This window comes from Ranitomeya variabilis, chromosome 1 (assembly GCF_051348905.1).
Source record: "Ranitomeya variabilis isolate aRanVar5 chromosome 1, aRanVar5.hap1, whole genome shotgun sequence".
NCBI classification, from domain to species: Eukaryota; Metazoa; Chordata; class Amphibia; order Anura; family Dendrobatidae; genus Ranitomeya; species Ranitomeya variabilis.
In genome coordinates, this window is record NC_135232.1 from 109,545,015 (window position 1) to 109,833,372 (window position 288,358).

Below are 288,358 nucleotides of genomic sequence, written 5' to 3' on the forward strand. Positions count from 1 at the left end.
GCTGTCGTGGAAGGTGACTGGAGAAAATAGCCCTCATATTGGACACGAGTGAAGCCTGCTCCTCCCCCACAATCCGGCTGGTGCATGCCTCACAGAGGGGTTTCTGCCAGGAATCTTTAAGCCTTATGGCGCAAATAGGGCACTTCCTATATTTTCCCGACTTCTTAGCCTCTTTCTTTTCTGTCGAAGTCCCCTACAAAACATAAGCGTAACTGTTTTGTGGGACTGCACCTTGCTGGGGCTCAGAGGACACCCTTTCCCTGGGTACTTACATGCCCCTGGCTCTCTTGCCCCATATCAGGCTTAGTGGTCTCCTCCATCCTGAGGATTGCATCAAGATAGCTGGCCCCACTAACCCAACCCCCCCCCCCATTACCTCCTTATATGCGGGGATCCTGGAAGCTGGAGCGCCGTGCTGCGCCATCTGGCCTGCCTCGGAAGCATTCCTGCCTCTATCCAATCCTGAGGAGACGCTGCCCCGCCTGCTGCTGGCCACGACCCGAAAGTGATGCACCGCAGCCCAGATCTGCAGTGCTTGGCGTCCTGAGATGTCCTGTCGTAAACGTTTTCCCTCCGGGGATCGTGTGATGAAGCGGCGGCATCCAGAGGCGGCCCTGGCTCAGGTACATCTGGGGCATCGCCAAGGGTCGAGAGCCCCCCTTCAGGAAGAAGCAACCCACACTCCAGGAGCAGCGCTACACTTGGTATGCTGAGGGACCCTCCGGGCGGGTGTCAGCTTGCGGAGGACGAGGTGGGAAGGGAGGGGCCGAGCCCCCCGATCCTCACCCTCCGCACGTAACCATGTTCTCTCGCCATTGCTATCCACAGTGGGACAGGAAAAACACTGAAGGGTGGTAGGGGGAGGGTCCTTTTAAACTCTTGTGGTGTCCTGTCCCACTGTGGATAAGAAGGACGTCCTCCATGGTGCTGTCAGGTGGTGACCTGGAAATACTGTTTTACAGGTTTGGAGTGCGATGTCTGCACTGGCCGCAGGTCTCCTGTGCCGAACTCAATAGCCTCATGTGCCTATTTGGCCACTGTCAATCAGGGTCTCCATGCATGTGTTGTGACCGTCACAAAGCCGCGGTGCCGAACAGCTGATTGTGGACAGCGCTCCAAGTAACCGATCCTGCAATTCAGTAAGCGCTGTAGCTATTCGGATAGCCTCTTATCAAAAGCTATTTGATCATCACTAGTCGTAAATGTTGTATGTGTGAAAGTTGCTTAGGCTACTTTCACACTTCCGTCTTCTGTGCTCCGTCGTTATGGGCAAAAAACGGATCCTGCAAATGTGCTTGCAGGATGCGTTTTTTGCCCATAGTCTTGTATAAGCGACGGATGGGCACACGTCGCATCCGTTGTGCGACGGATGCGTCGTGTTTTGGCGGACGCGACGCACAAAAAACGTTCAATGTAACTTTTCTTTGTGCGACGCGTCCGCCATTTGCGACCGGAACTCCGCCCCCTCATCACAGTGGGCAGCGGATGCCTTGTAAAACAGCATCCGGCTGCCCACGTTGTGCTACATTTAGCACAACGTCCGTCGGTACGTCGGGCCGACGGTTTGCAACGGCCTCGTATCGACGGAAGTCTGAAAGAAGCCTTAAGGAGGGGTTCAGAAGGTCATATTTCACAGTAAATAGACTACAATGCTTGGGCGAGACTGACCGCGGATCTCAATAAATATATTAAAATATGCAGATTTATTGCAAAAGTTTCTGAAACTCTTCTATACATTTAATCTGCCACACATGAATTACTGCAGAAGGTCTATTGGAAACCAAAGAGTAGGAGATAGACATCCCAAACAGCTTAGCTATGATTCAATAATGCAATGAAAACAGTACCGTACCCGAGGTGATGTATATATAGTATATTATAGTCATCAGAGAAAGCTCTGCACATAAAATGCTAGTAAATGCGAGATTGATCAGCAGTGGAAAATCATCCCCAGTACACAATGCAGTGGAAGCCAGCACAAAATAAGCTTAATAATGTATCATGTCTGTTTATGCGGGAACTGGAAATCTGAGTCCAGGTTTAGACTACCCCATAGGGTAACAGGGCAATCCCCGGTGGGCCCTCAACCACACTGTATGGACAGTATTTGGCATAATTCACTCTGTACAGAAAAAAACAGCATCTCATAATTCATTCAAACTACCCAGTTTATCATATAGCGATATAGGTAAATCTGTGACCAAGGGTAGTGTAATATTTGTATGCAGGTTAAAAGTGGGACCCCCAAAGTCAATGTTACTGGTGGGCCCTTCGCACCCCAGTCTGACACGGTCTGTGTCCATAGGATGAACAGTCTCACCGTACCGCACAATTGCTCACTTTTATTCACTCTGTGGCGCCGCCCTCTGCCAGTCAGTGCAGAGAGACGCCGGGAAGATGGCGCCGAGGAGCTGCAAGCAAGACAGGCGAGTATGTTTTTTTTTTTTTTTTATTGCAGCAGCAGCTATGGGGCAATAATGGACGGTGCAGAGCACTATATGGCACAGCTATGGGGCAATGGTGCAGAGCACTATATGGCACAGCTATGGGGCAACGGTGCAGAGCACTATATGGCACAGCTATGGGGCAACGGTGCAGAGCACTATATGGCACAGCTATGGGGCAATGGTGCAGAGCACTATATGGCACAGCTATGGGGCAATGGTGCAGAGCACTATATGGCACAGCTATGGGGCAATGGTGCAGAGCACTATATGGCACAGCTATGGGGCAATGGTGCAGAGCACTATATGGCACAGCTATGGGGCAATGGTGCAGAGCACTATATGGCACAGCTATGGGGCAATGGTGCAGAGCACTATATGGCACAGCTATGGGGCAATGGTGCAGAACACTATATGGCACAGCTATGGGGCAATGGTGCAGAGCACTATATGGCACAGCTATGGGGCAATGGTGCAGAGCACTATATGGCACAGCTATGGGGCAACGGTGCAGAGCACTATATGGCACAGCTATGGGGCAACGATGCAGAGCATTGTATATATGGCACAGCTTTATGTGGAGTATCTATGGGGCAATGGTGCAGAGCTTTTTTTTGTGGCACAGCTTTATGTGGAGCATCTATGGGGCCATAATGAATGGTATGGAGTATCTATTTTTAATTTTGAAATTCACCGGTACCTGCTGCATTTTCCACCCTAGGCTTATACTCGAGTCAATAAGTTTTCCCAGTTTTTTGTGGCAAAATTAGGGGGGTCGGCTTATACTCGGGTCGGCTTATACTCGAGTATATACGGTAATCTAATGCTGAATAAAAAGACCAATAATATGAGCTTACTAAACACAAAACTCATTTATTACGTAGCAGAAGGTGATCTCCCAATATGGGGCGTTACTTATAGCACAATCCAGTCCATGTTCAGCCACATTGAACATTATACGAGCAAAACTGCGTTAATGCAGCCATCATTTTCAGGATTATTCGTAACTTGTGCATATTTTCCTAAAAGTAAAAAATAAAAATGAACAATGATATATTGGCAGTATCATAGTATAAATGACGATCATCTGCAGTTTAGAAGTTGAAGCCTTACCCCATATAACTTTGCCTCCTTGTGTGACGAGACCAAGCTCGCTGACGTTCACCTCGATGACTGTTCCCTTTGTGATGACGCCTAAAGTTGTGTAGAGTGGCGATGATGGGTTCTTCTTTACACCCAGGATAGGTAAGCAGAATGTGGCTTTGAGTTCAGGATGAGTCACATGAGCCTTTTTAAAACGCAAGCCCTGGAAAACACATGACGACACGTGAAAATCTGGGGTGTCATGTTATAATAGTAACGCTACAGTATATAGAAGACTCCACCCTGCATGTGGATATTTTACTCAGGCCAGTCTTGCTGGAGAGTCCATATCTATACAGATAAGGCTTAGTTTAGAGGAGTGCTAAAATAAACGGCCAAATGAGATGTCATCGGGGGGGCAGAGGCTCCCGTCACTGCTGCAGCCTCCTTCCCCCACCTGAAATGAAGTTATCAGTGACACACGTCTCAGGGGCTGGGCTAGTCCCTGCTCTACAGAGCATGCTTTGGCTGTCATTGCCAACATATGCTCAGTACAAGACCCCTTGTCACCGTGTGATATTCTTCTCAGTGAATAGTTACAGTGCACTTCCTCGAGGGCTCTAATTAGAAGTGACAAGTCAGCAAGAGAGCACACTGTCAGTGAACATTGTAAGGAGATAACCCGGCAAGCAGGGAGAGCAGAGACTAGCACCATCCAGTGATGTCTGTTTCAGGGACAGGGCTCATCTCTGCTCACTGGGTTTTCTCATTTTAATGTGCACTGATGATGTGCCCTCTTGCCAGCTCATTACTTCTCATCAGTGCTGATGAGGGAGCGCACTGTCACTACGTATTGAAAGGAATATTGCACACTGACAAGGGGTATTGTATTGAGCATATGTCGGAATTAAACGACATGCTCAATAGAGGAGACCAGCTCAGAACCTGAAACGGAGATTGCTGACGATGCGTTGTTTCAGGGTAGGGCCAGGGCTGCGGCAATGACCACAGTCACTGCCACTTGATGATGTCGCATTTGAGAATCCCCAGTGCAAGCTGGGACACTCAAACGTGGGCACTAATTGCATGTTCTGTTCTGCCAGTTAGTGATGACACCCCGGGTGTCAACAATTGAAAATAAATTAGATAGATATCTCATTAAAGTCAATCAGTAGGCAGATTGTGGACATTATTTTATCAACTTTCCGTATGCATTTTAGACTTAAATAAGGAAAAGTAGGGACTTTTTAATTTAGGCATATTAGAAAAGGATTCTGATTACTACAGTAAAACTAGAGAAATTTATGATGAAAATCAATATTAGTTTTGGACCAGCCCTTTATGGACTGTGATCTGAGGCCATATGCAGGATGCATTATACAGCAACAGTAACTTATTACAGACTCACCATGGGTCTGATAAATCTTTCATATTTAGGAGGTTTTCGTGTGAATCCATCTCCGACAAAGCAAACTTTGGTGACCATCCTCTTCCAAGCCTTCTTCTTCCTTTTTCCTGTGCGTATAACTTTAAGCACTTCGGTCTCTCCTTGTGCGCGGACTTTGGGGAGAGGAACCTCCCATTTACCCTAAAAAGACGCACAAGTAATGTGTAAGAGACTAATAGACGGATATGAAGGCTGACCAATCAATGAAACATATCACTTACTGCCTTCTCTTTTCGCTTCTGTTTGATCATATTGGAGAGAACTTTGGCTCGGTTTTGCCCTTCTCTGTCCAGCAGATACGCAGGAACGGCTCCTTCTGGGGTCTTCTCATCATTCTTCTGTTTGGTGTTCCTCTTTTCATGCATTTTAATACTGGAAGATGCAAGAAAGACATGTGAAACTGTGGGGTAATGGCCTTCATTGACGTACTATATTCAGAGAAGGCTTTCTAGATAATAAACCCTGTACATAGTATATAACCCTCCAGAACATCAGACAGCAACCAAGGCGTAATTGTAATATTAGATACATACAAAAATCAGCCAGCTCAGACATTTAAAGTAAAACTATAGCAATATATGGTAAATCTATATAACATGAAGTTTACCTATGGTTGTGGATTATTTTCATCCTGAATAGGTCAGGTCTGCACTGTTTAGAGGCGTTGTCCAGGCTTGAAACAAAGTCTTTGAATCATCACAGCGTGTGGTGTGCATGCAGTCAGGATCCCCTGATATTGCCGGTGCAAGCGTGCGATCATGTGACCACGTGTGCGCTATTCGCGTAACTGCAGTCTTGTGATGACTGGACGTATCCGGCTTCTCTTCAATTCAGAGAGTCTGAGCAGGTCTTCGCCAGCACATGACCACATCACATACATGCCACCATCTCTGCTCGCCAGCACCAGCAATATCAAGGAATCCTGACTGCATGCTCACCACATGCCGTCAGCATTCAGAAGACTTGTATCAAGCGTGACAACCCCTTAAACGTCACTTTTTTTTTTTTTGGAGCATCAAATTCATTCATCCCTTCACGCAACCACAAACCTAAAAGGGTGTTCTGGGTATTGGTGACTACGGATGGCGCCATCATCCCCAAAACATAGTAAAATGGAGGGGCAATGTAGAACGCGCACTGACACGCTAATATAAGTCTATGGCAGGGATGTGGAGTCGGTAAGCCAAACCTCCGACTCCGCAATTTCCATGACACCGACACCGCAGCCCTGGTCTATGGGGCGAACACAGTTAAACTTGGTGTGGATCTCATCACAGGTCCATTATCAAGTGGATCAGTGAGAATGGCTTATTACCACAGTACTGCATTAAAAAGGGGTTGTCCACTTCTGGAGACTTTTTTATATTTAACTGAAATACATGTATTTTGAGAGAAAAATACATTTCATTAATTGGGTTTCATTAATATTTCACAGTTTGACTTTTCCGGTCTCTTGGTTTTCCTTCACATTCAACTATGATGTGCTCTGAGGTCATAAATTAGCTGAGGAGCTTAGATAAAGGCAGATAAGAAAGTTACACCCCATCAGGCCATCATAACAAACTGACTGCCTGACTCTCAGTTAACTCCTTTTGGAGTGCAAGATTTTTAATAAAACTCAATTGTTTTAGCCCCAATTACAGGCATCTAAGAAAAAGAAAAAAAAAAATCTAAACTGTAGCCGAAGATGGACAAAACAATTCTGGCTGTATATATCTACCAGGGTGAGTGCACTTCATACAGATTTTATATCAGGCCCATCTGCAGTTAGCTTTTCTTTTTCTCAGCAGCATTTTTTTCATTTAAAAAAAAAAAAGAAAATAAACTTGCAGCAATTTCTACCAATGTTAAAGGGGTTTTCCAGGCTTAAGTTTTTAATGAGCCATCCATAAAAACAGGATTTTAGGTTGCTTACTGTAAAATGTTTCTCGGAGCCTTCATTGGGGGACACAGGAAACCATGGGTGTATGCTGCTGCCACTAGGAGGCTGACACTATGCACAAAAAAAGTTAACTCCTCCTGCGCAGTGTACACCCCGCCGACCAGCTCTGGTGGGCGAGTGGGTAGTAGACGGAGGCCAGGACCGAATCCCCTAAACACTCTTCCGTGTTAGGGGTCCTATCGAAGACATATGAGGACACGGGGTGGCAGTACACACACAGTACACACAGTACTCAGTCTCTTTGTGGGAGTACAGTAGAGACTTCACACTGTATTCCTCTGGTGAAGATCCACCTGAAAAGAAACAACGCACACTGAGGTAGATATGGGTCTAATGAAAGACCCGTGTCCACCTCCTACTGACACCAAGCTAAACTGATTAACCTAGTGCCGGTCAGTGGGGTGTACACTGCTGAGGAGGAGCCAAATTTTGTTGTGCATAGTGTCAGCAGCATACACCCATGGTTCATGTGTCCCCCAATGGAGAGAAATAGGCGCCTCTGTGAGAGGTGTGGGGGCCTGACCCCACCAGTGATCAGCTGTTTCCAGCCTCAGCAGTGGCGGCCAGCACAGCGCCACTCTGTGTACTGGCCATTCCTGGATACTGCAGCTCAGCTCCTCCAGAAGTTCATTTGTTTTATTCAATTCAGGAAAATAGTAAAACTACACAAAGTCCATGTTTTAGCCACAAAGGGCATTAAACTTGATGACTTGCCGCCTCATGTTCCACGAATTACCTAAAGCCACAGAACTTCATGAATTCTTTTCCTTGTGTCTGCTCAGTGAAATGCGAGCTACTTACGTTTTCTTCATCTGGATCTTCTCGGCATGGCGCTGCTTGTGGTACAGTTTGGCCTTCAGACCGATAAGTTTCTTCGCTTTCTGTGATCGCTCATGAGCCTCCCGGCCCTCCTTCTTCCTCTTCTTCTCATGGTAGTCCAAGCGATAGCCGTACCGCTTACGGTGTAACTCAATGTAGTCGTTCTGAGGCTGAGTGCACAAAAACAAACCAACAGAGGATTAATTATACATGATGACGATAAGCACTCAACCACCGCAATATTAACATGACAGGTTATCAAAATACTACATGAAATGCAAAAAAAAGACCCAACTAATACGACCAAGATTTCACATCAGTATATTCACACAGCACAGATATGAAAGACACTTCTGCCACTGAAAACCAGTTCTGGGTGTCAGAATGGGGAGGTTGTGTGCTGGGAGTCACAGACGATATGGAGGAGGACTGCAGACCATTTAAGTGATTATACCTTAGAGAGGATATTAAAGGGGTGGTTCTGAAACAAGTCATCTCTTATCTGCTGTATGAGGTACTTGCTGGTAAGTGGCGTACAGGTAGGGCATGTGCACTGCCACTGTTTTAAAAGAAAGAAAAGAACTTTGTTCTGAAGATCGGACCATCAGTGAGCCTGTTGTCAAAGGATAGGCGATAACTTTTCTTCTGAACCTGGAGAACCCGTTCTGATATTTTGCTACACATTATCACTGAGCAGTAGTGTAGCTGGAGAGGGGAGAGCAGAAAATGGCAGTGTCCCTGAGCCCTGCGCTCCGGGGGACCCACAAGGAGCTACGCCAACTATATCGGCATACGCAGCTTGCCAATACAGGTAAGCCCTGCAGTAGAGCAGGATGACAGTCTCCCCGCACTACCGCTCTCCATTCTGTAGACTGCAGGTGACTTTAAGCCTGTGCTCTATAGAATGGCCGAGGTGCTGACACGTGTAAGATACAAGAGTCCCGGCATGTTGATGCCATCACACAGCACCAGGCACGATGATAGCGTGTGGGGCTCGCCGGGCCTTGCTGGTGGAGTCGTCAGGATCCTGGAATAGGCCAGTATGCATTTTTTTATTTTAATTAAAACTCATGGGGGCATCATAAGCAATGGGGGACCGTCACACACTGTGGAGGTTACTGTGTTTTGAAGGGGGAGGGGGGGGTGTAGTATCAAAGAGGCCATCACACTGTTTTCGATTAGCTGTGGGCACATCATACTATGTTTTAGGGAGCTGCACATTTGGGGACTCTGTGGACGTTATGAACTATTAAGTGGACACTTTTAGGACACTCAGTATTGTGGCAAAAGGGCAAAATATGGGCCCGTTTTCTATGGCGTTTGCAAAGGTCATTAATATTTTCTAGGGGGCAATTTTACCATCTACTGGGCACAAACAGGGCATATGAAAGAAGCACAGTGGCGGACATTATTATGTAGGGCACTAAGAGGAGCGCTCTTATTGTGCCAAATATCATGGGTAGTAAGCAATACTTTCACCAGCAGCGGCTCAGTATTGGGGTATCAGCAGGATGAGGAGTTTGTGCAGGTTGGGAATAGATGGAGACGGTGCTGGAAATGGGAGAAGTCAAATGTGTCTTTGATGTAATCTCTGTAGCCGAGTACTAGCTGGAAAAAGTCATGTCCGTCTGGGACAAATGGAAAAGACGGGAAAAGTGACGACTCCATCAGACAGAACGTCAGCGGTAAGTCACCATCTGTGATCTCTTATATGTTCTGTAGGGCTGGGATCTACCACTGTAAGGCACAATATCGGTGTTAGCTTTTGTGTAGATATTTATTGTCAGTTACAGCAGGGTCATCTGCTGAGGTTCCACTATCATGCGCGGTTACTGGTTAGGTCCAACTCCGATATTTCACCCTCTGCGCTGTCCAATCCTACACACAATGTACAACCGTCCGCTGCCGATTGGTGGAGGTGCCCAGCGTCAGGCTGCAACAAGGTCATCAATATCACATGAACCTCTTTAATATGAGGAAGTCGTCCAGGTTCTGGCCCATCACCACACTGCCATCTATGAGAAGCATATATGATCATCACTGCGGCCCCATCACAGGAGCCAGATATGGGACCCAATGGGATCCGCTCACTCCTGACATCTGGAGACGAAGAGACTCCGGCACGGAACCATGTCCGGGGCCTCGGACCCAGCACAGACGGAGGGGGCAGATTCCGCTGAGATTTTAGGAGCTCTGTCCCAGTGACAAAATGGAAAACAAGAAACAAACCCACAGCCATAAATAAAGCGAGGAAATCTGACTCCTCACACAGGGTATAAGGAGTCAGAATAGGAGGACGAGCTGTGAGCCGCCGGGTCACAGATGTGAGAAGACAACACTGCCAGTGGTGGCACCACAAGTCCCGGCAGCTATCGCTCTCACACACGGCGCCGTGCTCACCATGGCGGCTGTCCTCTCCGGCGCTTCTGGCCTGTTACTTTGCGGCCTTTCTCCCGAGGAGGAAACACACGATGGAACTTTCAGCCCCCGGAGGCCCGGACACCACCGCCGAGCAAGATGGAGGTGGAAAAGGAAGACTCCGCCCACAGACCAGGCATTGCGTCATTTCCGGGTAAGACCATTCTCACTAGCAGCAGGGTTGCATTTTTTTCACTCGAATCTTGGCGATAGTCTACCTGCAGCTGACAGCGTCATGGAGGACACGGTCCGAGCAGAGAGAGCACTAGAAAACACTAGAAAACACAGGGTATTTAAGAAAGGTCATTCTATAAGTGGTACGTGGGTATTGGTAGCGCCCACACCTGGAATTCTGGGAAGAAGGTCACATGTGCCATGAGTACGAAATTACGTCATTACGTTCTCTGGGTCCTGACGTCACGTGAGCTTCAGAGTTGTCACGTGGGGTGTGCTCTTCTGGCAGGTGAGTCGTGTGTTCCTGTAGGTCGTCAGTGATGCAGCCTATTGCTGACCTATGGCATTCGTAGTGGGGCAGAGGGGCAGCGCAGGAGAGGCTTATGGGAAATGTTATGCAAAGTGGAGTTGTGCTTCAAGGTGGTGTCTCACTACCTGGGTATCTCCATCATAAGTGAAGTTGTCCCCCGTAAAATAGAAATAATGGATACTTCCCACACGGGTGCCGCCCAGCACTATTAGTGCTGGGACACCCGGGGCTTGTGTGACACTATATCATGTATTAGGCCGGCGTCACACTTGGCGTAAGACAATACGCCACGTATTATACGTCCGTACTACGGCCGTAATACGGAGAAATGTTCCCAAAATAGTGATCCGTAGTCAGGGTGTGGCAGCATATTTTGCGCATGGCATCCTCCGTATGTAATCCGTATGGCATCCGTACTGCGAGATTTTCTCGCAGGCTTGCAAAACCGACATCTAATGGATTTATGTGCTCAAATGTTCGGTAAAACATATATACAGTATATATATATATATATATATATATATATATATATATATATATATATATATATATATATGTCATTGAGACACATATATATATATATTCTGTATTTATATTTCATTCAGCGCAATATGTGTGAACAGCCGGTAATTCAATTGCCGGCTTTGCATTTCTCCTTCACAAACCCGACATGATATGAGACATGGTTTACATACAGTAAACCATCTCATATCCCCATTTTTTTAGCATATTCCACACTACTAATGTTAGTAGTGTGTATGTGCAAAATTTCAGCTCTGTAGCTGCTAAAATAAAGGGTTAAATGGCGGAAAAAATTGGCGTGGGCTCCCGCGCAATTTTCTCCGCCAGAATGGTAAAGCCAGTGACTGAGGGCAGATATTAATAGCCAGGAGAGGGTCCATGGTTATTGGCCCCCCCGTGGCTGAAAACATCTGCCCCCAGCCACCCCAGAAAAGGCACATCTGGAAGATGCGCCTATTCTGGCACTTGGCCACTCTCTTCCCACTCCCGTGTAGAGGTGGGATATGGGGTAATGAAGGGTTAATGCCACCTTGCTATTGTAAGGTGACATTAAGCCAGATTAATAATGGAGAGGCGTCAATTATGACACCTATCCATTATTAATCCAATTGTATGAAAGGGTTAAAAAACACACACACACATGATTTAAAAGTATTTTAATGCAATAAAGACAGCGGTTGTTTTAATAATTTATTGCTCTCTCAATCCATCAGCAACACCCTCGCTTGGCAAAACAATAAACGCACAAGATACATACCTTCTGATGTCCTATCACATCCAATGAGGAAATCCATCTGAAGGGGTTAATTATTTTACAGCAGCTGTGCTCCGTGCCTGTAATCCCCGGCGAATGAATTAAATGTAGGTCATTGACCTACATTTCCTTCAGTCGCGGTGATGCGCCCCCTGGTGGATGTCCTCATATGACCTGGAGCGTGGGAAAAAGTTCCCAGGCTGCAGTTCATGAGAACATCCAGCAGGGGCGCCTCACCGCGACTCAATGTAAGTATAGATCCAGCTTTCCTTTCAGCACCCGGGGATTACAGGCACGAGCGAGTGGTTTATCGCAGCTCGTGCCTGTAATATTAGTTAACCCCTTCAGATGGATTTCCTCATTGGATGTGATAGGACATCAGAAGGTATGTATCTTGTGCGTTTATTATTTTTCCAAGCGAGGGTGTTGCTGATGGATTGAGAGAGCAATAAATTATTACAACAACTGCTGTGTTTATTTCATTAAAATACTTTTAAATCATGTGTGTGTGTGTTTTTTAACCCTTTCATACAATTGGATTAATAATGGATAGGTGTCATAATTGACGCCTCTCCATTATTAATCTGGCTTAATGTCACCTTACAAGAGCAAGGTGACATTAACCCTTCATTACCCCATATCCCACCGCTACACGGGAGTGGGAAGAGAGTGGCCAAGTGCCAGAATAGGCGCATCTTCCAGATGTGCCTTTTCTGGGGTGGCTGGGGGCAGATGTTTGTAGCCACGGGGGGCCAATAACCATGGACCCTCTCCTGGCTATTAATATCTGCCCTCAGTCACTGGCTTTACCATTCTGGCGGAGAAAATTGCGCGGGAGCCCACGCCAATTTTTTCCGCCATTTAACCCTTTATTTTAGCAGCTACAGCGCTGAAATTTTGCACATACACACTACTAACATTAGTAGTGTGGAATATGCAAAAAAAGGGGGATATGAGATGGTTTACTGTATGTAAACCATGTCTCATACCATGTCGGGTTTGTGCAGGAGAAATGAAAAGCCGGCAATTGAATTACCGACTTTTCACTAACACCGCTGCGTATTTCTCGCAAGTCACACTGCTGGTCCGTGTGGAATCCGTATTTTTCTCGCCCCCATAGACTTTCATTGGCAATTTTTTTGCGCAATACGCTGACAAACGCAGCATGCTGCGATTTTGTACGGCCGTAGAAAGCCGTATATTACGGATCCGTAATATACGGCAGATAGGAGCTGGGCCATAGAGAATCATTGGGCCGTGTGTTATGCGAGTTTTACGGACGTAGTTTCTGCGCTCATACGTCCGTAAAACTCGCCAGTGTGACGCCGGCCTTAGTGTCTGTGGGAGAAAGGGGGGAGAGGGAGAAGTTGGAGCTTGACACGCTGAGACATATATACAGCTGATGGGTGCCGTGCCTGCTGGTGATTTCAGCCAAAGTGAGGAAGAAGCAGGGGAGTTTCCAGCACGTCCTTCCAGTTTGAATAAAATGTCTTTTTTATTTGAACATTTAAAAAAAATATATATATATTTAAAATTGAGAGAGAGACTCTGCCTGACGCCTTTCTGGCGCCCTTAGTCATAGGATCTGTGACTGAGGGCGTCGTGGTGCGCCAGAGTCTCTCTCTCAGTTTTAAAAATTGTTGTTTTTTTTTTTAAATGTTAAAATGAAAAATAAATTTTATTCAAACTGGAAGGATGTGCTGTAAACTCCCCTCCTTCACTATATCATGTAACCACTGCAGCCAATCGCTGGCCCCTGTTGTGCTGCTGCAAGCTCACTACTTCCACTTGTCTGAGGGATGTGCGGCAGCGCCTCTGATTGGCTGCAGTGCTTACCTGGCATAACAGTGCGATACATCCCCAGGTGACCTGACACTGACATCACAAGATGGGAGGGAGAATCTGCTACTTTCCATTTACAAGGGGGAGTACTTCATTTAAATAGGGATGGTGCATGTGATGGCCAACCATTCTAAATACAGTGTTCAGGTCTATATCGATAATGGCGATCGGTGGTGCTTGCCTCCCGCACCATGGCCGGCATGTTGTCTGGGATCTTACCGTGTCCCACCATCCTGAATCAGTGTATGGAAGGATAAGGTGCCGGACCTCCATGCAAGTCCTCCCCACCCAGTTGACCCATTGATGGGGCATTGGGTTTCTTTGTGGGGGTCCTAGCAGTTAGACCCCCAAACCTATGAAAAGCTGGCACATTTATCATAGAATGGCAATCAGACTCCACCAATATAAACAGTAAAGGCTGCCGCCCTCCTCAGCCATGTTAGGGGCCACCATTGGATAGGATCATTAATTAAAGACAACAACCCTCAGGCAATGTGCACACGTTCATGTTTTTTCGCATTTTTCTCGCTATAAAATGCAAAAAAAGCTCAAATTAAGCATCCTATTATTAGAATGCAGTACACATTTTTTGTGCACATGTTCCATTTTTTTCCGCGGCGGAATCGCATTCTGGAAAAAAACGCAGCATGTCACTTCTTTGTGCAGAATTGCGGGGATTCCGCACACATAGGAATGCATTGATCCGCTTACTTTCCGCATGTGGCTATGTCCTCCATGCGGGAAGTAAGCGGATTATGTGTGGTTGGTACCCAGGGTGGAGGAGAGGAGACTCTCCTCCAGGCCCTGGGAACCATATAATTGTTAAAAAATAAAATAATTAAAAGAAAAAATCGTGATATTCTCACCTTCCGGCGTCCCCCGCAGCCTTCTCGCTCCTCGCGATGCTCACGTTCCCAGTAATGCCTTGCGAAAATGACCTGTGATGACGTGCGGTCTTGAGTGATGCTACGTTATCTGAGGTCATTGCCGCAAAGCATCACTGCGACCGGAGCATCGCGAGGAGCGGGAAGGCTGCGGGGGACGCCGGAAGGTGAGAATATCACGATTTATTATTTTTAACATTAGATCTTTTTAACTATTAATGCTGCATAGGCAGCATCAATAGTAAAAAGTTGGTCACACTTGTCAAACACTATGTTTGACAAGTGTGACCAACCTGTCAATCAGTTTTGCGGTTCATGCGGAATTGGCATGCATGACCTGTAGCATCGCTTGTAAAACGCTAGTGTTTAGCGGGAAAATGCATGCCAATTCCGCATGCGATGTACCCGTGGCAGGAGTTGCAGAATTTCTGCGGCATTTTTACAATGTGTGTACTTAGCCTTTCTCTCCAGGTTCTGTTCACATATATCAGTCCGGACTATATAAGATCCGCTTGTCGTTCCCTTGCCATCTGTCAGGCAGGGCATTGGTCTTCCATTATCGCATGGAGGAACGTGGCATGTAACCTCACATCAGGATGGACTGACAGCTGTAAGAAATGTCAGTAACGGGTGCTCCATACCTAATGGGAAGCTCATGTGACCATACACTGACTCCAAAGGGTCTGCCTCTTGGGGACCACCAGGGATCAGATGTAATATTTATGAGGGTGGGGCTGGCAGTAAGTGTTCAGACTCTCTGCAGTGTAATCGCAGGTAAGATTCAGCATTGCCCAGTCAGATCAGAGGACTGTCCATGCTCTGTAGATGGAGTAGATCCTCCAGAAAAAGAAGAGATTTGTACCCACTCCCCAACTGGAACTGAATAGGAGGGTGGTGCTATTAAAAGGAATGTATCATCAGAAAATCACGTCCTTAAAGGGAACCTGTCACCCCCAAAATCGAAGGTGAGCTAAGCCCACCAGCATCAGGGGCTTATCTACAGCATTCTGTAATGCTGTAGATAAGCCCCCGATGTATCCTGAAAAATGAGAAAGAGGTTAGATTATACTCACCCAGGGGCGGTCCAGTCCGATGGGTGTCGTCCGGTCCGGGGCCTTTTATCTTCATAGGATGACGTCCTCTTCTTGTCTTCACACTGCGGCTCCGGCACAGGCGTACTTTGTCTGCCCTGTTGAGGGTAGAGCAAAGTACTGCAGTGCACAAGCACTGGGCCTCTCTGACCTTTCCCGGCGCCTGCAGTACTTTGCTCTACCCTCAACAGGACAGACAAAGTACGCCTGCGCCAGAGCTGCAGTGTGAAGACAAGAAGAGGACGTCATCGTAACAAGATGGGAGGCCCCGGACCGGACTGCGACGCCCATCGTACCGGGACCGCCCCTGGGTGAGTATAATCTAACCTCTTTTTCTCATCTTTTAGGATACATCGAGGGCTTATCTACAGCATTCCAGAATGCTGTAGATAAGCCCCTGATGCTGAAGGGCTTAGCTCACCTTCGATTTTGGGGGTGACAGGTTCCCTTTAAGGCGAGCTTTATGTTAAATGTATTTTTTAAAGAGTTTCTGTCACCCTACAATCAATAACTACTAGTGCTATAACATGCAAACATGAAATATCTGAAATTAGAATTGTATTACTGCTCTAGAAAATAGGTTAAAGCAAAGATACCTGGCACATAGATATAGAGATGGCTACTCTTAGTATGCCATAACAGTATTGAAGCAAGCATGTTATATATAAAAAATATAGAATTTGCCACAATGGAAATGTAAGATAACAAACATGTATAAAGGACTGCCAACAGTTCATCCCAGTTTTTTGCTTGGAAGTGACCGTCAGTCTTTGATATTTATACACAGGCTCTCTGACCAAGCACTGCACCCCTCAGCCTCTGGCGGTTTTAATCACAGCAGAATCCTACCTACCGATATAATTATAGGCTAGCAGCCCAGGAGAGGTATCATGTTAGGTTAGGTTCCCAGCATAGAGGATCGCCTTGTCGTGGCTGCTGGGCACACATAAATTGACCTATATATGCACCAAGTATCTTTGCTTTAACCTGTTTTCTAGAGAAGTAATGCAATTCCAATGTCATATTTCATGTTTGTATGTTATAGCGCTGCACAGTGCAACTTTATTTTTAGTTCTATATGGAAGTGGCTACTTTTAGCCTGCACCTGTTCACACCTGTTTTTTTTGCTTGGATGTTACCGTCAGTATTTGATATTTTTACCCTAAAATCAGTATTTAAGCTAAGCCCATAGTCCTTTCCTAGGAGACCAGCGACCCGCGATAAATTGCAGAGGTGGCTGGTAACCTTGACAGCGAGCAGTAAACTAGAATATTAAAAATGGGTTCCTGAGAATGGAGAGGATTTTTATCATGTAACTTGCAAAGTTTCTTTTTTTTTTTTTTTCTGGCACTTTGCCGTTTTAACCATATAAGATCACTTGGTTTGTCACTTTTGGCTGGAGGTCATCTGTAAACAGATGCTAAATTCTATGAAACATTAAAGTCTCTTTCTATAGGTTTCTGTGCGGTGTCTGTAGAATACAAAGCAGCCAGTGAGGATGTTAGCAGTGTACAAGTCTGTGCTGAGAACATATGATGTGTACACAAAGGTAAGGATTGATACTTATTATCCCTACTGTGAATTTGATACTGTCGATTTTGCAAGTTTTCTCACCTACAAAGAATGGAGAGATCTCTAATTTTTTTGTAGGTACACTTCAATGATTTTTACATAATTAATTTGCATTTTATTGCATGAAATAAGTATTTGACCACCTACCAACCTGCAGGAATTCTGGCTCTCACAGACCTGTTAGTTTTTCTTTAAGAAGCCCTCCTACTCTACACTCATTACCTGTATTAATTGCACCGTTTTAAACTCATTACCTGTATAAAAGACATTTGTCCACACACTTAATCACACTCCAACCTCTCCACCATGGCCAAGACCAAAGATCTGTCTAAGGACACCAGGGACAAAATTGTAGACCTGCACAAGGCTGGGATGGGATACAGGACAATAGACAAGCAGCTTGGTGAGAAGGCAACAACTGTTGGTGCAATTATTAGAAACTAGAAGAAACACAAGGTGACTGTCAATCTTCCTCAATCTGGGGCTCCATGCAAGATTTCGCCTCTTGGGATAAGGATGATTCTTAGAAAGGCCAGGAATCGGCACAGAATTACACGAGAGGACCTGGTCAATGGCCTGAAGAAAGATGGGACCACAGTCTCAAACATTACCTTTAGTAACACTACGCCGACATGGATTAAAATCCTGCAGGGCACACAAGGTCCCCCTGGTCACGCCAGAACATGTCCAGGCCCGTTTGAAGTTCGCCAGTGACCATCTCGATAATCAAGAGGAGGCATGGGAGAAGGTCATGTGGTCAGATGAGACCAAAATAGAACTTTTTGGCATCAACTCCACTCTCCGTGTTTGTAGGAAGAAGGATGAGTACAACCCCAAGAACACTATCCCAACCGTGAAGCATGATGGGGGAAGCATCATATTATGGGGATGCTATTCTGCAAAGGGGACAGGACAACTGCACTGTATTGAAAGGAAGATGGATGAGGTCATGTATTGTGAGATTTTGTCCAACAACCTCCTTCCCTCACTAAGAGCATTGAAGATGGATCGTGGCTGGGCCTTCCAGAATGACAATGACCCGAAACACAAAGCCAGGGCAATAAGCAATGGCTCCATAAGAAGCATTTCAAGGTCCTGGAATGGCCTAGCCAGTCTCCAGACCTGAACCCAATAGAAAATCTTTGGAGGGAGAAGAAACTCAATATTGACAAGTGACAGCCCCGAAACCTGAAAGATCTGGAGAAGATCTGTATGGAGGAGGGGGCCAAAATCCCTGCTGCAGTGTGTGCAAACTAGGTCAATAACTACAGGAAGAAACATCTGACCTCTGTAATTGTAAACAAAGGTCTCTGTACCAAATATTCTGTTTTTCTATTGTATCAAATATTTCTCATGCAATAAAATTCAAATTAAAGGGGTTGTCCAGTACTACGACAACCCCTTTTTGAACAAAATTTTGCCCCCGATGAAATTTATAAAATGTATACTCGCCTCCAGTGCCGGTGCCATTCCCGCGGTGTCAGGACTCGCTCTCCACGGGGCTCTTGTGCGGTGTTGTGATATGTGACCCCGGTGCTCAATCAGCTGTGACGTCCCTGCCTCCGCCTACGTATGGATTGAACATGAAGAGGAAGTCGGGGCTGCAGCTGATCCCTGGCTTCCTCTTCATGTTCAGTCTGTTCGTAGGCGGAGGCAGTGATGTCAGCACTGATTGAGCCCTGGGGTCACGTGTCACAACACCGCACAAGAGCCCCGTAGAGAACGAGTTACTAACACTGCGGAAATGGCGCCAGCACAGCACAGGAGGTGAGTACAGGTTTTTTATTTTATCGGGGGAAAGAAGGGATTGTCCTAATAGTGGATTATGTAAAAATCCTACAATGTGATTTTCTAGTTTTTATTTTAGATTCTGTCTCACAGGTGCAGTGTACCTACGCTAAACATTACAGACCTCACTCTTCTTTGTAGGTGGGAAAACTTGCAAAATCGTCAGTGTATCAAATACTTATTTTTCCCAGCTGCATGATGTTGGCTGTCATATCAGGATCCTACAGTGGCCATACACGAGCGTGTGATGGACACCCAAGTTGGTGAAATAATTGAAAGTGGGGAACACATTCAACAATCATTGGGTTATCTTAATTGTTGTGGATTTTCAGGTAAAAAAGAATAATTTCCATGTCACTATGCCTTGATGAAGTATTACGTTTCTCTGTTCACCACACCTAAAATAACAATTGTTTAACTGAAAGTATTGTAAAATTGTCCAGATATCACGGTTGTATGTTATGGCGCCCCCTCTGGCAGCTTTTGATTCTCTCTTCGGACATCCTACTGATGTGTCCTCTGCTGGTGGTCACACGCTCCGTAGCATCGGGCAGCAGAGGGATATCTGTAGAAATTGGTGCCCTAGAGGTGGCTTCTTCTCTTGTGCCCTGGAACCATCAATTGTATATTCTGAGAGTGAATAAAAAGATCACGAGGGGGCGCTATAACAAGGGTGTAACAGCAATATTTAGACATTATTCCAATTAAAAAGCTTGTTTTCTGTGATCCCTAACGGGGATGTAAGTTGAGACAACTACTTTTTCTAGCTTTCATCCATTCATTTCATTTCATTTCATTTAAAGGTAACCTCTGGTCACTTGGTGTAGTGCTGGCATCACGGTCTCTACTGCCGAGTGATATAAGTAACACGACAGCAGAAGCTATTAATTAAGCGTGAGACAGAATGAATGGTCCCATCACATAACTGACATGTGAGTGTTTTCTCTTGTAGTGTGTTCATTGCTGTAGAAGACAACGTTCACTGTGCGGCAGATCAGGACATCATTATGGATCCTCTAGGAGCTACAGCATGCCGGCAGGTAGAGTTGTGCCGTGGGCAACATTTCCTTGTAAATATATTATTCTTTCAGAGAAGAATAGCCCCTTCCCAAAATCCACTGTACATGTATGGCGCACTTTAGGAGCAGGCTGAGCATGCTCCATTCCCGGCACATGATTACTTTGTTATTGTGTAATCATCTGCCACTAACAGCTGCAGACGGAGCTGAGCTTCACTGTCTATGGTTAATTGTTAAAATGCCTCTGAAATCTCTGAAGCTCATTATTCAATGCAGCCATAGCCCCCTCGCCATGATGGGATAGTAGAGTGTTAGATGGTAGCCAGGGTCTGCTGAAGACCCCCTTTGTCTGCCATGACCGTGCTATGTTGAAAGTCTGCCTGTTTCTGGGCTCCATTATTTTTCTCAGCATCGCCAAGCTTACTGCACATGATCGAGATCTGGACTGAGGCGCGGTATAGATCATACATAGTAGTGTGCCCCTCGGCTCACAGCGCATGAAAGAGGCATTCGGAGTCCGGACCCTAAAAGAGCATGTGCAATATTTCAGAGGTGACTGCTCTGACGTCACCATACCACAAAGCAGCATAATCACATGTATGCCTCGGTGCAGATGCTGGAACTCCACGATCGCTCGGAATAATGTTTTTTTCACACAAACGGGCACATATTTATTTTTTGTGCCAAAAAAACTAATTGAGCAGCTTTGCTAGAGACAACAGTATTATCGATAATAGTTCATATGAGAAAAAACACAGTGACCCGCACCACCGGTCAATCACTCTGTGAACCTCCGGGTTAGTTAACCCTAGCTGGTCTGCAGATCTCGGGTGCTATTGCTATTACGAGTCAATTGAGTCAGACATACAAAAAACAAAGGCGGAACTGCAAACAAGACTCACTGATAATCAATGGACACAATTGAATAAAAAAATGGAAACCAAGCTTATCCCTATTCAGGCTGACATAAAGCAGAAAAAACGAGAAATTCATACGGGACAAAAAAGACTTTGATTTAGGACAGGTATTTACCTGGCATAAGCAGCAGATGGCTGATGGCAAACGTAAAATGGATTCAGAGAAACCCGGTCGTTACAAAAGAAGATTTAGGAAACGTAACACCTACTGAGTCCGATTCAAGCCAGAGTGAGGGGGCAGCGGCTTCAGTGAGCTCGGCAGAAGGTCTGACTGCAGCAGGAGTGTGTGATAATGATCTCCCTTTAGGAGAAGGAAGAGGCGCCGAGGAGGCAATCCCATACAGGAACGAAAAAGGAAATATGTGTCGTGGAGACAGAGGCGTTGAGAGAACTCCACGAACAGCACGTAGTGAATCTGACTAATCACACACTTGGTGCTGCACACTTGTCACTGCTAGCTAAAGGACTGAATTATTGCATCCCTAATGATTTTGATTTCATAGCATTTAAAATAGATTTATTTAAATCTGTTCGAAAGATTCATCTGTTTAAACATTTTCATAATAATCCGATAGCCCAGAACACCAGGGAGGAGGAACAACCGTGCAGGATAGGACCCCTAGGTTTCATGGCGGGGGTGGGGTTAGAGGCATTAGCAGATGCCCGCAGCGAGGCAGAGTTATTACTTAGTCTCACGTGTGACACATCGCATGCCCCATTACATCAGGTGGAGCCAAACACATCATTTAAAGGGGGAGCAACATCTAGGTATATGCCCCCGGTGTCCCCTGGCAATGCCATCGATTTGTTTGAAGCACAGGTACTTAGGGACGTTGAAGCTCTAATTTATCCAAAAGCCCCATCATACCTTACATCCGAAGAAAGTATGGCTTTAAAAGAAATAGCAGGATGGAAGGATACTGTAGTCCGACCCGCCGATAAGGGGGGCAAAACCGTGCTTATCCCCAGGGAAATTTATATTAAAGAAGCTCTAAGACAATTGGAAGATAATAAAACCTACATGAGATTGCGGAGTGACCCCACTAGTAAATTTAAAACTGAATTAAGATCGCTACTGAGACAAGCAGTAGAGACTGGGGTACTTTCATATAGCAGGGCGGAAAAGTTGCTGCCGGAGTTCCCCATGAAGCCACACTGGTACCATGTCCCGAAAATTCATAAGGCCATTGTTAATCCACCGGGCCGACCGATTGTGTCGGGGGTGGGATTACGAACGGAACCACTGTCCAAATACGTAGACTGGCTACTCCGACCATTACTTACACATATTCCATCGTACATCAAGGATACAGGTGCGTTTTTGACACAAGTCCACCAATTCACTTGGCAACCCGGCTTTAAGCTGGCGTCTATAGATGTAATAAACCTCTACACACGTATCCCACAAGAACAAGGAGTGGAGTCGATACGCCAGATCCTGAACACCACAAGTAAAGAGGGCAATGTCATAGATTTTATCTGGAGTAGCCTCAAATTCATCTTGACGCATAATGCGTTTACGTTTATGGACCTCTGGTACCTTCAGACAGTTGGCACTGCCATGGGGACTCCGGCAGCGTGTACGTTCGCAAATTTGTACTTAGGTCACTTTGAAGAGCGGTATTTATACTCCATCAGTAATACATACATGAAGCACATTAAGATGTATTTACGTTATGTCGCGATATGTTCATTGTGTGGAATGGATCGGAAGAAATTTTTGCTGATTTTGTTACCTTTCTAAATGATAACACCATGGGGATGGCTTTCACTTCAGTTTTTGGAGGACAACACTTAGATTTTTTAGATGTGGCTATCGATATAACAGATGGAGAAATTAATACTTCAGTATATAGGAAACCAGTAGCCACGAATGCACTTATGCATTTTGATAGCTATCATCCTAGTCACACAAAATGGGCGCTACCGTATGGCCAATTGGTTAGAACGAGAAGGGCTAATAATACACAAGAAGGGTTTATCAGACAGTCCCAAGAGCTCGGACAAAGACTGAAATATAGAGGGTACCCCGAACAGACTTGGCAGGGTGCACGTAGGAAAATGAACAGTCAAATGAGGAACATGGGCAGGCCTATAGGTATAAGGTTCACGTTTTGCTTCCAATATGGCCCTATGGACCAACAGATTAGGGCAGCCATTAGAAAGAACTGGCACTTATTGGATAGGGATAGAGAGCTAGCGGAAGTGGTTGCCAGGGGTCCCCTAATTTCGAGCAGAAGGAGTACCCGGATAAGAGATGTACTTGTGCGGAATAGGATCACAGACTATAAAGCCAGCAATTGGCTGGAGCGGACTACCCCTCAGGGTAATTATCGATGTGGACACTGCAGGCATTGTAGATATCACATCGTAGATAGGGTTTTACATATTGGACCAGTTAAACATAAAGTGATGCAATTTATTACTTGTCAAACTAAAGCCGTTGTTTATGTCATTTGGTGCCCGTGTGGTAAGTATTATATAGGCAAAACCATTAGATGCCTATATATACGATTTAGAGAACACTGCAGGTCAGTTATAACAGGGAAAGGGGTACCAAGATTAATTAGCCACATACGGGAAGTACATGATGGAAATCCAGAGGTGATGACTTTCGCCGGCATAGAACAGGTCCAAATACCAAAAAGAGGAGGTGACCATCATAATTTATTATTAAGGCGAGAAGCGACATGGATTATGCGGGTGCGAGCCATAGGTCCCGCAGGGTTTAATGATAGAATCGACATGTCAATATTCCTATGAGCGATATAGTTGGTATGTGTAGCGATAACTTGGTATCGTAGTAGGTTTTTCAGTTTTTTCTTCCCATGTCGGCAGTAAGAAGTCTCTATATGGGCATAGCTGTGAGAGACATATGTGCCAGTACGAGCCGCTGGGGGAGTTTAAGAATTAATAGGAACACTTCCTCAGAACTATTGTGGGAAGATGGAATGCTATAGCGGTGTGTTCATTATAATTGAAGGTTGACTCAGATATTCGCAATACATAGGTAATAGTATAAGTCCAAAAGTTTGACCGTTGTTCAGCTGATACAGGGGTTTTTACAGGCAATAGCTATTGTGTACTCTTATATGAATTGTTTTTAATGTATGTTTTTAATATGTGTTGTGCCATGAGTGGGCGGAGTGACGCGGCAGGGAGGTGCACAGATTGTGCACTCTTCTTAAGGCGTCATGTCCGCTTACTGATTGAACCCGTTGAAGCACCTGTTAGGTGCGAAACGGCCGTTGTTCAGCTTGCACATGTCCTTGTATATACACCCCCGTGCCGTGAAGATGTCGTTACAATAAAGTGACCTGTATAGAAGATCGGTGAGTGCTGTTGCAGTTTCTTCATTTTTCCAGTATTATCGATAAAGCACCACTCAGTAGGTTTTTTTTTTCAGTCTTGGAGTGACGCTTTAAATGTAAGCCACCTGCCTCTGGTCATATAGTTGTCTTCCTGCGTCTTCCCTGTTTTTCAGAGCCGCTCTGGTCCTGCGGCGCCATCTTGTGCCCGTAACTTTTGACTGGTTGGAAGTCATAAGTTACGGTACAAGAGCTCAATGCAACTAGGCTCTCATAGAGATGTATTGAAAAATGACTTCCTGGAGCTGCCTGCAGGTCACTATTTCCAGCAGACCGATGAGAGCTGCGCAGGAAAAGGATGAAGGCAGCGGCAGGTGAGTATCAGACAGGAGGCAGGGGAATTACATTTAAAGCACCACTCCAGCAGTGCATTTATAAAAAAAAATGCTGAAGTGGTGCAATAAGTCACCAGCATGGCATCAGAGTAATATGCAATTTGTTGATGTCAGATTCCCTTTAACAATTGTCTATTTTTCCTCAGCTATAAATTAGTCTATATTTTCACTGTATGTACTGCACCAACGGTTTGCCCCATAGCCATTTCTTCTGCTGCTGTTTTGCAGGGGATATCAAATCATTGCGGAGTATCATCACCCCTCCTGTTTCCAGGTAATGAATAATGCACACTACCGGTATTCGGTACATGCTTTCTTCTTGAAAGTGTAACTAAGCTAGAAGTGTAAGTGCATGAGTGTCCTCGCAGCGGTGCATGAGTGTCCTTGTCCTCACAGCGGTGCATGAGCACCTTCACAGCGCTAATATACTTTTAAGACCCGTCTGTGAATCGAAGACGAGATTAGTCTGGCACTGTCCCTGGCCGGCTCTTCCCAGCCCTGCTAGAGATGACTCTCTCTTTATACAGCGCTGAGAAGAGCCGGCCAGGGTGGCAGCACTCTATTCTTGGTTGTCAATTCCTGTCTCTTCATAGTATATTTTCTCTTAAATTCAAAAGCATAATATACCTGGCTGCAATTCATGCTTCCCATGGTTTCGACAGCATGGATCTGCTGACAGGTTTCTTTTAAGCGTTCGCCTTGGGTGTCTCAAGACCTGAACCCCCCACCATCTTTACACTATGAAGGCCTAATCACAAACTGCTGAGATACAGCATGGAATACATAAAAGTTTGCTTATATAACTGTGAACAATGGTAGACAAAGATTTTTTAAGCAGCAGGGACATGCCTGTACCCCCTTTGAATATCATGGATAATTGCCCATAGTAATACATCCAGCCATTGCTCTCATTTTCCCAAGGACTGTAGAAAAAATGTGAAATTAAACCTTTTTGTTGCAGTCTTCTTCATATGCTCGAATATTAATATTACCAAACCACTGCATGACCATCTCTACCCTAACCTACTGTATCCTCACCAATCCCTTCTAGATTGTGAGCCCTTGTGGTCCTCTCTCCACCTGTACCAGTCGTGACTTGTAGTGATGAGTGAGTGTGCTCATTGCTCGGGTTTTCCCAAGCACGCTCGGGTGACCTCCGAGTATTTATGACTGCTCGGAGATTTAGTTTTCATCACGGCAGCTGAATGATTTACAGCTACTAGCCAGCTTGATTACATGTGTGGATTCCCTGGCAACCCCCACATGTACTCAGCCTGCTAATAGCTGTAAATCATTCAGCTGCCGTGATGAAAACTAAATCTCCGAGCAGTCATAAATACTCGGAGACCACCCGAGCGTGCTTGGGAAAACCCGAGCAACGAGTATATTCGCTCATCACTAGTGACTTGTAGTGTTTAAGATTACTGTATTTGTTTTTTTTATTATGTATACCCCTCCTCGCATATAAAGCGCCATGGAATAAATAGCGCTATAATAATAAATAATAATAATAATTACCTTTTGCTTTCACTGAAGGATCAGAAACATTGGAATCATGGCTCATATTGATGCTGGGAAAACCACAACTACAGAGAGAATGTTGTATTATTCCGGGTACATCCGAGCGCTCGGAGGTAACAGAAATGCACAAATGTGTCTGCTATACAGGCTTGAGTTATTGAAGACTGTCTGTCTTTCTACAGTGGCAAGTAAACGCTTGGGCACCCCTAATTAGTGCTATTGTGAACAGTAAAGCAAGTGGAAGATGAAATGATCTCTAAAAGGGCTAAAGTTAAAAGTGATCGACAAAAAAAGTGTGTGTGTGTAATTTTTTATTTTAAAAATTGCAAAAGGAAAATGGGCCGATGGAAAAGTTTGGGCACCCTTGGAGGTTTGTGTGATCAGATAACTGTGACCAAGGTTTCAGATCTTCATTAGCCTGTTACGGTTATGACTCGTTCACTATCATCGTTAGGAAAGGCCAGGTGATGCAAATTTCCAAGCTTTATAAAAACCCAGCCTCCTATAACCTTGTGCCAAAAAAAGCTGCCATGAGTTCTTGTAAGCAGCTGCCTAGCACTCTGAAAATGAAAATGGTGGAGGCCCACAAAGCAGAAAAAGGCTATAAGTAGATAGCAAAGCCTTTTCAAATTGCCCTTTCTTTAGTTCAAAATGTAATTAAGAAATGGCAGATAACAGGAACAGTGGAGGTCAAGATAAGGTCTGGAAGACCAAGTAAAATTTCAGTGACAGCTGCTCGTCAGATTGCTACAGAGGCAAATTAGATCCCCGCTTGGCTGCAAAAAAGTTTCAGAAAGATTTATCAGACTGTGGAGTTGTAGTACAAGGTTATACTGTTCAGCGACACCTGGACAAATATGGTCTTCATGGAAGAGGCATCAGAAGAAAACCTCTCCTGCCTCCTAACTATAAAATTCAGTGACAGAAGTATGCAAAAGAACATCTAAACAAGACTGATGCATTTTGGAAGCCAGTCCTGCGGACCAATGAGATTAAAATGGAACACTTTGGCCGCAATTATCAAAGGTATGTGTGGAGGGAAAAGGGCACAGAATTTTGACTTTAACTTTAGACTGCTTAGAGATCATTTCATCTTCAACTTGCTTAACCACAATAACAGTAATTTTGACCAAAGGACCCCAAACTTTTAAATGTCACTGTATCTATCATACAAATTGGCTTCTTTTCATTTTGTATTTCATTTCTTTATAACAGATGTTGATGATGGGGACACAGTGACAGATTTTATGGTGCAAGAAAGGGAACGAGGGATCACTATTCAGTCGGCCGCTGTCACCTTTGACTGGAATGGCCACAGGATCAACTTGATTGACACTCCAGGTTGTCGTTCGCTCACTTCTGGTGCATTGTGTACCAGGATCCTGGCTGTCTCCATGTAATATCTTCTGAACTATATATTTTGTCTGTGCGCAGGACATGTGGACTTCACGGTGGAAGTGGAACGCTCACTAAGGGTGTTGGATGGTGCAGTAGCTGTGTTTGATGCCTCTGCTGGTGTGGAGGTATAACGGATTACTTTGGTTAACATAACACTGGGTAAAATGTTTTAATTTGGAGAAATATCTCTTCTAATTATCATCCTGCTTTTTGGCAGTTATTCATTTTGGCTACCTTGGTTAGATGCCATCAGGGAGATTGGCAGGGATTTTCTTAAGTGGGTCAAACACATTGGATTAAAACCACATGAACCTGCGAATTATCTAGTGTGTATGAGGATGGCCTGGATTTCATCCTGTCTAATCCTTTGTTCCCTGGGGAGATAAATGGCTACTCTAAGGCTAGGGTCACACGACCGACTGTACTTCCTCTCATCTGAGAAAATAAGTCCAATTATGGTGATCAAGAGTGTGATCAGAGTTTCTCGGATGAGGAGAAGATGAGATAAAAAAAACTCCATTGTCTTCATTTTGTCAGTCCATGAAAAACGAACTTCACTTAGATGTCCTTTGAGTGCTGTCCGATCTTTTTCCACGAAGTGCGATCCGATAATTCGATCAGAAAAATGGAACAATCAATCAGAAGAAAAGTATAATAGTAACACGTCACCACTTCTGTATTTATCACCCACTCCTAGTTTTGGCTTAGAAATACTGATGTAAAATACTGAACTAATAGTGAACGTGTGAACATGGCCTAAGTAAAAGTTTCTTATTCTGCATGTCACTATGCTGTGAACACGCGCTGTCTCGGACATTTATGATGAAGCTTGGAGACATACCGGTAGCTGTCCACCAAAATAGTGTTTACTGGTAAGGTGACCAGTAGAGTGACTAGATGGACGTCCCACGCTACTGTACAGGGCTTCCTATGGGAATTGTGCCTCTAAGGATATCTAATAGTTGTCTGTATCTACAATCCGGATTAATCAAAGATTAATTTTCTGATTATATCCTACAAACTAGTCAGGAAATCATGAGCATTATCCATTTTGCAAAATTTCAAATCTCTTTGGCGTTGAATAGAGAATTCTGGTTTTGGTTTCATTGATCAAACCATGATAGATTTGCACAAATGAAATGTAGATACGTTACTTAAAGGGGTATTCTAAAGTTTTTAAGTTATCGCCTATTCATAGTATAGGGTATAAATTCTCGATCACTGGAGCCCCCACTGATCCAGAGAACTGGGGATCTAAAGAGCCAGGTGAGAATGGAGCGGTGGTCAATCATGTGCACCACCACTCCATATATTCTTATTGAGATAGCGGTGTCCAGCGCTCAGCTTTTCTTTGACACTGAATGGATAGAGTGTCTGTGTGTATGATTGATCACCACTCCGTTCTCACGGTGAGGTCGGTGGGGGCCCCAGTGGTCTGATAACCTCCATACCTCTTTAATACATGTATAATAAAATCCGATTCACACCGTACAATGAAATGAAACTATAGTATCTCCGTCAGTGTTGTACATGTATGGTAGTGTGTGAGGATAAAAAAAGAGAAGAATGTCCAGCTTCACCGAGTCCGTAAAAAAGAGTTTTCTTTATTCACAAACTTTAAACATGGAGGATACAGACTTCAGCACGACCATATGGGTAAGAATCTCAGCGCGTTTCTGGAGACTAAGCTCCCTTAATCATGACAAGTGTGTGAGGATACCTGTATGATAACCATATGGTCTCTTTACCCCCAAGGCTCAGACGCTGACGGTGTGGAGACAAGCAGATAAACACTCAGTACCACGAGTGTGCTTTTTAAACAAGATGGACAAGACTGGAGCCAGGTACTGGGCATTATTGGGGTCTGCGGTACGGTGTGGTCATAGATTATAGACTGCAATATGGATCCGGCCAGTGTGAATTATGTTCTTCTGCTTTGTTACATATGAGATACACAATTTGTGTAATTTCTTTGTTACTCTTTTAGCTTTACATATTCTGTTGAAAGCATCAAAGAGAAGTTGAAAGCCAGGCCCTTGTTACTACAGGTAAAGTGATCGTGTGTAAATCAACGCCATGTTATAAAGTGACATACGTGCTGATGGCGTCGTTATTATCCGGTTAATTAGTATGCAGGATGTAGTGGATGGCGCTGGTACACCGGCAAGTCTGACCCTGGTTTATGTCAGGGATTCCCTGTGATACTGGATACATGGGGACAGAATGGGCTGTTACCAAATATCACTACTGATATATCCCCGACCACATAGGGGTCGATTCAGAATCACTATTTGGTCATTTTTCTTCTTTTTTTTTCGTTACTTAAAATGGTTCTGATTGTTTTCTTTTATATTATTTATTCTTTTCATTTTTGCCTTTTTTATGTTCATTTATTTGATTTTGGCTGTGTGTTTTTTTTTTTTTTTCTCTCCTTCAGCTTGTCACTATGGACACGATTTTAGTTATCCAGTTGTTTTGGCCTATTTCATCATTTGTAACTTATTGAAATGTTGCCAGATTTTTGTGCAGTTGAGCTCCAGTTCCCTAAATCTGTCTTCACCATTTGTTTCATGTCTAGTTAAAGACTAACATGCAATATTGTCAGGCTTATTGAGACGCTTATGTGACTTTTTCCTCCAAAAAGGCACAAGTACATTTCTGAATTTGTGCTTGTTCATCAAACATTTTACATCCATATTGATGAATTTCCCGCAGAATCCACCAGTGCGAACAGACAAGACAAAAGAATGACTTTAGGATTAAAAAAAATAAAAATAAAAAATCCACACAAATGATGAATCGGGGTCATATTAGGCATTGCCATGCTGGGGAGCATTTGACAGAGATCTGAATGATTGAACTACTTTGATTGAAATCTCTCTCTTAAATCTTTGTTCTGCTTTTTATTTCTTTTCATTTAAAGCTTCCTATTGGAGAAGGAAAATCGTTCCAGGGTCTGATTGATTTAGTGTCCATGGAATCGCTCACCTGGAGCCCCCGATCTAATGATGATGATGGGAGAAGATTCCTTAGCAAACCGCTGAGTGAGATAACGGATGGCGACCTTCTGCAATCAGCCAAAGATGCCAGAAATGCCTTACTAGAACAAGTAAAGTGTTAAAGTAAATATACAATATGTCACCCAGATAAAATGTCTGTAGAGAGGTTACAGGAGTCGTGATATGGTGTTATCTGAGCATGCTTAGGTACTAACAGAGAGTCTTCGGTATGCTCGGAAAATATGTCCGAGTCCCCGCTCCCACTGCTGTTAGGCAGCCACAACATATGCAAGGATTTCCTGTTTGTTAGGCAGTCCCTGCATGTTTTGTGGGTGTCAAACAGCAGCGAGACATGCACCCGCGGGGACTCGGGACATATTGTTCAAGCACCCAGAAGACACATGGTTAGCACAGGAGCATGCTCATATAACACCTTATCCGAGCACACTCGCTCATCACTATAAAGGATCAGAGATGGGAAGGATGTGCTTCTACGAGAGCCTTTTAGATCCACTAAAATGTCATTACTACTGTTCTGTACAGGCTTTAGCTCAGTAGAAATGCACCACAAAATGACATCCGTGTAATATATTCAGTAGCTTAGAAAAAAGCCGTCTTGTTTCTTCTGTATACGGGTATTGTGCAGTGTGGACAGAGAACAGTCTGTGCTTAATATTACAGGAATGGACGTGTATTAGGAAATGGCATTGCTGGTGTACACAGTACTCCTCTCTACACATGACTGGAGAAATGCTTGGATCATATGTAACTTTTTAGAGGCCTTTAAACCTAAACAAGTGATGACATACCACTAGAATATGCAATTGATTGTTTTTTTGTTTTTTTTTAAGGGTCGGTCTGACCTCCGGGGCCTTCACTTTTCTATCACCTGAGTAAAGGAGGGCTGCAGCTATTTATATTTTATTTGCATGCCACTTGACTGAGAATGTTATCCTTTTCCTTTTTTGCTTTTTTTTTTTTTTAATCCATTCTTTTTAAGCCATTTGTGTTTAAAAGCAAATAAATTGTTGATCAACAGCCACATAAAGCCTTGTTTTCTACCAGACAAATTCTAGTTTTTAATTGAAACATTTCATTTGACATGCCATGCAGTCTAAACCAGGAATTTTATTTATGTATTTTTTTTTTTTTGGTGGGGCTGGGGGTGGAGGGTGGTATTTAATAAAACTTAACCTTTAATAGGTTTGTATAAAATACTCAAACATAAATCACACCACAATACCAAATAAGGAAAAGAACCCTTTTGTGTAAGTGAACCCTAACAAACACAGAATGAGAAAAGAAAACTATTTTAAAAAACAAAGAACAAACACATCTGACAGTACCAAGGAGTCACTTTAGACCATGCGTGTAGTAGGGACGATGGTTCCGTAAATCTCCTTCCTCCTGTGCTCCATACAGGATACGCTCAAATATATAATGTATATTGGGCTATGTCCCAATTCTCCATAAAACAGGCCCATGTGTATAAGGCTCTAATAGAGATATTTGTTGGGAACAAGTAGTGGATTTCAACCACGATTATCGCCAGTTATATCTTATTTATCAATACACATATGTGGCAATAAATCATGTGATCATGTATAGTAAACAATAAACCCAATTGTCACTTAATGTCACTTTCAAATGAACCTGACATCATCAGTCATGGACAAAAACAAAAGCCACATGTGTCACCATTATATAGTAGATACTGTCAGAAATTTGTAGCAGCATGAGAGGCTATGTAAACATTATGTGGCTAAACAACAAATCACTGATTGGCCAATATTCAGGGACCATGCTGCCCCATGTAAATTCAGCATAGGCGTCCCTATTAGTTACCACAGTGCAGCCACCATCCTTATGTTTCAGGCACTGTTAGCCCCGGGCATCAATATGTGTATATCTCACAACATAGAGCCCTGTATAAACTGTTAGATCTCACCCACTGTTGGAGAGAGTTAACGTATCTCTCGAGGATGAGCTTGCCCCTCGTGTAGTTGAAGCGTCTCCCGACGCGTTTCGTCCGATTGGAGTGAGAAAAATGCCGCTTTACAGATCTTTCCCCATCTGTGCTTTAAAAGCGCTGAGTACGGAGGCGCGTCTGTAGGGCTCCGCCCCTGGCGTGTGACGCGCTTCCTGTCCTGCGCACAATGTGTTTAGTATATCGGAGCGAATCGTACGGGCTGTGGAACGCTGGTTGTCATGGAGATGGAACGCAAGCGCTCCACTCCATTATCAAGCGCCGCCCGGCACACCAATCATGTAAGCTCCATACTCTCATATTCTAAAAAAGAGACCCTCTCGAAATTCGTCTCAAATAGACCGAGTAACACGATGGTAATGCCCAAATGTATATAATGAGCATATCCGTGGAACTCAGTACATATATGGATGGACCAACCGTTTTTAAGAAAAGGTCCTATCCCCCCATCAGATATGTGCAGTGTTTTACCTGACCACGATGTTAGACAAAGTTAAAATGGTTTGCCGAGACCAGATGATATAGACTAAGTTATCTAATAAATGCAGATCAAAAATTAATTATTAAACGAACCCCGATTCATTGGGAATATAGGAGAAAGACATGAAAAAAGGGAGCCAATATATGATAAAATCCTGCCGCTAAGAAGGATCACAAAAAGTGCGGAACACCACCGACATGTGGGACTTGACTCATACAAAGGGATGAAAGAAGGCTCCCTATTTCACTCCTAGCACAAAACACTACACTCCTGGTACCTACCTAACGCGGAGGTTGGCACCTTAGAGAGAACCCTACGCCAGTGGCGCCCCCACTCGACGACGGCTATCCCTTAATACCTGTCCCTGTGGTCCCTGAATAGGACAGATAGGGAGGAGAGGCCGTGCTAATGGGAATGGAGGATTAACCAGAAAATACTCGTTTATTAGAGGTTTTAAGGATGGTGTAGTGGGGAAAGAGGAGAGAGACTTTCTTTTGCCAAAAAATCCTGTCGTTCCCACTTTTTATTGCCTCCCCAAAGTACACAAAGGGGTTAATCCCCTTAAAGGGAGGCCTATAGTCTCCGGTAACAACAGCCTCACAGAGAAATTGGGGCTGTATATAGACCAAATCCTCAAACCATTTGTGAATGCTTTGAACTCCTATGTGCGGGACACCACCGACCTTTCGGGCAAATTGGACGGGGTGTTTTTGGAGGAAGATATGATATTGGCCAGCATTGACGTGGAGGCATTGTATTCCTCCATTCCACACGACAAAGGTCTACAGGCAATAAATCATTACCTCAGCACTAGGGGCATTCAATATGACAAACATAACAGGTTCGTCTTGGCTATATTGGAATTCTGTTTAACCAGGAATGTCTTTTTATTTGACCACAAGTACTTCCACCAACTCAGGGGCACTGCGATGGGTAGCCCTTGTGCGCCCTCATACGCAAATTTGCTCCTGGGTTGGTGGGAGGAAACTGTGGTTTTTGGTGAGGGCACTTTGGGTCTGGATGAGAGGATCATATTATGGCTAAGGTACATCGATGATGTGCTGGTTATTTGGAGAGGGAGTGTTGATGACTTTGCCAACTTCGTGGGGAGTTTAAATGTAAATAACATAGGCCTACATTTCACCTATGAGGCCAACCCAACAAGGCTGGCATTTCTGGACATCCTTATAGAAAGAGACAGCAATGGCGCTATATCCACCAAAACCCACAGAAAAGAGACAGCCTCCAATTCCCTCCTTCGGTGGGAGAGTAATCATCCCACCCCATTGAAAAAAGGGATCCCCAAGGGCCAGTATTTAAGAATTCGAAGGAATTGCTCAAACCAGAGTTCCTTTCAAAAACAGGCCAATGATCTGCGCAACAGATTCCTTGACAGAGGATACCCTGAAGGGGTGTTAAAAAAGGCCTACAAAGAGACAGTCAAGAGGGATAGGAAAGATCTATTGGTATCTAAACCCAAGCCAGAGAACGATATGACCATCCGGTTCATCACTAAATATTGCAATGGGGCAGATAACATCAGAGATATCTTTAAAAAGCACTGGCCGGTCTTGCTAATGGACAGGGACATCAAAGAGCATGTTTCCCCATATCCACAAATCACGTATAGGAAAGGGAGGTCTTTGGGTGATAGGCTGGTTCATAGCCACTATGATCCTAAGGGTAATCGCAATTCACGTCTTGATTACACCAAGGGCTGTTTCAAATGTGGCAGATGCAAGGCTTGCTCCTCCATAGTAAACACTAAGAATTTCATGAGCAATGTAACAGGCAGATCCTACACCATCCGACATTTCATCAATTGTCGCACTAAAGGGGTCATTTACAAAGCAAGCTGTGAGTGTGGTTTGGAGTATGTGGGCAAGACGAAGAGGGAATTCCGAAAGAGGGTGGGAGAACATCTTCGGGATATTGTGAATGACAGAGAAACCCCAGTGGCAACCCACATGAACTCTTTCCACCAAGGTGACCCCAAAAAAATCACCTTTGTGGGGATAGACAGAATTTCATCACCTGTTAGAGGGGGGGACTGGGATAAACTCATCCTTCAAAAAGAAAGTAGATGGATTTTCTATCTCAAGACAGTCCAACCATTAGGGCTGAATGAATTACAACCGTATAACTGCTTTCTATAGGGAAGCCCCTTCCCCTTCTTTTTCTTTTTCTTTTTGCCTTCTGTTTTCTTACATACATAGTCCTCCTATAGAGGCTATAGGGATATTTCAGGTAGGGACAGTCCTCGGTGAGTGGGGGCGCCACAACGCAACACATTTAGGGTGCCAACCCCCGCGTGAGGCAGGATCCTAGCCATTATTATCAGTTCCAGGCACATACCCCTATACCATTCCAACCCATGCTATAATAAACGAGTATTTTCTGGTTAATCCTCCATTCCCATTAGCACGGCCTCTCCTCCCTATCTGTCCTATTCAGGGACCACAGGGACAGGTATTAAGGGATAGCCATCGTCGAGTGGGGGCGCCACTGGCGTAGGGTTCTCTCTAAGGTGCCAACCTCCGCGTTAGGTAGGTACCAGGAGTGTAGTGTTTTGTGCTAGGAGTGAAATAGGGAGCCTTCTTCCATCCCTTTGTATGAGTCAAGTCCCACATGTCGGTGGTGTTCCGCACTTTTTGTGATCCTTCTTAGCGGCAGGATTTTATCATATATTGGCTCCCTTTTTTCATGTCTTTCTCCTATATTCCCAATGAATCGGGGTTCGTTTAATAATTAATTTTTGATCTGCATTTATTAGATAACTTAGTCTATATCATCTGGTCTCGGCAAACCATTTTAACTTTGTCTAACATCGTGGTCAGGTAAAACACTGCACATATCTGATGGGGGGATAGGACCTTTTCTTAAAAACGGTTGGTCCATCCATATATGTACTGAGTTCCACGGATATGCTCATTATATACATTTGGGCATTACCATCGTGTTACTCGGTCTATTTGAGACGAATTTCGAGAGGGTCTCTTTTTTAGAATATGAGAGTATGGAGCTTACATGATTGGTGTGCCGGGCGGCGCTTGATAATGGAGTGGAGCGCTTGCGTTCCATCTCCATGACAACCAGCGTTCCACAGCCCGTACGATTCGCTCCGATATACTAAACACATTGTGCGCAGGACAGGAAGCGCGTCACACACCAGGGGCGGAGCCCTACAGACGCGCCTCCGTACTCAGCGCTTTTAAAGCACAGATGGGGAAAGATCTGTAAAGCGGCATTTTTCTCACTCCCCTGATGAGTCCAATCGGACGAAACGCGTCGGGAGACGCTTCAACTACACGAGGGGCAAGCTCATCCTCTTGAGAGATACGTTAACTCTCTCCAACAGTGGGTGAGATCTAACAGTTTATACTGGGCTCTATGTTGTGAGATATACACATATTGATGCCCGGGGCTAACAGTGCCTGAAACATAAGGATGGTGGCTGCACTGTGGTAACTAATAGGGACGCCTATGCTGAATTTACATGGGGCAGCATGGTCCCTGAATATTGGCCAATCAGTGATTTGTTGTTTAGCCACATAATGTTTACATAGCCTCTCTTATGCTGCTACAAATTTCTGACAGTATCTACTATATAATGGTGACACATGTGGCTTTTGTTTTTGTCCATGACTGATGATGTCAGGTTCATTTGAAAGTGACATTAAGTGACAATTGGGTTTATTGTTTACTATACATGATCACATGATTTATTGCCACATATGTGTATTGATAAATAAGATATAACTGGCGATAATCGTGGTTGAAATCCACTACTTGTTCCCAACAAATATCTCTATTAGAGCCTTATACACATGGGCCTGTTTTATGGAGAATTGGGACATAGCCCAATATACATTATATATTTGAGCGTATCCTGTATGGAGCACAGGAGGAAGGAGATTTACGGAACCATCGTCCCTACTACACGCATGGTCTAAAGTGACTCCTTGGTACTGTCAGATGTGTTTGTTCTTTGTTTTTTAAAATAGTTTTCTTTTCTCATTCTGTGTTTGTTAGGGTTCACTTACACAAAAGGGTTCTTTTCCTTATTTGGTATTGTGGTGTGATTTATGTTTGAGTATTTTATACAAACCTATTAAAGGTTAAGTTTTATCCAATTGCTATTTATCATATTACTTCCATTGGAATAAGTACCCGGCTTGCTCATATGGTATTTAATAAAATAAATAAATAAATAAAAATGTTTTATTATTGCACATAAAAACACGGCCCTTTTTCACTAGTGTATCATCGGGGTGTCTGTTTTTAACCGTCCTTGTTGTATAAGAAAACAAAAGGAACCTTGTGTCCAATAGACTACAGTGGGTACAGGTTCACCCTGTGAGAAATGGATGACTGAATGAGGCCTTAATGTTGTGGATGTTAAATCAGTATATAGCATTCTCAGACGCTTCATTGGGGGACATAGGAACCATGGGTTATGTGCTGCCACCTGGAGGCTGATACTAAGAATACATCTTAGGAAAAAAAAAAAAACTGAGTCCTTCCAACAGCCTACACCTGGCCACCATGAGTTTTTTATGCTGCATATTTTCGAAAAAATGCAAGTAACCCATTTTACTTAAAGGGAACCTGTCACGTAAAAACTGCTATTAACATACAGATATAGGGTTAATCAGCAGGTTAATAGCGATCCGAACCTGCCCGACACTTAGAGCGGTGACTGAACCCGACCCAGCACTGCCTCCACGACTGAAACCCAGATGAGGAGAGTTCTCTCCTTCCTTAGGTACCTCGTCTCTCCTCTACATGTCTGGCACATCTCCTATCGGGCGTGCAGATGCCTTGCTTGTTTTCCCCGTATGCTCTTGCAGAGGTTGGACCGCCTATAGGGCTACTATTAATTATTAGTTACGATCTGGCAGAAGATCCAGCTCAGCTACGGTGCCCCTTATGGTAAGAGCCTTGTGTGTCATATGCCTCTAGGAGTCTGCTCTTCTTTTCCATATGGCCACTTCTTAGTCTTCAGTCCGCATCTTTGTGGAGCTCTTTGCGTCTAGTGATGTAGGCCTTAGCAGAAGGGTTCTCCAAGCGGCGGTGGCTGGGATAGTTACCTGAGAGATTGATAGTCTTCTTTCTGCAGGATGGGTATTAGTTTTCCCACCCCAGGAGCTGCTTTAGGACCTCCCATGGTTCCTGCATTTGCTAACTAAGTGTACGGGAAATGTAGATTTTTGGTACTCACGGTAAAATCTTTCCTGTAGCCTTCATTGGGGTATAGAGCATCTTTCCTTGTTTGGGGGTCTTGGTTTTGCTCCTCCTACTGAATAGCTGGGTGTTGGCTGTTGGGTAGGAGTCAGCTTTTTTTTTTCTAAGATGTATTATTGGTGCCATCCTCTAAGTGGCAGCTTTTAAGCGGCGGTTCTAGTTTCCTACAATGAAGGCTATGAGAGAATTAACGGTGAGTAGCAAAAATCTTCACATTTCTTACCCTGCAATTGTTGTCACTTGTTCCAGGTTGCAGATTTAGATGACAATTTTGCTTCATTAATGCTGGAAGAATACAGTGAGGATTTTAATCTCATTCCTATAGAAAAGGTATGTGGCCACTTCTTATATATTAGGTGCATTTTATATCATGTTTATTGTACATGAATTAGAAGCATTTGTTTTTTTTTGTAACTGGCCCTTTTTCTTTGATGCTGTATGAGTACAGAATGCAGAAAACATCAGTGGTGTCTACCAGTCAGGATTGAGCAGTGAGCACATCAGACTTTCAGTTATTGCAGCCTGCCAGGTTGTAGTTTTTGTTATTGGAGATAATTTCCTTTGTTTCTACCTTATACTTTGCAGATATAATCTGTCCTGATTATTTCTAGGGGATAAAACACATATTTTTTATTTTACATTTTTTTTATTCTAATAAACAAATGTAAACTTGAGTTAAAGTTCCTAAGTAATCAAGCTATGAACTATCCGAAAACAACGTGAGTCGCACAGTTAATGGTGTGCAAACACCTCGGATAGCTACTTGTCGAACACTCGTTTGGCTGACAACTGTCTCTGCTGACTACCATATATACATAGAAAACCCGAACAACAAGGACCCCTAAAATCCAACTTTTATTAGAAAATATAAATATAAAATCTCTTAATCAAAAATAAGGTAAATAATAAACAACAAGTTGTGTACCTGTTGGACCCTAGGAAAGACTACACTTAGCCCTACCTAACAGTGGGGGTTGGCACCCCAATTTGCTGCGGTAGGTGCCCCCACTCAACGTGGGCTATCCCTCAAAGGCCCTATGAAGCCCTGAATAGGGAACCCTGAGTAAATACTACAAACACCCTAGAGGGAGACAATCTGCCTGACAGTGGGGGTAGACGTCCTAATGTTAAGCGGTAGACGCCCCCACTCCGCGGCGGCTGTCCCTAGGATCCCTAAAAAATCCCTAATTTGGGATAGAATAAAGAAATGTGCCCAAAAATCCCAAAAACCAAAAAAGACCCTCAAAAAAAGGAAAAAAAAATTATATATACATTACAAAAAAATTGCACAAATACCGTGAGAAATAATCTCACCAGTCATAAGGATATGCCCAAAAACAATGTAGCAACCGTCTATAACTTAAAGCAAACCATGTCCCACGAAGATCAAATAAATAAGTGGGACATAGGTGGTCTCAATGTAGGTAAATGAGAATTATAAAAGATTGTCCATATAGAATCAGATAAGAGCGCTCCTATAGCATCAATAGCACGATATTAGTAGCAGGTGCTCACAACAGTATAGTATGCCAATATTAGCTAAAGTGCATATTGCAGTATGATAAGTTTAACTTCAGTCAAAGTCAATCCACAGGGTACACTAATAAAGCAATATATAATGCCCTTAGTTTAGGTTGCATATGTAGATAGTATATTAATACTTAGAGTGCATATTGCAGCGTGACAAATCAAATAATATAAAGATTTCTAGCAACCTCTATATAGTACCCATAAGTCGATGCTCAAAGCATACCTATACTTAAAGTGCATATTGCACTGTGACATGTCAAACAATGCATAGGATAAGTACACAGGGCATATAGATAAAGCAATATATCATACCCTAATCAATCAGGTTATATATTGACATGTCAAACGAAAATAACAAGCCTGTATCAACAGAGAAAGGTACTATTTGATTATGGAAGGACACAATCATCCCCATATATGGGAAAATAAACCCAGATCTCGATACTCATCTACAGACTTGTAGAAAACCTAGTGGCACTGCTGCTGCATGGATTCCGTGGTCACATCAAGCGCTAAGCGGCAGTCTCCCCAACACAATGCCCGACGCGTTTCCCCCCCATTCTGTATATCGGGGGTTCATCAGGGGTACATGTGGCTGCAAAAAAAACGGATATAGAAGCTGTACATAACTCGAGTATCCATGTGCTGTCTATAGGCAGGGGGGGTATGCCGCAGTCAGACAACTCTAGAGACACTTATCTACCTGGAGAAGAATTTGAATCCGGATTCTTGAGTTGTTACTCACAGGGCTGTGTAGTCAGTAAGCCTCACCTTCGAATCAATGCTTATCTCCTCAATCATCATCCGGTGGGGTAGTGTTGAGCGTCTCACATACACACTAGATGCTTGGCAAGTTGGCCGCTCCTGCTGAAATCATTGAGTTTTGTCAGCTATAATCTAATGTGTATGGAAGCCCTGGACACTAATGTAGAGTTGCGTCCTCAGTATATGGTGACCTGCCTACATCTGTGACTTGTATTATTGTGGGTTCCAGAGCCCAGTCTTAAATGGTTTGTCTACTTTGGACAACTAGTTTTCATTAGAATAAATCAATGACTCGTGAACTGCTGTTAGGATCCCCAGTGATGAGAGACAATCCGTGGGGACACCTGTAAACCAGTCTTAATTTTTTTACCTTTTGTATCACTCCTAGTTTTTTAAAGATTGTAAGGTCCCATGAGCAGGACCTTCACTCCTATTTTGAACTGGTCAACTATATGTTTAGGCCCCTATACACATTTGACTACTGTTGGCCAAAACCGCTGATATCTATAGGTTCAGTCCACAATCTAATGTGTGTAGGGGTCCCAGACAACTTACTGTCGGAGGAGAACTTGATCAGGATTGTCCGATTTCGGACTGCTAACACAGGTATGCACAATTTGGGTTTATGAACATTTTTTCAAATCCAGTGGCTAATTTTTATGTTTTATTATGCACAGATAAAAAAAAAAAAAAAAAAAAAAAGCAGCACTTCTACTTCTATTTTTAACTATCACGTATGGGATTTGCACGAAACGTGAAAAATTACACACTAGCGAGATGAACAAGAAAAAGCTTTATTGTAGCCAAAAATGTGCACAATATTATTTATAAAAGTTTATTAAACATTCTTTCAGCAATTTTATTGGAAATAAATTCTTGCGCCTTTTCCTTTTCTCTTCTAAGCTTTTGTTGATACCTTTTTTCTTATAGAAGGCCTGCAGATTTTCTCTGTGAAGCATCCAGCAGTAGTCCCCCATTATGATCCATCTTGATATCGTTGTCCCATCTCCTTGATATCCTGATTAAATCTTTCTCCTTGCTCTTTGCTAACCACCAAGGTTTTCAGGAAAGTAGTCAAAATCGGAATGTAAAAAATGTATCTTTAAAGTCCTCAGGCAACCCAAGGCTTGGAAACGTAGCATCATGTTCTCCACGATGGACTTAAATTTGTAATCTTTGTTGTTTCCTAGAAACTTCTTCACGACTTCTTTGAAAGAATCCCAAACCCTTTTCTCAAAAGCTTTCATCTTTTCTTTGAACATGTCGTTCTTTAGTTTTGCCTCGGATAGTCCCTGAAACTTGGTAAACAGGTAATCGAAAGTCTCTCCTTCTTTCGGTAGAGCTTTAACAAACTGCTTCATCCGTCCAAGCTTAATGTGGAGCGGTGGCAGAAGAACTTTGGTGGGATCAACTAAACTTTTTTGCAAATATGTTCTTGAGTCCAGGTTGCGAAGATGTTCTCGTTGGCCAACTTTTTTGGCTCCAGTGATGAATCCTATCTCGGCTGTCCCAGTCACACAAAACGTATTGGTAGCTTGTGTATCATCCTTGGTGCTAAGGAGCATAGAGAGAACTTTCAGATCACCGGATAGTGATGATCCTTGTTCCTCGTAGTTAAGTTTCTTGAGAATAAAGTCTAAATTCTAATAGCTTTCCTTCAAGAGCACAGAAAGCCCTACAGGCATACTTGCTGCCATTGTGCAGTAGCACAACTTTCATACTTTTTTGGATGAATCAATAAAGAGTCTCCACTTACTCACATTGTACTCAAGGTTACAGTTTTCCATCAGCCCAGGAACATTACCGCAATACACTACAGCACTGTCTTGAGAAAAGTATGGAAATAATTCCTTTTCTCTGCTTCTGTACCATGAAAAACAGATATAAGGATCTAGCAGGTTCTTTTCCTTTAGTCTAGAGCCTAAAAGCCCTGCAGAATGTTTAGGAAGGTCCAACTGCCTGACTAAATCATTTAATTTGAGCTGTAAAAAAAAAAGCTGGGGCTCGTTGGGACTAGCGTGAAAGTCTTTGTTATAATCCTGCTCTTCATGTTCTGAATCTTGTGAATCAAGTGTATCTTCATGTTTCTCTGGAGGTGAAGGGACAGGTATTCCTGGTCTGTGAGGCACAGAATGAATTGCTGGCAGAAGTCTGAGTATATAATTTCCTTCTTATTTTTAATGTTGAATCCCTCCACATTGCATTTACAAAAGTAGCAGTCATCACTATGATTTTGCGGTTCCCTCCAGATCATAGGCACGCCAAAACGAAAGCGCTCTTTCTTCCCTTTAGACCACTGTTGTTGTTCTTCTACAAAAGTAGAACACACTACATGTGAGCCCACAACTTGTCCTGATCACCTAGTTTTACACCAAAGTACGCATAATATGCTTTTCTAAAGAAGTATGTAATGTTCCTTCGTTGTTTATTACAAAACAACTGCAAATGTAGCAAAAGTTGTTAGGTGAATTATGACACTCCCATGCAGCCATTTTGATCACGTTGTTAGAAACAGACGTTCAATCCATCACAACTAGTGTTGAGCATTCCGATACCGCAAGTATCGGGTATCGGCCGATATTTGCTGTATCGGAATTCCGATACCGAGATCCGATATTTTTGTGGTATCGGGTATCGGTATCGAAACAACATTAATGTGTAAAATAAAGAATTAAAATAAAAAATATTGCTATACTCACCTCTCCGACGCAGCCTGGACCTTACCGAGGGAACCGGCAGCGTTGTTTGCTTAAAATTCGCGCGTTTCCTTCCTTACGTGAAGTCCCGGCTTGTGATTGGTCGCGTGCTGCCCATGTGGCCGCGACGCGACCAATCACAGCAAGCCGTGACGTAATTTCAGGTCCTTCAGGATTTTAAAATTACGTTCCGGCTTTGTGATTGGTCGCGTCGCGGTCACATGGGCGACGCGACCAATCACAAGCCGTGACGTCACGGGAGGCTGGACACGCGCGCATTTTAAAATGCGCGCTTGTCCTGCCTCCCGTGACGTCACGGCTTGTGATTGGTCGCGTCGCCCATGTAGCCGCGACGCGACCAATCACAGCAAGCCGTGACGTAATTTTAGGTCCTTCAGGATTTTAAAATTACGTTCCGGCTTTGTGATTGGTCGCGTCGCCCATGTGACCGCGACGCGACCAATCACAAAGCCGGAACGTAATTTTAAAATCCTGAAGGACCTAAAATTACGTCACGGCTTGCTGTGATTGGTCGCGTCGCGGCTACATGGGCGACGCGACCAATCACAAGCCGTGACGTCACGGGAGGCAGGACAAGCGCGCATTTTAAAATGCGCGCGTGTCCAGCCTCCCGTGACGTCACGGCTTGTGATTGGTCGCGTCGCCCATGTGACCGCGACGCGACCAATCACAAGCCAGAACGTAATTTTAAAATCCTAAAGGACCTAAAATTACGTCACGGCTTGCTGTGATTGGTCGCGTCGCGGCCACATGGGCGGCACGCGACCAATCACAAGCCGGGACTTCACGTAAGGGAGGAAAAGCGCGAATTTTAAGCAAACAACACTGCCGGTTCCCTCGGTAAGCTCCAGGCTGCGTCGGAGAGGTGAGTATAGCAATATTTTTTATTTTAATTCTTTCTTTTACACATTAATATGGTTCCCAGGGCCTGAAGGAGTTTCCTCTCCTTCAGACCCTGGGAACCATCAGGAATACCGTCCGATACATGAGTCCCATTGACTTGTATTGGTATCGGGTATCGGTATCGGATTAGATCCGATACTTTGCCGGTATCGGCCTTTACTTTCCGATACCGATACTTTCAAGTATCGGACGGTATCGCTCAACACTAATCACAACCACTAAATACTGAAATGAATCGTGGTTAGCGCACCACCATACTCTTATGAACTCTGTCTAAAAGAAAATCTGCCTTTGCTCCCCATAGCAACCCATCACAGTGCAGCTTTCAGTTCTTATACTGCTGAGGTAAAATGAAAGCTGTGCACTGGTTGCTATGGGCACCACCACACTGTTATGAACTGTGACTAAAAGAAATCTCCTGCCGCCCATAACAACAAATCACGGTGCATCTGTCATTTCTTACTGCTGAGGTAAAATGAAAGCTATGCTATGATTGGATGCTATTGTAATGATTATAAGGGATAACTCAGGAGACTCTTTGCGTGGAACAAGACAACTACAGGACACAATTTATAAGTGGTAAAGTCTATATTAACACACGGTGATTCAAACAGGTGCAGAGCAAAGCTCAAGTCCACAACGCTTGGTGTAAATATTAAATGCAGCTTAACAGTCTATAGGAACTTTAGAGGAAAATGCAATCAAGCAGAAAGTCTATGAGGCACGGTTATTCTTGGGGATACTTGACACGAATAAGTCCTTGTTTTGTCCAAACACAAGATAGATATGCTTATAAGGCAGTTCAAGCAATGTCTTAGCTCAACCAGGAAGGCCTGGGTGATAATCTCAGGTTTAAGCAGAGCAGCAACAGTTTACATGTCCAGCAAATGCAGATGGAAGCAAACACAAGCAGCAGATGAAGGAGGATTACTGGAAACCGATGTATGCAGCAGAAACTCAGAGCTGAGTAGCAGGATCTCCACATAGGTTCACAGGAGCAGGTGCAAAGCCAGGGAGCCACCAGGGTAAGAAGTTGGATGCAAGGCAGAATACTCTAGCACAGACTAAAGGCTGGGGTGGAGTTATATAGCAGGAAGACACAGTGCACATGAGACCAAAGACGCCATCTTGGAAAAGGGCAGTAATGCACAAAAGGTAATCAAAAATGTTCAGAGTCCTGACAGCTATGGACACCACCACACTTTTTGGAAGCTGGGTTAAGAAAATCTTCCCAGAGCAGCTAATCGCAGCACAGCGTCCATTAATTTATAACCAATCTAATGACCCCAAAATCATCATCAAAGGGGTCACACAAAGGTGACAAAGTATGTTGGCCAACAGCCTTCTAATGTGTGACTGCCTTTACTCTGTAATGTCTGATATCCATTGTACCCTTTGGATTGTAAAGTGCTGCAGAATATGTTGAAGCTATAGAAATAATGATTCTCACTATTATTTGTCTACAGCACCACCACAGGGCAAAAAAAAGTAGCATTATACTGTCCCTAGAAGTATTAAAGGGACCATGAGAAACATTAATCACCAATGCATAGTGAGAAATGTGTGATCTCAGGTGGCACCTCTGCTGGTACCCCCACTGATCACCATGGCGGGGCTTCAGTGCTGGAGGAGTGGGCAGTGGTCGTTCATGCTCGCTACTTCTCGTGAATGTCTTCGGGACTGACTGAGATGTCTAATGTGCATGCATAATGGGGAGAGGAGCAAGAAGAAATGTAAAGGGGTTGGATGGTGGGTAAATGGGATAGAAGATTGTATCCAAATTGAGATTGGCCCTTAGATTCTTTAACATTAGTAAGTAAATATCTGTTGGACTGTTCAGTTACAGGCTGCCATCCGAAGGATCACACTGGCCCGATTGGCCGTTCCAGTGCTATGTGGCAGCGCTTTGAAGAATAAAGGTGTCCAGCCTCTGTTGGATGCCATCACATTGTACCTGCCGTCACCGGATGACTGTTCCAATGACTTCATGTAAGTAAATTAAAAAAAAAATAAAAATTTTTGTCCAAAATTATGTTAAAGGGGTCGTCCACTTTTATTTTTGGCACCTCCGTTGCCATGATCTATTAACCCCTTACTGACATATGACTTAGATACGTTATATGCCAGCTCCCTGACATGGATGCAGGCTTGCAAGCCCACATCTTTTCCAGCAGATGATGGCTGTGATATTCGGCCATCATCTGCCTCTAGCAAACCCTCTCTTCCCACGGCTGCTAACCTGTTAAGTGCTGCAGCATTTACTACACACATTCCATGTGTCCATTGGCGCTCCTGTGACTCGATCGCTAGTCGCAAATGGGTTGCCATGTAGGCCGAGGGGTCTTTTGAAACCCCTGTGCCCGTCTTGATGGGACTCTTGTGAAGGCCAGCCTGTAGCTGGCCTTCATAGAAGACCACGATTTTCACTATACAAAGCAGTACTGTTGTATTGTTGTGTATAGCACAAGCAATCAAGTCCCCTAAGGTAACTAATAAATGCAGTAGAAAAGGAAAAATGTTTTTAATAATATGAAAACAAATATAAAAGTTCAAATCGTCCCATTTTACAACTAAGGTAAAAAAAAGCACATATTTGGTATCGCTACTTCCGTAAAAATCCAATCTACCATAATATAAAATTCATTAACCCGAACGGTAAATGGCATAATGAGAAAAAAAATGCCAGAATTATATATTTTTTCCGCTGTAACAGTGTAAAAGAATGGAATAAGAAGTGATCAAAACATTGAAATACTAAAATGGTATCAATAAAAACATTGCCACGGGGCGTAAAAAAACAGTCCAGCACTCAGCTCCATCGACATGGCTGCAGGGGTGACCTCACAATTACAGCACGTGACCACCGCAATCACTGGACCCAGTGGTCTCATGTTTTCTACCTCTGACTATAGAATTTTCCACCTTAATGTATGAGTTTCAGAGGTTTTCATGCTGCAGGGAGTGTAAGACTTGAAGCCGGTTCTCTCGCTGAGGTTTCCGTGGCAGTCATGACTTAGTCCGGACCTTCCGTCAGTATTCAGATGTGCCGCTGACTGAGCCAGTACATTGAATAAGGCTAGCTGAATCCAAAGTGTGAAATGTTGTCCTCCTTCCCAGTGGTGTCCTTCTGTTCTGACATGGACAGGAACGTGCTCATTCTTCTTCCATTTGAAAACATGGTCACCACCAGAATATAGAGCAAATGGCACCAAAGTTTGCCTTATTTAGCCCAGTGGCTCCGTCATGGACACATTTCACTGTTTCTTGGAAATTCAGACAGCAGCCCCAGATAGAGACATGATGCAGTGTGAACAGCCCCCTACTGTCGTGACTTCTGCCCACGATTGCCAATGTCTACAATTACTTGCATGGACCTAGTGGGACATTGAAATATAGGAATCTTTACTGTTTTTTCTAGAGCGTAAAATGTATAGGGGAAATTCACATAAAACTTTACATGGTATTTAGTGTTTATACCATGAAGTATCTGGTTTTGGCAAAACGCTTGACATTTCTGTGACTTATTGATAATATATGAAGGACAGCCTTTAAGAACTTTTGGTTTCTTCTGAGTCCCTTTTGCAGTAACTATGTAAAAGTTAAGAACATGGATTGTTTGTAGGAAATCATGGCTACTTGATGTGTATTCTCCAATAGGTCCTGGTACAAAGATGATTTGTGTGCTCTGGCATTCAAGGTTGTCCATGACCGGCAGCGTGGACCCATGGTGTTTGTCCGCATTTACTCTGGAGCCATGAAGGCGCAATCTGCGGTGTATAATGTGAACAAAAACTGCACGTGCGTATTACTTATATAACCTGCTCCCCCTCCTCATTTTTTTTTTCTTTTTTCCACTTCACTTTAGTGATGAGCGAGTATACTCGTTGCTCAGGTGATCTCCCGAGTATTTTAAGGGTTCGGAGATTTAGTTTTTGTCACCTCAGCTGAATGATTTACAGCTACTAGCCAGGCTGAGTACATGTGGGGGTTGCCTGGTTGCTAGGGAATTCCCACATGTGTTCAGCCTGGCTAGTAGCTGTAAATCATTCAGCTGAGGTGACAAAAACTAAATCTCCGAACACTAACAAATACTCTTGAGACCACCTGAGCGTGCTCGGGAAAACCCAAGCAACGAGTACACTCGCTCATCACTACTTCACTTTCATTTTTAGTCCTCAGGATCCAAAAGCCATACTTTTCTTTTTATTTCCAAATAACAGTGTTGGCTCTGTCTGTTGTGGGAGAAGTTGTCGTTTTGAATTATAACATGTAGTTTATCACATTATGCAAGAAATGTTAAGGTTGTTTTTTTCTTCTCATTTTCTCATTTTTTTTTAATAAAAAAAAATGTTAGCTTTTGTTGGCATAATGGTTATTTCTCCTACGCCTCATTGGGGGACACAGGACCATGGGTGTTATGCTGCTTGCCACTAGGAGGACACTAAGTAAACACAAAGAGTTAGCTCCTCCTCTGCAGTATACACCCCTTGACTGGCCAGTAACGGCTCAGTTCTTGCTTAGTGTCTGTAGGAGGCACTTGGGTCTGTTCTCAGACCCCAACGTTTTTTATTTTATTTTTAATTTTCTGTAAATTTTTATTTTTTAATTAACGGAGTGAAGGGGGCGACGGATCCTTTTCAGGGTCCGCTCTCCCCCGAACCATCAACAGGCGAGCACGGCGAGTATACCTCCCCGTACCTCTCCTGCGACGTTTGGGGCACGCCTAATCTACGCTAGGGCGACGGTTCCTATACGGTCCCGATCTCCCCCCTGTAAGATGGCGAGCACTTAGAGTATACCTCTCATGTGCATCTCCCGGGCTAAACTGCACTCAAGCCCTCACCTTGGCGTCTCGTAGTCCCCACAGTAGCCGTAAGCCCCCTGTGGCAGGCACATCCATAAGTCCCCTGCGGCAGGCACAGCTGTAAGTCCCCTAAGAAGGCAAGCACACTTCAGAATGCTCTCCGTCCCGCGACACAGGGAGGATCGTTTGAGCTGGAGGTGGTTCCTCCTCGGTGAGTACTATTCTTCCTCACGCTGCCGGCGTGGGAAGATGCGGTCCGGGTCCCTGGGGAGAGGTACCGCTGGCTAGATGCCAGCGGCGATCGTTAGGCGTGGCGTCTCGGCCGCCGGCACGCTCCGCCGGCCGGCTCCACTAATTTAGTCCCCGGCTTCTCCAGCCGGACTAGGCCGCAGTTCAAAAATCCCACCCACCGCCGGAGCCCCGCCCACTGCTCAGGCGCTTCTCGCTCTGAACGAGAAGAGCCCTGCAAATCTCAAGCGCCATCTTGGGACTCTACTGCTGCATGGAAATACAGCCAAAAATGCTACTTCCCTCTCTTCCTCCCTGGGGACACCAGCTCAGGACCGTGGGTAAGCTGCTCCACTCCATAGGGAAAAGCTTAACCCCTTCTCTGCACCCATAGCTCTGCTATTGCAGTTTATCGGAGAATAGACATTCACTATGTCTCAATCTAAGGAGGCAAAACGGGGCAATAAAAAGCACACTGTTTTTTACTTCATGTGCCACATGCAATTCTGCGTTGCCACGTGCCCACAATACCCCCTTGTGCCAGAACTGTGACCCGGTCTGTGCGCAGCCGCCTTCAGCCGCCACCCCCAATGTCTCCACCGACCCCGCCGAGCCTAACCCTCCTGAGTGGGCCGCGTCCTTGTCACGCTCTATGGATTCCTTTGTCAAGGCATTGGACTCTTTCCGAGGGTCCTCCTTAAGCCAGAACTCACCTCCGTCGGCTGCGACGGAATCTGGCACGGGGCCGTCCGACCACAGGGGGCGTACCGTACTACGGGAATCTCGGGGTGCCCGAAAAAGGACCCTTCCCTCGTCTCCCGTCCAGGCTCGAGCTTCAGTATCTGTCAGCCCATCTTCTCGCTCCCTCGAGGGTCGCAGCATACATGACTCAGAATATAACCCAAGGTCAGGGTCTATCGGTCAGGAGACTCTTGACTCCCTTATTGAGGCAGTCAACAAAACTCTAATGGTGGACGAGGAATCGGTATCCACTCAGGAACACGTCGTGTCTTTTAAAAAGACTAAGGCTATGTTCACACTTTGCGGTTTTTGCTGCGGATCCGCAGCGGATTTGCAGCTGCAGATCCGCAGCCGGTTTCCATGCAGGGTACAGTACAATGTTACCCTATGGAAAAAAAAACCCGCTGTGCCCACTTTGCGTTTTTCTGCTTGAAAATCAGTGCGGATTTTCTGCGGAAAAAAAAGAAGTAGCATGTCAATTCTTTCTGCGGATTCCGCAGCGGTTTTCCACCTGCACAAATAGGAAAGTGCAGTTGGAAACCCGCAGTAGAAACCGCATAAAAAACCGCAGTGAAAACCACCGCGGTTTTGCACTGCGGGTTTTTCCAAATCCGCAGCTGAAAAATCCGCAGCAAAAAAAGGATAGTGTGAACAAGCCCTAAACGTGTTCAAAGGACATTTGCTAATCACCCTGAGTTTCAGGACATTGTCCAAAAGCACAGGGAACACCCGGAGAAGCGATGTACAGCTCAAAAAGCCACTGAAGCTAAATATCCTTTCTCCAAGGATCTGATGAAGGAGTTGCTTCTCTCTCCCTCTGTGGATCCTGCCGTGTCGCGACTCGCATCCAAAACTGTCTTATCTCTGTCCGACGGTTCATCAGTCAAAAATCCTTCTGACCGTCAAATTGACTACCTGGCTCGCTCAGTCTTTGAGGCCTCAGGAGCAGCTCTCCTTCCATCTTTTGCCGCTACCTGGGTGGCTAAGGCAATGGTTACCTGGGCAGAGGCGTTAACCTCTACCGTCCACGGCAGTAATCTTCCCCCAGAGGCGGCTAGACTAGCTAATCAGATAGCTCAGGCCGGAGATTTCGTAGTTAACGCTTCCATAGATGTGGCTAATTGCGCAGCGCAAGCGGCTGCAAACGCAATCTCCATCAGGAGGGCCTTATGGCTCTGTGATTGGCGAGCAGATTCTGCTTCTAAAAAGTTGCTGACTTCTTTACCTTACCGAGCGGGTCGTTTATTTGGGGAGAAACTAGACCAAATCATTTCTGACGCTACCGGAGGGAAGAGTAAATTTCTTCCCCAGCAAAAACCTGCCCGGCCTTTTCGGAATCAACAGCAATTTCGATTCCGGTCCTTTCGGAACAACTCAAGTTGGTCCTCCTCTTCCCCTGGTTCGGGACGGCGGGAAAACAGAAATCCTCAGGTCTCATACAGACCAAAAACACAACAAAGATCAGCATAGCTAGAGCAAGTCCTTATTTGACGGTCACCAAGGCAATTTAGCTACTTATACTGAAAACATTAAAACTAAAAACTACGTATCAGGACAAGTCGCTAAAGAATATGGAAAAAAGATTATGGGTCACAAGGGCCCAAGAAAACGACCCAACACATCCAGTTATAACAATGTATAAAAAATTTATCTTTTATTCACAACGGTTGTAGAGAATATACAAATATACATCGCATTATCAAAAACAGGTGAAATACAGTGCTACATGGTGTGCATGGACACCGCATAGGCATAAAAGCATACTAGGGGCGCATGGAGCCGGGAACAAAAACCCACCTTTATTACAGGTGGCCAACAAGGGGTTAATATACCTCCTATACCACAAGAGTGTATATAGATCACAGGGGAAAAACCCACTATCTTTTATAAAATAAGTGAAACCACCTTGCTATATCCAATATGAGATCTTACAACATGAGCGTAATTGAAGGAACCATAGTCCTAAGTATCTAATATAAGTAACAAATATCAATTACCTCTTAGTTGAAAAACGGGTGAGATGTACCCAGGGTCCGTGCGCCCTCCCCCTCATACAGACCAAACCGTTCCTGGAAACCCAGACCGAGACCTTCGGGCCCTAAGCCATCCGCATCCCTTAAACCTTCTACACAATGACTCGTTGTCGTGTCTGGTGGACACCGACAAAGTAGGCGGACGCCTTCTTTCCTTCCGTCAAAACTGGCTCTAGGTCGTTCACGACGAGTGGGTCAGAGAGCTCTTGTCTTCCGGATACAAAATCGAGTTTTCTTCCATCCCTCCTCCGCGCTTCTTCCAGTCTTCTCCCCCAAAGCAAGGGCGTCACATCTTCTTCAATCCATACAGGCCCTTCAAAGGGACGGTGTCATCGTTCCGGTCCCTCGAGACCAAAGGTTCAAGGGGTTTTACTCCAACCTTTTTGTGGTCCCAAAGAAGGACGGGGCCTTATGCCCATACTGGACCTCAAACTGCTAAACAAGTTTGTACGGGTCCGACACTTCAGGATGGACTCGCTCCGTTCTGTTGTCGCGTCCCTGGAAAAAGGAGAGTTCCTCGCATCCATAGACATCAAGGATGCTTATCTACATATTCCAATTTTCCCTTCTCATCAGCAGTTCCTGCGCTTCGCAGTCCAAGAAGAACACTTCCAGATTGTGGCCTTGCCCTTCGTACTCGCCACTGCCCCCAGAGTCTTCACGAAGGTCATGGTGGCGGTCATGGACATTCTTCACGCTCGGGGAGTGGTAGTCCTTCCGTATCTGGATGACCTTTTAATCAAGGGTCCGTCCCATTCTGCCTGCGAAGAGTCTGTAAGTATCACCGTGGATTCTCTTTCTCGCCTGGGTTGGAAAATCAACTTCGAGAAATCATCTCCGGTGCTGGCTCAGCAAATCTGCTTCCTGGGCATGATCTTGGACTCTTCCCGCGGGTTAGTCATTCTCCCTCCAGAGAAGGTCTTGCCCTTACAACAGGGAGCGCGCAAGCTCTCCCGTCCAGTCCCTCACTCGATTCTCTTTCCTATGCTCATTCTCGGGAAAATGGTTGCGGCGATGGAAGCCGTTCCGTTTGCGCAGTTCCATCTCCGTCCCCTGCAACAGGCGCTGCTGTCAGCCTGGGACAGGAGTCCTTTTTCCCTCGACCGTCATTTTCGCCTCTCCCCACAGGTCAGGCAGACCCTCAGATGGTGGATGCTGCAGTCCTCCCTGAACCAAGGGAAGTACTTTCTCCAAGTGCGCTGGTTAGTGGTGACCACCGATGCCAGCCTTTTGGGCTGGGGCGCAGTTTTCAATCACCACACGGCACAAGGTCGTTGGTCCACAAGAGAGTCGCGCCTTCCAATCAATATCTTGGAGATTTGAGCGATCACGCTTGCCTTACGCAACTTTCACCATCTTCTCGCAGGCCATCCCATCAGAATCCAATCTGACAACGCCACGGCAGTGGCATATATCAACCGACAAGGGGGAACCCGCAGCAGGGCAGCCATGCTCGAAGTCTCCCACATCCTGCGCTGGGCCGAGACCAATCACTCGCTCATCTCGGCGATCCACATACCGGGTGTGGAGAATTGGGAAGCGGACTTCCTCAGTCGCCAAGGTCTTGCCTCGGGCGAGTGGTCCCTCCATCGGGAAGTCTTCCAACAGATTTGTCTTCGCTGGGGGACGCCGGATGTGGATCTCATGGCCTCGAGGCTCAACAACCAGATTCCCCAGTTCATTGCTCGATCCCGCGATCCTTGCGCCATCGGGGCAGATGCTCTGGTCCTGTCATGGCATCGGTTCCAGCTGCCATACATATTTCCGCCTCTTCCTCTGCTCCCGAGAGTCATCAAGAAGATCAGAGTCTCGTGCCGGACTGGCCGCGCTGAGCATGGTACGCGGAACTCGTCCAAATGGTCGCCGATGTCCGCTGGCGGCTTCCAGATCGCACGGATCTTCTCTCACAGGGCCCGATTTGCCACCAGAACTCCGGGGCCCTGTCTTTGACGGCGTGGCCGTTGAATCCTGGATTTTAGCCCAAGCCAGATTCTCGCCAAGGGTTTCTTTTACCATGATTCGCGCGAGGAAACCCGTATCCATGCGCATTTATCATTGCACCTGGCGCATTTTCTTCTCATGGTGCAATGCCCATGGACGTTCTCCTCTGGTGTTTTCCATTCCGTCCATTCTGGAGTTTCTCCAATCAGGTTTAGAGTCAGGCCTTGCCCTAAGCTCGCTCAAGGGACAAGTGTCCACATTATCTGTTCTATTCCAACGAAAGATCGCTTCCAGACTGCCGGTTAAGGCGTTCATCCAAGGAGTCTCCCGGGTGGTCCCTCCCTATAGAATGCCCCTGGCTTCATGGGATCTTAACTTGGTTCTCGGAGTTCTTTAGGAGGCCCCTTTCGAACCATTGCAGGACATCTCTCTCACCCTCTTTTCCTGGAAGGTGGCCTTTCTCGTGGCGATTACGTCAATCAGGAGAGTTTCTGAGTTGGCGGCCCTTACTTGCCGACCCCCTTTTCTGATTTTTCACCTAGACAAGGTGGTCTTGAGAACCTCTCCCTCCTTCCTATCTAAAGTCGTCTCCTCTTTTCATCTAAACGAGGACATTGTCTTACCGTCATTCTGTCCGGCACCAACCCATCGTATCGAGAAAGCTCTCCATGCTCTGGATGTGGTTAGAGCCCTTTGGCGGTACATATCTCGCACAGCTCCCTTCCATAAGTCGGATGTCCTGTTCGTGCTTCCAGAAGGACATAGGAAAGGCCTACCCGCCTCAAGGGCCACTCTAGCCAAGTGGATTCGCTCCACTATTCAGGAATCCTACCGCGTCAGGAACACCTCTGTCCCAGCAGGGATTAAGGCGCATTCGACTCGGTCGGTGCTTCTTGGGCCATTTGGCACCAGGCTTCCGCACAACAGCTTTGTAAAGCTGCGACTTGGTCCAGTCTGCATACTTTTACGAAGCACTATCACGTTCATACTCAGGCTTCTGCAGACGCTGCCCTTGGCAGGGTCATTCTGCAGACAGCGGTACCTCAGTAAGCCAGTGGTACATGGGGTTGTAGCAGTGCAATTGCTCCCCACCCAGGGACTGCTTTAGGACGTCCCATGGTCCTGTGTCCCCCAATGAGACGTAGGAGAAAAGGAGATTTTTGTGTACTGACCGTAAAATCTTTTTCTCTGAGCCAATCATTGGGGGACACAGCACCCACCCTGTTAGCCTATTGGCTGTTTGTTGTTGTATTTTGTTCCTCAGTTTTGGACATAGTTTACTTGTCTTGGTTTTACTCCTACTGCTTTACTACCGAACTGAGTCGTTACTGGCCAGTCAAGGGGTGTATACTGCAGAGGAGGAGCTAACTCTTTGTGTTTACTTAGTGTCCTCCTAGTGGCAAGCAACACCCATGGTCCTGTGTCCCCCAATGATTGGCTCAGAGAAAAAGATTTTACGGTGAGTACACAAAAATCTCCTTTTTTCCATCATCGAAACTCTAAGGACCTGTCTTCTAGCAAGGCTTGCCTTTTTGGTTAAATGTCTGGATGCAAACAACTTTTGGTCACTTTTTCACTCCATTTTTTAAGAAGTGAGGTGATGAAAAAACAGCTATCATTTTTGGGTTTTATTTATATAATGTGGAGAGGAATGTAATTTCAGTTTTTTTGTTCAGGATATATAGAGGTACAATACACTGCAGTTGTTTTGGCAGATTCAGTTGCTGAAAAAATATGGAGTCAAAAAGATCCACTAAAAATATCATAAATTTTATCTGTCTGAGATGGTTTAGTGAATCCTGCAAGGAGCAGGGGGTTGGACACTATGACCCTGGAAGTACCTTCCAACTCTAACATTCTATGGTTTATATGGCCGGACGTTTGTGTTCTTGTCACATTTGCTTTACTTGTCCTGTCGCTTCCCCACTTGTATATGGCAGCAGATTATGGTAATATATGATTATTGTTATATTTCTGTACACAGAACTGGACACTAATAAATGCTATTAATGTGGTTTTATGCATTTTATGCAGGGAACGGATGAGCCGATTGCTCTTGCCATTTGCTGATCAGCAGGTTGAAATCTCCTCCTTGCCGCCTGGAAACATCGCTCTGACTGTGGGTCTGAAGCAGGTAAATGTCAGTGGGGGCAGTACACACCCGATGCCTCTCAGAAGTTGTATATCTAAGTAGGACTAAATGCCTTGTTCCAAAAACTGATTTTACACCAACAATATTATATCTTATTCACCAGATTACAAGCTTTCTAAAGAGAAACTCCACTAAAATAGAGATTCTCTGTGTAATTATTCATTACCGAGTCAATAAGATAAGAAACGTGGCTGACAGGTGACAGATCCGTTGGTGCCCCTTAGCCATAAATGGGTGTAGTCATATTTTACCCGCACTTGTGTCCTATCTGCCAGGGGGAGAGCGAGAGTAGTAATGACAGATCATGGATTGTGCATTTTTTCTTCTTGGACCACATGGGATGGTCAATCGGACTTAGAAAACTTGCACTTTTATTTTCTGTAGGTTGTGCTGACATGCTCAAAGAATTAGATATAGGAGGATTATAGATCATATGTAGCATAATTATCCTCTAAAATCAATAAACTTTATTATTCATGTATAAGAAGGGTTGGCGCCTCCCTCATCGATTGCTGGCCCAGTTATGTCCTATGGTAACCCTAAACTCAACAATCAATGTGGTCAGTCCAGACAAAGCATATGTCGCCATTGGTCAGCAGGGGCGACTTATAATTAGGGCATTGACCCTTGTGGTTAGTGAATGGGTGCTGTGGCTAAAGCTGTCTTGTGATAGTGGTCATTTATTGTAGTCTTTTTAGTGTGCTTATTGTTTCCCTTTTAGGACCCACTGTGGCGATGCATGCTTTGTCTGGGCTGACCACATTGTTGTTTTTTAGGGTCACCAAAGGACATAACAGGGCCAGCCATCGATGTGCGGGGGCGCCAATTGCGCTTTTTCTGGGTCGCAAAGCTCTGTGGCTAGGCAGGGTCGACCTTCAATGGATGACGTTTAGGGCCTAACAGGGTTGGCATCCTGACTGGGATTTGATGTATCTTATATAATCCCAATAACCTTTTTTCTTTTAGTTTAAATGTTTGTCTTGGTATTTGTTATACATAAATAATAAACTTTACTGATTTTAGAGGATAATTATGCTACATAAGGTTGTGCTGAAGTGCAAGAAGTGTCCTGAGAACTGCCATTATTATTATCTGCACCATTATACCATTATTATTGCCTCTAGACTGCAACTGGAGACACTATTGTATCTTCTAAAGCGTCTGCATCAGCGGCTGCTCACCGAGCAGGACGAACTGGGGAGAAGAGCAAGGACAAGAAGTCTCAGGATGACCTTGTATTAGCTGGAGTGGAGATTCCAGAGCCAGTCTTCTTTTGTACCATTGAACCTCCCTCTGTAGCCAAACAGCCAGGTAAATCCTTCTAGCTGATCCACTTTAACCCCTTATTAAAGAACCACTCAACCATTTTGTGTTTGAGCTCTGGAGTGTTGCACTAATATAAGGTCCCTTCACCTAGCATTACACTTGCCACCCTCCGTCTTCAGCTCTTCCCTGCACCTCTCCGGTGCCGATCCGCCATCTTGTGGCTGTAACTTCTAACTCACCGTAAGTCGGAGGTAACGATCACAAGCTGTCAGTGTAAGTGTGAGCCTCGTTCTGGCTCTCACAGACTGACATTGAATAGTGATCTCTGGGTCACAACCTGCAGAAGAGCAACCGGAGCGGCGCCAATAACAGATGAAGATGGCGGCTGACGAGGATAAAACTAAGTGCTAAGGCATGAATGACCTTTTTTTTTGTCAGCATGTTTTCCTTTTTATAAATTGGACTCAAGGACACATAGGATCTAGTAGGGCTATACACACGTGTGTTATTTTAATGGATCCATGTGTGCGTTCCAGGAAAATACTCTGAATGGTCAAGTCTGATCTGAACAAATGCAAATTTACAGGGGTCTGTGAAAAGGTGGCACGTGGATAGCTTGTGTGTGCTATCTGGTTTTAAGGGATGTAAAGATGAATTAGTGGACTTCTGGACAAAAGCTGAAGATCCAGACTTTGCCCATGTACTTGCCTTTCCAAGCCAATTTGGAGATCCACTGTGTCCTGTGGCACCCTGATCCTGTCTGGTAGCACAGCCTACATTCCCTGCTAATTTATTCTTTGAAGACAAAAAAAGAGGTTTTTTGTTTTTTTTTTAAAACATATGGACACAATCTGAATGTATGCATATGGCGCTGCACACATTATACAATGTCATTTCTTGGTCCCTTATATTTGTATAATATCTTTGTATAATATATTTGTATTATATCATTAAACCCTCTCTAGGAATTCTAAGTAGATTTCATGTTAATACACGTGTGTTTTTCTTTTGTACCTAGATCTGGAAAATGCACTAAAATGTCTCCAGTTAGAAGATCCAAGTCTAAAAGTAAAGATCGATCCTGACTCTGGACAAGTAAGGGATTTTATTGAATGTTTCCCAAATTTAATAAAACATGAATTCAATCACTTTTGTTTGTGCTTTAAGAACATGAGTTAAACAAGAAGAAAAGATTGTGTGCTTTCTTCCAAAAACTGCCGCCCCCCACCTAACTATAGGTATTGTGTGGTATAGCAGCAAAGCCCCATATACTACAGGGGAGCTGGACTGCAATTACAGAGTATACACATGGACGGGTACAGCGCGGTTTCTGGATGTTTTACTTACAACTTTGTTTTCTGCATTTGGAATGCAACATATTTTTGATTTACCCCAAAGTGCGGGTCAGTACGTTTTCTCCGTCGCCACATTGGGGGACACAGGACCATGGGTGTTATGCTGCTGTCACCAGGAGGCTGACACTAAGTTGAGACAAAAAAGGTTAGCTCCTCCCCTGCAGTATACACCCTCATGCTGGCTTCCAGAGACTCCGTTCAAGCTTAGTGTCCGTAGGAGGCACTCTGGATTTAAACCTTTCTATTCCGGACGAAGGGGGCGACGGATTCTTTCATGTTCCGATCTCCCCCGAACCAACAACAGGCGAGCATGGGAGTTTTACCTCTCCGTATCCTCTCCTGCGATTTGGGATGCCACTGCCTGAGCTGTTTTTTTATGGGGGCGACGGCCCCTTTCAAGGGACCGATATCCCCCCTGCCTTCTTACAGACGAGCACATGGAGTGTCCTCCACGTATCCTCCTCTGCAGCCAGGTCTTTTTTGCCGGACATACTGCCCTGCCCACCAGGTTTTCCCTCGGCTGCTCAGAGGCACACTGCTTTGTGGCGTCCGTGCAGCCCCCACTGCATCACCACTGAAAGCGGATGATGGAAGGAGGCGGACGGTTCCTCTCCACCCCCCTCTCATGGGGTCGGTGGATGGAGGCTTCCCCAACCCTGCACCGTCCTATTCACCATGGGCACAGCTCACCGACCTTTCTCTGCAATCCCCTGCGGGGTAAGTGCCACATTGGGGGGGGGTCGGTCGTCTCAGCGGTTCCGGAGGGCTCCTTCACTCTAGCGGCGCGCTTGTCCAGGGTCCCCATAGGCATCGGCGCTTAGCGGCTGCGCGCCGGGCCGAAGCCGCAAATTTAGCCCCCGGCTTCGGCCTAGCACAGGCCGCATCCCGACAGGCCCCGCCCACCTTTTCGCGTCATTTTGCGGCTCCGCCCCCGGTCCTGGCGCTTCTCGCTTTCTGTGAGATTACCCTCCCAACCCCCGGCGGCCATCTTTCTTTCCTCCCTGCACGCCGCAGCTCCAGCTCCTCCAGCAGCAGCTCCAGCTTCCTCCACGTGCAGCGTTCTGAACACCGGCTGTCGCCCCCTTCAGCACCGCCGCCACCTCTCTCTCTGCGGGACACAGGACCACGGGTAAGGAGACCACGTTAGGTTCTCCCTTGCAGCGTCGCCCTCGCTTCCATAGCCTACAGACCCTGAGCACTATCTCTTACATTAGGGTACACCATGTCCCAGTCAAGGACCAAAAAGATCACAAAGGTGCATACTACCTTTTTACTGCGTGTACCACCTGCCAGGCTCCACTTCCTCGGCCTCAGAGTTCCCCCCTCTGCTCAGCCTGCGATGCCCCAGGTGCCCAGGAGCCCTCCGTCGCCACCGACCCCAGTGTATCTAGTCCCCCTGAGTGGGTCACGTCACTGTCACAGTCCATGGATTCTTTAGCCAAAGCGATTAAATCTGTTATGGACCTGGTGGTTAGGTGCACCAGGAATGACCTAATAGTTAAACACGGAATCGGGACGAGCTCTGGGGAAATGGGAACTCTGCTGACCGCAAACCCTACTCCTATCAACACAACTAGAAATAGCCATGGAGCGTGCCTGACTCTGCCTAGACGCCTCTTCACGGCCTAAGAGCTAACTACCCCTAAAGAAAGGAAACAAAGCCTCACTTGCCTCAGAGAAATTTCCCCAAAGGTAAAAGCAGCCCCCCACAAGTATTGACTGTGAGTTAAGAGGAAATCACAAACACAGGATGAAATAGGCTTTAGCAAAGGGAGGCCAGTCTAACTAAACAGATTGAGGATAGAAAAGGGATCTTTGCGGTCAACACAAAAAACTACAAAACCACGCAGAGTGTGCAAAAAATACCCCCGCACCGACTCACGGTGCGGTGGTGCCACTCTGCACCCCCAGAGCTTCCAGCTAGCCAGGCAGTTTCATGATAGCAAGCTGGACTAGAACTTAGCAAGAAAAACCATATGTAACAAATGAACAAGCAGGAACTTAGCTTCGCTGGAGTAGACAGGTCCTCAGAAAGATCCAGGAGAGATCTGAACCAGTACTAGAACATTGACAGCTGGCATGGAGTAACGATCTGAGTGGAGTTAAATAGAGAATCCAGCCTAGCCCTAAACGAGGGCAGGTGGGGAAGGAATCTCAGAACCAGCAGCTCCACTCACAGCCACCAGAGGGAGTCCACGGACAGAACTCACCGAAGTACCATTCATGACCACAGGAGGGAGTTCGAGAACGGAATTCACAACACAAATCCCTTCAGGACCCCTCTGGGGAGCGGGTCTCTCTTTTTCCTGGGTTAAGAGATCCCTCCGTAACAGGGGAATCGTTGGCCAGCAGGGGCCGCTCTCACCGGAAGGAGGCACGGTCATCCAGAAAACGGATCCGCACTACCTCCCCTGAGCACTCACCATGCCACTCAGCCTCTGGTAGCTCCTCTTCTCGCTCACCCTCTTTAGGGGCTCGTAGCGATCACGACTCTGAATATGAGTCTGATGCATCCTTAAACCCGGATGCTCCGGAGTTTAGATCTACAGTTGACTCCCTCATTGAGGCAGTCAATCATGCACTAAAAGTGGACGATGACCCTAATTCTGCTCCGGACCATTCCATTTCCTTTACTAGAACCAAGCGTTCCCATAAGACGTTCGCCTCTCACCCAGATTTCCTGGATATAGTCAGGCGACACAGGGAGCGTCCGGATAAGCGTTTTACGGGCAAAAAGGCCCTGGAACCGAAGTATCCCTTTTCCGCAGATCTTGTTAAAGACTGGACAGAATCTCCACTAGTAGATTCTCCGGTTTCGCGCTTAGCTTCCAAAACTCTCTTATCCGTTCCTGATGGTGCTTCAATTAAGAATCCCACAGAACGCCAGCTAGACTCCCTAGCTCGCTCAGTGTACGAAGCCTCAGGTTCCTCTCTATCTCCCTCCTTCGCTGCGGCTTGGGTTGCCAAAGCAATGGTTTTCTGGGCAGATGCCCTCGCAAAATCCATTCAGGAGCAGGATCTTCCATCTGAGGTGGCGGACCTTGCCAAACAGATTGCCATGGCTGGAGATTATGTGATGTACGCATCTCTCGATGCAGCGGACTGTGCAGCAACCGCGGCTTCGAACGCCATCACCATCAGAAGAGCTATCTGGCTCAGAGAGTGGCGCGCAGATTCCTCCTCAAAAAAGTCCCTGATTTCCCTTCCTTTTCAGAGCGGGCGTCTTTTTGGAGAAAAGCTAGACCAGCTTATTTCCGACGCTACAGGAGGAGCCCAAAGCTGCTTTTCAGCGCCAACAATATTTTCGCTTTCGGCCCTTTCGTAGTCGTCCATCCTGGTCCAATCCTGCCGCTTCATCCAGATCAGACCGATCCGCTCGCTCAGACAGAGACTCTCGACCTTCTTTCAGGCCGAACCAGTCCTGGCGAGGAAAGCCTAGGCAACCCAGAACCAGAGGGTCCAGGCCTGCCAGATTCCCTTCGCAATGACTCGGGAACTATTCCAGTCGACACCTCCAAAGTAGGCGGACGTCTGCTTCTTTTTCAGCAAGTCTGGCTCTCCGTCGTCCACGACGAATGGGTCAGGGATCTGGTGTCATCTGGCTACAAAATAGAATTCTCTGCCTCCCCTCCAGCACGGTTTTTTCCCTCTCGTCTCCCAAGTTCGAGGGCTCAGTCTGGCACCCTTCACTGCGCCATCCAATCCCTCCGCGAAAGCGGGGTCATCGTTCCGGTTCCGGAACATGAGAGATTCAGAGGTTTCTACTCAAACCTCTTCGTCATGCCAAAAAAGGACGGGACGGTACGCCCCATTTTGGACCTGAAGCTCCTAAACAAGTACGTAAAAGTACGGCACTTCGGAATGGAATCTCTCCGGTCGGTCATCTCCTCGATGGAGAGAGGGGAATACCTAGCATCTATAGACATAAAAGATGCTTACCTTCATATCCCATTATTCCCGCCACATCAAAGGTTCCTCCGTTTTGCCATCCTAGAGGACCATTTTCAATTCACGGCCTTACCCTTCGGTCTTGCCACGGCGCCAAGGGTATTCACAAAAGTCATGGCCATTCTTCACTCTCAGGGAGTGGTCGTCTTGCCATACTTAGACGACCTCCTCATAAAAGGTCCATCTTATCAGGCCTGTGAAGCAAGCGTCCGCATTACCTTGGATTCTCTTTCGCGCCTGGGCTGGTTAATCAACTCGGACAAGTTCTCCCCCGTTCCTGCTCGACTGATCTCCTTCCTAGGCATGATCCTGGACACTTCAAAGGGACTGGTTTTGCTTCCTCGGTCCAAGGCCCAATGTTGATTCTGTCACACTAGGGTGCGACCCGTCTTAATTGTCTGTGGTCAAATTGATTCTCTGGAAGAGAAGGTACGTGCACGGAGGAAAGAACACACACAAGACAGTGGGTCATGTCTCAAATGCTTCTCGCCTGGTTTATTGTCCGCAGAATGTCTCCTTTTTATAGGAGTAGGCAAGCAGTTTCAGCACATTACATCATTGGGTTTTTCCAATTTAAGAGTTATCACAAATCTCTCTGATCTTACATGTTATATGTCATTATCTTTATTACTGTAATACCATTATTCTAATGATTATTACTTTAAGACTAATTCTGTACCGTTATCGCCCTAATGGCTGTCTTGGGTCAGGCTGACATCTGTCTATGCACGCATTCTACTTATCGTTGGATTATTGGGGATCGATACACCTTCGTGCAGACACATTTACTCTAGATAAGGGTAGGGGATTTACACAGCCTTCCTAAAGTCCATCTAGACATTAGGTGTGCCTTGGTACATCCTGGTACAGAGTAATCAACAGAATTAGTCTTAGGACATTGAATCAGAAAACCTTAAAGCTACAAGAATCTAATATGAATATATATATATATATATATATATATAGCAAAACGTCCATTTTGATTTCAGTATATCTTCATATGCCATATATTCTCTCCTTAAACACCAAGAGCTTCAGCAAGGAGCTCGGACGCTCTGCCATCCTCGCCCACGGCCCATTCGGTTTGCCATGAAGATCCTGGGCAAAATGGTGGCCACAATAGAAGCAGTCCCCTTCGCTCAACTCCATCTCCGCCCCTTACAACAGGCTCTGATGGACAACTGGGACAGGAGTCCCTTATCCCTCGATCGACCACGCCCTCTGTCCCCATGGATCAGGCAATCCCTCACATGGTGGACTCTGGGACCATCTCTCCTCCAGGGGAAGTCTTTTCTCCCGATCCGCTGGCTAGTGGTAACTACCGACGCCAGTCTCCTCGGCTGGGGAGCGGTGTTTCTACACCACTCTGCCCAGGGGCGTTGGACAATTCGGGAGTCGAGGCTCCCTATAAACGTCCTGGAGATTCGCGTGATCAGACTCGCCCTGAGACGCTTTCACCCCCTGCTCGCGGGTCACCCAATTCGAGTCCAATCGGACAATGTCACAGCGGTGGCATATATAAACCATCAAGGGGGTACCTGCAGCAGGGCGGCGATGCAGGAAGTCTCCCAGATTCTTCGTTGGGCCGAAGCCAACCACTCCACCATTTCCGCGGTGCACATTCCGGGCGTCGAAAACTGGGCGGCGGACTTTCTCAGCCGTCAGGGCCTTGCCTCGGGGGAGTAGGAACTTCAGAGGTTTTCCGGCAAATCTGCCTTCGCTGGGGGACCCCGGACGTGGATCTGATGGCGTCCAGATTGAACGCCAAAGTTCACAACTTCATAGTACGTTCTCGGGATCCCCAGGCTATCGGAGTGGACGCGCTGATATCCCTGTGGCATCAGTTCCAACTCCCGTACGTGTTTCCTCCGCTTCCCTTACTGCCGAAGTTGATCCGGAAAATCAAGACGGAGGGGGTTCCGGTCATTCTTGTCGCCCCGGATTGGCCACGTCGCACTTGGTACGCGGAGCTCGTTCAGCTCGTATCCGACGTTCCCTGGCGGTTACCAGACCACCCAGATCTGCTTCGCCAAGGGCCGATTTACCACCAGAGCTCAGGGGCCCTATGTTTAACGGCGTGGCTGTTGAAACCTGGATTCTAACTCGAGCTGGTTTCTCTCAGCAGGTCATTCCCACCATGATAAGCGCTCGCAAGGCGTCTTCCGCTTCCATCTATCACCGCACCTGGAAAACCTTCTTCTCGTGGTGCAGGCTCCGAGGTCGCCCTCCGCTCGTTTTCTCAATCCCTTCCATTTTGGATTTCCTACAGTCCGGCTTGGATTCCGGCTTGGCGCTGAGTTCCCTCAAGGGTCAGATCTCAGCGTTATCCGTGTTATTTCAACGTAGGATCGCTGCCAACCTGCAAGTCAAGACCTTCATTCAGGGGGTCTCCCATGTGGTACCCCCCTACAGAATGCCATTAGAGACCTGGGATCTCAACTTGGTTCTGGGGGTTCTTCAGGAACCTCCGTTTGAGCCTCTTCAGGACGTTCCGCTAACTGTCCTCTCCTGGAAGGTTGCCTTCCTGGTAGCAGTGACGTCTATCAGACGGGTCTCGGAATTGGCCGCTTTATCCTGCCGGGCGCCTTTTCTTGCCTTCCACCAGGACAAGGTAGTCCTACGCCCATCTCCGGCTTTTCTCCCTAAGGTGGTTTCATCTTTTCACCTTAATGAGGACATCATCCTTCCCTCCTTTTGCCCACAGCCAAAACACAGGGTCGCAAAGGCCCTTAATACCCTGGACGTGGTACGGGCCCTTAGGAGGTACATTTCCGGAACTGCTCATTTCCGCAAATCGGACTCCCTCTTTGTTCTCCCGGAGGGTCACAGAAAGGGTTTGGCTGCGTCTAAAGCCACGATAGCCAGATGGATTCGGTCTGCTATCCAAGAATCCTATCGGGTCAGAGGCAGTCCTATCCCGGCGGGCATTAGAGCACACTACACTCGGTCGATGGGTGCTTCCTGGGCCATCCGGCACCAGGCATCGGCGGAGCAGGTTTGCAAGGCCGCAACGTGGTCCAGCCTGCATACTTTCACGAAGCACTACAATGTCCACACTCAATCTTCCGCGGATGCGGCCCTTGGCAGACGTATTCTGCAAGCGGCCGTCGCGCATTTATAGTCAGATGGCACACTGAGTTATTTGGTGGTATTGTTTCCCACCCAGGGACTGCTTTGGGACGTCCCATGGTCCTGTGTCCCCCAATGTGGCGACGGAGAAATAGGGATTTTTGTGTACTCACCGTAAAATCCTTTTCTCCGAGCCACTCATTGGGGGACACAGCACCCACCCTTTTAGCCTGTTCGGCTCGTTACCTTTTTTGGTTTTTGACTTTCTTTGACATGTTATACTCTAATGTTACATGATATATTGTTCTTAATCTCCTACTGCTTTTGCACTGAACTGGGTCTCTAGAAGCCAGCTTGAGGGTGTATACTGCAGGGGAGGAGCTAACCTTTTTTGTCTCAACTTAGTGTCAGCCTCCTGGTGACAGCAGCATAACACCCATGGTCCTGTGTCCCCCAATGAGTGGCTCGGAGAAAAGGATTTTACGGTGAGTACACAAAAATCCCTATTTTTTTTTTTTCTGTCTAGCGTGGAATTTTTTTTTTTAAATAGTAAATCTGCTTTAGTAGTTCAGTGGTTATATAGATTTAATGCAGCACTTTTAATGACTTGCACAATTCAATTTTTTTAAGATTCATCTTTTCATTGTATGTTTCCCTTTTTTTTCTTCTGAATTTTAGCTCATTCTCTGTGGCATGGGAGAACTTCATATAGAGATCATACATGACCGCATACGGAGGGAGTACGGCTTGGAAACGTACTTAGGGCCCCTGCAGGTTGCGTATAGGGAAACCATTGTCAGTGGTTCCCGAGCATCAGGTACAGTTTGGAATTCATTTTCATGTGATTATTGCATAGACATTATTAATGGAGCAGTTCGGTCATGCAAGATGACGGGAGCACCCTTTTATAAGGGTTGCCTCAAGTTCAAAAATTAGTAAAATTGGCAAGTGATTATAAAAACAAGCTACTTTGCAATTTCCAAGGATGGAGGGATTTTTCAACGTCTAATATAATGTTCATGGCTGCTGTTTGAGTGGCTGGTTACCTTGGCAAGGAGCGTGTGGCACGAGCGGCCTCTATATCCTTTACAGCCCAATTGTCGCTCTGAAGCTTGCTGCATCCTGCAAACTTCAGTTCCCCTACACTCCTCCTATGCGGCGGAAATAACGCTTTCTGTGCTAGCAACTTGCACGGAGGGCGCAATTCGGACCAACAGCATGACCGTAGCTCTGGTCTGAATTGTCAATCTTCAGGAGTGTCCCGCCACACAGGAGTGCGGTGTGCTGTTGAAGATGCATTTTGAGAACCCCCTTTAAGACCCCCATACAAATCCCTGCCATTTTAGGTGGGACCAGTGAACTAGCTTATGTTTATGGGGGTCTCCAAATTCCTCCTCAGCAGATGATGTTGGGTAAAGTAAGGGCACTCATGCTGAATTTTGGTGCTAGATCCTTTTGTTGTCAGGGAAGAGGAGACACCTCTCCCCACTGAATACACATGCACGCTTAGCCAACTGAGCATGCGTGTCTACGGAGCAATTGGAAGAAATTGTTTCTTTTGATAGTTTATTAAACTTTAATGGTACCTTTACAATGAGGTCCTGACAGAAGATGCTGTCTGTGGAGAGGTGGCCCCCATGTTCGATGACTTGTATGGGAATTCCAGCCGCGTCTTCACTGACAGCAGCGTGCAGCAGGAGGTGGATAGATGAGGTCGCTTTGTTGAGACTCGTATCTACTTTACATTTATGGCATGTTCTCTGGATATGCGATAAATGTGTGAGCTGGAAATGCCCTTTAGGCTATGTGCACACGTCAGGATTTCTTGCAGAAATTTTCCTGACAAAAACCGGACATTTCTGCCAGAAATCCGCATGTGTTTTTTTCGCGTTTTTTCATGCATTTTTGATGAGTTTTTTGTGCTTTTTTGTGTTTTTTTTCCAAATGCATACAATTGCGGGGAAAACGTGGAAAATCTGCAAAATTAATGAACATGCTGCTTTTTTTTAACCGCGATGCGATTTTTTCGCGGGAAAAAAAGCACCATGTTGCACAAAACATGCAGAATGCAATCTAAATGATAGGATGCATAATGTATGCGTTTTTAATGAGTTTTTATCGTGAAAAAAACGCAAAAAAACCTGAACGTTTGCACATACCCTTAATGGAGTGGTGGTCACACATAATCACTAACGCTTTATTCATACAAGACTTTTCCCTGTTCTTGGGATCAGTTGTCATCTGAGCAGCCGGAAGCCCAGCCATCATGCATTTCTCATCTGTCCTGTGAATGTCTATGGGGCAACTCATGTGGTAGATACATAGTTGTCACTCCATTGTCCGATCTCTTATAACTATCCCTCTGCTGTTACACTGCCAAGAAAATTAAATCTTTCATTGTTCAGCAAATGAGGGCGCAATCTAATAAATAATGGATGAGATTGATCAGTGCTTGCCCAGTGGCGTTCAGGCCCTGCCAGTCATCGTCTCTCCATACACTAGACTGTAACCGGTGCTCAGGCTCACGGGCCTGCTCTGTTAATGACCAGGGGTTGAATCCACGCTGATATTTGTGAAGTAGATTTTTTTAATAACACTAATTGCATGCTTTGTGTTTTATTCTATTATTACTGAATAGATACCCTGGACAGAATGATGGGTGACACCCGGCACCAAGTCACGGTAGAGCTGGAAGTAAGACCCCTATCTGATGACAGTCCAGTTATTGCATATTCTGGTAATCTGCCATCCAGTACGGATAGCTACAAAGAATCAGTAGAAAACGGCATCCACAGCTCGTACCTCAGCGGTGAGGAAGCACTTATGTTTTATTACTTATACCAGGCTTTGCACGATATTACATGTAACGACTTGTCATCTATGGCCTTAATCAGATTTTTATGAAATTTATCTTACCAGCCATTTAAAGGGATCAAATCTCACAATAGTACATGCGTTTAAAGGGAACCTGTCAGCAGGATTGTGCACAGTAACCTACAGGCAGTGTCAGGTCAGCTCATTATACTGATTAATGTGATACCTTTGGGTGATGAAATCCGTCTTGTGGTTGTTGTATAATCTGTATTTGTAGTTTTCACTCAATGAGATACTTGTGCTCCTGGGCGGCCTGTGGGCGGGGGTTTTGGATATGGGCGCTGTGGATGGGGGCTCTGGGCAGCTTTTTTGTGGTCCTCTGCTTACATATGTATTTGTGTGGGTTTAGGACAGGTCACTGATCTCTCCGTGACCTGCACCCTATTTTACATACTGAATAGAAAATTGTATGAAAAAAAATTAAGGTTCATTACGCAGGCGTCATTAGCGGCGCTTGTGCCGTAGCAGGATACAATAGATAATATGCCTGTATACATTTATTATACACACCTGCACAGTAGCATCCGTCATGCTCCGAAAAGAGAGAAAAAAAAAAAAATTAGGCACCATCAAGATGGCGGCGCCTGTGCAGTAGCATCTATCGGATGGCCGGTGCCATTTTGATTAAGATTATTATATTTTCAACAAATCAAAATGCCTAAATAAAATGAACATATGCATATCCTACATTGTATCATGCTACCCTGCATGATGAATGTTTTTTTTTTTTTTTCTTGCCAAACAATAGTGTATTCAGTATGTAAAATAGGGTGCAGGCCACAGGATGCTACGAAGGACGAGCATATCATTAACTGAAAACTGCAAATAAAGATTTAACAACAACCACAAGACGGATTTCATCAACCCAGGTATTCTTATAATCGGTATAACGGCGCCAACTTGATAGTGTCTGTAGTTTACGGCGCAAAATCCTGCTGACAGGTTCGCTTTAAAGAGACACGTTCTATAGCAGTGCTCTCCCACTCCAGTCCAAGAGCCCCAAAGAGGTCATGTTTTCGGGATTTCCTTAGTATTGCACAGGTGATAACTGCAGTACCTGTGCAGGCAATAATCCAATCACCTGTGCAATACTAAGGAAAATCTTGAAAACATGACCTGTTGGGGGCTCTTGGACCGGATTTGGGGGAAACACTGCTATTGGATAGGTCATCATTATCAGGTCGTTGGGGGTCCGATACCTGGCATCCTTTCCAGTCAGCTGTTACTTGTTCTTGGTCCTGCACAACAACTCTTTTGAAATGTTCATCAGATGTGAGTTTTGTTAAGAAGGGGTGAACCACGTGAGAAACAAAAATTGTTCTCATTCCCATCCAGGAGAGTGGGATGATTTTTTTTATCATCTGTGTGCAATATTTATTTAGAGTTTCCCATCTGCCCAGCAGATTGAATGACAGTGGTCCGAGTTCAATCCCTTTTTTTTGTTTGGTAGAGTGCAATCCAATAAAAAAACAATGTACACAGTCATGGGAGTGAACCTTAAGAAAGGGGGAAATACCTGTATGTAATAGTGCACGGTCTAACTGAGCTTATAGACCAATAGACTATTATAGGTGAAAAACACTGATGGAATTCATACGTAAAAATCTGACATCTGAATGAGCCCTAAAACGTAATAAACCAAATGAAATGAGGAGTGCGGGCTCTGCTTACAAGAGCTTACAATCTATAGTAAAATTGATTCTAATGTATTCTTCAGCCATTTTTACAATAAGGGTACTCGTGTAAGGCTGCATGAGCCAGTCACCAGCCAGTATCTGTACATGACCTGATACAAAGTGCCAGTGAGTGTGTGGGAAGAAATGATGGAAAGGACAAAATTGAGGAAAATGTAGCTGGGGAACAGTTAGATTAGTGAGGTGTAGTGAGGAGCTAATGTACTCGTTGCTCGGGTGTCCTCCAAGTATTTGTAACTGCTCGGAGATTTCGTTTCCCTTCAGCAGCTGAAAGATTTACATCTGTTAGCCAGCTTGATTACATGTGGGGATTCCCTAGCAACCAGGCAACCCCCACATGTACTCAAGCTGGCTAGTAGCTGTAAATCATTCAGCTGCGGCGATGAAAACTAAATCTCCGAGCACTAAAACATACTCGGAGGACACCCGAGCGTGCTCGGGAAATCTCGAGTAACGAGTATATTCGCTCATCACTAGTGAGGTGATGTTTGTCAAATGGTGCACAGTGCATTCCAGAGAACTGAACAAAACAAAAGCACCACAAGCAGTTTAATTATCCAAAATAGCAAAGATTACTTTATTTATCATAAAATTAGACAAACAGATGTATGGAGAGCAAGGGAACACATGTAAGAACACAACATAGCAAGTGCCCATAGAAAGCCATGGACGGCATTGATATTATATACAAAGCAATGGTAAGTCAGGATACATCATGGCGTAACCATGTATACCGCCATACTTCGCTGCCCTGATATTAGTTTAATGCAGTGCATAAGGCAACAGAGTATCCACGCTTATAGCGGAAACATACCAGAGTGTAGTGTCCGTCACCACGCCGTCCAACGCTGTCCCCGACGCGCGTTTCGGTTGTTGTGTTCTTACATGTGTTCCCTTGCTCTCCATACATCTGTTTGTCTAATTTTATGATAAATAAAGTAATCTTTGCTATTTTGGATAATTAAACTGCTTGTGGTGCTTTTGTTCTGTTTAGTGTATATTGCAGTTCGTCCTGCTATGGTTCATATATATGATGGGGACTACCTTTTGGCTTTAACATTGGGCCTTGTATTTTGATATTTACTCCCTGTACATATAGGATGTCAATCGTGATATATTTACTATTCCAGAGAACTGGTGCAGCACATGAAAAGTCTGGGAGATGGGAGTGCGAGGTTCACATTATGGAGGATGTTAGTCTTAGATGGCAAAATAGAGAGCACGAATAGGGTGGTAGACAGATGAGTGAGAAGATGTAGAGTGGTGCAGAACTGTAGAGCGCTTTGTGGGTGAGCGTGATAAGTTTATGTTGTTCTTTATAACCAATGGGCAACCAGTGCAATGGCTGGCACAGGGTAGAGGAATCGGCGTATCAGCTGGACAGAAATATATGTCTGCTGCATTCAAGATAAATTGGAGAGGGAAGAGTTTACCAAGGGGAAGAACAGTTAGTAGAGAGTTGCAATACTCAAGACAAGACTGAATCGGAGCAATAGTAAGGCATCATTCATATGGCCAGGTTTGTCTTGTACACAACAAAAAATAGTAACTGTGTCATCTGTTTGTGGTCAGTTTTTACTATCAGGGTTTCATCAATGATTTTTCACGTATGAGTAAGCCAATAAATTACAGAGCTTCTCCCATTCATTGCATGGATGCCATCCATGTTCTGTCCATAATTTTCACTAACCCATAGATTTGTATTGATACTTTTTCATCCATGCCAGTAAAAAACAGACCAGTCTCCATGATTTTTGTATGGACATATGGTCTGTGAAAAAAATCATGCCTGGTAACAGTCCCATAGACTATAATGGGTACTTGTTCTATTGGTTAAAATCACAGTAAAGCACGTAAAGTTTCAAACTAATAAAAGGTATTAGAGGTATCTTAGAGGTGCAGGTGACGTAATCGAGTGAGTGATTGGTTATAGGGAAGGGACGTTCTCGGTCAAATATAACCCCATGATGACAAGCCTGCTGCTTGGGAGTATACATGGAAATGAAGACATCAGGTTTAGGTAGGTTAATCGAGGAGGAATTAGAAGTATACCACAAAGTATATTTCTCTACTGTTTGGCAACATTCCCAACAGTTTTTCGTTGTCTGAAAGCCCCCTTTTAGATGTTAGGTTTGCTTTACTACAAATGATTCTGTGTGTCCATAAATACAGTGGGGAAAATTACTGCTTGTACTCTCCAAGTCATCAAAAGTGATTTCTACAGGCAGTGCATCTAGATAAATAGCAATCTCAAAAAGCTGATTTGGTGATGGATAGCTGAAATAAATACCATCCATTATGCTTTATTTATTTATTTATATATTTTTTTTATAAAGGTCCATTGCTCGGTTTCCCCCTGCAGGATGTTGGTGTGATTGTACATGAAGTTAATGTCTTACCTGGCACTTCGATGACAGTGGTGTCTGCTTGCATATCACGATGCATGCAGAAAGTAAGTGTGCACTTTCCTGTGCCACCATATGAGATATTAAACAGCCTCTCAATAATGTGGCTCAAGACAACAGTTCCGTATGCTTGTCCCTGTAGGCAATAAAGGCAGCACGAAAGCAAATTCTGGAACCAATGATGAGGTTGGAAATAACTATGGGAGAAGATTACCTGAGCAGTGTCTTAGCCGACCTTTCACAGAGAAGAGGCAATGTTCAGGAAATACAGGATCGCTTAGATAATAAAGTTGTGATTGCCCTTGCACCACTTGCAGAACTGATGGTAAATATCTTTTTCTTTTATATTACATAACTCCAAGAAGTATTGTTTCTCCTTGCGGAGAGTGACATGCTAAGCATGTCGAGGTGAGGAGACTTAAAGTCGCAATGCACCTCTGGGAAATATGCAAATTGTCTCTTCAGAGAGGAAGAGGACTAGAACTCTAGTGCCACCTATTGGAAGTAGCAATCCTAACAGTCAATGTCGACCCTTTAACGAGCCTTGTCACATGACTTAGGATAATAGCCAAACCAGAATCTCAATTTGCAGACACTGTGTTTCGGGGTACTGCCCCTCGTCAGTGCAAAGTGGAGATCTGGTTTGGCTGATTGAGAGGCGTCTGAACAGGATCCTCTCTGAAGAGACAATTTGCATATTTCCAAGAGGAGCATTGCGGCTTTAAGTCTCCTCACCTCGACATGCTTATCATGTCACTCTCCGCAAGGAGAAATGATACTTCTTGGATCCCGGTCAGACGCCTCTCACTCATCAGTGCAAAGCGGAGATCTGGTTTGGCTGAGTGAGAGGCGTCTGACCGGGATCCAAGAAGTATCGTTTCTCCTTGCGGAGAGTGACATGATAAGCATGTCGAGGTGAGGAGACTTAAAGCCGCAATGCTCCTCTTGGAAATATGCAAATTGTCTCTTCAGAGAGGATCCTGGTCAGACGCCTCTCAATCAGCCAAACCAGATCTCCACTTTGCACTGATGAGGGGCAGTACCCCGAAACAGTCTCTGCAAATTGAGATTCTGGTTTGGCTATTATCCTAAGTCATGTGACAAGGCTCGTTAAAGGGTCGACTGACTGTTAGGATTGCTACTTCCAATAGGTGGCACTAGAGTTCTAGTCCTCTTCCTCTCTGAAGAGACAATTTGCATATTACATAAGTGAAATTCTGGTCAAAAGAAACACTTTTGCCCAATGTGGAGGTGCTCAGCCCCACCCCGAGACTTTACTTACATGTTCACACTACTCTGATACAGCGGGTGAAATAAGTATTGAACACGCCACCAATTTTCTAAGTAAGTATATTTCTAAAGGTGCTATTAACGTGAAATTACAACCCATCCAATCCACGCAGACAAAGAAATCAAACCATAGCTGTCTATACACATTATTATGTGTAATAATGTGAAATGACACGGAAAAAGTTTTGAACACGCTTACTAGAATTTAATACTTTTCACAAAAAGCTTTGTTGGTGATGACAGCTTCAAGACGCCTCCTGTATGGAGAAACTAGTCGCATGCATTGCTCAGGTGTAATTTTTCCACACACACTCTTCACATCTTGAAGTTTCCATGGGCTCCTTCTATAACCTTTGAGCTTTTGTTCCTTCCATACATTTTCTATTGGATTCAGGTCAGGTGATTGGCTGGGCCATTCTAGCAGCTTTTTCTTTTTCTGAAACTAATTGAGAGTTTCCTTGGCTGTGTGCATGGGATCATTTTCTTACTAAAATGTCCACCCTGGTTTCATCTTCATCATTCTGGTAGATGGCGGCAGATTTTTTTCAAGAATGTCTCAGTACATTTGTGAATTCATCCTTCAAATATATGAAGTTTGCCAGTGCTGTATGCTGAAAACCAACCCCACACCATGATTTTCCCACCTCCAATCCTCACTATTGGTATAGTGTTTTGGGGTTGATATGCAGTGCCTTTTGGCCTCCAAACATGGTGTGTATTATGGTATCCAAAAAGTTAAATTTTGGTCTCATTTGACCAGACTGTATTCTGCCATTATTTCACAGGTGAGCGTGCATACATGCCATGGAGGTTGAGTTAATTACTTATAGTTTGCCGATTCCATATCTTTCTGTAGATCTTCACAGCTGGTTCTTGCCACTTGGGAAACTCTTCTGATAATTCCTTTCCCTCCTTTTGAAATCTTGCAGGGAGCACCTGGTCATGGCCGCTTTATGGTGAAATTATGTTCTTTCCGTTTCCGGATTATGGACCCAAGAGTGGTCACTGGAGCCTTCACTAGTTTAGAAATTCTTCTGTAACCAATGCCATAAGTATGTTTTGCAACAATAAGGTGGCAAAAATCTTGAGACAACTCACTGGATTTACACATCATGAGATTTTTCTTGTGTGGCACCTTGGTAATGAGACATTTTATGGGCCATCAGTTGGACCAGCTAATATTATTTTTCACCAGTGGCAGGATTCCTCTCTAATTACCGATAGAGGTGCAAAAACCATGGAAAGTCATGACACCAGCTGTTCAAAACTTATTCAATCTGTGATATTTTTAATTATTACACCACTTAATTTATTGACATCTTTGGTTTGATTTTTTTTGCCTGTGTAGATTGGATGGGTTCGTACTAACATTTGGTGAGAATTTCATGTCAATAGCACATTAATAAATATATTTACTTAGAAAATTGGAGACATGTTCAATAATTATTTCACCCGCTGTATAGAATTGACATGTTATAAAGGCACCAGAATAGAAGCAGATACAGTAACTATTGCTAGGTGTAAAGCATTTACAATTCCTCACAATTTTTCCATTTCTCTTTTTCAGGGCTATTCTACTGATCTGCGCTCAGTAACCTCAGGGAACGCCACATTTACATTAGAGCTATCAAACTATGAAGCCATGAATTCCCAGGACCAGAATTCTCTGCTTAGGAAGAAGGGACTTCTATAAACATTATGGGCGCTTATCATTCCATGCTTTATACTGTATTTATTATTTGTATAAAAGTTTACTGGAATAAATTAAGTTCTATTCCACTAAAAAAAAAAAAATCAGATATTCACTTGCAATGGCTTTACTCCACCAAAAATCCAGTCATGTGGTACATAAGAGATCCAGAGTGGCACTAGGAACAGCTGAAGAAGATGACTGGTAAGTATTTTACTACCCCGATATTGCTGATACCTATGGATAAAAAGTCCACCAGATAACACTCTTCTGCAAGCACTGGGCTGATGAGTCTTAGCTTAGTGTCTAATGGAGGCAGACCTCAATGGTTCTCTTTTTTCCACTCTATAAAATAAGGAATGTCGACCCCCGCTTATTCCCACATAAGGCGGGAAAGTGGTCCTAATAAGGAGATTTTTGTGTACTCACCGTAAAATCCTTTTCTCAAAGCCAATCATTGGGGGAGACAGGACCATGGGTGTTATGCTGCTGCCACTAGGAGGAACTAAGTAAACACAGGAAGAATAGCTCCTCCCCTGCAGTATACACCCTCCTGCTGGCTCTCAGTGAACCAGTTCGGTAACAAAGCAGTAGGAGCTTAATATTTAACAAGGATGAACTATGTCAAGAACCAAGTTAACTCAACAAAAACCAAAGCCAATAGGCTAACAGGGTGGGTGCTGTGTCCCCCAATGATTGGCTCGGAGAAAAGGATTTTACGGTGAGTACACAAAAATCTCCTTTTCTCCTACGTCTCATTGGGGGACACAGGACCATGGGATGTCCTAAAGCAGTCCCTGGGTGGGAAACAGTTAACTGCAATTGCTACTTGCACCCACAAGTTACAGATGCGGCACAGCCGCCTGCAAAATTCGTCTGCCGACTGTCGCATCTGCCGAGGCCTGAGAGTGACTATGGTAATGTTTTGTAAAGGTATGCAGGCTGGACCAAGTCGCAGCCTTTCAAACTTGTGCTGCCGAAGCTTGGTGCCGGATGGCCCAAGACGCACCCACTGACCGAGTGGAGTGAGCCTTAATCCCTGCTGGGACAGGAGGACCTCTGACTCGGTAGGACTCCTGAATAGCCGAACTGATCCATTTGGCTATTGTCGCCTTGGAAGCGGGAAACCCTTTCCTCGGTCTTTCCGGGAGCACGAATAGGGCATCTGAATTGCGGAAAGACGCTGTCCGTGAGATGTATCTTCTAAGAGCTCTCACTAAATCCAGTGTGGGAAGGGCCTTCTCGATGCAATGGACTGGTGCCGGACAGAGTAAGGGTAAGACAATCTCCTCATTGAGATGAAAAGAGGATACAACTTTCGGTCGAAAAGACGGGGATGTCCTCAAAACCACCTTATCCTGATAAAAATTCAGGAACGGAACTTGAGAGGACAGAGCCGCCAGCTCGGAGACTCGTCTGATAGAGGTGACCGCAACTAGAAAAGCAACTTTCCATGAAAGGAGAGACAGGGAAACCTCCTGTAGAGGTTCGAAAGGAGCCTGTTGCAAAACTCGGAGGACCAGATTAAGATCCCATGGTTCCAACGGCATCCTATAGGGGGGCGCCCGATGGGAGACTCCCTGAATAAACGTCTTGACCTGTAATCTGTTGGCAATCCTGCGTTGGAAGAGAACAGACAGGGCTGAGATCTGCCCCTTGAGAGAACTAAGGGCGAGACCCAAGTCCAAACCAGTTTGTAAGGACTCGAGAATGGAAGGGATGGAAAAATGTAGAGAACGTCCTCGGTCGCTACACCATGAAAAGAAAGTCTTCCAAGTGCGATGATAGATACGCATAGACGTAGGCTTTCTAGCGCTGATCATGGTAGCTATGACTTCTGGAGAGAAACCTGCCTGGGTTAGGACCCAGGACTCAACGGCCATGCCATCAAACACAGGGCCTCTGAGTTCTGGTGGTAAAAGGGGCCTTGAGATAGCAGATCTGCGCGATTCGGTAATCGCCAGGGAACGTCGGCAACTAGTTGAACTAGTTCCGCGTACCACGCCCGGCGCGGCCAATCTGGTGCAATCAGGATTACCGGTACCCTCTCCCCTCTGATTTTCTTGATGACTCTCGGTAGGAGGGGAAGCGGGGGAAATATGTACAGAAGCCGAAAATGATGCCACGGGAGTACAAGAGCGTCTGCCCTGATGGCTGCCGGATCGTGGGACCGAGCCATGAAGTTGGGAACCTTGGAGTTCAGCCGTGAGGCCATCAGATCCATGTCCGGGGTTCCCCAACGACAGCAGATCTGGCGGAAGATCTCTGGATGGAGAGACCACTCCCCGGAGTCGAGGCATTGCCGACTGAGGAAGTCTGCCTCACAATTGTCCACATTGAGTGGTTTTCCTCAGCCCATCGGGGGATGTGGCCTACCTCTGTCATGGCCGCCCTGCTGCGGGTTCTCCCTTGGCGGTTGATGTATGCCACTGCAGTGGCGTTGTCGGACTGAATCCTGATTGGGTGACCTGCTAGGAAGGGATGGAACTGGAGAAGTGCCAGCCTGATCGCCCGGATTTCCAAGATGTTGATTGGAAGGCGTGATTCCTGGGGGGACCAGCGGCCCTGAGCAGTGTGATGAAGGAACACCGCTCCCCAGCCTAGAAGACTGGCGACTGTCGTCACAACCAGCCAGTGTACTGGAAGAAAAGACTTCCCTTGATTCAGTGAGGATTTCAATGTCCACCACCTGAGAGACTGTCTGACTCGCTGGGGAAGGAGGAACCGACGGTCTAGGGAGAACGGGTTCCTATCCCAAACAGCCAGGAGGGCATGCTGTAGAGGATGGAGGTGTAGTTGGGCAAATGGAACTGCCTCCATAGCTGCTACCATCCTGCCGAGGACTCTCATACTGAAGCGCAGAGAGAGAGAGCGAGGCTGAGAGAGCTTCTCGCTGTAAGACAGATCTTTTCCGGGGGAAGAAGAACCAACCCCCGGGACGAGTCGAGTATCATTCCTAGAAAGGAAATTCGCTGAGCCAATACTGGGGAAGATTTTTTTAAGTTTATCTTCCAACCCAGGCGAGAAAGGGTATCTATTGTGATGGCCACGGCTTCCTTGCAGGAGCGGAAAGAGGGGCCTTTGATGAGGATATCGTCTAAATACGGGAGCGCCACCACTCCTCGGGTGTGGAGTATGGCCACGGCAGCCGCCATGACTTTGGTGAATACCCTGGGAGCGGTGGCGAGGCCGAAGGGCAGAGCAACGAATTGGAGGGGATCTTCCTGAACTGCGAAGCGAAGAAATCTTTGGTGAGAAGGTAAAATAGGAATGTGGAGGTATGCGTCCTGGATGTCTATAGATGCCAGGAACTCGCCTTTTTCCATGGAGGCGATGACAGAACGAAGCGATTCCATCCGGAACTGTCGTACCCTGACGAACCTGTTCAGCAGTTTTAGGTCCAGTATGGGCCGTACTGTACCGTCCTTCTTTGGAACAATGAAGAGGTTTGAATAAAAACCTTGAAACCTTTTGCTTTGAGGGACCGGAATAATAACTCCGTCTTTTCTCAGAGAGCTTATAGCTTTAAAGCACTCTGATGCTTTTGCCCTGGGAGAAGACAGGAAAAACCGGTTTGGAGGATGAGATAAGAGATCTATCTTTTATCCGGCGGACACTAGATCGCGGACCCACTCGTCGTGAATGACCGACAGCCACGTGGCACTGAAGGAAAGCAGGCGGCCGCCTACTTTGAGGGTGTCCCCCGGATACCGCAGGGAGTCATTGTGTGGAAGGTCTGCCCATTTTGGCACCTCTGGATCCTGGCTGCCTAGGCCTGCCTCTCCATGAAGGGGAAGGCTTAAAAGAGGGCTGTGAACCTCAGTCTACACGTTGTGCCCGGCCGGAACCGGGAGATGTGGAAGTGGAGGACCAGTTTGAGTTGTAATGAAAAAAAAAAAAAAAAAAAAAAAAAAAAAAAAATCGGGAACGAACCTGTGGTTGCAGGTTCCGAAAGGGCCGAGAGGGTCTCTGTTGTGGAAGAAATTTACTCTTCCCTCCAGTGGTGTCAGAAATTAACTGGTCGAGCTCTTTGCCAAAAAGGTGACCGCTCTGATATGGGAGAGAAGTCAATGACTTTTTGGAAGTAGAATCCGCACGCCAGTCCCTGAGCCATAAGGATCTCCGGATGGTGATGGCATTTGCTGCTGCTTGAGAAGCGCAGTCAGCGGCATCCAGGGACACGGTCACTACAAAATCTCCAGCTCTGGCTATCTGAGTAGCGAGGTCTGCTATCTCGGGGGAAAGATTGGTATCCAGTATTGCTGAAGACTGCCACCCACGTAGCGGCAAAAGATGGAAAGAGTGCGGCCGCTGAGGCTTCAAAGGCTAAACGCGCCATATTGTCTGACGATCGGTTGGATTTTTGATAGAGGTGCCCTCCGAGGAGGATAAAACAGATTTGGTAGCCAGGCGCGATACCGAAGGATCTACTGGGGGAGATTGTGACCAATTTTTTCTTAGATCCTGGGCAAAGGGATATTTGGACTCCATGGGCTTCTGCCCTGTGAATCGTTTATCTGGACGGATCCTGTGAGATTCAACAATTTGCTTAAACTCGGGGTGAGTAGCTAACACTGAGCTCGTTTGGTCCTCTTAAAGGACACGGCATGATCCGTTTTAGATAAGGGTTCCTCCTCAAGTCTCAAAGTCTTATTCACTGACTCAGAGTCGAGAGTCTCCTGATCGTGATGAAATTCCTGATCTAGGGACGTATCAGAATCGTCCTCTGAAACAGGTTCTCTACTAGCCCCAATGGAAGGGGAGCGAGAAATAGAGCTCTCAGAACCCGAAAACCGTTGATGGTCTGGGGATATGGCATGAGTCCTTTTCCTGGAAGAGTGAGAACTCCTTGGCAAGGTACGACCCCTGGAGTGCGAGGGGTTCTGACTATCGGAAGCGTCGTCCGTGTTAGTGCCCTGGTTAGAGGAAGGGTCTCGGAACGAGTCTAACGCTTTTGCCAGGGATGCCATAGACCGGGTAAGGGAGGTAGCCCACTCAGGGGGACCAGGCTCACTGGGTTCAGTATCAGCAACAGGTGGTTCCTGAGCTGTCAACGGTTAGCTGTGCATAATGCAGTATTGTGACCCCGGGGTAATGATACCTTACAAGAGGTACATGCAGCGAAAATTACAGTGTGGGTTTTCCCAGACTTTTTGTGAGGCTTTGGTTGAGACATAGTAAAGCCTGGAGGAAAGCGCATACTAGCAGGGGAAGGGTTAAGCTATGTGTCTGCAGCTTACCCAGGTCCTGTGTCTTGAGTCCCCAGGGCAGGTCCGCAGTGTAGGCAGAGAAAAAGCCGGATTACTCACCGGTAATGCTCTTTTAATGAGTCCACGACAGCACCCCACATGAGAGAGAGGGATCCGCCCCATAGGAACAGGAAACCTACAGAATAAAAGGAGGCGGTCCCCTCTCCTCCTCAGTTTAGTTTACAGAGTACAAAAAGGGAACCGCAAAAGCTTTAGTATTAATTCTTATTCAGCAACATAAATATCTTAAACTCTATACAACCATTATTTGTGAATTTAAAAGGAAGAGCTGTGCATAACTTAGGGAGGGTAGTAAATGGGTGCTGTCGTGGACTCATTAAAAGAGCATTACCGGTGAGTAATCCGGCTTTTTACCCTTCGCCACGACAGCACCCCACATGAGAGATTTCAGAGATTCATTATTTGGGTGGGATTACTGTATTAAGAACAGCTCTACCAAAGGTTAGATCAGAAGATGTAGATAGATCAAGTCTATAATGGTTGTAAAAGGTAGAAGGTGTAGACCAAGTTGCGGCCTTACATATTAAATGGATCGATACATCTGCTTGTTCCGCCCAGGAGGAAGCCATGGCTCGTGTTGAGTGCGCTTTAATACCCGCTGGAGGAATCTCGCCTTTTGATGTATAGGCCAAGCAGATAGCATCTCTAATCCATCGAGATATGGTAGCTCTCGTGACCCCATGTCCTTTCTTGTGGCCCTGAAAGGAGATAAACAGAGCCCTACTCTCCCTCCATGTCTGACACCTTTCTATATAGGTCAGGATGGCTCTTCTGACATCTAAGGTGTGGAATTTATGCTGTTCTGGAGTTACAGGCGAATCAAAAAAGGAAGGGAGAAATATCTCTTGGGACCTGTGGTAGGTGGACGCTACCTTAGGGAGGTATGAGGGGTCTGGTTTTAGGACTATCCGATCATGGAATATCAGTAAGAAGGGTGGGTCTACTGATAGGGCCTGGATGTCGCTAACCCGTCTAGCTGAGGTTAGGGCTACCAAGAGGGCTACTTTATATGTCAGGATTTTTAAAGGTATTGAATCTAGTGGCTCAAATGGGGAGCTGGTTAAGGCCTCTAGCACTAGATTTAAATCCCACGGAGGTAGACGGGGAATATGGACCGGTTTACTACGTTCACAAGATTTTATGAATCTGGAGATCCACCTATTAGCTGCTATATTGCATCCATATAGGGCTCCTAATGCCGAGACCTGAATTCTTAAGGTGTTTACAGATAACCCCAACTCTCGGCCTTTTTGCAAGAACTCTAGAATAGGTGTGACTGGAACTTGCTTAGTGAACGGTACCGTGTAAAAGTCTAAGAATTTATTCCATACCCTACTATATATCAGGGTGGTAGATCTTTTCCTGCTCAATAAGAGGGTGTTTACTAGTTCTGCTGAGAACCCTCTTGATCTTAGTAGTTGCCTCTCAAATTCCACGCCGTCAAGTGAAGACCTTTCACTTGCGGGTGGAAAAAGGGGCCTTGGGACAGCAGCTTCTTGTCTGATGGGAGAATCCATGGATCGCATAGGCACATGGTCTGGAGACAAGAGAACCATGGTCTTTTCGGCCAGAATGGTGCAATGAGGATTACTCTTGCTTGTTCCCTCCTGATCTTTCTGATCACTAGTGGAATCAGAGACATCGGAGGAAAGGCGTAGGCCAGCTGGAACCTCCAAGGATGGTGGAGAGAGTCTAACATATCTGGGTGATCCATGGCGTTCAGGGAAGCGAACCTTCTTACTTGCCGGTTGTCTCTTGTGGCAAATAGGTCGATTTGTGGTATCCCCCATGATTCTGTTATCATACTGAATATGGATCTGTTTAAGGTCCATTCCCCTTGACGTAACTCGTTTCGGCTGAGGTAGTCTGCCCTGATGTTTTCTACACCTCTGATGTGCAGGGATGTTAGATGAGTCTCTGCCAGCTGGAAGATGTCTGCAGCTATGGTCATTAGACTTCCTGACCTTGTACCACCCTGACGGTTCACATATGCCACTGTGGTGGAATTGTCCGAGTAAATTCTTACATTTGCTCCTTGAATCTGCGGAAGAAAGTGATTTAAGGCATATTCTACCGCTTTTAACTCCTTCCAATTGGAGGAATATGACAATTCTGCCTGGTCCCAAGTATCTTGGGCCAGACTGTCTTTCATATGTGCTCCCCACCCAATAGGGCTGGCATCGGTGGTAATTATTTTAGATGGGTCTATTATCCATGGCACACCCTCTGAGAGGTGGTCCATGTCTAGCGACCAGGATAGTGATTCTAAGATATCTTTGGAAAGAGTTATTCTGCTTTCTAGATGTCCGTCTTTTCCCTGAGCCGACAATACCTCATACTGTAATTGACGAGTATGAAATTGTGCCCATGGTACAGCAGGGATACATAATGATAATGACCCCAGTAAAGACATGCCCTTCCTTAATGTCATGTAGGGGTTGCGTATTGCGTCTGATACCCTTGATTGTATAGTCAGTTTCTTTGCCTGGGGGAGGAAGCATCTCTGACTTACGGAGTCTAGCTGGATTCCTAGAAATGTCTGGACGGTTTCTGGATTCAGCCGGGATTTTTCGAAGTTGACGATCCAACCTAACTCCTGTAGGGACGAGATCGTATTAGATAGACGAGTTTTACACTGAAGCATAGAGTTTCCCACCACTAGAAAGTCATCTAGGTAGGGTATTATCAAGGTATCTCGTTGACGTAGATGAGCCATCACTTCTAATATCACCTTAGTGAAGATGCGGGGAGCCATAGAAAGCCCAAATGGCATTGCAACATACTGAAAGTGTCGAACCTGTCCTTCCAGGGTGACTGCTACCCTTAGATACTTTTGATGTTCGGCATGTATGGGAAGATGATAATAGGCATCCTTTAAGTCTATTCCGGCCATGACACACCTAGGAAACAAGAGTTTTATGGTTGAACTAATGGATTCCATTTTGAAGGTATGATTACGCAGGAAGGCGTTTAATCTCTTGAGATTTATGATGGTTCTAAATGAACCATCAGGCTTATTGATCAAGAATAAAGGGGAATAGAACCCCTTCCCTTCTTGATCCTGGGGAACTTCTATCAGGACTTTTTTAGACAGAAGAGATAGGATCTCTGATTCCAGAGCCCTTTGTTGGTCTTGACCTTTTGGAGATGTTACTATAAAGGAATCCCAAGGGATTCGGTCAAATTCCAATTTTAGGCCGTATTGTACAATGTCCAGAATCCACTGGCTGGATGTTATTTGTTCCCACCTGGGGAGGAAGAATTTTAATCTGCCGCCCACCTCCTGGTTAGCGGTATTTGCGTTTCGGGTTATGGGACCCGCTAAAAAAGGCACCTTTTTGCTTCGGGTCCTTCGACTCCCATCGCTCCCTTTGTTCGAACGGCTTGTTCCTGGTAAAGGGACGTCTTCTGAAGGCTCTCCTGTAGGATGGAAGATACTGGTTAGGGAAGCCTTTTTTCCTTTCTCCTGCTTTACTCAGGAGTTCATCCAGCGCTTTTCCGAAAAGGAACTCACCCTGGCAGGGGATCGCACAAAGTTTTGCTTTGGCCTGTGCGTTCCCTTTCCAGTTCTTTAGCCAGAGTGCTCGCCGGGCTGTGTTCACTAGGCCGGCTGACCTGGCTGCTAGGCGTAGCGAATCCACAGAGGCATCAGCCAAGAATGCTACTGCTTCTTTGATTAGAGGGAATTTCGGCAGGATTGACTCTCTCGAAGTTCTACCTCTAATCTGTTCCTCCAGTTGCTCCATCCACACTAGTAGTGACCTCGCAGTGCAGGTACTAGATATGGCGGGCCTGAACGCCCCCGTGTTGGCTTCCCACGACCTTTTTAGTAAAGCTTCTGCTTTACGGTCCAGCGGGTCTGTCAGGACTCCTGAATCCTCCACCGGTAAGACCGACTGTTTGGTTGTGGAGGCTACAGCGGCATCAACCTTCGGCACCTTTGACCAGGTATTTAGCTCCTCGTCGCTGAAGGGATAGCGTCTTTTAGAGGATGATGGTAGAAAACCTCTATTTTGCTTATCCCACTCTTTTTTTTTACTATTTCTTTAATAGTTTTTATGACGGGGAAGGACCTACGTTTCCTCTGTCCTAACCCCGCGAACATGATGTCCTGAGCCGATTTACTTTTTTTCTCATCTGAGCACCCCATCGTGCTTCTGACAGATTTTATTAAATTGTCCACTGTTGTTGGGAAGACAAAGTCCCCCTTCAGTCTCGGATGAGCTCGGCTGGGATTCCACTTCACCTGAGGATATACATACATCCTCTGACTGTGAACTGACTGGAGATTTGGACCTACTAAGCTGACGGGTACTGGTGGTACTTGTCTGCGCCAACCCCTGCATTTCTTCCCGGATTATAGCTCTGACATCTGATGGAGTCATTATGTTTTCCTGCCGTAAGGTTTGCATGATACACTCCGAACACAGTTTTTTAACATAATCATCCGGGAGGGGCTGCGTACATAAAGCACATTCCTTGTGCTTGGACTTGTGTGTCCTTTTCTTAGTCTAGAGGAAAGATACAGGAGGAACATATATCAGCATATAGGAAGAGACTCTTTCAAAAACTCACCCAGTGAAGCTGACAGGTACCGGTTCTGGAGGCGGATTTCGTTTGGTGGTAGAACCCTTCTCTGGAGGTCGACCACCACTCTTTGTGCTGCTCCTAGCGCTTCTCTCCTTGCTAGGAGAACGCTGTTGCACTGCGGGCAAGTGCGCATCGTCGGCCGGTGAAGCCATCTTACACACACCGGCCCGACGCTAGCGCTGCATTTTTAAATCTGCCGCCCATTCTCCTGCCTCCCCGGACCAACCCGGAAGTGCTCCAGCGACTTCCGGGTTAGACGCGCCGCTCTCACTCACCATGCGGCGGCTAGGGATATTAAGCCGGCCGCAGCAGCGCGCGCGTCCTCACAGTGCCGGGCGGACCCACGGTGACCGGACCCGGACCGTGGATGCTTGGCCAGACGAGGGGGGAGGCTGCAAGCAGGGGCTCCCCCGCCGCTGCTTCTGGAACCGCAGCCCCTGCCGTTCCCTCAGATACCGACGCAGGCGGGTGCATGGCCCAGGGATCCTCTTCATCTGTAGGTAAGCTGGGTCCCTGTAGGAACAGGAAACCTAAACTGAGGAGGAGAGGGGACCGCCTCCTTTTATTCTGTAGGTTTCCTGTTCCTATGGGGCGGATCCCTCTCTCTCATGTGGGGTGCTGTCGTGGCGAAGGGTAAAAACGCTAGTCCTGAGGGCTGTGATAGGAAACGCTGGAGCAGTGCTGCAGCATCAGGGCTGTGGGTGTCCCAAGATGGCAGCCGAGACCAGGAAGTGGGAGCTCATCACAGGGAACGAGAAGCGCCAGAAAAAGTGGGCGGGGCTAACTGCCAGTGGGCGTGACCAAAACTCCGGCCTGTATTGAGGGAATTTTTTTTTTCTCTGCGGTTGCGGCCTGCAGCGCCGCAACCGCTATTAGCGCCATCATTAGCTGCACTCCTTCATGGGGTTGCCGCACTAAGGACCACCCACAGACACAGGCTTAAGGTGCGGACCTCCCATACCCCAGGGACCAGGACCCCCCAGCGCCTCGGCCCCCGCAGTGTACTCACGGTAGATGTGGTGGGCCGGTGCTCAATCCACCGTCGCCATAGTCAGAGAGGGGGTGGAGAGCTTCTGCCGCCATGCGTCATCCGCTATATCAGTGGTGATGCAGAGGGGGGCTGCACGGACGCCATATATATCATGTCCGGCTATGCACCTGGCTCCAGGAGAGGTAGATGGAGGGCTACTCCATGTGGTCGCCTGCTATGGAGGGGGGAGATCGGAACGCGAAGGAACCATCTTCCAAGGTCGGTCCTTCCTTCCTATTCATTGGCAGATGGTGATGACGGATACCAGCCTTCTCGGCAGGTGTGCTGTTTTTCATCACCTGTCCGTTCAGGGACGTTGGTCGGCAGAAGAATCTTCTCTGCTGATCAAGATCCTCGAGATAAGCGCCATTCTTCTGTTCCTTTGCCACTGGGCAAGGATTTTAAGGGGTCTGCCAATCCGATCTCAGACGGACAATGCCACGGCGTGGCATGTCAACCACCAGAGAGGAACTCTGAGTCCCTTGGCGATGGCTGAGGTATCCAAGATTCTCCTCTGCACAGAGCTGATGGTTCCGGTGATTATCTACAGTGCATATACCCAGCGGACAATTGGGCCGCCGACTTTCTCAGTTGCGAGGGTCTTCCATCAGATTTGCCTTCGATGGGGTACTTATGATGTGGACCTCATGGCATCCCGGCTGAACAGAAGAGTTACACAGTTCATTTCCAGGTTCTGTGATCCTCTTGTTGTGGGCGCCGAAGCTCTGCCAATACCCTGGTCACAGTTTGTTCTTGACGGTTTCCTTCCTTTCCACTTCTTCCCAGGCTGTTGAAGAAGATCTAGGGGGAAGGGTGCCTGTCGTTCTGATAGTACCGGATTGGCCCAGGTGGTCTTGGTTCACAGAGATGATCAATGTCCTCGCAGGCGCCCCCTGGTGGCTCCCAGACACACCAGATCTTCTGTCCCAAGGACTCATCTGCCACCGGAATTCTCAGTCCCTCGATTTAACGGCGTGGCTATTGAGTGTCCGGGCTTTCAGATCGGGTGATTCAGACCATGATCCAGGCTAAGAAGCAGTCATTGTCGTGGGTCTATTATAGGACTTGGAGAGCCTATTTCAGCTGGTGTGTGTAATCACATCCCACTTATGTCCTTTGCTCTTCCTTCCATTCTGACGTTTCTCCAGGTGGGACTTGACGCTGGTCTGGCTCTTAGTGCTGATACCTGGCCCTTTAGTGAACTGTCTATTCTTTTTCAGAAAAACTTATCCTCCTGTTCTCAGGTCAGAACATTTCTCCAAGGGGTAGTGCATGCTACCTCTGTACTGAACACCCGTGGAACCCTGGGACCTCAATCTGGTACTGGAGGCCCTTGGGAATTTGCCCTTTGAAGCACTCCAAGAGGTCTCTCTGTCCTTTCTGTCTTGGAAGGTGTTGTTTCTTGTGGCCATCACCTCCATTTGGCGCGTTTTGGAATTGGCTCTCTTCTGTCATCCCCTTTCCTGGTTCTCCACCAGGACAAGCTGGTTTTGCAGCCTCTACCTTCTTTCCTTCCCAATGTGGTGTCCGCCTTTCACCTAAATGAGGAGATTGTCCTCCCTTTCTTTTGCCCGGCTGACTCATCCTCTGAAGCGTTCACTGAACAGGTTAGACCAGGTCAGGGCGGTGCGGGTATATTTGGCTAGAAAGGCCCCCTTTAGGAAGACAGCCTCTCTCTTTGTCATACCAGAGGGTGCGCGTAAAGGCCTGCTGGCCTTCAAGGACATGATTGCTCACTGGATCCGGACGGCAATTTGAGGTATACCAGGTTATGAACAGAGCGCCGCCCCCTGGGATTAAGGCATTCTACCCGGGCAGTGGGCGCCTTCTGGGTGGTACACCATATGGCATCCATCCTGCAACCTGGTCTTCCATTCACACGTTTGCCAAGTTTTACAGGGTCCATACCTACACTTCGGTGGATGCCAGCCCAGAAAGAAGGATCTTGCAGGTGGCAGTGGTGCGTTCTCCAACCTGAACAGAGTTTCTGCTGTTCCCTCCCCAGGGACTGCTTTGGGACGTCCCATAGTTTTCTGTGTCCCCAATGAAGCTATAAGTGAAAACAGGATTTTTGGTAAAATCTTTCTCAGAGCCTTCATTGGGGGGGGGGGGGGGTTTCGGACACAACACATTCCCATGTTCATGAGCTCTGCTTACTGTGTTAGTTACAGTTTGAGTTGTTTCTTTTACATATTACTTCTACTGCTTCCTCACTCATTAACCCAGGGCCAGTCAGCGGGGTGTACGCTGCGCAGGAGGAGCTAATTTTTTGTGCAGTGTCAGCAGCATACACCCCATGGTTTCCTGTGTCCCCCGATGAAGGCTCCGAGAAACAGATTTTACAGTGAGTAACAAAGTCCTGTTTTCATAAATTAGTGTATAAGTTGTATTACACAGTTGCCATTTTTAAATCATGGAATTTTGCTTCTTTCTCCTCCTCCAGGATTGATCTTTTTTTCTCTCACAAGTCTGTTTGCAAGTAAAATCTGCATTTGGTGAATACAAATTACTGGTAATTTTACCTGCTGCAGGAAGTGTTACTTATTTGCACATTATATACCCATTTGTATAAAATATGGTAGGTATTTTATATTTATATAATCTACACTGTGTCATCTCTTGAAGTACCTTGCTCTACCCATTAGTGTATGAATACTATACTTACCCATCTACTTATTAGACTTGCATACTTCCCTCCGGCTCTGTATTGTGCTTGGTGTGGTGCCTTACAGGAACCAGCCATTTTACCCCCATCAATACACGGAATAATTATGCCGTGGAAAAACGTGATATTTAGCACAGCAATACACAAGGCAGGTTCTACATGTACCATCCACATAGTAAATGCTGCCTTGGTGGGCAAAGTATCTACATACTTAAGTATAATGTCTGCCCAGTAAGGTTTGCGAGGGTAACACCTTCAGTGTTTTGCCCACCATCAGAATCTGTAATCCACCCCAACATGAGCCTGAGCTTCTTTCTAAGACAGCATACAGGTACAGGGCCCCTCTTGATGCCCATCACTCACTATGTGTAGGTGGATGTGGTATGGTGGCTCACACCTTAAAAAGGGACTGTCAGCACAGATTGATTGTTGAAACCAATTACAAGCGCTCGGTGCGTCACAGCAATGCCAGTCATTTATATACACCGTCCCACCATCCCAACCCTTCTTTAGCTCTATGAAGCCAGAGCTGTCAAAGACTGATGGGGGTGGTGGAGATTGAGGGAAAACAAGCCGGTGGGAAGGTGTGTAATGCCATGATATGATGCACAGAGCACCTGTTCATTCTGTGCTGATAGTCCCTTTAACAAGGTAACAGTTAAATTGAAGGCAGGCGAGGCAGAGCGCCAGACCAGTTTCCCGATACTCTGTATAATTTGTTGTAGGCGGTATGGAGCTGGACAGCAGCAAGTTGCCTAATACTTTGCCAAGTCGAAATCTAGTAAAACGGCAGCTTCTGTATGAAGTCTAGAGGCCTTATGTGCATAAGAAATGTATGTACAGGCCAAGGCCTCCCTAGAGTACTAATTTACATCTCTCCCTACACACTCTTAAAGTTGGGCTGTTTGTTTAGATTCTCTTTTAGGCCAGGATCACACATGTGAGAAACACGGCCGAGTCTTGCAGGTTAATACCCAGCACTGCTGCCGGAACTCCGGAGCGGAGCGTGCGGCCGCATAGCAATTCATGGAACCGCACGCTCCACTCCCGAGTGCCAGCGGCAGTGCCGGGTATTAACCTGCAAGACTCGGCTGTGTTTCTCGCATGTGTGATCCTGGCCTTAGAGGGGATATTTGGATAGTAGACCTATCACCAAGGGAAGAGTCAGACAGCCGTATAGCTCTGCCAAGGAATGAAATTCAATTTGTCAGACTGGCCTTCGGCTCTCCCCACCAAAGCATGACTGTTGCATAGAAATGCATGCTGTTACACTTAGGTCAGGAGAGCCACCAGCCAGTCCAAGCATTGTATTTCGATTGTTGTTAAGAGTTATGTCCGTCTGACTCTTCCCTAATGCTGATAACACTAGGGCTGTGAGTGACAGCTTATAGGCACAGGACCATTTGTGGTTTGCCTTCCAGGACATTTTGTACCAGTTTAGATGTAATCCCTTTAAGTGTACATGCTATGAGAACATCACTAATTGTGTAAGTATTTCTTTAGGCAATACTGCTACAGGGTAGACATTACAGATTTTAATCAAATCCCACATCACTAAACATGGAAGCAATAAATCAGTGACACTGGCCTCTCACACACCACGTAAAGGAGATGGAGGAGGATATGCACACACTTTTTATATTTGCCACTCATTTTAGAGTGATGACTATGCAGGTATAATTTGATTTTTTGAGAACTACCGTATTTCAACTACACAAACCCTTTAATAAAATTACTAAAATGTCTTCTTGGAGTCCAGGCCACTTTTCTCATCTCTTCCCAATCAATGCCTTTATATATGTTAGGGGACCAATTCATGAACTTAATTCCAAGGATCAATCACAATTGATTAAAAAATGTACAAATACTGTCATTCTCCAAATGGGATGGAAATTACAGAAACCAAGTCCCATCTTAATGTTGTACCATAAAAGGGGCCAGAATGGGAAAAAAGTGTGTGTGTGTGTGTGTGTGTGTGTGTGTGTGTGTGTGTGTGTGTGTGTGTGTGTGTGTGTGTGTGTGTGTATGTATGTGTGTGTATGTGTGTGTATGTATATTTTACACACACATTCACGTGAGGTGGCACACAATAGGTTTGACGCTCCCCATCGTTCGCACAGACAACCATTGACACCACATGTTACTGTAAACTTTATTACATGAAACTGTAAAAGTTTACAATTCAACTTTTTTCAAGAAAAATAAATCATTGATTTAAAGCTTTACAGAAGAGCCCAGCAATTTGCACTAATCTATATTTTGGCCCACAATCATTATCCCTTCTTTTTGTTTCATACATCTAGAAATTGGGCTCGTGGTCACAGTATCCAACATACAGTGGCTCTGCATTGATGCCGCGCCTAGGAGAAACAGAATATTCAATATTACTTATACATGATTACACATGGTAATACCTTTAAGGCTCATGAACATGTTGGACACGGCTGTAAGGGTATGATCACGTTGGTTTTTGGTACAGAACAAAAAACACACCCACTTGCATTTTGTTTTTTCACTCAATTCATTTGAACAAGTGAAAACCACAAAGAATTGGCTTATTGCAGAGTTGTAAAAACGCATTGATGTTTAAAATCTGCAAGGAAAAAAAAGAAAAAAAAAGCATCTGAATAAGATTTCAGCAATCCCATTCATTTTACTAAAACTAAACTGCAGCATTTTTAGCCTTGAAAAACGCAATGTGTGAATAAGCAACAATACGGCACTCCGCCATACTACTCAATCATGGTGTAATTTTATTTCATAGAAAAGAATTAATTTGAAAGAAACCCATTCCATGATCTATCAGACAGTTTTATTACACAGGTAATTTCTCAGAGTATATGCACATGATGTCTTAAAAGGCGGGTCTGCTCCAACACCTTTAGGGGCGAATACCTGCATAATAAGGTATTAGTATCAGTTACGCAGTGCCATTATATGGCTGAAAAACATGCATCAGACAGACTATTGTGGGTGTGTTTTTCGTTTATGGGGCTTCTTTTTCCTCCCACTTTAGTAGTTAAGTATGTAGCTGGTTTTGTTCTTGGCGTCAAGAATTGACATGTTGCTTTTCCCAAATGGGAAACTTTGTAAGCTTTGTGCCCGTGACAAAGTTATCTGGATGTATCTACCGAAGATCTGTGATTTTACCTGACCATACGGCAACGATGCTTAATAAGTCTGTTGTAGGCGTCCCCAACTGAGGTGACATCTTTATCACTCCATAGTCTTTCTGCGACTGCGCTGGCTCTGGGCCTGTGTAATAAGGCAATAGCCAATAATGCATTATATATCTATCCATCTTCAATGTAAGGGTCATAATATGAAATGAGAGCTGGTTTTAACTTACCATAATCTTGGCATAAGGTTTGATGCATCTACAAACTCTCCCCATAAACAAGCCTCACCGCCAATCACAAGCTGCTTCTGCTCCGCGGTTCCTGCAGCATAATAGGGAATCGTCAGCCCGTGCAAAAAAATAAAAATCACCTCGGCCACATACTTATATGCTACAGCAAAATGCAATACTTAACCCAAGCAAAGGCCAAACAACTACAAAGTCAAAACAGTAATCGCAGATATCAACTGAAATGGAATTAAAAAAAATAAAGTATAGAAAGAAAAAAAAGAAAAAAAATGATGTTTAGCAGCCGTGCACACTGATTGTACAGTGGAACCTTCTGGGCATCATTCATCCAGTGAAATACACCAGGTAAGAGATCAACATGAGAAAAGAGCATGGAAACATTCTTAGTGCCACGATACGTAACATACATCCTCATTATGTGGTGTATGTCCTATGACACATGAGGCTGAGGTTTTCTAAATCAGCCGTGTCATACCCATAGCTAAAAGGATACTATGAAATGTACAGGAGGGAGGTACAAGTCAGAAGAATGTATCCACAGCCTGGCTTGCTAAACTCACAATGTTTGTAGGGTTTTCATTTGGCTTTGAGCTTGAGTCTTGACAAAGGCCAGGTTCAGAGGGACGTAATTTTGGTCAATATGTTGTCCATGTGCTCAATGGTCAGTCCACTGATCCAATAAATTATTGGAGCGCACAAGCACATTGGTCTGTAAAACAGTCCGTGTGAAAACCAGACTGGAGCAGGTCAAAAACAGGCAGCTCCTATGCTTGTCTGCTACACAGGTAACTTAGCAGAGCTAGTCATGTCTATAGTTGGTGGACATTATTGACCCAATTTATAGTACAGTTGTCTGAACCCCTAGTCTAACACCATATTCACAATTTGCTTTGGAGGCTCCTCAGTCACGGATCAGGCTACTTTCACACTAGCGTCGTGCACTGCACGTCGCTATGCGTCCTTTTGTAGAAAAAACACATCCTGCAAAACTGCTTGCAGGATGCGTTTTTTCTCCATAGACTTGTATTAGCGACGCATTGACACGTCGCAACAGTCGTGCGACGGTTGCGTCGGACCGTCGCCACCAGAAAACGTTACATGTAACTTTTTTTGGTGCGTCGTGTACAGCATTTCCGACCACGCATGCGCGGCCGGAACTCCGCCCCCTCCTCCCTGCACCTCACAATGGGGCAGCGGATGCGTTGAAAAACAGCATCCGCTGCCCCCGTTGTGCGGCGCTTTCACTGCTTGCGTCGGTACGTCGCAACGACGCATTTCGTCGTGCGTAGTACGACGCTAGTGTGAAAGTAGCCTTACATCTCAGACAGGTGCTGAAGTGAAGCATGCAGCACTATTCTTCCATCTCAAAGCAGCAGAACAGAATTGAACCTGCAGCTTAAAAAGATGGAGGTAATGCGCCGGTATGTGGACAAGGCTCCACACAGACTATGGCTCCTTTTCTACAAGGCATACTAGCTCAAATAAACTCTGGATAGATATTTTCCCAAGAAACCCAACTTTTAGGAGGGAATAAGAACAATGTGCAGAGTTTGATATTCATGTTCATACAAAGAGCACAGTACGTGGTGTATGCGCCAGCAGGGCCCTTGACTAGAACAGTGCAGACGGAGTCAGTGTGTGCTCGGTCGTGCATCATTTTTGGACATTGACCATACCACCTGCAAATATCTTAATATCCAGCCACAACGCAGCAACTCAATGAAGTGGAAATGGCCCAAGAGATTCAGTTTTTGCTCAGTTTAGGTGATTTTGATCATAGAAGTCACTACTTAAAATCAATGTCCTCTAGTGATGAATGAGCGTGCTCTGATAAGGTGTTATCCGTGCAAGCTTGTGTCCTAATCAACTATTTTCGGCGTGCTTGAAAAAAAATGCTCGAGTCGCTGCTGCATGTCTCACAACTGACAGCCGCAACACATGCAGGGATTTCCTAACAGTTGCGAGCTATGCAGTGGCAGCTTGAGCATTTTTTTGCGCACGATGATAAGTAGATTAGGAAAACACCTTACCAGATCACGCTCGCTCATCACTAATGACCTTCATTAGGAAATGTCAAATCCTATTGCTTTGAGTAAAGTCAGTAATCATAGAAAAGGTCCAAGACAGAAAAGTTGAGAGGACCATACCACAGAGCGAGATGGAACCCCATTCTACCCAAGGTCTGTGTATCAGATGTAGGGATGGGCGGACCGGTGGAAGTTCGGGTTCTAGTACCTGACCAGAACTTTTTTAGAACCCGAACCCCATTAAAAATAATGGATTCACCCCGAGCACTCTATCGGACTTCAGCAGAAAGTCCAGTGTTCGGCGTTCAGGCCTGAACAGTGACTGTCCGGTACAAACGCCGAACATTTGTTTGTGTTCGTCCATCTCTAATCAGAAGTCATTTAGTACACCAGAAATCTTTTGACCCCGTCACCCCAGAGTAGATCTGGTCCAACCAAAAAAACTAAAACCTGCATCAAAGCATCTCAGCGAATGCCTAGACTGAACAGTGTTCTATAACCTGAGGATAGACGACCCCGCGTACTAGCACGAATGACCGATAAATTAAACTATGGAATTATGCCAACTCTGATGGCACCAATAGGTGAACTCTCACCTACCATAATTTTCTAAAGCCCCTTTACTTTATTTTTCTTATAATCCCCCCACCTCCAAGAGTTGTGGGTTCAATGGGCAATGATATCCTAAAAGGCTGTCACATGCAGATAGATTTGGTGAGGTAAAGAGGCGCCAGAACACACCAGTAAAATTTGTTGGCTCGACACGGTAGACTTGGATCCAGTCCTGACCATAGGAAATTCGATTTAGGTACCAAGGAGATGACAGAAGGACCTGAAATCCAGCAGCCGTAACAGCCGCCATCTCGTTTTGATAATCTTTTTCCTTCCAAACTTCCACAACGGTGTCTGGTTTCAACTGAGGGATTTAAACGCTTATTTAATAAAGTATGCCACAGTATCTGACACCTGCAAAGAAAGCAAGACTAGACATCATTAATGTCACACACCCCAAGAGAGGCTGCGATTTGCAGCCAAACACCCAATATGGAGTCTCATACAGAAGATGCAGAGGAGACCATCACTTACAGAATACTATGCAGGTGGCATGGAGAAGAAGTCAGCACATGCCTAAAGCTAAAGCTTTGCCCTGGTTGTGGCTGCTGAGGACCCGAATAATGAGCGCTACTGGGAAACATTATATTCTAAAAAGACAAGTCAAAGATGATGGCTATGAAAAAAAACAAGGATCAAAAGCAGAGAAACAAAGCCAGCCAGAGAATTTTAGTCAATGGTGGTGTTCTCTGGCAAAATGAAGGTTAGGCTGACAACCTATCATGCAGACCATCAATTCTAGCAACGCTCTTGTCCAGTCATACCACCCCTAATACTAATACGGCTACACGTGGCTGTCGGTAATGTGTTAAAGTGTAGATCGTACAAAAATATATTCATTCTTAATGTGTAACATGATCAGTTAAATAAGATTGTTAGCATTTAAGGCATACACAATATCTGAAAGACCACCGACCGCATAGATTTCACGCAAGATGACGTCAAGGATGTAAGGATCGTGCAAAGTGATAAAGATTTTACAATCTGGCAAAGTGAACAAAAGTAAACATTTTATTGCAACTATCAAAATAATGGCATGGGCAAAGAAAAATATTAGGAGTCAGCCAGACTCAGAACACGGCATTTTAATGAAGTCACAATAAAGAAATTGAATTTACTTTGCTGGATTTTGTACCTCGCAAGCTTTATCCGTGCACAGTGGATTGCACAATTTACATGTATTGGATGGGATGAACACTATGCTGCAATCTCACTCTGAAATTGGATGAGACTCACCCATTTAGGCTACTTTCACACTAGCGTCGTTTGCAATACGATGCAATGTGTCGTTCAGGAGAAAAAAACGCATCCTGCAAAGTGGTCTGCAGGATGCGGTTTTTCCCCATAGACTAACATTACCGACGCATTGCCGTGCGACGGTTGCGTCGTGTTTTGGCGGACCGCCACAAAAAACCGTTACATGTAACTTTTTTTGTGCGGCCGAAACTCCGCCCCCTCCTCCCCGGACCTTACAATGGGGCAGCGGAAGCATCGTAAGACTGCTTCCGCTGCCCCCGTTGTTCATTTCTTTCACAGCATGCGTCGGTACGTCAGCCCGACGCAATGCGACGGGCCTGTACCGACGCTAGTGTGAAAGCAGCCTAAGTCTATGGTTACAAGGGTGTGTGTGAGGGGGATGGGGGAGACATGAAACGATAAATAGTCCTATAAATGATTAATAGCTGATGAGTAATAAAAAAAAACAAACAAAACAAAGGATTGCACGTGGATGACAATTGAGAAAAAAAAATTGCACCAGATTTCTGAATGAAAGTCAGATTTATTTATTTTTTTTTATATACTATCCTGCGACCCTAGTCTTAATGTGCAGCTATTGTGGCTGCAGGCCAGAATATTATCATTTTGCATTAAAACTGTAGGAGTTTGGAGTTCTGTAATGTAAAAGAAAAAAAGTTGCTATATATTTTTTTGGACCAGCTCCAGTTTAGGAATACAGACTCTGCTGACATTTCCTAATATTATTTCAGGTCTCTTAAAAACATTTACGCAGATTACTCATTTTAAGGAAAAGGGTAAGTGTGCAGCAAGTGGCTCCCTAGTGAACTATTTGTGTATTACTACAGATACGGAGCCATATTGAAGCCTAAAAAATATTGCTCAGGTTTCCTAGCACTGTGATGTTGATGCTTATATACAATAGAGAGGACCCAGACTCTGATGAGCGGTGTAGTTACAGATGTCACCGCTGTTCTCAGAACGACGCTCCATAGGTTGGTGTACAGAATCGCTGGACGTCGTGGCGCCACAATGGATTACATCAGAGCTGGGGGATTTTGTTTTTTTACTAACTTGGTGGATGAGGGAGTATTTGTCTTTATTTAATGCTTTATTTTTAGGTCTTCCCAAGTTCCCATTTTTGGACTACGGATTCCTAGGACTACTTTGGATCTTTTTTTTTTTCATTAAATTGGTGAATGAGGTATGGTAGTAGGTTTTTTTTTTTAATAAACTTTGTGCGTTTTTATTTTTGACTACTGGGCAATAAGGGTGTGTGATACACGCCTCCCCATCACTAACCCCTGAGCTCGGTGCCAACCGACATCAACCCCATACACCATTACCCCGATTGCCACCGCACCAGGGTAAATCGGGAAGAGCTGGGGCCAAAAGTCAGAATTGGCGCATCACATGTGATGTGCCAAATCTTGGGCAGCTGCGGGCTTGTATTTTTAGGCAGGGAAGGGCCCAATATCCAGAAACCTTCCCAGCCTGATAATATAAGCCTGCTGCTGTCTTCTATACCTATGCTGGTTATGAAAAATAGGGAGGACCTTTTAAAATAATTTAACTGGCTTAATAAGGCTAAACACTCTTTAGTGCCACATGAAAGGCACTAAAGGATCCTGGTTTATTATATGTAGGGGGCTTGTGACATTAAATATCGACAGGACATTATAGCTGTATACCGATCGACCAAAACGCTGCATGACCAGCTCTACCCTCACCTACTGTATCCTCACCCATCCCTTGTAGATTGTGAGCCCTCGAGGGCAGGGTCCTCTCTCCTCCTGTACCAGTTATGACTTGTATTGTTTAAGATTATTGTACTTGTTTTTATTATGTACACCCCTCCTTACATGTAAAGCGCCATGGAATAAATGGCGCTATAATAATAAATAATCTGTATACAAGATTGCTTTATTAGTTTATAAACTAACTTTAAATGACAGAATTACAGTATTTAAAAAATTGTTAAAAACACATTGCATACGGATGCTAGTTGAGACAAATTGCATTGTACTCTCGTGACACTCAGCCTACTTTTCTGGGTCGACAGCCGATCGATTTTTTTTAATTTTATACGCTAGTGTGACACCAGCGTAAGAGTGTGCACTGTTCATAGAAACCTGGCAGCTCTTAAAATGGCTTCCACAGACAGATTTTGCCTGGTTCTAAAATCTGGATGTGGTATTTGCTGATACCGCACGGCACGTGACAAATCTGTTTACAATCTCTTTGCACTCGGCACTTTGTAGTAATTGTTAGTAAGATTGTGTACATTTAATCACTTGTGTTGCTCATATCCCACATCCAGCATTTTATTTTCTATGATTAAAATCAGATCCAATTGCCCCATTAGGGAGTTTAGTGGAATATACGTGTGAGAAGTAGGTCTACAGTTTGTCCTATTTCTCACCACTGGTTGGCAATAGACGTTAGAAACTTTCTTTTGTATTGTGGCTATAAAATGCCATCGTGCACCCAGAAGACATTGTGACCACTTTATCCATTATGTTATTTATTCCATACTTCTGTTATGCATTTAGCACTTTATTGGGGTTTTTTTTTAACTTGATTTCCAGGCTCTCTCTATATTCAAGTTTTTACAAAGTCTCCATTTTCAATAGGCTGTTCTTGTAAATTTTCATTCTTGCAATCTACTTTTTATAAACAAAAAACAAACAAAAAAAACCTGTTTTAAAAAGAACAGGTCATCATAAATTGACCTATAGTTTTAATGGTATTGAAAACAAACGGTGCTTTACATGAGATTTCTCAAACACACGGCTTGGTCCAAGATCTGCTCTCAGATGTGGATTTACTTAAAAAAGGTTAAAGTGTTAATTATCAGATACCACACTGTTTTAAGGCTGTGTTCAGACAAGTGTATAAAATTCTTTTTTTTTCCCCTGGGAAGGGAAAAAAAAAAACATTTTTAAATCCATGTGTCCCGTTTCTATAAAATCAACAATTAAAACTGACAATACCAAACAGTTTTCTATGTTAATTGCATTGGAATTGTAAAAAAAAACAGATCCATACAGATGCATTTATTTTTAACACTAAAAAAAAATAAAAAAATAAAAAAAAAAATGGATGAGACTACTGCCTGTCACCACATGTCATCCATGTTATACGCAAGGAGGAGGACAGCGATCACAAGAAGATGGGAGGCGCCGGACCAAGAAGAGTGACACCCCTCGGACCGGACCGCCCCCCGCAGGCGAGTATAATGAAGTTATTTTTCTTCTCTTTCAGGTCGGGTTGGGGGATTACATACAGCATTATAGAATTATTATATAGCATTATAGAATGATGTATATCAGCCCTGAAAGGTGATGGCCCCATCTCATATCGGCCAAACCTGGTGACCGGTACCCTTTAAAATGATAACGTGGTTAATGAAATCCATCTTGTGGTTGTTTAATCTTTATTTTCAGTTTTGTGTCAATGAGATGCTCGTGCCCCGAGGTGGCCTGGAGGGGGGGGGGGGGGGGGGGGTTCTTCCTGTGGTGCTCTGACCAGGGATTCATAATGAAGACTGCCCACAGGTCACTGCTCCCTCACTGACCTGCCCCCTAGTTTACATAGTGAATACCTGTACATACTGAAGGGGGAAAAAAAAAATAAATCCTTTCTTCAGGCAGGCGGTGGCAAATGCGCTGCAGCATAATCATATGTCTAATGTGTAGTTACATGTGGTTGAGCTTTTCCTGAGGAGTATAACAAAAAAATAAAAATCAATTTTAAAATGGCGCCTGCGCAGTAGCAGCTATCGGTGTGTATAGAAGTGATCCGATAGCTGCTATTGCGCATGCAGCGCCATCTTGCTAGAGAAGGAAAAAAAAAACATTTCTTCCTCCAAGATGGCGCGGTCTGTGCCTGTGCAGTAGTAGTTTTCGGCGATCAAAGTGACCTGTCAGCAGTCTGCATTATGAATACCTAATCTGAGCACCACATGAAGACCCCCACAGGCCGCCCCGGAGCACGGGCATATCACTAACACAAAACTGAAAATAGAGATTAAACAACAACCACAAGACGGATTTCATCAACCAAGACATCATTTTATTCAGTATATCGGCGCTGACCTGACAGTGTCTGTAGGTTACGGTGCACAATCCTGCTGACAGAATATCACATGAACAGCAGGTGGACCACTGTTATTAAAGGGAACATATTGCAACTCGGACAGCACATGTACGCAAGATACGGTTGTTTGAACCAAGCCTAAAGCAGACGATCATAATGGCCTATATATAGAAGAATGATGTTAAAGGTTAAAAGAAAAAAAAAAAAAAAAAAAGAATGAGAAGAATGAATATTAAGAAGTTAACAAACCATTGAAATTTAGCGGCTCAACTTTGTAGTATCTCTGCCAGTCCTGTCCATAGCTAATATAATCTAGGTACCAGGGGGCTGAGAGGATGGCAGACAAGCCCGCATCTGTCACATTGTACAATTCTTCCTGATAGTTTTCTCCCTTCCACACCTCCACTATAGTGTCAGCATTAATCTGTAAGGATTGCAACAGACAAGAGTTTAATAGGAATGCGAAGGTAATTTGAACAGAAACGTCACTTGTCAGACTCGGGCCACACATGGTGTGGACCTATTTGGGGTTAAGTATTGTAACATGTGTTGCTCTTATATAAAAGGCGTATTATCACACATGGGCTTTTTGTAGAGTGACCGCCACTGTTGCTGCCTGTTGGGGGGGGGACAGACAGTCATGGTCTGGCACCTACTGTACACGAGAGTCTCAGGTGGCTGTAACATGACCCATCAGTGATAACTGTGTGACTAGTATCTGTACTGTCTGGGTCTGGCCCCATGTACAATAATCCTTGGCAAATGGTGAAGACTGCGGCATATGTACAACACACTATAAACGGATGTGACTGCAATACTGGCACAATTTGAAGAGTACCTCCGTTTTGATCCTGTGACACTTACTCCACATTGATGACGGTAGCAAAGGACGATAGACAGGACACTGCATAGCTTATTGCAGCCCGCATCAGATTTTGGGCAGTTCGTTCTGCAGGTTATCAGCAAAAAACATTAAGACCTCATTCAGACGTTCCTTTTTCTCACGTAAAAGAGAAACGGACAGATTATTTTGAGGAGTCTGATCAGAGTGTGCTCCAAGTGTCATCCATTTTTTTCTCATTTGTAGAGGGAAGAACAGAAAAGAAAAAAAAAAAAAAAAGTTTCTCCACCTTTTCCTATGTGACAGTCTGGGAAAATCGGACAGAGCTCAAATGTCATCCAAATACGGTCCAATATTTATTTTATTTTTTTCCCCACAGACTTGCATTGCAGATTCTGATCCAACCCTCGGATCCAAACATCAGACTAAAAATCACAGACAAGTGAATGGCCCACAGACTATCACAGGTACGAGTGCCATCTGTGAAAGCCACAGATAACACTTGTATGAGAAAATCAGAGGTCTGAATGAGGCATTAGAGAGATTTTAAAAAGTATGATGCAGCAGAATCCTGCGCTGTAAGGTCACAGTCACACCATCAGTATTTGGTCAGTTTTTCACCTCAGCATTTTCAAGCCAAAACCAGGAGTGGGTGAGAAATACAGAAGTGGTGACGTGTTTCTATTATACTTTTCTTCTGATTGGTGCTTTGTTTTACCTCAGTATGTGTAAGCCAAGACCAGGAGTGGAACAATCAGAGGAAAAGTGTAATAGAAACACGTCACCACTTCTGTATTTCTCACCCACTCCTGGTTTTGGCTTACAAATACTGAGGTAAAAAAAAATTAAAAAAAATAAAAAAATCACCAAATACTCAACGTGTTTTAATTTTGAAAGTGGAGATTCGCTTTAGTGTGTATATTGTTGCTGAATTACGCCAACAGCAATCTCCTGGATTTCGGCCTTAACACATACGTTCAGCGATGTCTACTTGGCCATACACATTAGAAGGCTGTTGACCAAACATTATACCACCCAAGACATGGACGGGTTTTCAGTGGGAGTAGAGGAATAAGCCACGGTCAGGCACTTCTAGGGACAATTAGTCGCCAGTTTTGATATCAAAACCTGCCATCTGGAAAAAATTGGGACACCCCCATAAACTAGATGAGTGGATCCGCCTGATCTTTTTTGTCTCATGGCAGAAATCACATGATTGTTAGGAACCTCCGTAAATGTTTATCAGATTGGTAATTTCAGCAATATTGGCCAACATTTATCCTGTGTAATGACACTAAATGTTAGATGGATTAGTATATAAGCGATGTTAATACTGTCGATAATAAAATGTGATGTATAATGGATAGGTGTTAAAGACAAAAGCAAAGCAGGGGCCCCTTTGGTTTAATAGTGGTCATTTTAGAATGATAACGTCTCTCGATTTTACACTGCTGCTCTGCATACACTGGACTAGTAGGTCCATCAGCAGCCACTGCTGTGCATACACTGGACTAGTAGGTCTACCGGCAGCCACTGCTCAGCATACACTGGACTACTAGGTCTACCAGCAGCCACTGCTGTGCATACACTGGACTAGTAGGTCCATCAGCAGCCACTGCTGTGCATACACTGGACTAGTAGGTCCATCAGCAGCCACTGCTGTGCATACACTGGACTAGTAGGTCCATCAGCAGCCACTGCTGTGCATACACTGGACTAGTAGGTCCATCAGCAGCCACTGCTGTGCATACACTGGACTAGTAGGTCTATCAGCAACCACTGAGGACAAACTTTGATAACATCAGGAGAATATGGGCCAAAAAGGACAAACTTTGATAACATCAGGAGAATATGGGCCAAAAAGGACAAACTTTGATAACATCAGGAGAATATGGGCCAAAAAGCACAAAACAGTAAGAAAAATAAACTCTGCACATATATTGTATATGTGATAAGATTAGGTCAGATGAAGTGCTTCCTGAAAGAAGAGATCTGTTAACACATACAGTGCTGGCACATACCTGGTCATGATTATCAAACACCTCTTGCCAGACCATGTAGCCCTTCTGGAATTTTGACACTATGTCCAATATTCTGGGAAAAATAAAATTATACTCAATTAAGAACAAGGATGAGACATACATTTTTCACAACTACAAACCAAGAATAAGCATTTGAGCCAATGGCAGCACAGCAACTTTTTTTTTTTTTTTTTCGGGCAGATGTCATTGGACATGAATAAAAGCTATGAAGTCGCTTCTCAGGCGTGGCCGAGTTGTAATATGAAGGTTATTGACAGGACGATGCAATATTAATTCATGATTTCATGCCGATATGAATATTAATCAGCTAACTCAAGGACCGAGCTGTATGTGCAGGTTTTAATCAGAAGAACAAAGGATTAGGAATTTTGGGACATAGCCTCTCTTCCCCTCGATACCCATAAAGTGAAACAGTTAGGAGAAAAACCGCAGGTCAATAGTGTTATTAACCTTCCCGCACTTAGCCGAACGCTGCCAGGAGAAAAATAAACTTATTCCCCAGGGTAGCATTCCAGATTCTGTTATGGGGGCAAAGCTGGCATGCGTTCTGGATGGTGACTGTAACCACGCCTGGCAGTGGCTGACACTGGTTCTGCGTTGGGGGCGCAGTTACAGCTGCTGTTCCGTATACTAAGAATAATATAAAATGGATACACCAAAGGTTATATGATCAAATCCATGATTTTAAGAACATCACATAACAGACGTGATAAAAAAAAATAAATTTGCACGACAAGATTAAAAATTACACAAATAGTATAAAAAGAGGAAAAGGAGAAGCATCAGCAGCATACACCAAAGTACAGTAAGGGGTAAAAAAAAAAAAAATTGCTAAGTGAATATATAAAGTGCAAGTGCACAGTAAAAGATAGTAATTAATGATGAAAATTTTGCAGTATAGGACTGGTAAATAGCAGCATCCGTAGCATGAACACAGATTAGCAAGTCGTCTTTCACCCATTCTTGCCTTTTGATATATTATGGTCACTGTTGGTTAGGTAACTTAATGTTCCTTCCATTTACTTGTCCTATACTGTGACACTTTCATAATTAACTACTATCTATGCCTGTGTCACTTTTATACTGTGCACTTTATATATTCACTTATCTAATTTTTTTTTTTTTTTACCAGTTACTGTACTTTGGTTTATTCTGCTGGTGCTTCTCCTCCTCCTGTTTTTATACTCTCATTTTTCATCTGGTCTTCACATTTGTCTTTTTTTTTCTGCTCTGTCCTTAATAAAATCATGGATTTGATAATTAACCTTTGTAGGCTATGTGCACACGTAGGGAATGGGGTGCAGAATTTTCTGCACAAATCCGCATCTCCTGGCAGAATCCGCAGCTGCGGATTTGCAGCGGTTTTTATGCGGATTTGTCGCGGAATTGATGCGGTTTTTCCCACTGCGGATTTCTATAATGGAGGGGTGCAGAAACACTGCAGATCCGCACAAAAGTGACATGCACTTAAATCTGCAGCATTTCCGCACAGCTTTTTTTTTTTACCCATTGATTTACATTGTACTGTACATCACAGTTTGGATCTGCAGCTTTTCTGCGGATCCTCACTAAATCCGCATCGTGTGCACATAGCCGTACAGTAATACACGATAAATATAAGTTTCTTCATGGATTTAGTCAGTTTTGTCGGCTTACGTAGTGTTTCAAATTGCACCTTCATACACATCTTTATTATGGGATGTATTCCTTCTATGGTAGACTAAAGCTTTGTATACCATCTACACCCAGTGAGCTGGTACATTTTTTGCTTGCTGGGAGTAAATCCCATTAAATACAGCTGACAATAGCACAACTCAATCTTTCTTTATTGACCTTTTTTGATAGACCTTACTTCTGGCCATTACAACGATCACTTGGTTGTGGAATGATCTACTGTAAATGACAAAATGTTCATGACCGAAACACATCTCCATTACATAACACTATAAATGACCATGTCAAAATCAGAAAAGTGAGCAGTTGGGATTGAAGAATACACCACCTTCAAACCCAACATCTTGCTTTTCTGATTTTGACATTGTCACTTGCAGCCAATCCTCATCGGTTACCCCAGTCAGGGGGCACAACAAGCAGACATGCAGGAGACATCCTAAAGACAGTAAAGAAACGGTACATCGCACATATCTTACTTTTGAATATAGTAAGATTCTAGTTTACGGTAATCTGTGCCAAAGCCGTGTTCACTCATGAACTTTGAAATATCGGGATTGGATTTCCTGCAAGGAGAAAAAAGGTAGAATTCTATTTTATTTTCACCTCCTTAGGGCTGTCCAAACCAGTAAATCAGACTGGACAGGAAACCTAAGCTTTTGATCAATGTATTCAGAAAATAGACTTTTTTTTACCAAGTTTTGCTCCCAGTCATTTTTTACCAATGTATTTATTTCAACAGAAAAAACACCCACTATAAAATAGGAGGCTACTAGAGTGAAGAACCATAGCCAGGGGGGTTAGACTGCAGATATGGCAATACAGGTCCTCTCAAGGTCTGGGGCTTGGACCCCCAAGAGGGATGCACATAGATAAATCCATATTTAAAAAATAAAACTGCAGCAGGCTTCTCAATCATTTAGATTTCCATTTGAAGCCTACTCTCGAAGGAGGATCGATGATTTCATAGGGCAGAAATGAGAGACAGATTACTGGGGTTGATTCTCATACAGTAGGGTTTCCCAGGGTAAGCAAGACATACTATAGCCTATAACTGCATACATGAAAGTATAAGTTTGACCCAAAATTAGCCACCTTTGGAACAAGACCAGTGGGTGTAGAGCATGTCTCCAATGAAAGTACCTAAAAGAGGTAGAAGGCAGCTTGTCAAGATGTGGGCTTTATGCCTAGATACAAGGCACCATCGTACCTAGCATAACGGGTCCTTGAAGTCAGAGCCACCAATCAAAAAGTTAACCAACCTACACGTAAACCTTACAAAAAGGAAACAGACTTATCAAAAAGATTAAAAACTGCATACATTAAGATTTAATTGGTTGGAGGCTTTTGTTTCCCCAACCTCTGGCTTTCCAGCTACTTGAAAATTACAAATCCCATTAGGCTCTGACCGTCAAGACCTGTTCCAGCTTCATACAACTTGTAGTTTTGCAACTAGCTTGCCTCAGACGCAGGTTTAGGAACACCGCTTTAGGCCTCATCTGTGTTGCACATGTGTTATATATCTGTGAAAAACACTATTATAAAACGTATACATAGTGTTTTTATGCAGACTGTTAATCCATGTAAAAATCATGAAGATAAAAAGTACCAAGGGAAGTCTATGGGTCCGTGAAAAATGCAGCACATGGGTGCCATCAGAGTACAACCTGGGTGCTCTCTGTTATTAACACTAATGCACACAAGAAGTTTTACAATTTATTCATCCATATGTGAAAAACACTGAGGACGCACTGACCAACACTCGCACCATTTATTTTGCATGCGTGAAAAACACTTGACGACTGAATGAGGCTTAAGAGAAATGGTTTCACATGAATGACATGTATGGTCAGAGTATGGATCTTCTGGCCTGAACCAGGTATATATGAGGCTGTTGGGAGAGTTCAGGTGAGGAAACCTGCAGACGTTCAAGACATCAAGGTCCATATTTGGACAATGATGAGGTGTGAAAATCGGCCTACTCCCATACACTTATTGACAATGCACGTTACGTAAAACTGTAGAACACCTAAGGAAAGGCGCAAAACACTGATGCAAACGACATACCACAAGCTCAAAAGTAGCAAGCTTACCAACAAGAGAAGTCAACCTCATCCCCTCCGAGGTGCAGATACTTGTCAGGAAACACTATCGAGATCTCTTTAAACAGATCATGTATAAAGGTGTACGTCTCATTAGTAATGGGATTCACAGGCCCAAATGATCCACTGGGTTGCCCATCCTGGTAGCATGGTGTCAGAAGATCTTTCTGCCCTAAAAATCAAGAACACAAATAATAAACCCTGCACTCATCTGCTGATCTACAGGATATCATACATATAGACATATACTGTACTTAAAGACTGAAACAGCAATTTAATAAGTGGTGTGACCTCTGAATGAGTATTCCCATCTCCAAGATCCTATTCCAACATGTGGCAAGTGTAATATTAATAGGAAATACCTCCAATTAGAAATGTGGTATAGTTTTTCTGATTCACCATGTCTCTCCTCATGTGCAGGCCGATCAGCCACCGGTACTTACCATGTATCCGGGTTCCCTCTGCAGCTTATTCGGTAAGCGCTATAGCTTGCCATATAAACAGGGAACCCAAACAAATTTGCTCAACTCTAGTTACGACCACCGATATCGTGAGTTAGATAGTTGCTAGTGGTTGTAACCATGGATACCTAAGGTCCTGCACAAGAGGAAAGCGACATGGCAAATCAGAAAAACTATTATAAATGTCGTATTGGAGGCATTTGCTAATATCACTCTTGCCTCATGCTGGGATAGGATCTTGGAGATGGGAATAACCTTTTAATGTTTGTTTGTATACATATACACATATATATATTAGACTTATTAGGTGACCTTGGTGTCTTATTGGAGATGGGAATACCACTTTAAGCACATTCGTCATACACACTACTTTCACGAACCTTGAAAGCCGTGAAGGATCGAACAAAGTGAGCAAGAAAAATGTTTTCTTATGCAAAAAACGCTTACCTTTACCCCATGAACTGGTATGTCCCGGGGAGTCAAACTCTGGTATAACTCGGATCCCTCTAAATCGGGCATATTCAATCACAAAACGGACATCAGTGGGCGTGTAAATGTGTGTGAATGGATGGTAAGCCCCCTGAAAAGCAGCAAGGAGACTAACTCAGCACCCAACATAACAGTGATTATCCTACAGCGCTCTAGCTGTAAGAGAGATTAGAGGATAGAGATTAGAGGATAGAGATTAGAGGATAGAGATTAGAGGATAGAGATTAGAGGATAGAGATTAGAGGATAGAGATTAGAGGATAGAGATTAGAGGATAGAGATTAGAGGATAGAGATTAGAGGATAGAGATTAGAGGATAGAGATTAGAGGATAGAGATTAGAGGATAGAGATTAGAGGATAGAGATTAGAGGATAGAGATTAGAGGATAGAGATTAGAGGATAGAGATTAGAGGATAGAGATTAGAGGATAGAGATTAGAGGATAGAGATTAGAGGATAGAGATTAGAGGATAGAGATTAGAGGATAGAGATTAGAGGATAGAGATTAGAGGATAGAGATTAGAGGATAGAGATTAGAGGATAGAGATTAGAGGATAGAGATTAGAGGATAGAGATTAGAGGATAGAGATTAGAGGATAGAGATTAGAGGATAGAGATTAGAGGATAGAGATTAGAGGATAGAGATTAGAGGATAGAGATTAGAGGATAGAGATTAGAGGATAGAGATTAGAGGATAGAGATTAGAGGATAGAGATTAGAGGATAGAGATTAGAGGATAGAGATTAGAGGATAGAGATTAGAGGATAGAGATTAGAGGATAGAGATTAGAGGATAGAGATTAGAGGATAGAGATTAGAGGATAGAGATTAGAGGATAGAGATTAGAGGATAGAGATTAGAGGATAGAGATTAGAGGATAGAGATTAGAGGATAGAGATTAGAGGATAGAGATTAGAGGATAGAGATTAGAGGATAGAGATTAGAGGATAGAGATTAGAGGATAGAGATTAGAGGATAGAGATTAGAGGATAGAGATTAGAGGATAGAGATTAGAGGATAGAGATTAGAGGATAGAGATTAGAGGATAGAGATTAGAGGATAGAGATTAGAGGATAGAGATTAGAGGATAGAGATTAGAGGATAGAGATTAGAGGATAGAGATTAGAGGATAGAGATTAGAGGATAGAGATTAGAGGATAGAGATTAGAGGATAGAGATTAGAGGATAGAGATTAGAGGATAGAGATTAGAGGATAGAGATTAGAGGATAGAGATTAGAGGATAGAGATTAGAGGATAGAGATTAGAGGATAGAGATTAGAGGATAGAGATTAGAGGATAGAGATTAGAGGATAGAGATTAGAGGATAGAGATTAGAGGATAGAGATTAGAGGATAGAGATTAGAGGATAGAGATTAGAGGATAGAGATTAGAGGATAGAGATTAGAGGATAGAGATTAGAGGATAGAGATTAGAGGATAGAGATTAGAGGATAGAGATTAGAGGATAGAGATTAGAGGATAGAGATTAGAGGATAGAGATTAGAGGATAGAGATTAGAGGATAGAGATTAGAGGATAGAGATTAGAGGATAGAGATTAGAGGATAGAGATTAGAGGATAGAGATTAGAGGATAGAGATTAGAGGATAGAGATTAGAGGATAGAGATTAGAGGATAGAGATTAGAGGATAGAGATTAGAGGATAGAGATTAGAGGATAGAGATTAGAGGATAGAGATTAGAGGATAGAGATTAGAGGATAGAGATTAGAGGATAGAGATTAGAGGATAGAGATTAGAGGATAGAGATTAGAGGATAGAGATTAGAGGATAGAGATTAGAGGATAGAGATTAGAGGATAGAGATTAGAGGATAGAGATTAGAGGATAGAGATTAGAGGATAGAGATTAGAGGATAGAGATTAGAGGATAGAGATTAGAGGATAGAGATTAGAGGATAGAGATTAGAGGATAGAGATTAGAGGATAGAGATTAGAGGATAGAGATTAGAGGATAGAGATTAGAGGATAGAGATTAGAGGATAGAGATTAGAGGATAGAGATTAGAGGATAGAGATTAGAGATAGAGATAGAGATAGATATATATATCTATCTATCTCTATACATACATACGTACAGGGAGGTATAAGGACGCCTGCTCTTCCAATGATGAACATACAGTACATACAGCATGACGTGTGCTGTATGAAGCTGGGAAGGGAGGACTAAGGGTTCTAATTCCACTAAGAAATTAGGTTTATTTACACTGTGGCCTTTATAATAGAAAAAAAACCCACACACAACAAACACCCCCTCAATGAGCAGACCCCCATGGCCACTAAGGGTACTGTCACACTAAACGATTTACCAACGATCACGACCAGCGATACGACCTGGCCGTGATCGTTGGTAAGTCGTTGTGTGGTCGCTGGGGAGCTGTCACACAGACAGCTCTCCAGCGACCAACGATGCCGAAGTCCCCTGGTAACCAGGGTAAACATCGGGCCAGCAGGCGCTCACAGTGCAGAGAAGCAGAACGCCGGGGGACAGACACCGGAATGTGAGTATGTACTGTTTGTTTTAACGTTTACGCTGGTAACCAGGGTAAACATCGGGTTACTAAGCGCGGCCCTGCGCTTAGTAACCCGATGTTTACCCTGGTTACAAGCGAACACATCGCTGGATCGGTGTCACACACACCGATCCAACGATGTCAGCGGGTGATCAAGCGACGAAAGAAAGTTTCAAACGATCTGCTACGACGTACGATTCTCAGCGGGGTGTCTGATCGCAGTAGCGTGTCAGACACAGCGATATCGTTAGGATATCGCTGCAACGTCACGGATCGTACCGTCGTAGCGATCAAAGTGCCACTGGGAGACGGTACCCTAAGACGATCTGGTAGTTTTCTTACTGCCTCAATGTATGTTTTTTTGTAGAACTATGATATGGACTTCATATAGTGTCTTCTCAGCAATGTTTCAGACATTACAGATGACAACCTTCTATGGGGACAAGGTTTTATAAATCCTGGACTGTATATGTGGGACTAGTAGCAGATATTTCTTGCTATCAGAATCTGTTAAATTCACTTACCATGTTGCTTAGTTCTGGAAATACAATGCTCTCGTAGGGAAAAGACGGATCGTCTACAATGTGCCAATGCAAAACATTCATCTTGTTGAAAGCCATTGCATCCTGGAACAGAACAGATAGTCCCATTATCTGGCTATGAGCAAAACCACCAGCCAAAAAGGTACATTCCAAGATTGTAAACTAAATGATATGTTAAATCCTTGCATCATATCTCTTAGAGAACCTCTCAGAAGGTGGGTATGTACTGTATATTTCTCACTATTATATTGTCACGAGGGTGTCTTGTCCTCCTGGGAGACCTGGAGTTAGACGGTCATGTCAGGTAATGAACCACAGGTCTTCTTTTGAGATGGTGTGATTCATGTCCTATTTTAAATGGATTTGGTTTCCTTCAGTGTCGAGAGGGTTAAGGACTCTTTCCATGATGGCTGAGGCCATACAGCCTGGTTGTTTATAGCTGCAACTTCTATCAACTCCCTCAACATTTACTAATATGTGTATATATATATATATATATATATATATATATATATATATATATATATATATATATATATATATATATATATATATATATATATATATATATATATATATATATATATATATATATATGTATGTATGTATGTATGTATGTATGTATGTATATATATATATATATATATATATATATATATATATATATATATATATACATACACATACACATATATATATATACATACACATATACACACACACACACACACACACATATATACACATATATATACATACATACATATACATACATACATATATATACATACACACACTGGCTCTGGGCATTTAGTCCCTTCCAGTGGAAGATTTGTCTTCCTGTGCGGAGTGCTAAATCTGAGTGGTGGGAGTAGAGTTGCTGTAGTAGTGATTTGTGGTTTGCTGTAGTGCGTGTGTGTTTATATCCTGGTCCCTGTTCCCATCCTCCTCCCTACTTTGTTGGATAGTGCTTTTGTATAATAGAGGTTTTTAGTTATCCTGGTTTTGTCTTGGTCTTGTTTACCTTACATTTCTGTCCCATGCCTCATGGGGTGGGTACAAATTAGGGTTTAACAGGAGCATAGCAAAGTCAGAGACTCAGGCCTCTCTACCTTTAAGAGTACCCCTGGGACAGTGATAGTTAAACTGTCCTTGGAACTGGGACCCCTCTCCCTTACTGAAGACAGTCACAACATGACATATGTCACGACATACATCCCAAATATGAAATCTTAAAAGCTTTCTGTACTACGTACTCCATTTTTAAAATTACCTCCACCTCCCATTGCAGCCAATTATACATTTAGTGTAATAACACATCAATTATCCCTGAGCAGCCAAAGCCTTATTAGTAAATTAACATGACTGCAATTCAAAGTTACCAGTTTTGCAACATCATGTGAAAAGGACGAGACAAATATACAGTGCCTACAAGTAGTGTTCAACCCCTTGCAGATTTAGCAGGTTTACACATTTGGAATTAACTTGGCATTGTGACATTTGGACTGTAGATCAGCCTGGAAGTGTGAAATGCACTGCAGCAAAAAAGTCATAGTTACTCACCGATAACGGTGTTTCTCGGAGCCCATGACAGCACTACGGAGAGAGGGGATCCGCCCTTCGGGGACAGGAAACCTACAGATACATAAGGGCGGTACCTCTCCCTCGCATCAGTTGGTTTACAGAGCATCGGAGGACCTCCAGGTTAGTTTACAACAGAGAAAAATACCATATTATAACATTTCTTAACAAAAAAAGGAACCCCGTGCCTAAATTGTAATATATACATTATATAAATCATATGTAATTAAAGGTGCTCACCGCACTCGTGATGGGAGGGAAATAAGCGAGTGCTGTCATGGGCTCCGAGAAACACCGTTATCGGTGAGTAACTATGACTTTCTCGGTCTCCCATGACAGCACTACGGAGAGAATTGCAGAGACTAAGCTTAGGGAGGGACCACCGCCTCAAGAACCCTTCGACCGAAGGTTAGGTCAGACGTAGAGGCTAGATTTAGTCTATAGTGTCTAAAAAAGGTTGACGGTGATGACCAGGTGGCCGCCTTACAGATCTGTTCTATTGAAACCTCTGACCTCTCAGCCCATGAGGTAGCAACTGCTCTTGTGGAGTGCGCTCTTATACCGTCCGGGATCGCATTTCCCGTAGATGAATATGCCAATGCTATTGCCTCTTTTATCCACCTTGCCAACGTGCCTTTAGATGCCCGGAATCCTTTTCTGGGACCCTGGAAACAAACAAACAGAGAGCCTTCCTTCCTATACTCCCTGGTGGAATCTAGGTATTGGACTAGGCATCCTGATAGTTCCTGAATTGACCAGTTGCCCTGAGTCACTCTGTTTCCCATGTGGGCCCCCCACCCCCTGGGACTCGCATCGGTTGTTATTACCCGAGATATTTTGGGTACCCAAGGAATCCCTTTTGAAATATTCTGGCTCTTTCCCCACCAGAGGAGGGAATGAATAACGGAGGAATTTAGAGTGACCCTGCTTTCCAAATTGTTTTTTAAAATTTCCTGCCATTCTAGTATGTGCCACTGAAGCTCCCTTGTGTGGAATTGTGCAAAGGGTATCGCCGGCAGGCATGAGGATAGAGACCCCAGTAGAGACATTGCCCTCCTTAGAGTCATGGAGGGGTTTTGCAGTGTTTGTGCTATCATGGCCAAAATTTTGTCTTTTTTGGGGCCCGGGAGCCGGCATTCTTGAACCCGGGAGTCTAACGTCAACCCTAGGAACTCCTGTACCTGAGAGGGTTCCAACTTTGATTTTTTTATATTTATGAGCCAACCTAATTCCGTCAGAGTAGTCATTACCCGGTCTCTCTGATGTCTGCAATTTTGAGCCGAGTCGCTGGCAATAAGAAAGTCGTCCAAGTAAGGGACTATGATAATGTTCTGTTCCCTTATGTGGGCCATCATCTCCGCTACTATTTTTGTAAATATCCGCGGAGCTATAGAAATCCCGAACGGGAGGGCCCTGTACTGGAAGTTTCTTATTTTCCCTTTTATGGATACCGCCATCCTGAGAAACTTTTGAGAATTCTCGTGGATGGGCACATGGTAATATGCGTCAGTTAGATCTATCACAACCATGTAGCAATTTGGAAAGAGAATTTTTATTGTAGATTTTATTGTCTCCATTTTGAATTTGTGATTCCTTACATAATTGTTTAGGTTTCTTAAGTTTATAATTGTCCGAAAGGACCCGTCGGGTTTTGGTACTAGAAACAGAGGGGAGAAAAACCCCTCCCCCATTTCTTGAGGAGGAATCTCCTGAATTACAGCTTTCTTCAGTAGGGAGATAATCTCTTTCTCTAGTGCCGCTTGCTCTACCGACGAAGACCTCATTTTTGTTATTACATAATTTCGAGGGGGGAGGGAAAGGAAATCTATTTTTAGGCCAAATTGTATGAGTCTTAGAATCCAGGTGTTGTTGGATATTTTCTTCCAAGCAGGAAGAAATGCGGTGAGTCTTCCCCCCACCGCAGGGACAATGTCACTTGGTGGGTTTTTTGTCGCGGGAGGTGTTGCCAAAGAGGTAGCCTCTATCTCGCCTTCTACCTTCTTCCCATTTATTTTGGTCTCTAGGAGGTCTTCGACGAAAAAATTTTCTATTCCGAAAGGACTGTTTAAATGGGGCTGGTCCCAGATTTGGAAACCCCTTCTTTTTGTCTCCCGCTTTCTGGAGGATGTCATCCAAGGTTTCCCCGAATAAGAAGTTTCCCTCGCATGGAATAGAACACAGCTTTAATTTGGTTTGGAGATCCCCTGGCCAGCTTTTAAGCCATAGGGTTCTTCTGGCCGCATTGGAGAGAGCAGCGGCCTTGGATGTTAGACGTACTGAGTCCGCTGAGGAGTCTGCTAGAAAAGCTGCTGCTGCTCTAATTGCAGGAATTGAGTCTAACAATTTACTTCTGGGTGATCCGTCCTTGATCTGGCTTTCCAGCTGGTCAACCCACACCATCAAAGACCTGGAGGTGCAGGTCGCTGCGACTGCAGGTCTCAGGCTACCTCCAGCCGATTCCCAAGCCCCTTTGAGAAAGGTATCTGCTTTTTTGTCTAAGGGGTCTTTGAGGGTACCCATATCCTCAAATGGGAGCGCAAATTTTTTTGAAGCTTTAGCTACTGCTACGTCCAATTTGGGTGCCTTGTCCCAAGAAGTGGACGCCTCATCATCGAAGGGATACTTTCTTTTCAGCGAGGGTACTGAAGAATTTCTCCTGTCCGGTTTCTCCCATTCTTTTTTGATTAGTGTCTGGACATTGGAGTTTAATGGAAAAGCTCTCCGCTTTTTTTGTGTCAGACCTCCGAACATAATGTCTTGAGCCGTTTTATCGGGTCTGGGATCCTCGACCCCCATGGTGGCCCTGACGGCTTTAACCAAAGCGTCCACTTCCTCTAATGGGAAGCAGTGACGGCCCGAATCTTCGTCAGAGGAAGATAGGGAGGATTTGGAATCATCAGAGTCCGCATCCTCAGATGAGGATCGGACAGAGTGAGCATATACCGTCTCCTTCACCTTTTCCTTCCCTTTTTTGGAGGATAATAGGGCATTCTGAACTTCCGATCTAATTATGGTTTTAAGTTCGGAAGCGAAGTCAGGGGTTTCTTCACATAACAAACGCTGGATACAAGATTTACAAAGCTTTTTTCCCCAGGTTGCCGGCAAAGCTTTGTTACATGTGGGGCAAACTCTATTTTTCTTTTTCTCCAGGCTCTTCTTACCCTAGTAAGGGAGAAGAGGGAGCCCTATTATAGGAAATGTGTACTTTCACGGAGATCACTCACCATTCAGATGTGGAGGCAGGTACCGGTTCTGGAGGAGGGCCGGGATCTGGAAGTGAAGCCTCTTGAGGAGGAGAGTTAGTCCTTGCAGCAGATCTGCTGCGCTGTGTGGATCGACTGCTTGATCCACTTCTGGAGCTCTTTGGGTCATTTTTCTTATGATGCTGCTGCCTTGGCTGCAGCTGCTGTGAATCGCTGTCCTCCATAGTGAAAGGGAGATAGTGCGACAATCATGTGTGCACCATCTCCCTTTTTAAATCCGGCGCCAGCTCCGGCGTTTTCCGTCACTTCCGGTCCTGCACACATCCCTGGGAGAGGAGAACTTGCCGCGCATGCGCGCGGGGATGACCCGGAAGTTGATGCCGCATTTCCGGAGCGGCGGCCATCTTACTACACCCGGCCCGTGCAGCAGCCGGCACAGGAGCTCCGGGTGACCAGCGCCCCTTCGTCCGTCGGAGTCTGGCGGCGGCCTCTCCCCCGCTCACCCTGAAAACCCCATCGGTCTCAGCGGTGGCGGCTTCGGGTGCCGGACCAGCCGCGGCAGGAGCCTCCTCGCTGCCAGAACTCGACTGTCCGGTCCCGGTCCGTGGATACGACGTCTTCCTTGCAGGTACCGCCGAAAGGAGGTTCCCCGTTCAGGGACAGGAAACCAACTGATGCGAGGGAGAGGTACCGCCCTTATGTATCTGTAGGTTTCCTGTCCCCGAAGGGCGGATCCCCTCTCTCCGTAGTGCTGTCATGGGAGACCGAGAAAGAATGTTATTTCTTTGTTTATTTTTTTTTTTACATTGTGAAAAGTTGTTTCAGAGGGTCATTTATTATTCAACCCCTCAACCCACCAGAATTCTGTTTGGTTCCCCTAAAGTATTAAGAAGTAGTTCAGGCACAAAGAACAATGAGCTTCACATGTTTGGATTAATTATCTCTTTTTCCAGCCTTTTCTGACTATTTAAGACCCTCCCCAAACTTGTGAACAGCACTCATACATGGTCAACATGGGAAAGACAAAGGAGCATTCCAAGGCCATCAGAGACAAGATCGTGGAGGGTCACAAGGCTGGCAAGGGGTACAAAACCCTTTCCAAGGAGTTGGGCCTACCTGTCTCCACTGTTGGGAGCATCATCCGAAAGTGGAAGGCTTATGGAACTACTGTTAGCCTTCCACGGCCTGGACAGCCTTTGAAAGTTTCCTCCCGTGCCGAGGCCAGGCTTGTCCGAAGAGTCAAGGCTAACCCAAGGACAACAAGGAAGGAGCTCCGGGAAGATCTCATGGCAGTGGGGACATTGGTTTCAGTCAATACCATACTGTAAGTAATGTACTCCACCGCAATGGTCTCCGTTCCAGACGAGCCCGTAAGGTACCTTTACTTTCAAAGCGTCATGTCAAGGCTCGTCTACAGTTTGCTCATGATCACTTGGAGGACTCAGACTGACTGGTTCAAGGTTCTCTGGTCTGATGAGACCAAGATCGAGATCTTTGGTGTCAACCACACACGTGACGTTTGGAGACTGGATGGCACTGCATACGACCCCAAGAATACCATCCCTACAGTCAAGCATGGTGGTGGCAGCATCATGCTGTGGGGCTGTTTCTCAGCCAAGGGGCCTGGCCATCTGGTCCGCATCCATGGGAAGATGGATAGCACGGCCTACCTGGAGATTTTGGCCAAGAACCTCCGCTCCTCCATCAAGGATCTTAAGATGGGTCGTCATTTCATCTTCCAACAAGACAACGACCCAAAGCACACAGCCAAGAAAACCAAGGCCTGGTTCAAGAGGCAAAAAATCAAGGTGTTGCAGTGGCCTAGTCAGTCTCCTGACCTTAACCCAATTGAAAACTTGTGGAAGGAGCTCAAGATTAAAGTCCACATGAGACACCCAAAGAACCTAGATAACTTGGAGAAGATCTGCATGGAGGAGTGGGCCAAGATAACTCCAGAGACCTGTGCTGGCCTGATCAGGTCTTATAAAAGACGTTTATTAGCTGTAATTGCAAAAAAAGGTTATTCCACAAAATATTAAACCTAGGGGTTGAATAATAATTGACCCACACTTTTATGTTTAAAATTTAACTGAGCAACAAAACTTTTTGGTTTGTAAGATTTATGCATCTGTTAATAAATCCTGCTCTTGTTTGAAGTTTGAAGGCTCTAACTTATTTGCATCTTATTAAACCCGCTAAATCTGCAGGGGGTTGAATACTACTTTTCGGCACTGTATTACCTGAAATTACACATATAAAACAGAAAATTAACCATGCTACTACTGCAAGAAAATAGAAGCAAAACTATAAAACTTACCAAGTTCAAAATAATTGTTTTTAATGGCAGATAATGCCTGGATGTGTCCAGCAAGATCCCTCTGTGTGCAAACCGTGGAGCATCGGTAATTTGGGTTTTGTTTACAATAAACTGGGTAAAAGAGGAGGAAGGAGATGTCACAAACAAAAAAAAAAATACAAGGTGATCACATGTGTATCATATATAAAAGTATCCAGTATAGGCATAGCCGATACAATAAAGGGAGAAAGTTTGCCAACTCTACTCATTTTTTCTGGACAGCTTATCAAAAAAAATCACAGACACGCAATATTTCTTACGGACACATTGGAAAACTAGAATAAAACATTCTGGATGTAAGTGATCCATGTCTACAGCTCATAATTCTGATATAAAGACATTAAGCATTCACTGTAAAATGACCAGTACGGTTATTCTGTGGATGGTTCCATAAACAAAAAAAAAAAGTTTCGAATTAAAAAAATATACGTGTGTGTGTGTGTGTGTGTGTGTGTGTGTGTGTGTGTGTGTGTGTGTGTGTGTGTGTGTGTGTATATAATTGTCTAAGGGTCACTTCCGTCTTTCTGTCTGTCCTTCTGTCGCGGAATCACGGAAATCCCAAGTCGCTGATTGGCAAAACAGCCAATCAGCGACGGGCACAGTCCGGTGGCAAAATGGCCGCTCCTTACTCCCTGCAGTCAGCGCCCGCTCCATACTCCCCTCCAGTCAGCGCTCACACAGGGTTAATGGCAGCGGTAATGGACCGCGTTATGCCGCAGTGTAACGCACTCCATTAACGCTGCTATTAACCCTGTGTGACCAACTTTTTACTATTGATGCTGCCTATGCATCGGTAAACGCCTCGCTTGGATCCGGGGGCCAACGGAGGGTGAGTATAGAACTATTTTTTATTTTAATTCTTTTTTTTAACAGGTATATGATGCCCACATTGCTATATATACACTGCGTGGCCTGTGCTATATATACACTGCGTGGCCTGTGCTATATACTACGTGGGCCGTGCAATATACTACGTGGGCCGTGCAATATACTGTCTCTATGCTGACGACACCCAATTATACACTTCTGCTCCTGTTATCACGCCGACCTTTTTAGAAAACACCAGTGATTGTCTTACCGCTGTCTCTAACATCATGTCGTCCCTCTATCTGAAACTGAACCTGTCAAAAACTGAACTCCTCGTGTTCTCTCCCTCTACTAACCTACCTTTGCCTGACATTGCCATCTCCGTGTGCGGTTCCACCATTACTCCAAAGCAACATGCCCGCTATCTTGGGGTCATCCTTGATTCCGAGCTTTCATTCACCCCCCACATCCGATCACTGGCTCGCTCTTCTTATCTGCATCTCAAAAACATTTCTAGAATTCGCCCTTTTCTTACTTTCGACTCTGCAAAAACTCTTACTGTCTCACTTATTCATTCTCGTCTGGACTATTGTAACTCTCTACTAATCGGCCTCCCTCTTACCAAACTCTCCCCGCTCCAATCTGTCCTGAATGCTGCTGCCAGGATCATATTCCTCACCAACCGTTACACCGATGCCTCTACCTTGTGCCAGTCATTACACTGGCTACCCATCCACTCCAGAATCCAGTACAAAACTACTACCCTCATCCACAAAGCACTCCATGGCTCAGCACCACCCTACATCTCCTCTCTGGTCTCAGTCTACCACCCTACCCGTGCCCTCCGTCCACTAATGACCTCAGGTTAGCATCCTCAATAAATCAGAACCTCCCACTCCCGTCTCCAAGACTTTACACGTGCTGCGCCGATTCTTTGGAATGCACTACCTAGGTTAGTACGATTAATCCCCAATCCCCACAGTTTTAAGCGTGCCCTAAAAACTTATTTGTTCAGACTGGCCTACCGCCTCAACGCATTAACCTAACTATCCCTATGTGGCCTATTAAAAAAACAAAAACAATCAGGTTCCTCGCATCATGTTCTCATACACATTATGCAGTTAATAGCCCTCTGTGTCTGTACTGCTATATACTTAGGCAGTTAACTGGTTCATGCAGCTTTACATGAACACCCGAGCCTTACACTATGGCTGGTCCAAATAACTAAAGCAATTGTTACCATCCACCTCTCGTGTCTCCCCTTTTCCTCATAGTTTGTAAGCTTGCGAGCAGGGCCCTCATTCCTCCTGGTATCTGTTTTGAACTGTGATTTCTGTTATGCTGTAATGTCTATTGTCTGTACAAGTCCCCTCTACAAGTTGTAAAGCGCTGCGGAATATGTTGGCGCCATATAAATAATTATTACTACTACTACTACTACGTGGGCTGTGCTATGTACTACGTGGGCTGTGCTATGTACTACGTGGGCTGTGCTATGTACTATGTGGGCTGTGTTATATACTACGTGGCTGTGCTACATACTATGTGGCCGGCCGCAAACAATCAGCGACAGGCGCAGTCCGGCCACAAATTGGTGCGGGATTTTAACCACGCTTCGCTAATTGGTCGCGCCCGGCCTGCCAAACCCTGTGTATTCAATGTATGATTCTAAAATCTTCATAAATAAACTAAATACATATTCTAGAATACCCGATGCGTTAGAATCGGGACATACATACATACATACTATATATCTATCTATCTATCTATCTCTATACATATACATAACGAAAAAAAAAAGGGAACAGCACAGAGATACTTATCTTCAGGTGCAAGGCCCCCAGACAACCAGTCCACCGATCATGCAAATTCCATATAGTTTCAAAAAAAAAAAAAAAAGAGGCAGCACTCCATTATTCCAGTGAAGAAATGTGCAGGGTTTAATTTACCCACATATTCAGGCAACGTTTCAGCTCGCAATGAGCTTTTCTCAAGCAGTGGGTACATCCATGTGCTTCATATTTATACATGTCTTAAACATCCTTAATTGTGTCTAATTATATATGCTTTATAGGTGCTTTTTTTAAGTTACATAAAGTGTATACGTGCTAAAAGGGTCTTCGTGTTACTTAAAATATACTACATTTCCTCTTGTTGTACAGTACATTATATATTAAGCTCTTTGCTTTACCCTGCGGACGCATGCTAGGTGTGGAGGACGCCATCATAGTTTCTCGGCGTCTTGTTAGGCCTACTGCGCATGTCTCAATACGTCACCACTGTGGGATGGATAGCCGGCCAATCAACTGGATTGTGTGGCATTCTCTGTTTGCGCATGCGCGCATCGTCACTATACCGCCATCTTTGTTGTGGCTTCTCGTTTGTACCATTATATAGAACTTCTTGTGCGTTATATTAGTACCATGTGGACTCATTTTAGGTGTAGATTCCTACCCTGACGGCACCTTATTCAGGCTGTCTCCGGGAGTCACGTAGTACTCGGGTACAGCAATTAACCTTTTCAGGTCAATATACCGCAGCCGTAACCACGAAAGGTAGTAACACCCTTGTCCTGGTTATTATTGCACATATTGTTGTGTCCATATAGACGGCACCACTGTTTCTTAGTACCATTATTTTTTCAATACAGTTGTTTTTTTTCTTATCAAACCACTATCCATCGCCATACGGATTAGTTAGTAAATAAACACCAATGCTTTATATTACTGTGCATTAATTTATTTATTTAAAGAAAACTTAAGGAAATTTCATAAGGTCCTATTCGTCCTCCACACTTTCATGCTCCACTTCAATGCATCTAAAAAAATGAGGAAATATAGATATAAAAATTAGAGATATATTCTATTCTAGATAATAACTCTAATATAATACCAAAGCGTCCTCACATCATCTGATCAACAAGTTACGCATATTCTTTCTAAACAATAGCATGTATCTTGAAATCTACGTTTAACCCTTTAGGTCTGAGGGTATTGAGTTCATAGATCCACATAAGTTCTTTTTTCTTTAAAATTTGCTCCCTATTCCCTCCTCTCCTTTGAATAGGCACCACATCTATGATTTTACACTTGAGCTCTTTTTCTGAATGATTGTGTTCTGTGAAATGTTTAGGTACTGGGAGATCCATTCTCTTTTTCCTAATGGTGTACCGGTGTTGGTTCATTCTAACCTTAAATTCACACGTTGTTTCCCCAATGTACCATAAATTGCAAGGGCACATTAGTAGGTAAACATGATCCGAGTTACATGTTAAGTATTGTTTAATTTCATATATTTTCTTTGTTTCCGGGTGCTGAAATGTAGGCCCTTTTATCATGTGTATACAGTTGACACATCCCAGACAGGGAAAACAACCTTTTTTGTTTTTGCCTGTCAAGGTTGATTGAGTGCCTTTTTTTTTTTTTTTTTTTTTAAAGGTCCTATATCCGATTTTACAAGGTAGTCTCTAATGTTCTTGTTCTTTCTATATGAGAATAAAGGTGGCTTATTAAGCTCTTTTATACCCGGGAGACATTTTCCCAGCATCCCCCAATGTTTCTTTATAATTTTGCCTACCTCCCTACTTTCTTCCACATAAGTTGTTACAAGTGGTATACGGTCCAAATGTTTAGTCTTGTTATTCTTTGTTTTGTTTTTTATTAAATCATTCCTTTGCAATTTTAAGACCCTTTCTTTGGTTTCTACCAAGAGTTCTTTCGGATACCCCGTTTTCAAACTTTCTTATTAGGGAGTCCATTACCATATCAACCTCTTCTCTATTTTGAACTATTCGTCGCACTCAAAGTAACTGGCTCAGTGGTATCAATCTCACCATGCTACGTGGGTGTTGACTGTCATGTCAATAGATTTTTGTAAAAAGGACGGATAAAAACAAACAGAGTGGTGTCTAGCCTCCTCTCTCTCTGTCTAATTAACACATCTAGGAATTGTATTTCCGTTTTGGATGATACTACCGTGAACTTAATTGTCAAGTCTATGGTATTTAAAAAGCCCAAAAAGTAATCCAGTGTTTCTTGAGTCCCTGTCCAGAGGAGGAAAAAAACATCCATATATCTCCACCACACCAGCACATGCTGGAAGTGGCGAGATACATAGATGTGCTCCTCCTCTAGGACTTCCATCACCAAATTTGCGTACGAGGGGGCTGGCAGTTCCCTGTTTTTGTGTAAAGAAGACATCACCAAATAAAAAATAATTTCTTTTGAGGATGATTTCCAATAGTTTTAGTATAAACATTTTTCCTTCGGTAGTGTACTTGGCTATGTCCCAATTTTTTCTCCCCTGCTTTTAGTCCCCGTTCGTGGTCGATAGATGTATACAGTGATACTACGTCAAAAGACGCCAGAATCACTTCCTGATCCAGTTCAACCCCTTCTAGTTTCTTAAGAAAGTCTGTTGTATCTTTTATGTATGATTTACCATTTCTTACAATGGGGTTGAATATTTTATCTAAAAAGATGCCCATCTTATTAAAAATTGATTTTACTCCAGAAATAATCGGGCGACCGGGGGGGGGGGGGGGGGGGTGTTTCTAAGGTTAGAATGAACCAACACCGGTACACCATTAGGAAAAAAAGAATGGACCTCCCAGTACCTAAACATTTCACAGAACACAATCATTCAGAAAAAGAGCTCAAGTGTAAAATCATAGATGTGGTGCCTATTCAAAGGAGAGGAGGGAATAGGGAGCAAATTTTAAAGAAAAAAGAACTTATGTGGATCTATGAACTCAATACCCTCAGACCTAAAGGGTTAAACGTAGATTTCAAGATACATGCTATTGTTTAGAAAGAATATGCGTAACTTGTTGATCAGATGATGTGAGGACGCTTTGGTATTATATTAGAGTTATTATCTAGAATAGAATATATCTCTAATTTTTATATCTATATTTCCTCATTTTTTTAGATGCATTGAAGTGGAGCATGAAAGTGTGGAGGACGAATAGGACCTTATGAAATTTCCTTAAGTTTTCTTTAAATAAATAAATTAATGCACAGTAATATAAAGCATTGGTGTTTATTTACGAACTAATCCGTATGGAGATGGATAGTGGTTTGATAAAAAAAAAAAGAAAAAAACAACTGTATTGAAAAAAATAATGGTACTAAGAAACAGTGGTGCCGTCTATATGGACACAACAATATGTGCAATAATAACCAGGACTAGGGTGTTACTACCTTTCGTGGTTAAGGCGGCGGTATATTGACCCGAAAAGGTTAATTGCCGTACCCGAGTACTACGTGACTCCCGGAGACAGCCTGAATAAGGTGCCGTCAGGGTAGGAATCTACACCTAAAATGAGTCCACATGGTACTAATATAACGCACAAGAAGTTCTATATAATGGTACAAACGAGAAGCCACAACAAAGATGGCGGTATAGTGACGATGCGCGCATGCGCAAACAGAGAATGCCACACAATCCAGTTGATTGGCCGGCTATCCATCCCACAGTGGTGACGTATTGAGACATGCGCAGTAGGCCTAACAAGACGCCGAGAAACTATGATGGCGTCCTCCACACCTAGCATGCGTCCGCAGGGTAAAGCAAAGAGCTTAATATATAATGTACTGTACAACAAGAGGAAATGTAGTATATTTTAATATATTTTAAGTAACACGAAGACCCTTTTAGCACGTGTACAGTTTATGTAACTTAAAAAAAAGCACCTTATAAAGCATATATAATTAGACACAATTAAGGATGTTTAAGACATGTATAAATATGAAGCACATGGATGTACCCACTGCTTGAGAAAAGCTCATTGCGAGCTGAAACGTTGCCTGAATATGTGGGTAAATTAAACCCTGCACATTTCTTCACTGGAATAATGGAGTGCTGCCTCTTTATTTAAAAAAAAAAAATTATATATATATATATATATATATATATATATATATATATATATATATATATATATATATATATATATATATATATATATATATATATACACACATACACACAGTATATATATTTTACATACATATACGTTTATATAATTGTTTTTTTTCTCACAGTGGACTCAATGCAGAATTGGGAATAAATGAATCCAATAATTTCTGATTAAGGGTATGTGTCCACGTTCAGGATTGCATCGGGATTTGGTCAGGATTTTCCATCAGTATTTGTAAGCCAAAACCAGGAGTGGGTGATAAATGCAAAAAGTGGAGCATATGTTTCTATTATACTTTTCTTCTAATTGTTCCACTCCCGGTTTTGGCGTACAAATACTGATGAAAAATCGTGACCAAATCCTGAACGTGGACACATACCCTTAGAGTTTGTAATTTGTCATTAAACTGACAGGCGCATTTCGAGTCTTGATTTAAATGTACCCAGGGACGATATGTCCCTAAAATGATCCAGGTAATGAGCTCCTGGGAGAGAGCGCTGTGTAACAAAGAGCTCAACATCCAAAAGGTTGCAAGCTGGATCTTGGATATGGACAGGTTATTCTGGCTTGCCGATTTGAGCGGTGGGCAAGGAGTGTAGGGCTTCAGTAGATCCTTCAAGTAGCTAGGGTTTAGGTTGTTCATGGCTTTAAAAAGTCAGCAAATTTGTAAAGTTGTTCTCCATTTTACAGGCAGCCATGCAGTGGAATGGTGTTATTGGAGAACGACGAGGCCGATTAAGGCCGAGAACTAACAGAAGGTGGTGCATTGAGAGACCCATGTATAGGACATTACAGTAGTCCAGCTTGGAGGCTATAATGGCATGAACCAATCTTCTGGTTGAAAGATGTTTAATTCTGGCATCGTTCCTCAGAAGAAAAAATGAGGACTTAAGGACGGCTCATATTTGGCTCCTGACTGACAGTTCCCCCATCAATACATGTATCCAAATCGCATACTTGGTCTTAGTTTTGATGGGTTGTGTTTCCCATAGATAGGTGTTTGGGCGGATGGTTGACATTTTACTATTAGGTGCTGACTTCTGACCAAAAGAAACCCAGTTTGGCAAGTGTTGTGTTTCAGCCAGCCGGTGTTCACCCATTCTATAAGTACAGTTAGGCAGGAACTTATAGCTCGAGATGGGTCACCCCTTTTGTGACCTTTCAGCCAGGAAGGAACTGAACAACTTTACCATTAATTCTGCAGAGTTCCTTAAGACTCTGTATTAGGATGTCACGGCCAACTGTACTGAATGCTGCAGAAGGACCCATGAGTATTAGGATGGGGCACTCACCATGAGCAGATCATTTACTACTCAATGTTAGTGTTTATTCAGTGCCACGTTTTGTTTATCAAGAAGCCAGACTGGAAGGGGTAACAGATGCAGTCACATGCCAGTCTGGTATCTAGCTGAATAGTGACAGCCTGTTCTAGAGGGAAAGGTTAGTGTCAAGAGGCTACAGGCATCTCAGTCTATAGGGGTTTCTTGAAGAAAGACTTAAATACTGTTTCTTTCAGTAGATCAAAGAATCTCCATCCTACAAGGCAAGAGCAGTTAGCCATATTCTTGATTGCTGGAACAAGCAGGTCAGGTCACTCCAGCAGGCGTCATGTAGGGCCTGGGTCTAGGTTGTGTGTTTTTCTGCAGAGACACTAGAGGATGATTGTAATCTCTGGATCAACCACCAGATCAAAGTTTAACCCTCGAGTTGAGGTTATAATATTGCCATTAATGTATTTTTTCTTCTTCTTTTGGTTGCCAGACTGGATAGCAGAAATTATGTTCACCCCTTGAACTTTCCATTGCGTTAGTAAAAAATACAATTAACTCTTGGCCCCAAACAGTATAATGTTATAACTTATTTCACACCTTTACACCATGATGTCGTACCAAGGTCCAGAAGTCAAAGAGTCAATCACATTTACTACAACCGCAATGGAAAGTCCTTTCAGGGGAAGAAATTTGCTTTGAATAACTCCCTTCTTACAACAGCATCCGAGGCTCTCCAAGGCAAATACTATATTCAGAACATGTGAATACTTACCGACCCAGCGCCATCCTCATACACTAGCTGGCTGAAGGTCTCAAGGCCTTTAAAAGAAGACAAAATGTCAAATTATTCATATGCTACTGTGTTATCTAGCAGAATAACAATGCTGGGAAGTTTATAGAGCCAAAGCCAGAAGTAGATTCAGAAGGAAGATGAAATATAAAATGTTCCTGGATCAGATTTGGACATAGGTTCAAAAATGGATTGAATGATTCCCTGGGATTAGAAATGGTCAGCTCCATCCCTCCATCATTAGGGTCACACGTCTGAGTTAGGACTGTGACAATCAGACCAGATGGGGATCTCCAGGCCCAAATTAAGCAGCCTCAGTCATATACTAGATTGACGAGTTTGGGTCTGATCTGTGGCTGATCCAGAATCAGGACCAGTACTTGGACCATGAATCCTGCACATCAAGCATCAGCTTAAATGGTTGGAACACAAGACAGTGACGAGAGCCTAATAATGTACATAATGAATGTCAGTGCCTGATTAGTTTGTTCTTATGGGAAATAACCCGGCATCAGAGGTGTCAGCAGCAGCTCACAACTTTATCTAGTAAAAGCACAAGAGTACTCGCCCGAGCCAAGCGCGCATATGCATGGGGATGATTGATCTATCCACAGTGTATGGACTCCTTCAAAAAGTTCTTACCTCGTAGGGCACCCCAGACTTGATTGGCCTGTAACACTGCGCCATTATCATCAATTATCAGTTTGTCTACAAAGAATAGAAGAAAAGTCAGAAGTAAATCGAATGGCGTACTGATGACAAATAAATAAAGGATTCGTTTACACAAGCAGATAATCATTTAAGGCTAAAGGTACTGTTACACTAAACGACTTACCAACGATCACGACCAGCGATACGACCTGGCCGTAATCGTTGGTAAGTCGTTGTGTGGTCGCTGGGGAGCTGTCACACAGACAGCTCTCTCCAGCGACCAACGATCAGGGGAACGACATCGGCATCATTCGTTGAAACTGTCTTCAATGTTGCTGAAGTCCCCCTGCAGCACCCGGGTAACCAGGGTAAACATCGGGATACTAAGTGGAGGGCCGCGCTTAGTAACCCGATATTTACCCTGGTTACCATTGTAAAAGTTAAAAAAAAAAAAAACACTACATACTCACATTCTGATGTCTGTCACGTCCCCCGGCATCCACAGGGTTAAAACTGCTTTCGGCAGGAGCGCTGGTAATGCACACGCTGCTGCCGAGAGCTTCCCTGCACTGAATGTGTCAGCGCCGGCCGTAAAGCAGAGCACAGCGGTGACGTCACCGCTGTGCTCTGCTTTACGGCCGGCGCTGACACAGTCAACCCTGTGGACGCCGGGGGACGTAGCAGACATCAGAATGTGAGCATGTACTGTTATTTTTATTTTTTTTTACTTTTACAATGGTAACCAGGGTAAATATCGGGTTACTAAGCACGGCCCTGCACTTAGTAACCCGATGTTTACCCTGGTTACAAGTGAACACATCGCTGGATCGGTGTCACAAACCGATCCAGCCATGACAGCGGGTGATCAGCGATCAATAAAAGGTCCTGATCATTCCCATCGACCAACGATCACCCAGCAGGGGCCTGATCGTCGGTCGCCGTCACACATAACGAGATCGTTAGCGGGATCGTTGCTTACGTCACCAAAAGCGTGACGTTGCAACGATATCTATATGTGTGACTCAGCCTTAAGGTCAGTACGAGTACACAGATGCTGAACAGGAATAGTGTTTTTTTTTTTTTTTTTTTTTTATTTAAGTGGTGAAAAAAATTCTGAAAATTTTAAGAATTCCCCCCCCCATTTTCGGAGACCCGCAGAATTTTCATTTTTCAGGATCCGGGGCTGGGTGAGGAAGTTTTTGTGCCACGAGTTGACGTTTTTATTGATACCGTTTTGGGGTAGATTTTTATTTTTTTTTTTCTTCTTTTTAAATCGCCTCTTATGACAATGTTACAGAGGCAAAAAAAAAAAAAGTAATTCTGGCATTTTTTTTTCTTTTTACGCCGTTTACCGATCGGATTGTTTTTTTGATTTTGCTAGATCGGACATTTCTCAATACAGAGATACCTGTGTGGGTTCTCTTTTTTTTTTTTTTTTTTTTTTTTTTTTTTAATTGTTCTATTTTCAGTGGGGCAAAAGGGGGGGTCATTTGAACTTGGTTTTTCATATTTTTAAAAACTCATTCCCCTACTTTTTACTGACTTCAATGGGCCCTTTAAGAGACTTGAAGTTGTGGTCATACGATCGCCCGTGCTATGTATTTCAGAAATGAATCAGTGACAGGAATGGGGGTCTTCCGCAGACCCCTGGCTGTCATGACAACCCACTGGCACCCCACCATCATGTGTCAGGGGCGCTGATGATTGGAATTAATGAAGCGATTGAGCATGGAGCTCGTTAAATCCTGCTGTCAATGATTGACAGCAGAATTTAACAGGTTAACAGCTGCGTGTGGAGCAGCAGCACTCCACCTACAGCTGTTAAAGGCACATGACATGTGATTAAATCAGCCATCAAGTGCGGGGAAAGATGTGGGCTCAGGGTTGGAGCCTGCATCATAAGCAGGGACACAATCTTTGACATCAATATACAAAGGTCGTGAAGGGGTTAAAGACCATGGATTTAGAATGAGGGGTCAGAAAAGCTCCTGTAGGTGTAATGTGCAGATGTCCAATACTTTTGTGCATATCGTATAGGTCTGGGTTGGGGAAGGGGATGCAGCTGTATGATAGTTCTAATGAACGGCCATCTGCAAACAGATCATAAGACTTTTCCATATACAAGTCAGTGATTTTTATGTTATGGGAATCTGTCACACCCAAAATGCATATTAAAGTTGAACATTGCCTCTATATAAAAAAAAAAAAAAAAATCAAACGAACAAAAAAAACAACAACACACTAGCACTGTATATTTTAGTGGTACAGTGCCTGCTAAAATTACATTTTTATAATGCTAGTAAGGGGGCTTCAGAGCATCATTACACCCCCTCAATTAGCATCTTGGTAACCTCCCGGCTTCTGACTGACACGCAGGCAGGATTTTCCCAATACCCACCGACACTGCCCGAGCCAGGTCACACAGTTTGGGGAGGCGCGTTCTCCTCCCAGAAGTTGCTCACGTGCTATACTTTCAGGTGCATCAGTGTGGTGAGCAGTTTCATAGAGGAGAATGCACCTGACACTGGCCACACACGTACACTGTATGCAGACAGCTGGTCTTAGGCAGTGTCAGTGTGCTCACACAGGCTGCGTTCAGTCAGACCTCGCTCTGGGAAAGGGAAATTCCCAAAAATGCAAATAGTGTGGGTGTAAAGATGCACTGAGCTCTTAGCCATGCAAGGGGTGCACCGAGAACCCCTACTCGCCATTAATCATACCTTTCTCAGGTACTGTGCAGTGCTAGTGTGGCTTTCAAAGGGCCATGTCCCCTATAATCACTGTACAGCTAATTAATATGCATTTTGGGGGCACGCAAGGTGCACATATATATAGATCTATATTATATATACTTACACGACTCGTCTGATTTGATGTGAGGAAACTTAAAACATTCATTGTCTTCTGACGTAATAATGACCTGAAGCTGGGACAAGTAATCAGACGATGGGTCAATGCCATTCCCAGCGCTGTCTTTCCTTTGGGAATATCCAAAGATATATTCATAGTATCTGTATAGACAAAATAATCATTGTAATAAAGGGCTTACATGTGACCGTCACCCAGCGTTCCCGGGGGGATTTTGGGTAGAATTTATCTCTGGGTTTTTCCACAGGTTAAGTGGTTTGGTCGGTTTTGCTCTTGTGAAATCTCTGAACTATTTCTCAATCTGCTAATGTATACAGCAAATAATAATAATAAAAAAAAAAAAGAAGTCAGGTAAAATAACAACTGCATGCTAAGCGAAGCTCGCGAGATGTCAGCCTTCGGCAAACCTCGGCCTTACATGAAGGTAATAAGGTTTGGGATGGAATACTGGAAAATGGCCATGAAGTAAAGAAAAGCTGAACGTTTCCTTATTCCTGGAGTAAATACACGATACGGGCGCACGGTTTCACCACACACAATAAACCATGGTGTCAGGTCTTTATGGTTCCTGAACTCCAGCCGAGGTGTGGCAGGTAGGGTTGAGCGACTTTCATTTTTTTAAGATCGAGTAGGGTTTTGGGAAACCCGATTTTGTCCAGAGTCGAGTCGAGTGCAGTCGGCCGATTATCGCTAAAAGTCGGGGATCGACCGAAACACGAAACCCAATGCAAGTCAATGGGGAAGCATAGTCGGCAGTGAGTGGAGGCCAGGAAAACACCTACAGTGCCCATTTTAATGCCAAAAACATCCATTCTTGTTTCTGAAGCTTGCCAATCTTAATTAACTGTATAATAATAGTTGGGCATAGGGAATTGGGGGAAAGTTGTGGGGGGAGTAGGGCTGGCTCAAGTTTTTCGTGGGCCCAGGAAATGCGGACTACGTCACGGCGGTGTTGCAGGGAAAGGTAAGTATTTAAAAGTTGCAAGTGCTGTGATCCTGAGCAAGCAGGGGGGGCCCACTCGTTCGCATTGCCACTGGCACAGGGCCCCTCAAAGTACGGCGGTGTGTTTGCATGGCGGGGGCGCCTCCCACCAGCAGCGACACTTTTGCGTACTCTGAGGGGCCCTGTGCCAGTGACGTCGCCAACGAGTATGCCCCCCCACCTGATGAAGGAACCTGCACTTTCATCTGCACCTTCCTCTTTGTCCCTGTGTAAGGTGGTATAACATGCGGGAAGGGGAACCTTACTTTCAGCAGGGACAGATTCTGGCTGTGTAGAGTACAAGGGGAATGTAGTGGTCTAGGTCAATGTACCAGCAGACTCATTTAGCAGTGGCTGGGCAATGGGCAGGATGAGGAGGAAACAGATATAGGGCCAAAGAATAAAGTAGGCTACATGCAGTTCAAAATTGGTAACAGGACTAAACAGGCGGCATTGCTTTGTTCAGTGGAGTAGCAAACCCAAGAGCAGCAGACACTGTTTCAAGGGCCTAACCACACTAGTAGGCCAAATGCAGTTTAATATCTGATAGTATAGGGCGAAAGCCAGAATGTGGAAGCTCAGCTTTGTTCAGTTGAGGACAACACCAGGGAGGGGCAGACACCTTTAGTAGGCCGGAAAAGCCTATTGCATTTTTTAAAATGGTAATTTGGAGCAGAAGGTTGAAGCTCAGCTTTATTTAGTTGAGGGCAACACCAGGGAGGGGCAGAAGCCGTTAGTAGGCCCTAACCACCATTTTTTTTTTTTTTAAAACCACTTAATGAGAGCCGGAAGGTTGAAGCTCAGCTTTATTTAGTTGAGGACAACACCAGGGAGGGGCAGAAGCCGTTAGTAGGCCCTAACCACCATTTTTTTTTTAAAACCACATAATGAGAGCCGGAAGGTTGAAGCTCAGCTTTATTTAGTTGAGGACAACACCAGGGAGGGGCAGAAGCCGTTAGTAGGCCCTAACCACCATTTTTTTTTTAAAACCACTTAATGAGAGCCGGAAGGTTGAAGCTCAGCTTTATTTAGTTGAGGACAACACCAGGGAGGGGCAGAAGCCGTTAGTAGGCCCTAACCACCATTTTTTTTTTTTTTAAAACCACATAATGAGAGCCGGAAGGTTGAAGCTCAGCTTTATTTAGTTGAGGACAACACCAGGGAGGGGCAGAAGCCGTTAGTAGGCCCTAACCACCATTTTTTTTTTTAAAACCACATAATGAGAGCCGGAAGGTTGAAGCTCAGCTTTATTTAGTTGAGGACAACACCAGGGAGGGGCAGAAGCCGTTAGTAGGCCCTAACCACCATTTTTTTTTTAAAACCACTTAATGAGAGCCGGAAGGTTGAAGCTCAGCTTTATTTAGTTGAGGACAACACCAGGGAGGGGCAGAAGCCGTTAGTAGGCCCTAACCACCATTTTTTTTTTTTTTAAAACCACATAATGAGAGCCGGAAGGTTGAAGCTCAGCTTTATTTAGTTGAGGACAACACCAGGGAGGGGCAGAAGCCGTTAGTAGGCCCTAACCACCATTTTTTTTTTTAAAACCACATAATGAGAGCCGGAAGGTTGAAGCTCAGCTTTATTTAGTTGAGGACAACACCAGGGAGGGGCAGAAGCCGTTAGTAGGCCCTAACCACCATTTTTTTTTTTAAAACCACATAATGAGAGCCGGAAGGTTGAAGCTCAGCTTTATTTAGTTGAGGACAACACCAGGGAGGGGCAGAAGCCGTTAGTAGGCCCTAACCACCATTTTTTTTTTTAAAACCACATAATGAGAGCCGGAAGGTTGAAGCTCAGCTTTATTTAGTTGAGGACAACACCAGGGAGGGGCAGAAGCCGTTAGTAGGCCCTAACCACCATTTTTTTTTTAAAACCACTTAATGAGAGCCGGAAGGTTGAAGCTCAGCTTTATTTAGTTGAGGACAACACCAGGGAGGGGCAGAAGCCGTTAGTAGGCCCTAACCACCATTTTTTTTTTTTTTAAAACCACATAATGAGAGCCGGAAGGTTGAAGCTCAGCTTTATTTAGTTGAGGACAACACCAGGGAGGGGCAGAAGCCGTTAGTAGGCCCTAACCACCATTTTTTTTTTTAAAACCACATAATGAGAGCCGGAAGGTTGAAGCTCAGCTTTATTTAGTTGAGGACAACACCAGGGAGGGGCAGAAGCCGTTAGTAGGCCCTAACCACCATTTTTTTTTTAAAACCACTTAATGAGAGCCGGAAGGTTGAAGCTCAGCTTTATTTAGTTGAGGACAACACCAGGGAGGGGCAGAAGCCGTTAGTAGGCCCTAACCACCATTTTTTTTTTTTTTAAAACCACATAATGAGAGCCGGAAGGTTGAAGCTCAGCTTTATTTAGTTGAGGACAACACCAGGGAGGGGCAGAAGCCGTTAGTAGGCCCTAACCACCATTTTTTTTTTAAAACCACTTAATGAGAGCCGGAAGGTTGAAGCTCAGCTTTATTTAGTTGAGGACAACACCAGGGAGGGGCAGAAGCCGTTAGTAGGCCCTAACCACCATTTTTTTTTTTTTTAAAACCACATAATGAGAGCCGGAAGGTTGAAGCTCAGCTTTATTTAGTTGAGGACAACACCAGGGAGGGGCAGAAGCCGTTAGTAGGCCCTAACCACCATTTTTTTTTTTAAAACCACATAATGAGAGCCGGAAGGTTGAAGCTCAGCTTTATTTAGTTGAGGACAACACCAGGGAGGGGCAGAAGCCGTTAGTAGGCCCTAACCACCATTTTTTTTTTTAAAACCACATAATGAGAGCCGGAAGGTTGAAGCTCAGCTTTATTTAGTTGAGGACAACACCAGGGAGGGGCAGAAGCCGTTAGTAGGCCCTAACCACCATTTTTTTTTTTTAAAACCACATAATGAGAGCCGGAAGGTTGAAGCTCAGCTTTATTTAGTTGAGGGCAACACCAGGGAGGGGCAGAAGCCGTTAGTAGGCCCTAACCAAAGTTGAAGGCCAAATGCAGTTTAATTTCTGATACTATAGGCCGAAAGCCAGAAGGTGGAAGTTCCGATTTAGACAGTGGAGGACAATTTGAATTAGGGACTGCAGACAGACTTAGTAGGCTGTCCCCTGTGGACCATGCATCCACCACATTAACCCATTGCGCCGTAATGGACACGTAATCTTCCGTGGCCATGCCTACAGGTCCATGCGTCTGTTGTCAGGTGCACCTTTGTACTCACAGATTGCCAGAGTGCATGGACAATGCGGTCTTCTACATGCTGGTGGAGGGTTGGGATGGCTTTTCTCGCAAAAGAAGTGTCGACTGGTTAGCTTGTAGCGTGGTACAGCGTAGTCCATCATGGCCTTATTAATAGTAAATAAAATATATAACTAGGCTCTATGAACTTTTAAATAGGTTCCAGGGGTACACGGGCAGCATTGGTGTGGTCAGTGGAGGAGTATTGCAAGTAGGGGCTGCAGACAGGCTATCAAAGGCCTAAAATAACAAACAGTAGGCAGTCATGGCAGTTTTACATCGGTTACATGGATACACAGGCAGGCACTCCAGGCAGCATTGTGCTCAGTGGAGGAGTATTGCAAGTAGGGGCCGCAGACAGGCTATCAAAGGCCTAAAATAACAAACAGTAGGCAGTCATGGCAGTTTTACATCGGTTACATGGATACACAGGCAGGCACTCCAGGCAGCATTGTGGTCAGTGGAGGAGTATTGCAAGTAGGGGCCGCAGACAGGCTATCAAAGGCCTAAAATAACAAACAGTAGGCAGTCATGGCAGTTTTACATCGGTTACATGGATACACAGGCAGCTAGGTGGTGAGTGGAGGAGTATTTAAAGTAAGGACCGCAGACAGGCTATCAAAGGCCTAACATAACAAACAATAGGCTCATGGCAGTTTTACAGCGGTTACATGGATACACGGGCAGGCAGCTTGGTGGTGAGTGGAGGAGTATTTAAAGTATGGACCGCAGACAGGCTTCGAAGGCCTAACACAATAAAATGGGCTGGCTGTAGGCACTTTAAAATTGGTTCCAGGGGTACACGGGCAGCAGTGGTCTGGTCAGTGGAGGACTAGTGGAAGTATGGACCGCAGACAGGCTTCGAAGGCCTAACACAATAAAATGGGCTGGCTGTAGGCACTTTAAAATTGGTTCCAGGGGTACACGGGCAGCAGTGGTCTGGTCAGTGGAGGCCTAGTGGAAGTATGGACCGCAGACAGGCTTCGAAGGCCTAACACAATAAAATGGGCTGACTGTAGGCACTTTAAAATTGGTTCCAGGGGTACACGGGCAGCAGTGGTCTGGTCAGTGGAGGACTAGTGGAAGTATGGACCGCAGACAGGCTTCGAAGGCCTAACACAATAAAATGGGCTGGCTGTAGGCACTTTAAAATTGGTTCCAGGGGTACACGGGCAGCAGTGGTCTGGTCAGTGGAGGACTAGTGGAAGGAGGGAGCGCAGAAAGGCTTCAAAGGCCTAACATAACAAACAATAGGCTCATGGCAGTTTTACAGCGGTTACATGGATACACGGGCAGGCAGCTTGGTGGTGGTGAGTGGAGGAGTATTTAAAGTAGGGACCGCAGACAGGCTATCAAAGGCCTAACATAAAAAAACAATAGGCTCATGGCAGTTTCACAGCGGTTACATGGATACACGGGCAGGCAGCTTGGTGGTGGTGAGTGGAGGAGTATTTAAAGTAGGGACCGCAGACAGGCTATCAAAGGCCTAACATAACAAACAATAGGCTCATGGCAGTTTTACAGCGGTTACATGGATACACGGGCAGGCAGCTTGGTGCTGAGTGGAGGAGTATTTAAAGTATGGACCGCAGACAGGCTTCGAAGGCCTAACACAATAAAATGGGCTGGCTGTAGGCACTTTAAAATTGGTTCCAGGGGTACACGGGCAGCAGTGGTCTGGTCAGTGGAGGACTAGTGGAAGGAGGGAGCGCAGAAAGGCTTCAAAGGCCTAACATAACAAACAATAGGCTCATGGCAGTTTTACAGCGGTTACATGGATACACGGGCAGGCAGCTTGGTGGTGGTGAGTGGAGGAGTATTTAAAGTAGGGACCGCAGACAGGCTATCAAAGGCCTAACATAAAAAAACAATAGGCTCATGGCAGTTTCACAGCGGTTACATGGATACACGGGCAGGCAGCTTGGTGGTGGTGAGTGGAGGAGTATTTAAAGTAGGGACCGCAGACAGGCTATCAAAGGCCTAACATAACAAACAATAGGCTCATGGCAGTTTTACAGCGGTTACATGGATACACGGGCAGGCAGCTTGGTGCTGAGTGGAGGAGTATTTAAAGTATGGACCGCAGACAGGCTTCGAAGGCCTAACACAATAAAATGGGCTGGCTGTAGGCACTTTAAAATTGGTTCCAGGGGTACACGGGCAGCAGTGGTCTGGTCAGTGGAGGCCTAGTGGAAGGAGGGACCGCAGACAGGCTTCGAAGGCCTAACACAATAAAATGGGCTGGCTGTAGGCACTTTAAAATTGGTTCCAGGGGTACACGGGCAGCAGTGGTCTGGTCAGTGGAGGACTAGTGGAAGGAGGGAGCGCAGAAAGGCTTCAAAGGCCTAAAATAACAAACAATAGGCTCATGGCAGTTTTACAGCGGTTACATGGATACACGGGCAGGCAGCTTGGTGGTCAGTGGAGGAGTAGGGACCGCAGACAGGCTATCAAAGGCCTAAAATAACAAACAATAGGCTCATGGCAGTTTTACAGCGGTTACATGGATACACGGGCAGGCAGCTTGGTGCTGAGTGGAGGAGTAGTGCAAGGAGTGTCTGTCCCAGTACTCCCAAAATATAAATAGATGTTAATGTCTCGCAAAACAACCAAAACAAAAAAAAAGATGGCATACTTAGGTACAGGGGTGGGCTCATCTGCTGTGTTTCTGACATAGTAATTTGGCAGTAACTATTTAATGGTGCCAATATAGGACACAGACACAGACTACTTTAAGTTGCATCATAGATGTCTACAAATTTGTATTGTCAGTGCCAGACATTGAATGATGTCAGCGAATAGACTAAAGATTGGTGGAGCTGTGCGACATAATTTTGCACGTAGTAGAGCCCAGTTTGAGCTGGGGTAGGGGGGAACTCTCTTGAGGCCGGCGGGACCGCCCCAGGGCCACTCATGTTACAACGGTGTGTCTGACGTTGGGTGCGCACCACCACCGCCAGAGACACTACATTGTACTATGAGGGACCCAGTAGCAATGCCGTCAACCAAAAGCGAGCACACCCACCTCTTCAGACAAACAGCAGTCTCACGGGTGCTTGCGCCAAGTCGCGATACCACGGCCCCGTGTGGGGAGTTTGGCCATTTAGGGAGGTGTAAACATGTCGTATGCTGTACAATCTGCAGCAGCAAATTAGACATTAGAAAAGTAATTCACAGGCAAGAGCTTTTCATAGGAAAGCTAGGTGTCGGCCGGGCAAGGTGGGGCAAAAGATTTTGAAATCCAGTTGTGGTTCATTTTAATGAATGTTAGATCGTCAACATTTTGGGTAGCCAGACGAGTCCTTTTTTCGGTTAATATTGACCCTGCAGCACTGAATACTCTTTCTGATAGGACACTTGCTGCCGGGCAAGCAAGCTCCTGCAATGCATATTCTGCCAATTCTGGCCAGGTGTCTAATTTGGAGGCCCAGTAATCAAATGGGAATGACGGTTGAGGGAGAACATCGATAAGGGATGAAAAATAGTTAGTAACCATACTGGACAAATGTTGTCTCCTGTCACTTTCAATTGATGCAGCAGTACCTGTCCTGTCTGCGGTCATAGCAAAATCACTCCACAACCTGGTCAGAAAACCCCTCTGTCCAACGCCACTTCTGATGTGTGCACCCCTAACACTCCTAGTCTGCTGCCCCCTGGAGCTCGTGTGAGAACGATCACGTGCGCTGTGTGCTGGGAATGCCTGAAGCAAACGGTCAACAAGAGTTGATTGTTTGGTTGCTAATATTAGTTCCAAGTTCTCATGTGGCATAATATTTTGCAATTTGCCTTTATAGCGTGGATCAAGGAGGCAGGCCAACCAGTAATCGTCATCGTTCATCATTTTCGTAATGCGTGTGTCCCTTTGTAGGATACGTAAGGCATAATCCGCCATGTGGGCCAAAGTTCCACTTGTCAAATCTCCGGTTGTGATTGGTTGAGGGGCAGTTGCAGGCAAATCTACGTCACTTGTGTCCCTCAAAAAACCAGAACCCGGCCGTGACACGCAACCAATTTCCTGTGCCCCCGTGAAAGTTTCCGCATTAAAAATATACTCATCCCCATCATCCTCCTCGTCCTCCACCTCCTCTTCGCCCGCTACCTCGTCCTGTACACTGCCCTGACCAGACAATGGCTGACTGTCATCAAGGCTTCCCTCTTCCTCTGGTGCAGACGCCTGCTCCTTTATGTGCGTCAAACTTTGCATCAGCAGACGCATTAGGGGGATGCTCATGCTTATTACGGCGTTGTCTGCACTAACCAGCCGTGTGCATTCCTCAAAACACTGAAGGACTTGACACATGTCTTGTATCTTCGACCACTGCACACCTGACAACTCCATGTCTGCCATCCTACTGCCTGCCCGTGTATCCTCCCACAAATAAATAACAGCACGCCTCTGTTCGCACAGTCTCTGAAGCATGTGCAGTGTTGAGTTCCACCTTGTTGCAACGTCTATGATTAGGCGATGCTGGGGAAGGTTCAAAGACCGCTGATAGGTCTGCATACGGCTGGCGTGTACAGGCGAACGTCGGATATGTGAGCAAAGTGCACGCACTTTGAGGAGCAGGTCGGAGAACCCAGGATAAGTTTTCAATAAGCACTGCACCACCAGGTTTAAGGTGTGAGCCAGGCAAGGAATGTGTTTCAGTTGGGAAAGGGAGATGGCAGCCATGAAATTCCTTCCGTTATCACTCACTACCTTGCCTGCCTCAAGATCTACTGTGCCCAGCCACGACTGCGTTTCTTGTTGCAAGAACTCGGACAGAACTTCCGCGGTGTGTCTGTTGTCGCCCAAACACTTCATAGCCAATACAGCCTGCTGACGCTTGGCAGTAGCTGGCCCATAATGGGACAACTGGTGTGCAACAGTGTCATCTGCCGATGGAGTGGTTGGCCGACTGCGTTCTGTGGAAGAGCTGTAGCTTCTGCAGGAGGACGAGGAGGAGGAGGAGGGGGTGCGAACGCCTACAGCCAACTGTTTCCTAGACCGTGGGCTAGGCACAACTGTCCCTAAATTGATGTCGCCTGTGGACCCTGCATCCACCACATTCACCCAGTGTGCCGTGATGGACACATAACGTCCCTGGCCATGCCTACTGGTCCATGCATCTGTAGTCAGGTGCACCTTTGTACTCACAGATTGCCTGAGTGCATGGACGATGCGCTGTTTAACATGCTGGTGCAGGGCTGGGATGGCTTTTCTGGAAAAAAAGTGTCGACTGGGTAGCTCGTATCGTGGTTCAGCGTACTCCATCAGGGCTTTGAAAGCTTCGCTTTCAACTAACCGGTAGGGCATCATCTCTAACGAGATTAGTCTAGCTATGTGGCCGTTAAAACCCTGTGTACGCGGATGCGAGGATAAGTACTTCCTTTTTCTAACCAGAGTCTCATGTAGGGTGAGCTGGACTGGAGAGCTGTAGATCGTGGAACTTTCGGGTGTGCCGGTGGACATGGCAGACTGAGAGACGGTTGGAGACGGTATTGTTTCCGCCGGTGCCCTACATGCAATATTTCCTCCTACAAAACTGGTGATTCCCTGACCCTGACTGCTTTTGGCTGGCAAAGAAACCTGCACAGATACTGCCGGTGGTGCGGAAAATGGTGGCCTTACAGTGACGGAAGGGATGTTGCGTTGCTGACTAGCTTCATTGGCCGAGGGTGCTACAACCTTGAGGGACGTTTGGTAGTTAGTCCAGGCTTGAGAATGCATGGTGGTTAAGTGTCTATGCATGCAACTAGTATTTAGACTTTTCAGATTCTGACCTCTGCTTAAGCTAGTTGAACATTTTTGACAGATGACTTTGCGCTGATCAGTTGGATGTTGTTTAAAAAAATGCCAGACTGCACTCTTCCTAGACTCTGATCCCTTTTCAGGGATTGCAGACTGAGCTTTAACCGGATGGCAACGCTGTGCTCCAACAGGTTTTGGCTTTGACACGCGTTTTGGTCCAGATACGGGCCCGGCAGATGGAACCTGTTGCGATGTTGATGCCTGCTGCGGCCCCTCCTCCACCTCCGCTTCTGAACTACTGCCGCCTGCACCCTGTTCCCCCAATGGCTGCCAATCGGGGTCAATAACTGGGTCATCTATTACCTCCTCTTCGAGCTCGTGTGCAACTTCGTCTGTGTCACTGTGTCGGTCGGTGGTATAGCGTTCGTGGCGGGGCAACATAGTCTCATCAGGGTCTGATTGTGGATCTGTACCCTGAGAGGGCAATGTGGTGGTCTGAGTCAAAGGAGCAGCATAGTACTCTGGCTGTGGCTGTGCATCAGTGCACTCCATGTCAGAATATACTTGTAATGGGCATGGCCTGTTAAATGTTTCACTTTCTAAGCCAGGGACGGTATGTGTAAAGAGCTCCATGGAGTGACCCGTTGTGTCGCCTGCTGCATCCTTCTCTCTTGTTGTAGTTTTTGCTGAGGAGGACAAGGAAGCGACTTGTCCCTGACCGTGAACATCCACAAGCGACGCGCTGCTTTTACATTTACCAGTTTCGGAAGAGGAGGCAAAAGAGCTAGAGGCTGAGTCTGCAATGTAAGCCAAAACTTGCTGTTGCTGCTCCGCCTTTAAAAGCGGTTTTCCTACTCCCAGAAAAGAGAGCGTTCGAGGCCTTGTGTAGCCTGACGACGAAACTGGCTCCACAGCTCCAGACTTAGGTGGAATATTTTTATCCCCACGACCACCTGATGCTCCACTACCACTACCATCATTACCAGCTGACAATGAACGCCCACGACGACCTCTTGCACCAGACTTCCTCATTGTTTTAAAATCTTAACCAAAGTAACTTTATTTGTTGCTATCAAACAACTTACACGGTGAGCTATAACTTCAGTATGATTTCAATATCCCTTAACAGGTTGGTGAGACCACAAGGAAAATCAGGCACAATGTTACACACTCTGTTTTCTGTGGCACAAAATCACAGAGATGACACACACGCAGGACTGTCACTCAAGCACTAATGTCAATATTAATCTCCCACCTAATTTATTTATTTTTTTTTCTCAGGGAGACTTTAGAAACCAAATAATATTAAAAAAAAAAAAAAAAAAGGCTTTCTATGGCCCACAATTAGAGAGAGAGAGGTGGCACAACCAGGAGTCAAGACTGGCGCACAAGCTGAAAGGGCAATATTACTCTCCCACTGTTTTTTATGTTTTTTTTGTTTTTTTCAGGGAGACTTTAGAAACCAAATAATATTAAAAAAACCAAAAAAAAAAAAGGCTTTCTATGGCCCACTGAATGAGAGGGAGAGAGGTGGCACACCCAGGAGTCAAGACTGGCACACAAGCTGAAAGGGCAATATTACTCTCCCACTGTTTTTTTATGTATTTTTTGTTTTTTCAGGGAGACTTTAGAAACCCAATAATATTTAAAAAAAAAAATAAATAGGCTTTCTATGGCCCACTGAATGAGAGGGAGAGAGGTGACACACCCAGGAGTCAAGACTGGCACACAAGCTGAAAGGGCAATATTACTCTCCCACTGTTTTTTTAGGTTTTTTTTTTTTTTTCAGGGAGAATTAGAAACCAAATAATATTAAAAAAAAAAAAAAAAATAGGCTTTCTATGGCCCACTGAATGAAAGGGAGAGAGGTGGCACACCCAGGAGTCAAGACTGGCACACAAGCTGAAAGGGCAATATTACTCTCCCACTGTTTTTTTAGGTTTTTTTTTTTTTTCAGGGAGACTTTTGAAACCAAATAATATTAAAAAAAAAAAAAAAAAAAAAAAATATAGGCTTGCTATAGCCCACTGAATGAGAGATAGCGCACACACAGCAGTGGCACACAAGCCCTGACTGAGGCCAATATTTTTCTCCCACTGATTGATGTAGTGTTTCTGTGTTGAGGTAGATTTTAGAACACAAATCACGGAAAAAATAAATAGGCTTTCTATGGCCCACTCAGTGAGAGATGGCACACACAGGGATGGCACTGTAGCAGAAATGCCAATCTTAATCTCCCACAAAAAAAAAACAAAAAAAAAAAAAAAACTGTCCTACAATTACTATCTCCCTGCAGTAATGTAAGCCAGGTATGGCAGGCAGCAATAGGAGTGGACTGATGCACAAATTAAATAAAAAGTGTGGACAAACAAAAAAGATAGCTGTGCAGAAAGGAAGGAACAAGAGGATATGTGCTTTGAAAAAAGCAGTTGGTTTCCACAGTGGCGTACACACAGCAATACAGCTATCACGGAGCCTTCTAGGGCAGCCCAATGAGCTACAGCGCTGAGGGGAAAAAAAAAAAAAAATAGCTTCCACTGTTCCTGCACACCGAAGGTGGTGTTGGACAGTGGAAATCGCTGCAGCACAAGCGGTTTGGTGGTTAGTGGACCCTGCCTAACGCTCTCCCTGCTTCTGATGAAGCGGCAGCAACCTGTCCCTAAGCTCAGATCAGCAGCAGTAAGATGGCGGTCGGCGGGAACGCCCCTTTATAGCCCCTGTGACGCCGCAGACAGCAAGCCAATCACTGCAATGCCCTTCTCTAAGATGGTGGGGACCAGGATCTATGTCATCACGCTGCCCACACTCTGCGTTCACCTTCATTGGCTGAGAAATGGCGCTTTTCGCGTCATTGAAACGCGACTTTGGCGCGAAAGTCGCGTACCGCATGGCCGACAAGCACAGGGGTCGGATCGGGTTTCATGAGACGCCGACTTAGCCAAAAGTCGGCGACTTTTGAAAATGATCGACCCGTTTCGCTCAACCCTAGTGGCAGGTACAGTCTGGACGAGTTCTGCAGGTTACAAAGACATGGAGCAACTTAGAGAAGAGGCTTCATCATGGCAAGCGGCTGACAGGTCACCACAGACGGACTACGCCTGGGTCAGTAGGGCCAGTGGGTGCAGCCGTATCATAAGAAGTCAACTGGCCTGAACTGGAGCACTAAGTGCACACGTCATGGCTTCCTTCCAGGAGACAGAAGAGTAGACTCTGACAAAGCAAGAAGGGACAGAGTCCGCATCCTGCAGAGCGGCAGCAATGTCACCCGGAGCCCGGCATGGATAACACAGGAACTATGTGCAGGAAATGGGGGATCCCTAATCGCATGCATGTCACCAAACATCCCACTGTATAGGAGCAGCAGAGCATGTCCACAAGGTAAATACATACTATTACTGGTCATGGCCACCGCGTCCATAGGCTACCCCCAATAGGGATGGTGGGCACATGGACTAGGATAGACAAGAGACTTACTGTGCCAACACCTAAAGGTGCTCCCATTTTAGCCTCAGACAGCAACTTATGCTGCAGATAAATGTTGCTCTTATTATAGATTTATGTTACAAACAAAATCCAATCATCTATGGAAAACAATGCGAGATTTGCACCACTCGTGATTACACTAAAACTCACAATCGTCTACATAGGACACACCAGGCAGCCAACCCTGCCCCCGCCTCAGCCAAGCATGCACGTCTTATTAATGAGGAGAGGACTGCCGATACCCCGGCCTATGGACGATAATCCGGCATATGGACGCTGTCTACCTCCCGGGAGTAAACAGGATCAGGCATGTTGGAATAAAGCATGCCCAATCTTTCCTTACTGCAATCTCGTCTGTTGGGGAGAAGAGCCTGGAGGCCGCCATCTACATTACAGTCATTCCTGCTGGCATCAATGGATTCACACAACTTTGCTTCAATGAGAATGGCCGACACTAGTCAGGGCATCTGTCAGATATGTTAGATGGTCCAGCAGGAGCGGCCGCCCACCTGGTGTGTATGGCCGGCTCATCTCGCCTTAGGCTAGGTTCACATTGCGTTAGGGCAATCCGTTTAGCGCTAAGCGCTAGCGGATTGCGCTAACGCAATGTCTTTTAAGGGGTCGCGTTAAACATCCCCGCTAGCGCAGATCCCCGATCTGCGAGAGTGGGGAACGGACCTCGGGCGCGCCGCGGACGCTGCAAGCAGCGTCCGAGGTGCGCTACAAAAGAACGGCACATCGCTAGCACGTGCCAAAAATGACACCCGCTAGCAATGCGCTTTAACATTGCCGGCAATGGGAGCGCTAACGGACGCGTTGCACGGCGTTAATTTTGCCGTGCAACGCTGTCCGTTAGCGCTCACACAAACGCAATGGGAACCTAGCCTTAGTCACCTTCTTCTGAAGGTGGACGTGGTCTTCACACAGACCATGTAATGTTGGACTACATGGCAGCAACAGAACATGGGAGAAATCTATCAAGTCGACCATTTCATACACAAATCTTGCAGCAATAGTCAAGATAGAGCAAAAAGGATCCAAATAAATATATGAGAGGCGCAAACCAGGAAACCAAAGTACATCCGTTAGCAGGAGAAGGTTTTGGCTGCAATTTCAGTCAGTTTTCTGGTGAACATTAATGTATGGGGGTCACCGCTCCTCCTTTGCGGCACAGCCACAATACTGGTATAGAGGGAGCTATGAATTCCTCTGATGACCACATCAGGGCTGATGCTCCCCAAATCCAAAACTACACATCAGTGCACCTACCGCTGCGCCAGTCACAAGACGGACAACATGGCATCGCACCAAGTCACAAGATGCTGTTCTGGGCACAGGCGTCATCTCAAATACAATGCACTCTCCTGACTGCATTAAAGAAATCGCCCCGTGCACCAATACACCCCGAGCCTCCTGTTTACACATTTACATCCCTCTTCTTCAGGATACACACACGCTCGCCCGGCGCGGGCACAACCACCACAACACACGCTCGCCCGGCGCGGGCACAACCACCACAACACACGCTCGCCCGGCGCGGGCACAACCACCACAACACACGCTCGCCCGGCGCAGGCACAACCACCACAACACACGCTCGCCCGGCGCGGGCACAACCACCACAACACACGCTCGCCCGGCGCGGGCACAACCACCACACCACACGCTTGCCCGGCGCGGGCACAACCACCACACACGCTCGCCCAGCGCGGGCACAACCACCACACGCTCGCCCAGCGCGGGCACAACCACCACACGCTCGCTCGCCCAGCGCAGGCACAACCACAACACACGCTCGCCCGGTGATGGCACCACCATACACTGCGCACGCTCGCCCAGCGCAGGAACCACCACTATGCTGCAGAGGAAGAAATCAGGGCGTCCTCCTCCCGGTCATCTGGTAACACAGGAAGCATTCAGCCCCACAAGTTAGGACACAGGACGCGCAGCAGATTCTGGGAATAGCCCTATAATTACCGGGGGCTCCTGTGTGACTGCAGGGAATACAAGGGCTACATGGCAGTGATCACTGTAGTAGCTACTCAGGGACTACAATTCCCAGCATGCCCCTACACTGTGTCATTTTTTTCCGGGAATGCTGGGATGTGTAGTTCACCTACAGATACAAAGTCCCCGGACACGGATCGGTGCACAGATCAGGCCGGGGGCACTCACCTCCGGAAGGCGTCCTGCAGCACTACACACAGCGGGCCGGCGGTGGAGCCTGCACCGTGCACTATGCGGAACCCCGGGGAGACATAGAGGTAAGCGGCTGAGAGCTGCACGGTCTGCGGTAACGGCCAAAGGGAGCCGAACTGCGACGGCTCCTCCGCCAGCAGCACGGTGCTCTTCTCCAAGTAGTCCTTCTCCTCCGCCACGTACGGAAACCCCGAGCACCGCGGGGAGAGGAGGACGAGGCAGAGCACGGGAAGGAGCCGCACAGCCATCACCCGCCCGCACTCGGCAGTCACCTGCGTGCAACTGCATCTACCAGATCACAAGACACAGCGGTCACATGACAGCCGGCAAACCACGCCTCCTCCTGCTCATAGGAGCGGCTCGTGGATGAGGGCGGAGTCAGCTTCTAGTATAAAAGCAAGTAGTGAGGAGCTGCCGGAACTCGGAAGCATCATGTGTCGGAACTACCCGGGACAGGCTGCACCGCCACCCACAGTATTGGGCTCTGCATCTGACCATCCTGAGGAGCTGCGCATGCTCACAGATAGGATATGGAGAGCGATGTTCTCGACGTCTGGGTGTGTTCACATTCAGTTTTATCGCTGAGTTTTTGGAGCACAGATTGGAGAATTAGAAAGTTTCTGCACAGAAAAACTCAATGTGAATACGCGTTATGGCTGCTTAGGACTCGTCACGTTTACATTATGCCCCAGTAAAGTGCAGCATGTGACACCTTACAGCAGAGCTATCTCCTTCTCTGGACAGGACACAGGCGTTTCGCACTCCTCAATGTGTCTTCAGGTGCCTGCAAAGGTCCTTTAGTGGCTTGTGCAGTGTCTGGGAGGTGATGGAAGGCATGCAGGAGAGTTTCCCTTTTTCTAGGGGCTTCTTAGACTTTCCTGACTGTTTGGCTGGTATGTTCTCCAGCCATTGTTTCTTCCTACAGTGATCCTTGGTTCCCATTATTTGTAGTATGGGCGCCCATCAGGACACAGCCGTTTCGCACTCCTCAATATGTCTTCAGGTGTCTTCCAAGGTCCTTTAGTGGCTTGTGCAGTGTCTGGGAGGTGATGGAAGGCATGCAGGAGAGTTTCCCTTTTTCTAGGGGCCTCTGTTTCCTGGCTGTTTGGCTGGTATGTTCTCCAGTCATTGTTTCCTCCTACAGGGATCCTTGGTGCCCTTTATTTGTAGTATGGGCGCCCATCAGGCCCTTGTGCAGGCTGCACCCTTGGTGTATTTGCCTTTGCCTGCCATGTGACGGTAGCAGAAATTACTTCCATTATAGTATACAGAATTTAAAAATTAAAGTTTTTTTCTGGCCTTCAGCTTAATTTCTGCATCATTCTGTGTGACTGCAGATTGCTGAATCCTCGGACTGTGCGGCGTCTGTTCTGCGCGGTCAGTTGCTTGAGATGCATCGTGGAGACCTGCATAGTTGGTGGCATGTGCTGACCAACTTTTCCTGTGTCTCAATGCTTGAACATTTGGAGTTGTGGACTAGTCCTGAGCCATTAGCATATGCTCTACAGGCGAATGATTGGCTGGCACACTTGAGTGTGGCCAATTCATGTATTCCTAGCTGCCACGGCAAGGCGACCTTCTTTGCCTGGAACCCAGCCAAATGTGATTCTTTTCCTGGGCTGAAACCTACATTTATATAGGTAGGTGGGTTCCAGGAGAGGATTCACATTAGATAGGTTCCCAGCAAAGGTCACCTTGCCGTGGCTACTGGGCATTCATGAAATTGCCAAATTATGTGCTAAGTATCTTTGTTTTTTCATATTTTCTTGAGCAGTAATGCTATTGAAATGTCATATATTTCATGTTTACATGTCATAGCACTACAGAGCGCAACTTTGTTAGTTGTGGATGGAGATGGCTACTCTTAGCATGCATCTGTACACACCAGTTTCTGTTTGTATGTGACAGTCAATCATTTGATACTTATACTTTGGCTCTTTGACTGAGCACTCCACTTATTAGCCTATGGCGGTTTTAATTATAGTTGGATCCTACCGACCCATAAAAATCTAGGCTTCAGCCGAGGAGAGGAATCGCATTAGGACAGGTTCCCAGCAAATAAGGTCGCCTTGTCGTTGGCTGCTGGGCATGCATGAGTTAGCCAATTATATGCAAAGTATCTTTGTTTTTTCCTATTTTCTACAGCAGTAATGCAATTTAAATTTCATGTGTAGAGTCATGACCCATAAACTTTTTTTTTTAAATTTTGTTAATTTAAATAGTTGCCGATAGGTGGGAGTCTGAGTCCTGAGATCACATCGATAACTCAAAACACTACTCTGAAGAGCGGTATACTGACCCATAGACTTACCAAGCCAGTACTATGGTCTATGTGCCCCCTGATCACAAGAGTGGCACGGTTCAGATCAGTGATTTGAGCGATTGGTGGGGGTGTCAGGGCCCGGACTCCTACCAATCGGCAGCTATCTAAAGCTCTCTGGCTTTGGGTAGAGGGTAAATAGCTCTCAATGTAAGGGGTTGCAGGGACTATGCGGTACCCCCTAAACCCTTAAGCCATGTGTAATGTTTTAATATATTTTCTGCTGTACAGTGTATTTTATAGGGACAGTGCAGTTTACAGTTTAGATACTGGATGGGACACAGAGTTCGTGAGTGTTAGCCTCCCTGTAGATAGTTAACATAGGAGGGGTTAGTTGGGGAGTAAGATAGCAGGACTTCCTGAGGTTTAGTCAGTCAGGGGTGGGAAGCCTGTAATGCTTGGGTGGGCGATATGTCCGAGCCATCTAGCACGCCGCACCGTTGAAGCGGAAGCCCAGCCATCCAGAGACAGTGGGTCATGTAGCGGAGTGACAGATGCAGAGAGAAGAGACTGAAGGAACAAAGGATTGAGTTTCCCAGGAAGAATACTGCAGGACAGAATGCGGCAGGACAGATGGGCGGGTCACTCAGGATGTGGAGATTGCTAGCATGGGTGGACTCCCTTGGTGTCGGTGCGAAACAGATGAGGGCATACAGTGAGCGTACACAACGAGGATGACGAGAAAACGTACAGTGAGGTACGACATGATCTCGAGCCGTTTGACGGGGAGAAAAGAGAAGGGAGAGATGCAGTATTGTGTAACATGGAGACTATTGTAGTTGATGGATGGAATGTATCTGGATGTGCTGCAAAGATTCGAAAGTAAAGTTTTGCATTTTGAGTTATGCTTGGACTGTGTCTCTGTTCATTCAAATGAAGCCAAAGGCAACCCTACTAAAAGGATGGTAGGCCCTGTCGGTGCCAGGAATAAAAAGTCAAGTAGAGTGCCAGAGAAATGTGAATTTTCTGTTAGGGGAGGACAGGGTATATCTTGCCAGAGAGACCCAGCCACGACTACTGCCCTGGCCGACCTTTACATCTTCACGATAGGTAACAGCAGTGCACTGTATTTGATCAGGACAGCTGGTACTGTTACAGATGCTGGATGCAATATACAGTATATTGGAGGCACACAAACTCCTAGTGGGTCTTGTGGAGTAGGCCACAGTGCTTTTTGCTCTCTGTCTACGTGCCGGACCTGTTTTGTTTTTTTTAACCAGGAAAACAAACGACGTGCAGTAACAGCAATCAATAACCAGTTTTTCTTGCATGGGGGTGAGGCGGCAGTCACGCTCATATGGTCATTCAATTTACACATTTCATATAATTCCCCATGGTTTTACTGGTGGACAGCACCATGCATCGGTCTTAAAATGCAACATCATTGTTCTTTTTGTGAAATGCAAAATAAATAAAGCTAAACATGCATAACAAAAAGGCTGGCTAAAGGTCAGTATCTCACACATATTGCAGTTTTTTGTCATTTTTTTATGGGAAACATGCCACCAATTCTCTGTTCTCTTTTTAATTTACTACTTCCTCATAGTATCTCCATATACAACTACTCATCTTGTCCAAACAACCTTATCCTCTGTGTTATTGCCATCACACACAGAACAAAGGGGGAAAAGACCATATAGCTGCTATGGTGGCCTTCAAAAGATGGAGCCCAGCCCAACATTGGTCTTTTTCCCGTTGCCTGCTATAAACATGGAATTTTTGTTACCTGGTCTAAATGCTGCGTTACATCTGAATCTGGACTCCATCTGCCTCATAAGTGAGTGGTTTCGTCAGGGGTTCCATCTGAATCGCGTTTTTGAGGATTTACATGGAAACTCCAAAGTAAGTGCTCAGCGGAGAGATTAGGATAAATGTTAGCAGAGCCTTGTTCCGATTTTTTGGATGTAGAATGAACAAATAAGACAGCAGGTTCTTATCTTTATTTTTGTGCGGTATAAGTGATAAGGCGGATTTATTCTTCGGGTCTGTGCAATTACAGCAAAATGAGATTTATATTGGGTTTTTTTCTTATTTTGCTACTATCACACTATCTTAATGTTTTTTTATTAAAAAAAAAAGTTTTTTCTTCACCATATTTGGACAGATGTAACTTTATTTTTTGGCAATCAGAGCTGTATGGGGCTCATTCTTACTGCAACAAGTTGCAGATTTTTTGGTACCATTTTGGGGCCTGTAATGTTTTTTGATCGCATTTTATTCAAATTTATCAGACACCTAATGAACAAAAAAAAAATCAATTCAAGTACGGTAATTGTTTTTCTTTGCTTCGTCCACCGGGTGGTAAAAATAAGACCGATTTGTTTGTCGGGTCAGTACAATTACAGCGATACCAGATTTTTATTTTTTTTTATGCTTTGCCGCTTTTACTGACTAAAAATAATATTTTTCAAAAATTAAATTTTGCATCTTCATATTCTGAGAGCTGTAACTTTTTTTTTTTTTTTTTGCCGAATGAGCCATATTATGACTTGTCTTTTGCGGGACAGTTTGGCATTTTTATTTGTGACTTTTTTTTTTTTACATATGACTTTTTGATCACTTTTTCTCAAATTATTGTGTCAGTATGATGAAAAGGCAAAATTTTTGGCGTGATTTTTTAATTTTTTTTTTTTACAGTGTTTGCCGTACGGAATAAATAACATGGCAGTTATATAAATCTGGTCATTCTTGACTCGGTGATACCAATTATATATACTTTTTTTGCATGAGTTTTATCACAAAGGCTGCATTTAGTGGCAAAACAGCTTCTCGTTATTTGTTTGCTTTCCTTTTTGTTTCCATGTTTTCTTTAACTTCTTTATTTCACTTTTTCACTTAGTCCCTGTCATGATTCTCAATGGCGAGAGAACATAGCCCAGCATATATGAGAACTAGCTCTTGGAAGATGGAAACTATACTGACCATGAACTAAACCTGCCGCACAACTAGAAGTGGCCGGGTAGCATGCCTACGTTTTTTAACCCTAGATGCCCAGCGCCAGCCGGAGAACTACCTAATCCTAGCAGAGGAAAAGACAGTCCTGGCTCACCTCTAGAGAAATTTTCCCAAAAGGCAGACAGAGGCCCCCACATATATTGGCGGTGATTTCAGATGAAATGACAAACGTAGTATGAAAATAGGTTTAGCAAAATCGAGGTCCGCTTTCTAGATAGCAGGAAGACAGAAAGGACACTTTCATGGTCAGCAGAAAACCCTATCAAAACACCATCCAGAAATTCCTTTAAGACTCTAGCATTAACTCATAACACCAGAGTGGCAATTTCCGATCACAAGAGCTTTCCAGACACAGTAACGAAACAGCAGCTGTGAACAGGAACAAAATGCAAAAACACACAAGGACAAAAGTCCAACTTAGCTGGGAGTTGTCTAGTAGCAGGAACAAGCACAGAAGGCTTCTGATTACATTGTTGACCGGCAAGAAACTGACAGAGGAGCAAGGTTATATAGCGACTCCCACATCCTGATAGGAGCAGGTGAACAGAGGGGATGATGCACACAAGTTCAATTCCACAAGTGGCCACCGGGGGAGCCCAGAATCCAATTTCACAACAGTACCCCCCCCTCAAGGAGGGGGCACCGAACCCTCACCAGAACCACCAGGGCGATCAGGGTGAGCCCTATGAAAGGCACGGACAAGATCGGAGGCATGAACATCAGAGGCAGTGACCCAAGAATTATCCTCCTGACCGTATCCCTTCCATTTGACCAGATACTGGAGTCTCCGTCTGGAAACACGAGAGTCTAAGATCTTTTCCACAACGTACTCCAACTCACCCTCAACCAACACCGGAGCAGGAGGCTCAACGGAAGGCACAACCGGTACCTCATACCTGCGCAACAATGACCGATGAAAAACATTATGAATCGAAAAGGATGCAGGGAGGTCCAAACGGAAGGACACAGGGTTAAGAATCTCCAATATCTTGTACGGGCCGATGAACCGAGGCTTAAACTTAGGAGAAGAAACCCTCATAGGGACAAAACGAGAAGACAACCACACCAAGTCCCCAACACAAAGCCGAGGACCAACACGACGACGGCGGTTGGCAAAAAGCTGAGTCTTCTCCTGGGACAACTTCAAATTGTCCACCACCTGCCCCCAAATCTGATGCAACCTCTCCACCACAGCATCCACTCCAGGACAATCCGAAGATTCCACTTGACCGGAGGAAAATCGAGGATGAAACCCCAAATTACAGAAAAACGGGGACACCAAGGTGGCAGAGCTGGCCCGATTATTGAGGGCGAACTCCGCCAAAGGCAAAAAAGCAACCCAATCATCCTGATCCGCAGACACAAAACACCTCAAATATGTCTCCAAGGTCTGATTAGTCCGCTCGGTCTGGCCATTAGTCTGAGGATGGAAAGCAGACGAAAAAGACAAATCTATGCCCATCCTAGCACAGAATGCCCGCCAAAATCTAGACACGAATTGGGTCCCTCTGTCAGAAACGATATTCTCAGGAATACCATGCAAACGAACAACATTTAGAAAAAACAGAGGAACCAACTCGGAAGAAGAAGGCAACTTAGGCAAGGGAACCAGATGGACCATCTTCGAGAAACGGTCACACACCACCCAGATGACAGACATCTTCTGAGAAACAGGCAGATCCGAAATAAAATCCATCGAGATGTGCGTCCAAGGCCTCTTCGGGATAGGCAAGGGCAACAACAATCCACTAGCCCGAGAACAACAAGGCTTGGCCCGAGCACAAACGTCACAAGACTGCACAAAGCCTCGCACATCTCGTGACAGGGAAGGCCACCAGAAGGACCTTGCCACCAGATCCCTGGTACCAAAGATTCCAGGATGACCTGCCAACGCAGAAGAATGAACCTCAGAGATGACTCTACTGGTCCAATCATCAGGAACAAACAGTCTACCAGGTGGGCAACGATCAGGTCTATCCGCCTGAAACTCCCGCAAGGCCCGCCGCAGGTCTGGAGAAACGGCAGACAATATCACTCCATCTTTAAGGATACCTGTGGGCTCAGAATTACCAGGGGAGTCAGGCTCAAAACTCCTAGAAAGGGCATCCGCCTTAACATTCTTAGAACCCGGTAGGTACGACACCACAAAATTAAACCGAGAGAAAAACAACGACCAGCGCGCCTGTCTAGGATTCAGGCGCCTGGCAGACTCAAGGTAAATTAAATTTTTGTGGTCAGTCAATACCACCACCTGATGTCTGGCCCCCTCAAGCCAGTGACGCCACTCCTCAAAAGCCCACTTCATGGCCAAAAGCTCCCGATTCCCAATATCATAATTCCGCTCGGCGGGCGAAAATTTACGGGAAAAAAAAGCACAAGGTCTCATCACGGAGCAGTCGGAACTTCTCTGCGACAACACCGCCCCAGCTCCGATTTCAGAAGCGTCGACCTCAACCTGAAAAGGAAGAGCAACATCAGGCTGACGCAACACTGGGGCGGAAGAAAAGCGGCGCTTGAGCTCCCGAAAGGCCTCCACAGCATCAGGGGACCAATCAGCAACATCAGCACCCTTCTTAGTCAAATCAGTCAATGGTTTTACAACATCAGAAAAACCAGCAATAAATCGACGATAAAAGCCAGCAAAGCCCAAAAATTTCTGAAGACTCTTAAGAGAAGAGGGTTGCGTCCAATCACCAATAGCCTGAACCTTGACAGGATCCATCTCGATGGAAGAGGGGGAAAAAATGTATCCCAAGAAAGAAATCTTTTGAACCCCAAAAACACACTTAGAACCCTTCACACACAAGGAATTAGACCGCAAAACCTGAAAAACCCTCCTGACCTGCTGGACATGAGAGTCCCAGTCATCCGAAAAGATCAGAATATCATCCAGATACACAATCATAAATTTATCCAAATAATCGCGGAAAATGTCATGCATAAAGGACTGGAAGACTGAAGGGGCATTTGAAAGACCAAAAGGCATCACCAAATACTCAAAATGGCCCTCGGGCGTATTAAATGCGGTTTTCCACTCATCCCCCTGCTTGATTCGCACCAAATTATACGCCCCACGGAGATCAATCTTAGAGAACCACTTGGCCCCCTTTATACGAGCAAACAAATCAGTAAGCAGTGGTAACGGATATTGATATTTAACCGTGATTTTATTCAAAAGTCGATAATCAATACACGGCCTCAAAGAGCCGTCTTTCTTAGACACAAAGAAAAAACCGGCTCCTAAGGGAGATGACGAAGGACGAATATGTCCCTTTTCCAAGGACTCCTTTATATATTCTCGCATAGCAGCGTGTTCAGGCACAGACAGATTAAATAAACGACCCTTAGGGTATTTACTACCCGGAATCAAGTCTATGGCACAATCGCACTCCCGGCGCGGAGGTAGTGAACCAACCTTGGGTTCTTCAAAAACGTCACGAAAGTCAGACAAGAATTCAGGAATCTCAGAGGGAATAGATGATGAAATGGAAACCAAAGGTACGTCCCCATGAGTTCCTTTACATCCCCAGCTTAACACAGACATAGCTCTCCAGTCGAGGACTGGGTTATGAGATTGCAGCCATGGCAATCCCAGCACCAAAACATCATGTAGATTATACAGCACCAGAAAGCGAATAACCTCCTGGTGATCCGGATTAACACGCATAGTCACTTGTGTCCAGTATTGTGGTTTATTACTAGCCAATGGGGTGGAGTCAATCCCTTTCAGAGGTATCGGAGCCTCCAGTGGCTCCAAATCATACCCACAGCGTTTGGCAAAGGACCAATCCATAAGACTCAAAGCAGCGCCAGAGTCGACATAGGCGTCCGCGGTAATAGATGACAAAGAACAAATCAGGGTCACAGATAGAATAAACTTAGACTGTAAAGTGCTAATTGAAACAGACTTGTCAGGCTTCTTAGTACGCTTAAAGCATGCTGATATAACATGAGTTGAATCACCACAATAGAAGCACAACCCATTTTTTCGTCTAAAATTCTGCCGCTCGCTTCTGGACAGAATTCTATCACATTGCATATTTTCTGGCGTTTTCTCAGTAGACACCGCCAAATGGTGCACAGGTTTGCGCTCCCGCAGACGCCTATCGATCTGAATAGCCATCGTCATGGACTCATTCAGACTCGCAGGCACAGGGAACCCCACCATAACATCCTTAATGGCATCAGAGAGACCTTCTCTGAAAATCGCCGCCAGGGCGCACTCATTCCACTGAGTAAGCACAGACCATTTGCGGAATTTTTGGCAGTATATTTCAGCTTCATCTTGCCCCTGAGACAAGGACATCAAGGCCTTTTCCGCCTGAAGCTCTAAATGAGGTTCCTCATAAAGCAACCCCAAGGCCAGAAAAAACGCATCCACATTGAGCAACGCAGGATCCCCTGGTGCCAATGCAAAAGCCCAGTCTTGAGGGTCGCCCCGGAGCAAGGAAATTACAATCCTGACCTGCTGCGCAGGGTCTCCGGCAGAGCGAGACTTCAGGGACAAAAACAATTTGCAATTATTTTTAAAATTTTGAAAGTGAGATCTATTCCCCGAGAAGAATTCAGGCAAAGGAATTCTAGGCTCAGACATAGGTGCATGAACAACAAAATCTTGCAAATTTTGTACCTTTGTGGCGAGATTATTCAAACCTGTAGCTACACTCTGAAGATCCATTTGAAACAGGTGAACACAGAGCCATTCAAGGATCAGAAGGAGAGAAAGAGAGGAAGGCTGCAGCATAGGCAGACTAGCAAGTGATTCAATTAAGAGCACACTCAGAACTAGAGGAAAAAAAAAAAAAAAAATTGTAGCAGACTTCTTTTTTCTCTCCTTTCTCAGCCAGTAATTTAACCCTTTTTTGGGCCGGTCAAACTGTCATGATTCTCAATGGCGAGAGAACATAGCCCAGCATATATGAGAACTAGCTCTTGGAAGATGGAAACTATACTGACCATGAACTAAACCTGCCGCACAACTAGAAGTGGCCGGGTAGCATGCCTACGTTTTTTAACCCTAGATGCCCAGCGCCAGCCGGAGAACTACCTAATCCTAGCAGAGGAAAAGACAGTCCTGGCTCACCTCTAGAGAAATTTTCCCAAAAGGCAGACAGAGGCCCCCACATATATTGGCGGTGATTTCAGATGAAATGACAAACGTAGTATAAAAATAGGTTTAGCAAAATCGAGGTCCGCTTTCTAGATAGCAGGAAGACAGAAAGGACACTTTCATGGTCAGCAGAAAACCCTATCAAAACACCATCCAGAAATTCCTTTAAGACTCTAGCATTAACTCATAACACCAGAGTGGCAATTTCCGATCACAAGAGCTTTCCAGACACAGTAACGAAACAGCAGCTGTGAACAGGAACAAAATGCAAAAACACACAAGGACAAAAGTCCAACTTAGCTGGGAGTTGTCTAGTAGCAGGAACAAGCACAGAAGGCTTCTGATTACATTGTTGACCGGCAAGAAACTGACAGAGGAGCAAGGTTATATAGCGACTCCCACATCCTGATAGGAGCAGGTGAACAGAGGGGATGATGCACACAAGTTCAATTCCACAAGTGGCCACCGGGGGAGCCCAGAATCCAATTTCACAACAAGTCCCACTGTGGGACATGAATATTTTTCACTTTGATTGCTGGTCTCATACACTGTAATACTCGTGTACTGCAATGCCTGAGACTGTCAGTGACTTACTGACAGAGCCTGTAAGCAGGGCCGGCCCGAACGTATAGGCGAACTAGGCGGCCGCCTAGGGCGCCAACCCTAAGGGGGCACCAGGGAAAAAATAGAAAAAAATTATAAAAAATCTTTTCAAAAGGCAAAAGGTGTATGGAGCGGAGCTGAATGTGTATGAGGTGTATGGAGCGGATCCGTGTGTGTATGAGGTGTACGGAGCGGAGCCGTGTGTATGAGGTGTACAGAGCGGAGTCGTGTGTGTAAGAGGTGTATGGAGCGGAGCTAAATGTGTACGAGGTGTACGGAGCGGAGCCGCGTGTGTACGAGGTGTATGGAGCGGAGCGCGTGTGTATGGAGCGGAGCGCGTGTGTATGGAGCGGAGCGCGTGTGTATGGAGCGGAGCGCGTGTGTATGGAGCGGAGCGCGTGTGTATGGAGCGGAGCGCGTGTGTAGGAGTAGCTATGTGTGGCCATTATACGGTACGAAGTATCATGTGCGGCCAATATACAGTATGGAGCATCATGTGTGGCCATTATACAGTATGGAGCATTATGTGTGGCCATTATACAGTATGGAGCAACATGTGTGGCCATTATACAGTATGGAGCATCATGTGTGGCCATTATACAGTATGGAGCAACATGTGTGGCCATTATACAGTATGGAGCATCATGTGTGGCCATTATACAGTATGGAGCATCATGTGTGGCCATATTTTTTTGTTTATAATTATTCTTTATGAAACAGTGTGATCAGCAGTGCTAAATGGGTGTGGTTGGGATGTGGATATGGGTGTGGTCAGAGGCGTGGCCTAAAAGTTGCCGCGGTGCACGAAGCGCGCTGCAAACTTTGTCCCTCTTTACCATCTTCAAAAGTTTGGAGGTATGTTAAAAGTAGTAGGGGCGCAACAAAATAGTTTCGCCTAGGGCGCCGTAATCTCTCGGGCCGGCCCTGCCTGTAAGATCCTGCTTATAACTGGATCTCACAGGCCACCATACCCTGGGGTCATCAGATGTTATCAGGGTACCATGGCAATGATCGGCTCCTGCAATTACGATTGCGGAGTCAATACTGCCACAGGGGGTTATTTAGCCTCTTAGATACCCTGTTGTGATTTTTCAGCAGTATTTAAGGGGTTAATTGGCCCTGATCTGTTCCAAAGCCAGTTGGGGCCGATACCTCAGGTTGTCAGCTGCCATGTGTAGCCGTCACCCATGAGAATTTCGGCTGCAGGGGAGGCATTATTTACCGTACTTATTGAGGTAATAAATCCCCATAATGACCGCCGGTTTAATGTGTATCGGTGGTTGTTAGGGGGTTAAAATTGAAGGTCCTTAGCGCACAAATTTGCTAATTCAATTGTAGGGTTTCAGCCCAGGAGAGGCATATTGGGTTAGGGTTCCGCCAAAGGGGTACGCCTCATTGCAGCTGATGGACTCTCTTGAATTGAACAATTTGTGCACCAAGTACTTTTCATTTTTTAACATATTTCTATAGCAGTAAATGCAGTCCTAATGTCATATATTCAATGATTGCATATTATAGCATTTCAGAGTGCAGCTGTGCAACACAGGTACACGGTTGCAGAGACAGATGCGCAGAGCAAGGGTTAAACAATTATTCACTTTATCAATACAGTAATAACCTCCTCACAGGGAGAAAAGCAAGGGAAATACAGTTAAAGGGCTGAGGGTTAAACAGGGTAACAGTAATTCAGAATAACAGTCTATCTATCGGTTTCACTTATCGTGACTCGGTTGTCCGTTCCTCTCTCAGTCTGATGGCTGTTTGGCTGCCGGCTGAGGTCAGTGCTGAGTCTTCCGGCTTCCCCGCCTAACAAACAGTCCTACTTCTGGCAGCATCGGGCGGTCACCGGTTTTGGCTGCTGAGCCCCTAGTCCATTCAGCTGCTGTGAAGAGAGTGGAGTCCTCCATAGCCCTCAGCGTGCGTTTCTCTGCACGCACACCGATAATTGAGAGTTCTCGCTACACTCGTCCTGGATCTCTGCGGCCTATCCCTCCCCGCAGTCCAGCAATGGTCCTCACTCGCTCTGCTATCTGGAAGGAAGCCCTGCTTTTTTCCCGCTCAAACATCCTTATACTCCCCTGACTCACCACGCCCCCTCTCTGCAGGTCAAGGGTCTCCTCCGTCCTCAATTTCCTTCCCCCCTGCAGCAATAGACGCAGCCCCAGAAGTGCCGGACCCGGTACCCTGTCAGTACCCACGGCCCGGTCTTCCTCCTTACAGCTGTACTATCTAGGTTATGTTGAATAGTCATAACAACTTTTACCTGTTCACACTTGCCCTATTCTGTTAGGAGGTGGTGGTCATTTTTGTTGTTTTTTTTTTTTATTCTTCATGTACACAGACAGGAGAGCTTATTCTGAAACTAAATCTAATTTAAATAAATTAGACATTTTCTTTATCAATATACTGAATGTTCTGTGCCTGACAAAATAACAATTCTGCTTCATTTAATACCTCCATGTCCTAGGGGAGTAAATCCCAACCTTTTTTTATTTTACATGAGGAACGTTTACTTCTCTACGCGTAACACAATGCCTAGGTGTGCTTAGCATGCATGTGTGCTAGGGGGTCAGATAAAATAGCTGCTCGCTGAATGTGCAACTATCTGCAGGATATGGCCTGCTTCATCAAACAACTGCGCTACCCTGTGCCGTGACTTCCATGTACTGCAGAAAAGCCCTATTATATTAAATGGGACTAAGCTGTGACTGACCTGCAGTATAAGACACATCTGGATGACTGAAGGCAGAATCGTGTTGGGTACAAGATTGATAAAAAGGGGTTTGGACATAGGATTTCCATGTATTGACTTCCTCGTGAGCTTGTGGTGGGCTTGTACTTCTACACAGCAGTCAGCCTCAACAAGCAGAGCTGCAGTTCCAAGGGGTTTATGACAATTCTGTCTGATCTGTGTAGAGGTGGCAGGGACTGTCATGCGCCTTCCCTCCTGAAAGACAACTTTTACAAAATGGTTTGGACATGTTTGTATTGTATTTTTATATATATGTACAATGCATTTTTTTTAAATGCAATGAACCTTATAGTCACTAATGTTATGTGATGCAGTTGTGGGCAGATTAGTTATATGAAGCAGTACACAGGTTAAGAGATAGTTAATGTGTTTGGGACCAGCCCAAGAGGGAAGCAAGAGGGAACGGTGGCAGGTCTCAGAAAAGCTGCGTTGCCAGACAGAGAGTCCCTAGGACCAACAGAAGCTGTTAAGGTAAGAACAGTCTGAGTGGAACGAGGCAAAGCTTTGCAAAGTACTGTATGAATGGAACAACAGCCAGAGGGTGCTGTGCCCGACACCGCATGTTGAAGACTGTTGTATCTGAACTGTCTAGTAAAGTTGAAACAAACCGAGTGTCCCCTGATGCGTATGGCTGATCCTGGTCCCATGGACATGGATGCAGCTGAGGCTACCGGCCTACAAGTGAGTGCGAAGCAAAACTTACAGCACTGCACACACATAATAGGACTTGGTTTATTAGTGGGGTGTCCGGGCATGGATAAGCAGCAACATGCCCACAGCACCAGCCCTGAGCCCCACTTCATATCATGTCGCCATTTGCAGCAGTGGCTACATCTACAGTGCTGTGCAAATTAATTGGGACAAAACATTTTTTAAGTACAATCATAAGTTGGTTACCAGTCAGTGATTCAAACTGCTTTGAACTGGTGAGTGTACAACCTTGAGTAAGAAAATGTGGTTTGACTGGTTTTAGTCAGAAAATAACAAGTGTACAGAGCAAGTGTTGCTTTGTCCCACTTAATTTGCACAGCACTGTATACTGTATAAGATGATAGTAGTTTTCTGAACGTATTGCATAAACCCATATTGAATGTACACCTGAAAGAAAATACAGACTAGTTAATCCTCACTTACATATACAGACAATAGGAAGGAGACATTTAAATGTCAAGGTTATACAGTGGTGGGGAAATTAATCAAATTGGCAGGAAGCTCTTATTAATATGTACCGCTATAATCTCTGTAGAACAAAATAACATCCTGACATTGACCATGTCAGATGCTGATCTCAGAAACGCAGCATGGCTCCAAAACGTCATGTAACTACCGTCTATACACATGTACAACTGCACACAACCAACTAAAAGGGCATTTTAATGGAAACGTCACTAAAAATATTAAGTATGATTTCCTAAGGCTGGAAATATATGGCTGCAGAAAAGTGGGATAAAATCTGCGTTGCCAGCGGTCCAGTGATGAGCAGAAGACATGTAGAATAGGATTGATCTAACGTGCTCGGTGATACTCAGATAGCACTCAAGTATCTGGGTGCTTGGATGTGTTCAGCACTTGAGTATTAACCGGTGCTTCGATTTGAAGCTCGAATCCCCGCCCAGCATCTTTGGTGCCTTTAACACAGCCAATTAACATGCGGGATTACATGCCAGTCACTGTAACGCCATAGCCATCTTGGTAGTGGCATCACTGTGATTGGCTGGCCGCATTACCTCATCAGAGGTTATAAAACGACAGGCGCCGCCACACTCGGCACACTGACGCCATTGCACAGCTCAGGGACAGTTCTGTTAGAGGGAGAGAGTGGTTGCTCAGGCCTGTGTGTGCACAGTTTAATGAATCAGAGTCCTATAATGTTGATAATGGTGCTGAAGCTGAACCATCATAATAACAGTTTTTATAAGGGCTATTCCTGTGCTTCGCTGTTTGCATCAGTTACATTCTGCATTTAGACTGGGAAGGAAAGTTGCAGGATCAGGGACAGTGGCAGAATACACCATCTAGGCAAGGTTTAGGGCTTTACAGTCCATTGCTAAATATTTATCTGATGCACATTCTTTTTTTTTTTGGTTGAAAAAATTGACTATTATCATCCGAAGAGTTTAATGTGCTTTGTGGTACATTTTGCTGGTATTTAATACTAAAAAAAACTGTTGAAAAATATTTCTGGCTTCAATTAGTCATCCATAGAGTATTCCATGCTTTCTGTTTGCTGGTATGTAACATTCCAAAGAAGCGTCATCCATAGAGTATTACGTGCCTAGTGAGTGACAGAGTTGGCAGAATCCCGCAAGATTCTCCCGGATTAATATCGGAGCCAGACAAAGCTGGTGCGACAGTGGAAGTGGCATGAACCTGTGGTCCAGAACCGGCCACTTTCACAGAACCACCAAGCCCCGAACCCAGGCTGCAGCTTTCATAGCTGGGTTTCCTGTGGACTACAGATGGGAGAGCCAGGATTCAGCAACTAGTCAACTAGCCAAGACCAGGGCTGGAGACATACTAGCTGGTCTGCTAGTCACAAGGTACTGAGAGTTGTCATTATGTATGGCAGCAGAGATTGGGGCCAAAGAAGAGTTTGGGATCCATCATCACATATTGTTCACCTAGAGGGCAGTAGAAACAGAACACTTGCCTCAAATGCTGCAAGACCTGATGGCTGGAACCTGGGACAGGTTCCTGAAAATGGAGGGACAACATCACTGGTATGCAGTGGGTGTGATCCGAGAAGGAAGATAGCAGGATGAACACTTCTTGCAAAATGAACGGGCCTGGGAGAAGTGGCTTGAGACGGGCCTACCATCTCCGAGAGATTGGACTGTCTTTGGGGTTCTCCACCTCCTAGCCGGTAGCAGGCGATGGTGCAGGTGACACAGGCCCATTTCTACATGTCAGGGGCTCCAACACTACCCGAAGCCAGGTCACTTACAGCCCAGACACGTGGGAATTGGGCTCCAGGAAGCAGGTGAAAGCAGTCCCCCCAGCCCTTCGAAGAAGGAGAAGTGGACACCTGATAAGGATTATTGTATTACCCTCATTATCATTTTTTTCCTGGCTTTGCACTTTATGCAAAGTGTCCATGAGTGTACAAGTACATAAGTTATAAACAGGTATATATATAAAAATAATCCACGCTGGGTTCTCCAGTTTTAAAAATAAGTTTGTGCTGTGTTTTAAAATAGCTCCACCGTGGAGCATGACATTACCATAGGGAAATTCTGAGCGAGATAATAAATTGATTTTTTACCTGGTGCGGTATAGTCGATAATGTCCACAGTTCCCTTTAGTCGGTCTTTGTAAAAGTCCAAATGTGGAAAAATGCGGCTTCGGTGGAGTTTTTTTTCCTCTTTTGCTTTCACGTGAGCGGGTTTTAAAACACAGCACAAACTTATTTTTTAATAGTTTTTTAAAGTCATATAAAAGGTGCAAATATTTATTGTTTTTTGGAGGTATTTAGTGGTCACAAAACTGGAGAACCCAGCGCGGATTATTTTTATATATATACCTGTTTATAGCTACTAATACAGAAGGGTGGCACTGTATTTGTATCCGCTGCAGGATTCACAGTTTCTGAAGCGCTACTGGTGTGTTTAATTTTAAGTACATAAGTTACACTTTCCAAATATCTGAATGAGGCCCGCCAGTTGTTGCCTTTCACAGGTCTATGGATGACCCTCCTTATATTTTTTTCCTTAATGAGTGTAGGAGTTCATCAACTACACTTTCAATATATTTACGTTCAAAACATTTTCTGGATTGAATTTGTAATCCATAGAGTATTACATTTTACATGCTTTGTGTTACACTCTGGTGGTATATAAAACAAAAATAAAAAGTTACTTTTTTTCTGGATTCAATTAATCATCCATACAGTTTAATGTACTTTGTGTAAAAATTACGGTGGTGTAAAAGTTTGAAAAACTGCTTGGTCTGGTGCAGTTCACAAAATATTTTTTGTTCCAAAAATTGAGTGTCATACATACTGTGGTAGAGCGACTCACTTGGATGGACACAAAGGTATCACTGGACCACTTCCTCTTTAAGAAAAGGCTTGGTTTATTGGACACAGCATAAACCAAGCTTGGGAAAGTAAACACAGCCCTCTGGGCAAAACAAAAAGAAAACCCAGTCCTTTTTCCTAGTGGGGGTCAGCCCACTCACCAGCAGAAATGCCCACGGTTCAGGTTTAGCACACACTTTCCTGGAGTGCTCTCTCTCCAGGCCCACACTGAACACTTCAGCTATTTAAGCCTAGACCTTGTGACTCCTCCATCATGTGACTGATCACATAATCATGACATCAAACAGGTCCTGTAAGGAATCTGCAGGTGGAGATACGGTGGACCCCATCCCACCCGCTCTATAGAGGTCCACTAAAACCAGCCCATAAGATAAGTCTCATTTAATCCTCTCAACATGTTGTGCGCTCGAGGAAACTACTCTGGTTTTACATCACTGATGCCATCATGCGCAGTGACACGTATCTCCTTTCCATCACTTCACCAGTGACTCTGTCACAATACCTTATACCCCGATTTTTGTGAAATTTCGATGGCTTGAAAGAAAAGCCAAAATTGGCCTGCTACTGGTTCACAAATTTGGTCCATCAATAATCGGTCCCCAGCTGCCACTATTTCTCCCAGTGTGGTGTCTTTGTCTTGCAACAGCATGTTTCTAGGAACATTACCCGTGCCCTTTCCATGGGTAGTTCACTTAATGACCGACACGTGGAGAAGTGCTTGTGGCCAAGGAAGCTACATTTCCCTGAAGGTACACTGGATGAACTTTGTGGAGGTTGGGGCCGAGTCCCACCCTGGCATGGCACGTGCTACCGTTGCTGAGGATTTCTGGCCCTACTTCTATAAGAGTTTCCTCCACCTCCTACACCAGTTTCTGCACACCCTCTTGCTCCTCCTCATCCTCCATCTGCATTGTGCTATCTCAGAGCACGTCGTCTGTTATGACCCCAATGGCAGAGGGTCTCAGGAATAATGCTAAGTCAGTAAATACAGAAAACCAGCTCATAGGGCAGTGGTAACTGGGCTGACCGTATAACTAATCCTAGCACCACAAATACCAGCAGCCGGGGAACGTTCCTACGTTGATCCTAGACGTCTCGCGCCAGCCGGAGAGCTAACTACCCCTAGAAGGGAAAAGAAAGACCTTTCTTGCCTCCAGAGGAAATACCCCAAAAAGTTGGATAGAAGCCCCCCACAAATAATAACGGTGAGGTAAGAGGAAAAGACAAACATAAGAATGAGCTAGGAATTTAGCAAAGAGAGGCCCACTAGCTAATAGCAGAATATAGAAAGATAACTTATATGGTCAGCAAAAAATCCTATCAAAAATATCCACACTGGAAATTCAAGAACCCCCGAACCGTCTAACGGCCCGGGGGGAGAACACCAGCCCCCTAGAGCTTCCAGCAAGGTCAGGAATAACATTTAGTACAAGCTGGACAAAAATGATAGCAAACAAATAACCCAAAAAACAAAGAAGCAAGACTTAGCTTAATTTAACACGAACCAGGACCAGCAAACAGGAGCAAACAGAATGTGTCTGATAACACCGATGCCAGGCACTGGACTAAGGTTCCAGGAGGTTTATATAGCAACACCCCTGAAGTAACGACCCAGCTGGGTGCAGACAGAGGGAAGGAAATCCCAGAGTCATATCACTAGTAACCACTAGAGGGAGCCAAAAAAGTCTAATTCACAACAGTCGTCCACATCAGCCAGAAGCTGGAGGCTCTGCAGCACTGGCTCAGCGAAGCGGCAGCAGGCTGTTCTGAAGCTAATTTGTCTAGGAGACAAACCGCACATCATGTCAGAGTTATTGAAAGGGATAACACCAGACAGATCTGTGGCTTTCGTCACTGAAACTACAACCAGGCATGGTCATGTGTGATAATGGCCATAACCTGGTGGCAGCTGTGAAGCTTGGCAATCTCACACATGTACCATGCTTGGCCCACCTGCTCAACATGGTAGTTCAGTGGTTTCTGAAAACCTACCCAGATATGCTAGAGCTTCTGGTCAAGGTATGCCATGTCAGCGCCCATTTCTGCAAGTCCGCTACAGCTGCCGTCATTCTAGCAGTGCTACAGCAGCACATGAAAGTGCCAGCTCACCGATTGCCATGCTGGCAAGGCTTTGTGAGCATCAGAAGACTGTTGTGGAATGCCAGCAACAACATGCCCGTCGGTATTCTGGTCAGCCTCCACACATAACTGATGAGTGGGCATGGATGTCTGACATCTGTGTGGTTCTCCAAGACTTTGTGAACTCCAGAAAAATGGTGAGTGGTGATGATGCCTACAATCCTGCTTATGTGCCTACTTAAACAGTAGTTTGTTTGCTGACAACTAAACATGAAGCTTTGCATGCAGACCAGGTGGAGATGGAGTAAGACATGAGACAAGGAGATACAACCCAGCCCAGTCTCATCTGCTCAGCCCAGATTGGGTAACAATGGAGAGGTGGAGGAAGAGGAGGAGGAACAGGAGGCTACTACCCACACAAGCTTTGAACTGTCTCTCAACATGGATTGGCTGAGGAGGGGAATGAGAAGGAGGAGATGGAGTAGTCATCATGGTGGAGACAGGGAAGTGTTGGCTGTAGGGACCTTGGCACATATGGCAGGCTTTATGTACTGCCTTTCCCGTGACCCTTATGTACTGCCTTTCCCATGGTCGCCAAAAGAGAGTACTGGATGTTCACCCTGCTAGACCCATCCTACAAGGAGAATCTTGCATTTCTCCTTCCTGAGGCAGAGAGGTCTACTAAAATAGTGCTATAGTAGAAGGCTATTATGGAAAATATGTTGCAAAAATTCCCATCAGTCAACTGGCAGGGAGAAAGATTCCTTGCCTAACCAAAGAGGAGATGCAAGGGACACACACACACACACGCGCACGCACACACACACACACACACGGTATGTTAGAGGCAGGGGTACACTTTCAAAGGCTTGGGACAATTTCTTGACACCCTCCCAGCAACCCATCCAGGCACGGATAACCTCGTATTTTTGACAAGGAGGGAAAAGTTTTTAAAGATGGTCAAGCAATACCTGACTGACAAAACCAGCATAATTTCTAATTCCTCTGTGACCTTCAGCTATTGGGTCTCAAAGCTGGACACCTGACATAAGCTGTCCCTCTAAGCCTTGGAGGTGTTGTACTGCCCTGCTACTAGTGTGATGTCTGAGCAGGTTTTTAGTGCCGCCATGGGGGTAATAACAGGCGCTTTCGCCTGTCAACAGAAAGTGTTGATAGGCTTACTCTGATAAAAATGAACAAAGCCTGGATTAGCCACAACTTTTCCACACCACCAAAAGACAGCAGCACATAAAGTGTTTTTAAAAAAAATATTTTTTATATGATGGGGATCCGTCTTATTGTCTGGATTTACAGTATCTTACCTGAGGGCTGGCGGTGGCAGAGCAGGGTCACAGGAGGCATGGTGTCGGCAGAGGTGCGGTGATGCGGTGGGCGATATGGCATGCACCTGAGCAGGGTCCCCTCCTGTTTAGGTGGGCGACGCCATGGCCTGGTGTCTATGGGGGGGTTGCAACAGTGCTGTGGCGGCAGCAGAGGTGCAGGGATGATGAGGCGCATTCGCGGCCTCAGGAAGATGGCCGCCGCCACCGATAAACCCATGATTCACTCGGCTCTGTTGCTTACCTTGGATACCGGGCTGCTGTGTCACCTCACCTGTGGAAGAGACCCCGCTCACACCATACCGCTCACTGAGCCTCATCATCCCCACACCTCTGCAGCCGCACTTCTGCCGCCGCCACACCACTGCCGGTAAGCCTAAATTCCAACTATAAGACTCACCCCCCATTTTCCTCCCATTTTTGGAGGGGGGAAAAAGTGCGTCTTGTACTCCAAAAAATATGGTATTATTTTTTAAAATCCTTTTTAGATTTTCACTTTTTTACAAGTCATTATACAGGAATGAATATTTCTAAACACTTTTTTCCTGTATACTCCAATTTCTCGTCTATTTTCAATATTTTATTGTTAGTCCATAAAGTGGACTAAAAGTGTAGTACCATTGTTCTCAGCAGAGATCTGGGAGTCAGAGATGCTTCCAGGGGTCTTCCCAGTCCTGTTCTCTTTTCATTCAGCAGTTTTCCATCCATTTCAACATTTTCACTGCCCCCCCAGATCTCCGTATGGGGACTGCCAGAAAAATGCTCAGATTTCCCATTAACTCCCATTATCCTTGATTCTCAAATCAAGCATCCGAGCATTAGGAATTGCTCAGTTCAAGTAATGAGCATCCGAGCATTTTAGTGCATTCTTATCCCTAATGTAGAAATGTGGTTTATTGGTCAACGTGTTTCAAACTGACAAACTCGTTTGCCAATAAACTGCATTTTTACATATCTTGTCTCCTGCTCATCACTGAACCGTTGGCAGCCCATATTTTAACCCACTCTCCTCTAGTTTTATATGTTCTTCACACCGTGGATCTGCAGCAGCCTTCTTCTAAGCTTTTACAGCGGTTGTAACTTCACAACCCAAACAGGTGAGCATAACTGCCCTTTGTCTCCCTGTTCTTCTCCCGGATAAGACTCTATTGCATTTGTCTTTCTAGCTTCTCCTACTCATCCTCTTAAGACTGGGGTTCACACAAGCTTATTTTGCGTCTGTATACAGACCACAATGCCCTGACTGATTGCCGGTCTCCTAATCTGAATCTACAGCCTCATCTATTCGGTTGTAAGTTTGAGTTAGGAGACCAATGTCCAGTCTAGGCATTGCAGTCCACATACGGACTGTGAAATACACTCGTGAACTTGGCCCTAAAATGAACCTGTCGGCAGGATTGTGCACAGTAACCTGCAGACACTGCCAGGTTGGCGCCATTATACTGATTAAAATTATACCTTGGTTGATAAAATCCGTCTTGTGGTTGTTTTTTAATCTTTATTTTCAGTTAATATGTTCGTACTTCGGGGAGGCCTGTGGGGGAGGGTGGCTTAATGTGTTGCTACCGTGCAGACACGACGGGTGCCATTTTAAAATTGATTTTATTTTTTTTATACTCCTCAGAATAACCTCAAACGCATTTATGAACAACACAGTAAACATGCGATTAGGCTGCAGCGCAGGTGCCTCTGCCGGCACCTGCCTGTAGAAGGGTTTTTAGTTTTGGGGTTTTTTTTGCAGTATTTACATGTTTTCATTATGTAAACTAGGGGGCAGTGACATCCTTATAAAGCTCTTTGGTCTTACCCATGTTGTAGAGGTTATAGTCTGACTGATTAATTGAGTCTGTGGACAGGAGTCTTTTAGAAAGGTTACTATGTAAGACAGCTGTCTTTAATGCAGGTAACGAGTTGGTCAGGAGCATCTAACTGGTCTGTAGGAGCCAGAACTCTTAATGGTTGGTAGGGGATCAAATACTTATTTCTCATTGCAAAAGGCAAATAAATTTATATAATTTATACAATGTGATGTTCTGGCTTTTATTTTTTATATTCTATTTCTCAATGTTAAAATTAACCTTCCCTAAAAAATATAGACTGTTCATGTCTTTGTCAGTGGGCAAACTTACAAAATCAAGGGATCAAATACTTACAGTGGGTACAGACAGTTTTTGTTTAAATAAATTTGCAACAATTTACTACATTTCTGTTTTTTTTCAGTCAAGATGGGGTGCAGAGTGTACATTAATAAGAAAAAAAAGAACTTTTTCAAATTTACCAAATGGTTCAAATGAAACAAAGAGTGAAACATTTAAAGGGGCCTGAATACTTTCCATACCCACTGTATTCCCCCCCCCCCCATGTTGACTTAAATTGACTTATCCAATATTGACAAATCTCCTCAATTATATCCAAAGATGTCTTGGTAAAGCTAGCCTTTCATTAGATTATAAATTACAGATTTGTTTTTATTTTATTTTAGTTTCAACAATTGTATTGCAGATATTAGAATAACATGAATAACATCGAATATGAAGTACAAGGATCCCCTCGCAGGGGAAAGTATGTCAATGTAAATAATATTAATAAAATATCCTCGACTTATTAATTTTAGCTGGAAAGAACAAATATACATTTGTATAACATTCGCTGCATTGTATTAATAATAAAAGTAAGGGAAAATAAAATTAAAGCAGACAAAAAAGGAAGGAATGTAAAACCTTGGGTAATAACTTTGGGGGTTATGTTGACATACTCTATAATTCGTGTGGGACATAAGTCCTAGATATCAATTAGAAGTATCCAGGTTTTAATTTATACAGATAGTGACATTATTCTGGAAAAGTCGCCATCAGTCTGATTCTAGATCCATGGGTCCCAAATACCTCGGAAGATTTCAAGAGAGTCGGATTTGGTGGCTTCTATTTTTTCGTATAGCATAATTAAATGTATCCATCTCTTGACCTTGGTTATTGATAAAGTATTGGTTTTCCATTGCTCAGCTATGTGGTTTCTAGTTGTCATGGTAATGTAATCTATAAGCCGACACGTCTTACCATTGGCATTGATTGGCCTATCACCTAAAAGAAGTACCGTTGGTGGGAGGAGTAGTTCCTTTTTCAAGACAGTATTAATTTAACTACATCCTTCCAAACAGATTTCACTATGGGGCATGTCCACCAAGTGTGGAGCGTGTCTCCCACTTCATCACACCCCCTGAAGCATTTGTCTGGAACTGTATTATAGATTTTGGGTAGGTAACTAGGGACATAATGAGTTCTATGGAATAGTCTGAGGGAGGTTTCGGTAAGTGAGATTTGGTTACTTCCTTTTAAAATGTTTTCATAACATTTATACCATCTCTGAGGTGAAAGGGTAATTTGTAGATCTTCTTACCATTGCTCCATGGTTTTTAATTTCAAGTCAACATTGTTTTTATTTTATTTTAAACTGAAAAAAATATTTTCAGTGGATTTACATATGGATTACATTTGAATTTTTACCCAGAATTTGATAATCTGTCACCTACTTTGCTGGTGCTCGAAAAAACAGTTTTTTTTGTGCTGGATTATTAGTAGTGTACCCAATTGATAACAAAGAAAGCAAAGGGCCTATATAACCTCATATTTTATTGCTTTTTACAAGTATTGTCCAAGTGAGTATAATAAAACTATCCCGTTGGGCTGCTCTATATTCGGATTACTTTTTTTAAGTCATTTATACTGAAAATTGGAAGATCGGGAAAGAAGGAAGGAAGGAGAAGAAGAAGAAGGAGCTTCGTGTGCCAAGTTATGCTGATACTGTTGTTTTACATCTATATGCTCACAATGTATATGTGGTGAAGGAGGGGAGCCCTAAAGGATATTCTTCCATGCTTTAAAGATTGTGACTAGGTTAAAAGCGCATTTTACTTATTTGCTTTTGATGGAAGTGTTTGGACTGCTTCTTTTAACTTTACAAGCATCGGTCTTCTGTGTTTAAGTGGGTTTCTCCTTGACCGTTGTTATATTAATTGAAGGAACTTGATGGTGGCAAACTCCAAGACAAAAGGCAACTGAACACAACACTAGCCGACAACTTAGACACCACATGTGTGTTTAAGTTGGCCTGAAAAGAATAGAGTTTACATGTAAAGGCAATTTTTGGTTTATAAATATGACACCTTTTCTAAACATTGTATCCACGTTCGTTTTTTGATAAAGTGTGTATGTAATTCTGCATAAAAATCAATAAGCAGTGTGAAAATAAAATAAGAAACACAGTTATTGAATCATTTAAAAAAGCAGCGCAATACCCAGACTTAGAAAATAAGGAACCTGAGCTTAACTATTATCTAGTAGATCTCATTTCTGTGGAAGTACAGAGAGATACGCTGTAAGTTCCTCATTTTTTTAGTTATTTGTAGAGCTTATTTTCAAATTTGATAAAGGAGCAACAACTTTGTATTTCTATCTTTGGACACGTGCAAGGTGTCCAATAAACACATGGTCTGAATAAGTTTACATTGCTGGTTGTACAGCTAAAAGGCTTCATCAAGCATCATTTAATGCTGTCTCGTTGCCAGGCTGAGAATGTGAGAATGAGCTGAGAGGAGCAATAATAACTCATAAAAGCATTAGTTGTGACCTTGTGATATAACCATATTATGTCTTATCTTTTAGTTCCTTTTTTTCTGTCACCGTCTTTTCATTCGAAAAAGTTCAACTTCTTTCAGCTTCTCAAGCCTGAAATCAATGGTACATACACACATAGGTGCCCACAATTTTGTCTGTCTGTTAGGGTAGGGTCACACAACCGTTTCCTCCACATCCGAGAAAAACTGTCCAATTATTCTTATTAGACTTGATCAGAGTGACATCAGTTTTTCTCAGACCTGGAGAGAAAAAAATTCCCCACTTTCTCCCTTCTGTCAGTACTTGAAAATTGGACCTCACAAGGATCAAAAATCGGACATGTGCACAGCTCCATAGAATATCATAGGTACGAATGCTATCTGTGAAAATCATGCATAACATTTGTACGAGAAAATCGGATGTGTTCATCAGCTTTTAAAGTAGGTAAAACCCACAATGGTCACTGAAATAACTAGAAACTGACAAAAGTAATTTCCAATTTGAATTTACTGACTATCAACTAATGAAAATCAGGCAGACAATGCTTTTGAATTGTGGTTCAACAGAAAATATTTAAAAAACAAACTAATGAAAATAGCCTGGAAACTAGTAATGAGCGAAGGTGTTCGGATAACGTCTTATCTGAGCACACTCGGGTGTTATCCGAGTATCTTGGACGTGCTCAAATAATATGTTCGAGTCCCTGAGGCTGCATGTTTCTTGGCTGTTAGACAGCTTCAACATGTGGGGATTGCCTAACAAACAGGCAGCCCTCGTATGTGTTGAGGCTGTCTAACAGCCGCAAATCATGCAGCCACATAATATATGAGCACCCCCAAGATACTTGGATAACAACCGAGTGTGCTTAGATAAGACGTTATCCGAGCACATTCACTCATTACTACTGGAAACAAATGACGGTTCACTATTTTGTTGCACAACCTTTTGAGTCAGTAACTGCAAACACACCATTTCTGTAAGTCTCAAAGATACTTCAAATGTTTTGTCCAACTCCTCATGAGCAACCTGCTCCAGATGTCTCAGGTGTGAAGGAGCCTTCTCCAGACTGAAGGTTTCAGCTCCTTCCACAGATGTTCAATGGGATTTAGATCAGGGCTCATAGAAGCCACTTCAGTATAGTCCAGTGCTTTGTTCTTAGTTATTCTTGGATGTTTTTAGCTGAGTGTTTTGGGTCATTATCTTATTGGAATAATAAAACATAACTTTTAATACACAAAAAGTCAATAAAACTAGTCACCCAAGTGAACACATAATACGGGGCCAAGTCACCACCATATGTAATGGATTTTAAGGCAATGACGAGCCCTAGACAGGATAAAAGTTTCCGACAGTAAATATGGAAACCGTCTGAGGTAAGGTAAATAAAGAAGCTATGCAACAATCCTGTATGACAGCAACTAACCCTTATACCAACAGATGCATATAGAAACAATAAACAGTAATCAGCATGTACTGTGAGAAATGCTTATAATAACTGTTACACAGAAAAAACGGAACGGTCTCACCAATTCCATGAGGCGGGCATCGGAGCACCGGGTATTCTTTTGTCAAAATAGACATCCGGTAAGTGAAGAGATGACAAGTCCCTATGTCAATCCCTAAGGGGCTACAATAAGCTATCCCCAAAGCTCCTGCCCTTACAAGGGCAGTCCACAGCTACCCCTGTAAACATATGCCCTGCACTCTCCCTATGTTGTCCCGACGCGTTTCTTCCAAGCTTAAGTCATCAGGGGACCTGCTTGTGTAAGGAGATTTATGTGCCAGAAAAGAAGGGACGCTAAGTCCTGCCACCCTCTATGCTGTCCTGCAGAGAGTGGACAGGCTAGGGCCATTATTAAATAGGAAGAGTGTATCATACACCCCTTCCCATAGGGCGATCTAAATACATGGCAGCTGGAAGTGATTAGGATATAAAGTGGAAAATGGTAACAGCGCTAGGACTGCGCGCTGTATACTATATAGCGTGTGTATCCCAGCAGTTGGAAAAAACATGTGAATCCATAAGAGTGCAAAACTCACAGTTTAGATGATGTCACACGCCAAACTCCATGTGGAGTACATACCTCCATAGCAATGGAGACACTTCCTGTCACGCGTACCAAAACCGGAAGTTGCCATTGCCCGGTAACCAAATAGCGTGCTTTGTCCAAATAGCAATCGCTATAATGGGCAATTCCTTCCCGTAAACAAGTACAAATGGTATCGGGAGGAGAAAGTGTCATCCTGTGTGTCATCTAGTATGAAATAATTGCGGCCCGTATGAAAAAAAGTGTGGTGCGGGAACCGGAAGTCCCCGCAACCCGGCAACCAAAATACAACATAAGTAATGCGGCGAAATAACATCGTTACTGTAAGATAATAGTTAGAATAACCGGACCACGCATTATGACTGGGTAGCGCCCACTGTAATAGGCGGATACTTTACACTTGTCATACGGTGTAGAATGAAAGGGTTAAGTGCGGGAGACGGAAGTCACCGTAACCTGAACCAAAATGAAACATAAATAGTGCGGCGAGGTAACCACCGCAGCTATACAATAAAAGAGGTGACAAATTCTAAGATGTATCAAACACGCCACTTAACATACAGTATAACACATTAAATCCTGTAATAGACTTAGCAGGTGACGGCCATCGCCTAGAAACCTAGGCATAACCATATGGGACCAAAAATGGAGGATTAATCACGCAGTTAGGCTACTATTCATGTCACGGTACCCATAAGGCTAGTGTAACCATAATAAGGCCTGAAAAATGGTCAAAGAAATCAGTATACACTAGGTTGGAAACCATAGGTTACAGTAATACATTTGGGCCATTATTAGACAATAAAGTAGCAAACCTAAAAAACCCCAACTGAACCATGAATATACAAGCAATATAATAGAATCAAGCCCTAAAAAATGCCATGGTGAGTAGCATATAGTATTGTCAATATAGCAAATCCCATGCACTATCATTGGATGACATATATAAGGATTTAGGCAGAATATAAAACAACTGTGAAATAACAGAAAGTAGGCTACTAAAAGAGGCTAGGAGACCATTCAAACGAAGCAGCTGTAATTAATTTGGTCGTTGAGGCCATGTGGGATCACGGTGTTTAAATAAAAAGTCCACTTGGCTTCTTGCTGCAACAGCAGCCGATCCCAATCTCCCCCCCGTATTGGTTTTTTAACCTTCTCAATGGCCATAAATTTAAGATGACTAGGTTGGCCATTGTGCGAGTAATTAATATGTCGAGAGATAGGAGTATCCCTCTTGTGTTCCACATCACCAATGTGTTCTCCAACACGTCGCTTAAATTCTCTGATCGTCTTCCCAATATATTCAATGCCACAGGAGCAAGAGGCCTTGTAAACAACTCCTCTAGTGCTACAATTAATAAATTGTTTAATAGTATAACTCTTGCCCATAACATTACCTATGAAGTTGTTCCCCACTTCAATATATTGGCAGATTGTGCAATGCCCACACTTATAGCATCCTGTCACATCGCTTCTAAGCCAGGTCTCTCTTGTAGGGCCCATGAAGTGACTGTGAATGAGCCTATCATTAAGAGAGCGAGCTTTTCTGTAAGTAATTGCGGGAGAATCACTGAGATACTGCGAGATATCCCGGTCCATACGCAAGACAGACCAGTGTTTTTGAATGATCTGTCTTACATAATTCGCCCCATTGTCAAAAGTGGTTATGAAACGAACCGTGTCCTGATCCTGTGTCCTAATAGTGGGATTCAACAAACTTGTTCTTTCCCTACTTTTCGCCTCCTGATAAGCTTTTGTGAGGGTTTTAGAGGGATATCCTCTGTCTTGGAAGTTCTTCCTCAGTTCTTTGGCCTGAAGTTCAAAGGTATGTAAGATAGCTGCGGAGACACCATCACGTGTTTCTCAACGCAAGCAGTGAATAGCCAGACCTTTCCCCGGGAAGGAACAACCACGGGAAGGGCAGCATCCAATAAAGGAAAACATCCAATACAGGAAAACCACCTATGCCAAGCATGGTATCCATCCACAGACAGCTGTTTCGGGGTGTTTGCCCCTCATCAGTGTGGAGTAGGAATCTGGCTATTAGGAGCAGTGCCTAGTAAAAGGCTGTGAAGGAACAGATGATTGGCCTCGGGGAGACCAAAACATCCAACACCGCGGAGACACCATCACGTGTTTCTCAACGCAGTGATCCAGAACACTGCCCCCATCCCTTATGGGAAATATGCAAATGCATGTAAGATAGCTGCGGAGACACCATCACGTGTTTCTCAACGCAAGCAGTGAATAGCCAGACCTTTCCCCGGGAAGGAACAACCACGGGAAGGGCAGCATCCAATAAAGGAAAACATCCAATACAGAAAAACCACCTATGCCAAGCATGGTATCCATCCACAGACAGCTGTTTCGGGGTGTTTGCCCCTCATCAGTGTGGAGTAGGAATCTGGCTATTAGGAGCAGTGCCTAGTAAAAGGCTGTGAAGGAACAGATGATTGGCCTCGGGGAGACCAAAACATCCAACACCGCGGAGACACCATCACGTGTTTCTCAATGCAGTGATCCAGAACACTGCCCCCATCCCTTATGGGAAATATGCAAATGCATGTAAGATAGCTGCGGAGACACCATCACATGTTTCTCAACGCAAGCAGTGAATAGCCAGACCTTTCCCCGGGAAGGAACAACCACGGGAAGGGCAGCATCCAATAAAGGAAAACATCCAATACAGGAAAACCACCTATGCCAAGCATGGTATCCATCCACAGACAGCTGTTTCGGGGTGTTTGCCCCTCATCAGTGTGGAGTAGGAATCTGGCTATTAGGAGCAGTGCCTAGTAAAAGGCTGTGAAGGAACAGATGATTGGCCTCGGGGAGACCAAAACATCCAACACCGCGGAGACTGTCATGATTCTCAATGGCGAGAGAACATAGCCCAGCATATATGAGAACTAGCTCTTGGAAGATGGAAACTATACTGACCATGAACTAAACCTGCCGCACAACTAGAAGTGGCCGGGTAGCATGCCTACGTTTTCTAACCCTAGATGCCCAGTGCCAGCCGGAGAACTACCTAATCCTAGCAGAGGAAAAGACAGTCCTGGCTCACCTCTAGAGAAATTTTCCCAAAAGGCAGACAGAGGCCCCCACATATATTGGCGGTGATTTTAGATGAAATGACAAACGTAGTATGAAAATAGGTTTAGCAAAATCGAGGTCCGCTTTCTAGATAGCAGGAAGACAGAAAGGACACTTTCATGGTCAGCAGAAAACCCTATCAAAACACCATCCAGAAATTCCTTTAAGACTCTAGCATTAACTCATAACACCAGAGTGGCAATTTCCGATCACAAGAGCTTTCCAGACACAGTAACAAAACAGCAGCTGTGAACAGGAACAAAATGCAAAAACACACAAGGACAAAAGTCCAACTTAGCTGGGAGTTGTCTAGTAGCAGGAACAAGCACAGAAGGCTTCTGATTACATTGTTGACCGGCAAGAAACTGACAGAGGAGCAAGGTTATATAGCGACTCCCACATCCTGATAGGAGCAGGTGAACAGAGGGGATGATGCACACAAGTTCAATTCCACAAGTGGCCACCGGGGGAGCCCAGAATCCAATTTCACAACAGTACCCCCCCCTCAAGGAGGGGGCACCGAACCCTCACCAGAACCACCAGGGTGATCAGGATGAGCCCTATGAAAGGCACGGACAAGATCGGAGGCATGAACATCAGAGGCAGTGACCCAAGAATTATCCTCCTGACCGTATCCCTTCCATTTGACCAGATACTGGAGTCTCTGTCTGGAAACACGAGAGTCTAAGATCTTTTCCACAACGTACTCCAACTCACCCTCAACCAACACCGGAGCAGGAGGCTCAACGGAAGGCACAACCGGTACCTCATACCTGCGCAACAATGACCGATGAAAAACATTATGAATCGAAAAGGATGCAGGGAGGTCCAAACGGAAGGACACAGGGTTAAGAATCTCCAATATCTTGTACGGGCCGATGAACCGAGGCTTAAACTTAGGAGAAGAAACCCTCATAGGGACAAAACGAGAAGACAACCACACCAAGTCCCCAACACAAAGCCGAGGACCAACACGACGACGGCGGTTGGCAAAAAGCTGAGTCTTCTCCTGGGACAACTTCAAATTGTCCACCACCTGCCCCCAAATCTGATGCAACCTCTCCACCACAGCATCCACTCCAGGACAATCCGAAGATTCCACTTGACCGGAGGAAAATCGAGGATGAAACCCCAAATTACAGAAAAACGGGGACACCAAGGTGGCAGAGCTGGCCCGATTATTGAGGGCGAACTCCGCCAAAGGCAAAAAAGCAACCCAATCATCCTGATCCGCAGACACAAAACACCTCAAATATGTCTCCAAGGTCTGATTAGTCCGCTCGGTCTGGCCATTAGTCTGAGGATGGAAAGCAGACGAAAAAGACAAATCTATGCCCATCCTAGCACAGAATGCCCGCCAAAATCTAGACACGAATTGGGTCCCTCTGTCAGAAACGATATTCTCAGGAATACCATGCAAACGAACAACATTTTGAAAAAACAGAGGAACCAACTCGGAAGAAGAAGGCAACTTAGGCAAGGGAACCAGATGGACCATCTTAGAGAAACGGTCACACACCACCCAGATGACAGACATCTTCTGAGAAACAGGCAGATCCGAAATAAAATCCATCGAGATGTGCGTCCAAGGCCTCTTCGGGATAGGCAAGGGCAACAACAATCCACTAGCCCGAGAACAACAAGGCTTGGCCCGAGCACAAACGTCACAAGACTGCACAAAGCCTCGCACATCTCGTGACAGGGAAGGCCACCAGAAGGACCTTGCCACCAAATCCCTGGTACCAAAGATTCCAGGATGACCTGCCAACGCAGAAGAATGAACCTCAGAGATGACTCTACTAGTCCAATCATCAGGAACAAACAGTCTACCAGGTGGGCAACGATCAGGTCTATCCGCCTGAAACTCCCGCAAGGCCCGCCGCAGGTCTGGAGAAACGGCAGACAATATCACTCCATCTTTAAGGATACCTGTGGGCTCAGAATTACCAGGGGAGTCAGGCTCAAAACTCCTAGAAAGGGCATCCGCCTTAACATTCTTAGAACCCGGTAGGTACGACACCACAAAATTAAACCGAGAGAAAAACAACGACCAGCGCGCCTGTCTAGGATTCAGGCGCCTGGCAGACTCAAGGTAAATTAAATTTTTGTGGTCAGTCAATACCACCACCTGATGTCTGGCCCCCTCAAGCCAGTGACGCCACTCCTCAAAAGCCCACTTCATGGCCAAAAGCTCCCGATTCCCAATATCATAATTCCGCTCGGCGGGCGAAAATTTACGGGAAAAAAAAAGCACAAGGTCTCATCACGGAGCAGTCGGAACTTCTCTGCGACAACACCGCCCCAGCTCCGATTTCAGAAGCGTCGACCTCAACCTGAAAAGGAAGAGCAACATCAGGCTGACGCAACACTGGGGCGGAAGAAAAGCGGCGCTTGAGCTCCCGAAAGGCCTCACAGCATCAGGGGACCAATCAGCAACATCAGCACCCTTCTTAGTCAAATCAGTCAATGGTTTTACAACATCAGAAAAACCAGCAATAAATCGACGATAAAAGTTAGCAAAGCCCAAAAATTTCTGAAGACTCTTAAGAGAAGAGGGTTGCGTCCAATCACCAATAGCCTGAACCTTGACAGGATCCATCTCGATGGAAGAGGGGGAAAAAATGTATCCCAAGAAAGAAATCTTTTGAACCCCAAAAACACACTTAGAACCCTTCACACACAAGGAATTAGACCGCAAAACCTGAAAAACCCTCCTGACCTGCTGGACATGAGAGTCCCAGTCATCCGAAAAAATCAGAATATCATCCAGATACACAATCATAAATTTATCCAAATAATCGCGGAAAATGTCATGCATAAAGGACTGGAAGACTGAAGGGGCATTTGAAAGACCAAAAGGCATCACCAAATACTCAAAATGGCCCTCGGGCGTATTAAATGCGGTTTTCCACTCATCCCCCTGCTTGATTCGCACCAAATTATACGCCCCACGGAGATCAATCTTAGAGAACCACTTGGCCCCCTTTATACGAGCAAACAAATCAGTAAGCAGTGGTAACGGATATTGATATTTAACCGTGATTTTATTCAAAAGTCGATAATCAATACACGGCCTCAAAGAGCCGTCTTTCTTAGACACAAAGAAAAAACCGGCTCCTAAGGGAGATGACGAAGGACGAATATGTCCCTTTTCCAAGGACTCCTTTATATATTCTCGCATAGCAGCGTGTTCAGGCACAGACAGATTAAATAAACGACCCTTAGGGTATTTACTACCCGGAATCAAGTCTATGGCACAATCGCACTCCCGGTGCGGAGGTAGTGAACCAACCTTGGGTTCTTCAAAAACGTCACGAAAGTCAGACAAGAATTCAGGAATCTCAGAGGGAATAGATGATGAAATGGAAACCAAAGGTACGTCCCCATGAGTTCCTTTACATCCCCAGCTTAACACAGACATAGCTCTCCAGTCGAGGACTGGGTTATGAGATTGCAGCCATGGCAATCCCAGCACCAAAACATCATGTAGATTATACAGCACCAGAAAGCGAATAACCTCCTGGTGATCCGGATTAACACGCATAGTCACTTGTGTCCAGTATTGTAGTTTACTAGCCAATGGGGTGGAGTCAATCCCTTTCAGAGGTATCGGAGCCTCCAGTGGCTCCAAATCATACCCACAGCGTTTGGCAAAGGACCAATCCATAAGACTCAAAGCAGCGCCAGAGTCGACATAGGCGTCCGCGGTAATAGATGACAAAGAACAAATCAGGGTCACAGATAGAATAAACTTAGACTGTAAAGTGCTAATTGAAACAGACTTGTCAGGCTTCTTAGTACGCTTAAAGCATGCTGATATAACATGAGTTGAATCACCACAATAGAAGCACAACCCATTTTTTCGTCTAAAATTCTGCCGCTCGCTTCTGGACAGAATTCTATCACATTGCATATTTTCTGGCGTTTTCTCAGTAGACACCGCCAAATGGTGCACAGGTTTGCGCTCCCGCAGACGCCTATCGATCTGAATAGCCATCGTCATGGACTCATTCAGACTCGCAGGCACAGGGAACCCCACCATAACATCCTTAATGGCATCAGAGAGACCTTCTCTGAAAATCGCCGCCAGGGCGCACTCATTCCACTGAGTAAGCACAGACCATTTGCGGAATTTTTGGCAGTATATTTCAGCTTCATCTTGCCCCTGAGACAAGGACATCAAGGCCTTTTCCGCCTGAAGCTCTAAATGAGGTTCCTCATAAAGCAACCCCAAGGCCAGAAAAAACGCATCCACATTGAGCAACGCAGGATCCCCTGGTGCCAATGCAAAAGCCCAGTCTTGAGGGTCGCCCCGGAGCAAGGAAATTACAATCCTGACCTGCTGTGCAGGGTCTCCGGCAGAGCGAGACTTCAGGGACAAAAACAATTTGCAATTATTTTTAAAATTTTGAAAGTGAGATCTATTCCCCGAGAAGAATTCAGGCAAAGGAATTCTAGGCTCAGACATAGGTGCATGAACAACAAAATCTTGCAAATTTTGTACCTTTGTGGCGAGATTATTCAAACCTGTAGCTACACTCTGAAGATCCATTTGAAACAGGTGAACACAGAGCCATTCAAGGATTAGAAGGAGAGAAAGAGAGGAAGGCTGCAGTATAGGCAGACTAGCAAGTGATTCAATTAAGAGCACACTCAGAACTAGAGGAAAAAAAAAAAAAAAAAAAAAATTGTAGCAGACTTCTTTTTTCTCTCCTTTCTCAGCCAGTAATTTAACCCTTTTTTGGTCCGGTCAAACTGTCATGATTCTCAATGGCGAGAGAACATAGCCCAGCATATATGAGAACTAGCTCTTGGAAGATGGAAACTATACTGACCATGAACTAAACCTGCCGCACAACTAGAAGTGGCCGGGTAGCATGCCTACGTTTTTTAACCCTAGATGCCCAGCGCCAGCCGGAGAACTACCTAATCCTAGCAGAGGAAAAGACAGTCCTGGCTCACCTCTAGAGAAATTTTCCCAAAAGGCAGACAGAGGCCCCCACATATATTGGCGGTGATTTTAGATGAAATGACAAACGTAGTATGAAAATAGGTTTAGCAAAATCGAGGTCCGCTTTCTAGATAGCAGGAAGACAGAAAGGACACTTTCATGGTCAGCAGAAAACCCTATCAAAACACCATCCAGAAATTCCTTTAAGACTCTAGCATTAACTCATAACACCAGAGTGGCAATTTCCGATCACAAGAGCTTTCCAGACACAGTAACAAAACAGCAGCTGTGAACAGGAACAAAATGCAAAAACACACAAGGACAAAAGTCCAACTTAGCTGGGAGTTGTCTAGTAGCAGGAACAAGCACAGAAGGCTTCTGATTACATTGTTGACCGGCAAGAAACTGACAGAGGAGCAAGGTTATATAGCGACTCCCACATCCTGATAGGAGCAGGTGAACAGAGGGGATGATGCACACAAGTTCAATTCCACAAGTGGCCACCGGGGGAGCCCAGAATCCAATTTCACAACAGGAGACACCATCACGTGTTTCTCAACGCAGTGATCCAGAACACTGCCCCCATCCCTTATGGGAAATATGCAAATGCATGTAAGATAGCTGCGGAGACACCATCACGTGTTTCTCAACGCAAGCAGTGAATAGCCAGACCTTTCCCCGGGAAGGAACAACCACGGGAAGGGCAGCATCCAATAAAGGAAAACATCCAATACAGGAAAACCACCTATGCCAAGCATGGTATCCATCCACAGACAGCTGTTTCGGGGTGTTTGCCCCTCATCAGTGTGGAGTAGGAATCTGGCTATTAGGAGCAGTGCCTAGTAAAAGGCTGTGAAGGAACAGATGATTGGCCTCGGGGAGACCAAAACATCCAACACCGCGGAGACACCATCACGTGTTGCGTTGAGAAACACGTGATGGTGTCTCCGCGGTGTTGGATGTTTTGGTCTCCCCGATGCCAATCATCTGTTCCTTCACTGAAGTTCAAAGGTGGCATCCTCAGAGCAATTTCTATGGATCCTAAGGTACTGTCCCTTAGGAATCCCCCTCTTAAGATGCTCAGGATGATGGCTGCTCCAATGAAGGAGAGCATTCGTAGCCGTAGGCTTTTTGTAATTGGAAGTGACCAGATTGCCATTAATACCCTTCAGAATTAAAATGTCCAAGAAGGGCAAAGAGGAAGGCTCAATCACTGATGTAAAGAAAAGCCCAATATCATTGTGATTGAGCCTATCAACAAAGTTCTCAAAGTCACTGATAGAGCCAGACCAAATCAGAAAAACGTCATCTATGTATCGTGTCCAGATTTCTGAGACACGATACATAGAGAAACCCTCTATCGCCCTATGGGAAGGGGTGTATGATACACTCTTCCTATTTAATAATGGCCCTAGCCTGTCCACTCTCTGCAGGACAGCATAGAGGGTGGCAGGACTTAGCGTCCCTTCTTTTCTGGCACATAAATCTCCTTACACAAGCAGGTCCCCTGATGACTTAAACTTGGAAGAAACGTGTCGGGACAACATAGGGAGAGTGCAGGGCATATGTTTACAGGGGTAGCTGTGGACTGCCCTTGTAAGGGCAGGAGCTTTGGGGATAGCTTATTGTAGCCCCTTAGGGATTGACATAGGGACTTGTCATCTCTTCACTTACCAGATGTCTATTTTGACAAAAGAATACCCGGTGCTCCGATGCCCGCCTCATGGAATTGGTGAGACCGTTCCGTTTTTTCTGTGTAACAGTTATTATAAGCATTTCTCACAGTACATGCTGATTACTGTTCATTGTTTCTATATGCATCTGTTGGTATAAGGGTTAGTTGCTGTCATACAGGATTATTGCATAGCTTCTTTATTTACCTTACCTCAGACGGTTTCCATATTTACTGTCGGAAACTTTTATCCTGTCTAGGGCTCGTCATTGCCTTAAAATCCATTACATATGGTGGTGACTTGGCCCCGTATTATGTGTTCACTTGGGTGACTAGTTTTATTGACTTTTTGTGTATTAAAAGTTATGTTTTATTATTCCACTTTTTTGCTTTGATATGTCTAATTAATAGTGGCATCTGTAGGACTCACACTCTATATACAGACATTGCTTTTCCAGTCATTATCTTATTGGAGGACCCATTACATGCGCCTCAGACCAAGGTTTCTGATACTGGGCAACCCATTTCGTTCCAGAATGATCTGATCAGATTTTGAGATATCAGTAAAGTGCTTATTTCCCAATTGCCGGTTTTCTATAAAATATGTGAGTGGTTTGATTACTGGAATTTTAGTCCTGGCTCTAAGATGTCTAATGAGTCTCATTGGAGTGTAACTAGGATGAATTTATTGGCAAAGTTCTACCAGGGCAAGGTAATATTGTTTTTCATGGCATACGTGGTGCTGTGTGGCTGAAGCAGCAGTGTATCTAGACAGAGGCATATATGTTTTCATAATATTAAGATTAGTTTGATTTGTTAAAAACTGCAGTTGGGGACAATATATTCTATCTATTTATATAATTGCCTTAAATTGTCTGTTATCCACTTCTGTCTGGACGTCCTAGAATCCCACAATCCACCGCGCCACACCATAAGTACTCCGACCTCCATATTGGAATACCCAAGTGATGAGTAATTCCAATATGGCACCCGCTGGTGGTACCAGGCCCTTGCGCAGTACCACCAGCTTGTCATCGCCGGACCTTCCGGGTCGGTGGGGGAGGGGGAGCGGCAGCTGTGAAATCATGCTCACCTGCTCCCGGCACGTCTCTGCATGTCCCTGCTTCTCTGGCGCTGGCAGCTTCTTCCTGTATTCAACGGTCACGTGGTACCGCTCAATAAAGTAATGAATATGGACACGACTCCACTCCCATATGGGTAGAGCCGCATATTCATTAATGTAATGAGCAGTACGATGTGACCGCTGAACATAGGAAGAAGCTGCAGGCTCCCGGAGACCATCTGTCAGTGAGAAGCTGCCAGGGACCGTGCTGGGAGCAGGTTCGTATAGCAGGAGAGGATGAGCATTCCGATATTCACCTGTCCCCGTTCCACCGCAGCGTGCCGCTCCGTCTTCCGCGTCCTCTGGCTGTGACGTTCAAGTCAGAGGGCGCGATGACGTGTTTAGTGTGCGCGCCGCCCTCTGCCTGAACATTCACTGCAGAGAACGCGGAAGACGGAACGGTGGAACGGGCACAGGTAAATATTGAAAGTGCCGGGGGCCTGCTCAGGACAAGAGGTGAGCATGTTATTTTTTTTTATGGCAGCAGCAGCATATGGGGCACATGTTTCTATGGAGCATCTTATGAGGCCATAATCAACCATTATGCAGCATTATATGGGCCACATTTTCTATGGAGCATCTTATGGGGCCATATTCAACCTTTATGCAGCATTATATGGGGCTTGGGGACGAGCGATTCTTCGTGCTGCAAAGCCTGCCCCGTCGGGATGTCACCACCCTCCCGATGCGATAGCATCGGGCCTCCATCTAGTATCAGTATATATAACGATTACATTTAATATGCTGTAAACTCCTGATGATGTAGCCTTTAGACAGATTTTTTTCCTCTTTACAATCAAAGCATCTTGGTGGAGTGTGCCTATACAATGGCCTATGCCTCAGCCTTACATTGGAGGTATGTGTTGGGTGATCCTCCCAACATTCACCTCTGATGAAATTCAGGATGAATGCGAAATGTTGTGATCTCTTATGGCCCTCAGTCTGGCCATAGCAATTTATTTTTATCAGCTAGTAATAACCTAATGTTGTTGGGACCTGGAAGACTCTCACACGAGACCCTCATGGGATGGTGTTGTTTTGTCTAATTCTATGGTTCCCCGAGGAAATAAGCAGCCATGTTTCACCCTAGGTGTGAACACTTTGGTGGAGCTGGTCAGGACTGGTGTAAAAAAAAAAAAGACCAAAAGTCACAACATTTTTACAAAACCTTGAATTGCACAACATTTTATCACATTTCAAGGTGTTTTACACCATAAAACTGTCAAAGACCTCAATGAATCTGGCAAATTGACATAGACATTAGAGCAAAGTTGGCCAAACCCACTAATTTCTTCGGAACCTGCTGACTATCTTATGCTCATGTCAGAGGAAAAAAAGAATCAAGCATTTCAGAATTCAATGTCCGAACCCTTGGTGCTCTGGGGAGATAATACACTGCCAGCGATGTCGGACAGCAGATTACATTATTTTTCCCTACCAAAAAAAACATGCGCCTTTGACCAAACTGAGCAAATATTAGTATGGAGGTTGGTATAAATAGCTGTGACCAAAAGTTGATCTAAGTGTGTGGGCATCATAAGGAAGGTTACATAATGAAAACAGAGTCAACTTCTTTCTCTTGAGTTTCCGCCAGCCGATTTTTTATAGTCACTTTCTTATCACTCATATATAGTTTAAAGGTCCATTTATACTGCACTATTATTGTCAACAAGTGTTCTTAGAAACCCTCACTTCCCAATAATCGTGCAGTCTAAACAGGACGCTGCTAACCATCTGATAAAGGAGCAAAACGCTTGCTCATCAGTTGAAATGTTCGACTGGTTTGTCCAAAAGTTCAGGAAAGCCAAAGCACCAAAACAGCAAGTTCTTGATTTAAAAAAACTTGTTCTTTATTCCATGTCAGTTAAAAGCATCATAGGAAGACATAGCAGGCAACGTTTCAGCCATAATTGGCCTTTTTCAAGTCCTCAAAGATTTCTTACAGCTCTGCTGTTTTGGTGTCTCAGCTTTCCTTAACTTTTATATTGCTTTTTGGACCTGGTGGGAGGTCCAGCCTAGTTCATAACAAGTTTATCAATGGTGCATACGAATCAAACTTTGAACTGGTTTGCCCAAAATAATAATAATAATTATTTTTATATAGCGCTAACATATTCCGCAGCGCTTTATAGTTTTGCACACATTTTCATTGCTGTCCCTAATGGGGTTCACAATCTAAATTGCCTATCAGTATGTCTTTGGAATGTGGGAGGAAACCGGAGTACCCAGGGGAAATCCACACAAAGACAGGGAGAACATACAAACTCTTTGCAGATGTTATCCAAGGTGACATGGTTCTCGGCAGCGCATCATCTTGAGTAAACATGACCTTCACTGCCGATGAGAATGGCAGTCCGTGTGCACTGAATGACTTATGAAAGATCAGTCAGTTCACATCTGAAGCGTGGTCTGCTTGTATGAACAGGTTATTAAACAGCCAACGATTGTTAAGCATTATGCCGGTCTACAGTCATTTAACACTGCGGATTATTGATTGTAGATGCACATTAGCTGATGTTTCATGTGAACTTTCTGCAGAATACAGTGGGGCAAAAAAGTATTTAGTCAGTCAGCAATAGTGCAAGTTCCACCACTTAAAAAGATGAGAGGCGTCTGTAATTTACATCATAGGTAGACCTCAACTATGGGAGACAAACTGAGAAAAAAAAATCCAGAAAATCACTTTGTCTGTTTTTTTATCATTTTATTTGCATATTATGGTGGAAAATAAGTATTTGGTCAGAAACAAAATTTCATCTCAATACTTTGTAATACATCCTTTGTTGGCAATGACAGAGGTCAAACGTTTTCTGTAAGTCTTCACAAGGTTGCCACACACTGTTGTTGGTATGTTGGCCCATTCCTCCATGCAGATCTCCTCTAGAGCAGTGATGTTTTTGGCTTTTCGCTTGGCAACACGGACTTTCAACTCCCTCCAAAGGTTTTCTATAGGGTTGAGATCTGGAGACTGGCTAGGCCACTCCAGGACCTTGAAATGCTTCTTACGAAGCCACTCCTTTGTTGCCCTGGCGGTGTGCTTTGGATCATTGTCATGTTGAAAGACCCAGCCACGTTTCATCTTCAATGCCCTTGCTGATTGAAGGAGGTTTGCACGCAAAATCTCACGATACATGGCCCCATTCATTCTTTCATGTACCCGGATCAGTCGTCCTGGCCCCTTTGCAGAGAAACAGCCCCAAAGCATGATGTTTCCACCACCATGCTTTACAGTAGGTATGGTGTTTGATGGATGCAACTCAGTATTCTTTTTCCTCCAAACACGACAAGTTGTGTTTCTACCAAACAGTTCCAGTTTGGTTTCATCAGACCATAGGACATTCTCCCAAAACTCCTCTGGATCATCCAAATGCTCTCTAGCAAACTTCAGACGGGCCCGGACATGTACTGGCTTAAGCAGTGGGACATGTCTGGCACTGCAGGATCTGAATCCATGGTGGCGTAGTGTGTTACTTATGGTAGGCCTTGTTACATTGGTCCCAGCTCTCTGCAGTTCATTCACTAGGTCCCCCCGCGTGGTTCTGGGATTTTTGCTCACCGTTCTTGTGATCATTCTGACCCCACGGGGTGGGATTTTGCGTGGAGCCCCAGATCGAGGGAGATTATCAGTGGTCTTGAATGTCTTCCATTTTCTAATTATTGCTCCCACTGTTGATTTCTTCACTCCAAGCTGGTTGGCTATTGCAGATTCAGTCTTCCCAGCCTGGTGCAGGGCTACAATTTTGTTTCTGGTGTCCTTTGACAGCTCTTTGGTCTTCACCATAGTGGAGTTTGGAGTCAGACTGTTTGAGGGTGTGCACAGGTGTCTTTTTATACTGATAACAAGTTTAAACAGGTGCCATTACTACAGGTAATGAGTGGAGGAAAGAGGAGACTCTTAAAGAAGAAGTTACAGGTCTGTGAGAGCCAGAAATCTTGATTGTTTGTTTCTGACCAAATACTTATTTTCCACCATTTTCCATTTTCAATATGCAAATAAAATGATTAAAAAAACAGACAAAGTGATTTTCTGGATTTTTTTTTCTCAGTTTGTCTCCCATAGTTGAGGTCTACCTATGATGTAAATTACAGACGCCTCTCATCTTTTTAAGTGGTGGAACTTGCACTATTGCTGACTGACTAAATACTTTTTTGCCCCACTGTATCTGTGTCTTGCTACTCTCTTCCTTCACTATTCATGAGCAGCAGCTGTCATCTCATCCCTCAGTAATTTAAAAATCTGTATTCACTGAAGACAGATTTCAATTATGAATTGAGAGTGACTTACCAGTTCAGGAGGAAAAACAAAAAAAATATGATATATTGCAAAGTTTCCTATCTTCACTTGTACTATAGATTTATGTAAAAAAATCAATAATAATTACATTAATTAATTGTACTTTTTAGCCAATCCAGAACAGATTAGTATTTAGAAAATACTCCTTTACTAGAAAGAACCCTTAAATGTTTCTTCAAAATACTGTTTAATTCCATAAATTACTAAAAATAAACATATTTGTGATGGCACAACATTTAATCTTAAATATCTAGACGTCATTTTTTCAGTAAGCCTGGAGTCATTAACTGTTATCTATATGTTGACTTTTGAATTTATGTGTTTCTTTCTTCGGTTTGTCAAGAGTCTGCAATGTGGACTCTTCTTTCTTGTAGGTTAAATTGATATTTGTAAATTGATGAGTGGTCATTATTTACCTCTTATATCAGCTCCTACAGTTTATTGTACTGTTATCTTTTCAAAACAAGGATGCAGGGTCACTGAACAATGATGTTTGCAGATATGTTGATTGCACATTATAACAGGCCATGCAGTTTGTTGACTTGCAAACATTGAAGGATAAACTAAATAATCAACCAATGCAAGTTAATCTCATCACCCATTGCCCTTGACCTGTGGATAATGGCTTGAAGAACAGTTGTGAACTATAAACAGGGGATAAGCCTTTGTAACAATAGACACCCAAATATCCAAGAGATTCATACATACAAAGATCCAGAGAACCAGAGACTCTTTACAAAATTACAGCCATGAACATTACAATACAGCTGCCGGATCATGGCTCCATCATAAGGGACACAGACTTGACATTCTACAGGATGCCAACTTAGGGGACCGCTGCCCCAGCTGAAAGAATACAGATCTGCTCTCTCTCTCTCTCTCTCTATATATATATATATATATATATATATATATATATATATATATATATTGTAGGGGTTGTACTCACTTGGGTGAGACGGGAGGAAAACAGGAGGCTCATTTCTTTAAAATCATGTGGGTTTATTGCTTTATAAACCCCAGAAGCAAAAACAGAAAAAAACAGCCTTTAGCTCAGGCAAAGAAATTACAAATGTCCATAGCAGGGCTCTGCTCTGCCAGGCCTGTGGGCACACAGGCTGAGGTAGTGTTCAGTACTCAGGCTCACTCTGGAGCCAAACACAGAAGAGGCCTTCTCCCTCCCAACACACAGACCATGTGCCAAATAACAGCCTCCATTATATCGGCTGTTAACCACACCCAGAGGTATGTGTGTAGCTAGACCAGCCCATCTCTCACAGCTACCCACAACCCGGTCCCAGGTGCAACAAACTAACCTCTTAGTGCTTTATGCACTAGAAAAAATACTTCAGGTTACATCACAGTGACAAGCCATTCTGCAACACATACCTCCCATGCGACCATTAGCCACACTACATACCTCCCCTCTGCCTAAAGCCATGGGCTTGGCACTTTCTCCTACCAGACAAGGGATTCTTGAGAGGGCTTTGGCATTACCATGTAGCTTCCCTGCTCAAAGCTCTACATGGAAGTTGAAATCTTGTAGGGCTAAGAATCAATGGGTGACCCTAGCATTTTCCCCCATTTATTTCTCTCATCCTTCTGAGTGGGGCATGGTCGGATACCAACCTAAACTTACGTCCTTCCAGATAGTACCGTAATGTGTCCACTGCCCACTTTATGGCCAAGCACTCCTCTGCGACCGAATAATTCCTCTCACACGAGGATAGCTTCCTACTCAGGTAGAGCACAGGATGCCCCTCATGTATCTCCTGGGAAAGGACTGCTCCTACCCCAACATTTGAGACATCTGTTTGGAGTATAAACTCTTTCTTAAAGTCAGGGGCCACCAGAACTGGTTGCTTACACAGAGCCCCTTTCATTTCTTGAAAGGTCGTCTCTGCCTCTGTAGACCATTTGACCATTACCGATTTTGTCCCCTTAGAGGTCAGTCAGGGGCACTGCCATCATGGCAAAGTTTGGCATGAACCTCCTGTAGTATCCCATGATCCCCAGAAAGTTTCTAACTTGTTTCTTGGACAGCGGTCTCGGTCATGTTTGAATTGCCTCTACTTTACCCCCTCCATTTGGGGCTCGATCTCGCCTCGACCCACTACATATCTCAGGTACTTGGCATCTTCTTTCCCCAAGGCACATTTCTTCAGGTTTATTGAAAACCCTGCCTTCCTTAGAGCATCAAACACTGCCTGGACCTTTTCCAGATGACTACGGGCTAAAGATAACAATATTGTCTAGGTATGTAGCAGCGTATTGCTTATGGGGTGCAAGGATTCTATTCATAGCTCTCGCTGGGGCCCCTTGCAGTCCAAACGGCATCCGGACATAATGGAAGCATCTGTCTAGCGTAGAAAATGCAGTCTTCTCCTTGGCGTCCTGTGCCATGGGAATCTACCAATAACTAGTGTTGAGCGATACCGTCCGATACTTGAAAGTATCGGCCGATACCGGCAAAGTATCGGATCTAATCCGATACCGATACCCGATACCAATACAAGTCAATGGGACTCAAGTATCGGACGGTATTCCTGATGGTTCCCAGGGTCTGAAGGAGAGGAAACTCTCCTTCAGGCCCTGGGATCCATATTAATGTGTAAAATAAAGAATTAAAATAAAAAATATTGCTATACTCACCTCTCCGACGCAGCCTGGACCTCACCGAGGGAACCGGCAGCGTTCTTTGCTTAAAATGCGCGCTTTTACTTCCTTCCGTGACGTCACGGCTTGTGATTGGTCGCGTGCCGCCCATGTGGCCGCGACGCGACCAATCACAGCAAGCCGTGACGTAAATTTCAGGTCCTCAATGCCTACTTCTAGGCATTCAGGAATTTAAAATTACGTTCCGGCTTGTGATTGGTCGCGTTGCGGTCACATGGGCGACGCGACCAATCACAAGCCGTGACGTCACGGGAGGCAGGAGACGCGCGCATTTTTAAAATTACGTCACGGCTTGTGATTGGTTGCGTGCCGCCCATGTGACCGCGACGCGACCAATCACAGCAAGCCGTGACGTAATTTCAGGTCCTGATGCCTATTTCTGCATTGAGGACCTGAAATTACGTCACGGCTTGCTGTGATTGGTCGCGTCGCCCATGTGACCGCGACGCGACCAATTACAAGCCGGAATGTAATTTTAAATTCCTGAATGCCTAGAATTAGGCATTGAGGACCTGAAAATTACGTCACGGCTTGCTGTGATTGGTCGCGTCGCGGCCACATGGGCGGCACGCGACCAATCACAAGCCGTGACGTCACGGAAGGAAGTAAAAGCACGCATTTTAAGCAAAGAACGCTGCCGGTTCCCTCGGTGAGGTCCAGGCTGCGTCGGAGAGGTGAGTATAGCAATATTTTTTATTTTAATTCTTTATTTTACACATTAATGTTCCGATACCGATACCCGATACCACAAAAGTATCGGATCTCGGTATCGGAATTCCGATACCCGCAAGTATCGGCCGATACCCGATACTTGCGGTATCGGAATGCTCAACACTACCAATAACCCTTTGTCAAATCCAAGGTGGTTATGTACCTTGCAGGCTCAAGTTTCTCGATTAGCTCATCGATGCGTGGCATGGGACATGCGTCGAACTTGGAGACCTTGTTCAACTTCTGATAGTTGTTGCAGAACCTCCATTCACCATCGGGCTTTGGGACTAGGACAATCGGGCTCGACCAACCACTCTTGGATTCCTGAATGACCGAGTTTTAACATACGTTTCACCTCCTTGGAGATGACTTCTCGACGGGCCTCCGGAATCCGATAAGGCTTCACATTGATGCGTACATGTAGCGCCGTCAGAACATCACGTTCTACGATCCTAATGCACCACAGGTCCCTGTTCCTCTGGGGCAACTCCTGGCACTGCTGTTTCTAGGCTTTCGACAGCGTCTCCGCTATGGTGACACCTCCAACCTTGCCTTCTGACTTGCCCAGCAAGCTCGGAGTTTCATCCAGCTCTCTGTCTTGCCATGGCTTGATGAGGTTGACATGGTAGATCTGATATGGTCTCCATCTTCCTGACTGATGAATCTTATAGTTTACCTCACCAAGCTTCTCCACCACCTTATACGGCCCTTGCCACTTTGCCAAGAACTTGCTCTCCACAGTAGGAATTAGCACAAGAACTCAATCTCCCGGATTGAACTGTCTCACTCTGGCTGACCGGTTGTAGACCCTGGCCTAAGCTTCTTCTGCTTGGAGGAGATGTCCTTTTACAATGAGCATCACCTTCACAATCCTCTGCTGCATCAATGCCACCTGCTCACTGATGCCTCTGTGGGGCATGACTTCACCTTCCCAGGTTTCCTGGGCTTTATCCAGGAGCAGGACCGTATTTGCTACTAGGCACTTGAGGGCACGTGCCTAGGGCGGGACGATGGGGGGGCGGCACGTGAGCAAGTTTTTTTTCTGTTTTTTAATTAAGGTTCGGGGTCACCTCCCGACCGCCCCCCCCCCCCCTGGCCGGTCGGCCGCCCGCCCGCCTGCCTGCCTGCCTCCTTGAAGACGTCATACTCGCCCTACTCCAGTGATGCCTGGTCTCAGCGCCGGCAGCTCGTCCTGTGTGAGCGGTCACGTGGTACCGCTCATTAAAGTGAGGAATATGGAGGGAGGAGATGAGCCATGCATACAGGATGGGAGGGGGGAGATGAGCCATGCATACAGGAGGGGGAGGGGGAGATGAGCCATGCATACAGGATGGGAGGGGGAGTGAGATGAGCCATGCATACAGGAGGGGGGTGAGATGAGCCATGCATACAGGATGGGAGTGGGGGTGAGATGAGCCATGTATACAGGATGGGAGGGGGGGTGAGATGAGCCATGCATACAGGAGGGGGAGTGAGGTGAGCCATGCATACAGGATAGGAGGGGGGATGAGATGAGCCATACATACAGGATGGGAGGGGAAGATGAGCCATGCATACAAGATGGGAGGGGGGAGATGAGCCATGCATACAGGATGGGGGGGTGATATCAGCCATGCATACAGGATAGGAGGAAGAGATGAGCCATGCATACAGGATGGGAGAGGGGGTGAGATGAGCCATGCATACAGGATGGGAGGGGGGATGAGCCATGCATACAAGATGGGAGGGGGAGATGAGCCATGCATACAAGATGGGAGGGAGGGGGCCATTATGCAGTATGGAGCATCATGCGTGGCCATTATACAGTATGAAGCATCATATGTGGCCAATATACAGTATGGAGCATCATGTGTGGCCAATATACAGTATGGAGCATCATGTGCGGCCATTATACAGTATGGAGCATCATGTGGGGTCATTATACAGTATGGAGCATCATGTGTGGCCATTATACAGTATAGAGCATCATGTGTGGCCAATATACAGTATGGAGCATCATGTGTGGCCATTATACAGTATGGAGCATCATGTGTGGTCATTATAAACTACTGAGCATCATGTGAGGCCATTATACAGTATGGAGCACTGTGTGGCCATTATACAGTATGGAGCATCATGTGTGGCCATTATACAGTAAGGAGCACTGTGTGGACATATTTTTTTGTTTACAATTATTGTTTTTGAAACAGTGTGATCAGCAGTACTAAATGGGTGTGGTTGGGGCATGGATATGGGTGTGACTAGTTGTGAAATGGGTGTGATCAGAGGCGCGCCGCAAACTTTATCCCTCTTTCCCTTCTTCAAAAGTTGGTAGGTATGATACCGCATTTGTCCGATCGCAGCAAGTGCCGCAAATGTCCACAAATCCCATAGGAAGTGAATGAGGCCGAATGCAGTGTTGCCGTAAGTGATCTGTTACGCGGCAGATGCGGAAAAACTGCCCAATCTGCTGCAAAAGGCTACTTTCACATCAGCGGCGATTTTTGCCAAAGTCACTGCCGATAGTGTAATACTTACCAAAGGGGGAGGCAGCACTAAAAGTGCCTAGGGCAGCAGAAACTCTAAATACGGCCCTGTTCAGGAGACCTCGTGGATGATAGCCATGCAAAAGTTCAATGGGTGAGAACCCTGTAGAGGCATGTGGAACCTCACGGATGGAGAATAACAGATACGGTAAAAGACAGTCCCAGTCTCTACCGTCTTTTACTATGGCTTTCCTCAGCATGCTTTTCAGTGTTTTATTAAACCTTTCGACAAGGCCATCTGTCTGAGGATGGTACACTGAAGTCCTCAACTGGGAGATTTGCAGGACCTTGCATAACTCCCTCATCACCTGCTGAGCTGTACAGTTTTTGATGCCTTTTTTTCTCTATCGGCTTTTATGGGGAGTCAGAAAAAAGCACTTGCATCTTTAAGTGTAAAGGTTTTTTATATAATAAAAAACGCATTAAAACGCTGCTTCAAATCCGTGCTTGAGCCAGAATTCTTTTTTTAGGCCGGCGTCACACTAAACACATGAAAAATTGGTCCGAGTCTCCCTGCTGAGAGTTGCACGAGTGTAAGCGAGTACAATCCGATTTTTCAAACCTAGCATCCGATTAAGGCTGGTTTCACATTTGCGGTTGTGTCCGCAGCGTTTGTACCGCATATATCCGCATGTGTTTTGTATTCCTATATTTAACATTAGGGACGCATGCGTTTTTGCTTTTTCGCATTTTGCCGTGTTTGACGACGCATGCGTCGTTTTGTCGTTTGCGGCTTGGCGCAGAAAAACATGTAGTAATTTTTAGAGGCGTCAATTTGACGCCTGGAAACGCATGCGGTCGATTGCGCAAGGATTGCGACAAAAAAATGCATTGCTGTCTATATTAAGGCTTGCGTTTACAAGCACATGCGTTTGGTTGCGTTCATGAACGCATGCGTTCCACAAGAGAAATACATGTCTAGACACTGATAAGCCACCCCCCACATACAAGGTGATAAAGGGAGGGTGTGGACAGTTGCAGGTCACTTCTCAGCAGACAGCCAAGCAGAGCAGACAGACCACAGCACCTTGGAGCAAACAAGCCTCTGAACAATGTGAGTACATCATAGCCAATGCCTTTATTTTCTATTTTCTTTCTCTACATGTCCTAATTTCTGCCATTTCTTTCTTTCTACATGCATCAGAATGTCTTCTTCGGATTCTTCCCTTGAGGAGTTTCTTCCTGGGCTGTCTGAAGTCGAGCATGTCAGTGAGGTGAGTACTTGCCTCGTCAGATTGGTAAGTATTCACTGTCACATCTACACATGTGACAATTTTAATTTTTCTTTTTTTTAGAGCTCTTCTTCTACTGCGGCAGAGACAGGGCAGGAGCAGCGGAGTCAAGGTCCGGTGGAAAGATGGCAGCGGGTACGTATACAAGGCTGACTGTTATCTTGAATCTTCCTTTCTTTCCATTCATATTTCTTAACTTTTTTCTTCTGGAATCCTTTTGTATGTTGACTTTCCTATTCATGCCATTTCTCAGCATCTTTTTTCTTTCTTTTCCTTATGTTAATTGAGCAAACTTTAATGACTTTATTTAATTTTTAGGTTTCACAACGGGAGGATGATCTTATTGAGAATGACCTCCTCATCTCGCTGGTCCAGGAGCGAGTCCCGTTGTGGGACACCCGGGATCCACTGCACTCAAACAACGTCACGATCCGGCGCTTATGGAATGAGGTGGCCAAAGAGATGTGGGATGGCTGGGACAACGCCCCGACATGGGTCCGAAATGCATTTGGTAAGTATTGCACTGCAGTGTGAAGCAGCAGAGACCTTGGCCGTGCTCACTCGACTGTGTGTGATGAAAGAAACTCTCAGGAGTTTCTGTCATCACACACAGTTGTGTGAGCACGGCCAAAAGTCCTTTTTCTGACCACAATTTTTTTTTTAACAGTGGCCAAAGTCAAAACACGTTGGCGTTTGATGAAGGACTGCTTCAACAAGGACCTGCGTCAAGAGAGCCATGTTCCCAGTGGTTCAGGAGCAAGGATCAGAAGATACAAATACCATCGAGTTCTGGCATTTTTAAGACTGGTCCTTGCCCAGAGAACGTAAGTATCACGTGCATTAGGTTGTATTGTATTGCCATAATCTGTATTTTTATATTCCAAATGATTTTGCGTCTGGTTAATATTTGGTATTAATTTTCTTTTTCCTTTTTTCACAGCACATACAGCACTACTGTTGGCCCAGGTTCTGGAGCAGTCCTTCATCCGACAGCCACGGACCCGTTGTCACGGGAAGCCTAGGTAGGCAAGAGCTAATAACCCAGGCCCCTGCGATTTCCCTCAACTCTGGGAAACCCTGACTGACCCTCTACCCAGAGTTTAAACTGAATGTGTGCATGTCTGGGCCTTCACCCTCTCCCTGTCTCCTGTTTCAACCCTAGGCTGAAACCTCGACCCGCCACCCAGTGAAGAGACCTCTAACCAGCATTCACAGTTAGCACAGACAAGGATAACGGAAAATATACACCACGCCGCAGTCACTCAGGAATTCACAATAAATGCACAGGGCAAAACAAATACAAATATAGGAGGGAGGAAAATATGACAAAGGGAAATATACACCACCAGATACGATACTCCTTTTCCTAGACCACCACACCAGACCGAGATAACCAAGCACAAGACAGAAGCTATAATCGGTGACGCCCAATGTTCAGGAGAACTATTTAAAGGCAGTGGGCATGGCCCAGCTTCCAATCCGAGCACCAGGTAAATTAACCCCGGACCAGCTAGATAAAATCTAGACGACGCCAATGAGCGCATAGTGGACAAAAGCGGAATTACCGCTGTCTGTCGGACGACCTGGTCTGAACAGTGTCCGACATGACACCCGTCCCAGCCATCCAGCAGCGCAGCAGCAAGTGGGCCTTCCACACTAAACCAGGGAGCTGGTCCATCAGGTCTTCCCCTTTCGCAGTCCTCTTCCACTGCCCCTTTTTTTTGGGCTCCTCCCGGCAGCGGCAGAGGGCTTCGGACAGGTCACTCATGCCCGAGTTTTTGCACTTGAGCTCGGTTTTACACAAAGCAATCAAGGCTTTGGGTGACCGAATGGATGTTTAACATAGCCTCTTGAATGCACGTATCCACCGCCACCACCATAACAACCGCTGCTCCTGCTTGGACCTCCTCCACTGACACCATCATGCAGCAGGACCCTGGCATGGCCTTCCGTACCGCCACCACCACGATGCAGCAGGACCCTGGCATGGCCTTCCGTACCGCCACCACCACGATGCAGCAAGACCCTGGCATGGCCTTCCGTACCACCACCACCACCACGATGCAGCAGGACCCTGGCATGGCCTTCCGCTCTACAAGCGCTATGGACTCTGGCATGGCCTTCCGCTCTATGAGTGCTATGGACTCTGGCATGGCTGCATGCTCTACGAGCGCTATGGACTCTTGCATGGCTGCACGCTCTACGAGCACTATGGACTCTGGCATGGCTGCACGCTCTACGAGCACTATGGACTCTGGCATGGCTGCACGATCTACGAGCACAATGGACACAGTGCAGCCGGACCCTGACAGGTCACCCACCACCACGCCATATGAGCCCACCAAGACCTCCCACAACCAGGCAAACCCCCCCAAAAAAACACAAAAAAAACCCAGGACTCTTAGCATTCCTCCCCCTTCCCCTCCCAATGTGTCTGTAATGTTAGATTTGTCTCACCCTTCCAGTGCGTCTCAAGCCTCTCATGTGTCAAGCCCCATCCCCGAACTACCAGACCCCAGTAGTTTCATTGCCCCTTCTCCTGCCACCTCTGCGTCGTCCACGGTTAGCCAGGCCTCAGTGCTTCACACTCCACGTTTACATCTCTCTACGCCAAGCCGGCGCAGTTCAATAAAGTTTTTTGGTTGTAAAAAAATAAATACAATTTGATTTGCCCAAATTAGGTTTGGTTTATTGTGTCTATCGCCGCCGGCAACACACACCGTGCGCCAACTAAGAAACTTTGCCACACACTTACTTTTTGGGCCACATCATATCTCTAGTAGTTATAAAAAAAAGACTGCAGCTTTGTGTGTCTTTAGTATACAGATATGAGGTGGGCCCAAAAATATTCGATGTATTATCTCCATAATCTCTACTTTCTGCTTAGTCTGTGACTAGTGTGGCAGTCTGAAGAGAAAATGGTGGAAATACAGTGCAGACCTCTACTGAACAGGTCAGGTGTCAAAAAACTAATTAGTTAGGACACCTGACCTGGTGAGTATAGAACTGCCTTGTATAACCACCATTTTCTCTTCTTTGTACATAATCTATTACACACAAATTGAAGGGACGATGGTGGTCACACACTGCATATCTATGCTCACCTGCACAGGTGTCAGAAGTAGTGAATTCATGAAGCTTATATGTGCATCATGAATTCATTATTTCTGATACCTGACTTGATGAGTATAGATCTCTTTAGTGTGACAGTCATTGTCTCTTCAGTCTGTGTCAATGGATAAAGCAGAACAGAATCAGGACGCAATGACGTCAACAAGCTTACCAATAAAGCAACATGGCTGCCATAACACTAGCAGTATGTGGCCACTGTTTTATATCAGTATTTGTAAGCCAAAACAAGGAGTGGAACAATTAGAAGTAAATTCTGATATTAATATAATAACTATCACCTCTGCCTCTATCACCCACTCCTGGTTTTGGATTACAAATATCATACCTCCCAACCATCCCGGATCCAGCAGGACTGTCCCGATTTTGACAGTCAGCCCCGCGATCCCGGGCGGGACATTAGTTGTCCCGCAGTGTTTGGGAGGTGTGCGTGCTATATCAGCTGGTCAGCCTCATCCCTGCACCCGCAGAGCTGCCTGAGCACAGCACACAACATATTGGCTGCTCCCTGCTCACAGGAGAGGAGGACCTTTGATGAGGTCACAGGGGGAGGAGTCAGGGGGTCACATGATCGGGACCTCCGTGGATTGCAGGATGGCTGTGCTGGTTGCCAACTTGCGATGGTGCTGCTGGATGAGGTAAGCTGCCTTGTGTGGGGTCAGGAGGTGTACAGTGTGGATGTAGCTGAGCCGTGTACGGAGCGGAGCCGTGTGTGTACGAGGTGTACAGAGCGGTGCCGTGTGTGTACGAGGTGTATGGAGTGGAGCCGTGTGTGTACGAGGTGTATGGAGTGGAGCCGCGTGTGTACGAGGTGTACGGAGCGGAGCCACGTGTGTACGGAGCGGAGCCTGTTGTGAACTCTATTTCTGGGCTCCCTCTTGTGGTCACAAGTGGTACTGTGTGAGTGCTGTCTTTCTGCAGGTTTGTGACTGGCATCAGCTGTCTCGTTATCTGTGGGCTGGTTTTCTATTTAAGCTCACTTGGAATCTCAGTCTATGCCTGCTGTCGTTGTATTCAGTGCTATTCTGTTTGCTCCTGTCTACATCTGTTACCAGTCTCTTCAAGAGAAGCTAAGTTCTGTTTGCTTATTCTTGCTCATCTGTGTTCAATATGTTCCTAGAATATTATGAGTTTTGTCCAGCTTGCTAATATGTCATTTCTCTGCTTGCTGGTAGCTCTGGGGTGCTGAGTTGCTCCCCCCACATCGTTAGTTGGTGTGGGGGTTCTCGCATTCTCTGCGTGGATATTTTTGTATAGGGTTTTTGACCGCACAGATCCCTTGTTATTTTCTGCTATCTAGTGTTAGCGGGCCTCATTTGCTTAACCTGTTTCATCTCTGCGTTTGTCTTTTCCTCTCAACTCACCGTTATTATTTGTGGGGGGCTGTTCTATTTCTTTGGGGTTATTTCTCTGAGGCAAGTGAGGTCTTACTTTATCTCTAGGGGTAGTCAGTTTCTCAGGCCGTGAAGAGACGTCTAGGATTTCAGGATACGTTCCACGGCTACCTTTAGTGTGTTTGGTTAGGATCAGCTTTGCGGTCAGTCCAGTTACCACATCCCCAGAGCTCGTCCTATTGTCTCTGACTTAGCTGGTTAGATTTGTGATCCTAAGCCACTGGGATCATAACAGTACAGCAGGCCATAAAAAGTGTTTAATGCATCGCAGAAGTGGGATAAGAGAAGTCCTGAGTACAATTTTTTTTTTTCCTCTCCCTTTGCTGCAGTCTGTCCAGCTTCTCTCATCCCCTTAATCTCTGGGTGGCTTTGAGTTCAGCTGCAGGCATGGATATTCAGAGTCTGACTTCTAGTGTGGATCATCTTGCTGCAAGGGTGCAAAGCATTCAGGATTTTGTTGTTCACAGTCCTATGTCTGAGCCAAAAGTACCTATTCCTGAGTTTTTTTCTGGAGATAGATCTGGGTTTCTGAATTTTAAGAATAATTGTAAATTATTTCTTTCTTTGAGACCTGGTTCCTCTGGTGATTCCGCTCAGCAAGTTAAAATTGTTATCTCCTTGTTACGCGGCGACCCTCAAGATTGGGCTTTCTCCCTGGCGCCAGGAGATCCTGCATTGCTGAATGTGGATGCGTTTTTTCTGTCGCTTGGACTGCTTTATGAGGAACCTAATCTAGAGAACCAGGCAGAAAAGGCCTTGCTGGCTCTCTCTCAGGGCCAGGATGAAGCTGAGGTGTATTGTCAAAAATTTCGGAAATGGTCGGTGCTTACTCAATGGAATGAGTGTGCCCTGGCTGCAAATTTCAGAGAAGGTCTTTCTGAAGCCATTAAGAATGTTATGGTGGGGTTCCCTACGCCTGCAAGTCTGAATGACTCAATGGCTTTGGCCATTCAGATTGATTGGCGTTAGCGGGAGCGCAAATCTACGCACCATCTGGCGGTGTTTACTGAACAGAGACCTGAGTCTGTGCAATGTGACCAAATTCTGACCAGAATTGAGCGGCAAAATCATAGACGTCAAAATGGGTTTTGCTTTTACTGTGGTGATTCAACTCATGTTATCTCAGCATGCTCTAAGCGCGTAAAAAAAAAATCGCTAAATCTGTCACCGTTGGTACTATACAGCCTAAATTCATTTTGTCTTATACTTTAATTTGTTCTTTGTCATCCTACTCGGTTATGGCTTTTGTGGATTCGGGTGCTGCCCTGAACCTGATGGATGTGTCGTTTGCCAGGCGCTGTGGTTTTGTCCTGGAGCCTTTGGAATTCCCTATTCCCCTGAGGGGTATTGATGCTACACCATTGGCTGAGAATAAGCCTCAGTATTGGACTCAAGTGACCATGTGCATGACTCCTGTACATCAGGAGGTGATTCGCTTTCTTGTGCTGCATAATCTGCATGATGTTGTCGTTTTGGGTCTGCCATGGCTGCAGGCCCATAATCCAGTTCTGGATTGGAAAGCTATGTCTGTTTCAAGTTGGGGTTGCCAGGGGATTCATGGCGATGCTCCTTTGGTGTCAATTGCTTCTTCCACTCCTTCTGAGGTCCCTGAGTTTTTGTCGGACTACCAGGATGTATTTGATGAGCCCAGATCCGGTGCCCTGCCTCCTCACAGGGATTGTGATTGTGCTATAAATTTGATTCCTGGTAGTAAGTTCCCCAAGGGACGACTTTTTAATTTGTCTGTACCGGAACATGCCGCAATGCGGAGTTATATAAAGGAGTCTTTAGAGAAGGGACATATTCGCCCGTCCTCCTCCCCTCTTGGTGCTGGATTCTTTTTTGTGGCCAAGAAGGATGGTTCTCTGAGACCTTGTATAGATTATCGTCTTCTAAATAAAATCATGGTCAAATTTCAGTATCCTTTGCCATTATTATCTGATCTGTTTGCTCGGATTAAGGGGTCCAGTTGGTTCACCAAGATAGATCTTCGTGGTGCGTATAACCTTGTGCGTATTAAGCAGGGGGATGAATGGAAAACAGCATTTAATACGCCTGAGGGCCATTTTGAGTACTTGGTGATGCCTTTTGGACTCTCTAATGCTCCTTCTGTGTTCCAGTCCTTCATGCATGACATCTTCCGAGAATATCTGGATAAATTTATGATTGTGTATCTGGATGACATTTTGGTCTTTTCTGAGGACTGGGAGTCCCATGTGAGGCAGGTCAGGATGGTATTTCAGGTCCTGCGTGCTAATGCCTTATTTGTGAAGGGCTCAAAATGTCTCTTCGGAGTACAGAAGGTTTCCTTTTTGGGTTTTATTTTTTCTCCTTCTACTATTGAGATGGACCCAGTCAAGGTCCAGGCTATTCATGACTGGACTCAGCCTACATCTGTTAAGAGTCTTCAGAAGTTCTTGGGTTTTGCTAATTTTTACCGTCGCTTCATTGCTAATTTTTCTGGCGTGGTTAAACCCTTGACGGATTTGACCAAGAAGGGTTCTGATGTGACTAATTGGTCTCCTGCGGCCGTGGAAGCCTTTCGGGAGCTGAAGCGCCGGTTTTCTTCGGCTCCAGTTTTGTGTCAGCCTGATGTCTCTCTTCCTTTTCAGGTCGAGGTTGATGCTTCTGAGATTAGAGCAGGGGCTGTTTTGTCGCAGAGAAGCTCTGATGGCTCTGTGATGAAGCCTTGTGCTTTCTTTTCAAGAAAGTTTTCACCTGCCGAGCGGAATTATGATGTTGGTAATCGGGAGTTGTTGGCTATGAAGTGGGCATTTGAGGAGTGGCGACATTGGCTCGAGGGAGCTAAGCATCGTGTGGTGGTCTTGACTGATCACAAAAATCTGATTTATCTCGAGTCTGCCAAGCGGCTGAATCCTAGACAGGCTCGTTGGTCGTTTTTCTCCCGTTTCGATTTTGTGGTCTCGTACCTGCCTGGTTCGAAGAACGTGAAGGCTGATGCTCTTTCTAGGAGTTTTGTGCCTGACTCTCCGGGAGTTTCAGAGCCGGCTGGTATCCTCAGAGAGGGAGTGATTTTGTCTGCCATTTCCCCAGATTTGCGACGAGTGCTGCAGAAATTTCAGGCGGATAAACCTGACCATTGCCCACCAGAGAGACTGTTTGTCCCAGATAGATGGACCAGCAGAGTTATTTCCGAGGTTCATTCTTCAGTGTTGGCAGGCCATCCTGGGATTTTTGGTACCAGGGATTTGGTGGCTAGGGCCTTCTGATGGCCTTCCTTGTCGCGGGATGTGCGTTCCTTTGTGCAGTCCTGTGGGATTTGTGCTCGGGCTAAGCCTTGCTGTTCTCGTGCCAGCGGTTTGCTTTTGCCTTTGCCTGTCCCGAAGAGTCCTTGGACGCACATTTCCATGGATTTTATTTCGGATCTTCCAGTCTCTCAGAGAATGTCTGTCATCTGGGTGGTGTGTGATCGTTTTTCTAAAATGGTCCATTTGGTGCCCTTGCCTAAGTTGCCTTCCTCCTCCGATTTGGTTCCTCTATTTTTTCAGAATGTGGTTCGCTTGCACGGCATCCCTGAAAATATTGTGTCTGACAGAGGATCCCAGTTTGTGTCCAGATTTTGGCGGATCTTTTGTGCTAAGATGGGCATTGATTTGTCTTTTTCGTCGGCCTTCCATCCTCAGACGAATAGCCAAACCGAGCGAACTAATCAGACCTTGGAAACTTATTTAAGATGTTTTGTTTCTGCTGATCAGGATGATTGGGTGACTTTTTTGCCATTGGCCGAGTTTGCCCTTAATAATCGGGCTAGTTCTGCTACTTTGGTTTCGCCTTTTTTCTGCAATTCTGGTTTTCATCCTCGTTTTTCCTCGGGTCAGGTTGAACCTTCTGACTGTCCTGGGGTGGATTCTGTGGTAGATAGGTTGCAGCAGATTTGGAACCATGTGGTGGACAATTTGAAGTTGTCACAGGAGAAGGCTCAGCGCTTTGCCAACCGCCGTCGTGGTGTGGGTCCCCGACTTTGTGTTGGGGATTTGGTATGGCTGTCTTCTCGGTATGTTCCTATGAAGGTTTCCTCTCCTAAATTCAAGCCTCGCTTCATCGGTCCTTATAAGATTTTGGAAATCCTTAACCCGGTGTCATTTTGTTTGGACCTCCCAGAGTCGTTTGCCATTCATAACGTGTTCCATAGGTCTTTGTTGCGGAGGTATGAGGTGCCTGTGGTTCCTTCTGTTGAGCCCCCTGCCCCGGTGCTGGTGGAGGGCGAATTAGAGTACGTGGTGAAGAAGATCTTGAATTCTCGTATTTCTAGACGGAGGCTTCAGTATTTGGTTAAGTGGAAGGGCTATGGTCAGGAGGATAATTCCTGGGTTGTCGCCTCTGATGTTCATGCGGCCGATTTGGTTCGTGCCTTCCATGTGGCTCATCCTGATCGCCCTGGGGGTTTTGATGAGGGTTCGGTGACCCCTCCTCAAGGGGGGGGTACTGTTGTGAACTCTATTTCTGGGCTCCCTCTTGTGGTCACAAGTGGTACTGTGTGAGTGCTGTCTTTCTGCAGGTTTGTGACTGGCATCAGCTGTCTCGTTATCTGTGGGTTGGTTTTCTATTTAAGCTCACTTGGAATCTCAGTCTATGCCTGCTGTCGTTGTATTCAGTGCTATTCTGTTTGCTCCTGTCTACATCCGTTACCAGTCTCTTCAAGAGAAGCTAAGTTCTGTTTGCTTATTCTTGCTCATCTGTGTTCAATATGTTCCTAGAATATTATGAGTTTTGTCCAGCTTGCTAATATGTCATTTCTCTGCTTGCTGGTAGCTCTGGGGTGCTGAGTTGCTCCCCCCACATCGTTAGTTGGTGTGGGGGTTCTCGCATTCTCTGCGTGGATATTTTTGTATAGGGTTTTTTACTGACCACACAGATCCCTTGCTATTTTCTGCTATCTAGTGTTAGCGGGCCTCATTTGCTTAACCAGTTTCATCTCTGCGTTTGTCTTTTCCTCTTAACTCACCGTTATTATTTGTGGGGGGCTGTTCTATTTCTTTGGGGTTATTTCTCTGAGGCAAGTGAGGTCTTACTTTATCTCTAGGGGTAGTCAGTTTCTCAGGCCGTGAAGAGACATCTAGGATTTCAGGAAACGTTCCACGGCTACCTTTAGTGTGTTTGGTTAGGATCAGCTTTGCGGTCAGTCCAGTTACCACATCCCCAGAGCTCGTCCTATTGTCTCTGACTTAGCTGGTTAGATTTGTGATCCTAAGCCACTGGGATCATAACAGGAGCCATGTGTGTACGAGGTGTAGAGAGCAGAGTCGCGTGTGTGCAAAGTGTACGGAGCGCAGCCGCGTGTGTAGGAGTAGCTATGTGTGGCCATTATGCGGTACAAAGTATCATGTGCGGCCAATATACAGTATGGAGCATCATTTGTGGTCATTATACAGTATGGAGCATCATGTGGGGCCATTATACAGTATGGAGCATCATGTGGGGTCATTATACAGTATGGAGCATCATGTGCGGTCATTATACAGTATGGAGCATCATGTGGGGTCATTATACAGTATGGAGCATCATGTGCAGTCATTATACAGTATGGAGCATCATGTGGGGCCATTATAGAGTATGGAGCATCATGTGCGGTCATTATACAGTATGGAGCATCACGTGCGGTCATTATACAGTATGGAGCATCATGTGCGGTCATTATACAGTATGGAGCATCATGTGCGGTCATTATACAGTATGGAGCATCACGTGCGGCCATTATACAGTATGGAGCATCACGTGCGGCCATTATACAGTATGGAGCATCACGTGCGGCCATTATACAGTATGGAGCATCATGTGCGGTTATTATACAGTATGGAGCATCATGTGCGGTCATTATACAGTATGGAGAATCAGTGCGGTCATTATACAGTATGGAGCATCACGTGTGGCCATTATACAGTACATTATACAATAATTTATAATTATTGTATATGAAACAGTGTGATCAGCTGTTAGGGCTAGCGGAACGCACCTTATGAATATATAGATTTTATTATGATAGATGCGTTCGCAACCCGGGGTCCACCGTGCAGGAGAACCTGCTGCTAGCAAATAGCGGAACTAAATGGTGGTGTTAGCTAACTCTGTTACTTCACAGAGCAGCCGTGAACTCAAAGCACTGCGCCCTGTTAGACTCCACAGAGGCAAAGGCTAACTGCCTAAACAAGAGCAGTCAGTGGTCATGCATGCACACGAAACTCCTCGCCGGAGGTGCCAGCATTCTAAGGGCTTATTTCGGTTAGATCCCTGAATACCCAAGCATACAAACTCCTCGCCGGAGGTGCCAGCATTCTAGGGGCTTATTTCAGCCGGGTCCCTGAACACACTCATACAAGACCACACTGGCGCAAAGTACATAAATAAAGAGCAATACTAGCGCATGGCCGTGCGGCCATGCGAGCCTTAAATAGTTGCAGCACGTACAGGACCTTCCTGGAAGGACCAATGAGAGGCTGCCACAGAACGTGAGCACCTACAGGACCTTAGCTGCAGTGTCTGATCATGTGACCCTCGATCTCCACTGAGAGATCTTACTCTGGGCATGCTCAGAATGAGAAAAGCAGGACTTAGTCCCAGAAGCGTCTGCTCGCCGCTGCCCAGCACTGACTTCAATGGCAGAAGCAGGGAAAGCAGCAGTAACTCTCTGTACAGAGTCAGACTGAGCGAGACGCTGGGACCGACGTCTCCGCTGAGCAGACTTCACTGCGGCAGGAGAAGAATGGGAGACCGCAGCGGAGATGGCCCGAGATTCCCCCTGTGCAGAGATGGGAACTCGACCCATAACATGCCCCCCCCCTCCTTGGACCTCGTTACGCTCGAAGGCAGCAATGAGCTGCGGAGCCCGAATGCGCTCAGCAGGCTCTCAGGACCATAAGCCTTCCAGTCCACCAAATAAAATTTTTTGCCATGAACCACCTTGCAACCCAAAATAGCGTTCACCTCGTAATCGTCCGTAGACGAACCCGATGTCCCGGCAGATGACTCGGAAACCGGGACATGTATACAGGTTTCAAGAGGGACACATGAAAGGTGTCGGTGATACCCAGGCATGGCGGAAGGGCTAAACGATAGACCACTGGGTTAACCTGTTCGAGGACCTTGAAAGGACCCAAGTAGCGAGGTGCAAACTTAGTGGACTCAACACGCAGCCTGATGTTACGGGCGGAGAGCCACACTAAGTCACCAGGAGCAAAGGTCGGAGCGGGGCGCCGATGTGCATCGGCGGAGGACCTCATTCTCTCCTTGGAGGCCTGAGTGGCATCTTGAGTGTGGTCCCAAATATCCCGTTCTGCCGACTCCCGGGTGGCAGACTGGGCTGTGGAAGAAGACACGGGCATAGGCACAGGTATCCGCGGATGCTGACCATAGTTGAGGAGGAATGGGGTTTGTCCAGTGGAGTCGGCTACCGCATTGTTCAGCGCAAACTCTGCCCATGGTAGCAAGGATGCCCAGTCATCCTGCCTGGCAGAGACAAAATGTCGCAGATATGTGACCAAGGTCTGATTGGCCCTCTCTACCAATCCATTCGTCTCGGGATGATATGCAGAAGAGAGGTTTAACTCAATGCTGAGAAGACGTTAAAGCTCTCTCCAGAACCGAGACGCAAACTGGGGACCCCGGTCACTGACAATTTTGTTTGGCATACCGTGTAGGCGGAAGATGTGCTTTATGAACAACGCTGCCAAGGCCTGTGCCGAAGGTAACCGTGGAAGCGGCACCAAATGCACCATTTTGGAAAAATGATCAGTGATAACCCAAATGATGGTACAGCCCCGAGACTTGGGCAAACCCACCACAAAGTCCATCCCGACCATCTCCCAGGGCCTGTCTGCCACCGGCAAAGGATAAAGTAACCCAGCTGGCCGTTGTCGAGGAGACTTATTTTTGGCGCAGGAGACACACGCCTGAATATAATCCCTGACATCACGGACCATATGTGGCCACCAGTACGTCCTCGCCAACAGCTCAGATGTCCTTTTTGTCCCAAAATGTCCACCCACCTTGGATGAATGAGCCCACGAGAGAACCTCCGGTCGCAAACTAATGGGTACAAAAGTCTTGCCCGGAGGCACAGACTCTAGCGAAACTGGAGCTACGGTTCTCAGACTCTCAGTGGGGACAATAAGCTGAGGCTCCTCTTCCTCCTCCACAGATGACACAACGGAGAGAGAGAGAGCGTCGGCACAAATGTTCTTCTCCCCCAAAAGAAAATGAAGGGTGAAATGGAATCGGGAGAAGAACAAGGACCATCTAGCCTAGCGAGAATTTAACCGCTGGGCTGTCTGCAGGTACACCAAATTTTTATGGTCTGTGAAGACTTGGAAAGGAAAACAAGCTCCCTCCAAGAGATGTCTCCACTCCGAGAAAGCCAACTTCATGGCCAGCAACTCCCTGTCCCCGATGGAATAATTCCTCTCTGCTGGTGAGAAGGTCTTAGAAAAGAAGAAGCAGGGATGCTTCCGACCCTGAGTATCTTTTTGGAAGAGGACTGCTCCAGCACCAACAGATGAGGCATCCACCTCCATGACAAATGGTTTGTCTACATCGGGGCGATGTAGGATGGGAGCGCTAGCGAAGTGTGACTTTATGGAATTAAAGGCCTTGGAGACCTCCTCAGACCACAATTTGGGATTTGCTCCCTTCTTGGTAAGGGCAACCAAGGGAGCCACCAAAGTTGAGAAGTGTGGAATGAACTGTCGATAGTAGTTAATGAACCCCATAAAGCGCTGCACCGCTTTAAGAGAATGGGGTTCTTGCCAGTCCATCACAGCCTGTAGCTTGGCAGGTTCCATAGCCAAACCCTGGGCAGAGATGATATAACCAAGAAATGGCAAGGACTCCTGCTCAAACACACACTTCTCCAACTTGGCGTAGAGGGAGTTTGCCCGTAAGAGGTCAAAAACTTTGCGAACATCTCTCCGATGGGAGTCAATATCTGGAGAGTAGATGAGAATATCATCCAGATAGACTACGACTGAGGTGGTGAGCATCTCCTGGAAGATGTCGTTCACAAAGTCTTGGAAAATGGCTGGGGCATTACAGAGCCCGAAGGGCATCACCAGATACTCATAGTGCCCATCCCAGGTGTTAAAGTCCATCTTCCATTCGTCCCCCTCACGGATGCATATCAGGTTGTAAGCACCCCGCAGATCTAATTTTGTAAATACCCTTGCTCCCCGTAGCCTATCAAAAAGCTCAGATATCAGTGGTAATGGGTACTTGTTCTTAACAGTGATGGCGTTAAGACCCCTATAATCTATACATGGACGCAGTTCCCCATTCTTCTTCTGAACAAAGAAGAACCCAGCCCCAGCAGGCGACACTGACTTCCTGATGAACCCTCTTTCCAGATTCTCTTGGATGTACTGAGACATAGCCTCCGTCTCCGGGAGAGATAACGGATAAACTCAACCCCGGGGAGGCTCAGCACCAGGCAAGAGGTCAATAGGACAGTCGTAGGGGCGGTGAGGCGGAAGGGTCTCCGCCGCCTTTTTGGAGAACACGTCCGCATGAGACCAGTATTGCTTGGGGAGAGAGGATAGATCTGCGGGTACCTCTGTAGTAGCAACCTGAACGCACTCCCTTTGACACCTACCCTCACAAGACTCACCCCATCCCAAAATTCTGCCTGAGGACCATTCGATATGTGGAGAGTGGTACCGTAACCAAGGTATCCCCAACAGGACCTCATCAATTCCCTCAGGTATGACGAGCAGAGATATTATCTCCTGATGGGATGGTGACATGGACAGAGTAAAAGGAATGTGTTATGGTTACCCCAATGACCAGGGGAATAAAAATACAAAACGGACTAGCTCTCGGGTGATGGAAACTAAGGTCGACCGTGACCTGAACCTGACCCAACACTTACAGTAGCCGGGGGATGTACCTACGATGCCCTAGACACCACGCGCCAGCCGGAGATCTAACTACCCCTATAAGAGGAATATACAGGCCTGCCTTACCTCCAGTGAGGAACCCCAAAAGATGATAGTAGGCCCCCACAGATATTGACGGTGAGTTCAGAGGAAATAACATACGTAGGATGAACAGCAGATTTAGCACAGTGAGGTCCGCTTACTAGATAGCAGAAGGACAGGAAAGTGTTACTTCACGGTCAACCTAAAAACACTATTCAAAAACACCATCCAGAAACTACTTTAAACTCCAGTGACAACTCATGCCACTGGAGTAGTAATTTTCTGTCCACAAGAGCTTCCAGCACTGAAAGGTCACATTGCAGATAGCTGGACAAAAATAGCAAAACAAGAAACAAAATTCAACTTAGCTGAACTGGGACTTGAAGCAGGTGAATGCAACAGAATGCTACTAGCACATTGTTGGCCGGCATATGACTAACAGCCAAGCAGCCTTAAATAGGAAACTCCCCTAGAGGGTGGCGACAGGTAATCAGAGATGGAAGAAGGCACATAAGAGACACTACCATAACAAACCACCGGGGGAGCCCACAAACCGAATTCACAACAGTACCCCCCCCTTAAGGAGGGGGCACCGAACCCTCACCAGAACCACCAGGGCGATCTGGATGAGCACTATGAAATGCACGAACCAAATCGGGAGCATGAACATCGGATGCTGTCACCCAAGAATTATCCTCCTGGCCATAACCTTTCCACTTAACCAGATACTGAAGTTTCCGTCTGGAAACACGGGAGTCCAAGATCTTTTCCACCACATACTCCAATTCACCCTCAACCAACACAGGAGCAGGTGGATCAGCAGAAGGAACAACCGGTACCTCATACCTCCGCAATAATGACCGATGGAAAACATTATGGATATTAAAAGATGCTGGGAGGTCCAAACGAAAGGACACAGGATTAAGAACCTCCAGAATCCTATAAGGGCCGATAAACCGAGGCTTAAACTTAGGAGACGAGACCTTCATAGGAACAAATCGAGAAGACAGCCACACCAGGTCCCCAACACAAAGACGAGGACCAATACGCCGATGACGATTAGTGAACTGTTGAGTCTTCTCCTGGGACAACTTTAGATTGTCCACAACCTGTCCCCAAATCCGATGCATCCTATCAACCACAGCATCCACTCCAGGACAATCCGAAGACTCCAATTGACCGGACGAAAACCGAGGGTGAAACCCTGAATTACAAAAAAATGGAGAAACCAAAGTAGCAGAACTGGCCCGATTGTTAAGGGCAAACTCTGCCAACGGCAAAAAGTCAAGCCAATCATCCTGATCAGCGGACACAAAACACCTCAAGTAAGTCTCCAAGGTCTGATTAGTACGCTCAGTCTGGCCATTAGTCTGAGGATGGAATGCAGACGAAAAAGACAAATCGATACCCATCCTGGCACAGAACGTCCGCCAAAATCTAGACACAAACTGAGTACCCCTGTCAGACACTATATTCTCAGGAATACCATGCAAACGCACCACATTCTGAAAAAATAGAGGAACCAACTCAGAGGAGGAGGGCAATTTGGGTAAAGGTACCAAATGAACCATCTTAGAAAAACGGTCACAAATCACCCAGATGACAGACATCCTACGAGAAACCGGAAGGTCAGAAATAAAGTCCATAGAGATGTGCGTCCAAGGCCTCTTAGGAATAGGCAAGGGCAACAACAACCCACTGGCCCTAGAACAGCAGGGCTTGGCCCGAGCACAAACATCACAAGACTGCACAAACATGCGCACATCTCGAGACAAAGAAGGCCACCAGAAGGACCTAGACACCAAATCCCTGGTGCCAAAAATTCCAGGATGACCTGTCAACGCGGAAGAATGAACCTCCGAGATAACTCTACTGGTCCAATCATCAGGGACAAACAGTCTACCAGGCGGACAGCGATCAGGCCTATCCACCTGAAACTCCTGCAAAGAACGCCGCAGGTCTGGGGAGACAGCTGACAATATCACCCCATCCTTCAGGATGCCGGTAGGTTCGGAATCACCAGGCGAGTCAGGCTCAAAACTCCTAGAGAGGGCATCCGCCTTCACATTCTTGGACCCAGGCAGATATGACACCACAAAGTTAAATCGGGAGAAAAACAACGACCAGCGCGCCTGTCTAGGATTCAGACGCCTGGCCGACTCAAGATAAATTAGATTCTTGTGGTCAGTGAGGACCACCACCTGGTGTCTAGCACCCTCAAGCCAATGACGCCACTCCTCAAACGCCCACTTCATGGCCAGAAGTTCCCGATTTCCCACATCATAATTTCGCTCAGCGGGCGAAAACTTTCGGGAGAAAAACGCACATGGTCTCATTACTGAGCAGTCAGGATCTTTCTGCGACAAAACTGCACCTGCTCCGATCTCCGAAGCATCCACCTCAACCTGGAACGGAAGTAACACATCAGGTTGGCGCAACACAGGAGCGGAAGAAAAGCGGCGCTTAAGCTCTTGAAAGGCCTCCACAGCCGCAGAGGACCAATTAGCAACATCAGCACCCTTTTTGGTCAAATCAGTCAAAGGTTTAGCAATGGCAGAAAAACCCGCTATAAATCGGCGATAGAAATTAGCAAAACCCAAGAACTTCTGCAGACTCTTCAAAGAAGTAGGTTGCATCCAATCACAAATAGCCTGGACCTTGACAGGGTCCATCTCCATAGATGAAGGGGAAAAAATATATCCCAAAAAGGAAATTCTCTGAACTCCAAAACTACACTTTGAGCCCTTTACAAAAAGAGAATTAGCTCGCAAAACCTGAAAAACTCTCCTGACCTGTTGAACGTGAGATTCCCAGTCCTCCGAAAAAACAAGAATATCATCCAAATACACAATCATAAACTTATCCAGATATTCACGGAAAATATCGTGCATAAAGGACTGAAAAACGGAAGGGGCATTTGCGAGACCGAAAGGCATTACCAAATACTCAAAATGGCCTTCAGGCGTATTAAATGCGGTCTTCCACTCATCCCCCTGCTTAATCCGCACCAAATTATACGCACCACGTAGATCGATCTTAGTGAACCACTTAGCCCCCTTTATACGAGCAAACAGATCAGTCAGTAAAGGTAACGGGTACTGGTATTTAACTGTAATCTTATTCAAAAGTCGATAGTCGATACAAGGTCTCAATGAACCATCCTTTTTACCTACAAAGAAAAATCCTGCCCCTAGTGGAGACAACGAGGGGCGAATATGACCCTTTTCCAAGGATTCTCTGATATACTCCCGCATAGCAGTATGTTCGGGCACAGACAAATTAAACAAGCGACCCTTAGGAAACTTACTACCGGGGATCAATTCAATAGCGCAGTCACACTCTCTGTGGGGAGGGAGAGAATCAACTTTAGGCTCTTGAAAGACATCATAAAAATCTGACAGAAATGCTGGGATCTCAGAGGGAGTAGATGAAGAAATAGGAACCAAAGGTGCATCCCCATGAATACCCCGACATCCCCAGCTCAACACAGACATAGATTTCCAGTCCAAGACGGGATTATGAATCTGTAACCATGGTAATCCAAGCACTAAGACATCATGTAGGTTATATAATACAAGGAAACGAATAATCTCCTGATGGTCTGGGGTAAGACGCATAGTCACTTGTGTCCAATATTGTGGTTTATTGCTAGCCAAAGGTGTAGAATCAATACCCTTCAGGGGAATAGAAACTTCCAACGGCTCCAAATCAAACCCACAATGCTTGGCAAAGGACCAATCCATGAGACTCAGAGCGGCGCCAGAATCCACATAAGCATTCACAGTAACAGATGATAAAGTACAAATCAATGTCACGGACAAAAGAAATTTTGACTGCAAGGTACCTGTAGAAAAAGATTTATCAACCTTTTTATCAACCTTATTTATACGTTTAGAGCATGCTGATATAACATGAGCTGGATCACCACAGTAGAAGCACAATCCATTTTTGCGCCTGTAATTTTGACGTTCGCCTCTAGACAAAACACGATCGCATTGCATATGCTCTAATGCCTTTTCAGAGGTCACCGCCAAATGGTGCACAGGTCTTTGCTCAGAAGACACCGCCATATGGTGCACAGGTTTTTGCTCAGAAGATACCGCCATATGGTGCACAGATTTTTCCTCAGAAGACCCCGCCATATGGTGCACAGATTTGCGCTCCCGCAAACGCCGATCAATCTGGATAGCCAATTTCATGGCATCATTCAGACCTGTAGGCACAGGGAACCCCACCATGACATCCTTCACGGCATCAGAGAGACCTTCTCTGAAATTAGCTGCTAAAGCGCACTCATTCCATTTAGTAAGCACCGACCATTTACGGAATTTCTGGCAGTATATCTCAGCTTCATCTTGCCCTTGGGAAAGAGCTATCAAGGCTTTCTCAGCCAAAATCTCCAAATTAGGCTCTTCATAAAGCAACCCCAAAGCCTGAAAAAACGCATCTACATTTAACAACGCAGGATCCCCTGGCGATAATGCAAATGCCCAACTTTGTGGGTCGCCGCGCAGTAGAGAGATAACAATTTTAACTTGTTGAGTATGATCACCAGCAGAGTGAGATCTCAGAGACAAAAACAATTTGCAATTTTCCCTGAAACTCAAAAACCGGGATCTGTCTCCGGTAAAGTATTCAGGCAGAGGAATCTTAGGTTCAGACATTGGAGCACGTATAACAAAATCTTGTAGGTTCTGTACTTTTGTCGCAAGGTTATTCAAACCTGCAACTAAACTCTGTGAATCCATGATTCAAATGGGTGTAACCCAAGCATTCAGAGGTTAAGAGGAGAGGAGAAAAAAAAAAAGGCTGAAGACTGCAGTTTAAGCAAGGAATACAAATGAGCAAACTAAGGTGCACTTTCAAACACAGAAAAAAAAAAAACCTTTTCTCCTCCTTCCTGCTTTAGTGCATATTTTAACACATAGATTTTTTACAGGCCGGCCAAACTGTTATGGTTACCCCAATGACCAGGGGAATAAAAATACAAAACGGACTAGCTCTCGGGTGATGGAAACTAAGGTCGACCGTGACCTGAACCTGACCCAACACTTACAGTAGCCGGGGGATGTACCTACGATGCCCTAGACACCACGCGCCAGCCGGAGATCTAACTACCCCTATAAGAGGAATATACAGGCCTGCCTTACCTCCAGTGAGGAACCCCAAAAGATGATAGTAGGCCCCCACAGATATTAACGGTGAGTTCAGAGGAAATAACATACGTAGGATGAACAGCAGATTTAGCACAGTGAGGTCCGCTTACTAGATAGCAGAAGGACAGGAAAGTGTTACTTCACGGTCAACCTAAAAACACTATTCAAAAACACCATCCAGAAACTACTTTAAACTCCAGTGACAACTCATGCCACTGGAGTAGTAATTTTCTGTCCACAAGAGCTTCCAGCACTGAAGAGTCACATTGCAGATAGCTGGACAAAAATAGCAAAACAAGAAACAAAATTCAACTTAGCTGAACTGGGACTTGAAGCAGGTGAATGCAACAGAATGCTACTAGCACATTGTTGGCCGGCATATGACTAACAGCCAAGCAGCCTTAAATAGGAAACTCCCCTAGAGGGTGGCGACAGGTAATCAGAGATGGAAGAAGGCACATAAGAGACACTACCATAACAAACCACCGGGGGAGCCCACAAACCGAATTCACAACAGGAATGGTCTGGTGAGTTCTCTGTAAGGGCAGTGTCGACCCATTCACCACTCGTACCGTAACTGGTTGCGCTAGCATAACCAGAGGTATTGCGTGACGTTGGGCGAAGGCGGAAGACATAAAATTGCCCTCCGCCCCATAATCCACGCAGAGCTCTACTGAGTGGGAAGATGAGCCAATAATAATTGTCCCCTTAAAGGACAATTTTGAGGCAAACGTCGCCGAATCTAGTGTACCTCCACCGACTACCACTAGAGGCTGACGTCTCATCGACCGCTGGGAACATCTGGTGGCAAGATGTCCAGACTGCTGGCAAACATGACAGACCTTGGGTGTCCAAGCGGTCCGGGACTTAGAACCCGCACGTGACACCTCCCTGGACTCATGTGACTCAGGAACCAGGACCGGAGATTCCAGAGGTTTGGCGAAGGTGGGAGCCAGCCAAAACCTCTGCCTACATTGGGCTCTCTCTAACTTCTGCTCGTTAAAACAGAGGTCAATACGGGTAGAGACAGTTATTAACTCCTCCAGTGTGGCTGGTATCTCCCTAGTGGCCAGAGCGTCCTTAACGTGATCAGCCAGCCCCCTCCATGGGGATAAGGGCTTTATCCGACCACTCCAGCTCTGAAGCTAAAGTTCGGAAACGGATGGCAAATTGGCTGACCAAGGACTCACCCTGAGTTAATGCCAGCAGTTGGAGCGCCATATCATGGGTGACTTGAGGTCCTAGGAAGACCTGTTTCAGAGTGCTCAGAAACAACGGTGAACTCTGCACCACACGATCGTCACGCTCCCACAGCAGCGTAGCCCATTCCAACGCCCTGTCCGACGAGGGACACAATAAATCCCACCTTAGCCCGCTCTGTGGGAAAACGTGCAGCCAGTAGCTCGAGGTAAATAGAGCACTGACTCACGAATCCCCTACAAGATCTGCTTTCTCCAGAAAATTTTTCTGGCAGCGGGAGGTGCGAAAATGTCGGAACAGGGGTGGCAGTGGACAAGGTTGCTGCAGCCTGTACAGCAACTGCGGAAGTATCCACAGTTGAGGTTGAGCTCTCGAGAGCCGCCAACCTACCCTCCAGCTGCTGGATATACCGCAAAGATTGCTGTATGTCCGCCATTTACTAGCCAGACCCTGGCGCTAGTATTATGTTAGGGCTAGCAAAACGCACCTTATGAATATATAGATTTTATTATGATAGATGCGTTCGCAGCCCGGGGTCCACCGTGCAGGAGAACCTGCTGCTAGCAAATAGCGGAACTAAATGGCGGTGTTAGCTAACTCTGTTACTTCACAAAGCTGCCGTGAACTCAAAGCACTGCGCCCTGTTAGACTCCACAGAGGCACAGGCTAACTGCCTAAACAAGAGCAGTCAGTGGTCATGCATGCACACGAAACTCCTCGCTGGAGGTGCCAGCATTCTAGGGGCTTATTTCAGCCGGGTCCCTGAACACACTCATACAAGACCACACTGGCACAAAGTACATAAATAAAGAGCAATACTAGCGCATGGCCGTGCGGCCATGCGAGCCTTAAATAGTTGCAGCACGTACAGGACCTTCCTGGAAGGACCAATGAGAGGCTGCCACAGAGCGTGAGCACCTACAGGACCTTAGCTGCAGTGTCTGATCATGTGACCCTCGATCTCCACTGAGAGATCTTACTCGGGGCATGCTCAGAACGAGAAAAGCAGGACTTAAGGTACCGTCACACTAAACGATATCGCTAGCGATCCGTGACGTTGCAGCGTCCTGGCTAGCGATATCGTTTAGTTTGACACGCAGCAGCGATCAGGATCCTGCTGTGATGTCGCTGGTCGCTGAATAAAGTTCAGAACTTTATTTGGTCGTCCGATCGCCGTGTATCGTTGTGTTTGACAGCAAAAGCAACGATACCAGCGATGTTTTACACTGGTAACCAGGGTAAATATCGAGTTACTAAGCGCAGGGCCGCGCTTAGTAACCCGATGTTTACCCTGGTTACCAGCGTAAAATGTAAAAAAAACAAACAGTACATACTCACATGCGTCCCCCGCCGTCCGCTTCCCACACTGACTGAGCGCCGCAAAGTGAAAGTGAAACCACAGCACAGCGGTGACGTCACCGCTGTGCCCTGCTACTGCCGGCGCTCAGTCAGCAGGAAGCGGACGCCGGGGGTCGCATGTAAGTATGTACTGTTTGTTTTTTTTACATTTTACTCTGGTAACCAGGGTAAACATCGGGTTACTAAGCGCGGCCCTGCGCTTAGCAACCCGATGTTTACCCTGGTTACCCAGGGACCTCGGCATCGTTGGTCGCTGGAGAGCGGTCTGTGTGACAGCTCTCCAGCGATCAAACAGCGACGCTGCAGCGATCGGCATCGTTGTCGCTATCGCTGCAGCGTCGCTTAGTGTGACGGTACCTTTAGTCCCAGAAGCGTCTGCTCGCCGCTGCCCAGCACTGACTTCAATGGCAGAAGCAGGGAAAGCAGCAGTAACTCTCTGTACAGAGTCAGACTGAGCGAGATGCTGGGACCGACATCTCCGCTGAGCAGACTCCACTGTGGCAGGAGAAGTATGGGAGACCGCAGCGGAAATGGCCCGAGATTCCCCCTGTGCAGAGACGGGAACTCGACCCCTAACATCAGCAGTGCTAAATGGGTGTGGTTGGGACGTGGATATGGGTGTGACTAATTATGAATGGGTGTGGTCAGAGGCACGGCCTAAAATTTGCCACGTTGCGTGCTGCTAACTTTGTCCCTCTTTCCCATCTTCAAAAGTTGGGAGGTATGCAAATACAGACCAAATACTGCTAGTTTTAGGACAGCCTTGGTTTGTAGAGGAAATACATATGAGACACGGTCAACACAACCAAAAATAAAGTTTATTAATGAGAAATATTATTATCATTGCAGAAAATTACTGGTACAGATCGAATTACAACAGGACATTTACACAACATTGTCCTGCCATGACACACGTCCAATATCTGAATCAAAAAAGGCAGCAAATTGGTCCCGCATGTGACCAACTGCTGCAGTTGATCACAGCGGGTGATGCTGGAAATCGGGCAGTGGGTGTGCAACTGGTCCATCCAGTTCAATGTTGGGTTGCTCCTTAGCCATTATATAATTGTGTAGAACCACACAGGCTTTGACCACCTCGTCGACTGTTTCCACTTTTAGATTTATGGCTGATGCAAGAATGCGCCATTTAGAGACCAGAATGCCAAAGGTACACTCTACTGTTCTTCGGGCCCTGGTCAGTCTGTAGTTAAAGATCCTTCTAGCGTGGTTCAAGTCCCGACTGGAATAGGGCTTCAGTAGGTTTTCACACATCTGAAAGGCCTCATCCCCAACCATAACAAATGGCATCGGTGGACCTTGAGTGTTGGGAGAGGTTGTGGCAGTGGAAAATTGAAATTTTTGCCATACACACGGTGGCCCATATCCGAGTTCTTGAAAGTCTGGGAATCGTTGCCACGGCCAAAAGCTCCAATGTCCACAGCGATGAAGCAACAGTTCGCATCGGCTATTGCCATGAGCACAACAGAAAAATATTTTTTGTAGTTGAAATACTCCGATCCTGTTCTGGCAGGTTTGATAATGTGGATGTGCTTTCCATCCACCGCTCCTAAACAGTTTGGGAAATCACACACACTCCAGAATTTTTCCACAATTTCAAGGCACATGTCCAAGGTGGGTAGGGGTATAAACTCATCCCGGAGTAGATTCCACAAAGCCCGGCAGGTGTCCGCAACTAATCCGGACAGGGTGGATATTCCAAGCCGGTATTGGAAGTAGAGGGATGATAAACTCTCTCCGGTTGCCAGAAATCTGTAAGAAAAACAAACCCCCCAAAAATTAAAATCTATTCTATTTATGGTGTGATTACGCTAAAGAAAGAAAGGAAAATACCAAAAACATACATGTCAGAAAACACAAAATTTGGACTGTCATTGGTTTTGATTTGGAACGTACCTTAATGTAACCAGCAGACGTTCCTCCGGTGGAATCGCTCTACGGAGCTGGGTGTCCTGTCTCCGTATGGCTCCTTGGACACGAGCAAGCAAATCCCGGAACGAGTCTTGCGACATCCTTGTATATTCATGGAATTTCTCCGGGTTGGCATTAAAGGGGTTGTCCACTACTTTCAATTAACCCCCCAATGTATCCCCCCGTGGCCGCTGATGAATTGTGCAAATACCTTCTGTTGCCATTTTCGCCTGTGAGCGGAGCTATTCCGGCGGGTGAGTCCGGGTCACGTGATCCCCAGGCTGCAGCCACCGCTTATTTCCGCCGACGTCACGTCAGTTTCCAGACTCTGGAAATTGACGTGGCGTCAGCAGCAGGCGTGTCCCAGCCGCACAGTCAGAGCAGTCACTCATCAAGAGTGACTGGGCTGTGGGCGGGGCTGGGGCTGCAGGGCTGTGCTGGGGGCGGGCGGGGCTAGGCAGGGATGATTGTGCCGGTGTCTGTGTCCCGGCGCCGGTGTCTGCGTGCCGGTGCGGGGGCTCTGTGTGCCGGCGCCGGTATGTGCGTGCCGACGCCGGTGCGGGTGCTCTGTGTGCCGGCGCCGGTATGTGCGTGCCGGCGCCAGGGCTCTGCGTGCCGGTATGTGGGGTCCGGCGCTGGTATGTGCTGGGTCTGCTGGGGGGGTGGTCTTTGGGGTATGTGCATGTGTGTCTCTCTCTCTGTGTGCAGGCATTGTCCGATGGGACTACAAGTCCCATCGGGCTCTGCCTGCTACAGTGACAGTGAGTGACACATTAGCCAATGATGGGACAGTAGTAGTCCCATCATCCGGCTAATGTGTTGAATGTAAAAAAAAAAAGAAATGCACATATACAGTACATACATACAACACACCATGTGACATGTAACAACATGCGACATGTGACAACATACGACATGCAATACCATGCGTCGACATGCACCATTCGTCGACATGCGACATGCACCATGTGACAACAGGCACCATGCGACGACATGCACCATGCGACGACATGCACCATGCGACGACATCCGACATGCACCATGCGACTACATGCGACATGTACCATGCGACAACGTGCAACATGCAACATATGAAATGCACCATGCGACGACATGCACCATGCGTCGACATGCAAAATGTGACAACATGCACCATGCGACGACATGCACCATGCACCATGCGACGACATGCACCATGTGACGACATGCACCATGCAACAACATGCGACGACATGCACCGTGCACCATGCACCATGTGACAACATGCGTCATGCACCATGCGACGACACGCAACATGCGACGACATGCGGCGACATGCACCATGCGACGACATGCACAATGCGACGACATGCGACATGCACCATGCGACGACATGCGACAGGCACAATGCGATGACATGCAACGTGACGACATGCGACATGTACCATGCGACGACATGCGACATGCAACATATGACATGCACCATGCGACGACATGCACCATGCGACGACATGCACAATGCGACGACATGCGACATGCACCATGCGACGACATGCGACAGACACAATGCGATGACATGCAACGTGACGACATGCGACATGTACCATGCGACGACATGCGACATGCAACATGTGACATACACCATGCGACAACATGCACCATGCGACGACATGCACCATGTGACGACATGCACCATGCGATGACATGCAACATGTGACATGCGACATGAAACATGCCACATACGGTACGTACATACATACAACATACATACAGTACATACAGTACATACTGCATACAGTACATACAGACATACAGTACATATAACATAGAGTACATACTCACCATCACTTGTCACTTTGTTCCCCGAAGCCATTGTCATCTGTAAAAAATATTAAAATAATAAACAACCAATATACTCCCTGATCCGCAGAAATCCAATTAAAACGAGTGTCCCTTGACGATCTCCCGTGGAGAGCAGGAGCATCTGCTGATGCGACTGCTCTCCACAGGCTCCAGGAACACAATGAGGGGAGGAAGTTATCCTTCCACAATGTATTCCTCACAATGTATTCCTACGCCCCTGTGAGAAAATAGTCCCTAGTCTCACTTTATGCCATTGCTGTTGAGAAATTTTCACAGGCAGCAATTGCCATAAAGTGAGATTTGTCCTAAGGTAACCTCTCAGTGATGCACTGCAGGAGCCATCGTCTCCTGTCAGTGTGTCACTGAGGGTCCTATAGAGCAGTGACATCACCTGATGTCACTGTTCTATAGGGGAGATTGTCGTGGGACACTCGTTATTAATTGGACTGTGGCAGACAGGTAGTATACGGTTTATTATTTTACGCTTTTGCAGGCTCTGAAATATGGTAAGTATGGTGAAATGAAGAATATTAAAATACTTTTTTCCTAATGTGTGTGTGTTTTATTAACCCTTTATTAGTATTGGATTAGTAATGGATAGGCGTCTTATTGACGCCTCTCCGTTATTAACCCGGCTTAATGTCACCTTACAATAGCAAGTTGACATTAACCCCTTATTACCCCATATCCCACCGCTACATGGGAGTGGGAAGAGAGGGGCTAAGTGCCGGAATTGGCGCAGCTTACAGATGCACCATTTCCGGGGCGGCTGCGGACTGGTATTTGTAGCCGGGGGGGACCAATATCCATGGCCCCTCTCTAAGCTATGAATATCAGCCCGCAGCTGTCTGCGTAGCCTTTCTGGATATAAAATATAGGGGGACCCTACGTCATTTTTTTTGGGGGGGTCCCCCTATTTTAATAGCCAGTAAAGGCTACGCAGACAGCTGTGGGCTGATATTCATAGCAGGCTACAAATATTGGCACCCAGCCGTCGGCTTTCCCCCTCTGGCGCAGAAAATTGCACGGGAGCCCACGCCATTTTTTTCCGTTTTTTTATTAAATTAAACGCTCATTAGGGCCTCTTTCACACTTGCGTCGGTATGGGTCCATCGCTATGCGTCGGGCCTACGTACTGACGCACGTTGTGAAATTTGTGCATGTTGTGGGCAGCGGATACAGTTTTTCAACACATCCGCTGCCCATTCTGAAGTCCGGGGAGGAGGGGGCGGAGTTTTGGCCGCGCATGCGCGGTAGAAAATGCGACGGACAAAAAAACGTTCACTTTAACGTTTTTTCGTGCCAACGGTCTGCCAACACACGTCGCATCCGTTGCACGATGGACGCGACGTGTGGCCATCCGTCGCGATCCGTCACTAATACAAGTCTATGGGTAAAAAACGCATCCTGCGAGCACATTTGCAGGATCCGTTTTTTTCCCAAAAAGACGGATTGCTAAAAACGCAAGTGTGAAAGTAGCCTTAGGCTGCTTTCACACTAGCATCGGTAGGGGGCCGTCGCGCTGCGTCGCTAATAAAAGTCTATGGAGAAAAAATGCATCCTGCAGACAACTTTGCAGGACGCGTTTTTTCTCCACAACGACGCATTGCGATGTGCAGTGCACGACGCTAGTGTGAAAGAGGCCTTAGAAACATTGGTCTTTCTATTATATATCTATGGATATATCTATCTATAGATATATTTATAGATAGATATATCTATAGATACATAGATGTATCTATCCATATATTTGGCTGCTTTCAAACATCAGGTTTTTGCCGTGAGGCACAATCCGGAGAGTTTTGAAAAAAACGGATCCATTTTTTTCCGCAGGATCCGTTTTTTTCTCATAGAGTTGTATTAGCGCTGGATTGCACCTGATGGCCACACGTTTCATCTGTTTTTTGCCGGATCCGTCAAAGCTGTTTCCGCCGGATGGAAAACACATACAGAGGAATGTTTTTTCTGTCCGGTGAAAAAACGCACAGCGATGGATCTGGCAAAAAAACGTATGAAACTGAGCTGTGAAATGATGAATCCGGCCTTGGAATCCGTTTTTTCATGCATGTTTCCATTCAAATCATGCACATTTTCCGTTTATTTACTTATTTCCAAAAACGGCATTAAAACCGCGCATAAACCGCACCAAAACTGCACCAAAAACTGCATCAAAACTGCACCAAAAACTGCATCAAAACCTGGTGCAGTTTTGAAGTTTTGGTGCAGTTTTGATGCAGTTTTTGGTGCGGTTTTGATGGAGTTTTTGGTGCGGTTTTGATGCAGTTTTTGGTGCGGTTTTGGCGCAGTTTTGATGCAGTTTTTGGTGCGGTTTTGGTGCAGTGTTGATGCAATTTTGGTGCGGTTTTGATGCGTTTTTTTTCAGTTTTGATGCGTTTTTTATGCAGTTTTTTGCACGGTTTTGATACATTTTGGTGCGTTTTTGAAAGCTAAATAAAGATGTATTATTGAACAAAAGAAAAAGATTTGTGATGTCATTATTGTCCAACCTCCTCTTTTACATTTGTCCAACCCACACTCCATTAAACACACAGATAGACAGATAGATGATAGATGAAATGGATAGACAGATCTACATATAGATAGATCTATAGATGCATACATCTATCTATTCATATATCTATCTGTAGATGTGTGTGGATAGATATATCTATTGATAGATGTATGGATAGCGTAGGGTGTATGTCCACTGTCCGGATTACATCCGAATGAGCTGCAGATTGGATGCTGCGTACTTGTAGTCCCATCGGATGATGCCTGCACATACACCCCAAAAGGCCCCCTGCACAGTCCCGCACACACATGAACAGTCCCGCACAGGGCTGTACACATCTGAACAGTCCCGCACACATCTGAACAGTCCCGCACACATCCGAACAGCCCGCAGACCCCGCACACACCTGAACAGTCCCGCACACATCCGAACAGCCCGCAGACCCCGCACACACCTGAACAGTCCCGCACACATCCGAACAGCCCGCAGACCCCGCACACACCTGAACAGTCCCACACAGCGCCGCACACATCCGAACAGCCCGCAGACCCCGACCGCACACACATACACGCACACCGTCACCGCTCACACACTTCCATCCTCCCAAGCTGCAGCGTTTCTCGGACCCATTTCCGCATCTAAACTGCAGATCTTTTTTACATCTGCGGTTTTGCTATGGATGTGCCTGACTCAATGAAAGTCTAAAGGTGCAGAAACGCTGCAGTTCCGCACAAAAGAAGTGACATGCTGCGAGAAAAAAAGCTGCGTTTCAGTGCGGCTTTTTCCGCAGCATGTGCACAAGTCTGCGGCTCCCATAGACTTACATTGGTTGTGCACTACACTGCGGATTTGATGCAATTCAGTGCGGCAAAAAACCCTGCGGATCTGCAATCAGATCCACAATGTGTGCACACAGCCGTAGCATTTAGTGAACCTAGCAAAAAAAGCCAAGCAAAAAACAAGTGTGGGATTTGCACTTTTTTTTGCAATTTCATTGCACTTTGAATTTTTTTCACATTTTCTGTTACACGACATGGTAAAACCAATGATGTCGTTCAAAAGTAGAACTTGTCCCGCAAAAAATAAGCCCTCACATGGCCATATTGACAGAAAAATTATGGCTCTGGATAGAAGGGGAGTGATAAACGAAAACAAAAAAGCTCCAGGGGTGAAAGGGTTTAGAAACATGGATATGGACATATCTATGGAAATAGACATCTATCTATCTATCTATCTATCTATCTATCTATCTATCTATCTATCTATCTATCTATCTATCTATCTATCTATCTGTGTGTAATAGAGTGTGGGTTGGACAAATGTAAAAGAGGAGGTTGGACAGAAATGACATCACAAATCTTTTTGAAGATAGAGGGGGGAGAGCAGGGAGGGGTTTGGGTGTGTTTTGGAGTGGGTGTGCCAGGTGCAGAGTTACAGGCGAGTGCAATGCATCATGGAACTTGTAGTATTAGAGCACAGTAAGTCAGGAGAAAGGAAGTTGCCGATTAACCCCATGAGAGCTGGATCCAGCACTAAAGATGTGCTGCTACAGCATGATAAAAGGTAATATTGCTAAACTAAACACAGTAGATGTTTTCAGTGGCACATAATAGCAAGATTTATGAAAAAAAAAAAAAGGTTATAGTAGTGGACAACTTCTTTAAGCTCGGCATAGAGCGTGTGATAGGCTCCACGGCTCTCACGTAGTTCGATAATGGGGTGTCTCCAAAAACGCCTACGTTGTCTCCTTCTTCTTTCGCGATTTCTGTCTTGCTCCCAAGCAAACGCACAGGCAAGAAACAGCTTGATGCTTAAATCCAGGTTGAAATAAAAGCTCTCCATGCGAAGATCCATTATGACACAGCATACAGGAGCAAAATCTGAACATTTCAGCTGTTCAAGGGTCTATATATAGAGATTCCATAATACACGCCCTCTGTAGTCCCATTGGCGGTGTCTGGTTGTCTAGATTTTTCTCTTGTGAAATTTTACATCATGCGCACCAAAAAAGCAAACGCAGGAAAAAACGCATATAAACGCGTACAAACGCTGCGTTTTTTTAACCGTATGCGATAACGCATGCGTCTAAAAAACACCGCGTTTGTACGTGTTTATATGCATTTTTTCCACCACTTGCGGATGCGTTTTAAACGCTGCGGATTTAAACGCAAATGTGAAACTAGCCTTACATACAAATGCAGTACGATTGCTATCCAATTGTAATGCGATTTTAACATGAGCTTTTATGTAGAGCAATTCTCTGTCATTTACACATCGTGTTCAAAGGAAATATTCGGCAAAACATATATATATATATGTATATATATATATATATATATATATATATATATATATATATATATATATTAGAATAAAAGCCAATTCATGTGTCGCGCACAGTAAAATCACAGTGACAGGTTAGAATAGATAGAATAGATATATACACATAGGATAGGTAGATATATAGATGTCTGTGACACACACAAATATATATGTGTATACTGTATATTATATAGATAGAAGAAAAGCCGGCAATTCAGCAGCCGTGCAGTGTAAAATTACAGCAGGAGCCAACAGGATAGAAGAGATCGATTAAATACAGTAAATACAAATAGAATAGGTAGATATACAGATGTAAGTGACAAATACAATTAATACAGTGTGTGTGCAGCTTACTGTACATGTTTTTAAATAAAAAAAGATGTCTGACGTCAGCGCGAGCGCCATGGGAAAATTTCGGCACCGCGAGCAGGAGAACGTTATCACGCTCGCGGTGTCATCAGACAGGTAATAGCAGTTCACAGGGTGCGACACTGAGCATATGCTGCTCAGTGTCTCTGCCGGATGGCAGGCTGTATGGTCACATCATGCAACCATGCAGCCTGCCATCTAGATGTAGCAGAGCTAGATCCATCATGGGTAGTGTTGAGCGATACCGTCCGATACTTGAAAGTATCGGTATCGGAAAGTATCGGCCGATACCGGCAAAGTATCGGATCTAATCCGATACCGATACCAATACAAGTCAATGGGACTCAAGTATCGGACGGTATCCCTGATGGTTTCCAGGGTCTGAAGGAGAGGAAACTCTCTTTCAGGCCCTGGGATCCATATTAATGTGTAAAAGAAAGAATTAAAATAAAAAATATTGCTATACTCACCTCTCCGACGCAGCCTGGACCTCACCGAGGGAACCGGCAGCGTTCTTTGCTTAAAATGCGCGCGTTTACTTCCTTCCGTGACGTCACGGCTTGTGATTGGTCGCGTGCCACCCATGTGGCCGCGACGCGACCAATCACAGCAAGCCGTGACGTAATTTCAGGTCCTGAATGCCTAATTCTGCATTCAGGACCTGAAAATTACGTCACGGCTTGCTGTGATTGGTCGCGTCGCGGTCACATGGGCGGCACGCAACCAATCACAAGCCGTGACGTAATTTTAAAATGCGCGCGTTTCCTGCCTCCCGTGACGTCACGGCTTGTGATTGGTCGCGTCGCCCATGTGACCGCGACGCGACCAATCACAAGCCGGAACGTAATTTTAAAATCCTGAATGCCTAGAATTAGGCATTCAGGACCTGAAAATTACGTCACGGCTTGCTGTGATTGGTCGCGTCGCGGCCACATGGGCGGCAACCGACCAATCACAAGCCGTGACGTCACGGGAGGCAGGAAACGCGCGCATTTTAAGCAAAGAACGCTGCCGGTTCCCTCGGTGAGGTCCAGGCTGCATCGGAGAGGTGAGTATATCAATATTTTTTATTTTAATTCTTTATTTTACACATTAATGTTGTTTCGATACCGATACCCGATACCACAAAAGTATCGGATCTCGGTATCGGAATTCCGATACCCGCAAGTATCGGCCGATACCCGATACTTGCGGTATCGGAATGCTCAACACTAATCATGGGACAAATGGATTATTATCTCTGCGGAAAGGTGAGGAATATTGTTGTTGTTTTTTTAACTCTTTTGCAGACGACAATGGCGGTGGAATGGGCAAGGTCATAAGTATGGTTTAATTAAGATTTATTAAAGGAGTCTATGTCATTCTTGCAATTAAAGGTCTTTTTTCTGTGTGTGTGTTTTTATATGATATGACTGTGGGGTTAGTAATGAGGGCATCTTATTGATGCCTCTCTATTACTAACCTCGGAGCTTGATGTCACCTGACAATACAAAGGTGACATCAACCAACCCACCCATCAACCCACTTGCCACTGCTACAGAGCAAGTGGGAAGAACAAGGCAAAGTGCCAGTAAAAGCTAAGTATATAGTTATGAGCTGATAATAATAGCCTGGGAAGCTCCATGGGTATTACTCCCTTCCTAGGCTATAAACATTGGCCCCCAGGGACTATGCGACCATTAGCCACAGTACAATATATATATATATATATATATATATATATATATATATAAATACATATATACAGTATATATATATATATATATATATATATGTGTCACTGACATCTATATGTCTATGTATTCTATGTGTATATATCTATTCTATTCTAACCTGTCATGCTGTGATTTTACTGTATACGGCACATGAATTGCTCGCTTTTCAAAGCACACCGGTGTGTAAAAATTGGACAACACTCACATGGTCTGAGTGTTGTGCGATTTTTTTCTCTCCCACCCATAGGCTTGCATTGCTGAGCCTCGGCTGAGTCTTGGTAACAATCGCAGCATGCTGTGATTTTATACGCATGCCGAATACGCCTGAGAAAATAAATGCTGGTGTGAGCTGTCCCATAGATTAACACTGGGCTAAGTGCTATGCGATGTTTTCTCGTATAGTATTGGCCGTACTCTATGGTAGTGTGACTACAGCCTTACACTGAAAGGCTTTAGAGTCTCGTTTTGACCCTCCATAGGCTTAGGCTACTTTCACACTAGCGTTTTTCTGCGGACGTCTCAAAGCGCATCGACGGGTGCGTCACAAATAGTGAAAAACGGACACAACGCATACAGTATTTCAACGGATCCGTCGTAGATCCACTAGATGGTTCCGTCGAAAAACTGGATCCGTTTCATCCGTTGTGTCCGTTTTTACTATCCGTTTCATCCGTTTTTATGACGGATCCGTTTTCCCTGCCTAAAAATAGGAGTCTCCTTTTTATGTGATTGGCTACTGGAAAATAGGGAAAACTATATTGAATGTTTTTACAGCCCATCTTTGAAAGGGTTTAGATAAAGTGGCAGCGATGGAACAAGTACTTGTGAGGATTGCAAACATAGTTACCGATGTGATTTTTGAGACAAATCGCCTGGATATAATGGTTCGGGAGAAGGAGGTGGCAGCAGAAAGACGGAGGATGCTTCAACATCGACGTCGCAGACTATGGATTCATCCCATTAATGCACTGCTGATGACCTGGGGTGTCTATTCTACTCTGTACATGGAGTTGCGCCAGAACCCGGAGAGATTTTTTAATTATCTTCGGATGAGGATGGAGCATTTTGATTTGTTGCTGGAACAAGTTGGGGATGTCATCCAAAGGCAGGACACACGCATGAGGTTTTCCATTTGTCCCATGATGGATCTAGCTCTGCTACATCTAGATGGCAGGCTGATGGTGACCCTGCGGTAAGCTCTTTTTTTTTTAATCATTGTTCATATGTAAACCTTCACATCAGCAGTGAACATGCGCCACAAAATACTGCGCTGAAACACTGCGTTGCATTTTCTGGAGCATGTTAATTTTTTTATTGTTTGTGGCCATTACTAATTTTTTAACACCTGCTGCATAAGAATGCACAGATGTAAAAATGCTGTTTTTAATGTACACTACAACAGACAATAAAAATCCGCAGTGCCATTTTTTGAAACTTAAAAAAAAAATGTAACATTTGTGTAAATTGTTTAAAAATGTTATGTGGGTCTTTGCAATTTTTACTAACATTTTTTTTTTTTTCCACAGCTTCTTGGCTACAGGAGAATCCCTTACGTCACTAAACTACCAGTTCCCCCTTGGAGTTTCAACTATTTCCGGAATTGTAAAAGGCACCTGCTGCGCTATATGGGATAACTTGCACACGGAGTACATGCCACAACCGACAAGGGACATCTGGCTGCAGAGTGCAGAACTGTTTGAGAAACTGTGCCATTTCCCAAACTGCTTGGGTGCAGTAGATGGGAAACATATCCGCATAGCCAAACCGGCAGGATCAGGCTCAGAGTTCTTCAATTACAAGAAGTACTTTTCTATCGTACTCATGGCCATTGCAGATACCAACTGCAAATTTCTGGCTGTGGACATTGGAGCCTATGGCCAGTCCAACGACTCCCAAGTATTCAAAAATTCACCGATGGGCCGTTGTTTGTATGGAGACAGTTATGACTTTCCACCAGGAAGAGCACTCCCGGGAACAACTGGACCCCCTATGCCGTATGTCAGTGTGGGTGATCAGGCCTTCCAGTTGTCCCCACATCTCTTCAAACCGTATTCAAGCAGAGACTTAACCAGAACAAAAAGAGTGTTCAATTACCGATTAACAAGAGCAAGAAGAGTTGTTGAATGTGCATTTGGCATTCTCACTGTAAAGTGGCGCGTGCTGCTCGCCGCCATAAGACTGCACACACAAACCGTGGATGAGGTTGTGAAGGCCTGCGTGGTCCTACATTACTATGTACTTTCCAAGGAGCCTGTTTCCGTGGAAGATGAGGACTTGGAGACCACCCTGGGGGATTACAACAGCAGCTCTGTACGTTCCGCCGGTTCTGTTTCCAGAATGAGGGACCACTTTGCAGAGTATTTTGTTTCACCTGTGGGCAGGGTGCCATGGCAAGAGAACATTGTGTGACATCTTTTTTCATGTCTTGGTGATTAATGTAAAAAGTTTTTTTATTGAGACCAACTTTTAATAATTACTGTCCAAAACTTTGGTATATTTTGGGTAATAAACCAAATGTTACACCTTCTAACGTGTGGTGTGTAATGTTTTTGTACATTTAGTTAGCATACTTAAATGAAGGCACTTCACAAAGAAATTCTTTTTAAACCAAACCAAATTTTATTTTACAAATTACAATACAAAATTTGTGATACTTTTTTTTATAAATAAAAAATTTTTGGTAAATATTTTTTTTTGGTTTTGGTAAACCTTTTTCATTGGTTACCCTTTTATTTTTGGTAAACTTTTTTTTTTTTTAAGTAAACTTTTTGTTTTGTAAACCTTTTTTTTGTAAACCATTTTTTTTTGTAAATTTTTTTGTAAACTTTTTTTTTGGGTAAAATATAACAGCATACAACAAATTATTACAAATCGGTAAAGTGTGGGGTGGAGATAGTAGCGGAGGGGCTTGAAGGTTGGATCACGTCGATAGGTGGGGAAAGCCTACTGGGTTGGGGTGTAGTGGAAGGGGGAGAAAAAACAGGAGGCTGAGCAGGGGTGGGTGTTGTTGGGGTAGGTGGAATACTAAATGGGGAAGGTAAGGTGGACAAGGAAGAAAACATTGGGGAAGACACTTGGATTTGGGGCCGGGATGGGAATTGGGACTGGGTTGGGTATTGCGACTGTGTTTTGGTATTGGGCCTGGGGTGGGAATTGGGACTGTGTTTGGTATTGGGCCTGGGGTGGGAATTGGGCCTGTGTTTGGTATTGGGCCTGGGGTGGGAATTGGGACTGGGCAGGGAATTGGGACTGGGCAGGGAAAGTTGTAGTGGCTGTGTGGGGAGGTGTGGGAGTTTTGGATTTGGACATGACCCACAGTAGAGCGGCATGGCAGTCGTGCATTACCTGCATCTGCTCGTCAAGACTAAGCTTTTCCATGCTCCTGAGCATAGATTGAAAAAAAAGGTTGCTTGGAGCTTGACTTGCATCTGAATGCAGCCTATCCAAGCGACTGCTGTTTTCACTGATGCGTGCTTGCACCATGTTGAACACAGCAGTCACTTGCTCTCCCAAAATTTTGAAAGAGCTTTGGAAGGCTGCATTCAGATGCAAGAACTCAGGAGCATAGCTCCTTTCCGGACCCCTCTGTCGCTGCCGCCACGAACCTAATTGTGGTCTAGAGGTGGCAGGATCAGAGGGGTGTGGTAAAGGGAATGCTACGTCTTGACCAGCAGATTCAAGTAACGAAGGCTGCGATGCTGCTCCAGTGCTTGTGGAGGTGGATGGGGCAGAGGTACTGGAAGGGCCAGACGAGGGGTCAGAGGGGTGGGGTCTACTGACGTGGCCCTCGGTGGCGGACTCCTGAGAGATCGCCCCAGAGGGGTCCAAGGTAGATGCAGGCGCCCGATGACTAGAGAAGGTGCTGTGAAATAGAGAAAAAAAACAATTAATATATTGATAGGGGAAAAGCCCTGACTGAATCCAAACAAGTTATACAGGTAAACATGGTGATTTATTCAATGGCCTGTTGAATACTTACACTCTATTCAGCATACTTTGTCTGAGGAAGGACAGGGCACGGCTAAATTTATAGCGTTGTCTTCTACATCCTGATGAGCCACTCGGGGCCTGCATCTCCTGGTTAAACTCCCTCTTGAAGCGATCCCTGAGTGACCGCCACCGCTTCCTAACCCTTTCACCTGTAAAGACAAGAATAAAAGCAAGTGTTAATTAAAACACATTCCATTCAGTTCAAAACATAACTAAAAAGTGAATACTTACATTCTTGACTCTGCTGCCTTGGATCAAGGTCCTCCCACCTCGGCAAAATGTTGTGGCAGACTTCCTCCCAGAGCCGACAGGTCACATGTGTGTCTGAATGCCAGCGGTGAGCCATATTCCACAGCGGCACCCGCTCGCGGACCTCCTCGATGAGGCGCTCAACATCGATGCCGATGATGTCCTCACCATCTGAGTTGGGAGCACGCTGTGGATACTTTGAAAAGAAGAAGAAAAAAAAAATTAATAAACAGAAACACAAAACTATCGAGAAAAAAAAAAAACTCACTGCTCGACGAACGCGGCCGCGATTACGTCGGCTCTGGGAGCGGCTGGGAGGATCTTGATGTGCAGCAGACTGAAAAAAAAACAAAAGAATTAGGTTTGAGGTAGGCATATGTTATATGTGTACTGTGATGTATGATGAAGTGTTTTGTATGTGTTGGGTGCCCTGATGTGTGAAGCGACTGTTTCGGCACAACTTACACTCTGTGCGCCCGCTCCTTGGATTTCTCCACCCCTCTCGTCTCCTTCTGAGAGACCCTCTGCTGCTTCAGCTTCCTGTGAAAACATAAGTAATGCATATAGTGATTAACCAACATTTTAAGTACAGCACCAAAAACTTTAAAAATTGAAAATTACCGCAACACGCTGTCGCTGTGGAGAAGGGCTCTCAGAAGAAGACATTTTTTCTTCTTCCCGGGCTTGCCGCTGTGGTTCCTGGTGTCTCTGCAAGTATAAAAAACCTTGTAATCTACTATACACAATACTTACATCAGCAAAGCGGCTGCGGTTCCTGGGGCCTTTACTTTGGGAAGGCGGCTGTGGTTCCTGGTGGCTGCGGTTCCTGGGGCCTTTACTTTGGGAAGGCGGCTGTGGTTCCTGGTGTCTCTGCAAGTATAAAAAACCTTGTAATCTACCGTACATATTGACATTGAAGCTGTAGGGATTTTAATACTTACATCAGCAAAGTGGCTGCGGTTCCTAGGGCCTTTACTTTGGGAATGCGGCTGTGGTTCCTGGTGACTGCGGTTCCTGGGGCCTTTGCTTTGGGAAGGTGGCTGTGTTCCCTGGTAGCTCTGAAAGTATGATATATTTATCATTAGAACCACCCCCCAAAATCGCTAATGTAAAAGATTTAATAACCACCCTGCTGAAATTATCTGAGCAATGTTCATGCAGGCCAAACGCGAAAGTTTTGAGATATAAAACCATTTCCCCCTACCCCCCCCCCCCAAAAAAAAAAACCCTCTTGAAAAATTTGAAAAGCCTACACACCAGTTCAAAATGTATTGATCACATATGTGATTTGAAAAGATACCTTACAAATAACTTTAAAAAATTAAATTACCCTTTAAAGAAGTTTAGATTACCTTTTATCTTAAAAAATAAACCCTGAACCAACACAGTATTACATGTGTGGTCATTTGTACATACACCAGTTTAAAATTTACCTTTGTGAAATGATACTACGGACATTTTTTTTAGAAATTTTTTATTAATTCTTTTTTAATTTCCTTTTTTTTTTAACATCACAATAGGAGCTTAAATGCTCTTTATTTTAAATACAAGTACATCAACTGGAAATGTTTTCAACAATAAAACAAAAAAATTTTTTTAAAGAAAAAACAAAATACACACGCAATACACAGGCTCACATACTGAAACCACATGCTGCACAGACCACACTACTTGGTAAATACATCACAGTAAAAAAAAATGCATGTGCACTCAACGCACATGAGTGCACGGACGCATGCACCCGCAATCACTCAGACGCATGCAAGAAAGCACACAGGCGCACGCACAACGAATGCACACGCACAAAAGCACAGGTGCAGGCATAACGCACGCACACACACAAAAGCACACAGCCGTACGCAAACACACACAGATGCACACACACAAAAGCACATAGCCGGACAAAAACACAAAGACGCACACAGACATACACACACACACATGCACCAACACACATACGCAAAAATGGCAGGACTCAGGCTGGAACTGGATGCTGGCTGTCTTCACAGTGGCAGGCCTCATGCTGGAGCTGGACTCTGGCAGGATGCTGGCTGTTGCAGGACGATGGAGGCCTCTGGCTGTATTCAGGTTTAGCTCTGGCTGTATTTAGTACGTCATACAGACACAAACACATGCAAACGCACACACAGACATGCACACAGACGCACACAAAAATGGCAGTTATACTCACACTGGCTGGAAGGCTGCAGCTTGAGCTTCTAGAGCTGGCAGGCCTCTGGACGCTGGCAGGCTGGGCAGATGCTGGCAGGCTGGTCAGATGCTGGCAGGCTGGTCAGATGCTGGCAGGCTGGGCAGAGCTGGCAGGCTGGGCAGATGCTGGCTTCAGGCTGGCTGTCTGTCTGTCTTCAGATTGGCTGCTGTCTTCTGTCATGAGTCTTGCTGGCAAATTTGGGGTTGAAGCCCCAGGCCTGGTTTATATAGATTTGGGGGTGTCTGGTGAACTGGCAACAAAATCCTGCTTCTGAGCATGCTCAGTGTAAAAAAAGTATCACAGCGCTGCATTCCGTCGTACGACGTGTCCCGAAGCATCATGCGCCCATAGGCTTCCATTCTAGCCAACGACGCAGGCCGCAGGATGCGTCGCGACACGTTTTCCAGGCGCAGACAAAAAACGTTACAATCAACATTTTTTCCAGATGACGTGTCGCCTGATTACGACGCAACCGTCGCACGACGTACACAACGCATGACAATCCGTCGCGATGCGTCGCCAATACAAGTCTATGGGGAAAAAACGCATCCTGCGGGAGATTTTGCAGGATGCGTTTTTTTCACAAAACGACGTTTGGAGACGTCCGCAGAAAAACGCTATTGTGAAAGTAGCCTAAGGCTATGTTCACACGCTGCGTTTTTCAGCTTTTTTTGTATGCTTTTTTATGCAAATTTTCAGCTGTGTTTTACAGTAGTAGTAAAATGTATGAGATTTCAAAAATGTCATGCACACAGCTTTTTTTTTCTCCTCAGTATTTTGTGTAAAACCTTGGGTTTTGCAGAATGGAGCATGTCACTTTTTTCAGTGTTTTTTTCACTCATTGAAAGAAATGGGTGGTGCAAAAAATGCAGGTATCAGTTTCTGCTGCATTTTTTTGTGGCAAAACCTGATGAAGTAGAATCCGATTTTTTTTTTGCCCAAAACTTTATCAGCATGCAAAGAGACAAATGTACCATGGCAAAAAACGCAGCAAAAAAAGCACCAAAAACTTAGCAAAAACCACGTCAAAAACTAAGCAAAACCTGTTTTTCTTGAGTCAAGTTTCTGACTGACAACAGAGCAGGTTTTACTTTAGGAAAAAAACGCATAAAAACGCAACGTGTGAACATAGCCTTACATTGTAAAAGTCACTTCGAGTTCATGCAGAGTGCAGCGTGACCCGGACAGTTTGCAGAATGGTGACATCACTGAGAAGAGGAGAAGAAAGGCGCTGGACACAGGAGAGTGCGGGGGTAATATACTAACACACTCACACTACATTACATACACTAGTGAAAAATAAACACTGCCTGCATGGGTATGTCTTTACAGGAAATATTAAAAGGTTCCTTTGTTGCAAAGGCAAACATGAATATTCAGGAAGGGCGTCTGGACATTTACATATTAAACATTCCTTTCTTTGTCTACTAAGGAATAATGTGGCTCTAAAAATAAAGGTGGTCTAAAGTGTCATCTGGCTACGATTTCTGGATAATGGCATTGCCTTTGGGTGTTTTATGCAACAAAGGTTTTTTAAATGACTATTCCAGTAGCGCCATGAGATGACTTTCTAATAGCCCAAGATTTTGTAATTCATTTTAGACCTAATAACGCCATCTTTAGGAAGTTGTATCAGCTGCATTATGCACATACCTGGAGAATTCGGATCATTTCAGGGCAAGCCCACCCGTAAACGACTTACTTGAAAGGTGTAAATTCCAAACTGTGGTCCCTTTTGGGGGATCTGCAAATGTGACATGACATCTGTAATCTACTCCAGACAAATTTATGTTCTAAAAATCAAACAGCGCTCTTTCCCTTCAGAGCCCTGTCGTGCACCCAAACAGTAATTTCCAACCACATATTGATGTATTTGGGAGAAATTGAACAATAAATTTCAAGGTCTCGTTTCTACTTTTATCTTTTTAATTGAAATATTTATGGCTAAAGCAACATTTTAGTAAAATGAATTACCGTATATACTCGAGTATAAGCCGACCCGAGTATAAGCCGACCCCCCTAATTTTGCCACAAAAAACTGGGAAAACTTATTGACTCGAGTATAAGCCTAGGGTGGAAAATGCAGCAGCTACCGGTGAATTTCAAAAATAAAAATAGATGCTCCATACTGTTCATTATGGCGCCATAGCTGTGCCATATAGTGCTCTGCACCATTATTGCCCCATAGCTGTGCCATACAGTGCTCTGCACCATTATTGCCCCATAGCTGTGCCATATAGTGCTCCGCACCGTCCATTATTGCCCCATAGCTGTGCCATACAGTGCTCTGCACCATTATTGCCCCATAGCTGTGCCATATAGTGCTCTGCACCGTCCATTATTGCCCCATAGCTGTGCCATACAGTGCTCTGCACCATTATTGCCCCATAGCTGTGCCATACAGTGCTCTGCACCATTATTGCCCCATAGCTGTGCCATATAGTGCTCTGCACCATTATTGCCCCATAGCTGTGCCATATAGTGCTCTGCACCATTATTGCCCCATAGCTGTGCCATATAGTGCTCTGCACCGTCCATTATTGCCCCATAGCTCTGCCATACAGTGCTCTGCACCATTATTGCCCCATAGCTGTGCCATATAGTGCTCTGCACCGTCCATAATTGCCCCATAGCTGTGCCATACAGTGCTCTGCACCGTTATTGCCCCATAGCTGTGCCATACAGTGCTCTGCACCATTATTGCCCCATAGCTGTGCCATATAGTGCTCTGCACCATTATTGCCCCATAGCTGTGCCATATAGTGCTCTGCACCATTGCCCCATAGCTCTGCCATATAGTGCTCTGCACCATTGCCCCATAGCTCTGCCATATAGTGCTCTGCACCGTCCATTATTGCCCCATAGCTGTGCCATACAGTGCTCTGCACCGTTATTGCCCCATAGCTCTGCCATATAGTGCTCTGCACCATTATTGCCCCATAGCTGTGCCATATAGTGCTCTGCACCATTATTGCCCCATAGCTGTGCCATACAGTGCTCTGCACCATTATTGCCCCATAGCTGTGCCATATAGTGCTCTGCACCATTATTGCCCCATAGCTGTGCCATACAGTGCTCTGCACCATTATTGCCCCATAGCTGTGCCATACAGTGCTCTGCACCATTACTGCCCCATAGCTGTGCCATATAGTGCTCTGCACCATTATTGCCCCATAGCTGTGCCATACAGTGCTCTGCACCATTATTGCCCCATAGCTGTGCCATACAGTGCTCTGCACCGTCCATTATTGCCCCATAGCTGTTGCTGCTGCTGCAATAAAAATAATAAAACACATACTCACCTGTCTTGCCTGCAGCTCCTCGGCGCCATCTTCCCGGCGTCTCTCTGCACTGACTGATCAGGCAGAGGGCGGCGCGCACACTATATGCGTCATCGCGCCCTCTGACCTGCACAGTCAGTGAGGAGAGAGAGAGACGCCGGGAAGATGGAGACAGCGCCCGGCGTGTGGAACGAGGACAGGTGAATATGACATACTTACCTGCTCCCGGCGTCCCGCTCCTTCCCCCGGACAGCTGGTCTTCGGTGCCGCAGCCTCTTTCTCTGTCAGCGGTCACCGGCACCGCTTCATTAGAGAAATGAATAGGCGGCTCCGCCCCTATGGGAGGTGGAGCCGCCTATTCATTTCTCTAATGAGCGGTCCCACGTGACCGCTCAGGGGAAGAGGCTGCGGCACCCGGAGACCGTGGGACGGGCAGGGGGAGCGACAGGATCGCCGGGACTAGGTAAGTATATGACAGTGCTCACCCGCCGACCCCACCACCGATCATGACTCGAGTATAAGCCGAGGGGGCACTTTCAGCCCAAAAATTTGGGCTGAAAATCTCGGCTTATACTCGAGTATATACGGTACATTTTTCATTTTTTTTCTTCCAGTTTCTGAAGGGCTAACTAACTTTCTGAATGCGGTTTTGAATAACTTGAGGGGAGGGGTGCAGTTTTTAAAATGAGATCTTGTTTGCAGATTTTCTGACATAAAGACCCTCAAAGTCAATTCAAAAGGGCTCATTCACATATGAGTGTCATCCGTGTTTCTCATTGATGGCACCCATATCTATGACATTTTGTGTTGCTGCTCACGTGTCCGTGGTATTCTGCAGACTAAGCGATCCATGCCAAATCACCAAGATGTGCCTGACGTTGATCCGAGATATGAGCGTCGGTTCAAAACCGGCAATGAAAGTCTATAGGTACATGAAAAAATCGGACAACACTAGATTGATGAGGAAACTTTTTTGACGAGGCTCTTATGAAAAACACTTATGAAATTCGCATCGATTTTCTCATATGGTTTAATCATTGATGTCTGCATGAGCCCAAGGTAAAGAGGTCCCTAATAAAATGTTTTCATTGAAAAAAAAAAAAAATTTGCTGCTAAACTTTTAACCCTTCTAACAGCCTAACAAAAAAAAGTTATTTAACCCCTTCGCGACATGGCCAATTTCTGTTTTTTCGATTTCATTTCTTCCTCCTCCTTCAAGAGCCATAGTTTTTTATTTTTCTGTCCGCATAGACACGAGGAATTGTTTTTGTAAGGCCGGGGACACACTTAACGTATAAAAAAACGGTCCGTTTTTCACGGCCGAGAATCGCACAAATGTTTCAAAAACAGTGATCCGTGTGCAGTGCGAGGATGCGATTTCCTCGCATCAAATGATCCGTGTGACATCCGTGTGACATCCGTATGGCATCCGTATGCCGAGATTTTCTCGCAAGCTTGCAAAACCAACATCTAATGGATTTATGTGCTCAAATGTTCGGGAAAACATATATACAGTATATATATATATATATATATCATTGAGACACATATATATATATTCTGTATTTATATTTCATTCAGTGCGATATCTGTGAACAGCCGGTAATTCAATTGCCGGCTTTTCATTTCTCCTGCACAAACCCGACAGGATATGAGACATGATTACATACAGTAAACCATCTCATATCCCCATTTTTTTTGCATATTCCACACTACTAATGTTAGTAGTGTGTGTATGCAAAATTTCAGCGCTGTAGCTGCTGAAATAAAGGGTTAAATGGCGGAAAAAATTGGCGTGGGCTCCCGCGCAATTTTCTCCGCCAGAATGGTAAAGCCAGTGACTGAGGGCAGATATTAATAGCCAGGAGAGGGTCCATGGTTATTGGCCCCCCCCGTGGCTAAAAACATCTGCCCCCAGCCACCCCAGAAAAGGCACATCTGGAAGATGCGCCTATTCTGGCACTTGGCCACTCTCTTCCCACTCCCTGTAGCGGTGGGCTATGGGGTAATGAAGGGTTAATGCCACCTTGCTATTGGAAGGTGACATTAAGCCAGATTAATAATGGAGAGGCGTCAATTATGACACCTATCCATTATTAATCCAATTGTTGGAAAGGGTTAAAAAACACACACACACACACACATGATTTAAAAGTAGTTTAATGAAATAAACACAGCGGTTGTTGTAATAATTTATTGTTCTCGCAATCCATCAGGAACACCCTCGCTTGGAAAAATAATAAACGCACAAGATACATACCTTCTGGTGAACCGTCTCGTCCCACGAAGTAATCCATCTGAAGGGGTTAACTAATATTACAAGCAGGAGCCCTGCAAATGCAGCTGTGCTCCGTGCCTGTAATCCCCGGCGAATGAATGAAATGTAGGTCATTGACCTACATTTCCTTCAGTCGCGGTGAGGCGCCCTCTGCTGGATGTTCTCATGAACTGCAGCCTGGGAACTTTTTCCCACGCTCCAGGTCATATGAGGACATCCACCAGGGGGCGCCTCACCGCGACTGAAGGAAATGTAGGTCAATGACCTACATTTCATTCATTCGCCGGGGATTACAGGCACGGAGCACAGCTGCATTTGCAGGGCTCCTGCTTGTAATATTAGTTAACCCCTTCAGATGGATTACTTCGTGGGACGAGACGGTTCACCAGAAGGTATGTATCTTGTACGTTTATTATTTTTCCAAGCGAGGGTGGTCCTGATGGATTGCGAGAACAATAAATTATTACAACAACCGCTGTGTTTATTTCATTAAACTACTTTTAAATCATGTGTGTGTGTGTTTTTTAACCCTTTCCAACAATTGGATTAATAATGGATAGGTGTCATAATTGACGCCTCTCCATTATTAATCTGGCTTAATGTCACCTTCCAATAGCAAGGTGGCATTAACCCTTCATTACCCCATAGCCCACCGCTACAGGGAGTGGGAAGAGAGTGGCCAAGTGCCAGAATAGGCGCATCTTCCAGATGTGCCTTTTCTGGGGTGGCTGGGGGCAGATGTTTTTAGCCACGGGGGGGCCAATAACCATGGACCCTCTCCTGGCTATTAATATCTGCCCTCAGTCACTGGCTTTACCATTCTGGCGGAGAAAATTGCGCGGGAGCCCACGCCAATTTTTTCCACCATTTAACCCTTTATTTCAGCAGCTACAGCGCTGAAATTTTGCATACACACACTACTAACATTAGTAGTGTGGAATATGCAAAAAAAATGGGGATATGAGATGGTTTACTGTATGTAAACCATGTCTCATATCCTGTCGGGTTTGTGCAGGAGAAATGCAAAGCCGGCAATTGAATTACCGGCTTTTCTATAGAACACCGCTGCGTATTTCTCGCAATGCACACGCATGGTCCGTGTGTAATCCGATTTTTTCTCGCACCCATAGACTTGCATTGGCGAGTCTCGGCCGAGATACGCTGACAATCGCAGCAGGCTGCGAGTTCCCTCGGATCCGAAATACGGTGGAGAAAATATCGGATGATGGGAGCTGCACCATAGATTAACATTGTGCCGAGTGCTATGCGATTTTTTATCGCATAGCACTCGTCCGTATTACGGTCTAGTGTGACCCCGGCCTAAGAGTTGTACTTTTGAGTGATGACATTGTGATGGAAATTATTGGCAATTATCAAGACACACTCAATAAAGGAGTGGTTCTGCAGGTGAGGACCACAGACCACATCTCAGTACCAATGCTTTCTGGCTTGAGAAGGACTCTACAACCCACAAAAGAGGCTCAGGTAGTGCAGCTCATCCAGGATGGCACATCAATGCGAGCTGTGGCAAGAAGAGTTGCTGTGTCAGTGTAGTGTCCAGAGGCTGGAGGCGCTACCAGGAGACAGGCCAGTACACCAGGAGACGTGAAGGGGGCCATAGGAGTGCCACAACCCAGCAGCAGGACTGCTACCTCCGTTTTTGTGCAAGGAGAAACAGGAGCACTACCAGAGCCCTGCAAAATGTGTCTGCACAAACGGTTAGAAACCGACTCCATGAGGATGGTTTGAGTGCCCAACGTCCACAGATGGGGTTGTGTGCGCATATTCATCACTGTAATGAGAGGTACCACGTGACCGCTCACACAGGACAAGCTGCCGGCGCTGAGAGGAGACATCGAGGGAGCTGGGTGAGTATTTCTCTGCAAGCGGGCGGGCGCACGGGGGATGGGAGGCGGGAGGTGACCCCCAAACTTTATTTTTAACAAAAAAAAAACTTGATTTTTCATCTCTTCTCTCCTGCAGGGGAGAAGAGATGAATGCCGCCTTCAGCACCACACGCAGGGGGGACAGCGCTTATTGTAGCGCTGTCTCTCCTGCACGGTCCGTGTGGTCCTCAGGAGGCACACGGCTGCCGCACGTGTGCCACACTGATGTGCCACGTGAGCACACGGACACGGATAACTCCGGTACCGTTTTCTCCGGTACCGGAATTATCTGGACGTGTGAAACCGGCCTAAGGTGCGCCGATGCATGTAGATATTGACGTGACCTCTTGCCAGAGCGCTGTTTGTGCCACTGTTTGACAGCGACATCTAACAGTTGTAGGGGGAGCTGTAATACACAGCTATTACCTGCCTGGAAAGGGGCTGTGTTGGAATAAGTTTAAATGCAACAACTCCATTCCTGTTGTAGTCTGCATTGAATGTCTATGAGTGTTCATTTGTCAGCTATGCAGTGATTGTTAAAGTTTGTAAAAAAAAAAAAAAAGGGTCAGAGGACACTCACTGATTGCATCAGTCTGCTGCTGTTTCCTTCACAGAGAGACATGTGTTACATGGACTAGATTATATTGGTAGTTACTGTCAAAGCTTTCTTATTTTGTTCCAGTTCAAGCTGCATATATTAAACACAGTTTGCCTTACGTTGGATTCTGCTGCTTATATGAAGTAACACGCGCTGCTGTGGTAATACTCCGGCTAACAGGTTATGGGCCCAGCCACCGGAAAGTAAATGGTAAAAAGCCCAGTCACCGGAATAAGCAGCGAGCCAAGCGCAGACAGCACAGAGGAACCCCCGGAATACAAGGACACCGGAACGCAAAGGTACCGCAGTGTACAGAGCACCGGACAGCGCAGCTTAAAGGGCCAGTAACAAACAAAAAAAAGGAGGTACAAGAGACAAGAATGTCTACAGAAAGGAATGCAGTGAAGTACACAGTGCCAAGTCTCACAAATCACAATTACAGCTCCTGGAAATTCAAGGTAAAGATGTTACTTATAAGAGAGGGTACATGGAAATGTATTGAACAGCCTGTGCCTGACCCAGTACCGGGTGATTGGCTAGAGACTGATCAGAAAGCACAAAGCACTATTTCCCTCAGCATAGATGATAACCAGATTGTACATGTATGCAAATGTGATACTGCAAAGAAAATGTGGGAAGAATTACAGAAAGTGCATGAAAGGTCAAATCTCAGCAATAAGCTATATCTTATGAGAAAGCTGTATCAGTCTAAATTAAGTGATGGCCAGCATATGCAGGACTATATCAGAAACACCCTAGAGATTGTGGAGCGCCTAAGGGGTATTGGTGAAGAAATTAAAGATTTTCATGTTGCTGCATTACTATTAAGTGGTCTTCCAGAAAGTTATGACACGCTTGTGACTGCATTAGATGCCAGACCAGATGATGAACTCACACTAGAATATGTGAAAGGGAAACTTGCAGATGAATACAAGAGAAAGTCAGAGACTATTAGCAATAATATATGCAAAGCAGAAACAGCATTAAAGACACAGTACTTTTCTAAAGCTCAGAGTCATTTAAAGGAAACTCGTGAATGTTTTGTCTGTAAAAAACCTGGTCACCTTAAAGCAGACTGCAGAGTGTGGAAAGCAAGAATGAATCAGTTTAAAAAGCAGGACAGTCATCAAAAGGTTAAAACAGCTGTAAAGAAGGAAGATGCATGTATTGCGACTGCATTTGGGGTCAGCACAAGCCCATATGCAAACCATGTTTGGTGTATTGACTCTGGAGCGACTGCTCACATGACACGTGATAAGGATTTCTTCATTAATCTAGATGAAAGCAAGTCTGAAAAGGTAATTTTAGCTAATGGTCACTATATGACATCAGAAGGAATAGGAGATGGTTATTTCCATTGTCAAGTTCAATCCTCAGCACAAGTCAGAAAAATCCCAGTTAAAGACGTGCTGTATGTTCCCAAACTTGAAAGTAACCTTTTATCTGTAAAGAAGCTTGCACAACAAGGAAATATAGTTACATTTAAGGATGACAGATGCATCATTTCAAAGAAGGGTCATACCCTTGCCGAAGGAAAAATCAAAGATGAACTTTATCAGCTGAAATGCAATGAAACTGTTTACAGTGCTAGACAAGATTTTCATAAGGACTGTATTCATGTGTGGCACAGACGCCTAGGCCACAGAGATCCAGAAGCAGTAAAGAAACTAGCTCAACTTGCAAATGGTATTGCAATCAACCAGTGTAATCAAACAATGAAGTGCACAAGTTGCCTAAAAGGGAAAATGTCCAGAAAATCGTTTCCTAAAGTAAGCACTACTAAATCTGCACAGATACTGGATTTGATACATACAGATGTGTGTGGTCCAATGAGTGTTCTTACTCCCAGCAAGAAGAGATATTTTCTCACATTCATTGATGATTATTCCAGATATACTGTTACTTACCTACTTCAAAGTAAAGATGAAGTTCCACAGAAACTTGAAGAATATCTTGCTGCAGTTCTTAACAAATTTGGAAGAATACCAAAGGTACTGCGAGCAGATAATGGAACTGAATATACAAGTGGTAAAGTGCAAACCATCCTGAAAAAGAATGGAATCGTGTTCCAGACAACCGTTCCATACAACCCAGAGCAGAATGGCACAGCAGAGAGAAAGAACCGAACTCTTTGTGAAAGTGGAAGAAGTATGCTATTTGATGGAAACCTACCTACAACATATTGGGGAGAAGCCATCATGACTGCTACCTATCTTCAAAATCGACTGCCAAGTAAAGCTACAAGTAAAACTCCATATGAGCTATGGAACTGTGAGAAGCCCAACCTGAAGCATCTCAGGATATTCGGAAGCAAAACTTTTGTGCATGTTCCCAAAGAAAAACGTTCTAAGTGGGAATCTCATGCAAAGGAAGGAGTTCTTGTGGGGTACAGTGAAACTCAGAAAGGATACAGAATCCTGCATCCACAGACCAACACAGTAACAATCAGCAGAGATGTAGTGATTGATGAAAACTCAGTATCGCTCAAATTTCATGAGGTTACGCAAATAATTCAACCTAAGGAACAAGAATTTCAGTCAGTGATTCCAGACATTGAAGAGAATCTCAAAGAAAATACTGAAGTCTGGATATGCTCTGAAAGTACTGAAAAAGAAACAGAAGAACCAAGCCAACCTCAGGAGATCAGAAGATCAGAAAGATCAAATAAAGGAATTCCAGCTAAACGCCTTTCTTATATGGTCAGATCAATTCCAGAAGAAGAGCCACAGTCATGGCAGGAAATGCAAAAACTGCCTATTCATAAGAAGCAAAAATGGATAAAAGCTGCTGATGAAGAAATGGAATCCCTTCATAAGCTCAAAACATGGGAGCTCACAGAGCTACCTCAAGGCAAGAAAGCAATTGGATGTAAGTGGGTCTTTAAGAACAAATATGACTCCGAAGGTAATATTCACCGTTTTAAAGCAAGATTGGTCGCAAAAGGATATTCACAAAAATATGGTGAAGATTATGATGCTACTTTTGCTCCAGTTGCCAAGCAAACTACATTCAGAACTTTATTATCCATAGCTGCTGTTCAGCAGATGAAAGTAAGACATTTTGACATCAAAACAGCCTTTCTACATGGAGACATTGAAGAAGAGCTGTACATGACTCAACCAGAAGGCTATGTTAAAAGGGGTAAAGAGAACCTTGTTTGCAGAATGCAAAAATCTCTCTATGGCCTTAAGCAATCAGCAAGAGCATGGAACACTAAGATGAACAAAGTGTTAATCGACGAAGGATTTAAAAGGTCTCAAGCGGATCCATGTTTGTATACAAAAAGTGTATCACAAGATTGGATGTATGTTATTCTATATGTGGATGATGTAATAATAGCGCATCAAGAAGAGAGAGAAATTTCAAAACTAGGTCAAATTCTGAACAAGCATTTCGAGACCAAGGACCTTGGAGATGTGACATACTATTTGGGAATCCAAATCCAGAGAGAGGAAGATGGAAGTTTTCTTCTTAATCAAAATTCTAAAATCTCCACAGTTCTAAACCAGTTTGGAATGTCAGAAGCCAAAGGCATATCAACTCCAATGGATCCATCTTACCTAAAATTGGAAGGAGAAGAAGATCTGCTACCCACAAATGACAGTTACAGACAAGCAGTGGGGGCACTTCTATACATAGCAACCACAACCCGTCCAGATATCTCAGCCACAGTGGGAATTCTCTGCCGACGTGTAAGCAAGCCACGCCAAAGAGATTGGAATGCAATTAAGAGACTTCTTCAGTATCTTAAGGCAACCCAAGAGTTAAGTCTAAAGATTTCTGCATCAGGAGATCTAATTCTCAGAGGATATGTAGATGCAGATTGGGCTGGAGACTCAAGTGATCGAAGATCAACAAGTGGTTACTTGTTCAAGTTAGGACACACTTCAATCTCATGGTCGAGTAGAAAACAAGTGTCAGTTGCATTGTCTTCTACAGAAGCAGAATATACATCAGCTGCTCATGCAAGTCAAGAGTTAATTTGGTTGAAGCAACTTTTGGAAGAATTCGGCAAACCACTAGCTGAACCAACTGTTATCTATGAGGACAACCAAGGATGTATCAAGCTCGCCAGCAGTGAAAGGATAAGTGCAAGAACAAAGCACATTGATGTTAAACATCATCACTTGCGTGACTTAGTAGAGCGTGAAGTTCTAAAGTTTGTTTACTGTGAATCTGACAAGATGTTAGCAGATGTTTTGACAAAGCCATTGTCAAGAGCCAAGTTTGAAGAATTCAGAACTGCAATGGGACTAACAGGATAAGCAGTTGTTGAGTGGGGGTGTTGGAATAAGTTTAAATGCAACAACTCCATTCCTGTTGTAGTCTGCATTGAATGTCTATGAGTGTTCATTTGTCAGCTATGCTGTGATTGTTAAAGTTTGTAAAAAAAAAAAAAAAGGGTCAGAGGACACTCACTGATTGCATCTGTCTGCTGCTGTTTCCTTCACAGAGAGACATGTGTTACATGGACTAGATTATATTGGTAGTTACTGTCAAAGCTTTCTTATTTTGTTCCAGTTCAAGCTGCATATATTAAACACAGTTTGCCTTACGTTGGATTCTGCTGCTTATATGAAGTAACACGCGCTGCTGTGGTAATACTCCGGCTAACAGGCTGGCTGACACTGTGAGCCTGCTCCGTACACTTACTACCGGCTTGTGCAATCATGGCGAATGTCATTGAGGGGTTAAAAGATGATGCTGACGTAAAGTAGACATGTGTTAAATGTTATTTATTCATTATATTGTGTGCTATGACTGATCTGTTGTAAAGGCATAACAATTCAAAGTTCTAAAAGTGCAAATTTGTCTACATTTTTGTTTAACCCCATTCCAACGTTGGGCGTAATAATGCATCCACGTCGGAATTCCTCCCTTTGATGTGGGCTCTGGTGCTGAACCTACATCTTTCCCGGCACAAGTCAGCTGTTTTGAACAGCTGACATGTGCTTCTAACAGCCGCGGGTGGGATTGTAATCCACCCGCGCCTGTTAACTAGTTAAATGCCACTGTCAATCTCTGACAGCGGCATTTAACTCATGCTTACCAGAAGCAAGTCGGAAACCCCACTAATCGGTGACCCCGTCACGTGATTGTGGGTCACCAATGAGTTGGCATGACAACCAGAGGTCCGAAGCAGACTTCTCTGGTTGTCATTGCTGGATTGCTATGAGCACCGCCCGGTGGTTGGCGCGCATAGCAAGTGAGCATTTCTGCTACACACAGGCGATCTGACCGTAAAAATAAATATAAGTGGCAAAAAATAATGCTTTTTCATCATACTGCCGAACAAAAAGGGGAATAAAACAAGATCAAAAAGACAAATGTAAATAAAATGATATAGCAGAAAACATCTCTTATCAATGCAAAAATCATTCTTTTTTTCTATAAAATAGTTTTATTGTGTAAAACCAGCAAAACATTTACAAAATTACCATATAAAAATGGTATCACTGTAATCATACTGACCTGAAGAATAAAGCTGCCTTATTCACACAGTGAACAACATTAAAAATAACCCAGCCGAGATCTCAATCTGCGCATGCGTGACCTGCAGCAACCATTTCCCTGAAGCCCACAGCCTCAGGAAAATGGCAGCTGGAGGCGGCGCGTGCGCAGATTGAGATCTTAGCTAGGCCGAAATCCCAATCTGTGCATGCGCCACCTTCAGTGTCCCACGGTTTCAGGAAGATGGCCGCCGGGAAACCATTGATGCCCTCCGCTCTGCTCACTGCCGACACCAGGCCCACTGCATCGCCACACTTCTGCTGCCCTGGGTTTCCCGAGGAAGGGGCCCTGCTCTACCGCTGCTGTAACCCCCCCAATAAGTATGGCTTCGGACTATAAGACGCTCCCCCCATTTTCTTCCAAATGTAGGGGGAAAAAAGTGCATCTTATATCCTGAAAAATACGGTAACCATTTTGTGTGATATAACTATCTGTTTTAAGGGCATAAAAATTATTACTGGGATAAAATATCACTCTGATATGCTGAAGCGTTTCACAGTTATTACCTCATAAAATGACACTGGTCAGAATTAAAAACAATTGGCCTGGCTAGGAAGGTGAAAACAGGTTCTGGCGCTAAATAATGGACATGCATCCAAGCGCCTTTTTATAATAATACGTTTTTGGGTGTGGTAAATCAAACTAAAAAAAGAGTCGAAAAGTAGCTAAAATTGAAATGGCATAGTAGAAGTTGCTCTAGAAAAATAACACAAGAAAAAATGCTAGTCCCATTTTTTTGGCAATATGTGACTGTGGTAGATAGGCTCACTCGCTGCTGATAGAGGTAGACACAGGAATGCTGTCTCTTTAAATCTCACACTGGTTTATTAAATATACTGCATAAACCACTGAAGAGTTAGCAAAATAAACATGGCCTTTCTGGCCTCACAGGAAAACAAAACAAAAAAACATAGAATATGAAACAGGTCATGTTGCTGCGGGGGTCTGCCCCTCAGAAACAAATATAAAAAGGTCCAACTATCCTCTAGCACACACAGCACTGGAGCTCTGATCTCCAGGCACACCCAACTCTGAATGAGCCAGAAGGCTGTGTATTTACCTTCTGGACTCCACCCTAAAGTGGAAATATGGTGAACAGCTTCCCACCCACTTTTCAGCTGTTCACTAAACCTAACCCTTAACATGGCCAATTAACCCCTGTCGGTACTTAGTGTGCTTGAGCATTTTCCTAGGTTAATTTGAACATCAGGCTCCTTCTGGGTACTCCAGTACAGGGATTCAACAATGGTTTCCTTAAGAACTTCTCGACTGCCTGGTACTTTTCCACTAGGCCAATCAGATTATTTGCATTGCGGGGGTCCCCCTGAACAAACCCAGGTCTGCACTGGCCTAGGAAGGGAGTGGATAAATCTGTCCATGACAACATGTCATCTGGCTGGAGTGAAGGACTGGCTGCAACCACTTCTGTACGAGATGCAGTAATTCGAACATTTGGGAGCAAAGGAGTTTGTCACCCAATGGTGGACCCTTTCTGATCTGACAAATATAGTCACTCCTTAGGTGCCAATATTTCTGTTTTTAATTTGGCATACTCCTGAGCATCCTGTTAAGCCAAGTCATAATAAACCTTTTGGAGTTCACCAGTTAGATAGGGGCCAGCGCCTCAGCCCACTGCTCTGGCAACAGCTTCTCCCACTCTGCTATCCTTTCAAACACAGTCAAAAATGCCTCAACATCATCACCTTGGGTCATTTTTTGCATAGCTCGTCTTACTGATTTCTGGACATACGAGTTAACTTGAGTCGCGGTAATGCGCCCTCTGCTGGATGTCCTCATATGAACTCTAGCGTGGGAACTTTTCCCAGGCTCGAGTTCATATGAGGACATCCAGCAGAGGGCGCATCACTGCGACTCAAGGTAACTACAGGACATTCCCCTGCATTACATTCATTCACAACATTTTACAGACAGGAGCGACTGCATTAGCACAGCTCCCCTGGCTGTAAAATGATTTAACCCCTTCAGATGGATTTACATTGTGGGACTGACAGAACGACAGAAGGTATGGGATATTGTTGATTTTTTATTTTACCTTTTTTACAGGACGAAGGTCTTCAGATGGATTACCAGTATAATAAAATATTACAACACCCTGTGTCTTTATTTCATTAAAATACTTTTAAATAATGTGTGTGTGTTTTATTAACCATTTCGTAATATTGGATTAATAATGGATAGGTGTCATAATTGACGCCTCTCCATTATTAATCTGGCTTAATGTCACCTTACAATAGCAAGGTGGCATTAACCCTTCATTACCCCATATCCCACCGCTACACGGGAGTGGGAAGAGAGTGGCCAAGTGCCAGAATAGGCGCATCTTCCAGATGTGCCTTTTCTGGGGTGGCTGGGGGCAGATATTTTTAGCCAGGGGGGCCAATAACCATGGACCCTCTCTAGGCTATTAATATCTGCCCTAGTCACTGGCTTTACCACTTTGGCGGAGAAAATTGCGCAGGAGCCCACGCCAATTTTTTCTGCGATTTAACCCTTTATTTTACAAGCTACAGCGCCCAAATTTTGCACATACACACTACTAACATTAGTAGTGTGGAATATGCAAAAAAAAGGGATATGAGATGGTTTACTGTATGTAAACCATGTCTCATATCATGTCGGGTTTGTGAAGGAGAAAGAAAAAGCCGGCAATTGAATTACCGGCTTTTCTATAGAACACCGCTGCGTATTTCTCGCAAGTCACACTGCTGCCGTATTTTTATCGCCCCCATAGACTTTTGTTGGCGATTTTTTTGCGCAATACGGTGACAAATGCAGCATGCTGCAATTTTCTACGGCCGTACAAGACCGTATAATACGGATCAGTAAAATACGGCAGATAGGAGCTGGGACATAGAGAATCATTGTACCGTATGCAATCCGTATTTTCTGCACCTCTCATACGTCCGTAAAACTCGCTAGTGTGTCGCCGGCCTTAGACAGAGGAATGCTGTCTCCTAAATCTCCCACTGCTTTATTAAAGATACTCCATAAACCAGTGCAGAGTTTCCAAAATAAACATGGCCTTTCTGGCATAACAGGAAAACAAAAACAACAAAACATATCATATGGCACAGTCAGTGTAGCAGCGGGGATCTACCCACACAGGAACACGTTGTTTACGAATCCTAGCCCTTACCATGGCCGATTAACCCCTCTTAGCACTTAATATGCTTGAGCATTTTCCTAGTTTCATATCATTGAAGCTTATAACCTCAGTGATACATATCTCCCTTTCAGTACTTTGCCACAGTGACCTAAAAACTTCCATCATAGAAAAAGTGTAGAAGATGAATCTGTTTGTTTTTTTTAAATACCGCTATATACCAGTTGGTACAAAGTGCAGCTGTGTACAGTTATTCTTTATACAGTACAGAAGTTTGGACACACCTTCTCATTTAGAGATTTTTCTGTATTTTCATGACTATGAAAATTGTACATTCACACTGAAGGCATCAAAACTATGAATTAACACATGTGGAATTATATACTTAACAAAAAAGTGTGAAACAACTGAAATTATGTCTTATATTCTAGGTTCTTCAAAGTAGCCACCTTTTGCTTTGATGACTGCTTTGCACACTCTTGGCATTCTCTTGATGAGCTTCAAGAGGTAGTCACTGGGAATGGTTTTTACTTCACAGGTGTGCCCTGTCAGGTTTAATAAGTGGTATTTCTTGCCTTATAAATGGGGTTGGGACCAACAGTTGTGTTGTGCAGAAGTCTGGTGGATACACAGCTGATAGTCCTACTGAATAGACTGTTAGAAACTGTATTATGGCATGAAAAAAGCAGCTGAGTAAAGAAAAACGAGTGGCCATCATTACTTTAAGAAATGAAGGTCAGACACTTTGAAAGTGTCCCCAATTGCAGTGGCAAAAACCATCAAGCGCTACAAAGAAACTGGCTCACATGAGGACCGCCACAGGAAAGGAAGACCAGGAGTCACCTCTGCTTCCGAGGATAAGTTTATCTGAGTCACCAACCTCAGAAATCGCAGGTTAACAGCAGCTCAGATTAGAGATGACCTGGCCTCCACAGTCACCAGACCTGAACCCAATCGAGATGGTTTGGGGTGAGCTGGACCGCAGAGTGAAGGCAAAAGGGCCAACAAGTGCTAAGAATCTCTGGGAACTCCTTCAAGATTGTTGGAAGACCATTCCCCTTGACTACCTCTTCAAGCTCATCAAGAGGATTCCAAGAGTGTGCAAAGCAGTCATCAAAGCAAAAGGTGGCTACTTTGAAGAACCTAGAATATAAGACATAATTTCAGTTGTTTCACACTTTTTTGTTAAGTATATAATTCCACATGTGTTAATTCATAGTTTTGATGCCTTCAGTGTGAATGTACAATTTTCATAGTCATGAAGATACAGAAAAATCTTTAAATGAAAAGGTGTGTCCAAACTTTTGGTCTGTACTGTATATACATTGTGACAAAGTCACTAGCAAAGTGCGATAGGGGAGATTAATTTCACTGAGGCTATTAGCTTCACTGATTTGAAACCCAGAAGTTTCCTTCAGCACACTAAGTATTGAGAGGGGTTAATCAGCCATTTTAAAGGTTGGGTTTTTGTGGACAACCACAGAGTGGGTGGAAGTTTAGCCACTTTATCTCCACCCCAGGGTGTGGTCTGGGATTTAAATAGTCGACCTCCAGAGGCATTCAGAGTTCGGTAGGCCTGGAGCGTTCTACGTGTCCTGACAAGGACACTGAACCCGTATGTTTTGTTTTTTCCTGAGCGGGCGGATCCGTGCAACCATACGAGCTGTGCTGTATGTTTTGCTTTGTTTTTCCTTTGGCCCGGAAGGCCTTATTTTATTTTGATAATCTGCGCTGGCTTATGAAGCACTCCTAAAAAACCAGTGAGAGTCTTAAAGATACAGTGTTCTGTTGTCTGCCTTCGTGTGCAGCTGAGTAAGATGATCTACCACAACATGTACTGGTCCATGTATAGCTGAATGCACCATGTAGTGTGAAAAAGCCTTTGTGAAAAATCTCATTTGCACATTTGTTATAAGGCGTCTGGTGAGACGTCTGACAATACAAACCCCAGGACTTCAGAGGGCACTGCGGTTGTGTCATTATTTTGTTTCATGGTGGGGAGGTTATGCTCACAGTATGGTAAGGCGTGTGTGAAGAGATCCCAGAAAAAGTCATTTCTTTACATTAACACGTTTCAGGGAAAAACAAAATTACAGGTTTAATAAAGTAAGGACAGAGGTTATGAGAAAACGTGTGAGAAAAAACTTTGCTCATCCGTCCATTTTTTCTGTTTAATGTAAATAGCTCGCTGAATTCAGTCTTGTACTTTCCTTCATATCACAGGGAGTAAGAAACTCCCAGCATGACAGATTGGAAAATGAAGACTCCGGCTGTATTACTGGCGCTCTGGCTCAGATGTCGCTCCACAGCAATACCACACTCCCAGGCTCACAGCCTCAGGTGGAGAACACCTCGGACTTAGCAGACACTTCTGAGGACGGCCCTGTGGACATCTTCAGTGAAACTTGGAGCACCTTAATTTCCCGACAGCAGAAGCTCGAAAATTCCTCCTGCCACAGCAATAAGGATGCCTGTAATAACGGTAAAAGAGAGCACAGTAGGAAACCTTGATGCCACGAATGTGGTGCATGTAAAGAGAACCTGTCACTGTCATGTTTTATCAACTATGTACATTTTACTAATTTCCATTGTTCACCATTTTCGTTATATAATATTTATAGAGGTTTTTTCTTCTGTGGATTCTAAGTCCATCTTTACTGTACATGCTGCGCAAAAGCCGCAGTTTGTCTCCACTGCTTCTTCTCTGGTGCAAACTCAGTACAGACTGGAAAATAAGGGAAGATAGAGAAAATCTTCTTATGGTAATGTGGCGCCTCAGGGTGCTGGTCGTCACAGTGATGTCGCTTTCCTCACGGGGAGAATGATGCTACGTTTGGAGGCAAGAAAGGATAACTGTAACCAGGTACCACAAACATGCAACACATTCACACTCCAGGCCACCAGGGGGAGCTTTTGATCCTATTTACTAGGTGACTCCCCATATATGTATAACTGGTAGTCTGTAGGGAAAGTGAGAAAAAGTTCCAGACAGCCATCTGAGGAGGACAGAGGGTTTATGGAGCTGTGCATGCACCCAGAGCTGCAGCTCCCAGAAAGAGACATTTTAGAAAGCAGAATTAATTGCAGCGAGCGTGCAGGAAAGCAGAGCACAGGAGAGGATACCAGAAGGGGACCAGCCTCAAGCATGCTGCCTCCTTCTGAGGCGCCGAACACCGGTAGCCAGAACACCCAGGTTGTGAGGACCTCCACGCTTTACATCAGAGACCGGCAGGACAGCTAATTGCACGTTACCTGTCCGCACCTACACCAAGGAGGCACGGTGACACCCCACAGAGCTGGGTCATCTAAGAGACCCTGTAAACAGGCTCAAGTCACCAGTCATACGGGTTTTGTCGTATCCTATACTGGGGACAGAGGGAGAGATAACATCTGTGAGGACCTTATGTGAAGCTTAGCAGTAAAGGATTACACCACTACAGCGCAAAGGAAGGCTTTTACTTTCCACCTGGATAAGGGGACTCTGGACTTGCCTCCAAACCAGCTGGACCCTACCTGCCCTGTGATCTGGTGCTCTGGACTGTGGCTGCTGAAGTCTTCAGTAAACGAGGTAAAGAGACTGCAAACCTGTGTCCTCGTTCCTTACTGCACCTCTCACCATGGTAACACAAACCCCATACCCATCCCAATAAATACACATGACACCAAATTTTTTGTTGGAAGAAATGGCCGTGGCGTTTTATTTTGAGTTACTTGATAAAAATATATTTAATTCCAAGAACCATCAATAAACCGTTTTAATAAATAAGTTAATAATACTCCAATTCATAACAATCCACCCGAATTCAACGGGCGATTATCCCAAACGCCTCGCCTTGAAAAGGTGAGGCCCCCCAAAACGCCAAAGCCATTTTTCAATCATAGATTGAAAATCCAAATTCAAAATATCCAAACCCACTTCTGATAAGTGAACTAGATCGCCCCTGTACATTCCAGGAATCACCTCTTCCAAATCTACATGCCTGAAAGAAAAACCATCTATTAAATACATAAATTTTTCCATGCTTCTGTTAAGTCTCTTCCGGATTTTCTCAAGAAAAATCATATTGTTGTTAAACCATAAGAACCGTGGAACAATTTCTGAAAAAACTATAGAACAATTAAAAAATTCGGTTTTTAAAATAGAAATATCTCTCTTCATGGAAGCAATTAGATTAAGGGTGCTAACTTTTCCCAGATCATTACCGCCCAAATGCAATATTATTAAATCAGGCGAAGGCCAATGCTTCTTCAATTTTCTTATTTCTTCAATTAGTTCTCTCCATTGCATTCCGCGCCTACTAAACCAGAAAATTTGAATAAAAGAAGAATTAAAAGAAAGGTTTTTTGAATAGGATCTCACACTTGCCCTTTTTTCTGACCAAAAGACAAAGGAGTGCCCGATAATCCATACTGATAGCAAACCTATAAAAGGAACCAAATATTAGGAAATATACAAATCTGGACGAATATAAAGCTTAAACTTGTTTGACTCCCATCTGCCTATACTCTTTATTCTACCATCCTGAAGACCCAATCTCGCGGCCTCGGTCGCCGCCCCAATCCGGAAGGAGTGAAAAGAAATTTTTTGATCAGAGAGATTCAATACTTTCAAACATTTTTTAAGTATAAAATTAAATTGGAAAATGGTTGCGGGTTCCCCAGTAGAGTGAATAAAAAATGGTCCACCAATTCTGGGGCGTAATAGCGCCCATCTCTTAGAATTGGCGACAGGACAAATCGCCCTGTCTTCTATAGAATTTAAACGTATAGATGAACCTCTCCCCATCTGGTCCGTCTTTGATTTTCTAATAAATAATATAACATGTGACCTAAAAAACTTAACATCATCGAACGACAAACCAGAAGGAAGAGATTTCTTTTGGGATACTAGTTCGCTCACCCTGAGAGCCGCAAAAAAGGCTAAAGAGAAGGCTGCAGAAAAAAGACATGCTTCGAAATCATTAGCACAAACTAAAGAAAGACCTGAGCATAGATCTTTTAGTAATGAAAAAGAAATAGGACGACGATCGTCCGGTTTAAAATACGTTTTTTTAAATCCCTTTAAAAACTGCCGAACCTGAAATATTTCTGACATCGGCCTTACATTTAACATTTTCAAAAAGAAAGATATTCCAGCTACATTCTTTGACAAAGCAGAAAATGACAATCCTTTCTGGACCAGATGCTCCAAAAAACTAAGTGCTATCCCTACCGAACAATCACTATAAGGATGATCCTTCACTAAACAAAAATCCAACCAAATCTTCCATGCCGCCGAGTAGTCGGCCCATGTTCGATCAGCTAGGGATTTAGTAATGAAGTGAGAAATTATTCCAGAATTACATCCCATATCCAATGCGGGCAAAAAACTCTGTCCTCCTCCTCTTTCATGAAATCCCTCTTGAAAAGAAACAGCTGGCGGTGACAAACATATTCTGCGTTAGTACAATTCACCTTAGGGCAAGAAATTGCTTTTAACCAGATATTATACTCTAAACAAAGGAAAACAACCTGTTTAAGAATCCTAGCTGCCCATTTATTCTTGGATGAAAGAGTATTCAAAGCAAAAATTACACCTTGATTATTAGAAGAAATTAAAATTCTCCTGTCCTTCAGTAACACTCCCCATAACTGCAAACATAAATATATAGAAAATAAGTCCAACACTGTCTGGTTATGTAAAACCTTAAGCTCCAGCCAAAGAGAAGGCCACTCTTCTGATGACCAACGCGAGTGTAGAGATACACCAAAACCGAACTCACTATCTGAATAAAACTTCAAACCAATATCATGTGCCGGTACAAAAGAATCCTGCCACATAGTCCTACCATTAAAACTAGATAAAAATCTAAGCCAGATTTTTAAGTCCTCCTTTAAATCTTTCCCTAGGCGTATATGAGATTTTGGGGAAGAATGACCGGATGTAGCTTCATACAACCCCCTAGAAAACACCCTACCCATGGGGATAATTCTTAATGCGAAATTCAATAGTCCTAATAAAGATTGCAACTCTTTTAAGGTGACCTTCTCCAAAATTAAACAGCGGGAAATTGCAGATTGCAGCTTGAACAATTTTTCAGCAGGTAAAGAACAACACATATTATGAGAATCAATCCCGATACCTAAGAATTCAATTGACGTGCAAGGAGGAACCGTTTTTTCAAATGCAATTGGGACACCGAACTGTTCACATATTCCTAAAAACCTGGACAGCAAGGACTGGCATTTAAATGATTCAGCAGGGCCAATGAACAAAAAATCATCGAGATAGTGTAACATGTCCCCTCCAAAAAAATCAAACTCCACCACCCATTGAATAAATTTAGAAAAAGACTCAAAATAAAAACAAGACAGAGAAAACCCCATCGGAAGACATCTGTCGAAAAAGAATTTATCCTGAAAAGAAAAACCTAGAGAATTAAAACCTTCCGGATTAACTGGTAAGATCCTAAATGCTGATTTTATGTCCGATTTTGCCATAAGGGCATCGCGACCAAATGTCCTTAGTAAATCTATTGCCACATCAAAAGATGTGTACTGAACCGAACAATTACTACTGCTCACTTCATCATTTAACGATTCCCCTTTTGGATAGGACAAATGATGTATGAGTCTAAAAGACCCGCTGTCTTTTTTAGGAACAACACCTAACGGTGAAATCCTAAAATTTTCAAATGGGGGAGTGTTAAACGGACCAGACACTCTTCCTAAATTTAATTCCCCTCTGATTTTTTCTTCAACTACCTCTGGGAATTCGAGTGCAGATGGAAGGTTAGCCACCATCTTGCAGCCCGATCCTAAAAATGGGGGTACGAAAAATCCCTTTAAGAAACCTTCAAATAGAAGCGAGCTACTCTCCCGATCGGGATATATTTTTAACCATGGCACCATGTTTCCCAGGTTCACCGGCGTCGTTGCTTTTAGAAAAGGTTTCCCTATTGCCAGGGTGCTGAATACCTTGCATTTGTTTTTTGTAACATTTGGCCATTGGATGACTGCCCCCACAGAAGGAGCATTCATGCCGAAACCTGCAATTCTGAGCCCATTTACATGATGACTCATTATATGCAAAGCACACACCCTTTTTTAACATGGGGGTCGGGGTCTGCCTATGAGATGGAAACCTCTGAGGCATCATTAATGAAATCCAAAGCCCGACATCTTTATTACCCCAAGCTAAATTAGGGAACATTGACAGCTTCTGTCTGAAGGCCTCGTCGTAAAGGAGCCAGGCCATACCGCCAAAATTACGGTATGCCTCTAAAATACAATCTAAGTGCTGAAAAAGCCCAGAGCAGAGATTGGGATACTTCTCGCCTAGGACAGCAGAATAGATGGAAAAAGATTGAAGCCAGTTATTAAAGGATTTTACTGGATTAGATTTATTTTTTTCATCTGCGTCATCTTTTTTTTCATACCTATTCTGCTGATCCCTGCCAGACGGTAATAAAGAAAATAAATCAATAAATGCTCTGCTCCAAATCTTCTCCTTTACCACGGGGCTCAGATGAAAGCCCAGAGGTGACACTTCACATGTTAATGATTCTTTCAAAAGAATCTCTGGCAGCCCTGGCCTTAAAACAGTACCAGAGCTGCCGGAATTCATTTCACTAGTAGAAGATCTATGGGCAGCTGGCAAAACATTGCTGCCTAAATAATCATCTAGAGCTTCCTTAATTAACTCTTTCATATTCAGAGAATGGACAGACAGAGGGACAGATATATTCTCACCATCTCCATGACGTCCAAGATCGTGCGCTGCAGCGTTACTAGCACTCAAGCCTACTCCTGTAGGCGAATGCGAACGCTGGTGAGGATGCCTCTCTTCTTGGCTGGGTGAAGGAGCGCTGACCCACGACCTGGAAGCTGCGGCAGCGGCAGATGATGTGCTGTAAATGGCGTTCTCTGCGCTGCCCAGCGATGCGGTGTCCCAGGCTCCCTGGACCACTGCAGCGCTTGTACGGCTGCAGCGGTTAGATAAATCTTCACCGCTCCCCGCTGCGGCTGGAACTAAAATAGGCTCTTCCGATCTTGACACGCCGGCTCTGATGACAGCTTCCGGCGCTGGGGCTTGTGACGACTGCCGACCGGAGCGAAGCTCCCGCGACGCGCTCCGAGACTTCCTCCTCGTTGAACTCCGACCTCCAGCGCGTCCACTCCTAGAGCGCTCAGGGACGCGCGAAGATGGCGGCACTGGCGAGTATACCACTCTCGCCCTCCGGTTCCTCTTGGGGCTTCGACTTGATCTCGCAGGTAGAGATACAGCTTCTAAAGGTTGGGAAGGAGGATGCGACGGTGATGCAGAAGAAGCTAGGACCTGAGGCTCGGTGGTAGGTTTTATAGCCGGTCCCATAGCTAAGCAACTCTGCAGCCACTCGGCGCCTCCCTCAGCTTCCGCCCTCCGGATCAGCTGCTGAAGTAAGGAATCCATCAGCTGTCTTCTGTCTTCATCAGGTGACTGAGAGACAGCTGATGGAACAGCTGATTAAATAGGAAAAAATTCTTCCCGCACTTTTCATATCAGCCAATCATAACCCGCAAAAATTGCGGGAATAAAACCAGAATAAACCAGCTGGAACCTGCTCACGCCAAGCGCAGCTTACTTCATAACTTAACCCTTTCAGACCAAGCTTTAAAACTCCATATAAACCTAATGAAATTTATTACTGCTACCTGAGAATAAACCAATGTGTGGTTAGCAGCAAAATATATTTATAGGGGTTGTGTTATCATGCGACCCCCCATGTATTCTTCAATGGGGGGGGCGTCCATTCTACCATCTACTCACTGGGAAGCCCTGGGGACATACTTCACCTGTGGGAAGTTATACAATCTAGCTGCCATAACATCACCCCAGTGGACCCCTTAAAGCAGCGTCGGTCCCCACTGACCGAATACCACAGGTGGCGTCACGAACATAAACTTTATTCCCTTTAAAGACCTTTCTATTTTACATGGGCGCCCAGGGCCACGGACCGGGTCGCAGCCACCGTGACATCCTCCTGTGAACACCGGACCCAGTACCGAGTACCCCACAGCCCTGGCGGGCGACTCAGTAAAGTTTAAGGAGAGAGGATGTGCTGCTTGCCAGTTTGAGTAAGTTTGAAAAATCAAATAGTGAGGAGACCACATACAAGCACTAAGGAGATTTGTGTGATTTATTGGAATAGCCAGGCACAAAATATGAACAAAATTGTATATTTCTAGTCCATTTCCTTACATACTGAGTAAAGTAATCTTTTTCTAGCTCCTGTTATTGTTATTGGCACACAGAAACATCTTCTCTTGATCCATAGTAGAAGACTGTTTGTGTCTTTTCGAGATGTCAGTCACGTTTCATCACTGGGTCATTTCCCATCTAGACCTTATTATTGGCATGTTGTGAATAGTACATAGTAAAACCAGGAGGGTCTGTGAACAAAATAATTCCTATCATGGAAAAACAAGAATATTTGTCTTCTGGAAAGGAAATCCTTCGATTTGTGGAAAGTTGGATGTATTACTCAATGAGAGGATTTCCATTCATAGACATATGTTGGTAAATCAGTTGTGAGATGTTGTAATCATGTTTAATTTATATCAGAAACATTTACATTTTTCTGTTCCATTTTTTATAACTATTTTTCTAAAAATTAAAACAGGAAATGAGGCCATTTTGGTTGACGCTTTTGAATTATCTTCCCAGAAGCTGCAAGTAAAATCAGTATGTTCTTGACATGTTAGGCCTTCACAACACGCGGTCCGCCAAAGGGTTTCTTGTGTCCCGTGAAGAAACTGGAGACGCTGACTCCCTTCTTCATGTATCCAAATATATTTGCATCTTTCAGACTTGAATACACTTGAACACTTCAGTGGTTGGACAGGAACAGAGCAGTGCTCGTAAGACCCCGCCCTGACAGGCAGCAGCATGATGAAAACATCATGCTGCTGACCTTATCACATCATGCTGCTGTCACTGCAGAGGTGGCGAGGACACCACAAACCTAGTAAGGGACAGTAAGCATTTCACATAGGAGCGATTGTTATTGTTTGGACACATTATGGGGAAGTGGGAGGGAATTGTGAGAGCAGGAGCTGTGTGGGGAAAAGGAGGGGAGCAGTATGGGGGGATATTATGTAGAGGGGAAACATGGGGGAAATTATGGAGAGGGCAAGTGTGTGAGGGATATTATGTTGAGGGGCAGTGTGGGGCAATTATTTATTCAAGTGCACAGTGTAGGGCAAGATATTTTTATTCAGGAACATTATAATGACATTAGTAATTTAAGGAGACTTGTTGGGATGTTCTGTGGATGTCCAAAGTCATCATGGTATCTGTACTATATGAAAACAAAAGGGATGGGAAGATTTCACCTAAGATGTCAGAGAAGATTTTACCTATAAGATACTTGGATGTAAATGTTTATTTGCAATATTGACTACATATCATCAGTACTGTACGGTACAGTTCCTGTATGATACACAGTCTGATAATTGCTGGTAACAACTGAGTCGCCCACCAGGGCCGTGGGGTACTCGGCACTGGGTCCGGTACTTAAAGGGGATGTCACAGTGGCTGCAACTCAGTCTGTGGCCCTGGGTGCCCCAATTAAAGGGAAAGGTCCTTTAAGGGAGTTTTAATAAAGTTTGTGTTCGTGACGCCACCTGTGGTATTCGGTCAGTGGAGACCGACGCTGCTTAAAGGGGTCCTCTGGGGTGATCGTATGGCAGCTAAGATGGTATAACTTCCCAAAGGTGAAGTTGGGTCCCCAGGGCTCCCAGTATGTAGATGAGGATGGTGAGTGGGGCAGTAAAGAACGGAGGACACAGGTTTGCAGTCTCTTTACCTGGTTTACTGGAGACTTCAGGTATCCACAATCCAGTGCACGAGATCACAGGTACAGGCAGGGTCCGGCTGGCTTGGAAGCAAGTTCAGAGTCCCCTTTACCAGGTGGAGATGAAAGCCTTCCTTCTAGCGCTTTGGTGTAGTCCCTTGCTGCCTGTGGTTTCTATCAAGGTCCTCACAGTTCTCTCTGTCCTCCATAAAGGTGGGACACTAACCAGTATGACAGGTGGATCAAACCTTTTTACAGGGTCTCTATCATGACCTGGACTCTATGTGCCACTGTGCTTCCTGGGTAGTGGGCAACAGCTGTCCTGCCGGTTTCTGCTGTGCCTCTTAGAGTCCGACACAACCTTGGTCTTCGGCTACCAGCATTTGCACTTTGCAGGGAGGTAACCCAATCACAGCTGTCCTCCCCAGGTGTCAGTCTTCTGTGCTTCGCTCTCCTGCACACTCACTACAAATCTGTTCTTCCTTCTGTGTTATTCTTGTCCAGGAGCTGCAGCTCTTTCTCGTGGCTGCACGGCCCCTCACACGACTTTCTGCCTCAGACTGTTCCAGTCTGCTTTCTGGGACAAACTAACTGACTTTCCCTCCAGACCAGAAAATTTATATGGGGAGCCACCCACAAGCTGGATCAGAGCTCCCCCTTCTGGCCTGGAGTGTGAACATGTTGTATGCTTGTGTTTACCTGATGAAAGAGATCTTCCCTCGCTTCCAAGCATGACATCACTCTCCCCTTGAGGAAAGCAATGCCACTGTAACAACCAGGACCCTGGGGTGTTACACCCCCACCCCCTCGTTAAATCCAGTACTCCCTGACAGGGAAAAGAAAAACAACAGTTACAGGTTAATAAATACATACATTTTTAAATTTTTATAAACAGGTTTAACAGCTTATACTATGGCATCCCTGTATGGGAGGAATTAATACTTAAACATTGCAGGAACATATTTACAAGTATAAATAACTTTCAAGAATATAAACTTTTCTATAATATACTATGAAGCGGCTATTACCCTTTACGGGTATACTATCTTTAAGACTTCAATCAAAGTGCAAAACTTCAGCTTTATTTTCATTTTACCAACTCTCACTCTAATTTTCAACACTATCTGGTTACTTTCCCTATCTAACATATACAGTTATATGAAAAAGTTTGGGCACCCCTATTAATCTTAAGCTTAATGTTTTATAAAAATTGTTTTTTTTGCAACAGCTATTTCAGCTTCATATATCTAATAACTGTTGGACACAGTAATGTTTCTGCCTTGAAATAAGGTTTATTGTACTAACAGAAAATGTGCAATCTGCATTCAAACAAAATTTGACAGGTGCATAAGTATGGGCACCCTTATCATTTTCTTGTTTTAAATACTCCTACCTACTTTTTACTGACTTACTAAAGCACTTTTTTTGGTTTTGTAAATTCATTGAGCTTTGAACTTCATATCCAGGTGTATGCAATCATGAGAAAAGCTACTTAAAGTGGCCACTTGAAAGTTGTTCTCCTGTTTGAATCTCCTCTGAAGAATGGCATCATGGGCTCCTCAAAACAACTGTCAAATGATCTGAAAACAAAGATTATTCAACATAGTTGTTCAGGGGAAGGATACAAAAAGCTGTCTAAGAGATTTAACCTGTCAATTTCCACTGTGAGGAACATAGTAAGGAAATGGAAGAACACAGGTACAGTTTTTGTTAAGGCCAGAAGTGGCAGGCCAAGAAAAACATCAGAAAGGCAGAGAAGAAGAATGGTGAGATCAGTCAAGGACAATCCTCAGACCACCTCCAGAGATCTGCAGCATCAACTTGCTGCAGATGGTGTCACTGTGCATCGGTCAACTATACAACGCACATTGCACAAGGAGAAGCAGTATGGGAGAGTGATGCGAAAGAAGCCATTTCTGCAAGCGCGCCACAAACAGAGTCGGCTGAGGTATGCAAAAGCACATTTGGAGAAGCCAATTTCTTTTTGGAAGAAGGTCCTGTGGACTGATGAAACCAAGATTGAGTTGTTTGGTCATACAAAAAGGCGTTATGCATGGCGGCAAAAAAACACAGCATTCCAAGAAAAACACTTGCTACCCACAGTAAAATTTGGTGGAGGTTCCATCATGCTTTGGGGCTGTGTGGCCAGTGCCGGTACCGGGAATCTTGTTAAAGTTGAGGGACGCATGGGTTCCTCTCAGTATCAGCAGATTCTTGACAATAATGTTCTTTCAGCAAGACAATGATCCAAAACACCGCTCCACATCTACTCAGGCATTCATGCAGAGGAACAATTACACTGTTCTGGAATGGCCATCCCAGTCCCCAGACCTGAATATCATTGAACATCTGGGGGATCATTTGAAGAGGGCTGTCCATGCTCGGCGACCTTCAAACTTAACTGAACTGGAATTGTTTTGTAAAGAGGAATGGTCAAAAATACCTTCATCCAGGATCTCATTAAAAGCTACAGGAAGCGACTAGAGGCTGTTATTTTTGCAAAAGGAGGATCTACTAAATATTAATGTAACTTTTCTGGTGAGGTGCCCATACTTATGCACCTGTCAAATTTTGTTTGAATGCAGATTGCACATTTTCTTTTAGTACAATAAACCCCATTTCAAGGCAGAAACATTACTGTGTCCAACAGTTATTAGATACTAGATGGTGGCCCGATTCTAACGCATCGGGTATTCTACAATATGTATGCGTAGTGTATAGCACAGCCCACGTAGTATATTGCACAGCCACGCAGTACATTGCGCAGCCCACGCAGTACATTGCGCAGCCCACGCAGTACATTGTGCAGCCCACGCAGTACATTGCGCAGCCAATGCAGTACATTGCGCAGCCAACGTAGTACATTGCGCAGCCAACGCAGTACATTGCACAGCCCATGTTGTACATTGCGCAGCCCACATTGTACATTGCACAGCCCACGTTGTACATTGCGCAGCCCACGTAGTACATTGCACAGCCCATGTTGTACATTGCGCAGCCCACATTGTACATTGCACAGCCCACGTTGTACATTGCGCAGCCCACATAGTATATTGCGCAGCCCACGTAGTATATTGCGCAACCCACATTGTATATTGCGCAGCCCACGTTGTATATTGCGCAGCCCATGTAGTATATTGCGCAGTCCATGTAGTATATTGCGCAGGCCACGTTGTATATTGCGCAGCCCACGTAGTATATTGCACAGCCCATGTTGTACATTGCGCAGCCCACGTTGTATATTGCGCAGCCCATGTTGTATATTGCGCAGCCCACGTATATAGCAATGTGGGCATGATATCCCTGTTAAAAAAAAAAAAGAATTAAAATAAAAAATAGTTATATACTCACCTTCCATTGGTGCCTGCATCCAGGAAGCGGTTACCGATGCTTGGGATCCACCGAAGCTGCGCCGAGCCGCTCGCGCCAGCCGCCATCTTCCGTTCCCAGGATGCATTGCAAAATTACCCAGAAGACTTAGCGGTCTCGCGAGACCACTAAGTCTTCTGGGTAATTTTGCAATGCATCGCCGGGAACGGAAGATGGCGGCCGGTGCGAGCGGCTCGGCGGACTACGGAGTGTGAGTATAGCAGATTTTTTGTTTTTTTATTATTTTTAACATTACATTTTTTTACTATTGATGCCGCATAGGCTGCATCAATAGTAAAAAATTGGGGACACACAGGGTTAATAGCAGCGGTTACGGAGTGCGTTACCCGCGGCATAACGCGGTCTGTTACCACCGGCATTAGCCCTGTGTGAGCGGTGACAGGAAGGGAGTATGCGGGCGCCTGGCACTGAGTGCGGGGAGTAAGGAGCGGCCATTTTCTTCCGGACTGTGCGCGTTGCTGATTGGTCGTGGGCGTTTTGCCACGACCAATCAGCGACTTGGATTTCCATGACAGACAGAGGCCGCGACCAATGAATATCCGTGACAGACAGAAAGACGGAAGTGACCCTTAGACAATTATATAGTAGATATGAAACTGAAATAGCTGTTGCAAAAAAAATAATTTTTATAAAACATTAAGCTTAAGATTAATAGGGGAGCCGAAACTTTTTCATATAACTATAGCTATATACACTCACCGGCCACTTTATTAGGTACACCATGCTAGTAACGGGTTGGACCCCCTTTTGCCTTCAGAACTGCCTCAATTCTTCGTGGCATAGATTCAACAAGGTGCTGGAAGCATTCCTCAGAGATTTTGGTCCATATTGACATGATGGCATCACACAGTTGCCGCAGATTTGTCGGCTGCACATCCCAAAGATGCTCCATACAAGGCAGGATGGATCCATGCTTTCATGTTGTTTACGCCAAATTCTGACCCTACCATCCGAATGTCGCAGCAGAAATCGAGACTCATCAGACCAAGCAACGTTTTTCCAATCTTCTACTGTCCAATTTCGATGAGCTTGTACAAATTGTAGCCTCAGTTTCCTGTTCTTAGCTGAAAGGAGTGGTACCCGGTGTGGTCTTCTGCTGCTGTAGCCCATCTGTCTCAAAGTTCGACGCACTGTGCGTTCAGAGATGCTCTTAGGCCTACCTTGGTTGTAACGGGTGGCGATTTGAGTCACTGTTGCCTTTCTATCAGCTCGAACCAGTCTGCCCATTCTCCTCTGACCTCTGGCATCAACAAGGCATTTCCGCCCACAGAACTGCCGCTCACTGGATTTTTTTTCTTTTTCGGACCATTCTCTGTAAACCCTAGAGATGGTTGTGCGTGAAAATCCCAGTAGATCAGCAGTTTCTGAAATACTCAGACCATCCCTTCTGGCACCAACAACCATGCCACGTTCAAAGGCACTCAAATCACCTTTCTTCCCCATACTGATGCTCGGTTTGAACTGCAGGAGATTGTCTTGACCATGTCTACATGCCTAAATGCACTGAGTTGCCGCCATGTGATTGGCTGATTAGAAATTAAGTGTTAACAAGAAGTTGGACAGGTGTACCTAATAAAGTGGCCGGTGAGTGTATGTTAGTCATCTTATTATGCATTTGTTTGTGTTTATAGATATTTAACTCACTTTTGCTTGTCCCTATGTACAGAGATCACATAACTTTTTCAAAGGGGTTTATGATCCATGCAGACCTGGACATTTGTTTATCTGATCACTACATTTATTGTGTTCTGCTGTCTCAATTGAGTTAGATTGATTGGTAACAAGAGGGGGAGAAACACCCTTTTCCAAAAAAAAAAAAGAAAAAAAAAAAAAAAGTGAGATCTAAGAGCTAGCCATCTATAAATGTGGACATAACTTGGGGATGCATTCATGCAGGGGTGCATTCGTGCACTATTATTCGTGTACTTTTTTTCAAAGTATAATTTTTTTTCTAAGTATGACGCAGTTATAACATGGCAGTTAGACAGGGCAGGAGACAGGTAAGACAATCTAAACCTACTCCCTATTCACTTGAAACAGAACAAATACACACCATATGTATCTGTATAATCTATATCCTGGCTGCTGCATTCACTCACCGCCCTTGCATCAACTCTTTAAACTCCATCCATATCGGACCCTCTGTCCTTGCCTCTCCTATGTATAGCACTCATGCTCTGTTCACTTTGCTTAACAGCGCAGATCCATTCAGTCCCACCATCCAACACAAAAGACGCTCTCACAAATCACTTAACCATCTGCTCACTCATTCTATCCTCCTTCTCCTAGTCGCTGGAGACATCTCTCCAAACCCCGGCCCCCCATGTTATAGCCAGTCAAACCTCCCAACTGCTACACTCAGAAACCCCTCTAACCTTATTAATATTCCATGCATGCCTTCTGTCTCTTTCAATTGTGCTCTTTGGAATTCTCGCTCTGTGTGTAACAAACTCTCCTTCACCCATGATTACTTCCTTTCTAAGGCTCTTAATCTCCTGGCTCTTACTGAAACCTGGAGTCAGCAGTCAGACACAACCGCTGCTGCTGCTCTCTCCTATGGTGGACTACACTTTTCTCATACCCCAAGATCAGACAACAGAGCAGGTGGAGGCGTTGGGCTGCTCCTTTCACCCAAATGTACCTTCCAAGTTATCCCCCAAGTACCCTCACTTGTATTCCCTTCCTTTGAGGTCCATGCTGTCAGACTCTACGTCCCCTTCTCCATGCGAGTGGCAGTGGTGTATCGTCCTCCCGGCCCCTCTCATCAGTTCCTGGATCACTTTGCCACCTGGCTTCCACACTTTCTCTCCTGTGACACTCCCACCCTTATCATGGGTGATTTCAACATCCCCATTGCTTCTCCCCTTTCCCCGTCTGCTTCTCACCTTTTATCTCTAACCTCCTCTTTCGGCCTCTCGCAGCATACTAACTCTCCAACGCATGAAGATGGAAACTCCCTTGACTTGGTCTTCTCCCGGCTTTGCTCAGTGGATGACTTCACAAACTCCCCTCTCCCGCTCTCTGACCACAACCTTCTTTCATTCTCTATCAAGAACTGCCATCCCGCTCAGGTCACCCCCACTTTCCACACTTATAGAAACATACAGGCCATTAACACCCAGAAACTTATGAAGAACTTGCAGTCCTCATTGGCCCCAATCACCTCCATCTCATGTCCTGATTCTGCTCTGAACCATTACAATGAAACCCTGCAAAGTGCCCTGGATGAAGCTGCTCCTCCTATACATAGAGCAACTCGACACAGACGGCGACAACCGTGGCACACGCTGCAAACACGCTTCCTGCAGCGATGCTCCAGGTGCGCCGAACGTCTGTGGAGAAAATCTAATCTACCCGAAGACTTCATCCATTATAAGTTCATGCTAAAAACATACAACTCTGCCCTTCACCTCTCCAAACAAACCTATTTCAACACCCTCATCACCTCACTGTCCAATAACCCTAAACGTCTCTTCGACACTTTCCAGTCCCTACTCAACCCAAGAGAGCAGGCCCCAACCACAGATCTCCGCGCTGAAGATCTGGCCAATTACTTCAAAGAAAAAATTGACCACATTCGCCAGGAAATCATCTCCCAATCTCTTCATACCAGGCACTGTCCTCCCTCCCCCACTGCATCTAGTTCACTCTCTGACTTTGAACCAGTTACTGAAGAAGAAGTAAGCAGGCTCCTTGCATCTTCTCGCCCGACCACTTGCACCAGTGACCCCATTCCGTCACATCTCCTCCAGTCCCTTTCCCCGGCTGTCACCTCTCACCTAACAAAAATATTCAACCTTTCCCTCACTTCCGGTATTTTTCCCTCCTCATTTAAGCATGCCATCATACATCCATTACTTAAAAAACCCTCCCTCGACCAAAACTGTGCTGCTAATTATAGACCTGTCTCTAATCTTCCCTTCATCTCTAAACTCCTGGAACGCCTGGTCCACTCCCGTCTTACCCACTATCTCTCAGATAACTCTCTTCTCGACCCTCTTCAATCTGGCTTCCGCTCTTTACACTCTACTGAAACTGCCCTCACTAAAGTCTCTAATGACCTACTAACAGCTAAATCTAATGGTCACTACTCCATGCTAATTCTATTGGATCTTTCCGCAGCATTCGACACTGTGGATCATCAGCTCCTCCTCACTATGCTCCGCTCCATCGGCATCAAGGACACCGTTCTCTCTTGGTTCTCCTCCTATCTCTCTGACCGATCCTTCACTGTATGTTTTGCTGGTTCCTCCTCCTCTCACCTTCCCCTTACTGTTGGGGTTCCTCAAGGATCAGTCCTAGGCCCCCTCCTCTTCTCTTTGTATACTGCCCCTATTGGACAAACAATCAGTAGATTTGGTTTCCAGTACCATCTCTATGCTGACGACACCCAATTATACACCTCTTCTCCTGCTTTCACTCCGACCTTCTTAGAAAACACCAGTGATTGTCTTACCGCTGTCTCTAACATCATGTCCTCCCTCTATCTGAAACTGAACCTGTCAAAAACTGAACTCCTCGTGTTCTCTCCCTCTACTAACCTACCTTTGCCTGACATTGCCATCTCCGTGTGTGGTTCCACCATTACTCCAAAGCAACATGCCCGCTGCCTTGGGGTTATCCTTGATTCCGAGCTTTCATTCACCCCCCACATCCGATCACTGGCTCGCTCTTCTTATTTGCATCTCAAAAACATTTCTAGAATTCGCCCTTTTCTTACTTTCGACTCTGCAAAAACTCTTACTGTTTCTCTTATTCATTCCCGTCTGGACTATTGTAACTCTCTACTAATCGGCCTCCCTCTTACCAAACTCTCCCCGCTCCAATCTGTCCTGAATGCTGCTGCCAGGATCATATTCCTCACCAACCGTTACACCGATGCCTCTACCTTCTGCCAGTCATTACACTGGCTACCCATCCACTCCAGAATCCAGTACAAAACTACTACCCTCATCCACAAAGCACTCCATGGCTCAGCACCACCCTACATCTCCTCTCTGGTCTCAGTCTACCACCCTACCCGTGCCCTCCGCTCCGCTAATGACCTCAGGTTAGCATCCTCAATAATCAGAACCTCCCACTCCCGTCTCCAAGACTTTACACGCGCTGCGCCGATTCTTTGGAATGCACTACCTAGGTTAATACGATTAATCCCCAATCCCCACAGTTTTAAGCGTGCCCTAAAAACGCATTTGTTCAGACTGGCCTACCGCCTCAACGCATTAACCTAACTATCCCTGTGTGGCCTATTAAAAATAGAAAAAAAACAAAACACATAATCAGGTTCCTTGCATCGTGTTCTCATACACTTTATGCAGTAAATAGCACTCTGTGTCTGTACTGCTACATACTTAGGCAGTTAACTGGTTCATGCAGCTTTACATGAACACCCGAGCCTTACACTATGGCTGGTCCAAATAACTAAAGCAATTGTTACCATCCACCTCTCGTGTCTCCCCTTTTCCTCATAGATTGTAAGCTTGCGAGCAGGGCCCTCATTCCTCCTGGTATCTATTTTGAACTGTGATTTCTGTTATGCTGTAATGTCTATTGTCTGTACAAGTTCCCTCTATAAGTTGTAAAGCGCTGCGGAATATGTTGGCGCTATATAAATAAAAATTATTATTATTATTATTATAACTGTACTATATCAGAAAACTCTCACTTCTTCTAACCAGACTAAACATCATCACTACCTTAAAGTGCAACACATTTAACATTCTATACCAAGGTAATATATTTAAAGATGCAATCAATATTCAAGTAATTTTAACTGTATAACAGCAGCAATGAGCGAGGGACCCGTTTCGTAAACTCCCAACGTAGGGGCGGGCTGCAAGGCACAACATCCAGACCTTGTCTTCGGCCACCCTAGACGGATTTTTTTTTAGGTCTCTGTAAAACAAATCAACTCTTAAGGCAAACATCAGCAACAGTTTCTTTAAAGGTTCCACATAAAACCAGTAGAAAGCACCTGAAGAGGTGCCAACTATGTACAGGAAAGTCTTGATCATGCTTAGTTCATGATTCCATAGTTCTGTTAAACTTGAACAACAGGAACATAACCAACCAGGTTAACTTTTAACTCTTTACAGTCATTTCACTTTTCCTTATTTAATCTTGCTGCTTTGGTAGCACCTGGACGCTACACTCACTCATATTGGGTTCCAGTCTTATCCCTGGAATAATGAAAATTTGGTCTGTTCCCACTATGAGGATTTCAGTGCTGCTGCAATGTGTTTCCAGTTCAGTTTGTGTAGCCCGTGATCACACTGTACGTAGCCTTTTCACTGTTAGAGGCACTGACTTGACCTCTGTAGATTTTGGGGCTGCACTACTTGCAGATGGCTTAGGCTTGGTTGATTTTAGTGCTACTGACTTGTCAGGACTGGCAGCTATTTGTTTGCATTTTCTGACGTTTAGAGCGTACCAGCCTTTTTCACCCCAGTGACGGGTGTAGGTCACACAATCCCCTGGGTACAGATCCCTGTCTGGATGCCCCTCCAGGAGGTGAGATTCGACCTCACATCGGGGGACAAAAACTTCTGCCAATAGTCCAGGAAACCCCAACCTTTCTGAAGGTGGAAGGCCACTATAATGCCCTGTCTCCACGGGCCTCGGTCTAAACGTTTGGTCTTACGGGCCTGAGCTTTGGCCCACAGATTGTGCTCTTCAATGGCCCTTATGCCGGGCATCATGCTCCTCATCTTTCTTTTTCTTTAATTCTAAATGGTGTCTATACTCTTCCCAGCTGAGGACTTCTATGTGGGACCCCTCCGGTTAGGCCTCCTCAGGGAACCTGATCAGTTCTGCTTCCGGATTGTCCACTGACTTCGTGCAAGGCAATAGACTTTAACTGAATGTGCATCTCAGGGGCCCGGTGAGCAAAAGCCGAAGTCCGCCTCTGCTCAGAGAGCCCCATACGCTAGTAAGCGAAGTAATGCTCTGATGGCGGCCCTGGTCAGAATCAGAAAGGATATAATGGTAGTTAGTGCGAAAGAGCCCAGAACATATCGACTACGGAAGGCTCATTAGATCCTGTTTGGGATTATGGTATTAGAACTTGTAATATAAATCATTACTTTATTATCCATTTGTCTACATTATGGGATTTTCAAGATTACACAAGTATATTGTAAATGGGTTGTGTCTGATACATTTTAATCTCTTCCCGCCATCGACAATTTTAATTTTTGCACTTTACTTTTTTTCCTTTTCTTCCAAGAGCCTTTTAATTTATTAACTTTTAATTTATTCATTAACATAGCTGTATGAGAGCATGACTTTTTGCAGGATGAGTTGCTGTCCAGGCAGGACCTGTCATTCAAGGGGGGTAACTGGGAAAAGTCACCGGCAACCAGCCTATTATGCTTTGTCTGAAAATAAAATATACCAGTCTGAATTGATAGGACTTCTGCAACATTTCAGAGAAAAAAATCTACCTGTGCTGGAATTGTTCAGCCAGGCCCGGATTCATGGTGCACGTGGTTTGTGCAGCTTAAATCAGTGGAAAGTTTTCCTTTTAATGAATTTGGCACATCTGACTCCAGCGCATCAAGATGGAGAAAGTAGAGGAACTTATGGAACACACCAAGCTGTGAAAAAATCTTCCTTTATTAAAGGCGGGCAATTTTCCCACAGAAGAGAGTGACAGGGTGTAAAACAGGGCAACAGCCGTTTCGCCCTCACTGAAGCTTCATCTGGTCTTATACAATGAGGTCAGCCCATTCTATCTATCATAGGTTTACATTAGAAAATTTAAATAACAGTTAAATACAATTATTTACATCATTTTCTCAGTATACAGAGTCCAAAAGCCCTGGCAGAGACGTCTACTGTTTGATTTAATAGTGTTCTGTTCCAAGCACCGATTTCTTTCTTATGAACCCTTCATCAAGACTTGCATTCAAAATGCCAATTTTGATGAATCAGGGCCCGTGTCTTTTATACATATTACAGCATTTATAATTTGATGTGAGGTGTAGTAATTTCTGTGTCCAGCAGAGAGCAGTGTTAGCTAACACTTAACAGAGATTTCCTATTTCCACTTTTTGGATTATTTCTATGGAAGATACAAGTATACACAATTTTACCAAAAATTACATTCCCACCGCCTCATGATTTCTGCTAAGAATGGACAAGGACTAAGAAGATCTCATGCACATAATTGTATTCTGACTGGTTTATACAGAGCCATAATAGGATGCATAGAGGAGTTTCTACTATACCTCCGATGCCTCACATTTTATACCAGATCCTGTGCAAACCTGATAAAATGAATCATGGCATATAAAACTGTTTGTACAGGAAAGTATCTCCATATATGTTAGTCATAGCCTTTAGGGCAGTGTAGTGAAGTTCACGCTGGCCTTTGGATGACAGACACACTGGGCACCACTTCACTTTTGCTTTCTCCTCCTTTCCATCCAAAGGTATAGCTTTTTTTTAAATTTGTTTTTCTGTTGGCATAGCAAAATGAGAGCTTGTTTTCGTAGGAAAAAAATTCCACCATTTTTTATGATAAAAATAACTTTGTCCTGTGGGTCCTTAGCAACTCTTGCTTTTCAACCATTTTGTTAACCCTGTCCCAACTTTTTGGGAGATTTGAAAAAGAGACAAACCTGCAAGTTTGACCATACCCAAAGCCGCACCGTAATCCACACCCATTTCCCATGTCTTTCTTACAAAAAACCTTGCAGTTTTTTACATGCTTTTATTTAGGCTCCACATAGAAGCCTGTGGAGAAAAAAAAGCACCAAAACTGCACAGTTAAGGAACGTCTTTTTTATTACATTTTTTTGTGGGTTTGATGGAGAAATAAAACAATCACACCATTTTTTATTCCATTTACTGATCACCATAAATTATCCCATTAGTGTGTTGTACGGGTTGTTATAACGGCAGGGACACCAAATATGTCCATGTTATTTGCGATGTTTGTTATTTAAAAAAAAAACGCATTAAACATTATTGTAATTGTTTTCTTGTAACTTTATTTAGCAATTTTGTAGGAGAAAAAAATATCTGAGTTATTTTCTCTCTAGAATACAGAGACATGGAACTACACTGCTCTGTACAGATGTATATACTGTATATCAGTATGATCTGCCTGTGGGTTCTCAGCATGCCATAAAGGTTCAAGTATAATAGAAAATTCTCCAATGCTGATCAGTCCAAGCTATGGCTCAATGCTTTAGCTGCTGCCTACGATAGTAGAGCTTGTGGGTTTGGTTATTGGGAGATCCAGGTCTCAAGATGAGAAAATGACTTTTTTTGTAATTGTTATTAATTTTTTTTAAGTAATGTTATAGGAAGAATAAAATGTCTTACTTTTATTCTCCGTCTGGAACACAGGGACATAGAAATACACTGTTATGTACAGATGTATCTTTATGTATCACTGGAATTTCCCTGTGAGTTCAGAGTCTGCAGTGCAGCTTGAAGTAAACCAAATCCCCCCAGTGATCTTAGTGCAGGCTGTGATACTTAACTTTAGCTGCTGTCTGTAAGGCCGGTTTCACACGTCAGTGATTCCGGTACATGAGGTGTCAGTTTCCTCACGTACCGGAGACACTGACTCACGTAGACACATTAAAATCAATGTGTCTCTTCACATGTCAGCGTGTTTTCACGGACCGTGTGTCCGCGTGCAAAACACGGAGACATGTCAGTGTTCGTGGGAGCGCACGGATCACACGGACCCATTAAAGTCAATGGGTCCGTGTAAAACACGTACCGCACACGGATGCTGTCCGTGTGCAGTCCGTGTGCCGTGCAGGAGACAGCGCTACAGTAAGCGCTGTCCCCCCAGCGTGGTGCTGAAGCCGCCATTCATTTCTTCTCTCCAGCAGCGTTCGCTGGAGAGAAGAAATGAAAAATCATTGTTTTTGGGGGTTTTTTGTGGTTGTAATAAAGATCTTTGTCACCACCCCCTGTGTGCCCCACCGCTGGAAAGAAAATACTCACCCGGCTCCCTTGAAGCATCCTCTCCGCGCCACAGCTTCTCCTGTATGAGCGGTCACATGGTGCCACCCATTACAGTCATGAATATGCGGCTCCACCCCTATTGTCCATGATATTAAGCGAGCCCTAAAAACATTCCTATTATGAAGGCCTATCACATCACCGCTTACTCTTCTCAGTTCTTTCTTTCCTACAACTTATTTTACTGGTTCCTTCTTTCGTATTTTCCCTTATGCTCCATGCACTCAGTGGCACCTCATAATACACACTATAACTACTGCAGGACCGCATAATACATACCTCAGCTGCTGCAGAACATCATAATACACACTTTTTGTCTTCCGCAGAACCTCATAATACAACCTCAGCTGCTGCAGAACCTTACAATACACACCTCAGCTCCTGCAGAACCTCATGATACACATCTCAGCTGTTGAGAAGCATCATAATACACACTTCAGCTGTTACAGAACCTCATAATAAACACTTTAGCTACTGAAGAACATCATTTACACACCTCAGCTCCTGCAGAACCTCATGACACACATCTCAGCTGCTGCAGAACCTTTTAACAAGCAGGTGGCACCACAACACAAAAAGTATAGCAGAACATATGTAAAAGACTATTACAGACATCCATGAATGGTTAATAGAGTTAATAGAGTACATCAGCAAATACTATATATATACAGTTGAAACCAGAGGTTTATATACACTCTATAAAAAGACACATATGCATGTTTTCCTCAATATCTGACCTGAAATCAGAATAAGCCTTTCCAGTTTTAGGTCAATTAGGATTATCATAATTATTAATATTTGCCAAAATGCCAGAATAATGAGAGAGAGAATGTTTTAAGGCATTTTTTATTACTTACTGCAAAGGCCTCTTTCACACTAGCATCGTGCACTGCACGTCGCCATGCGTCGTTTTGCAGAAAAAACGCATCCTGCAAAATTGCTTGCAGGATGCGTTTTTTCTCCATAGACTTTTATTAGCGACGCAGTGCGACGCATTGCCACACGTCGCAACCGTCGTGCGACGGTTGAGTCGTGTTGCGTCGGACCGTCGCCACTAAAAAACGTTTCATGTAACGTTTTTTGGTGCGTCGTGTGCAGCATTTCCGACCGTGCGGGAACTCCGCTCCCTCCTCCCCGGAGCTCAGAATGGGGCAGCGGATGCGTTGAAAAACAGCATCTGCTGCCCCCGTTGTGCGGCGCTTCCACAGTATGCGTTGATACGTCGCAATGTCGCATTGCGACGTGCGTCGTACAACACTAGTGTGAAAGTAGCCAAAGTCACCAGTTTACATACACTAAGATTACTATGCCGTTAAACAATTCTGGACTGCCCATATGATTGTGTCATGTGTTTGGAAGTTTCTGATTTTTTTGGCAACAGCTAAGTTAGAGACACACCTGTGGAAGTATTTTAATACACACCTGAAACACTGCTTCTTTGTGTAGCATCATGGGAAAGTCTAAAGAAATCAGCCAAGATATCAGGAAGAGAATGGTGAACTTGCACAAGTCTGGCTCATCCTTGGGTAGAATTTCAAGATACCTAAAGGTGTCACGTTCATCTGTACAAACAATTATATGCAAGTACAAACAAGATGGCAATGTCCACCTATCATACCACTCAGGAAGGAGACGGGTTCTGTGTCCCAGAGATGAACGTGCTTTGGTCAGACATGCTCATATCAACCCAAGGACAAAAGCAAAAGACCTTGTGAAGATGATGGTGGAAGCTGGTAAGATTATGTCAATATACAGGAAGAAGCCATTACTCCAAAAGAAACATAAAAAAGCCAGATTAATGTTTGCGCGTGCACACAGGAACAAAGACCTTAATATTTTGAGACATGTCCTGTGGTCTGATGAAACTAAAATTGAACTTTTTGGCCACAATGAAAATCGTTACATTTGGAAAAAAGATGAAGCTTGGAAGAATAAGAACACCATCCCAACTCTGAAACACGAGGGTGGCATCATCATGTTGTGGGGTTGTTTGCTGCAGGAGGGACTGGTGCACTTCTCAAAATAGATGACATCATGAGAAAAGAAGATTATGTGGCAATATATACAGTTGTGCTCAAAAGTTTACATACCCCGGCAGAATTTTTGCTTTCTTGGCCTTTTTTCAGAGAATATGAATGATAACACCAAAATGGTTTCTCCACTCATGGTTAGTGGTTGGGTGAAACCATTTATTGTCAAACTACCATGTGCTCTCTTTTTAATCATAATGACAACCCAAAATATCAAAATGACCCTGATCAAAAGTTCACATATCCCATTTCTTAATATCGTGTATTGCCCTCTCTAACATCAATGACAGCTTGAAGTCTTTTGTGGATGTGGTTCTTTATTTTCTCAGATGGTAAAGCAGCCCACTCTTCTGCGCAAAAAGCCTCCAGCTCCTGTAAATTCCTGGGCTGTCTAGCATGAACTGCACGCTTGAGATCTCCCCAGAGTGGCTCAATGATATTAAGGTCAGGAGACTGAGATGGCCACTCCAGAACCGTCACTTTGTTCTGCTGTAGCCAATGACAGGTCGAATTGGTCTTGTGTTTTGGATAGTTGTCTTATTGGAATGTCCAAGTACATCCCATGCGCAGCTTCCGGGCTGATGAGTGCAAATTTGCCTCCAGTATTTGCTGATAACGTGCGTTCCTTCAACTTTGACCAAGTTCCTGTGCCTTTCTAGCTCACACATCCCCAAAACTTCAGTGATCCACCTCAGTGCTTTACAGTAGGAATGGTGTTCCTTTCATCATCATTGTTGATCTCCCTCCAAATGTAACGTTTATTGTTGTGGCCAAAAAGTTCAATTTTGGTCTCATCACTCCAAATTACCTTGTTTCAGAAGTTTGAGGCTTGTCTCTGTGCTGTTTTGCATATTGTAGGTGAGATACTTTGTGGCATTTGTGCAGTAATGGCTTTCTTCTGGAGAGTCGACCATGCAGCCCATTTTTCTTCAAGTGCCTCCTTATTGTGCATCTTGACACAGCCACACCGCTAGTTTTCAGAGAGTCCTGTATTTCATCTGATGTTATTTATGGGTTTTTCTTTGCATCCTGAACAATTTTCCTGGCAGTTGTGGGTGACAGTTTTGTTGGTCTACCTGACTGTGGTTTTGTTTTTACAGAGTCCCTGATTTTCCATTTGTTAATCACAGTTTGAACACTGCTGACTGGCATTATCAATTCCTTGGATATCTTTTTGTATCCCTTTCCTGTTTTATACAGTTCAACTACCTTTTCCCCTAGGTCCGTTGACAATTCTTTTGCTTTCCCCATGACTCACAATCCAGAAACGTCAGTGGCTGGATGAAAGATGCAAGAGTCTGTCTGCATCCCAGAAACTCACTCAGCTTTTATTCACACACTGATTACAAGCAAACAGGTCACAGGTGAGGATGTTACCTTTAGTAGCCATTCAAACCCATTTGTGTCAACTTCTGTGCATGTTATCAGGCCAAAATCACCAGGGTATGTGAACTTTTGATCAGGGTGGTGATCTTATTCATATTCTCTGAAAAGAGGCCAAGAAAGCAAAAATTCTGTCGGGGTATGTAAACTTTTGAGCACAACTGTATATATGTACACACATAAACTAAAATCTACACAGTGTACCATCTTATAATAAGTACCACACCCTGATATCACATAATTACATGCTGCCATGAAAAGTAGTATATACCATAATGAAAGACTTAGTAAAGAACACTATACTATCCCACTGTTTAACTTCTTTATTTTAATATCTTGTCGTTTACAGTAAAGCTTTACCTTTTTAATTTTGGTTCTTTTTGTAGGATAGTATACACTTCAGCTGCTGCAGAACACCATAATACACAACTGCTGCAGAACCTCATAATACATTGTACAGCTGCTGCAGATCGTAATAGACACCAAGCTGCTGCAGAACCTCATAACATACACTTCAGCTGCTGCAGAACATAATAGACATCTCAACATCTGCAAAACATCATAATACACACTCCAGCAGCTACAAAACATCATTTACCCATCACAGCTGCTGCAGAACATCATTTATAGACCAGAGCTGCTGCTGAGAACCTTAAATAAACACCTCAGCTGCTGTAGAACCACATAATACACGTCTCAGCTTCTACAGAACATGATAATACACTACTCAGCTTCTGCAGAACATCATGACCAATATATGTACACCAGCTATTGAACCCGTTCTACGCCAGGGTGGCGAGCATTTATATTGGTATATGGTCTCCATCCTGGTACGTGCTGCTCACATCTTGCTCTCCCATCCTGTCATGTGCTGCTCCATCCTGCGCCCCCATCCTGTCATGTGCTGCTCCATCCTGCGCCCCCATCCTATCATGTGCTGCTCCATCCTGCGTCCCCATCCTGTCATGTGCTCCCATCCTGGGCCCCCATCCTGTCATATGCTGCTGCATCCTACACCCCCATCCTGTCATGTGTGTGCCCCCATTCTGTCATGTGCTGCTCCCATCCTGTGCCCCCATTCTGTCATGTGCTGCTCCCATCCTGTCATATGCTCCCATCCTGCGCCCCATCCTGTCATGTGCTCCCATCCTGCACCCCCATCCGGTTATGTGTGCGCCCCCATTCTGTCATGTGCTGCTCCCATCGTGCGCAATCATTCTGTCATGTGCTGCTCCCATCCTGCGCCCCAATTCTGTCATGTGCTGCTCCCATCCTGTGTCCCCATTCTATCATGTGCTGCTCCCATCCTGTGCCCCCATTCTGTTGTAATGTGCTGCACCCATTCTGCCTGTTCCTGTTTCCATTCTGCCATATGTTGCTCCCATCTTTCTTTCTCTGGCTCTACTGCCCGAGTGCGGCTGTTCTGAGTGTGGGCGGCTGTGCTGAGTGTGGGCGGCTGTGCTGAGTGCGGGCGGCTGTGCGTGGCTGTGCTGAGTGCGGGCGGCTGTGCGTGGCGGTGCTGAGTGCAGGCGGCTGTGCGTGGCGGTGCTGAGTGCGGGCGGCTGTGCGTGGCGGTGCTGAGTGCGGGCGGCTGTGCGTGGCGGTGCTGAGTGCGGGCGGCTGTGCGTGGCAGTGCTGAGTGCGGGCGGCTGTGCTGAGTGCGGGCGGCTGTGCTGAGTAAAGCGGCTGTGCTGAGTGCGGGCGGCTGTGCGTGGCTGTGGTTAGTGCGGGCAGCTGTGCGTGGCGGTGCTGAGTGCGGGCGGCTGTGCGTGGCGGTGCTGAGTGCGGGCGGCTGTGCGTGGCTGTGGTTAGTGCGGGCAGCTGTGCGTGGCGGTGCTGAGTGCGGGCGGCTGTGCATGGTGGTGCTGAGTGCGGGCGGCTGTGCGTGGCGGTGCTGAGTGCGGGCGGCTGTGCGTGGCTGTGCTGAGTGCGGGCGGCTGTGCGTGGCGGTGCTGAGTGCGGGCGGCTGTACGTGGCGGTGCTGAGTGCGGGCGGCTGTGCATGGCGGTGCTGAGTGCGGGCGGCTGTGCGTGGCGGTGCTGAGTGCGGGCAGCTGTGCGTGGCGGTGCTGAGTGCGGGCGGCTGTGCGTGGCGGTGCTGAGTGCGGGCGGCTGTACATGGCGGTGCTGAGTGCGGGCGGCTGTGCGTGGCGGTGCTGAGTGCGGGCGGCTGTGCTGAGTAAAGCGGCTGTGCTGAGTGCGGGCGGCTGTGCGTGGCTGTGGTTAGTGCGGGCAGCTGTGCGTGGCGGTGCTGAGTGCGGGCGGCTGTGCGTGGTGGTGCTGAGTGCGGGCGGCTGTGCATGGCGGTGCTGAGTGCGGGCGGCTGTGCTTGGCGGTGCTGAGTGCGGGCGGCTGTGCGTGGCGGTGCTGAGTGCGGGCGGCTGTGCGTGGCTGTGCTGAGTGCCGGCGGCTGTGCGTGGCTGTGCTGAGTGCCGGCGGCTGTGTGTGGCTGTGGTGAGTGTGGGCGGTTGTGCGTGGCGGTGCTGAGTGCGGGCGGCTGTGCGTGGCGGTGCTGAGTGCGGGCGGCTGTGCGTGGCGGTGCTGAGTGCGGGCGGCTGTGCGTGGCGGTGCTGAATGCGGGCGGCTGTGCGTGGCGGTGCTGAGTGCGGGCGGCTGTGCATGGCGGTGCTGAGTGCGGGCGGCTGTGTGTCGCGGTGCTGAGTGCGGGTGGCTGTGCGTGGCGGTGCTGAGTGCGGGCGGCTGTGCGTGGCTGAATGCGGGCGGCTGTGCGAACGGTGCTGAGTGCGGGCGGCTGTGCATGGCGGTGCTGAATGCGGGCGGCTGTGCGTGGCGGTGCTGAGTGCCGGCGGCTGTGCGTGGCTGTGGTGAGTGCAGGCGGCTGTGCGTGGCAGTGCTGAGTGCGGGCGGCTGTGCGTGGCGGTGCTGAGTGCGGGCGGCTGTGCGTGGCGGTGCTGAGTGCGGGCGGCTGTGCGTGGCGGTGCTGAGTGCGGGCGGCTGTGCATGGCGGTGCTGAGTGCGGGCGGCTGTGCGTGGCGGTGCTGAGTGCGGGCGGCTGTGCGTGGCGGTGCTGAGTGCGGGCGGCTGTGCGTGGTGGTGCTGAGTGCGGGCGGCTGTGCGTGGCGGTGCTGAGTGCAGGCGGCTGTGCGTGGCGGTGCTGAGTGCGGGCGGCTGTGCTGAGTGCGGGCGGCTGTGCTGAGTGCGGGCGGCTGTGTGTGGCTGTGGTTAGTGCGGGCAGCTGTGCGTGGCGGTGCTGAGTGCGGGCGGCTGTGCGTGGCGGTGCTGAGTGCGGGCGGCTGTGCATGGCGGTGCTGAGTGCGGGCGGCTGTGCTTGGCGGTGCTGAGTGCGGGCGGCTGTGCGTGGCGGTGCTGAGTGCGGGCGGCTGTGCGTGGCTGTGCTGAGTGCCGGTGGCTGTGCGTGGCTGTGCTGAGTGCCGGCGGCTGTGCGTGGCTGTGCTGAGTGCCGGCGGCTGTGCGTGGCTGTGGTGAGTGTTGGCGGCTGTGCGTGGCGGTGCTGAGTGCGGGTGGCTGTGCGTGGCGGTGCTGAGTGCGGGCGGCTGTGTGTGGCGGTGCTGAGTGTGGGCGGCTGTGCGTGGCGGTGCTGAATGTGGGCGGCTGTGCGTGGCGGTGCTGAGTGCGGGCGGCTGTGCATGGCGGTGCTGAGTGCGGGCGGCTGTGCGTCGCGGTGCTGAGTGCGGGCGGCTGTGCGTGGCGGTGCTGAGTGCGGGCGGCTGTGCGTGGCTGAATGCGGGCGGCTGTGCGTGGCGGTGCTGAGTGCGGGCGGCTGTGCATGGCGGTGCTGAATGCGGGCGGCTGTGCGTGGCGGTGCTGAGTGCCGGCGGCTATGCGTGGCTGTGGTGAGTGCAGGCGGCTGTGCGTGGCAGTGCTAAGTGCGGGCGGCTGTGCGTGGCGGTGCTGAGTGTGGGTGGCTGTGCGTGGCGGTGCTGAGTGCGGGCGGCTGTGCGTGGCAGTGCTGAATGCGGGCGGCTGTGCGTGGCGGTGCTGAGTGCGGGCGGCTGTGCGTGGCGGTGCTGAGTGCGGGCGGCTGTGCGTGGCGGTGCTGAGTGCGGGTGGCTGTGCGTGGCTGAATGCGGGCAGCTGTGCGTGGCGGTGCTGAGTGCGGGCGGCTGTGCGTGGCGGTGCTGAGTGCGGGCGGCTGTGCGTGGCGGTGCTGAGTGCGGGCGGCTGTGCGTGGCGGTGGTGGGTGTGGGCGGCTGTGCGTGGCAGTGGTGAGTGCGGGCGGCTGTGCTGAGTGCGGGCGGCTGTGCGTGGCTGTGCTGAGTGCGGGCAGCTGTGCGTGGCTGTGCTGAGTGCGGGCGGCTGTGCGTGGCTGTGCTGAGTGCGGGCGGCTGTGCGTGGCTTGGGTGAGTGCGGGCTGCTGTGGTGAGTGCGGGCGGCTGTGCGTGGCTGTGCTGAGTGCGGGCGGCTGTGTGTGGCTGTGCTGAGTGCCGGCGGCTGTGCGTGGCTGTGGTGAGTGCGGGTGGCTGTGCGTGGTTGTGGTGAGTGCAGACGGCTGTGCATGGCTGTGGTGAGTGCCGACGGCTGTGCGTGGCTGTGCTGGGTGCCGAGTGCTGGGGGCCTGAGCAGGCGGGGACACCGGCGCGCTGTGGGGGTCAGGTGCCGGAGTCGCCGCTAGCTCAGGCCCCCGGCACTTGCTATATTCACCTGTCCCCCATTCCACCGATGCGCGCTGCTCCATCCTCCACATCTTCTGGCTGTGACTGTTCAGTCAGAGGGCGGCGCGCCCTCTGAACTGAACATCACAGGCAGAGGATGTGGAGGATGGAGCAGCGCGCATCGGTGGAACGGGACAGGTAAATATTGCATACTCACCCTCCTGGCTCGTCCCTGCTTCTCCGTTGGAGATCGCGGTGTGCGTTCAGTGCTTACGCATACCACGATCTCCTGGGAGCATCACTCTGTGGGGTCCAGACTGCGCCGGCGCTTGTGCTTGCGCAGTCTATAAAGGCTTCGGACAGAGTGACGCTCCCAGCGTTATATTATAGATATCTAATATATAATTGCCTAGAATACTACTTCCTGCAATTTGTGCCAACTTCCGTGGCTTTGTCCGGAGCTAATGTCCGGAGATAATGTCCGGAGCTAATGTCAGGAGCTAATGTCCGGAGATAAGTGACGTCACCAGTGTCCTACACCCAGGCAGAGCACAGGGGCCCCAGGCAGCATATGGGGCCCCAGGCAGAGCACAGTGGCCCCAGGCAGAGCACAGGGGCCCCAGGCAGCATATGGGGCCCCAGGCAGAGCACAGTGGTCCCAGGCAGAGCACAGGGGCCCCAGGCAGCCTATGGGGCCCCAGGCAGAGCACAGTGGCCCCAGGCAGAGCACAGGGGCCCCAGGCAGCATATGGGGCCCCAGGCAGAGCACAGTGGCCCCAGGCAGAGCACAGGGGCCCCAGGCAGAACATGGGGCCCCAGGCAGAGCACAGGGGCCCCAGGCAGAGCACAGGGGCCCCAGGCAGAGCACAGGGGCCCCAGGCAGCATATGGGGCCCCAGGCAGAGCACAGGGGCCCCAGGCAGCATATGGGGCCCCAGGCAGAGCACAGTGGCCCCAGGCAGAGCACAGGGGCCCCAGGCAGCATATGGGGCCCCAGGCAGAGCACAGTGGTCCCAGGCAGAGCACAGGGGCCCCAGGCAGCTTATGGGGCCCCAGGCAGAGCACAGTGGCCCCAGGCAGAACATGGGGCCCCAGGCAGAGCACAGTGGCCCCAGGCAGAGCACAGGGGCCCCAGGCAGAACATGGGGCCCCAGGCAGAGCACAGGGGCCCCAGGCAGAGCACAGGGGCCCCAGGCAGCATATGGGGCCCCAGGCAGAGCACAGGGGCCCCAGGCAGCATATGGGGCCCCAGGCAGAGCACAGTGGCCCCAGGCAGAGCACACACCAAATCGGAGGCCGAGGGGCCCCGCCAACCAAATCGGAGGCCGAGGGGCCCCGCCAACCAAATCGGAGGCCGAGGAGCCCCGCCCACCAAATCGAAGGCCGAGCGGCCCCGCCCACCAAAGCGGAGGCCGAGGGGCCTGGCCCCGCCCACCAAAGCGGAGGCCGAGGGGCCCCGACCACCACATCGGAGGCCGAGGGTCCCCGCCCACCAAATCAGAGGCCGAGGGTCCCCGCCCACCAAATTGGAGGCCGAGGGTCCCCGCCCACCAAATCGGAGGCCGAGGGGCCCCGCCTACCAAATCGGAGGCCGAGGGTCCCCGCCCACCAAATCGGAGGCCGAGGGTCCCCGCCCACCAAATCGGAGGCCGAGGGGCCCCGCCCACCAAATCGGAGGCCGGGGGTCCCCGCCCTCCAAATCGGAGGCCGAGGGGCTCCGCCCACCACATCGGAGGCTGAGGGGCCCCGCCCACCAAATCAGAGGCCGAGGAGCCCCGCCCACCAAATCGAAGGCCGAGCGGCCCCGCCCACCAAAGCGGAGGCCGAGGGGCCCGGCCCCGCCCACCAAAGCGGAGGCCGAGGGGCCCCGACCACCACATCGGAGGCCGAGGGGCCCCGCCCACCAAATCGGAGGCCGAGGGTCCCCGCCCACCAAATCGGAGGCCGAGGGTCCCCGCCCACCAAATCGGAGGCTGAGGGTCCCCGCCCACCAAATAGGAGGCCGAGGGTCCCCGCACACCAAATCGGAGGCCGAGGGTCCCCGCACACCAAATCGGAGGCAGAGGGACCCCGCCCACCAAATCGGAGGCCGAGGGGCCCCGCCCACCAAAGCGGAGGCCGAGGGTCCCCGACCACCAAATCGGAGGCCGAGGGTCCCCGCCCACCAAATCGGAGGCCGAGGGTCCCCGCCCACCAAATCGGAGGCCGAGGGTCCCCGCCCACCAAATCGGAGGCCGAGGGTCCCTGCCCACCAAATCGGAGGCCGAGGGTCCCCGCCCACCAAATCGGAGGCCGAGAGTCCCTGCCCACCAAATCGGAGGCCGAGGGGCCCCGCCAACCAAATCGGAGGCCGAGGGGCCCCGCCAACCAAATCGGAGGCTGAGGAGCCCCGCCCACCAAATCGAAGGCCGAGCGGCCCCGCCCACCAAAGCGGAGGCCGAGGGGCCCGGCCCCGCCCACCAAATCGGAGGCCGAGGGGCCCCGCCCACCACATCGGAGGCCGAGGGGCCCCGCCCACCAAATCGGAGGCCGAGGGTCCCCACCCACCAAATCGGAGGCCGAGGGTCCCCGCCCACCAAATCGGAGGCCGAGGGTCCCCGCCCACCAAATTGGAGGCCGAGGGTCCCCGCCCACCAAATTGGAGGCCGAGGGTCCCCGCCCACCAAATCGGAGGCCGAGGGTCCCTGCCCACCAAATCGGAGGCCGAGGGGCCCCACCAACCAAATCGGAGGCCGAGGGGCCCCGCCCACCAAATCGGAGGCCGAGGGTCCCTGCCCACCAAATCGGAGGCCGAGGGGCCCCACCAACCAAATCGGAGGCCGAGGGGCCCCGCCCACCAAATCGGAGGCCGAGGGTCCCTGCCCACCAAATCGGAGGCCGAGGGGCCCCGCCAACCAAATCTGAGGCCGAGGGGCCCCGCCCACCAAATCGGAGGCCGAGGGTCCCTGCCCACCAAATCGGAGGCCGAGGGGCCCCGCCAACCAAATCAGAGGCCGAAGGGCCCCGCCCACCAAATCGGAGGCCGAGGGTCCCCGCCCACCAAATCGGAGGATAAGGGGCCTCGCCCACCAAATCGGAGGCCGAGGGGCCCCACCAACCAAATCGGAGGCCGAGGAGCCCCGCCCACCAAATCGAAGGCCGAGCGGCCCCGCCCACCAAAGCGGAGGCAGAGGGACCCCGCCCACCAAATCGGAGGCCGTGGGGCCCCGCCAACCAAAGCGGAGGCCGAGGGTCCCCGCCCACCAAATCGGAGGCAGAGGGACCCCGCCCACCAAATCGGAGGCCGAGGGGCCCCGCCCACCAAAGCGGAGGCCGAGGGTCCCCGCCCACCAAATCGGAGGTCGAGGGTCCCCACCCACCAAATCGGAGGCCGAGGGTCCCCGCCCACCAAATCGGAGGCCGATCCCCGCCCACCAAATCGGAGGCCGAGGTGTTATGGTTCTCAATGGCAAGAGAACATAGCCCAGCAAACATACGAACTAGCTCTTGGAAGGATGGAAACTAAACTGACCATGAACTAAACCTGCCGCACAACTAACAGTAGCCGGGTAGCGTAGCCTGCGTTTTATCCCTAGACGCCCAGCGCCGGCCGGAGGACTAACTAATCCTGGCAGAGGAAAATATAGTCCTGGCTCACCTCTAGAGAAATTTCCCCGAAAGGCAGACAGAGGCCCCC

At 45.6% G+C, this 288,358-nt stretch overlaps 4 protein-coding genes across 8 annotated transcripts; 1 reads left to right on the plus strand and 3 right to left on the minus strand.

The window, feature by feature from the left end:
- Nucleotides 1-3,297: 3,297 nt before the first annotated feature.
- NSA2 (NSA2 ribosome biogenesis factor) lies at nucleotides 3,298-10,420 on the minus strand. Its single transcript, XM_077287590.1, has 6 exons — nucleotides 10,136-10,420; nucleotides 7,718-7,905; nucleotides 5,196-5,346; nucleotides 4,936-5,115; nucleotides 3,558-3,750; nucleotides 3,298-3,466 (listed from the first exon to the last, which is right to left on the minus strand). The coding sequence occupies exons 1-6, from the start codon at nucleotides 10,136-10,138 to the stop codon at nucleotides 3,399-3,401; spliced, it is 783 nt and encodes a 260-aa protein (XP_077143705.1). The 5' UTR covers nucleotides 10,139-10,420; the 3' UTR covers nucleotides 3,298-3,398.
- Nucleotides 10,421-10,480: 60 nt separating this feature from the next.
- On the plus strand, nucleotides 10,481-75,876 carry GFM2 (GTP dependent ribosome recycling factor mitochondrial 2). Of its 4 annotated transcripts, none has more exons than XM_077287562.1 (21): nucleotides 10,481-10,616; nucleotides 17,187-17,279; nucleotides 20,043-20,130; nucleotides 24,958-25,003; nucleotides 26,266-26,363; nucleotides 27,466-27,591; nucleotides 27,685-27,773; nucleotides 29,404-29,492; nucleotides 29,636-29,696; nucleotides 30,572-30,757; nucleotides 38,609-38,689; nucleotides 46,115-46,263; nucleotides 47,932-48,072; nucleotides 56,056-56,155; nucleotides 57,298-57,484; nucleotides 58,458-58,534; nucleotides 66,490-66,628; nucleotides 68,450-68,620; nucleotides 72,716-72,831; nucleotides 72,927-73,109; nucleotides 75,642-75,875. In XM_077287562.1, exons 2-21 carry the CDS (start codon nucleotides 17,229-17,231, stop codon nucleotides 75,765-75,767), a joined length of 2,304 nt encoding a protein of 767 aa, XP_077143677.1. In that variant the 5' UTR covers nucleotides 10,481-10,616; nucleotides 17,187-17,228; the 3' UTR covers nucleotides 75,768-75,875. The 4 variants fall into 4 exon arrangements, with proteins under 4 accessions (XP_077143677.1, XP_077143668.1, XP_077143693.1 ...); XM_077287553.1 differs by having other exon boundaries at nucleotides 10,498-10,616; nucleotides 17,174-17,279; XM_077287569.1 differs by lacking the exon at nucleotides 10,481-10,616 and adding an exon at nucleotides 16,940-17,042.
- A 15,581-nt stretch (nucleotides 75,877-91,457) lies between these two features.
- Nucleotides 91,458-146,689, minus strand: HEXB (hexosaminidase subunit beta). 2 transcript variants are annotated; one of them, XM_077287627.1, is made up of 14 exons: nucleotides 146,371-146,689; nucleotides 130,768-130,922; nucleotides 127,903-127,968; nucleotides 127,243-127,289; nucleotides 118,434-118,544; nucleotides 111,315-111,416; nucleotides 108,224-108,356; nucleotides 107,307-107,487; nucleotides 105,693-105,779; nucleotides 103,522-103,594; nucleotides 95,455-95,629; nucleotides 92,669-92,759; nucleotides 92,470-92,574; nucleotides 91,458-91,679 (listed from the first exon to the last, which is right to left on the minus strand). In XM_077287627.1, the coding sequence occupies exons 1-14, from the start codon at nucleotides 146,640-146,642 to the stop codon at nucleotides 91,619-91,621; spliced, it is 1,659 nt and encodes a 552-aa protein (XP_077143742.1). In that variant the 5' UTR covers nucleotides 146,643-146,689; the 3' UTR covers nucleotides 91,458-91,618. The 2 variants fall into 2 exon arrangements, with proteins under 2 accessions (XP_077143742.1, XP_077143733.1); XM_077287618.1 differs by lacking the exon at nucleotides 95,455-95,629 and adding an exon at nucleotides 100,909-101,083 and having other exon boundaries at nucleotides 146,371-146,687.
- Nucleotides 114,434-116,821, minus strand: LOC143806752 (uncharacterized). Its single transcript, XM_077287604.1, has 2 exons — nucleotides 116,161-116,821; nucleotides 114,434-116,075 (listed from the first exon to the last, which is right to left on the minus strand). The coding sequence occupies exons 1-2, from the start codon at nucleotides 116,338-116,340 to the stop codon at nucleotides 114,846-114,848; spliced, it is 1,410 nt and encodes a 469-aa protein (XP_077143719.1). The 5' UTR covers nucleotides 116,341-116,821; the 3' UTR covers nucleotides 114,434-114,845.
- Nucleotides 146,690-288,358: the final 141,669 nt, after the last annotated feature.

Bases quoted from the DNA above. Each gene is read 5' to 3' on its own strand.
- LOC143806752 (XM_077287604.1), bottom strand. From the start codon at position 116,340: ATGGAGGACAGCGATTCACAGCAGCTGCAGCCAAGGCAGCAGCATCAT. The intron at 116,076-116,160 runs GTACCTGCCTCC...CTCCCTTACTAG, and splicing joins CCGGCCCTCCTCCAGAACCG to GGTAAGAAGAGCCTGGAGAA.
- NSA2 (XM_077287590.1), bottom strand. The intron at 5,347-7,717 runs GTAAGTAGCTCG...TGCATCTTCCAG, and splicing joins AAGATCCAGATGAAGAAAAC to TATTAAAATGCATGAAAAGA. The intron at 5,116-5,195 runs GTAAGTGATATG...GCGTCTTTTTAG, and splicing joins AGAAGCGAAAAGAGAAGGCA to GGTAAATGGGAGGTTCCTCT.
- HEXB (XM_077287627.1), bottom strand. From the start codon at position 146,642: ATGGCTGTGCGGCTCCTTCCCGTGCTCTGCCTCGTCCTCCTCTCCCCG. The intron at 127,290-127,902 runs GTAAGAACTTTT...CTTCTTTTAAAG, and splicing joins AGTCTGGGGTGCCCTACGAG to GCCTTGAGACCTTCAGCCAG. The intron at 118,545-127,242 runs GTAAGTATTCAC...TCTTTTACCCAG, and splicing joins ATGAGGATGGCGCTGGGTCG to TTTATTGTAAACAAAACCCA.
- GFM2 (XM_077287562.1), top strand. From the start codon at position 17,229: ATGTTAGCAGTGTACAAGTCTGTGCTGAGAACATATGATGTGTACACA. The intron at 27,592-27,684 runs GTTGTCGTTCGC...GTCTGTGCGCAG, and splicing joins CAACTTGATTGACACTCCAG to GACATGTGGACTTCACGGTG. The intron at 30,758-38,608 runs GTAAAGTGTTAA...CACTTGTTCCAG, and splicing joins GAAATGCCTTACTAGAACAA to GTTGCAGATTTAGATGACAA.